This window comes from Lutzomyia longipalpis, chromosome 4, assembly GCF_024334085.1.
Source record: "Lutzomyia longipalpis isolate SR_M1_2022 chromosome 4, ASM2433408v1".
In the NCBI taxonomy this organism is placed as follows: Eukaryota; Metazoa; Arthropoda; class Insecta; order Diptera; family Psychodidae; genus Lutzomyia; species Lutzomyia longipalpis.
The window spans coordinates 19,827,363-20,084,129 of record NC_074710.1 but is presented as its reverse complement, the minus strand read 5'-3'; the positions used below and the strand labels follow the sequence as shown (position 1 = coordinate 20,084,129).

The following is a 256,767-nucleotide window of genomic DNA, read 5'->3' as shown; positions in this document are numbered from 1 at the left end:
AAAATGATCTGAGAAACAGTTGTAGGGCAGTAAATTTCCTAAAGAAATGAGCTATACATTTCGCTTTATTTATTTGGAAAATATGATATTTTGAGCTTTTTCTAAACCCTTAAGTGACTTTTTTAACCCCGCTCTCCCCTACCTATTTAAAATTTAAAAGTTTAGTCCCAAAATCTGTTTTGATTAAGCTGAAGGTTCAGATTTTTTGAAATTTTTGTTAAACCCAGAACTTGTTAAAAACCTTTAAATAAAATCCTAAAACTAACAACACAGACCTAAAAAAAAACGTTAATCATTGAAATTTGAATTTTAGTCCTCTAAAAGTTTTAATCAGACACTTAAAATTGAAAATTTTACTCCTAAAAGATTCCTCAAAACACTGAAAACTAAAGTTCAGACTTTCGAAATTTAAAGTCAGAGAACCTGAAAGAAACTGAAATTTTTGAAACTTTGAAATTTAAAATTTAATTTTTGATAATTAAAAAAAAATAAAGAAATTTTAACCTCGAATCCTAAAATGTTCTTCCATCACTGGATTTTTAAAATAAAAACTTTTAAATATATAACACACATTCCTTGATTTAAACCCTGACCCTACAATTTCCTTAATCTACTGAAATTAAAGATTTAGATTTCTGATTTTGTTTAGTCAGACAATAAAATTTCAAAGTCTGATCTTTTATATTTCAAACTAAAAGACCGTAAACACATTCATCGTTGTTTCAAGTTTAAAAAACCTCTAAAAAATAAAATTCATTTCTTGAAATCTAAAAGTCAAGTTCTAGAAATTTTTCTTCATTTACTGAAATTAAAAATTCATTTAATAAAAATTCAGGTGAAAATAAAAATCAATTCCTTGAAATTACAAAAGTCGAAACCTAAAAATTTCCTTCATTCTCCGTTCTTTGAAAGTTACTTCCTGAAATTTTTAAACTCAGGCCCTAAATATTTAATTTTTTTAATGAAACTGAATCATCAGTTTGTTGAAATTTAAAATGTAGGATCTGAAATTTAAATTTCCATTCTAGAGAATTATTGTACAAGTACATATAACTTAGGCCCTCAAATTTTCTTTTATTCACTTAAATTTCAGTTTTGGAACTTTGGGACAATTTATTTTTTTATTTTCAGCCAACGTTTCGGACTGAACGTCCAAAAATCCGCATTTTCATGTTCCATAAATACTCTACGGTTGCTTTCTTCATTTCTCAAAATTTCCATTTCCCATTGGAATTCATTAAAATGCAGTCCAAAAAACTTACAACTCAGGCCCTCAAAATTTCTTTCATTCATTGAAATTTAAAATGAAAATGAAAATTAAGAAATTCCCTTCAAGTGATTGAAAAAGTTTCAAACTTACGAAATTTTGAATTACCTCCTGAAATTTCTTGAAATTTTGAGCAAAATTGAAAAACAGCCTTCATGCCGCCTTCAGACCTTTGAAAACAATAATTTACAGACCATGAAATAATTGTTTTGACAATGAAATTTATGTCACTTCCTTGAAATTTTGATTTTTCCTGCAACGACTAAAAAAACCTTCCACCTTTTTCCTCAGAGCTCAGAAGAAAAAAAAACAACTTCATTTATATTTTCACAATTTTCCTTTTACTTCCATCATCATTTTACTCAATTTTTCTTCATTTCATTTCATCCTCATAGCATTCCGAAACCTTTGCAGTAGCTGATGGCCTTGAGTAGGAGTCTCTTCAGCTTCTCCTTTGTATTGTACTCCGGCAGTAGGAGTACATTGAAGCACGTATGACTCGTTGGGAGCCGATCACTGTCGGGGCCATTCCGTGAAATAACCATCTTCAGGCGACTTAAGCCCCCAACGGGCACCCTATCGCTTCCCGTTGTAAATTCCAGCAATTGCCGTTGATTCTCCACCGGAAGTGCATGAACAATTTCCCAGAAATTCTTTATGACCGGCGTATCAGCTGTATAGCCTGCATCGTAGTCCGTAGCTGCTTGGAGTTCCTCAAAGTCAAACTCCTTGCTCCCGCAGACGAGTAATTCAACTTCCTCAGGGCGAAAGAGTAGCGCCAACGGAGATTCATCCGTAACCATGCGGAAACCCTTGCGGAAGGCCCCAAATTGCCTCTCAATGGCCCCATTTAGTAAGTAATCACTGTATAAATCCACAAATTCCCTCTTGTTATCCTGCGTCACGGCAATTTCACGTCCATTCCCCTTGAGTTCATGCCTCAGAACATTCCCAAAGACATCCTGATAATTTATCTCAAATGTCTGCATGTACACTGTCTCCATGTCTGAATCCTCATCCTCAAGCATTGCCTTTAAGCTTCGATAGAGCTTCTACAACAAAATTTGTATTTTTTGTGTAAATTCTAAACTATTTTACAAGAAAAAGAGAAAAGAAGACAGAGAAGAAGAGAGAAAAACTCACAGGATTCCAATCTTCAAGATCGGGAAAAGATCCACGAATACCGAGGAGTTTTCTGTACACCACTTTGGGGAAGTTCACAGCCAGAATGATATTGTTGTATATTGCTAGTCCTAAAACAATCCCAATCAACGTAAATTGGGCCTCATTCTCAAATGATGTCGAATTGAACCTGAATTAATTTATTAAAAATTAAGAAATTAATGAAAAACATAGAGGTAAGCTTGCCAAGCTTACAAGAGCTGTGTTTCTTTCAAAATACCAATTTTGTGATTTTAGCGCCCCTTGCGGTCATTTCTCGAGGTTTCAATGTTCAAAACATTTGTAGGGTTTTAGAAAACCTCTTATTTGCGCTCGATTTGATCAAAATCGGACATGTAGAATTCGAGATAATGGCGTTTTCGAGATATTCATCGAAAACTAATCGAAAATGTTGGTTTTGATTAGGAACCCCTTAGCGGTTAGTTTTAGAACTTTTATCATTCTAGAGAGTTGCAGGATTCCTTTAAATCTTTCATTTAAAACCAAATTTGGTCTAAATCGGTCAAGCCGTTTTCGAATTGTGGTCGATTTTCGATGAAAAATTAAGACGTCCATATTGGCAATACCGATTGACCAATTTTGTTTATAAAATCAGAACAGTTAGAAAAATATAATTCCCCTTTACAACATATAAAAACTAGTATTAAAAAAAAAATAATCGAAAACTAATCGAAAATTTTATATTTGACTTTAAGCGCTTCAGTAATCATTTTTTATAACTCCTTATGTAGCAGAGAGTTATGTAGCTTGTTGAGAGCTTACAGTTAAGTTTGATTTGATCACAATCCGTTTTAGAGTTGTTGTCGATTTTCGATGATAAATTTGACAGCCATATTGGCTATTCCGCTTGACCGATTTTCCAAAATCGGAACGGTGAGAAAGATAATAATGCTCTATACAACATACTAAAACTTATATAAAGAAAAAAGTTATAACACCGTTTTCGTGATATTCATCGAAAATTAATCGAAAATTTTGTTTTTGATGTTAGACCCCCTACCTATGTTCTAGAGAGTTGTAGTGCTAATGAAGAGTTTTCATTTAAGTGTGATTTAATCAAAATCGGTCAAGCCGTTTTCGAGTTATGATCGATTTTTGATTAAAACATATTGTGGTGGCCATATTGACAAAACGGTTTGACCGATTTTCAAAAATGAGACATCGTTCAAAAGCTCTCGATGGCCCCTGAAACATATCACAATTTCAGACATCTAGCTATTATAGAACCTGAGATAGACCTGAGATTCAAAATGGCGGACGATTAATTCGTGCTCTTACCAAGTTTGAGCCCGATCTAATGACTGTCTGAAAGAAACACAGCTAAAAACCCCCTAAAAAAACCAAAAGAAGAAGAAAATCCTCACCACATGGTGTTTGTGTCCTCCTGATTGATAAACATCCCATAGTCTGGATTGAAAATTTGCTCAACAATGAGCTGGAAGAATTCCTTTGAGACACCCCCCTCGTCAATTCCCTGTTCCCCCATAAATTCCACCACAAGTTGCTTCTTGAGATCCTTTGGATTCTCCATTGTTATCATTTCCAATTCAATTAGAGCATCATCAATGAGATGCTCACGGCGTACTTTGAGCTTCAAATAGGGATTTGGGGTTTGCCCCGAGAGGTGCGTTGTGAACAGGTTAATTCGACGCTCACTGTACATCCGGATGCGACTATCGTAGTACAGCGCCAGTGTCTTTGTGGCCGGTGTGAGGATAAATGAGTAGAGCATAAAGCAGAATTTCTTATTCATATTCTTCTCATCCATATGGAGGTTCTTGTAGTTGAGATAGTCATAATCCATCTCAATGGTATCACTCAGGGATTCATTGTAGAACTCCGACAGTGGCAAGAAGGGGCGTCGCGCGTCAACCGGTTGAACACCAAGTTCCTGCGCAAGGGGGTCCGCACGTGCTGCTCCCGTGAATTTAACCTCATCAAAGCTCCATCGTGCTGTTGCCTCCAAGTCCTCATCAGCACCAACCCCCGCCGTTCCCGACACCGTCGATGTGGCATCATCCTCACGCAGCTGCCCCGGATCCACATCACCCGCCAGAATGTCCGCATAGTAGAGAATCTTCATCACCTTCGTGGCATTGACAATTGTCTCATTATCCTGCACCGGGATCATCGTGGGAATCACCTGAAGTGTTATTATTTGCTGCAGAGACTCCAACAGTGGTCGCAAAATTGGCGTACAGTGCCGTGCCCAGATCCACGCGAGTCTTCCCTGTGCCCACGTTGGAAGATTCGCAGCTGCACTACACATTCGCGTTAGGGCACCTTCGAGGAATTCCGCTGGAGCTGCAAATTTATTTATTTATTTTTCATTTCTTTTTAGCTCCCGGATTGCTTCCAAATGAAACATAAGCAGTGACATAGGCAGATCTTTGGGTATTTAAATATGCTTAAAGATTAAGAAATTTAATGTTTGTTTTGCCTTAGGCAGTTTAGGGGAAAAGAAATTTAATTTAAAACATAAAATTAGAAGATGATTTGTTAAAGAAAACAAATCTTCTAATTTAAAAAAAGACACATAACACGTTTGAAAATAAAACGTCAAAAAGTTTGTAATAAAAGTCAAATATTAGGCAATAAACGTCAATTATTTGAATGAGAAATTCCAAACGTTAAAAATGTTAAACTTTAGAAAAGAATGTCAAGGATTAGCAAAAGAATTGTCGAAAATTAAGAAAGAAACGTCAAAAATAATAAAAGAACGTCAAACTTTCTAAAATTAAAACGTCAAATGTTAGAAAAATAGTAAAAAAAAAAAAAAGATTATACTAATTAAAAAATAAATGTCAAAAATTAAGAAAAAAAAGTTATTTAAACCTTCAAATTACAAAAAAAAAGAAACGTCAAGTTTGAAAAACACATCGAACGTTAATAAAGAAGCGTCAAACATTAGGAAATAAATGTTAACAACTTGAAAAAAAGAGACCTCAAAGGTTAAAATCGTGCAATGTTAGAAGAGAAACCTCAAACTATGTAAAACGAATGCCAAACGATTGAACTGTAATGTCAAACTTCAAAAGTTCGTTATATGTTAGAAGAAATGTCAAAACTTAGCAACAAGTGTCAAAATTTAATGTCACTCTTTAAAATTTCAAATTCAATAAAGAAATGTCAAACGGTAAAAAAAAAATAAATGTCCAACGTGAGGCACATCAAATTCTATAAAACGAAGTCTAAACAATAGGAAAGAATAATAAAAAAAAAAATTAGAAAAACGACAAATTTTAAAAATTGAAGCCCTAAACATATTCTAACCCTAATAAAAGCATTTATATTGGATCTGTCTCTTTCAAATAAGAATCATATTGCGTCTTCTTTTTGGCAGTTACAGCCGCTAAACAGTTGAAAGAGTTGCGAGAAAAGGATCAAATAAAAAATGCGTCTCATGTTAGATTTTGTTTGGCTAGAAATTTAATGCCAAACGTTAAATAAAATGTCAAAATATTTGTAAAAATGCGTCAAAAAATAGAAAAGAAATGTCAAAAAATCAGAAAAACATCAAACTGTACAAAAGACACGTCAAACGTAAGAAAAAACATCAAAAACCAATTAAAAAAATTAAATTTTAGAAATTAAATGTCGAACGTTAAAATCTGCAAAATGGACGTTAGATATTCGAGAGGAAACGTCAAAGGTTCTAAAAGAACTTCAAAAATTAATCAATTAAACTTCGAACTCTATGAATGGAAGGTTGATCGTTAGAAGAGAAATGTCACAATGGAAAAGAATTTCAAGTAGGTAATTAATTTAAAAATAAAACGTTAACAAATAGGATAACAAATGTCAGATTAGAAGAAAAAATCAAACATTTGTAAAGAAACGTCACAAAATGTCAAGTAGTGTCCAGAAATTTAATGTCAAGTAGGTACGTCAAACGTTAGAATTACACAAACAAAACCATCAAAACCTCCTAATTTAAGTGCAACAACCATAAAAATGTTTTTTTTTTATGCTAATTTAAGCTTTTTTTTTAATTATGAAAAAGAAAAGAATTTTCTACCTACGCCCCTGGGCCCAAGTAATGCGAACCCAACACAATCCTTATACAACAGCAAAACAGCACAATAATGCTACAAGAAGCAAGCCAGCAAGTGGAACTCACCAATGCAAATAACTTCAAAGACAATTACGAATGTCCTGATGATATCCTCAACAGCCTCCCTCTGTGTTGTGATCTCCAGATCAATTTTGAGAGACGTTGCGAGTGTTTGGAGGGCATTATTGACAAGCTCAAACACCGGAAAGGTATTCTTGGGCTTATTCGCGTCTGGATCATCGATGCCAAACAATTGCTTCACGGATCGCCGGAGACTCAGCACATCCACATCAGTCTCATGAGTTTCCGGTGGGGTCTCCTTGCCGGCACACGAACTGTCTTCGTCTTTGTCGAGATCCCCCTCGAGTGAGCGCAAATCCTCCTTTGTGAGATTCCGCAAATCCTTCTGTGTTGCCTTCCGCAGGAGGAGGTCAATCGGGGTGACGGCACGTGCCCTGAAACTCGCCGCGACGGCATCTGTTGAGGAGAAAATCGCCCCCAAACTGCGAATGAGGGGAAGTGGACTATTCTTCTCCAATGACGTCTCCACGAGTGCTTGGATGATGTCCTCATCGAGGTGTGTTTCCGTCGTATGTTGAGTATCGCCACGTGGTGCTGTCTGACTAGGGGTTACGTGACTCGTTGATTGTGACCGCGATGCTTCATCTTTTCTCCTTTCCGCCATACTTCCGTCACTACTGCAATAATCAGTTCCCCATCCCAAAGTTTTTTTTCTTTAAACTTTTCTCTTTGTACACTTTTTTCTTCCCGGAACGGTTTGATGTGCATCCCGGAAAGTGTCATAAATGCCTGGAAGTTGTGCAGTCATCCTGCCCATTGCATTAGGGAGTTTCTAAGGGATATTAGGAACTTCTTTTTCAACATCCGGCTGATCTTTGATGTCATCTTCAGGACAAAATCTGAGTCTATAAAAACGCTTCACGCAATTCCAAAAGGGGCTTCCTAAATGGACAGATTTGGACCCAAAGATGAAATCAAAGATCAACCAGGTGTTGAAAGGGATGTTCCTAAGAACCCTTAGAAACTTCCTGATGCATTGGGCAGGATGAATGTACAACTTTCAGCCACTTAGGGCACTTTCCGGGAACTTCAAATTGCTCTTTTCCTGTACAAAATCAAAACTTCCGGAAGTTTCTTTTCACGTACAGACACACATTTCCCAACAAGAAGAGATTAAGAGAACTTCCAGGTAAACACCAAATACACCCCAGAGGAGACAAAGGGGCAGAGAAAAGGGCGAGAGAGAGAGTGTGTGTGAGTGGAACAAAGACTGTTGTACCTGCTGAGGGTAGAATCCTCCGTTCTGGCCACCTTGGACGGGTGAACGGCGGCACAGAGTTTAGCTTCCTCAGCAAAGAGCTGAAGTGCCCGGGCAGCTGCTTGATCTGGCGTGAGTGCGGGTACTTTCCCACTGGAAGCGCAAAAGCGATTCCCACATCCGGAATTGCCACATCCCTCGAGTAATTGGTAAAAGTAGCGCTCAATGCGCTTCTTTACGGCTGCCCGTTTCATCTCTTCCTCCTTCTCGGACGAAATGCACCCCAAATTCGTTGCGATCGGGAGTGTTTCTGTGTCCTGAGACGCTGAGGACGACGACGATCCTTCAGAAGCCCTAAAATTTGTCATTTTAGCCACAAAGACGTCGCACAACATGCGAAATTGGGATGAAAAGGATTTGTTTTTTTTTTTCTTCTTCTAGGAAAGGATCTTCTGGATATGCCTGTCACGCGATCATTTACCCGGGAAAATGTCCCGTAGACACGCCCCACGGGCACACACGGTAAGAAAAAGAAACTCCCGGAAAGCCGTGGAGAACAATTCCCCGTAAAAACTCACCGAAAATCAGCTTCATTGGGCAGGGGCCCCATTTTCCACGCAAATTCCACGACACAGCTAAATTACACCCAAACACGCGACTTAATGTGTGAAAATCACGGAAAATACTACGATGGAGAGCACGCAAAATGTGTGGAAAATCAAAGAAAATTCACGGCGCGACACAAAAGGAAAATCATTCCATCTCACTCATTTTCCTTGTTTCCCCCAACACTTTGGCTTTTGTTTGCGCGACGTTTGGCCTCAGCGTGCGGAACAAAGCCACACTCCCGTGATGACAAAAGAAAATTCACTTCCGGCGCGTGGGAAATTTCATTTTCTCCAAAAAATTCATCGTTGTTGACCTTTTTCTTTCACGCAATTTCTTCAACATAACCTCACTTTTTTGTGTCACTGAGAAAATTCCCATTTCCACGATTTTCTTTGCATTTTCCCCGACAATGGAGCATCCAGAAGGGAGCTTGAGCCCCACGGGAGACAGTGGAGCATCACATTTTCATGGAGTTCAGAGGGAAATTGGGCGGAAAAGGTGATAAAGTGAAGGAAAAATGATAACAATTTCGCAAAAAAAAGGGATGACATTGAGTTAAGAGAAAAACAAGCACTCACCTTGAATCGTCGTCTTTATTTTGTCGTTCTGAGCTCATAAGATGCCTCTGTTAACCTGAAATGAACTACCTTTTCCACTAATTTGTCCTATTTCACTAAATTCCGGGTAGAAAAGTCACTAATTTTTATGAAAATGTCCTTGTTTTGATGGCGATGCAACAAAAAAATCGGACAGTGCGCCGATTATTTTTTACCAGCCCGCCCACATCGATTAGGGCCAGAACCGCCACGTAAAATTTGAATTCCAGCGGTTGACTTAGATTCGACGAATTTGGAAAAAAGTGTTGGATAAAAGATTTCCTGGAGTTTATTTCCGGTCGCTGTGTTGATTTAAGTTTTTTTTTAATTAGAAAAAATGAAAAATAGAACGATCATCACTGAAAATTCATTTTATCTCGTTCATGCTTTCCTTACATTTTCTTAGGTTTTTCCAAATGTGGGTGAATTTTTTGGCTTAGGAAGTGGCGCCTAAGAAAATTGCAGCTCAAAAATACTCATAAAGTTAAAAAAAAAAAGATAAGTAGAGCAAAATCCTAAAACCGCCGGCGGATTGAACTTCAATATAACCACCAAATAAATCCTTTAGAAATCTCTCAAATACAAAATCATTCTAAACATTTGTCTTGTTTGTTTTCCTTTCATCAGAAACGTCCCTATTGCAAGAAAAACGAGAAAATTGTGTCAAAAGGGTCAGAAGAGAGAAAATTGTATTTTCCAACGGCCGCAAATACTGGAAAATCCCTTCGTAGCTGAAAGGGCTCCTAAGAGCGAAAAAAAGTAAGTTTTCCGTTTTTTGTGGCAGAAAATATAAAACTATTGTAAAATATCAAGATTGGTGCAAAATAAGATCATACGGAAATTTTCTTAAACCGCCGGTGGATTAAACTTTCTGAACTTCCATTAGCCCCCGAATAAATCCCTAAATATCCCTCAAAAGAACGCTAAAACTTCATAGAGAATGTTTGTTTCCCAACGTCCCAGTAGCCCTCGTGGTCCCTAATGACAGAAAAAGCAGGAAAAGTGCATCAGAACAGTGAAAAATTGCTTCTTCTGCAGCTTCCATATTATCGAGGTATATCGGCGCAGTACTCCTAATTTGCTATAGAATCAAAAGAAAATGAATAAATTGAGTAAAACTGAATTTTCTGTATGGAAAAGTTGCAAAAAAGACTGGCAAATCCCATAGAAGTGGAAAAGTGCAAAAAAAAAGGCCCCAAAAAGGGAAAAATGTAAGTTTTCTCCTTTTCTCCAGTAGAAATTGATAACAATGTATCGATTGATAATAATAAATCAATTAGAAGGTAAAAACAATCGTTAAAAAAAGTATTTTCTGTGCTGGAAACCTACAGTAAAATGACTAAAGTTATCGGAAAATTACAATTGAAAATGGAAAAGCCGCAAAAAAGCTTCCTCTAAAATGAAAAATGTTATTTTTCGTTTTTTTTTCAGCGAGAAATTAAAAACTATTGATTCCATCGATTAATAAATATCAAGATATTCGTATGAAAAAAAAACATTTCCTTTGCAGAAAAGCTACAATAAAATGAATAAAATCATCGGAAACACTACACAGAAAAGTGCAAAAATAGAAAGTTTTTTCGTTTTTCCAGTAGAAATTTATGATTTTTACGATAAAAACTATCAATTGATAAATATCGATAAAGCGAAAATCACGAAATAATCAATTGGAAATTATCGATCCCAGCACCACACAGAATCTGGAAAAAAGGAAAAATAAAAAGTTTTTCTGGTAGAAAATTACGAATTTTATCGAAAAAATCTATCAGTTGATAAAATATCGATTAAAATCAATACTATCGTTTATCGAACGATTCGATTGCACATGACGCACATGATAATTAACAATCGATATACTCAAAATCGATCAAAAATCTATCGATTGTTTTCGATTTATCGAACTATCAAAAAACTTCAGCGTGCTATTGAAAACAGCTGACGCCGCATTATTGTTTGTTTGTTTGAACCGTTTGGACGGAAAAGGTTGTTTTGTGAGTTGAAAATTCTCCTGGAAAATGGCCAGCAACATGGCTAGCAAAGCCAGCACATCGAAGATCATTGAGGATGTTATAATTGAGGAAGTGGACAGTTCAACACTCAATGAGGAAGAGCTCCGAACCTTTGTCCCAGCGGACATTCACAATCTCCCATCAGGAGGGAAGCACCAGGTGCAGACAAATGAGGAAGAAGGGGAGCTTATAAGGCAGCTGGTGAATGGAGAGTTAACATTTAGTGAGTACAGTGCGCGGATGGGGAGGAATTCGGAGGATATTGAGGCTGAAGAGGAGGAGGAACGTGCCCCGGAGGATTTTGAGAAGGAATTAATTCGATCCCGTCGGGAGGCTTTTCGTGGCCAGCTCGGGGGCACTGTGCAAAAGTATAAAAGGCGCAAATGTATCCTCCCGCCAGCATTGCAGGGGCTAATGGGTGAGGCTAATCTCTGCTATGCTCGAGGGGACAATGAGCTGGCCAAGAAGGTTTGCTTGGAGATCATCCGTCAGGTGCCATTGGCGGCTGAACCATTTCTCACACTCGCTCAAATCTATGAGGCAACGGATTTGGAGAAATGCATGCAATTCATGCTAATTGCTGGATATCTCAATCCCGGGGATACCCATCACTGGATTCGCCTATCGGAGATGTCCGAGGAGGTGGGGAATATGAAGCAGGCTGTCTTCTGCCTGTCGCGCGCCCTGAAGCACGATCCGCGGAATATGGAGGTGCGCATGAAGCGGATTGAGCTGCTGGAGAAGATGGGCGAGGAGCGTTTTGCCCTGCATTGCTACTTCACGATGATCCCCTACATCCCGGCGGAGCAGGGTGAGTACCTGCTGTCGGTGGCAAAGAAGGTTGCACATAAATTCCATCAGGAGAATAATGGGCAGAAGGCGCTGGAGGCCATGCGGAAGGCCTATGAGAAGATTCCGGAACTCTTCAGTACAGCCGATTTGAATCTCCTGCTTGAGCTCCTCATTATGGCGGAGCGCTACGAGAAGGTCATTGAGATCCTGGCCAATCACACGGAAGTCCGGGCAAGTGTGGCCAATGGGGAGGTGCTGAGTTGCTTCATCCCTGAGAACCTCATCATTGACTTCCGCACGAAACTCGCCGTCAGCTTGATCCGTTTGCGTGCTCAACCCTTCATTGATACCGTCATCAGCAACATTCTCCTGTATGTGAATGTGGAAGTTGACGGGGATTGCGTCCTGGAGGTGGCGGAGGCTCTAATGATGATGAATGAGTACGCAAAGGCACTGCAGCTGCTGAATCCCCTTGTTGAGAGTCAGAATTTCAGCTATGCCGAAGTTTGGCTACGTCACGGTGACTGCCAGAGGGCGCTGGAGCACTTCGATGAGGCCATTCGCTCCTACAGGGAGGTTGTTAATCTCGCCCCAACACACCTGGATGCCCGTCTAACCCTTTCAGCCCTGCTGAAACTCAAAAATCAACCCCAAGAAGCCCTCAAAGCGCTCGAACAGGACCTCGAAACGGACCTCATTGACCCAAAGCTCCTCTATGAGCGATGCTTCATGCTCCGGGAAACGGGGAATTTGGATCTCTTCGTTGACTTAAGCTACATCCTCTTCTCCCGGCATTGTGTCAAGTACAGGACGCGCGAGGAGGTGGAAACGGCGGCATCGGTGCATGTTTTCGCCCAGAAGATAAACAGCATCAAAGATCTTCGACAGGTACTGTTGCTGATGGCAGTGGACTGTAGTTTCCAAAGTCAATTTTCACTTCTTTTTCTCACAAAATGTCAGCAACTTGAAGTTTGTACACTTTTTGAATAAACTTTTCTTCCCGGAACAGTTGGATGAGCTTCCCGGAAAGTGCTATAAGTGGCTGGAAATTGAGTAGTCATCCTTCCCATTGCACGAGAATGTTTCTAAAGGATCTTAGGAACCACCTTTTCAACACCCGGCTGATTCTTGATGTTATCTTTGGGTCAAAAGAAGTGAAGCACTTTTATAAACTCAAACTAACCCAAAGATGGCATCAATGATCAGCCGGGTGTTGAAAAGGAAGTTCCCAAGATCCCTTAGAAACTTCCTGATTCAATGGACAAGTTGCCTTCACAACTTCTATTCACTTATAGCACTTTCCGGGAAGCTCATCCTTTTGTTCCGGAAGGAAATAAGTGTATAAACTTAAAGGAGTTGATGGCAGAATGTATGAAGGATGATCCTCTATCGCAGAACAATTTTAACCCATCTCATCTTGTAGGGGAACATAAAAAATAGAAGAATCGCGAGAGAAACTCCCCAATATCCACTGGGATCACATAGAAAAGTGCAGTGAAAGTACAGTCCGGGAAAACATAACCTCAATTTTGGAACACCATTGAAATGAATAGGAAGACCTTTATTATGTTCGACCAGCGTGGCATCGGGACCTCTTGAGCTTCTTTATAACCTTCCCAACCTTTCCTGCCTACCCGGATGAAGATTTGAATGATTTTTGCTTTACAACTTTTGTCTTTCCGGACTTCTCGTTGTTGAGTTTTTTTTTCTCTTGGAGTGCTTTCTCTTGGATATGGGCTCAACAGCAGGGCGTTTCCTGTACTTGGGTGGACGTTTTGGATCTACGGGGGCAAAAAGATTCCGATCTGACTCCGCTCCAACTCCCTCTTTGAAATATTCAGCATCATCTTCATGTGGACACGTTAATTGTGGGAAACATATTCTGCAACATCTGTGCCATAAGCTTCAGATGTTTCCCTTGGCCAGAAAGGCTGTTGAGCACCACAAGAGGAGCTGATCCGGAGGCTTTGTCATCATCATCATCATCATGCTTGGCTGCCTTTAGGCTGAAATTACATCCATAAGGATGAATCTACAAAAATGAGAGAGAAATTGAATTCTGGGGCCTTGCGGGAAGCTTCCCGGAAACTCACCTTGAACGTTAAAGTAGGCCCTCGGAAAGCTTTGTTACTTTACACAAAACTGTTGATTACAGTTCCAAGGGAAAGCACTCCAAGAGAAAAAAAAACTCAACAACGGGAAGTCCGGAAAGACAAAAGTTGTAAAGCAAAAATCATTCAAATCTTCATCCGGGTAGGCAGGAAAGGTTGGGAAGGTTATAAAGAAGCTCAAGAGGTCCCGATGCCACGCTGGTCGAACATAATAAAGGTCTTCCTATTCATTTCAATGGTGTTCCAAAATTGAGGTTATGTTTTCCCGGACTGTACTTTCACTGCACTTTTCTATGTGATCCCAGTGGATATTGGGGAGTTTCTCTCGCGATTCTTCTATTTTTTATGTTCCCCTACAAGATGAGATGGGTTAAAATTGTTCTGCGATAGAGGATCATCCTTCATACATTCTGCCATCAACTCCTTTGCTCAAAATGTCTTCGCAGGTCACCTTTTTTCTGACATTTCATTTTTAAATTCAAATTAATAACGTTCATTTCTAACAGGTACGACTGGAGAACCTCGACGATGACTACGGTCCGGAATTCACAAAGAGCACCGAAGAGCCCACGCTTGAGGAGGAATGGACACTCTTCCGGGATGTCGTCCAAACGTGCTACGAATCCGGGCGTTTTGACATAATGGAGAAGATCACAGTAGGCGGGCTAACGTCAAAACGCCTCCAGGGGCACATCAGGGACATTGAATTTATGGCCCTGATTGCGTGCCTGTACAACCGGGACTCCCTAATGGCCTACTTCATTGTCAAGGAGTTCCTCATGAAAAACCTCAAGGAGCCACGTGTGTGGAATCTCTTCAATCTCATCATCAACAATTCCGACGAAGTGCGCGCCAGTCGTTTCCTGCAGCGTATGCTCAACCATCATGGGAATGATCTGGACAGCAGGACGCACGTTCTCAGGGCGAACTATTGGCTCGCCAGTGGGACCTACAAGTACGCCCTCAATGACTACATGTCGCTGTACACGAAGATGCGCAACCCGGTGTATGCTTTCCTCGTTGGGGTGACGTACCTGCAGTTGGGAAGTCAGAAATTCGGACACAGACCGAACTACCTCAAGCAGGGAATTGCCTTCATGGATGAGTACATGCGGACACGTGAGAAGGAGGCAGCGCACGAGGTTTCCTACAACTTGGGAAGGTTCTACCATCAAATTGGGATGCTGCACATTGCAACGAGCTACTACAAACAGGTGCTGGACTACACGAACAGCATCATTGAAGAGCATCCGGAGATTGTTGATCTCAAACGGGCAGCAGCCTACAACCTGCACCTCATCTACCGAGAGTCACGGAATTACGATCTAGCTCGCTACTATCTCTACAATTATATTGTTGTTTGAAACTTTGTTTTTTAAATAAGTTTTTTTAAAAAAAAAAAACCTTGACTGAAATATATATTTTTAAAAAAGAATTTTCTTTGCATTTTTACCTTTTTTGTATAAAGAAAATTATTTTGAAGGAAGACGTTCAGTAAGGCGGATTTTCTGCTGTTCTTTTGTAGGTCCCTTAAAATTCGCAGAGTGGTTAGTCAGCGGTGGCCGCAATGAAGAGATGAAATTAAAAAAGAAAAAAATGGATTCAAATAGGATTTGACACCCAAAGTATACTTTTTCAGTAGGCACCTAAATTTGTTTTTACAGCCATAAAGCACTTGAAAGTGCTCGATACGTCATTTTCAAAAATTGTTTAGTCAATATGGCCGCCGCAATTTTTCATCAAAAATCAGCCATAATACACAAACCGCTACACCGATTTTTATCAAATTGTGCTCAAAAGAAAGCTTTCTGAAAGCCCTATAAGTCCGTAGAACATTGCAAGTGCCAAAAGTAACTTCTATGGGACCTAAAATAGAAATATTTCAATTATTTTTGGCTTGTTTATAAGCTCGGTCAGCTTACCCAGAGTAGTACATTTTAAGTTTATTTTGAGTTAACTTAAAGTTAAACTTTTAAAGCTTTTAAAAAGCCCTGGGCCCGTATTATGTAACTCTCTTATGTCTTATATATTCCTTTATGAGTCTTATGTATTCTTTTATATTGTTGTAGACCCTGAGGAAGGACTTAAATAGTCAGAAACGTTGGCCTTGAATAAAAATTAATTAGCCGAGATAGAGACCGAAAATCCGTCTTTTAAGAAAACCCATTTTTTAGCTTTAGTTTTTTAATCGAGATGTAAATTCTATTAAGCTAGGTAAAAAATTTTTTTAATTAAATTGGCAAAATCATAAATAAAATTTTAAAGGCGAAACAATGTAAATTATTTATGTTTAGCTATTTATTAAGCCAAGCTTAAGTTTTATAAGCTAAACTTTAGTTGATTCAGGTTAGACTTTAAATACACATTCAGCTCCAGTTCAGTCTGATCTAACCTTAAAAGCCTGATCTTAGATAATTAAGTGAAGCCGACGTGAAATGTTGAAGTGAAATGGAAAATTTTACTTTTCCTCCGGTCAGCGTCGGAAATGAAATCTCAGTTCAGAATTAAACGCGCAATTCTGCCAGAGCTTTCGGCACAAGACAGTGCCTTCCTCAGTGGATCATGTGCAAACAATTTCTGAACATCGTCAAATAGTTTCTTGTAGAAGGCATAACATGGAGAGGGCAACAGCGTAATTGAAAAGTTGTCGTCCAGCACTATTTGACGATGTTCAGACTTTGTTTGCACATGATCCACTGAGGAAGGCACTGTCTTGTGCCGAAAGCTCTGGCAGAATTGCGCGTTTAATTCTGAACTGAGTTTTCATTTCCGACGCTGACCGGAGGAAAAGTAAAATTTTCCATTTCACTTCTGATCTTAGATAACTTAAGCTTAGCTTCAAACTGAGGTCTTGCTTAAAAACCTTAAGACTATCTATTAAGATTTTTTTAAAACTTAAGCCTAGTTTAAAAAAAAAAGACTAGTCCAGCGTAAAGATGCTAAACCCTGATTTAGGAAAACTCTGATCTAACTTAAAACGATTAAATTTCAAAGTGTGACGTAATATAAGGTGTGATTACGTTTTACGTTTTTTATTCCTATTTTTTATTTTTAAAAATTAAAAAATTTAAATTAAAAAAAAGTTAGGTACCTACCTAATCCTAAACTTTCCAAATGTAGATGCATAGCGTGCAGCCTTGGAGAAATTCATCCTAAACCCGCAGCTAGGAGATCATACCTCAAAAACCCGATATCACATGCCTGAAACCATAAAATGAATAGACTCCTTTTTCTTTTTTTTTAGAGAATGAAAGAAAAGCAGTAAAAGTTTGCATTTTTATCTGTATTTACCTTTTTTTCTTGTGTGTATTATATATATATTTCATCATCATCATCATCTTTTTTTTTCATTAAGAGACAAGAAAGTATCGTTAGTTCTCCAACAACTTTTTTTCATCATCATCCTCACCTCAATTTATTTCTCATATTTTTCTCATTTTTTTTTTCATTTAACTCACCTCACATTTCTCTCTTTTTTCCTAACGTCTATTTACACATTTTTTTTTGTTGAAGTTTTTTTTTTCATTAATAATCATTTTTTTTCTCTTATACAGCTCCTATATATGAAAAAAAAAGTCATTCTCTCATCCCCATCGCATTTTTTCTGCACTTTAAAGAGTTCTTTCTTCTTCATTTTCATTAGACTTGTTTTTTTTATCAATTTTTTACTAATATTTTTTTTCTTGTTGTTGTATAATAGTATTTTATTTATATACTTGGGTGTGTGTGTCCTCTCTTTGTGTTATGAAGAAAGAAAGAAAATTAAACTATAATTTTTTCTCCCATCACTGTTTCATGTTTTTTCTCTTTTTCCTTAGAAAAAAAATTGCAAATATTCCTTAAAAAAAACAAAAGTGAAAGAAAGAAAAAAAAACAAATGAAACTGGAGAATTTTTTCTTTATATAAATCTTTAACTTTGTTTTTTTTCTTTTCTTTTCCCTTAAATCACTTACTATTAGTTTCTCTTTTTTCTTGTTTTTTTTTTTTTAATTTTGCTTTCTATTTCTTTTTTTTTAATTTACAAAAAGAAAACAAAATTTTCTCGTATTTTTTTCTTCATGGTTTAAAGAGGAATTTATCATCCTTTTGCATTGTTTTTAATTTTTTTTTAAATTTTTTTATGTATTTTTTTATTTTTTTTTTGTAATAGTTATGCTAGGATGAAAAATTTTCTCTTCTCATGTTTTTTCTCTCTCTCTTAAAAAATTAAATATAAACAATTTTTTCGACTTTTTCATCACCCATCTTCCCTCCTTTTCTCTCTCTGTCTCTCTTGTTTTTTTTTTTCTTACCTATTAAATACACATTCTTGTCGCATTCATATCTATATATTTATATATTTATATATAACTTTACATAATTTATTTTTATATTTTTATTCTTTTTTTTTAATAATAATAATTATATTTATAATGTAAAAAGCGAAACGAAGATTATTTTATTAGAATATTGAGTTTTTTTGTTGGTTTGTTTGTTTGTTTTTTTTTTTTGGAGCGAAGGGGATGGGAGTTATAAAAAAAATTTCTTAATAAACCAAGAGAGACAGAGAGAGAGAGTCAGGGAAGATTTTTTTTATGTTTCTTTTAAAAGTTAATTTAAAAAAAAAAAGAAAACTCACAGAGTGTCGGTGAAGGAGGAAATATTTTTTTTAAAGGAGAAGAAAAAATTATTTTATGTAAATATATTTATAAAAGAAAAAAAATTCTGAATATTTAATCTCAAAACATACGCGCAGATTGGTGTTGTCGCCCACTATTCTTCGTCACTCAGCTCTTCGTATTGTGCCGAAAGGAGTGGCTTCGGTTCGGGTTGCTGCGGTCGTGCATCTTCGGTTGTCTTCGCAATGGCAACCGTAGCAATACTCGTGGGTGGTGCTGGTGTTACATTTAGCGCACTGTAGGGGTAGTGGTAGGCGCTCGATGAGAAACTCGTCACGGAGGTGGGAGTCGGGGCAAAACTCTGCGGCGGCGGTTGCTTCATCATCACACCCCCACTCGGAGGACGTGATGATGAATCATCCGGCGCTGTTGCTCCGCCTCCTCCTTCGCTTTTATCAACAACAACCTCCATCTTCCCATAGCCACCACCACCACCCTGTTGCTGCTGCTGCTGCTGCTTCATGTGCACCATTTCACGCATTTCCCGCTCACGATCATCACTACGCTTCTCATCTTCCGTTCGCATTGCCTCAACAATGCGATTCTTCACATAGCAATCAAGGGCAAATTTCGTTTGATGCGACCCAATTGTCGGCGCCGCCCCTCCGCCATGTTGTCGTCGATCCCCCGTGTCGTTGAGATGGTAAAAGGGGCCACCCCCACTTGGCTCCGTTTGTGTTACTGCACCAACATCTCCCGACACCGCCACAGACTTCAAAGCAGCCGCATGATTCGGGCTCGGGGCTGTCATTCGCATTCCACTCACTTGACGTCCATCATCCGCCTCACCCTCCTTCCCCCCACCACTCTCCTTCCCTCCATCATCCTTCTTCACAACCTCCTCCATCTTCTTCAACCGATCCACCGTCACAATGCCATCCTTCCCCCCACCAAGGCGTCGTCCCCACTGATCTTGCTGCTGTTGCTGCACCATCAGCTGCTCATGCGTTGGATATTGCATAAATTGCGTCTGACGCAGCGGATGAAAGGGATTCGGGCCAAAATCCTTCTGTATGATGGAATCCGTTAATTGGCCAATTGTTATGTTTTTCGTCATAACCGTCCCCCCACTCCCGGGTGCAAGACGTGACGACGCCGACGACGATGATTCAGCTTCACTGTCAAAGCCAATCTTTATCACATTGCCCGACTGATTGCTCCCACCACCACCTCCACTTCCACCACCACTGCCGCCGCTATTCTCATACACCGATGCACCACTATGTAAATCACGTCCAGTAAACTAGAAAAAGAAAAAGAATAATTGAAAATTATAGCTTCGTGATTGATAAAATCGCAAAATTCTCTGTTTTTGTGGGTATAAATGTGAAATTCTTTGTTGCTGATCAAAAGGTGAAAAGTTTAGCTAGAAACTACAATCAATCTCTCAGGTGGAAAGTCATTGGAAATGTCGGAAAATTAAACCGACTTTATTTACCCCGCTAGTGACTATATTTACCCGCTAATTAAAAAGAAAAGTCAGAAGCGAGTTAAATAAGAGATAAGGATTTATGCAAATTGACTTTTTTGCCCCAGTCTCCCCTATACATTTATTTTTTATTTCTTTTTCATTAGGGGAGGGCGGGGCTAATAAAGTCACTTAAGGGTTTGGAAAAAGCCTAAAATATCATATTTCCTAGCTAAATAGAACAAAATGATCTGAGAAAGAGTTAAAGAGCAGTAAATTTCCTAAAGAAATGAGCTATACATTTCGTTTTATCTTTCTGGGAAATATGATATTTTGAGCTTTTTCTAAACCCTTAAGTGACTTTTTTAACCCCGCTCTCCCCTATGGTTTTTTCTTCTTTTCAAAATTTCTTGTTTTTCTTAAATTTCTTTTTCTTCTTATTTTTAATCATTATTGCAAGATGGTTGAATATCCTAATAAAAAAGATTTTTTTTAAATAAATGATTGAAAAGAAAATGAAAAAAATGAAGGAAAAAAGTTAAAAAGAATTTTAACGAAAAAAGTTAAAAAGAATTTTAACTTTTTTACATTTTTGATTTTTTTTTGATAATGTTAAGAGCTTTAAAACTCGAAAACAAAGTATTTTTTGGTATAAAGGATTTTATCCATATTTTTAGTTTTGTTTCTAAAGCTCCCGTATTTATGGAAACATTCGAAGTACGCGTAATTTTGCAGAGAATCAAGAAGAAAGAAAGTATAAAAAATTGCTAAAATTCAAATTTTTCTCTAAACTCAATACTGAGAAGAAAAACTGACAGTTTTAACTGAAAACACAAGGAATGACGTCACATTTGTGATTTTTAGCTCACTCAGAACAAGAAGCATAAAAATCCATCTCAAAAATCACCAATGAAACATTACCATGAATGTTTCATGCATTTAAAGAGACAAACAGAGGCGTAGCCAGAAATTTATTTTAATGTATTTTTTCCTAAAAAAAAATGTTTATATTTTTTTAATTTTTTTAAATCAATTGATAAGACGCTAGTACTGATAAAAAAATGACTTTACAAGTGAAGAGTTTTACTGATTAGGATTACTAAAAAAAAATTAAAGAAAATTATTACTAAAACCGTTATAAAATTTGTTGCAATAAAATAGCATTTATTATTATTAATTTATATCAACTGAATTCTTTTTACATTGAGTATAATTAACAAAAAATAAACAATTTCAAAGAAATTCAGGATAAGATGACAGAGCCTATAGCAGCTGTTAAGCATTTGACATTCAATTTCTAACAATTGACAGTTATTCTCACTATCGCTAAAAATTTATTTAAAAATTCGTCGTCTGTTTTAACCCTTAACAGCCTGTCCTAACGTTCAACGTACCTCTCCTATATTATTTGACGTTTCTTTTCTAAAAAATTGACATTCATTTGAACGTTTTAAATTTTTTTTTCAACAACTTGACTTATTCAAAATACAAAATGTTTTTTCATGAAATTTTTAGCTAATTTAATTTTTCCTTTCAAATGTTTAACATTTCTTTCATCAGAATTATTGTATTCTAATGTTTTTGAGACTTTCATTCTCTTAAAAATTCACTTTCAAATTTTACAACATTTTTTGCTTGAAAATGAATTCTTTCCACTTCTAAAGAAAAAAATATTAAATTTTCTCAACTCTTGAAGGCAATTTAGACACCCAAACACCCCTAAGTACGCCCCTGAATGCAAAAAACACAATTTTGACGTCATTGTTTGCATTTTTGATCAAATTTCCCCCGACTTTCCTAGCTGAGATCACAGTGAAACTAGAAAGTTTTGTTGGGGATGTTTTATTATTCTCTTTTATTCTTTTGATCCTTCAAATTGAAGTAGTTTTCTCAGTAAAAAAAAAACGGATAAACACCTTTGTTTTTATATTAACGCTATAACCATAATTTTCAATTTAACTTAAATATTAATTCTCAAAAAAGATTTAAAAATAAAATAAATTAAAGAGAAAATTCTTTTTTCTTTGTACTTACAAAGCCTGATTTGTGAAGGGCTCTGCTGACGGAAACTGGTGGTGGTTCCGATGCACTCTGATTAATCTGATGCGTTATGATGGCATCAATTAGATTGGCCGCAGTTAGTGTTCCATCAGTTGATCGTGGTGGCAGAAGAGATCTAAAAAAAATCAATTTAAAAAAAATTCCTTTTCACACCAAAAACAAAAAAAAAAACTCACCTTTCAGATCTTTCGCGATCTCGGTCGAGAATTTGGCGTGCAGTGACCTTTGGTGATTGGTCATACGGTGGTTGCTGTTGCTGCTGCTGCTGCTGCTGCTGTTGTGCCGCAATAGCCAATCGTCTCTGTTGCTCTTGCTCCGCAGCTGCTGCCTTCTCCATCTCTGCCGTATGCATGGCCGCACGCTCCTCTGACGCACTCGCCAGCATCGCATCGCGCTCCATTAGACGCTCATGGTCGGCATGGAGATCACGCTCAAGTTGCGCATGACGCTCAAGGAGTTCATGCGATGGCGCATGCCCGTCTCCGCGTCCTGCAAAATGCTCCTCACGGCGTTCCCGCTCAAATTGCTGCAGCTCCTCAAATGTCGATCCCGGCATGTGCTGCCCATGTCTCTTCTGCGATTCCAGCTTCATGTCGAGCTAAGAAAAATTTTATGCGAATTGGAGGGAAAATTCAATTTTACTTTTCTCACAAAAAATAATCGTCGTATTTTAGAGGTCCTAATTTAAAATTTCAGTAAAAAAAAAAGTTTAAAGTCCTTAATTAAGATCTTAAGAGACCAAAAACAATTTTAGAGTTATTCAATTCCAGATTTTTCATTATTCCTTTCAGCAGAGAACAAAGAAAAAACATAGAGGTCTGAGTTTATGTTTTAGAGGGTCTTAATTAGAGGGTCTTTTTAGAGGGTCTTCAGTCTGCCTGAAGCGCTCGTTCACTGTGGACGTGTCTTTCTCGATCTCTCTGTTAAAATCGTCCTAAATGTCTCACTGTAAGGATTGTAAAGGTGTCATAGCGAGAAACGATGTACATAAGGTTCAGTGTGCCGGATGTTCATCCTTATTTCATGGGACTTGTGCAAGGATAACCGCGAGTGCCTTACAATCACTTAAACAAAGAAATGTGGATTGGAAGTGTTCGGCGTGTAAACCTCGAAGAGACAGCATTGGTGGAGAGAGTGCTCTTACAGCCCTCATTGGGGATCTTAGAAAGGAGCTCAGCAACCGAGCTGATGAGATGCAGGATACGGCCAGCAAGTTGAAGAAGATTGCAAATACCCTGGAAAGTCTTGCGAGGGACAGTGCGGAATCAAAGCGGCGGATAACTGTGCTTGAGGAGAAAGCTGGGAATACCGAACAGCTTCTGCGTGATAATGAGGATTCAAAAAGAAAAATCGCTCTTCTGGAGCGAAAAGTGCTGGAAAGTGAACGAATGGCTTGCTTATCCTCCATTGAGTTACATGGAATTCCTCAGAATATTACGGATGAGAAAGTTGCTATTGATATTCTTCGGAATGCTTTGGCCATGGATTTGGACGGCAGTGTGATTCAAGAGTGCACCATTGTAAGGAAGAAGGCGGCAAAAAATGCCCAAAAATCAAGTGGCACGGCGTCCAATACGACTGGTGGAGCAACTTTTGTGGATAAAAAAACTCGCAAAGCGACAAATGAGGGGACACCCTTTGAGGCACCTAACGGTGGGTCTCTGAGAGAGACTCCCGGTAAGAGCTCCAGTGCTCGCTCTAATGGCAATGTATGGATAGTTCAAGTGACGAACAACGCAACAAGGCGCCAAATTTTGAGAGCAGCAAAAATTCAACGGCAGGCAAAACAAAAGGGATGGCTTCAATGTAAATTGGCTACGTACGCTGAGACTTTCGATGTGGGAATATATGAGAGAATCAACGCATCAACTCGGGCTCTGCTGAGAGAGGCTAAAAATTTTGTGAGGGAGAACAATTGGAAATTCGCATGAATCAGAGAGGGACGCGTTTTCATAAAGAGGACGGAAAATGAACGTGAGATCATGATCAATTCTTCAATTGATCTAAGTTGAATCAAATTTTTGAATTATCTTTTCCATTAAACCGCCAAATCATGCTTCCCCCTTAATTTTTGACATTTACTTAGGACTCATTTTTATTTTATTTTTCCTATTAATTATAAATGAGAAAGGCACTTTTGTTATTAAAAAATTGTATTCTAATGGCGCTTCATTTAGGCTCCCTCCGACACACAAACTTCCCATTAGTTTCGTCTGGAGGTAATCCTCTATTCTGTGCGGTGTTTTCAAGGTTATATTAAGAATTTCTTTTTTACTAGATGTAAAATTGTATGATTTTGTATGCACAGTTTCGAGTGAAATAAACAATCTATCTATCTATCTAATTTGAATTTGAGAAAATGTAGGAAAAATTACAAATTTTCAAAGTTTCAAAAATTTCAAAGTTCTTTTTTTAGAGATTTGAACCCTAAATCGGAATTTTATACTTACTTTCCATCTTAGAATCTATACTCAATGCTTGAAATTTACAATTAGACTTTGAAATATTCAATACAGTGCCAAAAATTTTTGATTAAATCCCTGAAAATCTCTGAAATCTTAAAAAATCTTTAATTTTGCATAAGAAAAATTGAGAAGTTCTTAAGGTAATTAAAAGAATCTTAAGAAAACTTAAGGGATCTTAAGAATGTCTGACTAGTGAATTTTCAATCTTGGGCTCGGAAATTCTGAGTTAAATCTCTGAAATTTTAAATTCTTTCGCTGAAATTTTAGGTTCCTTCTCTGAAATTCTCAGTTTAGTCTCTGAAATTCTCATTTTCATTCTCTAAAATTTTAAATTCTGTTTCTAAAAATTTCAATTCAGTCTCTGAAATTCTCATTTTTATGCTCTGAAATTTTCAATTTATTCACAAAAAATTTCAGTTTGGAGTCTGAACTAAACTCTTAACTTAAAATTCCTTTTCTGAAATTTTAAATTCTATTTTTGAAACATTCAATTCAGTCTCTGAAATTTTAGATCTCAGAAATTCTCAGTTTAGTCTCTGAAATTTAAGTTTCTTTTCTGAAATTTTAAATTAAGTCTATGAAATTCTCATTTCTATTCTCTGACATTTTAATTTCCTTCTCCGAAAATAAAACTTTGATTTAGTGCCTGAAATTTAACACTCAGGCCTTGAAATTTTCATTTCATATTCTGAAATTTTCAACTAAACCTTTGAAATTTAAATTCCATCCTAAGACTTTCATTTAGTGCTTGAAATTTATCACTCAGGCCTTGAAATTTTCATTTCATACTCTGAAATTTTCAACTAAACCTTTGAAATTTAAATTCCATCCTAAGACTTTCATTTAGTGCTTGAAATTTATCACTCAGGCCTTGAAATTTTCATTTCATACTCTGAAATTTTCAACTAAACCTTTGAAATTTAAATTCCATCCTAAGACTTTCATTTAGTTCCCTGAAATTTAACACTCTGGCCTTGAAATTTTCATTTCATACTCTGAAATTTTCAACTAAACCTTTGAAATTTAAATTCCATCCTAAGACTTTCATTTAGTTCCCTGAAATTTAACACTCTGGCCTTGAAATTTTCATTTCATACTCTGAAATTTTCAACTAAACCTTTGAAATTTAAATTCCATCCTAAGACTTTCATTTAGTGCCTGAAATTTAACACTCAGGCTTTGAAATTTTCATTTCACACCTTGAAATTTTCAACTAAACCTTTGAAATTTTACACTAAAACCACAAAAAATGAGGAAAATAAGATAAAACTTTGAGAAATCCTTACCTGCTGCATTTGCTGAAATTGCTGATGCTGATGCAACTGAAAGGCCATCAGTCGTATATCGTGGTGTGTTGCAGGACTCCCCTGGAATGCTGGTGGACGTTTATCCTGCGGCACAGGCAGCAATGGTTGCTGCACGGCAACATCTACGAGTGATGAGAATGCCTCATGCCCAGCTAATGTGGCACCAGCTAATTGCCTATCGCGTTCCTTTGCCGCCGCTGCCATTCGTTCACCCGGTGGCGGTGGGTAGTGATGCTGCATCACATGGAGACGATTCGGTGCTGGACTCGATGGTTTTGAGCCTCCCGTGTTGTGACGCTGTATGACACCCTGTCGCTGTGGCGGTGGTGGTGTCTTCAGCGAATGATTGAGGCTACAAAAATGAATTAATTAATGAATTACAAGAATGAATTAAAAAGAAAATCTCTACCTGTTGGCATTGTCTGCTGGTGAGGATCTACTCATATATTCACTTCGTTGGCGCTCCTTGTCGTAGTACATGGCCACATTGCCGGCATTTATTGTGGCCACATTGCGCGGTGAATGGGAATCCTTCTCCGGCGTTGGTTGATTCGTCCTCACACCACGCGCCTGCCCAATCATCTGTTGCGACGTGAAGTAGTCATTCACAATGATCTGCCGCGAACTCAGCTGTTGCTGATCCATGCCAAAAGAGCGTGCGTATGATGGCCCAAAGTTCGCCTGCGGGCTACTCTGTGGCGTCTGCTGTGCCGGACTCTGTCGGCTATTCTTGTAGTACTCATACACACGATGTTTGTCATTGAGATGATGCGGTGGCATGTGCACAGGTGTGCCCTGTGTGATGCTACCAATCTTCTCAGGAGCCGGCTGGGGAGCTGCATCGAATCGCGGTGAAGCACTTGGCGGTGCCTGAAGGAGGAACGTCGCCGGTTGACTCACCGAACTCACTGGGGTGCCGTGCGTGATGGAACCTTTGGGGCCACCACCACCTCCACCACCTCCTGGATTCCCAACCGTTGGTGGCTGTGGTTGCTGCATCTGTGGCTTTGGGCTCATCTTACTCTTCATCATGGCCCCAGCTGTGACAGCGGTAGCACGCGTTGACGGCACCTGATGGTACATCTGCTGCTGGGCACCCACGGAGATGGGTACAAACACCGATGGGGACTTTGCCGAGCGACCACCTTCAAGAGAACACCACATTGGTACTCTTCTAGCTGGCATTTCCATCACTAAATTGCGCATTACAAGTAGTACGGGGGGTGGTAAATTTGATTGCAGGTCAGGAATGGCCGAATTACTTTGGCCAAATTCTTTGTTTTTTTTTTCTTTCACGTTTAATTGGGGGGTGAATTTTTTTTTATATTAGGGAAATTAGGGGAGAAATGTGGCCATAAAGAGATGGAAAAGAAAGCATTTATTTTTGTATGTGCTGCATTAACCCTTTGAGGACAAATTTTAAACTTAAACTTAATCAAACTTTATATAAAAAAAAGAGTTTTTTTTTTAATTTTTTTCTTTGATTACATTGGAATAATTCTTTAAGGAAAACTTGGTAAATATTTTGATTCTTCTTTATAAAAACCAAATAACTCGAAACGAAATAAAGTATGATAAGAAAAAAATAACTAATGAATTAACTTTTTTTTAGAATAAATTGCAGAAAGTTTTTTTTTCGGATTGAATTTAGATGTACTTTTTAGACTTAAATTTTGACTTGAAATAATGTTAAAGTACTAAAAATATAAAATTCACGCCTTAAGAAGTACTAAATTTAGAATTGAGTAAATAAAGAAAAAAAAACGAATTGGAAATTAGAATAGAATTTTATCTTTCTGGTCTTGAATTTAGTATTTTTTTCAGCTTTTAATCCAAAATCTGAGCCTTCATAGAACTAAAATGCGAAGAAGTTTTTTAATGATTGAATTTAGTACATTTTTAGGCTCAAATTAAGTAATTCTTGAGTTTGAATCTAAATATATTCTAACTTGATTTTGCGCAAAATTACTAAAAATATAAAATTCAATGTTTAAAAAGGAATAAATTAAAGCCTAAAAAGTACTTAATTTTAGATTGAATAAATGAAAAAAAATAGATATAAATGCATAGATATATACATTATATATACATATAAAAATGCAAAGATAAAAATATATAAACTGCAAAGATAAAAATTAAATATAGCATGGATGGAACAGTATAAAGCGAAAGAACGGTAAGTAAAACTTACGGGCTGTGATTCTTTCTTTGTCAGTGAAATGTGAAATTAACTGAAAATTGAGGATGGGCAAATTTTGAGGAAGGCTTTCTCGCGCACCGAATCACAGCCAACGCGCAGATAATTTGTGAAATGCCTTAATCGTGGGCGTTGGCTGTGATTCGGTACGCGCGAAAGCCTTCCTCAAAATTTGCCCATCCTCAATTTTCCGTCAATTTCACATTTCACTGACAAAGAAAGAATCACAGCCCGTAAGTTTTACTTACCGTTCTTTCGCTTTATACTGTTCCATCCATGCTATATTTAATTTTTATCTTTGCAGTTTATATATTTTTATCTTTGCATTTTTATATGTATATATAATGTATATATCTATGCATTTATATATATTTTACTTTACTTTTATATGTGCATATAAAAAAGCCCCGCTTCGCGGGGCGTTGGTCTTATGCAACTCAAGATATGACATGTTAACTTTAAAACGCGATATCTCCGGAACGGCTACATAGATTTTCTTCATTTTTGGCATGATATAAGATATTATAGCCAACTATAACATATCAAAATATGAAGCAATTCTATAAAGCGGTGCTCGAGATATTTATCGAAAACTCATCGAAAATTTTGTTTTCGATTTTAGCGCCACTTGCGGTCATTTTTTGAACTTGCGATGTTCCGAGCAGTTGTAGGGCTCATTAATATCTTTCATTTGAGCCCAAGTTGATCAAAATCGGTCAAGCCGTTCTCGAGTTATGGCCGATTTTCGATAAAAAATTGTGGCGGCCATATTGGCTAAACGGCTTGGCCGATTTGCGAAAATGAGGTATCGTTGGAAAGGTCTTGATGGCCCCTACAACATATCAAAATTTCAGATTTTTAGCTATTACAGGGGCTGAGATATAGCGAAAACAAAATTTGACAGTTATTCAAAATGGCGGACGCGGGGGTGGGGGGTTGGATTTGACTTCATAATCGGATGTCTTCCACCCGATATATGAACTTTGCCGTTGACCGCAAGTCTCTATCTATCACCGTTCTCTTGTAATTAAGCGAAAGGTTCCGGACGGACGGACGGACGGACGGACGGCCGGCCGGACGGACGGACCAATTTTTGGCGCATACGTTTTTTGTAATGTAGGGACCCTAATTCGTGGTCATCCCAAGTTTGAGCCCGATCTGACGACTTTGCATTTTTGAGTGTACACAGAAGCTGTGCTTCTTTGAAGAAAGAATCACAGCTAAAAGGAATAACAATCAATTTGATTGAATTTTATATTTCTAGGTTTTGATTTAGCACTTCTTACGCTTTTACTTTATTTACTTTTTTTAAGCTACTATTCCACAGTCTGAGTCTTCTTTTAGAACAAAAATGTGAAGATATTTTTCGGACTGATTTTAGTACTCTTTTTTTATAACTTGTATATTATATTTTTTAGCTTCTTGTGTAGCCCTTGTGTAGGTTTAAATTTAGTACTTTTTGAAGCTTAAGTTTATTTCTCTAAGTATAGGCTTGAAGCTAGTTTTTTTTAAGGATTTAACATTAAATGTTTTGGTTTGAATTTAGTTACTTTTTTATGCTTAAATTTAGTAATTTTTTAGGTTTGAATTGAATTAGGCTAATTCAAGCCTAATTTATTACTCTTTTAGTCTGAAATTTTTAATATTTCAGATTGATTTAAGAATTTTAGGATTAAATTTAATACTTTCAGCTTAGTCTGAGCCTTTTCAGAACTATTTAAGAGATATTCTTATCTGCCGAATATTTTTATTTCTTTTTACAAAACATCCTGAAATCCAATGAAGAATCGCGACTTGGGGCTTAGAAAAATGAGGACTCTCGCCCCGCCTCATCTCCCTCGCACCGACCCCAATCACGAACTACAGAATTGATTCCACGGAGAATCATACGACGTTTTATACCAACCAAGATGGTCAAACTCCATCAGAGGAAAGGTACACCTACCGGTGCTCTACGGGAGAAGAGAGAGTCCTCTTACGCATAAACAGCACTAGGCTGAGAGGGGAGGTGTTGGGGATTTGTAACACCTCTGGGTAACAAAACTACACTCGGCCTTTCCTGTGTTTCGACGTCCTCGGCGAAGGTTTAGAAGAAATATCATTAGAAGGAGGACGTCAGCCTAGCTGTAATTTCCGCAAATAATCTCCTACTCTCTTCTCCTAGCAATTTACTCAATTTTCCCCAAAATACTGCAATCTACTCCGCTTTCTTAATTTCAAGTTCCCCTTGATATAGCCGCGTTCTACCGCAATTTACCGCATTTCAATCAACCCTTCTACATTTCTTTAGCCAACCGCATTACTTATTTCTGATCATCTGCCCGTTTGATCATTACACGCCTACATCATCATCGGAATTTATACCGCACTAACTCTGAATGGCCGTTTCCGCATATTTTCAATACTTTTCCACCTAACTGACAGGGACTTCGAGGATTTGCGTGCACGCTTACCGACCATGGAAGCCCATTACCATGGTATCCCAAGGCCCTTTGCCTTTCTTTTCCTCGATCTGCTGAATCTGCTTATTCTGCTTTTGAAGTTCCAGTATTTCTGCTATTTCTGCATATCTGCTATAACCTGTCTGACCAGGACTTCTTTGAAGGCTCGATTGTTGCTCTGCCAATGCCCTTGCAAGACTTTCTCGAACCTTGCCCTTTCGGGACCGATGGGGGTTAGGAGATTACTCTGTATGCTCGGATGGGAGGTAATTAGGACCAGACGCATCTGCCAGGCGGTCCCATATGCATACAGTAGCATTGTTCCGCCCCTTGATGATTTCAAAGTCTGCACTGCTTTACTCGCTTCCATGGGCCTCTATAGCCCTACAACATGTTCAGAGATCAAAGAATAAAGTATGCGTGCGACAGTGCCACAACGCCTACAATTTTCCAACTCTGTGCAATGCTGTCTGCTGGGTGATCACATTTTGCTGTAACGAAACTCAACAACATTTCATATTCCTGCAATTGGAGTTCGTTCACCGCCCAAAATGCCTCTTTATCCAATCACCCCTTCCTAACAACTCCTTCCTACTAGCACGTCTCAATCAAGTGCCTTGCGCCCTACACCATTTGGCGAATAACCATTTGTGGCCTGACCACACTTGCTGATACCTTTAGGTAAACCTTTCTCCTATATTGCCTTGGGAAGGTCTACAGAATTACTACTTCGAACAACACCATCAACCCACGGTGACCTATCATGCCCGTCGTGTTAATTACTCCAATTGTTCATTCCTGCTGCAAGACTGCCACACTGTGTTTCCTTTAGAATATTCCTCTGTGTGATTTGGTGCTCCTTCAGTTTGCAAAATATTCTTTGGTCCATCTTCTACCGTATGCTACTGCATCAGGTACCATCCTCTGCCCAACTGCCTCTGCACTTCCTTCACTACAGTCCATTAACATCGGAGCTTCTATTCCTTGAATCTGTGTGTTGCAAAAGCCTTCTGCTTTTCCTCCCATTGTGTTCTTCTGCATCTCGTTTCACATCCATGTGAATCTTTTGAGGTTTTCTCTTCCTTAACATTGCTCTCAGGTTGTCCAATGTCTGCATCCATGGGTGGCTCGTGATTATTGCTCACACCCACATCAATGCTCCTGATTTCCATCACATTGCGGAATCCAACAACCATTTCCGTTTGATTCATTTCCATACATCTTCCATTGTTGCCAGTTTATCTCAATTCCTCCAGCTGTGTCCTTATTTGATGCTGCCCGTGGTTGTATCAGCAATCCTAACACTTGGGTGCTCGTTGGTGGTGTTTTCCAATGATTTGAGTCCTTTTCTCAGCTGCTGATGAAGTTCCTCCTGTGGTTAACTGGATGATGTCAACGTCGAGGTGAAAGAATAGTCACACAGATGGAAATTACTCCACTGTATTTTCTTCTTATACCTCTGTGGTCCTCGTTAATCAAGATAGCAGGTGATTTTCATCATCTACCATCTCATTAACACTATGATCCAGTTGATGCGTTTGCGACGTTTCCCTCATTGTCCTCGGATGCTGTTGATTTTTCCTGCTGTCAATGTTCAACTGCTACAACACCACCAAATGACTGCAAATTCTTTGTTTTCCCTTTAATCTGCTAACTACATCTCCTCAGGAATCCTGCATCTTCAGATGAATTTCTGTATTTCTTCCCACGATGTTCAACACTGCTGCTACACCTGAAAAAGATTTCCCCTCGACTCTTTTCCTTGCTTTATTCTGCCAATTCTAAATCCTGAAAACATGAAACAACAATCTCTTTTGCTTCAAACCACTTTATCGAACCACGACAGTGAACCTTAACACTCAACGCAATTATGAACAACCCATTCAATGAAGTTATGAATCCTTCTCTTCAATGATCATTTCAGCTGCAGATTTTCCTCATCTGTTTATCTATTACTTTCCGCATTTCGCTGCTTCCTTCGTCTCACATTTACCTACAACGTTGGAGTGTGTTCCTTAGATAATTGAATTCATCTTTTGGCTGCTGTCCTTTTTATATCCATACGCAATATTTTCCTTGAAGTGGATTTATTTGTAACTGATGCTGCAACATGTCTTCTCTGCATTTTGCTGTTGCTAAGCTTCTCTTATGTTACAACTGCTTAACATCACTGCCACTGCTGCTCTGCATCTTACACCTTATACTGGAAAGCATCTTCCTGCGCGTTCTTGTGCATTTGTACAATAAACCTCATCGTTGAGTTTTCCATACTCTCCTCGTTGGCTTCGTCATTTGATTAAATCTGCATTTCATATTTCTCCTCGTAAGTTATCTCCTATTGTTCATCTGGGTAATTATTGACTGTCTTCTCCACCAGAATTTGTTTTGCAACTTGTTGTGTTTTCTGGATCTGTATTTCCATGGCCATGATTGCCGAACTTTACATCAAACTCCATGGCTGGCCTGGCCATCACTGTGACTACTGCTGCTGGAAATCATTGCCTCCGCTGCTGCTGAACCTTGCTTCTCCATCATCCCAACTCCTATGAACTTCCCTGAAATTCTCCTTGGCACCACACAATGATGCCCTGCATCCGCAAGATACTGAATGGCTCAAAGAATTGCCTGTCTGAGCATTTCCCTCAAAGATTCCAACACCATGGGTACTGCACGAGAAGACACAACCAACCCATTCAGAGGACATAAGTAAACATCGTGATTGAGATTTTTAACCAACACACAGCATAAAATATTCCTTTAATTCAATTTTAAGACCAACAGCAAAATAGAAAACTTCAAATAAATGCATCCACCACTTTTGATGCAAAGTACCCATTTGACAATAATTTTGCTCATTTCTCATTAGAAAATATCAAGGAATGGTGGCACATTTTCCCTCAGTTTTATTTGGGGAACATTCAACACAAAGGAAGGAATGGTTTTCATGTACTTTGGGCCTTATGGATTCATGGAATAACCTCACCAAATGTTTTACCCCATAATCCACAAATCATTTTACCTAGAAACATTTATCTAAATCTTATGTAAATCATAAAGGGCGTTGGTTGTATTTATTTTGTTGTTTTCTCATTTGGGGCAAAAATCTTATGAAACAACTTTAACGAATATTTCGCCCCAAAACCTCAAGATAATTTCCACCAGACTGGGTGGTACACAATTAACTGCCTAAATATTTCCCCATAAGACAACAAATTGGAACGGACTCACCAAATCTGCCAATCTTGTGCTTCACAGCATCACCTTACTTCCATGGTTTTCCTCTTGAGCATCCTTCGCAGCTTCATCTCTCGCCTTCTGGTGGCAGCTTCACGATGGCCTGCTGGAGCTCCATCCTTTTGAACAGTATTGATCTCTCTCTGTTGGAATACGAATGATTTCACGGCATCTTTCTGCAAATAGAACTTGAAAAACATGACCATCTTCTCTTACCCCTCGCCGCAATGGGGTACATAATGTTAGTGGGTCTCTTTATTTGGGATGCGGCTTGAAAATACATCAATTTTCAATTTCTCATTCACACATGGGCGCCCATTCACACAAAAAATTCAAAAATTTTATGAAAAAACTTATCAACGTTGGGATTTCCGAGAAATCCTTGTCCACTGATGTCTCCTTTCCCCTAATCCTGCACTGCAATCTGGAGCTCGTTGAAAAATGAGGGCCTGCGTTGTCTCCGCTGCCGTTGCCCCCTTGCTGATTTTTTGCTTCCATCACGGCGTCCACGGTGTCCGTTGGCTTCCTGATGACATCCACGGGTATCACACGATCTCATTGCAGCACTTCTTTGCAGTCTCTTCACATTTTTGGGGCTCTTGGGAGCTTTCGTCCCTTTCAGTCTTGCACACACGGCACAATTCATTGTCCTTTTCACTCCCGGACAGCATTTTGACGTCACATGCCGTAATGTCTCAATTTTCAGCCTTTTCACCGCAATTTGGGATCCCCATGGCTTGGGTGGTTGCCCCAGAAGATCATCACGCTCTCACACTGCACTTGCGGCCCCATTCCCGGGCTTTTTCACGCATTTCATTGTCTTTCAATGCGCGGCGTCCTTTCTTTTCAACGGATGACGCCTCACTCAAGTTTCGCGACATATTTCGCGAATTTTGTCCCTTCCGCGCTTTGGGTGGCTGCCCCCACACGTTCTCTCAAGTTCACGATCACTGGCAGCCCCCAAATTCACCGTTTTGCCGCGAAATATCCAATTTTTTTCATGACGCCCCGCGGCCGCCATGTTGGAAAACGTCACTTTTTTTTCGATCATTTTTTTCACTCGCGATTTTCACTATTTTTACTCGATTTTCACGGGGTTTTCGACGCACTACCCCTTCTGTGGATCACCCCGGCACTTGTGATCCCACTTCTGAATGAAGAATCGCGACTTGGGGCTTAGAAAAATGAGGACTCTCGCCCCGCCTCATCTCCCTCGCACCGACCCCAATCACGAACTACAGAATTGATTCCACGGAGAATCATACGACGTTTTATACCAACCAAGATGGTCAAACTCCATCAGAGGAAAGGTACACCTACCGGTGCTCTACGGGAGAAGAGAGAGTCCTCTTACGCATAAACAGCACTAGGCTGAGAGGGGAGGTGTTGGGGATTTGTAACACCTCTGGGTAACAAAACTACACCAAATATTTTTATTCTGATAAATACCCTTTTGTGATTTTTTTACAAAACTTTTAAATAAATCAATTAAAAAAAAACGTCCTCAAAGGGTTAACAAATAAAGAAATATTTACGCCGAATGTTTTTTTTTTGCACAACTTCAGGGGAAAGAATTGAAATTTTGAGTTTTTTGAAAGGAATTTAAAAACAAGAATTGGACTTACCTTGTGCCTGTTGCTGATGATAGGCCTGATGTGTTTGATAGAGATGATTCGGTGACACCGTTTGCTGCGGTAAACTCATCTGTGTCTGCCCCGCTTCTGTACGCAACATTGCCACGACGTTATTTGCCATTTGTGCCTGTGTTGGCGTTGGGTTCTTCTGTTGCGTTGGCGTCACCTCCCTCACTTGAGTCTTCTTCACACTCAAATCCAATGTTTGGGGCTCTGGTTCTGTACGCATTGTTGCATACATCTTCATCTGTTGCTCCTTCTGCATGTCCAAGGAGGGGCCCTTTGTGAGTGGCACTGGGGTGATTGTTGCTGCAAATTGCCCCGGAGTGGCTTGAGAGACACCCGGATGGTGCTGAGGGGGCGCCTGAGCGGTCATTAGGGCACGATTTTGACTATTTAGTACGGAAATTGTTGCAAGAGTATCGGACGGATGCTGTGCTGGGGGCTCCTTCACATCCCCGCGCATGTACGTCATCTCCGTGCGTGGTTCCATTGAGAAGGGAGTCTTTATAATGCCCACCTTCGATTGCGTACTCATCTGCGGACCCTGGGATGTCTTCAGGCTCCTCTCAATCACATTCAGCACCACATCACGTACATTTTGCGGCGGTGACGACACCTCCCGCGGCCCGTTTTGCCCCGAAAACGGCAACATGGTGATTGTTGTCTGATTCGGGTAGAGCAAGACTTTGGGACTCTGTCGATTTGCCGGTGATAGCTCATTCTCCTCATCAGCCGTCTCCGTGGCCGATGAATCACATTCCTCAATACTCTTCATTGAATGCCTCTTTGCCGGTTCTGGTTGCACCGCACGCTCCTCTTCTGGCTTCTTCGTCATCACCATCTGCCCCGCGGCCGTGAGAGCTTCCACTTCAACGACTTTATTCACCCCTGAGGCTCCACCAACAACTCCTCCCCCTCCCTGAATGGGAATCTGCCCCGCAGCTTGAAGATTTTGCGGTGGATTTGTCGATGGACTCTCTGCGGATGCTGTGTCACTGTTCGCTTCACGCTCATCACACGACGACGTACTAAAGTCAGACTCATCCACATCCGACAACTCCCCACCATGATGCATCTCACGCATTTCACCGGGATTCTTCTTGTAGTACTCCCCAACGGCCTCCTCCAATCCACACTTTTTCCTATTAATCGAATAAAACATCCGCACCGTTGCCACGGGCTTCCCCATCACCTCCTCCAACTTCTGCCAATTGTGCCCCCATTCCGTCAGGCCCACCTTGAGGCGCCCAATCTCCTCGTCCGTGAACACAGCTGTCTGAATGTGCGGCGCCAATTTCCGCCGGATACGTATGAGGCAGGCGCTGCAGCACTTTTGCACACCCGGTGGAATTTGGAATTCCGCCACAATGGCATCCCGCACATCGGCAGCCAAGTCAAACAGGCGCGTCGGGAGATTCCGGAAGCGCTTCACGCGATCCTTTGCATTGGGGCACGTTGGCAGTGGGCAACTGCTGTACTTTGAACGCAATGATTTGCATTGGCATGTGTTGCACACACGTGCTCCCGGTATGAGATTCCCTTCCGGAATCCCGTACTGTTTGCACCGACTCTTCTCCAATGGGCGACTCCGTGAGCACAGTGTGGCCTTGCACACGAAGCAAAATTGCAGGACATCTAAAAAGGTTGGAGAAAGGAGATATTCTTTAAGCATAAAAGAAAAGAAATTCCTTTCAATTAAATTAAATTATGGAGAAATTGCCTCAAGTCAGGGACGTAGCCAGGGGGGGATGTTTGAGTGTTTAAACGTTAGAAAATAAAGTCTAAAAGTTGGAGAAAATAAAATGACAGACATTTATAAGAAACGTCAAACGAAAAAAAGTATCTAAAGTTAAAACAAACCTCAAATATTAACAAAGGAACACCGAACGTTTGAAAATTAACGTCAAACGTTAGAAAAAGAAGCTTTAGATGTTAAAACTAATGTCAAATATTACCGAAAAGACGTCAAGTGTTAAAGCGAACGTAAAACGTTAGAAAAGAAGCTTGAAATATGTTAAAACAAATGTCAAATATTACCGAAAAAACGTTAAAAATTAAAAAAAAAAATCGTCAGACGGTAAAACGATGGACAAATAATAACAAACAAACGTCAAACGTTAGAAAAAATGTCAGACACAAAAAAAACAAACGGCAAACGTCCTAAAATATGCGAAACTTTAGAAAAAGACTTTTAGACGCTGCAACAATCGCCAAATAAACGTCGTACGATAGAAAAAAAAAGTATGAAACGTTAGAAAAGAATCGTCAAACGTCGTAAAATATGTCAAAAACAAGAAAAGTGATAAACATTAGAAGAAAAAGCCATCAGACGTTGAAACGAATGTTAACAAAAAGAAAGTCAAAAGTTCGACAAAAGAATCAAACGTTAAAAAAAAGGAGTAAGAATTTAAAAAAAATTCATTGAACAATAAAAATTAACATCAAACATTGGAAAAGAACTGTCAAACGTTTAAAATGTCAAAATGACTTAAAAATTAGAAGAAAAAACATATTTTTAAATACATTTATGACTACGCCCTTGTGATTGTCTTCTTGTGCCCAAGATTTTCTTTTTTTTTAAATTTCTTTTTCAATAATTAACCCTTTCGTGTCCTCATGAAGTATAGAAATATTGAAACATTTGATCTTTTCATTGCGATAGATATTGTATGAAATTCAACGCATTTTCTTTTAAGTTGGAAAAACAATTAAATTCATTAAAAATCTGGAAAATGCAATATTGGGTTATCCAATATTTATTCGGACTAAGACCCATAAGAAAAAAATAGTTTTATATGGGAAAAAATTCGAATATTTCACATTTGGATATACGTATGACCCAAAGAATGCTAAAGGGTTAAGCAGGAGTTGTTAAAATACAAAGATTAATGTTTTTTTTTAGTAGTTATTTAAAATAGTCATAATTTCGAAATAAATTCCGGAAAAAATATTTCTTTCACTTCCAAATGTCAAAGAACGGATTCTACGGAAGTGATTGCTAATTTAATTGGTAAAAACTATGCAAAAATTGGCATCCGGAAAAGGATAAATGAGTTCCCGGAATATGAAAGTCATACTTCCGGATTATTAAAAATAACGTCTGAAAGAATGCAAAATTAGTGTTCTAAGAAAAATTAGATTTCTTCGTGATTTTATGTAATTTGTATACAAAAGAAAAGCAAAAAATAATAATAACTAAATGCTAAAAAAAATCCTATTTAATGTGCTCAATTTGATTTTGAAATTTAAAAAAAAACCAGAAGGGCAAGCAGAGAAAGAAAAAGGAGTTTTATGCTGGTTATATGTGTATTAAAATCAATACATTTATTTCCCAAAAACCATGTACCTATATAATATTATTTCTCTTCTCTTGTGGAAATTGTGCAAATATAATTATCATTAAAAGATTTATAACTTCAACTCAGCATTTCTCCGATTAAGTCAATATTGCCATATTGTAACCACCACATTTCCTCTCTGCAAATAATATTTCTACCCCTTATTTAAACTCTACCGTTTACTTTTTTATCTCCTCTCCATCCCTTCGTGAGTTCTCTTCTCTCATCTCTGACTCTGATTCTGTATGTTATGTAGGTTTTCACTCAATCACCCCTCTTTTCGTTTCTTTTCCACCCACTCTCTTCATCCCCTTCTGCATCCCTTTTATTTTTACATTTCACAATTTTCACATTTTCTCTTGCACTTCCCCCTTTTATGTTATACTACAAAACGATAGAAAAAAGGAAAGGAGAAAAAACAACTCAATATAGGATCACAAGTGCAGGAATCAACCTTTTTAAAAAACTGATTTGTCTGTTTTTTTTTTAAAGGTTTGAAGGGCGAAATGTCCATTCAAAAAAAAACTAGGTTTAGGTAGACCAAAAACTCAGACTTTTTTTTTTTAATATTTCTGAAATTTCTGGCAAAGAAAACATTCAAGAATGTTAGATTATTGACCTTGATTGAACTCAAGTCCTAAATAGAAATCCTGTGTCTTAATTTTAGATTCAAAAAACTTCTTCACTCTCTTCACTGAAACTCTGACAAATTCATAATAACTATATAAACCATAATGTAGGTTCAGTTCGTCATTTTAAACCGGACTAAAATGTAATTTCTTCATTTGAGATTCCTGGACTTCTGGAAAGAACTATTAGCCTTTTAGACAAAAACTCTAGAATTTTGTTTCAGATTCTTGGACTTCTGATCTTGAAATCAGCTTGAAAATTAACGATTTCTAGACTTTTGAACACAAAATCAATCTAAGAATTTCAGATTTCTGAACTTCTAGACAATATATTCTGTCTTTTTATTTTCAAATTCCAGGAATTCGGGATTAAATTTCATCTCCTTTTATTAAGAAATATTAGACTTCTGAGCAGAGTCCTTCTTTTTTTTGTTGTCAGATACTTTGACTTCAAGACAGAAACTCATTCTCTTCATTTAAGATTTCTGAGGTTCAGAACAGAATTTTGGTTCTGATTCATTAGATTCCTGAATTTTAAGGCAGATATTCCGTTCCTCTCATTTCGGATTCTTAAATTTCACTTTTTTTTTAGAAATACCTGAATATTCTTACTTAGAAAAATCATTCATTAAATACGTCAAATTAAAATGAAATTAATCCCCCCCAAAATTCCGGACATTTCCATTTTGTTGTCCTCCCTCAATTAGGAAAAACGAGTTGAAAATTGTGTGTAAATTAATTGATTTAATGACTTATAAATTAATTAAAATTAAATTGAATTATAAAGCTCCAATTTTGTAAAATGATAAAAGAAATTTTTTATATGATTTGTAAAAAAAAAGAGAGATAGGTTACTATTTGTATTACTGCCACAGAAAATTGCTGGGAAAATCCACCCCCCATAAGCATACACAGTGCCTGCCCACACGCCCTCCCTCCTCACCACTGAACATCCCAAAAATTTCCATCCGGAATCGAGTGGAAAATCCAAATATATACATACAGTGAGATTTAATGCGTGTGCAAGAGAGGAAGTTAATTGGGAATGTTAGTGTCAATATTAAATGAATGATACATTTGCTGTGATTAAGAGACAAAATGAATTACATTTCTCTCATATTTAATATTGTGATCCCCACACATACATAACCACCATACACAGCAACCTCTCCTCTCTACCCGCATCCCCTCATCATCCATCCCCCTAAGCGTTCTGTATGTATTCAATGTGCTCATTTTTATTGTAAAAAAATCATTTTTTTCTTCCTGAGAGATAAAACTTTTTTTTTAAGCTCTTTATTTTCCATTCAGATAAATCTTAATTTCAAAATAAAAATTGACTTGCAGTGATTAATGTAACACATGTGTTAGTATCTCAGTGTACTCCTTATACATATTTTTGGTGCAGTGGTTAAGGCACAAGGCTATCACAGTGTAAATCATGAGTTCAAATCCAATGATGGAATTTTTTTTCTTCATCAATTTCCTCAATTTCCTTCCCAAAACACTTTTTCCTATGCAATAAAAATTCTAAAAATCAATTTTTCGTAAAGTAGAAGAAACTTTTCTTCTGAAATAATGCAAATGTCTGAAAAATTGCATTTAACATTTACATTAAATTCAGTCTAATTTTGATTGTCTGTCAGCCAACCCCATTGAATTTAATAAAAAAAAGATAAAATTAAAAATTCGAATAAATATTGGACAAACCAATATTACGGAGCGAACCTCTTGCATACACATTGCTTTCTTTTCATCCAATTAGACAAATTTACCGCGAAATGTTACATTTTCATTTTCACCATATTTTCTATCTCACTTCTGGTGCGCGCCAAATTCAAATTATTATATATTTTATTTTAAAATAGTTTCTTTAACAACAAAAACTCTCACACTTTCCTGCAAAAATCACTGTTTTTCGTTAAAAAAAATTTTTTTCTCATTAGAATATTTTATACTTTTATACGGAGCAAACTTCCTTGCATACCCTTTGCTCTTTTCCCCTCATTTCCATTTTCACCATTCAAAATCACCATCTTTTCTATCTCACCTCTGGTGCGCGCCAAATTCAATTTAAATTCTTTTTTTTATAGTTTTCCTAACAATTCTAGTTTTTCGTTAAAAAAATTGTTATTTTCTCATTAAAATATTTCTTTCTTTGGAACTTTATCATGCTTAATTAGAGAGAGAATTTATATATTTATTTTGTCAGCAAATTTGACTTTATATTAATTAAATATTCCTCTCCATTTCATATAATCTCTATATTACACATTCACATTTGAATTTTCTCTGTGTGAAATTTAATCAAATCACGCTTGAATGATTGAAAAACAATTCAGCAAAATGAAGAACAAACAGATGAATTTTCAATTGAATGATTTCCCGAGATTTTTCTGTAATGTACACACACCATTCAATTGGAATTTCTCTCTCTCTCTCCCAGTTCTCCTTCCTTTTTTTTCTCCGGAATAATACCTGCGCAGATTGGCTTGGTATCTTTTGAACAATTTGTGGAGGTTAAAAGGGATTTAGGGAATTTTTCTTTAAAATAAAAAGTAGCTTAATCATCTTATTAGACACATTTTCATCCCTCCCCGTAAAAAGTCTCTCAAACATTAGCATTTTTTGCTCCTTTTTTTATCAACAAATTCCTCCTGGAAAATTGGAGGGGAAGGTCCTTTTTTTTAGGGAGGAGGGGTAAGTGAGGAGAAAATGCGCCCTAGAGTGAAAATCACGCGCGTTTTCTGGCCAATATAAAACCTCATGTTACATCAAAATACCCTTCAGTTGCAATTCAGACAATCCTCTTGCATTTTCCACCGGATTCTCGTGGATTTTTTAGTCGCTCTCTCATTCACATTTTTTTTACACCGCTCGCGTAAAGTACTCGTGCTCTCTCCAGGAAATCCTGCAGTGCTTCGTGTACAACATTTTTTTTTTTATTATTCATTTAATTGTGTTTGCACTTTTTTTTTCCTTTCCCCACCAAATACACATACAGAGAACACAAAAAAAATTAAATCAGCGAAAATGCGTCTAACGAACGAGAACGCACCATCAAATTAATTACAAACCAATTAATTATTCAAAACTCAGAACATAAAAGCCTTCGCGTAATATTTGTATATGGAGATTTTTTTTTGGTTCATTCTGTGTGTTAATATTCCTTTTTTTTCTCTCTCTTCTTCCCTCTCAAATTGACTCCAAAATCCAACAGATAGACTTGTCAAGAAGAGAGAATTACTAAAGAAAGAAAAACAAAAAAAATCTATCCACGATTTTTTTGTCATTTAAATTCCTTTTTATTAAAAATGTGCTGCAATTAAAAATTCAAATGAGAAACAGAATGGAATAGAAAGCTCTTCAAGCTCCTCTCAAGATTTCAAGCACAGCAGTGAGGGGACATCAAAGAGAACTTTCAAACGTGACTATTAGCACATTTTAATATTTTTATGGTGCACTAATTGGTTAAATATAATTTTGCAAAATGCGAGAAGAAGTGTCAATGAAGAATTTTAATGGAACGACACATTTTCTTTAGAAGAAGAAGAAGCAATCAAAGCCATTTGTTTTCTTTCTCTCTCATTTTTAATTTAGTTTTAAAATTGAATTTAAAAGAATTCTATTGAAAGTTCTAAAGAAGTTTCTTTGACTTTTACAGGATTTTTTTTTAGTTTTAAAAGAATTTTATTGAGTGAAAAGGAATTTAAGAATTTTATTCTTAATTTTTAAGTAATTTTTTTGAACATTTATGAACGTTTCTGCGTCCCCAAGAATTTTATTTATACTTTCAAAGGAAGTTTAAGGTGTTATTAGATTGAGAAATTGGGAATTTTTGAAATTCTCCTTCCGGTGTTATTAGAATTTTTTGCAGTTTCTTGCTAATTTCTTAAGAAAATTCAATTAAAAGAATTTTTTTGAAAATTTCGAAGGATTTTCTATGATTTTTTAAGAATATTTTACTTTTTTTAGTTTCAAAAAAAATCTATTGAGTAAAAAAAAATTAAGAATATTGGTTTTAGTTAAAAAAAAATGAGTAAAAAAAATTAAGAATTTAATTTTTAATCTAAAAATTTTATTCTTCATTTTAAAGTATGTTCTTGAATTTTTGTGAATGTTCTTGCATTCCAATAATTTCATTTACTTTTAAAAGAAGTTTATGGAGTTAAAAAGATTTTTTTCTTAATTTTTTAAGTAGTTTATCAAACTATTCTAAATGTTTTTTGATTTTTGAAAAACTTAACTCATTTTACGCCCAGAAATAAGCCCTAAATAAGCTTAAATGATCAGACTACAACAAATATTCTTTAAAAAAAATACTTCTATGACTAATAAAAATGATTAAAATACAAAGTTTCATTAAAAAGTGCTAAATAATTATCAAAAAAAAACTAAATATGTGTTAAATTACTGAGAATAAAACTCTTGTGAACGTTACAGAATCTTCAAATATTTGTTTCAATTTTATAGTGCGCACGGACTGTAAATGTGTTAACCCTTTGAGGACTGATGAAAACATAAAATTTCATAAAATTTTGTGAAACAACAATTAATAAACATACGAAAATTATGTGAAAGTTTTACATAGAATTTATACTGGACACATATATTTCATTCGTTTTTTCGCAATACATGAAATTTTGAAAAATTCCATGAAATTTTGGAAATATTTGAAAATCTTTGAAAATAAACGTGAAAATGTAGGAAATTTTCAATAAATTTTAACTAAAAGTGCATAATATTGAGTTCTGTGTCTCGCTAAAATACCAGAGATTTTTATTCTTGTAAAATTAGACATATTTTTACGGTTAAAGTTTTTGTAAACCCCTAAAACCCCAAATAGCTCTTGATTTATAGCAAATAAAAAATAAAGATTTTTTATAAAGACTTTTTAAATGAACAAGCAATGTTTTGTCCTCATTCATATTGTGAAAACTCAATTATTCTTTTAATTTGACAATAGCTAGCATCTAAACTAAATTCTGCTTTAAATTAATCACTTATTACTTGAACTATAACATTTAATTTTCCCCAGACGAAAAATAGCTAAAATACAAGACTTAATAATAATATTAAGATCACAATTTTCTTAATAAAAAGAAGCCCTTACGTTTGATTTAACCTGAGAGCCCCCTCTTACTTGCTTTTCATAATGGAAAAAATCAAATTTTTCATCAGAAAAAATGCAAAGTGCTCGTTTATCGATTTCATTTGCGTTTTTTCTTGTGATTTAAATTCAGAATTACATTTTAAAAAATCCAAAATCATAAAATTCGTCCTCAAAGGGTTAATAATGCTTCACAGATAATCTTCAAAAACAAAGACGAAATAACCGACAAAATAAATCAGAAAAGATTGAAAAGGAGAAAAATGTTCAACTACTGGAACGTAGCAGCAGCAGGTCATCCAATCCCCGATCTTATCCTTGATATTGGATCACCTCCAGCCAAGAGATTTGCCGTGCACAGCTCCGTGGTTATCCATCATAGTCACTACTTAAGGAATCTCATTGGTGACTGCAGAGATTCTACTACACCGGAGAAGACACTCTACCTCCCAACAATTTCCAGTGAACAATTCAGTATCCTGCTGAACTACATGTACACCGGATTCCTGGATATTGGACCTGAGACCGTCTTCAGTGTCCTCCTAGCCGCCCATACGCTGCATATGCCAAAAGTTCTCGAACTCTGTACATCCTACATGCTACAGAATCAACTCCGGGAGGAATGGACGGGTGGTAACTACGGGGGTAATCCTTCTGTCTTGGCTGCTGCTTGTGGTGATGCCACAACCAATGATGAGGGGAAAATACATCAGCAATGCGTGAAAATTGTCAAACCAATTGCAAGTAAAGCACAAAGAGCTGATTTTAGCTTCATCTCCTCACCAGCAGCTTGTATTCTCCTTCCGAGTGCTTCAGAGACACCCTTTAGGGCTGTTAATACGTCGGTAGTGGCCAATGAGGGTGGCAATGCAGTCAAGAGCCCCCCAACATGCCTCCGAGACAGGAATGCACCAACCCCATCGAATGCATCACAATGCAGCGACAACAACAACCCCAAAAGTGACACAAACAACACATCTCGTGCCATTGTGGACATTGCTAGTTGCGATGGACCCGTACGCTTCCGTCGTGTCCTCAATCTTGCCATCTTTCACGACACATCATCCCAGCAGCAAGAGGATGATGAAGAATCCCAAAATATTCCAACAAAGCTCAATAGCAAGACAACAACAAATCAACAGCAGAGCAACGAAGTCTTTTCCTGCCTTCACTGCAAGCACACATTTCGCTCACAATATTGCTACCTAAAGCACGCCAAGAGGCACCTCTATCCACCAGATACAACACCCAAATCCCCGCAGCAGCAGCAACCCTCCTCCAAATCTCCCAGCATCCCCGATGAGGCTACTCACAGCACCAACGTCCAATACTATCCGTGCAAAATATGCGGTTGCAAATTCCCCAGCTACTACTTTGTCCACAAGCACCGAAAACTATGCCATCGGGGCTCAAGCAGCGAAGAATAGAACCACCCCCACCACCCACAGGAAAAAAAGGGACACCTTTATCGCCAATCAATTGATTCATTCAGTATGAATAAATAATAAAAAATTCACCCACCGCACATTCATACAAAAAACCAACCCTTCTCCCTCTCTCTCTCTCATCCCCCCCCCCAATCAAAATTGAAATGAAAAATTTCATTTATATTTTATAAAATAAACAAATCAATACAAATTTATCTGATTTCAAACAAACAAACACACACACACAACTCTTCTGCAGAGAATTTCATCAAAACATAATATTGGAGAGAATTTCCCTTCACAAAGTAATTTTCTTACTAAGAAAACGACGATGGGGGTTTGTCCCATTTTTTCTTCTTCTTTGGGGGGTATAAGGGAATTCTCAAGAAAATTAATTTAATCAATAATTGTGAGAGAGAGAAAGAAATTGTATTCATACAAAAAAAATCAAAGACATATCAATAAAGAATCTTCCTGTTTTCTTTTGTGAAAAAATGAGTTTTTTTTCTTTGGCAAGTGTTTCAATGATGGATAAAATACTTCTTCACTATTTAAAGAAAAACTTTGGTTAAAAATCGATGAAATGATCAGCAAAAAAGAATTTTAACCGATTTTATGGGTGACTACGAAGGAAATCTTCAATGAAAAGATAAAAAAAAAGAATTGATTTAAATGGTCAAAAGCACCAAAGTTAATCAGTCAAAGGTATAAACAAGTCAAAGAAACAGAAGTTAATTCGGTTAAAAACATCAAAATGGAACAATCAAAATAATAAAATTAACCCTTGAAGGATTCTGCTGGCCATTGTGACCAATTTTATTTTTAAAAATCGTCACAGAACTTTTCATGATAAATTCTACATCTGTGTGTAGGGAATTTCAATTACCTAATTCCAGTTCATTGAAAGAAAACTTTGAAAAAACATTTTCTTTTTGTAAGAAAATTAGGGTCAAGGTTTTAAAGTTAAAAGGGTTAAAAGCGCAGAAGTTATTCAATGAGAAAAAAAAGGTAAGAAAAGAATAAAATTAATCGTGATTCTATTGAAAAGAAACTTTTCTTTTCATATAAAAATGTAATTTTAGATCTCATATAGCCAAGACACAATTTCTTACTATAAAATAGCAAAACGATGATTTCGTAGTTGAACGAAAAAAAATGTTATGAAGACCTTTCATAGGAATATCATGTAGTTTTATTCATATATACCCTAAATTGAATGTTAAAATTTGATTAAATCTGACTGTTTACCTTTTCTTCACATTAATGTGTCTAGGGTGCCATAAGATTTTTTTTCGTAGGTACTCAAATGCAAAAATTTTCAGAATTAATTAGATAAAGAAAAGAAAGTTTTCCCATCGTCTGAAAATTGATGGAAAATCAAGAATTTTTAAGCCCTACACTGACAATAGGCTCAAATTTTGAGTCCATTTTGCAGGAAAAAATCAAATTCTTTTTATGTTCTCACACACAGACAGCAGTATATTGATTAAAATTTAATTATCATTCGATTTTTGTTAATATTTTTTAAGATTAATTAAATTATTAATATTTTTGGCTATCTTGTAGAATTTTTATGATTTTTTTTAAAATTATTCCGTTAGTTGGACTTAATCTTACTTCCAATTGCTATAAAACTGACAATCAGCTCCCTCAGTGAATGTATTTTGAAGTTTAGAATTTTATAGCAAATAGTGGTTATCCTTTAAAAACGTCTAACTTGCAAAGGATGACCGTATGAGGCGCTTTAGTCAAAAATAAACTTCTCTTTAGCCGCCACAATATTTTACCAATGAAATTCCCACAAAATCTTTTTTTTTCCGAGATTCTTCTTTCGCGAGAGATCTTTAAGACAGAAAATTACAAAAAAAAACTTCTGCTTTGTGATGATTAACGACCCTTATGCAATACAACAAGTTTTTTTCTTAATCCTCAAAAGCGTCAAAAACGTTTAAAGTTTTTTGTTGTTGTTGTTTTCATTCAATTATATTGCCTTCATGCCTTCAATGAATAACATTATTAGTCACACCTTCTGACTTTATGAATCATTTCCCAAAACAATTTATATACAATGTACCTCCTCAATTCTAAACAATTTTCCATTCCACACCTCACATTGCTTATTAGCAAAATCAAAAAACTCTTTAAAAAGTAATTTTAAAAGAATTTTATGTGAAGAAATTTTTGAGAAAAAAAAATGAGAAATAATCTTTAAAAAAAATAAAAGAAAATATTGCGGAAACTTTCAATGCAGGGGCGTAGTTAGAAATCTATTTAAGGGGATCTGTTTTAGAGAATAAAATTGTTGGCAGTTTATTTGTAAATTTCTAACGTTTGCCGTTCTTTTTACTAACCGTTGGTCTTCAAAAAAAAAACGTTTAACCTTTCTTTACCAACTTTTTGCGTTCTTTTTCCAAACTCTGACGCTGCTTATTTAACATTTGACATTTACTCTAATGTTTTAAGTTCCATTTTTAGATTTTGACGTTTTTTTCTAACGTTTCATGTTTTCTATTTTTTTTTTAAATGAGAGAAAAGTGAAAATCTTATAAAAAAAAACTTAAACTGCTTGTACTTTTAATGTGTTTTCTCCTTTAATTTTTCTTCTAACTTATCAAATTCTATTAAACTCATTAAATTAAATTTAAAAAAAAAAATCATATTTTTAAGAAAAAATCCTTCAAAAATCTTCCCAAAAAAAGAAAACATTTAACATTTCCCCTTGAACTCTCTTCTCACAACAACCGAACCCGGCACACATGAGGCACAAGAAGCGAGGGAATATAAGTAAAAACACTCACCTTTATCCACTGCAATGATTTCCGTTGAGTCATCTTTACCAGTTCTTTCCAGTGTGATGCTGCTAGTGGGGGAAAAAGAGTAAATAAAAATATTTTAGAGTGAAAAAAAAACTTCAAAACCTGCATGGAAGAGCCACAAATCAACTCATTTCTTGTGGAAAATTCCATAAAAAAAATTCTCTAGAATTGATCAAAAAAAAAAACTCACCTGAGGTCCTTCTTTGACGTTGCATGTGACTCCATTTGATGGAGAGGCACTGAATGAGTGTCAATTGCACCAAATTCCGCGGAATTGGTGCTTTTCTCCGTGGCTGCACCACCTTCACTTGGGGCATCATCTTTTCGGGTGGAAAACCCCGAAAATGTCTCCCCGCCCGACGATGTGGTTTGCTGGCTTTCATTCTCCACATGATTCTGCCCCGATGCCGTCACTGTGGGTTGACTTGACTCAGCGGCACCTTCCGCCGCTGATGCCGCTGGTGCGCCCTCCTGAACAGCACCAGCCGGTTGACTATTGACCGGTGTCTGCCCAATGAGAGCTGTACTTGTTGTACTTGTACATCCCGTTGTTGTTGTTGTTGCTACTGATGCTGCAGCAGCAGTAGACGTTGCTACTGTAGCTGCTGCTGCTGCTGCTGCTACTGAAGAGACGGGAGTGGCTGTTCCACTCCCAGCTGTACTATTCCCCGCCCCAGAAGATTGATTGCTGGCCGTTGATGTTGCCGTTGAACGATCACGTACACCGATTTTTTGTTGCTGTTCCCTTTGCAATCTATTTGTGACACAAAAAACACAATTTTAATAAAAAATCCTCTAAAAGATTAAAAAAGAAAAGAAAAGGAAACTCACCTCGTCGTGACGCCCGTTGTTAGTGCATCGATAATACATTGGGATTGATTTATTGTCGACTTCTGAGGATTCTTTGAACTTCTCGTCCTCTGACGTGCCTTCCGCAGTAGTTGCTTGTAGTTGTCTGTCTTCTTACTCAAATAGTAGTATCTAACACAGTCCTGTTGTTAAAAGAAAAAAATAAATAAAAATAATTAATTTAATAAAATTCCTTTGAAAATAAGAAGTGTGACGTCATTGTTTACATTTTTTTAAGCAATGGGTGAAATTCGCTATTCAGACAGACTTAAGATTCCGTAAGAAAGACTTATGTTTTCTTAAGATTCCTTAAGTTTTCTTAAGAATGTCTTAAACTATCATAAGATTTCTTAATATTCTTAGAAAAAAACCTTTAGATTTCATAAGAAAAATTTAAATTTTTTAAGTTTTTTAAACTAAACTATTTCTTTAGTAAATCAAGTTAATTGCATATTTTTTAATTATTTTTACAAAGACGATTATAGAAAGAATCATCGAAAATGTGCGTTTAGCCCGACTAATTCAGCCTGACTGAAGAAATCATTATTTTCCCTTAAGAAAAATTAAAAAAATTTCATTTTTCATTTTAAAAATCTTAAAGTTTTCTTAAGAAATCTTTTTTTTTTTAAAAGAAACTTAAGAAATCTTATGAAAACTTAAGGCATTGTTAAGAATCTTGAGAAAACTTTAAGAATCTTAAGAAAACTTAAGTCTGTCTAAATAGTGAATTTCACTCAATATTTTTGATAAATTCTTATTCTTCTTTTATACTTTTTTTATTAGATTGTACGTGAATTTCGATTATTTCCTCAAATAAGATCATAACTTATCGGGGGAATGAAAAAATACTTTCCTTACACATCCCCCAAATAAAATATTTTCATCTCATTTGTCCTAAAAGGGTTAATTATATTCATTTTCTTCCCACTTTCTTCATTCACCTCAAAGACATTTTTTTTCTTCAAATATCTTCCATTTAAAAACCACGTAAGAAGAGATTTTATTGGTTTATTCATTTTTTGTGCATTCTCTGCGGTTATCTGTGTGCTTATGAATCAAATTTCCATTTCACACAGAAGAATGTGGAAAAAAGAAAAAGAAAACAAGGGCGTAGTCAGAAATCTATTCAAGGAAATTTTCTTTTCTTTTTTTTCAATTTTAAAAGTCAGAGATGAATTAGAAAATGATTTAAAATTGCATTAAAAATGATTAAGTGACTTTTCTTCGTAACGTTTTATGTAAATTTTTAATATTTGACGTTTCTTTTCTAATATTTGACATTCATTTAAACGTCTAACTGTCCCCGTTTAATGTTTGATGTTACTTTTTCGACATTTAATGTTCGTCAGACATTTTTTCTAACATTTAATACTTCATTTCTCTTCCGGGATTTTCGTCGGTTAAAAATGGAGTTCTCACCCAAAAAAAACTCACATTTTCCAGAGCTTTCGGCTCCGTTTGGAGCCTTCTTCAGTGGTCACGCGTGGGGAAATTTTTCCTATATCTGGGCGTATCGGAATTTGGCAGAACGAAAAAGTAATCTATACACTCAACGGAGTTCCACTTCGTCATTTTTCATTACAAAGGAGAAAACATTTTAAACTTTTGACTTTTGTTTTCTAAATTGACGTTTCTTTATTAACATTTGACGACCGTTTTAACATCTGACGCTCATTTTTCTTAACGTTCGACATTCTTTTTCAATATTTAATGAGTGTGCTAACATCAAACGCTTTTTTCTAACGATCAATCCTTTATTTTCAATGTTCGATCGTTTCTTTTCAAACCTTTTTTATACCTTTGACGTTTCTGTATTACATTTGACATTTCTTTAAACGTCTGATAGTTCTTTTCGTTCTTTTCTGAAGTTTGACATATTTTCTAAGGTTTAACGTTTTTTTTTAACATTTGACAATATTGTTTTAACATCAGACGCTCTTTTTCTAACGTTTTATGCCTTATCTTTGGAAGTTTTTTAAACGTTGGGCTTTTTTTATTAGGTCTGACTCTCCTTTACTATTTGACGTTTGTTTTAATGTCTGACCTCTATTTTTCTGTTTTTTTTTCTAATGTTTGAGATATTTTTAAAATTCAAAGCTATTTTTACCATTTCCCATATTTTTTTTAACGTTAGACGTATTCTTGAATGCTTAATGACTTTATAATAGGTATGTATTATTGAAACTTATTTTTTAATATTTAATATTTCTGTTAATGTTTGAAAAAATTACTATTTGATAAATTTTTTAACTGTTTTTATTGTTTTCTTATGTTTTACATATTTTTTCTAATGTTCGATATTTCTTTTTAATATTTGACAATCGTTCAAAAGTCTTTTATTTCTTTTCTTTTTAAACCTAATTCGTTCGTTTTGACATCTGACTATTTCCTTTCCAACGTTTGATGTTTCCTTTCAATATTAATTGTTAAAAATTCTTTTTATATCTCTTTTACCATTATAAAACTTTCAATATATGTAAATGTAAAGCACTAACTCCCTAAACTCTTTAGAAAATGTTTAGTAGACCCCCTAAAAAATCCTCCCTGGCTCCGTCCCTGTGTGGAAGAACGCACAAAAACAACTAAAAATTGCTTACCTGTGCACTTTTACGATCTAAGCTAACTGCAATTGCCCCAAAATTCTTTGGATGCTGCAGAAATTTCTCCTTGAACATCTCCTTTTCACCCGTTGTCCACAAATTGAGATGTTGACGATCCTACAATGAGGAGAATTTTGCATTTAATTTTCTGCTTCGGTGAGAAACATTAAATGTGTGGAAAAAATACCTTGAAATCAGCCTCCATGTCCGCCATAGCGCCATTTTCATTGATAAAGTAGTACTTTTTCTGATGCGTATCGAGCATAAGTGGTGGAATAACTGCATATGAGCGCATCTTCTTGTCTTCCATTGCCTGTTTTTTGTAAGATCACATTTTTTAGAGAAGCCATAAAAATAAATTGAAGAGTCATTAAAATTTTTACCTGTTCTTGGAGACCATCCATGATTTCTTCGAGATCAGCCTCCGATTTAATGCGAGAACCAACACGATTGAATCTCTCTTTATCCTCGCGTTGTTTTCGCAATTCCGGAAAGACTTTCTCAAAGAATTCACGATTCTTGGCTTCCTTCGTCTTCCTCTTGGCGCTCGCCTCATTCTTCTCCACGCGCCTCAACCATTCTTGGGATTTTTGGAAGTAGCACTCAGCAAAGGCTACACTACGTGCGGATTTTTCCGATTTAATCTTCTGACAGTGCAGCAGCAGGCGCGGCTTGAATGCAACATTCCGCTGAATAATCTCACGACATGCCTCCACATCGGATGGTTGATTGTAGAGGGGTAAATCAATTGGGGGACCTAAGCTACTAAGCATTGCATGCGCCATTGAGGCTTTCCTCTTGTTCTCCGCATAGATTTTCTGTGCTAAACTCCGATGTTTCGGCGGAATTTCCGACGCCTCCTCCGTTGCTGGGGGTTTTGCTGATGCCTCCTGCAGTGAGGCCTCCTTCTTCTTCAGCAGCTCAATGGATTTCTCCACCTTTCCAATTTCACTGTCAACCTGGAAGAATTTTTTTTAAATTTTAATTTAAAACCGAAAAATCTGAATTTTGCCAAATAGTATGAATCTTAACGAAAAACTTGAATTTTCTTGACGAAAGATCTGAATCTTAACGAAAAATCTGAATATCTTTGACGAATAATTCAAAACTCAACCAATTCTCTGAATTTTACAGAATAATCCGTATCCGAAACTCAACGAAAAATCTGAATTTTCTTGACGAATAATCTGAATCTTAGCAAACAGTTTAAAGAATAATCCGAATCTGAATCTAAAAAATAATCAACTTTGACGAATAATTCAAAACTCAACGGATTCTCAGAATTTCATCGAATAATCCGAATTTTGAATCAGAAAGAACAATCTGAATCTTAACGAAAAATCTGAATTTTGCTGAATGATTTAAATCTTAACGAATAATCTGAAACTCAACGAAACAGCTGAATTTTCTTGATGAATAGTTCGTATTTTGAGAATAATCTGAATTTTTTGACCAATAATTTGAAACTTGACGAATAATCTGAATCTTGACGAATAATTCAAAACTCAACGAATTCTCGGAATTTTACCGATTCTAAATAACGAATAATCCGAATTTTGAATTTGAAAGAACAATCTGAATCTGAAAGAATAATCTGAATATTGACGAATAATAAAAACTCAACGAATAATCAGAACTTTAACGAAAAATCCGAGACCGAATCTTGACGAATAATCCAAAGATTTTCACTCAGATAATCACCCCTTGGTTAAAATAATAACAGAATAAAATCAAACAAACAAACAAACAAACCTTGGAAATTTGCTGCAGAAGATCATCCTTTGTTGCTCGCAACTCCTCCGCTGAATCCCCGGGGAGTGTTGGGGAAATTGCCTCAACTTGTGGGTGATACGCCCCAGCAGCTGGTGGTGCATCCGGAACTTCAATCTTCAGCATTCCCGGCGCCTCACCAAGGCGAATTCTCTTTATACCCTGTTGGTACGCACCCCCACCCCCCGCTGCTGGGTCCGTTTCCTCCATCTTCAGCAACCCCGATGTTCCCTCATCCACACACATCTTCTTTATCCGCGGCTCATACGACGGCTCATCCATCTTCATCTGCCCCGTCATATCGTCCACACAGATATTCTTAATGCGCGTCTGATAGACACTCCCCGGCGTGGGCTCCGTGTCGTCCATCTTCATCATCACGGGCCCATCGCCAAGATTGAGGATTCTCTTTATACCCGGCGGCGGTTGCCCATCGAGCTCGTGCTCCGGCTGCCCCATTTGCCGCGTCTGCGCAGACGGCAGAAAGCCCCCAGCTCCGTATGGCAGGAGTGAGATTCGCTGACGATTCTCCACAGCACCCGGTGGGCTTGCCTCATGCATTCCGGGTACACCACTTCCACCGCCCACCATTAAACTATTCGTCGCCGAGGAGACATTCGATACCAGACGATGGTAGTCCATCTGGTGAACCTGCTTCCCCCAGAAAAATTCCCCAAGTTTATTTTTTTATTATTAAAAATAGAAAATTCTGTTTTGTTTTTAATACTTTATAAAATTAAGAAGAAATTGTGGTTTCATCTAAAATTCTCAAAGATCTAATTATTAGCTTAAAATTAACTAAAATCAAAAATCAAGAGCCCTAATTTACAAACACAGAACCAGAAGAAACTCTTGCGGTCTCTGAAGGAATTCCAATAAAAAGTTGAAATTTTAAATCAGGGGCTTCGAACCGAATTAACTCAGGAAAAGATTGACCAAATATAAGAAGAATCGCTAAAATTTTCGATTTTGGGACCGTGAGATTTCTTAATTTTTTTTTAAAGATTTTTCAAGTTTTCTTTATTTTTCGGCTATTTATTTTTACCTTTCTTTGCTTAATTCTTCACAAGATTCTTCACTTTACTAGAAGGCTCCCCACGTGCTTATTGTTTGACTTCTCATACAAGAATGGCCATTTTTCCCTATCTACGCATACATATCTTCTTCTTGCTCTTAAAGTTTTCACCCTAAATCTTCTTCTTCATCATTTAGCAAACAAATTCAAATTTAAAATCAAACACAAGATTTTTTGAGGTCAAAATTACAAATTAAAGGCTTTAAAAATAAATTCTAAGGCCTTAGAGTTTCTGAAATCTTAATTTTGATTTTCATTGCTCCAAAGGACATCTGAAGTTCATTTTAAAACGTTTAAAGAAAGAAAAAACTCTCTTTGAAAAAGAAAATTTTGACTGACAATTTCTTATCTCGTCGTCTTAAGAACAATTTCAGGGTTTTGAGCTTTCTGAATTTAAAGAATAAAATTTTCAATTTATTTATACAAAAAAAATTCTTTAAATCAATTTTAAAATATTTTAAAAATGAAAATAACACTTTCTATGGCTCTGAAGCAATTATTTGAGGTTTTAATTTTAGATATTATGGCTGAAAAAAAATCTTCAATGTTAATTAAAAATTTAAAACTATTAAATAAAAATTAACTAAATTTTAATGTTTACTCCCCTGACGATCTATAAAATTCTAATTTCTAATTTTGCAGCCCTTTAACCCGTTGAACGATTTAATTTGTAATTATTTTCAAGTTTTGTCCTAAATAAAAATTTTCGATTATTAAAAACTATTTTAAGGTCCTAATTTTAATTTTTGTTCCATAAATTGAATTTAATGGTCACAATTAAAAAACATTTTCAAATGACAAATTAAAGTGTTTAAAAGGCAAATAATGGTTATTAGAAGACTTTCAGGTCAAGATGTCTTTTAGGGTTTTTTAAGCTTAAATTCTGAAGCCCTAAAGGGAAAAGTATATATCCTAAATGAATTTTAAAGCTTTTAAGAACCTCTAAACGATTGAATTTTTAATTCTTTTCAAGTTGAAGAGTTTTAAATTGAAATATTTGGATTTCCAAAAGCAATTTAAAGACCCTAATTTAAATTTTCCTTACATGAATTTAATCTTAATAATTTTTATTAGGAAATTAGAGATTCTAACGACAAATTAAAGAATTTAAAATACAAAATCCGAATTATTTTTATTTTGTAAATAAAATCTGAAAATTCCAATTTTACCGAAACGTCGCTGGAAGGTATAATAAGGCTGTTTTTCTTCATTTCCCTCTGATTTCTTACAAATCAGAAATAATTCTAAAACCTTTTTTTTACATTTTAGTGATTTTCTAAAGGATAAACTTAAAAATATTTAAAAAAAAAAAAACAATTAACCACAATTCCTTCTCATTTAAACAGAATTATGTAGGTAAATATATTAAAAATAGATAAAAAGAAAATAAAAGTAGACTTGCATGTGCTAATTTGTAGGGAGTCTCTCTGAAATGACCCACCTGCCTGTAGGGCATCTGTTGCGTATACCTAGCCCCCGGATCACGTACCACCGTACCCGGATAGCATGAGTACGTTGTGGCAGCCGTCCGTGGGGGCGACAGGGGGCTCGTACGACTAACTTTCTGCATTGGAGCCTGCAATTTTGACGCATAGGCCGGCTGATGATCCATGGGGCGCACCTGTGCTACCCCAGGCGGTACCCCCTGCGGTGGTACTGTGCGCACCTGATGTGTCAGAGCATTTTGCTGTTGCTGTGCCTGCTGCCCCCCACCAGCACCATCCATTCGCTGCCCATTTGGGCCACCACCTTGCACTAGTCGAACTGCCGCTTCCATTTCATTCCGTCACACCCTGCATCATCCAATTCCACTTTATATAGATGAAAAAAATATAACCAACGAACCTTAATTTCTCTTTTCTCTCCTCCTCCGCTCTCTCTCACTCTCTCTCTCGACGTCTCTTGCACACACTTATCACTGATTCTTTTATATCACTAAGAAATCTTCTTTCTGCCGTTCTGGGATAGGGGTAGTAGGTAGGAGTAATCTGACTGCTGCTAGGGGGATCAATTATTTTTGTTTTCTTCTTCGTATAAAAACCTTCACATTCCAATACACCCACTAAATTGGAAATTAAACGCTTTTCTTGGGTGTTTTAATGCTCTGCTTCTTAAACTATCTTGTATTTTTTTTTACAACTTAATCACTATAAATTTTTTAATATTTTTTTTATATCTATAAACACTTTTTTTTTCTTATTCAGAGATTTATTTTTTTGTTTGTCTTTCCATGCACAAATTTTCTTCTTCTTGTAAATGAAGTAAAATTGTGAAATTGTCTTTTGCACACAGAAACACAACTCAATTAAGGGCTATCTCCTTGCCATCCACACTGGGCATCTTAAGCCACTCACTGTCTACCTGGAAGAACGATGAAAACACATCCAATTAGTTTCAAATAAGATTCTTACTACATACAGGTAGTCTTATGATTTTTCTTTGGAGAAATTTAATCTTTTCCAATTGGAAAGTAAACTGAAAAGCTCAAGTTTTCATAAGGAAGCTTTCTTTTGTATTTGTGAGATTAGCATGACTTTAGGATTTATAATTTCCTTTTTTTTATTACATAATAAATAATAAGATTGAATAAAGAATATTATTATCAAACCCAAAAAAATCTTTCAATGAAAATATATAATTTTTAAAGATTTTATTTTTCAAACATTAATTGAAAGAGTTAATAAAAATATAATCAACAGAACGTACATATTTTAAAGTTAAGAAACTTTGCAGATAGGTCTCGATATAACCGGATTATTTGGTTTAAACCAATTCAAGTTTCTAAGATAGCTGAAACTAATACAAAAAAAAACCTTATTTATGCAGATCCAATTAAAAATAAATCAATCAAAAGATCCTAAAACATTCAAACACTTAAATAGACTACAGACGAACAAACAGTTGGACATAATTTTCTTAAGATCTTGAAAATTTGGTTTCTTTATTTGGTTCATTAATTGAAATGGAACTAAGTTTTAAGCTGAAGGAAAAATTAAAAAAAAAATGATTGAAAAATACAGAGAAAGTAATGATATTCGGGATCGTATCAAGGATAATATTAAGGATATTGGCGAACAATGATTCCTTCGTTAATCCTTTCAGTACCACGATTAATCTAGCGAGCTTATTGAACTAAAAATAATTTTTGTGGGTTTGAACTCAAATGAGACATTTTGACAAAAAAATCCTATCTCAATAATTTTCGGTTTTTCGTCCTTCCTGACCTTGAGTCTTTGGGGATGTCCTTTTGTAGTCATAAAATGATCAGGAATTGTTAAAATATAGTCTTTACTAATTTGGACTCAATATTAAATAATAACTATACACAATGAAACATTTCATTTAACCTGAACGGGTTAATATCATACTTGAAATACTTCTAATATCATCCTTAATAAGACCTTCGATATAAGAATCTTTGACATGACCCTTTACCATTTATATGATTTTTGGTGCCTTGATGTCCACGAGATGAGTATTATAGGTCCCACGTCCATCCTTGTTGTCCTTGATCTATATTCTTACACTAGATATTAAAATTTTAAGAAAAATCATTGACACATATGCACAAGAATCGAAATATCAACAAAAAGTGCATGTTTTGACTTTTTATTATGCAAATTTCGTAAGAAAGGAAGTAAGGAACCCTGCATTACTCACTGACCCCATTAAATGGTCAACTGTAATAGTGGTGAGCTTTCATGCAGGTTATTCCATAATGTGGAATGTCCTCACATGTGTGCAAGGTCAATGATCTTTTACATTTTTAACAGCAAACTTAACTACTTTACAATTCCAAATTCTTACAGTTCTAGATTCTTATCAACTAATTTTATACAATTCTTCTAATCTTACAGTTAACTTACAACTAATCTTACAGCTAACTTACAACTAACTTATAACTAATCTTAAAGCTAATTATCTTATCCTAAAGTCATGCCAATACACAATCATCATTTCCATAAATATTAATGCCATTTAGCTGTGCTTTTTGTAAGTTTGGAAATCATTTGGGTGGAACAGGCAAACCTTCCCATATGGCTTCGAAAAATCACATCTCTGCTCCACTGGGAGGCACAATGTTGTGTGAGAGTATGGAGAACCCGGAAGTGAGACAGTGCCATGATAAATATGGGAAAATAGTGTGTGGATGAGTGTGTGAGAGATGGAGAATAAAGTGAAGAAAACAGGGGAAAGAAGAAGTAAAAATAAAAGAATTCACTCAACTCATTTACAACATCCACCATTTTGCCATATATGTACTGTACACATCTCTCACAACCAATTCCCATCACTTTTGCATCCTTAGGTCACGAGCCTTTCGTGGAATAACACCTGCAACTTCCATGCCCAGGAACGGGTAAAAAAAGTGGAGAAATGTGTGTTTTCATCTTCAGGTCATTTTGATGAGAACGATGAGAATCATAGTAGGCACAAATCACGCGTCATCACCTCACCTTTCGCCACCATTTTCACCATAAACCCCTCACCCTTTTATCCCCAAGAAGTGCACAATACAACTCCCTTGGTAACCCCCCTAGGATGCTCCCAGGGGCAAAAGGGCATTGCAATGTGTTGCAAAAGTTACCGGAAAAAATAAATATATTTTGTATGATGTTGCAATAAGACAAGAGACACCATGTTGGAAATGACAGTGAATTTTATGTTTCATTTGGTGTCACGTAACGGGATAAGGGTACAAAAGGGACAACTAGTTGTCACACACAAAACATCACCATCTCCCTTTCACGCACTACAATAACTCATTCATTCTATCTCACTCATTTTCGCGTCTCAACCGTAGAGAGCTATTTATACATTGACGGCAATTTCCTCTTCTTTCACACAAACACACACACACACCCATACACACGTACGCACACCATATCATTCCTATAGGAGAGTTAAAAGGCTGTCGTCTGTCAAATATTATAAAATTATATTGCACGACAGAGAGGCATTGATGCACCCTTAAAAGTACCCAAAGGGGATGGAGATATATTCCTATATATACAAAAATTATATAAGAGAGTAAGAGAATAATTTTTCCAAACTTCCTCTCTTGTTTTTTTTTCTTTTCTTTTTATTCCTACCTACTAATTTTCTACCTTTTTTTCTTCTGTTTTATTTTCTTCTCTCACGCGCCAGAGAAATTTTTCTCCTCTCTCTATTTTCACCGTGAACTCTCTCTCTCTCTCTCTTCCAAAACTCTCCTTCCCTACCCTGCTGCTCCTCATTCCCATCCGACACATTAAAGTCGCTCAATTTTCTCGCCATATTAAAGTTGACCTCACCAAAAAGTTGATGGATTTTCTCCACTATAGAGCTTCTTGGGTTTTTACTTATATATGTATTATTTTCTCTCCCCCTCCCAAGTGAAAAGCACCATTGATATTTTCTTCACTGTACTACATATATAATAACGTACGATATGTGGCAAATACATTGAGAAGAATTTTGCAGACGCGCACACACATGGCGTATGTCAAATGAGAAAAAAAAAAGACGCAAATTCATCGAGAATTTCCGGAGGAGGAAAAACCAAAAAAAGCATCACTTTTCGCTGTGAAAGACTACACGGGTTTTTTAACTTCTTTTTTTTTTGCATTTTCAAGCATAAAAAAAGTTCGTTTGGGGTCAAGTTCCCTGGAGATGTGACAGAAAGACGTCATTGAGAATTTTTCATATAACGTCAACAATGCAAAAAAATGAACTGAATATTGTAATTTTTTTTTTCAGTGTTTTAATAAGAGGTAAAATAATAAGAAAGTGAAGTCAGATAATAAACATTCTAGTTTTTGAATTATTTCTTTTGAACAGCTGTATTTTAATATCTATTGGATTTGTCAAAAGGATTTAGATATATTTTCCTTCCCATTTTTTAGGGCTTTTCGGTACTTAAAAAGTATTTTAGGATTTAGGATTGAATCACAAAATAAGCTTTTAATGGTTTTCTTTCTTATTTCTTTCTCTGTTGACATTTTCATCTAAATTGTGTCTTCTTCAGGACCTATGACAATAATTACAAATCATTAATAGGCACAGAAACTTTGTGAGAAATGGAGTTTTCAAAGATTTAAAATGTATCGTAAATTCTTCCTTTAATACGGATAAAATTAAGGACTAATGCAGCACTTATGTACGCATAATAAGGAGATTTTGAGTAGTTTCTTTAGCAATTTTTTTTTTCAAGAAAGCACTAATCTAATTAGAACTAAGAATAGCTTCTTATCAAAGTTTTTTTTTTTAAATTACTGATGATTAATTATACATACTGATGTCTTAATGTTCTTAACAATGCCGCATAGATCCTTGTATATAAACAAATTATAAAAAATAAATCTTCAATATCTGTCAGATTCATCATGAAACGATATAAAATAGCTTAAAATGCTCATAGAAGGACCAAGAGAAGAAGATTAAGGCATGAGATTAAGGCCTTAATCTTTCTATTAAGGCAAAACAAGAATCTAAGTAATACGATATTGTTTACTGCCGTTAAGACGCCATAATAGTTAAAATGGCGACAGTTTAGTTACCAAACTATAAGTTAGGTTACTAAGATTAGCAATTTGATTGTTTTTAAATATCAAAATCATGTGCATTTGATTATTTTTGAAATTTTGAAAAAATAAAAACAACAAACACCACAGAAGTAAGAAAGAACCCACCCTTTTTGGCAAGAATCTCAATTTCATGTTTAATGTTCTTTTCCCACGCACACACACACACACATCTAAAGCCAGTAATAACCTGCAATGTCTGTGACTTATAGGCATTTAGAAATGACCGGAAAACTTTCTTCAGAGAGTGAATATTGTGAGGAAAGAAAAAAATCAAAGAAAATATAGAGAAGGAAGTATTATTGATTTCCGGAGAAGATAAACAACATTTCAGGGTGAAAGAGGGGCACCCCAAAGTACTACAAATTGCCAAGCATAGACACTGCAGCAAATCGATATGTTGGAGAGAAAACACCCCATTCTCCATTTGAGAAAATTCACCCAAATTGGCGTTGGATATGGGCAACATAGAAGAAGATTAAGGCATGAGGGGGGGGGGCTGCATGTACTCTACGTCTGTGGAGGGTATTTTCTTGTTAAATTAGTAATCCCTTCGAGCCATGGAGAGATTTTAGGTCTCTTCTGGGAGGAAAATATGTATGCTAAAACGGGGCACTCCTTGTGCTAAACAGCCAAAACATAACCTCAAAAAGAGAAAACAGGTTTCTTGTTTTTTTAAGGGTTTTATATATTTTCCATGAGGGGGAAAACAAGAATTTTGCTTGGAAGACTTTTTCCTCAATAAGAACTAATAAAAAATGAAAGAAAAATGTGGTTTAGCGTCGTATTTTTGGCTTTTTTTATCACCCTCAATGTGTGACAGGCAATTGTCATGCGAATTGCCAATAAAAATCACCTTTTTTCTTGTCTAAAATAGCCACATCTTTTTGCCTTCTTTTTTTCTACCTCCGCCACACATCAATTGGCCGTCGCTGGGTGCAAAAAAAAGAAGAAAAAAATAAATAAAAGACCAAAGAATGGTGAGAAGTGGGCAAAAAAAGGTGCTTGAAAAAAATCTTGTACAAGAAATTTTAGAGGTCTTTTTTTCTCTTTTTCTTCGTTTCTTTCGTCTCTCTTGTTATTCCCTTCCTTTGTCTCTTCCTCAAACTGTGTGAGCCTCTTTCTTCTTCTTTTTGCTTTCTTGCATGCGTGTGTGCGTGTGTTTAAGAAAAAAAATCTTCAATAAATATTATTAATAATAATAAAATGTTGTTGGGAAGAGAGAAGTTGAAAATTCTTTAGTATCCCCTTTGTGCCACTATCCCCCCGTGGCGGCGCTTGGGTAGCGCATGTTAGACAGAGAGAGGCAAACATCGCATTTTGTCTCCTTTGCACACACAACTCCACGTAGATAGTAGCGACACCACTTCTCACACCCCTTTTTGCCATCCAGAACGAAAAACAACACATATACCCATTTCACTCTCGCACGGAAACCCACCCATTTATTGTCACACAAGTGCGAGGGAGATAGCATGTGTGTGTGAGATGATGAATATGATGTACATTGAGCTTTTGTACACACATAGTAGGCGCCTCTATGTAATTTTTTACTATATATAAATGAGAGTAGAAAAAAATGTACATAGAGCGTGAATGGGATGGAAGATGATTTTCAGATGACCCTTTGGGTACATTTCACTGCATTTTTCTGCGTGGAAATGCATGAAAACTAATCCTTGGGGGCTAATAAATGGAATTTTTGCATTTTTGTCGTTTGCACGCATCGAAAAAGGGGATTTTTTGAGAAATTTCTCATTCTCTGCTTTCTCACATTCCATCTCATTCACACGCTTCCCGGAGTCTTTCATTCCACACACAACATCACACACACACGCACACATTGAAAACGACCCAAGTTAATACTATGTGGGAAATGGGGGGCTGAAAAGGGAGAAATTTTCGCATTTTCCAGGAAGTTTAGGTGCTTCCCCATTGCGCCAATGGCATGGGGCTATGGATTAGCCCCTGAGGGAACCGCACCCCCTTGTGCAGCCGATGGGGAGACCGACTGTGCGGGGGCCAGAATGTCGGCAAGGTGCAAGAGGGCGCTACCTCCGAAATGGTTGTGTGGAGAAGAGGAGAAATAAATGGTGGCCAAAAAGCACAGTTATCTGAGCCCATTAAATTTCAACATTGATTTTCACTTTGGGACTTTTACCCCATTTGGGGGTCATTTAATCACCTGCTGCACCACTTAATCCACACAGTGGCACCCAATGCATCCGCCAATGCAACCCAAATGGGTCTCAGATGCACAGATTGTGGCTCAGAAGCGCACAAAAATGTGACGATGCACCATCTTCCACTTGAATGGCAGAGCGCGAGGCAAACTCCTTGGGGCACATTATCCTATCACGGGGGCACACATCACACCATCTGGAACATGCACAGGACACTTTAGCACACACTACACACCTTCGTATGTCTCTAATTTCAATTAAAATCCGTAATTTTTAATTAAATTATGTGGATAGAATAATACGCGATTTTTGCGGACATCTTGTTTTGAGACCTGGACAGAATGTCATGAGCTTCCAAAAGTCGCCACCATTCCCATACAAAATGCGAGGGCGCTGTGCATCACTCAATGGTGCATAACCTGCAACATTGGAGGTAAACCCTCAAACTAACCTTTTAATTCGTAAGCAACGCCATCACTATCCATAAACACCCATGGCGGTGAATCCATTAACTAAAATTCGTTGTTTTTTGTGGTTCAATTTTGCAGGGGAGAGCAACAATTTTTATCAAGAAATCTTATTTAGTGACCTGCGTCGAACTTGCAAAGATGAAAAACACGAATTTCCCGTAAAAACAATACAGAAAGCAGCAGAAATTGTAGACATAATCTACAACGTAATCCAGTAAAAAGTTGTAAATGTTGAAATTTGAGGGAAATTGTGAAAAAACAGGTTTTTCCTCCTTTAAAATTGTTTTTCTTCGAGATTTCTTCGGAAAAAATGTAGAACAGCAGTCGTGGATCACAGTAGACCGCAAAGGGGATGAGCCACACATACCGGGAGAAGGCCACGGCTTTCGTAGAAAATGCCGTCCTGGAACCCACCGTCTCATATAGAGACGTTGTGGCTCAACATGAACCGCCTGAAGGCCTGCCGAGGAGTAAGAGGATACTGACGGAAGCCATGGAAGCACATCGTACAAACTTGGAAGATTATGACGAACTTCGCTGAAAATCTGCGAAGAATCGGGCTCTTTTGAACGAGGCTCACACAAGAAAAAAAACTAAAAAAAAGCATTAAGCTCTAATGCAAGCTAACTCTTAATTATTGGGTTGTCCAATATTTATCCGGATTTCTAACCTAACATTTCTACCATTACATTCAATGGGGGTGAATGAGACAGAAAATTAAAATTGTACTGAATTTATGTGAATATTTTAGGTTAGAAATCCGTGTAAATATTGGACAAACCAATATATCAACTTTCGTGGAAAGTCCTTCAAATCGTCGAAAGCTTTGAAAAATGTTTGTTCTTCCACTAAATTAATACCTAGCCCAGTAACACTACCGGATGGAAGTTCCTTCTAGTCCATTTTCTGATTAAAAACCACCTAAACCTTAGAATCTTTCTAACCAGGTGGTCAGCTTGGGAAGAGTCGGAAGCTCGGGAAGAAAAGCTGTATTTTCCTCTTTAACTACTGGTTCAAGAAAAAAGTTTATTCACCGTTCATATAAAAACTTCCTTTATCGCAGAACAATTTTGACCCATACATCCCATATTTTGACCCATAAGAAAAAAAACTTTTATTTTTAAAACTTTCCACAAACTTTTATAACGATTTTGTATGTTTTTATTAAAATAAATGTTCCAACTGCAAAAATAAGGATTTTTTCTTTGAAAAATATCAGCTCTTAAAATTAAACGAACTCTTTATCAATTTTAATCCCCGTGTGTGTACGTAATCTTCAGCTGTGTGATGATAAAAAAAATGAGAAAATCACAAGAAATTCAGTTGAGAGATACCTTTTGGAGGCAGTGGACAAAACATTTTTGCAATGTGGGTGGTAAAATCATTCGCTGTCTTCCTCCTTGGCTTCCAGATTGTCCAGGTGAGTACTATCCATGATGGCTGTGGCAAAGATATCGGGTGTCTCCTCAATTTCTAACATCATGGCCACTTCGTCGCTCTCCTCATCGACTTCGGGTACAGCTTCGGGGATATTTAGGGCATCAATGGACGTTGTGAATTCCCCTCTGAGATTTAGGAAGCGCAGCAAATGATTTGCACGACGTTGCTGATCCCTCAGTGTCTCCTCGGTCGTTAGATCCGTTTCCGAAGATACCGATGAGTGGGAATAGTGAGATTTCCATTTTCTACTCATATCATTCAGTGGGCCTGATATGGTGACGGGCAGGATGAGTTCGTAGTTACGACACATCATCACAACCCTGACGCTCAGGTAGTAATTGACACGAGCACGACGATAGAGTGGTCCAGTACGGGGGCAAATGGGTACAATAAGTTGGTGATTTGCATTAATTCCTTGAGTTTTCTCACTCACAATCGCCTTGCGGGGCTCCACAATGCGTTGATTGTAGAGCCCCCCTTGGAATGAGAATTCCTGAAGAAGTTCAGAGATCATTGTGGCTGATTTGGTATCTACAGACGAGGAAAAAAAGCAAAAATTAGTTAAAAGAAAACATGGCGTCCACAACTGACGTCACATTTAAATTTTTTCATGAAATTCCAATTGGAATGTCAACATTCCGATCATTCCGAGCTATTTTTAGTGGTTGAGCATTACATTCTCTGCAAAAACGTAGAGAAATGAAGCATGGAACCATAAATAATGATGATTCTAAAGGGAATTTGAGAAATTTTTTTAGCCCCATTTCGTCATCATGGCGATAACAACATGGCGGAGGTCACACGAATTCTCAAAATCTTATCTGTTTACCATTAAATCCCAATAAAAGCAATCTCAATCAGTGAAATTAAATCACAGAGCAAGATAATTGATTGGGAATGTTATAAGGAAAATAATTTTAAAAAAAATCAGGAAAACAAGACGTTAATTCTTTTTTCAAACAGTTATTTGTGTCAGCGTGGCTTGATCTTTTGTCTAGTAAGGTCGATTCTTTCAAAAATCTTTTGTTTTTATTGAATAACTTGGAAACAAAGAATTTTTTGTTCCAGAACACAGACAAAACTGTTAAAAGAGATCTGGAAAATTAATTTTCTTTCAAAAATACGATTAAAGAAGGAAATTAACTGTCAAAATCTTATAGATTTTTCATAAAATACCAAAGATTATTTAAATCTTGTAATAAAATAAAAGATTTTTAACAAAATCTTCCCAGTAAACTCTCAAAATCTTCTAATATCTTTATAATTTGAAAGAAAAGAAATTTTTTTTTAATGAATCAACCTTTTCACCTCTTTATCTAATAATTAAATCTCTCTAAGAAATACTATAAGAAAAGAACTTTTTAAAATTAAAAGATTTAACAAAAATCCTAACCTCAAACTTTCACCTTTCCTTTAATTTCCTTTAAAAAAAAAGGTTTTTCCAAATTTTCTTTTAACAAATATGATGTAATTGAATTCTCCTACATAATTATGTAGAATTTATCATAATAACTTAGATAGGTTAGATTCTATGAGGCTTTAAAAAATCAAATTGGCAGAGACTGCCATTTTTGTCCTTTAAGTGTTAAATATCTTTCATGGTAAAAATAATTTCTCAATTAAAAGAGTTTCTTAATAATTTATGATTTTCAATATTAAATTATACTTAAAATAATTATGCAAAAACTTAAATATTTCATCAATTTTCATGGCAAAAATTTAGCAAATTTCTACAAATTACTTTTTTTTTTAAATAAAGTGAATTTCTTAATAATTTATTATAATTTTCAAATTCAAATAAAGTTCTTGCAAGAATTCTTTTTAAATATTTTATATTTTCAAACTTAAATCAATTTTTCTGGCAGAAATGTTACACAAATCAAACAAAATTTTGCAGATTTTTTTTTAATAATCTATGTAAATTTCAATATCAAATTACTATAAAAAGAATTTGGCAAAATCTTTCAGATTTCATCAATTTTCATGGCCAAAATTTAACAAATTACTTTTTTTTAAAATAACTTTACAATTTTAAATAATTAAAATGAACTCACTGGTCGCTTGGTAGTCCGGCAGAGAAATATTAACTTGAATTACTTCTCCGGCATAGAAGGAGATTCTGGGAATATGAATCTGGCATCGTGCCCTTGCATCGTGGCGCGTGAAGAAAAGCGGGAAGAAGCATGAAATTCGCGGTAGGATGACCTTCTCCACGGACAAGGGCCGATATGATAGTTGAGGTGTGTCCTCATTGAATTGATAGATCCGCAATTCCCGTCGGATGCGTTGGGTGAAGAAGCGCTTCCGGACAACTGCTTCAATGTGATACGTGACATGCCCATGGGAGGCACTGAAGGATGTCACCATGGAATTGGGAAGGAGGAAACTGAAGCTAAATGTGTATGAGCCCTTTTCCATAATTTGGCACATGCTGGCTATTTACAACAACAACAAGAAGAAGAAAATAAAAAGAAATTCTTAGAGACTTCCTGGACAAGGACGGATGAGGTGGGATGGTCTAACCATTAGCAAAGACAATTATTTCGCGGGAGATCACCGTCTGTTGGTCGTAGTAGACATTGTTGGAGGCCAAGAAGAATGGCACCATAATACCCTCACGGAATGCAATCTTAGCCACACCACGGAGGGATACTGTGATGACCTTCAGTGTTTCCGGGATGTCCACATTGATGCTCACTACACCGGAAATCTTATCTCCGGCAAAGTACATCCCTTCCGGGCTATCTACATCCACTTTTATTTGCATTTTCTTCCCCACACGCACTCACAACAAGATCACCAAGAAAATAATAAAACAACGACTGAAGCTCTGCTGAGCTCTTGAACGTCTTTCTGTGGAGGAACAGTTACTTCGGGACTTTCTGTTCACACCACAACATCGAATACTTTGCCCTAAAAGTCCCAGATATTGCAATCAAGCGAAAAGTTTTTTTTTGTTTCTCACAGTAAATAAATTTTGCCAATAATTGATCAATTATTGAGCTTAATATTGAATCAATGTAGTTCCGCACAGTTGGTCAACTATTGATCAAACAGATTGATAATCAATTATTGCTCAATTTTTAATCAATCTGATTGATAGTTTATAATTGATCAATAGTTAATCAATCAGATTGATAATCAATTATTCCTTGAAACATGTAAATTCCCATTCAACATTCGTTACTTTTCAATAAATTTTACTTTTTATAAAACTTAATAAAGTAAAAATTAAAAATTGTGTAATTGACTGATGGTTGTCTAATGATTGACCGATGATTGAGCATAAATGGATAAAAATTTCAAAGAATAGTTGATCAGTCCATGATCAATTTATTTATTGAGCTAATATTGATTCAATGTTGATTGTCAATATTGATTGATCAATAGTTGAGCTTAAATTGAGCAACTGATTGATAAATTAAAAAATAATATTTGATCAATAGTTGATCAATCAGTGATCAATAATTGATTGAGTTATATTTGACTCAATATTGATAGTATCGATATTGAGTCAATGTAGGTCCGCATAGATGATCAATTATTGAGCAATCCGAATTGACCCGAGATTGCCCATCAATTGATTAACCGATTGACTTTCTCAATAGATTTATCAATTATTGATCAATCATTGATCAATTTGATTGATTCAATCATGATTGAGCTTTTGTTGGCTCAATCATTTATTTTACTGACTTCATAAATAAATTAATTTGTTCCGCATTTTCTCCCTTCAGTGCTCCACCCTTGTGAAAACTGGCCTTCCGGAGAGCTTCATAATTGGCGGGAATCCCGCACCGGACTATGAAACATCCGTGGCTGCAATTGTCAGCTTCCAGGAGCATCAAGCAACCTTTGGATTCCTCTTCACGGGCAGCCTCATCACCAATCAACACATCCTGACTGTAGCTCAGGCAATTCAAGGTTATGTGAACTGGCACGTGGGTCTGGGTAGTGTTGATCGGGATGCAATGCAGTACTTTGAGTCAAGCACTGTTCACATTCACGACCAATACAATCCGCAGTTCTTGCAGAATAACATCGGAATCATCGTCCTCCACGAGGCTATTCCACCCATTGTCGCCTTGCCCATGACCCTGCCACCGGAACATCCCACCCTCAGCCCAATGTACAGATACTACGGATTCGGCCTCACGGATCCCAATGATTTCGGTTCAGCTGCCTATAGGCTAAAGTATGGATTCACGAGCCAGGTGAGTCTGGAGGAATGCAGAAATATCTTCGGTAGCCTCCTCATTACGAATGGCACATGGTGTGGCCAGCAATTCAACACTGGGCTCTGTCATGGGGATCAAGGAGGACCAATGATTCACTTTTTTGATAATCACCTCGTTGCCATTGGGAGTCATTGGATGGATCCCTGCCACGGAGGATTCCCCGATGTCTTTGTCAACGTCTCGTACTATCTATCGTGGATTTATCAAATCATCAATGCACCCATTCCAGTCGAAGGTCTCTGAGATCCTCTAATTTGTATTTATCAGAGAGCAAATAAAGTTCCTAGATTGATGATAAAGTGATTTTTTTTTAAGAATTTGGGACCGGATTCTGTCTTCAAAAAAATAAAAGGAGTTAATGTCCTATCTTCGATTAAATTCTGATATAAAATTAAATAAATTAGAAAATATTTTTTAATAGGAAACTCATACTTCTTGGCAAAGAAATATTCTCACTTTTTAACCGGAGAATATTTCCTTTTACCTGAAGGACCTGAAGAATGTGAGAGACGTGACCAAGGTGGGTATATTTCGCTGCCTAAATGCATTAAATATTTTCAGAAAATTCAGGGTTTTATTTTAGAAGTCAAAAGAAACTAATTATCAAATTGAAAAGTCTCTCAATAACAATGAGGGAAAAGGGAAATTTTCAAATGTATTGTTGAAAAACGTCAAACGTTAAAAAAAAAACTATTAAAAGTTAGAAAAAAATATATAAAACGTTTGAAAAAATATCAAACGTTTGAAAAGAAACGTCAAAAATCAGAAAAAATACGTCGTACGTTAAAACAAGAGTGTCAAAAATGTCAAAAAAGAAATATTAAACGTTAGAAAAAACAAATGATGAAAATGCATGCCCCAATTATTTGTCCGAATGAGAGTTTATCATCACACTGTGAAATGAATAAACTCCTTTTGGTAGCAATAAATGAGTTAAATTTTCAATTTTAAAATAAATTTAATGTAAAAATTAATTTTCAAACGAACAAGAAAATCGTAAAATTGAAGGTTTTCTTCTATAATAATAAATATTTTTCCCCACGAGCCGGTAAGGTAATAAAATGCAACGAATCGTGTGGAATCTTAAGCTCTTGAGGATTAAAAATGAAATCCTCCGGATGATTGATAAATTATATCGGGAATGCTCCTAAAAAGTGATTCTTTTGCGCTGAAATCAGTGCTAAAATAATCTCTGTTTGAACAACACTGAAATTTTCTTTAGTTTTGCTCTTTGTTTGAAAAAAAAAGTTTCAAAGAAATGTCCCTGAAAATTGCAAAATTCCTCCTGATTGCCATCCTGCATCACGTGGCTGTTGAGGGACGCAGTAGGGAAGTTATTGAGCCAGCTGGTTTACCGGAGAACTTCATCATTGGTGGTGAAACACCGAACATTGAATTGCAACACGTAGCCCTCATTGTGAGTCTCCAAGAAACCCCAACGGCTCATGGATGGCTCTTCACTGGTACCCTCATCACACCCATGTACGTCCTGACCGTCGCACAGACTGCTCATGGCTTCCATCGATGGCGTATTGGGTTAGGCAGCAATAATCGTCTCCTGATGAACTTCCACGATGCCAATGTTGCCACAATTCATCCCAACTACAATCCCACAAATCTCCACAATAACCTCGCTATTCTGCATCTTGTGCAACAAGTACCCTACACACCTGTACAGCTGCCACCGGAGAATCCCGGTCCATCACCAGTCTACCTCTACTACGGATTTGGCACAACAAATCCCAATAACAATGACGCCCTACCGAATATCCTGCAACAGGCACAAACAATTGAACTTCCCGTGCCCGAGTGCCAGAGATACTTTGGGAATCAACTCGTTACAAATGCTTCATGGTGCTGTGCAGCTGCCTTCAACATGGGACTCTGCAATGGGGATCAGGGTGGTCCTCTGCTGCACTTCCACAATCATCATCTCGTTGGCATTGCCAGCTTCTGGATGACCCCGTGCAATAGTGGTTTCCCCAATGTTTTTGTGCGCATCTCCCACTACGTTGAGTGGATTAGGCAAGTCACAGGGGCTTAGTTTCAAAGTGATTTGTAAAGATTTGTTTTTCATTGTAAAAGAAAATTAATAAATTGTTTGTTTTTTAATTCAAATTAAAATGCATTGAAAGGTTTTTATTTTAATCAGAAATTTCTTTTTTTTTTTGGTCAGGAAAATAATCATTGTCCAATTTTCCTTATGATTCATCCATTCTTCCAGGGGCGTAGTTAAAAAACAATTCAAAATGTTTTTAGATTACAATACTTTTTTTTTTATTTTGAAAAACATTGAAATGAATAAAAAAACAAGAACGAAACTTGCAAAATTTTTAACTTTTATTTGACAATAATTTTTAGCATTTGACAAATATTTCTATAACTTTTAACGTTCCATTTTACATTCAAATTTTTTTTCTTAAGCTTTGATATAATTTTTAAATTTTAACGGGTGTTTTTTTTATGTTTGACGTTTCGTTTTTTTATCTCTGACACTTCTTGTTTAACGTTTGATGTTAACACTTGGAGGATCGAGGTTTCTAAGCTCAAAAGTTTTGATTTTCTCTCAAAAGAAAATATTTTTCCAAGTTTTCTTTCAACGATATTGAGATAATGGAACTTTCCTACACACAGATGAAGAATTTATCACAAAATGTTAAATAGATTTTAATTTTGGGGTGATTGTAAAAAGGCGAATTGGTCACTTTGGCCAGTTGTTCCTCCAGGGGTTAAAAATAATGATTAGTTAAAAATTAAATATTAAACGTTAAAAAGAAATGTCAAAGATAAATAAGAAACATAAAACGGTAAAAAATAACCGTCAAACGATACTGAAAAAGCATCAAACATTATAACGAACATTAATTTGAAACGAAATGCCAAAATGCGTGTAGATATAATGTCAAATCGTTTTATTAAATATATTTTATAATGAATTTTTAAAAAAAAATCAGAACGCCTCATTGAATAGATTTCTGGCTACGTCCATGCAAAGGCTGTTAAGAATCAAAGTGATTTATTTAGCCCCACCTTTTAAGCATTCTCACGCTATATGGGTTCAGTAACAGCCCAAAAAACGAATTTCTCATATAAAAAAATTAATTAACGTCGCTTCAAACAAGATTATAAGCAAAAAAATAAATATGAACAATTTAAAATTTTAAAAATTATTCGAAGGGAACTCAACAAAATGACGCTGATTCCTTTAGCCCCATGAGCATTCAAATTTCCCCCACAAATTCAAAAGCTCTTCTTCGGCTTTTAAAGAAAATTTTTCTCTCAGTGTATTTTGTCGAAAAGCGCGTCACACATGTAGCGCTAAGCACTCAATTAATTCTTGAGTAACTTTTAGTCTTTCGCGGGTGTCCAGTGAGTGAAGATGAAACCCACAAAACTAGTCTTATAGAGACGCATTTTGATATAAAAAAAAAACCAATATTAAAGAAAAATAAAATATACATACAGAGGCATTTCCATTCACAAAAAGAAGACATCGTGGCTCGTGCAAGTGATTCATAGCTTTTACATTAGTTTTGTGAGGTGTGATTACTCATCGAAAAATGCTCAATTGGTGCGCATTTTTGGCATTTTTGGCCACCTGTATGGCCTACAATTTATCACCAACACCCAATCACATCATCCAGGAACCACCTCAAGTGACAAGTTTCGATCCAAAGAAGAATCAAAGCTCCTACTTTGGCTACAGCATCAATTTGCGGCCGGACAGGTGAGAAAAAAGTGTCGCATGAATGATTTTTCATCTCCGCACGACTCCGCCCGTCTTTTCCTCTTATCGCTGAATTTGAGGCACAATTTTCACGCGATAGATAAATGTGCTTTCTTATCACTAAAACCACAAAACTAGGAGAAAATTTGTAGATAGACAAATGCAGAAAATTCAAGAGAATTCTGTGCAAAATTGCAATGAATTTTTGCCACAGAGAAGTATGACGAATAAAATGATTAAGAAAATATTTCTTTTTTGGATTACCTGGCGGGAATTTCCGTTAAAATTGTGAGTTTACCACGTGAGTCTCTCCGAGAGTCTAAATGAGGTCTCTCAGAGAGTAAAAAAAAAGAGCTCAATAATGTAATTTTTGTTGGTAAACAGTCATCGAGAGGGGGAAGTTTATGAACAAAGTTATAGAAAAAAAAACTTTTAAATAAAAATTCATTTGTGAGTGAATTAAAATTGTTTGGAAAGTTTATGGCTTAAAAAACAAATCTTTATTGTGCTAAATAATTAAGTTGGTGATAAAAAAATATTTTTCCCAAAGAGTTTGTGTCGAATTTGATTAAAAAATTAATGTAAAATGTATTTTTGGTTCTTCAATTTGTAATATTTGTTATTTTTTAAAACATTTACTACGTAATATATTCAAACGATTAACGTTCTTTTTCTAATAGTTTGACGTTTATCTTCCGATGTACAGGGTGGCCAGGAAATTAGGGCATATTCTTGTCTAACATTTGATTTTCCTTTCTATCATTTGTCGTTCCTTCCTAACGTTTGACGTTCCTTTGTAGCACTTAATGTTTTTTTTAACGTTTAACGTTCTTTTTCTAATAGTTTGACGTTTCTTCTGTTTATTAATGTTTTCTTTTCTAACTTTTTGACGTTACTTCTATAAACTTTTGACGCTTTTTTTCGACATTTCTCTTCTAAAATTTGACATTCCTGACTAACGTTTAATTAGTTGGTATACCACAATCGTGGCATACCAAGTATTTTCTTTTTATAAACTCTTATTCTTCTTCTTTTAAAACTGTACAACTGTTGGGTTCCTTCCAGATCCATACAGCAAGATTTATAAACGTTTAACGTTCATCTTCTGATAGTTAACGTTCCTTTCTCTACTGATGATTGACGTTTCTTCCTAACTTTTGATGTTTCTCTTCAAATGTTTAATATTTCTTGTAAATGCCCATAATTTTTTTTCTAACGTTCGACAAATGATAAAATCTACAATTTTTATCCTAGAGAGAGTTATCATCGCACTCAAAATTTTAAGGAAAAATTCGATTTTCTAATCCCTGATGTAGGCTAAAGGAGAAACCGGAAAAACCTATTAAAATCGAAACAAAAACTACTTAAAAAGCATTAAAAAGAGAGAATTTTATATATTTTTTATTTTACAATTCTTCAACAAAAACTAATTTTGGCTTTTTCTTTTCCATCCATTCTAGTATCCTAGTTGGAGCTCCACGTGCTGTTGCACGTTTAGAAAGTCAAAGGAATGTTCGTGAACCAGGAGCTATCTACAAGTGCAACATTGAATCATCTTCATGCAATTTGTATGCCTTCGACAGGCAAGGAAATGTTGTGGTTGAAGACGATCCAATTCATTCGGAAACAAAGCATGAACAATGGTTGGGTGGCGCTATGGATGGTGCAGGAAGTGATGAAGGAAAATTCGTAGCCTGTGCCTCACGCAACTACATCACATACGGAGGAAAAGAATACTTCCTTCACGGGATCTGCTATTGGGTTGAGAATACAACAGACCTACAACCACAGAGGACACGAAAAATTGCTCCATTACGGACACTTAGAAATCAAGTCATAGAAATAGAAAATGAGAAAAGATATTTCTACATGATGGCTCAGAGTGGTATAAGTGTGCACGTAACAGAAGACAATGAAGAGATCCTTATAGGAGCTGTTGGTCTATTTAATTGGAAGGGCACGGTTATTAGATACAGGACAATTAAAATTGATGGTAATCTCTCAAGGAGAGAAACGAGTAGTCTTAAAAAGGTTAGTAAATGTTGAGTAGTCTAGTTTGTATTAGTTCTGAACATTATTGGGTAAAATTCGCTTCTAAGTCCGACTTAATTAAATTAAATTAAAATTAAAGCTGGCTTTAATTTTCTTAGTTAGGCCTCTTAAGTTTCTTAAATTAAGACTAAGTATTTTTTTAAACTAGGCCTAAATTTTTCAAGCTAGGCCTGTGTTTTTAGGCTAATGAAACTTTTTAAGGATAGCCTTAAATTTTCTAAACTAGGCCTAAGTTTTCTAAAGCTGGCCTAAATTTTTCGGGCCAGGCCTAAATTTTAAAACTAGGTCTATGGTTTTTCAGGCTAGGCCTAAATTTTAACGCTATGTTTAAGTTTTCAAAGTTAGGTCTATGGTATATAAGGCCAAGGTTTTCTAAACTAGGCCAAAATTTTCTAAGCTAGCTTCAAATTCTTCAGGCTAGGACTTCAATTTTTAAGCTAGGCCTAGAAAAATAAAGTTTCCTTTAAAAACTTAGGCCTGATTAAAAAAAAAACTAACTGAACTGGACTTATTGTGAATTACCATTCCTCTACTAACTAGTCATTTTCTAACGTTAGAATATACTTTTCAGAAACGTCAAACCTTCAATATCCCCGTCAGCTATACTTCCGACATTCCGAACCCTGATACATGGCAACAACCGGATGACTCCTACTTTGGATACTCTGTTGGATCTGGTTTCTTTTATGGATCAGGTTCCGGGAAGCTTCTCTATGTAGCCGGTGCACCGCGTGTTGATGAAGTATACCTATTTGATATTGTTCAACAACCCGGTGCAACGGAAACTATGACAATTCAGAAGTTTTGGACCTTTCATGGACTTCAATTTGGTGAATATTTCGGAGCGACTCTCCTTGTTGAAGACTTTAATGGGGACGAACTACCAGACATTGCCATTGGAGCTCCATTTCATCGTACAGATGAACATGATAATGGAGCAGTCTACGTCTACCTTAATCAAGGAAAACTCCAATTCACCGAGGATCCAATAAAACTAACATCAGACTATGAAATGAGTGGAAAATTCGGAACGACTTTAGGGAAAATTGGTGATATAAATTTGGATGGATTCAATGGTGAGTTTATGTTTGGTCTGTGCTTCATTAGAAATTCGTATTAATCAGAAAAATAGTACAAATTGTCTTAGCTGACTAATCAAAACCGCAGTTGAGTAAACTCACGCTTTATATCGTATTCACACAACAAAAAAAGTAAACAAAACAAACATAAGTTTTTTTGTAAGAGAATTTTATCATGTTGCACTTGAAACTCACACAAAGAAAAGAAAATGATAAATTTCTTTTAAAGTTTCTTCCTTTCGGACGAAAGATACTGACATTTTATGCACATAGAAAGCATTAATGATTCACTGCGGAAGTCGCTTCGTGAAAATTTCAAATGAATTGATTTATCTGATGTTTTTTTATGAGTCAGATTCATTAAACTGATGGCCTCTTTGTCATACCTGAATGAGACAATTTGGTAATGAAAAAACTGACATTATACTAAAGGCAAAAGAGCTAGGCTGAGAGCGCAAGGCCCTTAACACCCTCAACAGATTATATTAGAAGATTGATGGAATAGACTCTGTAATTTAGGAAATAACGTTTTTCTTAGTTGAAGGAAATTTCAAACAAAGTAAAAGTTATGGTAAAAAAATATTAAACCAGACTTAAGTTTTTTTTAGATCAGGCTAAACTGAGGCTAAATGCGTCTTAGAAGTCTGACCTAAAGGAACTAAGGTTTGGTTTAAGAAAAATAGACCTGGCTTAAAAAACGACCTAGCTATGTTTCTTAAGTCAGGCTTAAGTTTTTAAGTCAAACTTGCATTTTTGAGGTCTTATACAATTTACCTTACAATTGTTTAAAATTAAGCTTTTAAGGTTTTTATATTTAAAATAGGTTAGGTCTAGAATGCACCTAACCCTACCTCAGCATGCCTTAAAAAACTTAAACTCTGTTTAAAAAAATTAGGACTAGTTTAAAAGATACTAGATTTGTCCATTGAATGCCCTGTGGAAGGACTTAAATAGTCCGAAACGTCGGCCTTGAATAAAATTTATTGACCGAAAATCCGATCTTTAAGAAACTAAATATTTTTATTAAAAAGAAAAATGAATTTTCCACAGATCTAGCCATTGGAGCTCCGTATGAAGACGAAGGAGCTGTCTACATCTACCTGGGAAGCAAGGAAGGTATTCAGAAGAAATCTGTACAAAAACTAACATCTCCAGGTGGGAATCCCCTTTTCGGCTACAGCATTTCCCGCGGAGTTGATATTGATGGCAATGGGTACAGGGACATAGCAGTGGGAGCACCTGAGAATGAACTAGTCTTCATCTATCGTACATACCCCGTTGTCAAAGTTATGGCCTCAGTTAATCCCCAAAATCGAGAACTAGACATTGGTGAACGAAGATTGAAGTTTAACGCCTGCTACTTCCTGCAGTCACCAACAACATTCCCCAGCAACGTTCGACTTCAACTTAAACTTGTTGCTGATGCGCAATATGAAAGGGTAAAGTTCCCCGATGATGGTAAATCCAGCATGGAATTTGAAGTCACCCCTCAGAGCTACAGTCAGTGCAAAGTTTTCGATGTTGAAGTTAATTCAAAAACAGAAATAATCTTCAAACCAATTGATCTGGAGATGTCATGGAAGATTTTGGATAATATTCCGCAAGAAAGTGAATTTTGCGATCACTGTGTCTTCCTCAATCCACTCGACGCTTCGTACGTTCGTAGTCAGGTTGTCTTCAATACTGGCTGCAAGAATACACCATGTAGGGCTGATCTTCGTCTTTCGGGCACCCTCCAAGCCCCCAATCCATTCATCCTTGGAACAGCACAGCATCTGAGAGCACAGTACGAGGTAGCAAATTACGGGGAAACTGCCTACCTTCCTAGGATAACAGTTCAGAAGAGTCCTAGCCTGAACTTTATGCAAATCCTACCGAATTGTCATCTAGACGAGGATGGTGACACAATGACCTGTGATCTGTCAACACAGCCCCTTCTTAGAGGTGAAACACGGAGTATTGCCTTCAGATTTGATCCATCATCCCTCGATGGGAGTGAATTTGTAATAACAGCCAATGTCTCAAGTACAGGAGATGAGGAGAATCCACTTGACAACACAATGGACTTCACCATTCCTATTCAAGAATTCAGCACAATTGAAATTGTTGGACGATCCTCACCGCAATTTGTTGCCATAAAAGATCGAACGGATCAGGAGAACTTGACGCATATCTTTGAATTCCGAAATATCGGTCCAACATCCCTACGCTCATCGCAATACCAACTAATCTTTGACATTCCTGTTTCACTCCTGCACAGAAGTCGTTGGGTTAACTTTATCCATTTTTCCGACATTAAAACAAAGATTACCTACAAATCCTACACCCTAAATGTAGTCTGGAGTCAAAATGATACGATCCTCCTGCAGAATCCCATTGAATACTCAACAAGTTTTCCCGCAATACCAGATGATCTCAGTGGAATTAACTATGATTCATCAAAAATGGGATTGGATATTCCACTTGAAGATCCTCATCAAGTTCAGGAAGAAGAGGATGCTTTCTACAGAAGGCGACGTGACGTTGAGTCTACAAGCTCATTCAATCCCTACACATTGGCAATACGTGATGAACACCCAAGCAGTGCTAGAAGTCTCGATGATGCTGTATTTGGTAAGAAGCGCAAAAGTTGGAGTTTGAAGATTGAAGACTTAGCTTGTATTTGAAAAGGTTACTGGTTCGAGTACAGACGCTGATGTTTTTAGGAGCAAAACCTGATAACAGAACTTCGTAGTTAGGAGACTAATTTATTCCCATTTGTTAAATTAGTTGTCTGAAATTATTCTTAAGCCTGTCCTTAAGGCTAACCAGCGTAAGAAACTAACGTGATAAGTGTCCTACACTCCGGTATGTCTGTTTTTATTTTCCTAAGTCACGTCAGGTTTGATTTTTAGACACTTATTAGGCCGAAATATTACCGTTCAGTGAAACCATTGCTAATCATAAGTCAGATCACAATCACGAGTATAAGTTATTAATTTATTCCAAGAAGTCTTTGATCAGGAGACAGGATACACATTCCTGTACACCTAACCTGCTTTAAGGCCAGCATTTGTACTCGAAACTGACATCTTTGGATCAGAAGCAAGCCTGCTCTATCTCTTGCAACCTAGACCCTTCCACAGTCTTCTAACGTCTGATCTACTTATTCTAGGTTCCAGAATCAACAAAACCATCTTTTTGGATTGCAATCAAATTGATGTATCCTGCATCAGGGGAACTGTTGTCATTCCTGCTGCATTAGCATCAAAGGATCCCGCTGTTTTAGTCAAAATAACCTTTCCAGTTCACCTAGAAGCCATTAATTCTGTACTGGATGAGAACAGAGACTCCCTCCTGCTCAGAATTACTCCAACATTAACCAAAGAAAATGATGAACAGAAGAAAACAATTCAAATTACTGAGATTCCGTCGTACACGCATTTTGTACAGGATATCCCGCAGGAATTGCAAATCTGGGTAATTGTTGTTTCCGTTATAGGTGGCATACTTCTTCTAACCATCATCACCTACATTCTCTATCGGGTAAGACCATTTTTAGGGAAGTTCTTTCATTCAATTTTGGTAATCTTTGATTTTTTTCCATTAGTTGGGATTCTTCAAACGTGAGAAGAAAGCCGAAATTGCGAGATTAGTTAGAGAAGTAAAATCACAGTTAGAACCTAAACTTTTGAAAAGAAATCTGAGAAGTTCTTTTCTTTGTCTCTTACAGAGTCAAATTCAAGCTGCAATGGAAAGTGAAGATGATGACTAAAGTGTTCACGGCAAAAGTAATCACATGACAGACTCCAAGCATTCCAAAAAAAAACTATTTTCTATAGAATATTGTGAACCTAGGTGCCATTAGTTTTTTTTATAGATTTATTTTAGAAAAAAAAAGTCAAATTAAGGCCTTTAATTAGTTCCAGTGAGGCCAGCGAGTGATAATTTTATAGTCACTTTTTTTAAATTAAAAATGTTTGATTTTTTAAATTTTAATTTAGGTATCTTTAGATTTATTTTTTAAAATTAAATCCTACTTTTCAGATTCTAACGTTTCATCGAGTATTTAAAGTCACAAAAACAAAAGAAATTTATGAGATTTTGTACAAATAATATTTCATTACTTAATAGAATAAAAATATTTAGTAATAAGTATTTTGGAGTTTTGTTAATTTCGTCCGATCGAAAATTAGGAAAATTAGTCATGATTCGAGAACGGCTTGACCGATTTTGATCAAAATGGGGTCTAATGAAGGATCTCAACAAGCATTACAACTGTCTAAACTAAAACATTAGAAGTTCTAGAAAAGACCACAAGAGTGCCTAAACTCAAAATTTAAAAAATTGATTAGTTTACGATTATTATCTCGAAAACTGAACGATAGATTTAGGCCAAATTTCAATAAATTATAAGAAAATTTAAAACCTTTTTCTTATGGTCTTGTTTTAGCTGTGTTTCTTTCAGACACAGCTTTTGTGTACCGAGCAAAATCGAAAGTCGTCAGATCGGGCTCAAACTTGGGGTGAGCACGAATTAGGGTCCCCACATTCCAAAAAACGTATGCGCCAAAAAAATTTTTTTTCCGGCCGGCCGTCCGTCCGGCCGGCCGTCCGGCCGGAACCTATCGCCTAATTGCGAGAGAACGGTAATAGATAGAGACTTGCGGTAAACGGCAAAGTTTAAATATCGACCGGAAGACATCCGATTATGAGGTCATATCCACCCCCCCACCACCGCGTCCGCCATTTTGAATAACCTCAAAATTTTGTTTTCGCTATATCTCAACCGCTATTATAGCTAGAGGGCTGAAATTTTGATATGTTGTAGGGGCCATCAAGAGCTTTCCAACGATACCTCATTTTCGAAAATCGGTCAAGCCGTTTAGTCAATATGGCTGCCACAATTTTTCATCGAAAATCGACCATAACTCGAAAACGGCTTGACCGATTTTGATCAACCCGGGGTCAAATGAAAGATCTCAACAAACCCTACAACTCTCCAGAACATCCGAAGTTTCAAAAGTGACCGCTAGGGGGCCAAAAATCAAAAACAAAATTTTCGATGAGTTTTCGATGAATATCTCGAAAACGGCGACATAAATTTTTTTCATTTTTTGATATGTTGTAGCTGACTATATTATCTAGTTTCATGCCAAAAATGAAGAAAATCTATGGATCCGTTCTCGAGATATAGCCTTCCAAAGTTGGCATGTCATATCTCAGGTTCTACAAGTCCGATCTTGATCAACTCAAGCGCAAATGAAAGGTTTCGTGAAACCCTACAAATGTCTAGAACATTGCAAGTTCGAGAAATGACCGCAAGAGGCGCTAAACTCAAAAACAAAGTTTTCGAAAATTTCGAACTCGAATTTTTCGAAAATGGCGACATAAATTTTTTTCATTTTTCGAAATGTTATAGCTGACCTCAAGACCTTTCAAACAAAAAAAAATTTATGAAAATCTATGGATCCGTTCTCGAGATATGGCCTTCTAAAGATTTCTTAGGGAATGACTTTTCTACTTTTCCCGACTTTGCTCGTATTTAAGTTAATTCGCATTCTTGTTTGCTCTCACAAAATTGGTACACTGAAAGAAACACAGCTCCCGTAAGCTTGGTCAGCTTACCAGTACATTTTCCTATCCTTGGAGGGCAGGAATTTATAATCTCAAACTTTGAGCTTAATTTTCTATTATAAAGAAAACGCTTTTCTTGATTTTCTTTTGACGATATTATAGTATTTAAAATCGCGCCTACAGATAGATATAGGATTTATCAAGATAAGTTGGATAGACTTTAATCTACGGCGGTTTAAAAAGTCGAATTGGCAGTAAGTACACCAGTTTTGTCCTCCAAGTGTTAAAAAAAGGGTAAAAGTTACAGGCTAGGGATGAATTAGAACCTTTATAAATTTTTTCATCAGTGTTTTTCTCTAATAAATTTCGAGAAATCTTATCTTCCTAATTTTTTAAAAATTAACCAGAATTTTCCCTTATGCCTGAGGGCCTGAAGAAGGAGATAACAGCCTCCGAAAAATATGAGGATAATTATTAAAAACTCATTTTTATTATTAAATCCAAAACTTTAATCTTCATTTTCGAGCTTTCCTTTTGCGAATTTTCTCCTGATGAACCCTCCTACGGTGCCCCCTTAGTCTCACATAGGTGGCAAAGCTTTCCCGGCAGTACTTGCACTCATACTTCATCTGACCACTGCAAATTTCCTCGTGACGCCTCCACGGAGCTTCCTTGGAGAATTTAACATCACAAAAGGAGCATTTGTAGTGAAAAATCTCCCCAATTTTGTGCTTTGCCTCATGCCGATGCAATCCTTGATGTCCCTTGAAGGACAAGCAGCACATTTTGCACTTGAATCTCTTCTCCAGCGTGAGATGAACAACTTCCCGATGATATTTTACATCATTTGTCGTTCTAAAGGACTTCCCGCACACGGGGCAGAGGAATTTTTGCTCTGTTGCATCACCATGAAGTCTCCTCGTGTGTGCCAGGAGGGATTTTCCATTGTAAAAAGAACTCCCGCATTTCTCACAAATCCAGGATTTTTTTCTATCTCTGTGAATCTCCGCGTGTACCTTCAGGGATCCCCGAGATTTGTACTTTCTCCCGCATTTTTCGCACTCAAATGGCTTCTCTGGGCAATGTCGTGTCCGCAGATGACTTCCAACGGAGGATTTCAGGAGGAGTTTCCCACAAATTTCACACTGAGTCACTTCATTGCTTCGCAGCGGCGGCAAAGTTTTCTTCCCTTCAGATGATTTTCCTTCTGTGTGGAAAAATCCCTCAACTTCCGCAACATCGAGGAATCCTCTGCTGAACTCCTCGCAAAATTCCAAATCAACAAGAAGATCCCTCATGTGCCACGATAGATGGTCATTCATGTCACCGCTGCTTGAGCACATCCTCGAGCAGAAGAGGCAGCAACACTTGAGACTCCTGGTCGTCGCGGGGGTGTCAGTGTGACTCTCAAGATGAACCTCAAGCATGGCCTCGGTGCACCTCTCACCGCAAATGTGACAAAGCACTTTCTCACCCTCTCCCAACTCCAGGGAATCCCGAAGGAATTCATCAATTAATTCCATTAATTCCAATGAATTTTCCTCCATAATCTTTTCTTTTAGCAGCAAAACTCTTTCAGAACAAGGAGGTCACACACACTGCACTACAATCACAAGATTTCTTGCAAAGAATCACGCCAAGATAAAAAAAAAATTCCCTTTTTCTCCTTTTTTTTTGATAAGATTTATAGAAAATGCAGCACAGAGGAAGAGAGAATTGTGTGATTTCAACCAGCGTGTCGGTTGCACTTTGATTGCGCGCGGAAAGCAGTGGGAGAAATTCTCTATGAGATTCGCCTCCGCGCATTGTTAACCCTGCCGTGACGCTTTTTTTGATTTTTTAATTTTTTTAGGACCTTTAGAAAATTTTTAAGCTCTGAATTCTGAATTGTAAAGTCTTAAGAGATTTTTTTTAAAGATTCAGACATGATAATTTTATGATTGTTTGTTTTTGGGGTTTGAATTTGAATTCTCAGCTTCCTACAGGGTCTCAATTTTAACTTTCAGAATAAATTTTTATGAAATAACCTTTTTTAATTTAATTAATAAAAATGTTTTAGGTCATAAAAACAGTTTAAGGGCGTTAAAATAAAATCAAAAAGTCTCAAATTATGATTTTTAATATTTGAATACATTTTGGGGTCCTAATTAACGTAATTCTCTCACTCAGAAAATTTATATAAAAATTTAATTTTCAATTTAAAGGCGTTCCAAGAATCAATTTTAAAATAAATTTCATCTGAAACTTTAAAGAGTTTTTATTTAAAACTAATAAAGAAGTATATTCAGGGTCTAAACAAAATCGTTAAAAGTTTGAATTTAAAAATTAAAATCATTTTTTTAGAATCCATTTTATGATTTTCACTGATAAAGAGCTTTTTAAAGCTGGAAGAAGAGATTGAACGACAATTCTAAGACCCAAAAATATAATTTTAAGGTCTAAATGTTGAATTTTTGCGCTAGATTATTTTATAAGGTCCTAATTGTAAATTTAGTTGTTTGACAAAATGTTAGGAGTCCTAATTTGAAAGTTTAAAGAATAAATTTTAAATTTTAGGGGTCCTAATTTGATTTTATCAAAAGAATATCTTTTGAGGGTCTCAATATTTTTTAACGAAAACTTTTACTGTAATTTGAGATAAACTTTTTTATGCGTGTTTCAAGGGTCCTAAATGATTTTAGGGTCTATAATAAAAACAATTTCAAAGAAGAGAAATTTCCTGGAATTTTATTTGTAATTTTACTGGTCTCAATAAGGTCTGAAACTTGTAAATTAGGGTCTATGATAACATTTTGAACTTGTTTTTTTTTGTTGAAATTTTAGACTTTCAGACAGACTGCTTAAATAAATTCTTATTCTTAGAATGTCAATTTTTAACATCTGAAAAAATATTTAAGACCTTAATTTTGAATTTTCAGGGTCTGTTCCTTTAGTTCCAGTGTCTCTAAAAAAATCAGGGTCTGAAGAAAAAGTTCAAGCTTAGGACCCCCCTCTTGGCTTCTGAAGAGTTAATTTAAATGAATAAATTTTTCTAAATTAATTTTCTTTCCAAAAAAAATTTTTAAATAATTTTTGCAAGGTCTCTCCACACCATGCCTCAACGTAAGGGTTAACAAACTGCGTGAGGAGATTGAAGAGATTTCCTTTTGCAATTTATGTCCCTTGCTGAAGCTTCCCTGCTGTTTGTCTCAATTTTCGCGTGTTTCCTCCCCCTTCCACACGCGCGAAAATTGCCGGACAATCGTCTCAAAACGACCCCAAAGAGGCGTAGACAGCGTTAAAAAAATCTTCTTATGGTTTCAGTTTCCACCCCCGCACGCTTCGGTACTTTCCCCCACCCACAAATGCTTTTCCTTCTTCACATTGTCCGTCCCCTCCCTCCCTCCCTAAAGTTGAGAGTATATTTTCAACTCATTAGCGTGTAGTAGAGTAAAGCCATCCCCGGAGACGTTGGTGGAATAAGTAAGTTGCACAAAAATGGGATGAAGGCGGAAACCTTATAAATGATTTATTGCTCTTCACATCCCTCTCATGGGGATCGATGGGAAGGAATGTGAAGGAGCTTTGTAAGTTCTCAAAGAACATGAGATTCTTTTTCTCTTTTTAAAAAAAAAATCTTTCCTTTTATTTTACTTTAATTTATTTAATTAATTTGTGAGTTTCAGGTGTTTTAGGGGCTTCATTTAATTGATTTGAGTAACAAATTTCAATGCAAATATTAAACTAATTTATTTGTCGGTACTTTTAAGGTATTCTCGAGGAGACTTTCATTAAGCTTCTGCCTTCATTGATAAATGCACCTGATTTATCTTTTAATTTAGTCTTGGTTGGTTGATAAGTTTATCAATTTTTTTTTTGATAAGAATAGAAGCATAGGAAAAGGTATCTTTGACTTACTTTTGTTGTCTCTGGGTAGCCCTGAGGAAGAGACAGATTATGGCCCTTTGGGGAGTCTCTTCCCACTTTGAGGAAGCAAAATCTTCTCTGAATTCTCAACAAGGAACATGTAGCACCTCTTAATGGTGCTCGTTGTGAATAAACAATCCAATTTAAGAAGATTCCTCTCAATCTGCAAGAGCAAAAGGACAAAATATTGAACTCATCAGGATGTCCGGAAGCCCCAAAAACAGAGAGAAGTGCTCATGACACAAACCTGCTTGAGCAGAGGGAGACTGCTGGTCATAAATCGATGACTTCCATGCCGCAATCTCATGATAAATATCGGCGAAATCTCATCGATATACTTGATCTTGAGACTTTGAACGGATGCCATGCCAACGTCCCCATAGCTCTTGAGACAAATCCCCTTGAGGCTCTCCGTTAAATCCCCCACGGATGGCCGGAAATTTTTTCCATTCGCCGTTGTGACTCTCACAACAATGTACCTTAAGAAGAAAGCATTTTGGTTAAATTTTAGCTCATTGCGTTGGGGATTTATCCTCTGCAGTGGCCACTTGACAAGACTCACCTGTACTTTACACGTACCATGGATTAGCACGTAGATTAGGGGATTATTTAGGGTGATTTTTTGCACTTCCCCGTGACGACAAATTGCGTGTATTTTGATAAATGCCGGCAAAAACAGAGACAGCATGTTGTTTCAGAGGGCACTGCATATCACAGAGAGGGTAACGAGAGCACCCGAGTGCCCAACGAAAACACCCGAAGGTGACTCAAGCCCACACAATTAGAGAAAAAATAATCATATTAGAATTTTGAAATTTTGTGAAATATTCATGAAAGTTTCATTTCCTTTTTTCAAATCATTTTAATAATTAATAAAATATAAAATTTATGGAAAATTAATGCAGTGAATGATAAAAAATGATGAAAATGAGCGTCCAGCTCCAAAAAAAAATAAGAAGTTTTTGGGGCTAATAAATAAAAAAAAAACAAAATGGCTCTGTAGGCAATGTAGATGTTAAATGTTTTAATGGTAAGTGAAAGAATATTGGATCTGTATATAAAACTAGCAAAGATAGGCTAATTGAAATGATATAAATTCAAGAACTTAACCTCAATTTTGTGTTGAAAAGTAGAATTAATCAATAATTTTTTGAAATAAAATTAGCGCGCATAAAATAATAAACAAACTTTTATCTTGGTAAGCTTTTTCTCACAACGATTCCGAGAGATTATGACTCCTTATTGTAATTTCCATAGATCTATCAAGTAAAATTAAGAACTATAGAAATGAAGGAAAAAATCAGAAGAGTCTATAATTATTTACATCATTTACAGGTCATTGAAACTACTAATTTTTGTTTCGGAATGATTTAAAACGAACTTAAACCTTAACTTTTTAAACTCCAGGATCAATCTAAAATCTGTTTATTTTATATTATTACTCAATTCTACAATATTAATACTTTATAAAATGACAGGATGGTGCACAAGACCATTTTCATACAGTCCGCCATTATTGCACTACAGCTTAAAAAAAATTGAACGTATCAGGATTTGATACGGTGGATATAGTCAATTCTTCAGGGAATCTGACAATTCACAAGGCGTCTTCATCGCTTATTAAAATTATTCTTTATCTAGATATTAGTTTCTTTAATGGTTACAGCTCCGAGGACTTCTTCTTCTTATTAGTATTAATTTAATTTAGTAATCATGCCGCCGTCTTAACTTTCCTTTTGTGCAAATATAATATAAAATTCTATCTATAATGTCTACAAAAAAAACTGAATAAACTCTTCCGGACTTTCCGGGAGCTGAATATTAAGAGAAAAACTTGCTTAATGACCAGGAAAATACGTAAAAAAAAATATTTCAATTTTGAAAGAAAATACTATGAGCGAGCCTATAAAACCAATAACCTATGTAGTACACCCATGGTAACTACCCCCAGGAACCTTTGCCCATGCCACTCTTGAAACTTTCGTATGAAATTTATTTTTCATTGAAATTTAAAGCATAAAAAACATTGTAAGATTGCAGAAAAGTTCCCGGCAGGCAATGTCTAATGCGGCAAATCTATGTGCGCGGGGTGTTTAAAAGGCGCTCACCGAGTCATTTTCGCTGACAGTCCTCCGCAAAAGTCTGCACGCGTGATTCTCGCAAAGAGTACGCCCCAGTTTTATAAAAGTTCATTTTTTTTCTGCCAAGTTCACCCCAAATTAGCAATTCACAATGTCTGCGTGGGAAGGCAAGAAGTACAAATTGGAGAAATCCGAAAATTTTGACGAATACATGAAGGCACTCGGTGAGAATTTTTTTTTCATCTTGGCGAATTTTTTATTCCCTCTATGTGCGGCGTTATACCTTTTCCTGCCCTCCCTAAACCGGCAGATTTATATACACATTAAATTCAGTTGAAGCAAAAAAATGAAAAGAAGACCGGAAATTTTTTTAGCGGTGCGGTGTTGATTTTTTTCGCGTCGTGAGCAATGCTGTGAACATTATTGATTTTATCGTTACTCCCAAAAATGGGATTTTTTGCGCTGAAAATTTTAGCGCAAAATATCTTTTTTTAATCTTCAGAGAATTGCCAGACATCCGGTAATTTATTCGTGTGCTGCGTAAAGTTGGTAAATTGTCTCATGAAAAACGGTCTCGAAAAGCTAGAATATGACGGGAGAGAGAGAAAAAAAACGAGTAGTTCATAATTGAATGCAAAGTGCCCCGACCATGAGGCGCAGAAAAGAAATATGTTGAATAAAGTCAAAGGAAATTGACTTAAAGTGAATAAATCAATTGTCAACTAATTCTTCGGACCTTCCACTGTCCCAGCATAACTCAATTGCTGGGGCCTTTTGATGCAATTAACACGATAAATCGCATTGAATGGGCGGGCAAACCCAAAGGGGTCAAAGGCTATTGATCGACCATGCCGGTGGCGTGATGTCATTTGGTTCATTTTGTGAAATTTTTGGCGCATTTCTCATGTGAAATTTTACACCCCTTAATTGAAATATATTTCCCCTACTTTGAAATTTTCAACCCCTTTCCACGTGTTCTTGAAATTTTCAACCCCTATCGCGGATGTCTTTGAAATTTTTAGCCCTCTTCAAATTTTTCAAGAGAATTTTTGAAATAACGGTAAAAAGGTCTTCCACCCCATGGAAGGTCGTGCAAAAGTTCTGGGAAGTGAGAGTGGAATTTTAAGAATTTTAATATGGAAATGCCGCAGACATTAATTAGCATTTTTTTCCGTGCGTCTCTTTCACATTTCTTTCCATGTCTATTGGTCAGCAATGTGGGGCAACTATTTAGATTTTTTTTTTCCATTTCGAGTTTCTAATGGAAAATTCTTTTTTAATAACGCACTAAACCTTGAATTAAAGAGAATTAAGTTGGGAATTTAGGGCTCTTCCTCAGGAACTCGATCAAAAAGATTTAAAAAAAAATAAATTCTTATAAAAAATATTATTTGATTAATATTTAATAGGGGAAAGTGGGGTTACTTAAGGACTTTTTCTTTATAAACTTTCTTAATTTCTTTACCTACCTTAAAAGATCTAAGAATTTTAAATTATTCTTCATGAGAATTTAGAAATCTTTCATCCTAAAAAAAAATCAACCAGATTTTTCATTTGGTCATTTTGGCTATTTTCTCCTCTCCATTGTGATTTCATTCTCTTTTCTCAAGTTCAAAGTCATGCCAAAGACATCGCATAAATTCTCATTTTAAAAATTATACTCCAACTCGGCATTTAATGATGCTTCTCTGCAGGTGAAGACTCTTTTTGATTTAATAAAAACTTCTAAACAACAATAATGCAAAAAAAGTTTTTGCTTAATGGAGTTTAATAAACTATTTCGCAGCAAATAAAAAGCATTAATATTAGCTAATAAAAACTCTTATTATGCACTTAAAATTAATTTGAGTTTATTGCTGTGCGAAAAATCGCGTTAAAAATGAAACTTTTCAGCAATAAATTCAAAATTCCTTCATATATGGAAAAAATAATGTAGGGGAGATGGAAGTAATGTGGACCATGCGGAGATTTTAAATAAACTCAGAGGAAGTTTAATTAAGGCGTGCTGGTAGTTTGAATAAGAAATATGCTAAAAAATCACAATGCTCTGAGGCTAAAAAAAGGAGTTTATTCATTTTGTGATTCTGAATGGGAAGTTTTCTTCTTAAAACTGGTTGAAACTTCTTTAGCCAATCTTGAAAAAATATCAAGAATCGAGAAAAACTAAAAATGTTTTCTATAGGTATCATTGGGATCAGCTAGAAAAACTAGCGAGAGACTTACAAGAAAATACAAAAGCCACTGCCCTATTTTTCCAGAATTTGTGTTTTTAGAATGCATGAAGCATATGCTTCAATGCCCTGTAGAATGTTCTATTGCGATTTTTAGGTAGAAAATTAACACCGGAGGACCGGGCAATTTTCACTTACGCGGAGGATGAAAATGGACAGCATGACCAACGGTTTTTTTTTTCAAATATTTCAAGGAAAATATCGAAGATTGCATTTGCAAAATAACTATGCGTGCATATTTTATTCAATTAACGGGGGGATTCGCGGGGATTTTAAAATATTGGTATTTATGGGTGCGCTGAAGACACAACAAACTCAAAAGAAAATAATTTATGGAGGTTTCTTCGGTCTCCTCTTCAGAACTATCACTGAGTGAGTTCCTCCACAATGTCCTCACTAGCATCATTTAAAGCTACCGCAAGCCTCAAATCCTTGTATTTGCTCATTTTAAGTATTGAATTTTCCGGAGTTTTTATGTAAAAAAAAAAGTAAACAACACTTTGACAATTGTGCAAAAGAGTATTTCGACGTGCCCGAAGATTATGAACCATATTCCTATCTTTTAACACAGGAGTACGGTTCATAATCTTCGGGCGCGTCGATTTTTTTTCAAAAAAAAACCGTTGGTCACGGTGACCATTTTCATCCTCCGCGTATAATTTCGACTTTGACCTTAATTATCTTTTAAAAAACAAAATATTTTCCGGATTTTCTTTAGCCTAACTTAAAGTAATTGAAATTCCCTACACATAGACGTGGTACTTATCACGATAGGTTCAATACATTTTAATCTATGACGATTTAAAAACTCGAAATGGACACGGTGTCCACATAAATCCTCTAAGTGTTAAAAGAGATCATGAACTAAAACACGCAGCATATGCTTTATGTACTAAATTTCCCGTTATAAGTTGGAGTGAGGGACTGATTTGCACATTTTTTTTAGCAAATTCCTTTCGAATTGTTATACTTACCTGCATTTGAAAAATGCAAATGCGATATTTAACGAAGCATAATAATTTTCAAGCCTGTTTTATATCTTTAATAAATATTAAAAAAAAAAATAAAAGTAAATGCAAACAATGACGTCATTGTTGTGCTTTTTGACATGGTTAAGATGCATAAAACATTCATGTTAGGCTAATACTCTATCGGTGATTTTTAACAAACTTAACAAAGTATGGGCATTATTTTTATGCGGATAAAAAACAGACTCATGCCGTCACTGTTTGCATTTTTAAAAGAAAGTTTTTCCCACCTGATTCTAGTGGGAAATGTGAAGTATTTTTTGTCATTTTTGATTATTATTTATTGAATAAATTCGGTAATGTAAATTTTGCGAGATTTATTCAGAAGATTAGTCTGATTTAGACCACCATTTCCCTATACAGGAAGCTCTATAAAATCTACACAAATTAACAAAATTAGGGCATAATGAATGGAAAGAAAATTCTCCAAATCGCTTTTTTTCGAGTGATTTATCTCTCCCTACACGGTGACTAATTTCTTCATGATGGATGCATTTGGTGAGCGAACAGAGGGGAGAAGGGGGCTCTGGGGAAAGGTCATCTATCATTTTCTAACGCTCTCTATATCAATTCAATGGTCCCACAGGCAAAGTCCCTCCCAAATCGATGGACTTCTTATCACATTCAAACGTTATCAGCGAAAGTTTCTTTTAGCGCACCCAAAGATTGACCTTTTTGGTGGACTTCCAAGTGGAAACTTTTCTTTCGTCTCGAAGATTTTTTTTTTCATTTTGGAAATGTATTTACCACCCAATTTACCGGCACAAAGCCCCCATGGATTAACTCCACCCAGCTCCACCCCAGAGAGAGATCAATGGTTGTCTGATAAAGAAAAATCCTCAAGCCATTTCCTCGGCGAGCATTGCATAACGGGGGCTTTGAGATAAAAGAAAAAAATGTCGATGTTTGAAGGAAAAATTATCGCGGAAAGTTTATTTACTGCTGTGAGTCTCTCGGTATGGGTCTATAAATAAAAATATCTTCACTTTCACGCCAAACCAGATAAGACCGACCAGCCAGAGTAATGTGATCTTTCTGCAAGAAGGAAAAATGCTGCACATTTGTGAGATTTCTTTCCGCCTTTGCGTGGTTGCGTGACCACCATTAATGACCAATTCAGATATGTTGCTGTTGCTGTACACACGCTCCTGCAGTTAGTTTTTCCAATGTGACGACAATGGGATGAGCATCAAAAGCATAATTGCAGCATGTAAAACATGTGTTTTGAGTCATTTCCCCTCCCTTATGGGCTAACAAATTATTCAATTTTCTTCCATATTCCGCTTTTTCTCCCCATTTCATTGTAAATTTTGCACATTAAATTAGAGGGGGAATCGCCATGCTGATTTATTGATGCATTTTTGCACTAAACAACGACTACACCACCTCATTATGTGGAGAACGTGTTGAGCAAGAACATAATTATGTGTTTGATTTTATAATGGACGTAATAAGGCAATAATTCGGTCAACTTCCCCACATTTTTGTATGGGAATTTCAATTTTTTTTTAACTGCTATACGGTTAAATTGTGTTCTATGCAAATGCAATCATTTTTACTTTCTTTTGAAAATGAAAAGTATTTATTAAGTCCAAAGATTTTTTTAGGCCCAAAAGGACTCTCTCTCTTTCTTCAAATTGCTATAAAATCAACATCCAGCGCCCTCACGATCCATAAACATTCGTGTTTGGATCTCATTCATAGTCGATATGTAGTTTTTGCTATAAAAAAATTTTTTGGCCATTTTATTTTTTATAAAAAAATCTGCTAATAAATGCTATAAAATTGCTATAAAAACAGAAAACAGCGCCTCATCTTTGGCAAACTCCTGCAACGGTGAATTTTGAAAGTTTATCATTTTATAGTTATCCCCATAATTAAAAAATAAAGCTCAGAAACTAAATAGAGCAAAAAATGGTTAACTTTCAAAATTCATCACCAAAAGGAAAAATAAGGACGCTATTTGTCAATTTTATAGCAAATACTGACCGATTTAAATTATGGGTTTTTCTTCTATTTTTAAATTTTTTTAAACAGGGCCGGATGTCTTTTTGACATCCACACAGCCTAAATTATAGTTTATCCCAAATAGCTATAAAATTCTGAGCTTTCACAATTCACCACCACAAGTGTTTTACAGGAAAGGAGGGAACCGACTATGTATTAATTTTATAGCAAATAGAAGGTCAATCTAAAAAATGTTCAAAATTGACAATTAAAAATTACATAAAAAAATAAAAAAATCTCACCGGGTCAGATTTAACCAAAGCTCCCCTATAAGAAAACGAATTAAGAGAAAATTTTTCACTTCCTTTTTTTTCTCCAGCTAAACGCCCCCTTTCAATTTAAATGCCAAAAATAAATAAATTTGTAAAAAAGACAAGCAAAGCATTCCTCGATGGCCTTGGACCACGCGTGGAGTCTGAATGCATTAAAAATTCCAATCTTGAGCGCATCTGCACAGACAAATAAATCTTTAACGATTCGTTTTCTTTCTTTTTTCTTTGGGGGATTCTTTTACAGGTGTCGGTATGGTTCTGCGCAAAATGGGCAACACTGTGACACCAACAGTGGAGCTGGTTAAGAATGGTGATGAATACACATTCAATACAACATCCACATTCAAGAGCACCACCATCAAATTCAAGCTTGGCGAGGAATTCGAAGAGGAGACCGTGGATGGGCGTAAAGTGAAGAGCGTGTGCACAATGGACGGTCCCAATAAGCTCGTGCACGATCAGAAGGGTGAGAAGCCAACGGTGATCATTCGTGAGTTCACCCCAACTGATCTCACTGCCGTAAGTTTTCCGCCATTTTGTTTTTTTTTAATAAGATTGATCAATTAAGAAGAATTTCTAATGAAAAAAAAATCTCTTTAATTTTGCAGACAATGACTGCTGGTGACGTTAAATGCGTTCGCTACTACAAGGCTGTATAAAGATCATGCTCGTAGCAGTCAATGAGGGAGGGAGGAACCCACCATTAGAGATTTTTTTTGCTTTAAAAAGAAAATTCTCAAATCCTCCCTCGCAAAAATAAATGCAGCACCAAAAAACTCAATTTCTAAGCGCATCTTTTCTAATCACTTTTGCTAATTAAATAAAATAAAGCATCACTTTCATCTCACGAGAACATTTTTCCACGTTTAAAAAAAAACTAAACGTAATGCCGAAGACCCGGGAAAAGTAATTTATCCACCACGATGGAATCGATGAGGATGATTTTTTTCCACAAAAATTACCACATTTATACATTAAATAGAAAAATGTACAGAAAGTGAAGAAAACATTAAAAAGCATTCCAAAAATAAATTAAGAACTTTTTGATTTTCTTTTTTGGTCATTTTTTAACCCTTCCATTGCCAGGAGAAGTAGGTGAGTGACCCCAGAGGTCTGGTTTTGTGTTATTTTACAAAAATTCTGAGGGGTATGGAATTAATATGAAAAAAAAGTTTCCTGGTTATCTGAGAAGTTTATTTCAAGGCGATAAGATCAGAACGAAAATTCTTAATAAAAATGTAAAGAATCTGAATTCAAACTTACTTGCTTTTATTTTTCATGGAAATTCTCATTTTTCCCTAGAAATAGAAGAACAAAGCTTTGAATCTACAATTTACTGATCAATCACAAATCCTAAAATGCAAAAATAATAATTTTCGTGCTGATAAAATATCATAATATCGGAAAAAAAATATTCTCCTTTTTGACTGTTGAGGTGTTGAGGTTATGTTTAGAAATTGTCTCAAAAATTCTAATCAAAAACAGAAGAAAGGAAGAAATCTTATTAGAGTTTTCCAAGAAGTCAAAAAAGCTTATTAGACTGAATGAATTTCCTTAATTTGCAAAAAAAAAATTAATGGGGCCGCTCATACCCCTTGGCAATGCGCGTGTATTTTATCCATAGCGTTCAAAAGGTTAATCTGCTGCTGAGGATAGCTTATCCCTTAGCCAAAGGGATAATCTGTGGGTTAATTAAATAATTTTCAAGAGGAATTAGCTGTGGTTTTATTGTCTTATCAGCTAAAGGTAATTTTGTTGTTCTTTCAGTCTTCATGTGATTGATTAAACTGGATTAAGCAAGGGTAAGAGATTTTACTTGGAATGATGTACCTTCATGGAAAAATATTAAAAATGAATTAACTAAGAATTAGTTTTTAATTTACTGAAAAATAAATCTTCTTAGCCCATCTCTGCCGCGTCTAGAATAGCCCAGGAGGAATAGAATAAAAATATCGTGAAATCTCAGAAAAATTCTGACTTGCCCAAATTTTGCATTATTAAAGTTAAGTAATTAGTTAAAAAAAAAACTTTTTTATACTCACTAAATCTTTTGATTAAACACGAGCTTAAAATATTTTTTATACAAATATTTTCTTTAAATTATTTAAAAAGAATGGTGCAAAATTTGGTCATATAGGTTAATTTTTATGAGGCTCAGGGATATTCTTATCTATTTTTCTCTGGCTAAATTGGAATGAAACTTTCAGAAAGATCAGAAATTATAATTCTTGCTAAAGAAAATGTTTCTGAAATATCTTGATTTTTTTAAAAGATCTCTGTATTCTTTGTATGAGATGTTTTTCAAAATTCTCTTTGTTTTTCGAAGATCATTACTACAAATCATCAAAATTTATTCAGTAGATATTTTTTTTTATAATAAAGAAAAATAAGATTCAAGATCACTGAAAAAATGGCGGAGATGGCGTCCTTTTTCAAAACATAAATAATTGATTTTAAACGCTTATAAAGCTTATAAAACAAATTTTTACTGAATGAAAATATTAATTAATTAATTAAAAAATAAATTCTCAAGCAGATATAATAAAAAAATGAAATTAAACACCCTAAAAACTCTTTCTCATCGATAATTTTGACGTCATTTCCTCCCAAAAATCTTACCAGAATTTCTACTTATTAAAAAATTCTTTCCTTTTCCACTCATTTCATTTGATTAAAACTTCATAAAAATATTCCTCAAAAAAAAGTAAAACTCATTCTTCTTATCACTCCATCCCCCTACAGAGCATTATCACATTTGAGGTGCACTCAATTATCTGGGCTGTAAAGAAATCTCTGATAAAGTCAACACTCAAAGATTGCGTCTAATTTATGATGTGTTGGTTTATTCTATCGCAAAATAAAATAATTTTTATCTTAATTCTCGTTAAACCTTAATTTTTTTTATCTGGAGGAAGATTTACCAACATAAATCGTAGGTAGGTATATATTTTATGCTAGCCCAAAAGAAACCCCCTCAGTTGATCTTATCTTGACACAATTTCTCAATAAGAAACTTTCCAGTAGCCTCGATATTGTTTCTTGTACGATAATTCTGGGAAGATTAGAGAGAGAAAAAAACTTCCAGAGGCGTAGTTAAGAGTCTATTCAACGGGGGGGGGGGGGGGGGGGTGTATGTATTGAGAAATCGTTTAGAATTTAATTAAAAGAATAAAGTCCTTTTTCATGTTTTATTTCACATTTTATTCTCCAATAATTAAACTCGTATTAGAAGAAGTATTTGAGTCATTTGAATTTTCATCCATTTCATGTTTAACTGGAATAATAATTCTGCAACAACAATAAAAGAAGCTTTAATAAAAAGAACTAAAAAAAATTTTAAATTATTCTTACTTGTCCTTGGAATCATTGTGATAACCTTCAACATGCCTCCAGAGATCTTCTTCCCTTCTAAACACATATTTGCATTTCTCACATTCCAATTGTTTGTGGATCTTAACGTGCTCCTTGAGATCCTCCAGATTTTCATAAATCTCTTCACAGATTGTGCATGAAATTGCTCCAACTGAAAAATGTTCAAAATTAAGGAGTTTATGCACTTTTAGGTTCTCTTGAGAGAATATATTAAAAAAAATCGAAAGCTGTTCTAAAGAACAAAAAAATGTTAGAAAAAAATTAACAAAGATCTACCGAAAAATTGCATAAGCCCATAACCCCATAAGCCCAAAATGCCTAATTGTAGTTTATTTTATTTATGCATGAAGCAAATGCACTAGTGCTTCATTGAATATTATTGATATTAATTGAAGCATTTTTTTTTTAGAATTTTATTTCAATTTTAACTATGAGTCGATTTGTTCAAAAATATTGTTTTTCTTTAAATTTTCTATAGTGATATTAATAAAAGAAATCAATTTTGCCACTTTTTCTTGCTACACACCTTTCGCTTCATTGCAGTTCTTCGAGTTCTTCACTCATTTTTGCATTTAAATTGATTTATGACCATTTTATTATATTTTTTATTTCATTTTTCAGCTATTAAGGGTTAAAATTTGTTGTTGTTGTGGGGGTTGAAGCGCGCGGCGGCTAAACGGCCATATGCGGGGTTAAAATTTGATTGAATGATAATGAGCAAATGCTTTATGTAAAAGAAAACATTCAAATTTAACATACAATAGGGGCGTAATTCTTTACATTTTCCCTTAAAATTTTTACTAAAAATCTTTTTTGGTGTTTCTTGCTTTTGGGGATTTTTTTTTTGATTTTCTAGAATTTAAATTAAAAAAAATCAAATATTCCTTTTAGATCATTTAGATTATAAGACAAGAAAAATCTTCTAAAGAACAAAAATCAGTTCAGGAAAGTCAAAGCAAATCCGGATGTTTCACTGAAATTGTCTGGAAAAGATTTTACCCAAAATTGCATAAACCACGCCCCCATTGTAGTTTATTTTCTTATTTTTTTTTACATAATGCAAAACACTTTTTTGAAAATATTTTAATTCTTCTTAGTTTTAATTTCTTGAGCATATATGTATGTATATAAAAATAATTAATTGAATCATTGAAGCATATGCTTCAAGCTATATAAATAAGTATTCAAACAAATGGGCGTGGTGTACTGATTGTGAAGTGTTCTACTCTCATATTTTATCTTCATAAATTTTAAAGGAAGCACCAACGCATATGCTTCATTTGAAAAACAAAACGTTCGATGAGGGCGAACTTTTACACAATTTTATCCTTTTTAGCCAAGTTTTTAGCCTTCTTATCTAATTCTATGTTAAAAGTGAAAGTCTATTTGGTTTATTTTGCTCCTTAACACCTTTAAAATATTATTTTTGTCATCTTGAAATGATAACACAAAATGAATAGACTCCTTTAAATATTTAAGAATTTTTCTCTTACAGATTCCTTTGAAATTCTTGAGCTTTTAAAGCGATTTTCAAGACGATTGATGCATTAAATTGATAAAGAATGCTTACCTTTGACCTCCAGGGGTAGCCCTCGGTGGAATTTCTCAAAATGAACCATCAGAGCTCCTCTATTTTTGGCTTCCTTCCCACAATGGATGCATTTTTGGGCCTCTGAATGGGTTTTTCTGTGATAATTCAATCCCCTTCTCTCACGGAATGTCTTCCCGCACGTTGGGCAGGGAAAGGATTTCTTTGCTGTGTGTGTCTTCACGTGATTCGTGAGATTGGACACTGTTGTGAATTTCATCCGGCAGTACGTGCACTCAAATGTCCTTGTAATGTCGTGTGATGTTAAATGCTTCATCAGGTCCATTTTTCGCATGAAAACTTGATTGCACTGACCACAGGGGAATTGGCTGAGGGAGGACTCCACGACGGAGCATTGTGGGGGCTCCAGGATACCTTGCCTTGTGTGGACGATGAGGTGTTGTTTGAGCCTCCATCGATCGGGGAAAACTTTGGGGCACACTGGGCATGCATTTTCCTTTGCTGCGTGATCTTTCATGTGCACAGAGTAGCTCTCACGTGATCGGAGAATCTTCCCGCAGACGCTGCAGGGGAGTAATTGGGTCCGATGACGATTCATGTGCAGCGTGATTGAGGGTTTCTGCATGAAGATTTTATTGCAATGAGCGCATTGGTAGTTTATCTCTCCCACCACTGATGCTGCTGTTGCAACAGTTGTGGATTCCAGAACACGATGGAGCCTGAAATAATGGAGAAATTGTTGGAAGATTGGCCAAATTAACAAGGAAAAGGCTTCCTGTACTTGCGACAATTGTGATTCCGATGGTATTGAAGCCCCTTTTGTGTCTTGTAGCACCTCCCGCAGGTTCTACATTGATAATTCCTCCCTTCATCGTGTACCTTCATGTGCTGCTTCAGGCACTGCTCATCCCGGAAGGTCTTTCCGCAGACAAAGCATGGAATATCCTGACTCTCCATGTGTACCCTCAAATGATTCTTCAAACGACCTTTACTACTTAGAATCTTCAAGCATTCCATGCATTGGAATATCCTCTCCTCCCTGGCCTTCTTCCTTGCGCATTGAGATTGAATTTTAATACTTTGGGAGCTTCCTTGGGAAGTTCTATAAGCAGAAAAAAAGATCTGAAAGTTCTGAAAGGACATATCCTGGCCAAATCCTTACTCTTCTTTAACAGGAAGCTCTGAGATTGCTACATTCTCCTCCACTTCCGTTATCACGTATTCCTCCTTCACAAATTCTTCCTTTACACCTCCGTGAATCCCATAGTAGAGGATTTCATCCTCTTCCCTTTTTATATCCTTTAAGTCCATATTTTTCTGACTAGATGGACTGGGATTAAGGATTAATCTCACAATAGGGAAGCTAGAGCAACCTCTGCCCCATTTAGACGACTTTAGACAGGATCTCGTCGAATACTCGTCGAATTTCAACCTCTGTCGCGCATGCCGTCCGGAAAATCTCTGACCAAGACTAATTTTCGTTTGAGAATATCACGTGAAAATGCCCAGATTCCCTTTTTTGCGTTCCTGGCAGGATTTTGCAGCAACAACCTTCCTGGCAGCAGCAATTCCCATTACATTTTGGTTTGAAATCTTCATCGTACTCCCGGAGGTATTCCCATGGGGGACATTCCTCAATAGCCTGCACTTCCTCGCTGGGCTATTCCTCCTGTACAACATTCTTGGCAATTGGTTGGCCGTCATGCTGACCGACACGAGTATCCGGGGACAAATTATCCAACCCCCAAGTGATCCCAATGTGGCCAGAGAGAAGAATTGGAAGCTCTGCAGTGTCTGCGAGTGCTGGCAACCACCACGAAGTTGGCACTGCAAAACATGCAATGTTTGCATCATTAAACGTGATCATCACTGCCTCCTGACCAGCTGCTGCATTGGCCATCGGAATCACCGGTACTTCATGCTCCTGCTCTTTCATCTCTTCCTCGCCACCGGCTACTCAGCCATCTACAACACGTACTTCATTTGGTTCCTGCACGGCCCTGAATTCACCACATGGTTCTCCTTTGTGCAGATTGTTTTCCCCCTGGCGTGGCTCCTCGTGGACACATCCACTAAGCAATACTACCTCGTAATCTACGTCATTGGGCTCCTAGGGGCGCTCTTTGTGGGTGTCCTGCTGTACTACCACACGCGCATCGTGCTTCAGGGTGCCATTGTGGCGGAGCACGAGAAGAAGGTGCGGAAGTACGATATGGGCAGGGAGAGGAACATTGAGAATGTCCTCGGGACACGTTGGCGCCTTGTGTGGCTGTCTCCGTCAATTCAGAGCCCCCTCCAGCATGACGGGGTCAACTGGGAAGTTATCCAAGAGGGCAAGGACAAGTAAAACCTCCGTAAACAAGTCAGTATTTTTTTTTATTTTAGTGCAATTAATTTTTTGTTCTGGGACGTGTGATCTCACCAATAAAGTGTGTCTGTGTATCTTGAAATTCCTCTTTTTTTGCATCCTGAACTTCCCGTAATCCTCCGGATCCTCCAAAATGTTCGAAAATCCGCTTCCGGACAGCTCAAACCGTCGTCATTGGGGTAAGTTCAGCAATTTGGGCATTATGATTGATAATTTCCTGCGTCAGGGAATGATCCAGGACACCAATTTTCAAATCCATCTGCAGAATCTCCTCACGAATCTTCACAATTGCCTTCTTGATGTTAATCAAGGGGCTCCCATCGCTTGCAATTGACGTCCCCCTCTGCTCCATTTGCATCTTAACTGTCTCAATTTCAGACAAAATCCCCGCCAGCTCACGCTCCTTGGTGGCTTTCTCCGCGTCAACCTCCTCAATGGCTGCCGTGAGGTGCTTCAGCTCAACCGAATGGCTTCGGTATTGCCCAATTAGGGGCTGAAGTTCGGCATTTAGGTGCTTCTCGCGACTCTCAATCTTCTCCATTACATGCCCAATGCCCGCTTGGAGCTTCTTCAGTTGCGCATCTGTGTCCATTGAGGCCTGGAAGGTAAAACAAAATTCCCTTTGGCTTGCTTAGCCTACTTTGATTTGCTTTAGCCTACTCGGCCTACTCTGTTCTTGCACCACTTTACCTGATCAATGGTGCTCCGGTAGGTCTTCATCTGCTCTAGATGTGCCCGCCAATCACGCGGGTCACTCTTCACGACAATCTTCAGCTGTGGCATTACACGCTCCAATTCCAGCCTAAAAGAAAATCACTTAAATTCATTTCCGGACATTCCCGGAAGAGTTTATCCGGGAACCCACCGCCAATTCTCCGTGGCAGCAATACTGTCTGCTCGGTAATTTTTTAGATTAAATCCCGCCGTTGTGGCGTCACGATTCTTCGTGGCACTTCCGGTGAGATTGAGATTGAGCAAATTATTCTCCTCGTCGCTGTCCTCAGAGGCAGCCATTAGGGCATTCTGTTCCTCCTCAACCTTCTCCAGAATTATCTCTGAATCATTTTCAATCATTTCCGTCACTGTATCCTCTTCCTGGACAGTTTCGGGGCGCTTCAAGTGAACTTTGGCCACTTTGAGAGCCTGCGTGGCCAGGGAATCGAGGATAAAGACACAAATAGGACCAGCTCCTTGGATTAGTTTATTTGAAGGAAAATCCGTTGGGATGTCCTGAAAAATAAAAAAATCCTCCGGATATTTTGGGGTATTTCTTCTGGACATTTTTGGGTATTTCTTCTGGATATTTTTGGCCTTTTTTTGGACATTTTTGGGTATTTCTTTTGGATATTTTTGGGTATTTCTTCTGGAAATTTTAGGGTATTTTTTCTGGACATTTTTGGGTATTTCTTCTGGACATTTTAGGGTATTTTTTCAGGACATTTGTGGGTAATTCTTCCGGATATTTTTGGGTATTTCTTTTGGATATTTTTGGGTATTTCTTTTGGATATTTTTGGGTATTTCTTCTAGATATTTTTGGCCTTTTTTTGGACATTTTTGGGTATTTCTTTTGGATATTTTTGGGTATTTCTTCTGGAAATTTTAGGGTATTTTTTCTGGACATTTTTGGGTATTTCTTCTGGACATTTTAGGGTATTTTTTCTGGACATTTTAGGGTATTTTTTCAGGACATTTGTGGGTAATTCTTCCGGATATTTTTGGGTATTTCTTTTGGATATTTTTGGGTATTTCTTTAGGACTTTTTGGGTTTTTTTTTTCAGGGAATTTTTGGGTACTTTTTCTGAGCATTTTTGGGTATTTCTTCTGGACATTTTTGGGTATTTCTTCCGGATATTTTTGGATATTTTTTCCGGACATTTATGGGTATTTCTCCCAGACAATTTAAGAACATACAAAGAGCTAGAAAGAGATTTTCTTACCATTTCCTGGAGGATTTTAATGATTCTCGCAATGGTGGCACTGGGATCATCAAATTCCTGAGGCTGCTCAAATTGATGACCCAACTTCCGCATTAGCCAGGCACAGATGGATGTAAACATGAAGAATTGCTCTCCGGGATTTGTGGACTTGGCAAAGTACATCCTATTTGGTGGTTTAATCTTCAATTCACGCACCAGGAGACGATCATAGTTGAGGAGTTTCAATTTATCCATCAAATCATCCACTTGGAATGTAATATTCTGCCCTGTTCCCATCTGTTCACGCTCCAGAACACCTGAGAAGTCACTCTGACTCATCTTTTTGTGTATTCTAGATTCCTGAGAGGAATGAGAACTGCAAGAAGTTAGGGAGAGGCAGGATTTTCACAGCTGTGATAAATCAATAGGTGCATATGGTCTGGTTTGTTTGTCCTCCAAGGAGTTGCCATGGCATCCTGAGATTTTTGAAACTTTTTACAGGTTATGTTAAAAATTCACAATTTCCTTGCCAAATTCTTCAGGTTTTGTATCTTGTGCATCTTTTGGGACTATAAAGGCCATCAAGGATGCCTTTCCTTCCGTTTTGAAGCATTTTCTTAAAGATTTATAGAGTTATCCTGAGTTCAATGCCCTCCACAGGTGTGTAAACAATAATAAAGAACCTAAAATCCTAAATTAAGGTCACAGGCACCTAAAATGTCAAATTGTGGTGAAAGTGGTGAATAAGATTTTATGAAGAAAACACAAAAAGTTTCCGGAAATTCAAGGATTAAAAATCATTAAGAAGAGATCTTCTTTCCTGGTCAAACTTCCTTGACAGCATCAGTGAACAAGACGATCCGGGATGTTGCTCTGAAGACTTCAATAAAAATTTAGAATAAGAAGCAGCAGAAAAGGAAAGTTGAACATTTCCTGCGCCCTCCCAAGGCGCGCTAGGACGTCATGACACTCGTCCACAGGGCCCTCTTCACGTGGTTCATTGTCCTCGTATTCCTCATCCTCCTCTGCCTGCGCCTGGAGACACGGACACATTGGAATTGGTTCGTGGTCTTCATCCCTCTGTGGATTTTCGATGCAATCCTCCTCATTTACGTGCTGATAAAGATTGTGACAAAGTGGCGGAACTTGACACGCCTCAAGGAGCTCCTCATTCAGTATCAGAGCTACATTTGCACCGTTCTCCTGAAGATTGCCATTCAAATTATGATTTGTCTGAAACTGGAGTATCCCCTGTTGGAGCTATCCATCTTCACTGTGATGATCCCCATTTGGATTCTCCTTCCGGCTACCATTGGGTACGTTTTTATGCACATGGTGAGAGCTAAATGAACCCAGAGAAATTTTGTTATTTATGAGTTTTAATTAAAAGCTATTTAAATAAGAAAAAAAATGTTTCTGATGCTTTTGAAGTCTGAACAGGAAGTTCAGAGTAGGGCACCGAAAAATCGAACTTTTCAATGCTTCGAAGTGTTGAAAAAAAAATCGAAGCACTGCAAAAGAACTGCTTCGTTTTTAAAATGCTTCGATTATTCGAATGAATGCCGCCATATTGGCACAAAGTGTTTTATCAATATAACTCGAGAACGGCTTGACCAATTTTGATCATCTTGGTATCAAATGAAAGGATTTGAGCCCGAGTTGATCAAAATCGGTCAAGTCGTTTTCGAGTTATTGTCGATTTTCAGTGAAAAATTGTGGTGGCCATATTGGCTAAACCGCTTGACCGATTTTCGAAAATGAGGTATTGTTGGAAAGCTCTTAATGGCCCCTACAACATATCAAAATCTCAGATTTTTAGCTATTACAAAGGGGTGAGATATAGGCAAAACAAAATTTGGGGGTTATTCAAAATGGCGGATGGATTTGACCTTATAAGGGAGTTATCACACTTAAGCTCTAAGCGCTTGATGCTTAAGATTTTACATGTGACAAAACGAGAAAACACAGCATTGTTGTCTCTCTCTTTCTCACATAGAGGTTATGATGCTCAAGCACTTGGAGCTTAAGTGTGATAGCCCCGTAAGAATGTTTTCCGTTTTCCAGTCGATATTTAAGCTTTGCTGTTTAAAGCTTGCAAGGGGATGGTTTAACCTCATTTTCAGTGAAGAAAAGTCACTTTTTGTTGAACAAAATATATGAGGAATTCTCGAATCTCGCTCAATCTCGACCGATTCCCGAGAAACACTTTAACTTTTTTTATATTAATAATGTTATTTCGATGATGAGAAGGGATCAACCGAGAGCTAATTAAATGTACTTTCGATTCCAAGTGGAATTGTGCAAACTGATCCCTTATTTTGATCGGAAGAACCTGCTGCCTCACTAAAAGTACTGATTTCTCGGGGTTGGGCATCCCCCTGAACGCTTGTCTCTATCACCGTTCTCTCGCAATTTAAGGTTAAACCACGGACCCTAATTCGTGCTCATCCCAAGTTTGAGCCCGATCTGACGACTTTCGATTTTGCTCGGTATACAAAAGCTGTGCCTGACTGTAAGAAACTTTCTTTTTTTTTCCTTAAATTCTCTTCCTCTTAATTTTTATTCTCAAACAATCTCCTCATCATCTGTATCAACAAGAGCATTCTTGGGCTTAAGATGGTTCTCCTCTACTTCTAAATTCTTGTAGAAATCATGATGAATATTTGGGATGTAGTTTGCTGCACAGAGAAACATCAGATCTTTGTATTTTTCCCGCGAAATTGGCCACAGAGTCCTCCTGGCAGGGGGAAGAAGCAGCGTCCTCATGCTTGGTTTCCTCTCCATCCCGGCTGCAGTGTCCTCCCTTGCTTCTGTAGCCACACGGAGGGTTTTGTATGTCTCCTCATCGTGGAATGTGTATCTGTACATGAGAATCCCAGGGCTGTTGTGGGATACTGTGACTTGCCGCACGTCATTCCAACGAATCTCCACACCTTCGTCATCCTTCCGCCCCAGGAGGGCATCCTCGAGGAGTCGACAATCAAGGAAGTCCTCCAGATTCATTTCGTAGACATTTTTGAAGGCATCCTGAATGATTAGATTCCACTGTGCTGGGATGTGGATGCGCCTGTCCTTCTTCACCTTCTCCATGGCTACGCGGATGTAGTCGGCATTTGTTGATGTGTGCCCACGTTCGAGGAATCTGTGCGTTATTGACACCCCCAAGTGCTTGGAGAGCCACGAGTAGATGACAAAGACAATGTGATCCTCATCACGGGCAAAGGTGGTGTCGCTCCAAAAGAGAAATTCATCCTGACCACGTAATTTCCTTTCACGCACAAATTTAATCAGGACGCTTGCTACGTCATTGCCTCCCCTTCGTCCCAGGGTTTCATCCCACATGTAGCAGGAAGCTTCCTGGGAGACAAGGTCGAATACTGTGAAGGTGAAGACAGCTAGCTTCTGTTTGAGATGGAAGATTTCTTCTGTGGACGTGGGGGCAAAGAGAAGAGGTTGGAAGGTTAAAATGCCCGCAAAGACATTCCGTTTGGCGTCTGCTGTGACGGTGTCTTCCCTCAGGAGTACCTCAGTGGTGCCTTTGTGGAAGAAATGCTCACGATATGTCTCCAATTTGACTTGTCTCTCAGATGGTGGGAGGATTTCGTACGTGAAGCATTCCGTGCATGTTTTTTCCCCGAGACAGGATTTCCCATTAATATTGAAGATGAGATTGTAGTAATCCCGATACTGTCGCAGTGTTGCTGGTCTCACTTCTGAATCCACCAAACTCATCTCGTACATTCGATGCATCTGTGCCACGGACAAGCTTCCCTCCAACGGTGGTTGGCTGAAATTCCGCGGCAGGAAATCTGGGTTAATGCGCGGGAAGCTGCCAATATGATGAATGACCGATTGCTTCGTGGCCTTCTCCTCGTCCGTGAGGAATCTCGAACGGAAGCCATTGATCTTCCCACGTTTATCCGTAGCATTTGTCTCTGTGCGCTTCTGCATGGCTGTCTTTACGCGCTGATGACTTATTGACAGTGTCTGAAGGAACATTTTGGCGCAGACTTTAATCAAATCCTCCTGCCCATTCATCAGGTAGTACTTCACGGAACCCTGACGTTTCCGCCCACGAACTTGAACACTCTTTATGGGGACAAGCTCACACAGGCTATTAATGAATGCCCACTCCTCTTGAGCCCCTTCGCACTCCTTGAATGCCTCATAGTTCTTCCGACGCTCCTCTTCGCTAATCTTCTCCCAACACTTATTGCGACACGAACTCTCACACGTTTCCCCCATTAGCCGCGATGGGAAGCAACCAGTTTTACTATTGGAGCGTTTCTTCTTAATCTCATGGAAGGCCATATGTTTGGTTAGTTTCCGGTGTGCAGGGAAGGCCATTGGGCAGTGACTACACTGAAAGGATTTCCCGGAAATGTCCTCTCGACGACTTTCCGGGCATTCTGTGTCGGTCAAACTGAAAAAAAACTTTTCTCAGTCTGATTTACAGAGATTTTTCAATAAAACTCACCCATCGATGGGATCTTGGGTAACTTCCTGGTCATCCTCATCACTCTCCTCAATCTCATTAACTGAACAATCCACGAAGATTTCCTCAAAATCTCCTGAATTTTCCATTTTCTTGCAAAAGGAGCAAAAGGAGAGAGAATTCGCTATTGGAAAGTTAAGTGTGGTGAATTTTTTTGACTCTAGTGGTGAATATGATGAAAATCGTCTAAAAACCCCACTCCTTTGCAAAAAAACGTCAACAATATCAGCTGATTTTTTGTTGTTGTTGTTGTAAACAAAGTGGTGAATATATAGATTTTGATTGATAAACAACAAAGACGCTAACATTTCATTCCTCCCACTTGCATCACTTCCATTCGTAGAAAAACCGCCCAAAAGTCACAAAAGAATGGAAATAAAGACTGAAAATGAGAATTTGTTGGATTATTCAATTGTTAAAAGTGAATATTCGCTTCAGGAAATTCAGGAAAATAACATTTTAGCTGCTGTTGAAGTGAAAGATGAAAATGAAATCAAGGAAGAACCCGAAGAGTAAGTTTTTTTCCTCAATTCTATGAAAGATTTTCACTAAAATACCTTCAAAAATTTCAAATTTCAGACAATTTAAAGTTGAGGAAGAAGCAAAAACACCTCCAGATGCTGATCCAGAAGATCCTGAGTCCTTCAATATTGATGAATCTTTGGCAGTAGTGCTGTCAACAAAAGGAGCGAATGAAATTTTTCCTTGTTGCGTTTGCGGGGAGACTTTTAAGAATGAACGACAAACTAGGCAGCACATTAGGACGCATTTTAAGAGTTGGGGCTCCCTCAAGTGCCGAAAATGCGGGAAAGTCTTCAAGTCTCAGTACAATTTAACGTATCACAATCTTGTTGTTCACAGCAGGTGAGTTTTATGCTTAATTTAAATTAACATTGCACTGAAACTCCGCCTTGTCATTTAAAATAAAAAGAAGAAGAATCAATATGTCAGAAGGAAGCTCTCTGATTGGCTGACAAAATTCCTGGCAAAGTGATTGGCTTTAGGGGCATTTCCGGAAGTTATTTTTTAAACTGATTTTCATCATTCTCTCTATTCAGGATGAGGGAAGCAGAAGTAATGGGCAGGAAGTACACGTGCAAGGACTGCGGGAAGGGTTTCTACTCCAAAGATCGCTACGAGAAGCACCTCACAGTTCACAGCAATGTGAGGAAGTTTCAGTGTTCGCTGTGCTCGAATAGTTTCAAGCTTGGCCTCTCCCTGGATCAGCACTTGAGGTTTGCCCACAGCTCTGAACGACCCTTCTCATGTACCGTATGCCCTGGAACCTTCAAGTACAAACAGGGCCTCATGCAGCACATGAAATCTCACGAAAGGAAGCTGTCTTTGGGATCACTTAGACCCTGTCTTCCGGAAAAAACTGAAGGAGAGGGAATTAACGGTCAGATCTCCATTAAATCTGAAGCAAATTAACGCAGCAGTGCTGCTAATTTAGAGGAATCACCGGAAGTACGATTAAGTAAAACCAAAAAGGGAAGGAATTAATACATCACTTGTTAGCTCTGCTAGTCCTACAACCAGTTAATGAAAAAAAAAAACTTAAGCACAGGGGCCAGAAGAAGTCCAGACGAGGGCAACTTGAGATTTGAACACTTTGTGCTTCCCGGAAAGTGCCGTAAGTGGCTGGAAATTGTGCAGTCACCCTTCTCATTTCATCAGGAAGTTTCTTTTCAACAATTTGCTGATTCTTGATTTCATTTAAGGGTCCAAATCTATCCATTTACAGAGTTTATAGAAATGCTTCTAGCAACTGCAAAAGGAGTCTCTTTACATGGACAGATTTTGACCCCTAAATGAAATCAAGAATCAGCAGGATGTTGAAAAGAAACTTCCTAAGATCCTTTAGAAACTTCCTGATGAAATGAGAAGGGTGACTGCACAATTTCCAGCCACTTATGGCACTTTCCGGGAAGCACATCCAACAAAAAAGGAGAATGTTCAAAAAGTATGCAAACTTCAAGCTGCTCCAGATGGGACGGGGATGAGCAGAAATTTATTATTTTACATTAAAAAGGAATTAATTTAGAAGATTTTCTCGTAGAAATTGGTGTTTGCCTTCGAAATTTTCTTTTGAAAAAATAAATATTGACTAATTTTTCAATTAAAGGACGTTTTTGTTTGAAGGGGATCTCCAATGTTTCCATTTTTCTTAAAGTTTTTCTTAGAGTTGTTTTGTTGAAGTGTAAGAAAATCGATTTTCACCATTTTAGGTGCGACGCCATCTTGTAATTTTCCGATTTTTCCAATAGAACTGCCTTACAATGCAAAAGTAGGTTTTTCTCAGAATCTACTAGATGGATTTTGATGGAGTAAAAAGCAAATCGACGCGCCCGAAGATTATGAACCATACTCCTGTGTTAAAAGATAGGAATATGGTTCATAATCTTCGAGCACGTCGAAATGAAAAAGGAAATACCAATGCAGATTTTGCTGGAACAGAATTTTGAATTTTCATTCTGGGGCTGAGAAAAATGGAGAAACGTCAAAAAATCGATAACAAAAATCACATTTTTCTCATCTACAGAGTGGAAATTCAAAAATCTGTTCCACAAAAGTCTGTATGGGTAATTCCTCTTTCATTTGCTTTTTACCCCATCAAAATCCATCCAGTAGATCCTGAGAAAAACCTCCTTTTGTGTTTTAGGGTAGTTAGTTTGATTAAAATTCGATTTTTTATTCATAAAAAAATTATCTTATTAGTTTACTTTATTTCAGCCTTTTCATCCCTCAGCATTTTCCATATTGTACTAGCTGGTGTTCCCGTACACCTGGCCGTGACCCTAATGATGTTTGTTACGTTGAGCTTTGGGTACTTCCTCAAGTTCTCCCTGTAGTTACTCATTACCGCCTTACGCCTCCTTAAGTATTGAACCTGGATTAGAAGAGGAAGTTTTAGTTTAATTATTCTCAAATTCAGGAGATTCTGTTGCAGCAGGACCCTTGAATGTGTTGGGATTGTTATTTTATTAATCATCTCCAATTGGCGCTTTGCAATCTCAAAAATCTCCTCTTTTGCATGAACGGAAGCAATGTGTTCCTTCAGTTGAGTTTCCCGGAAGAAGATTTCCTTGCAAAGGCGACATTTGGGTCTTGTTGTTGTTCTGTCTTTGGGGATTTGGTGGCTACTACTTTCCGGAGGTTGCTCAATTTCACATTTCACAGCTAGCTGAGATCCTTGAGATGCTCCAAATCCTTCAGATCTGCCAAATAACACGGAAAAGATGAGAATTAGTGCATCAGAATCATTGAAAATTAACCAAAAAATCCTTACTGATCTTCAAAGCAACTTCCGGATGGATCTTCATTGCACACAGAGTATTCTTCTTTGATCAATGTTGTCTCCAGAAAACTTCCATCACTGCTTTCAACTTCATCCTCATTTTCTTCTTTAATTTCAATCTTTATTTCCTGCGTGGGTGTCATTTTACTCCCTCCTCAAGAGCAGATAAAAGCAGAGAGGATCAGCAGAGAGATCGCTTCCTGATCAAACTTCAATTATATTCACCACCAGAGAATTTTTATTCACCACTCTGAATAATTTTGAATTTTTCCGGATTTTTCTTCAATTTCTTAAAAAAAAAGCCATTTTACATGAAAATTGATTTAATGGTACTAAATAAATAATACAAAGAGGGATTTTTGGGATTCTTAATCTTAAGATTTGGAGCTATTGCCTGATGATGATGGATCATATTCATCCTCGGAAGTCATTTCTACGTCGTTGAGCATTGAATTGGCAATCTCATCAACTTGAGTACATCTTGCTTCCTCCTCTTCAGCCTTTAGGGCATAATCCTTCCAGTCTTGCTGCGTTATGAGGGATGTTGTAGCCTCTTGGAGGAGATCAGCAACATTGGCGGGGGATGCGGGAAGCTTCTCCTGCATGTAGGCCATGCAAGCTGGCCAGGCGTATTCAATGGGATTGAGATCTCCATGATAGGGAGGTAAACGAAGAATGGTCTGACCACTCTTCTCGGCAACATCATCAATCCAATCAACGACATTATTTTCCGATTTAACCGAATGATACGAAGCATCATCCATTACAATCACAGAATTGCCACGGAGATGTGGAAGAATCTTCCGGAAGTACTCCAAGAAGGCATCTCCAGTCATTTCTTCTTCTCCCAACTTCTTATCGGTTTCAAACCAATGGAGGGCTCCTTCAACAAACCCCTCCACGGAGGCAACATGCATAATGAGGAAACGCTTCATTTTCTTACTAATATTCACCTCCAAAGGTGTTTCATCCAAAAAGTAGATCATTCGTCCTTCTTCACGGTACTTCCGGATGCTTCGGAGGTAGTGACTGCGCCACTTGATAATCTCCTCCTTCTCCCTCAGCGTATTCTTCCCTTTGCACTTGACAAAAGTAAAATTCATCCCAAGCAAGAGATTGTAGAATGTTGATCTCTTTACATCCGGAAGGTTCTTGTCGTTGTTGACCACCTCAAAGGCCTTCTGGAGACCAGGGGCAGTCCTCTTGAGGTACAACCCATTCACACGCCTCCTAATGGCGCTCTTTGTGAAGTTATTCATTCGAACCTTAAGTGAAAAGCAATGCCTCTTCTTGGTTGTTTCCGGCGCAACAATTGTCTTGTTCCTCCTGTAGTTATTTATAATCTTCCAAATTGATCTCTTCCCAATACCCGATGTTTCAGCTGTGATCTGAATTAGATCTGTTACACCGAATTCCGGGTTCTTCTCTTTTGTCTCATTGTAAATGTTAACAACCATCTCCTTTTTCTCAAAAGGAAGAGCCTAACGGGGAAGAAATGGAAATTGGAGTTCAGAACTTTTCGTAGTTATGAGTTCTGAAGTTTGTCTGATCTGAGTTAAAGTCCTTTCGATCTTCTCAAATGAATTTTGGGTTTGAAAAATTACTTTTAGAGCTTTTCTTGGGGAATGTTTCAGCGGTTTCAGCCAGGAAAAATAATAGACTTGAACAGACTTCTGTAATAAAGTTTGCTCTGAGTTTGATCAGACGTACTACGCCTGAGCTGCTACTCAGGCACGATTAACTTCAAAGGCGATAAGACGATTAAAAGACGAAAGAAGGGATCTTGTTCGCATATTTGTAAAGGAGTAAAACTGAGTATGAGCAGTCGTAAAGGTCTACTCTGAGTTTGATCAGACGTATAACGCCTGATCTGCTAAGCTGGGACGATTAACTTTAAAGGCGATAAGTCGATAAAAAGGCATAATAAAGAAGTTTTGCTGGCATATTCGCAGAAGACTATACACATGAGTAATCGTCAGTAAAATAGTCTATTATCAGTTCGAACCGTTTGATCAGACGTAAAACGCCTGAGCTGCTAAGCAGGTACATTTGACTCCACAGTAAAAACTTAAATTCAAAACAGAATTTCTTCATTTGGGTTCTCATCTCATATTGTTAGATCAGTTTGAAAAGCTTTCTGAGGCATTTTAGGAAGTATACTTCATACAACAGGCACATCAGACATAGACATTTGTTTAGTATTTAGTTTTAGTTTTTTTTTTTATGAGTAAAAGCTGAACAAAAACTCATGTTAAGTGGATAATTATTGAAGCTTATTCATTAGCTCTGATTAAAGTCTTAAATTTCAGAACATTTAGCAATGAGCAGCTTAGGAGCTAATCTGTTGCAACAGGCTACATCAGGTTAACCTGCTCAAAATATAGGAGTTCTGAAATTCAATTCAAAGAAAGGATTCACGGTTTAGAGCCCATTGAAAGAGGACTCTTTCTTGGTCTGTGTTATCCCAGATTTGATGGTTCTGAGGCTCAACAGGCTATAGGTAAACCTGATTACTTGAAGCCTGTTTAAGACTGAACATAAAAAATAGAGTTTTCAAATAAATCAGCTTGAATCGTTCAATTCTGTTCTAAACTGTTCCTTATTGGCTTTCTAAAGCCTTCGTTTTCTTCAGGTCAGATTCACCAGATCATCCCCATAGTCCCCATGATAACCTGACAAGCTTCTTTTGTGATCAATGCTACACTTACCTTTCCCCGCTGATGCCGCTCCTTTGCAATATTCGTCGCATTCATGGGATTCTTTGCATTCTGGCCAGCTTCCTCCGCACTGTGTGCTGCCTCCTTGTGAGCTTCCAATTCGGTGTCATTCACAAAACCAGCCCTACAGATGGGACAAACATGCTCCCTCTTGGCACGACGAAGTTGATTTTCGTGACTCTTCACGTGACTTTCCAAACGTCCGGGACTCTTGAAGATCTTCCCGCAGTACTTGCATGGAAGATCAGGAAGCATTTGATCCCTAAGGTGTGATGCCACATGTGAAAGGAGACTCTCCTTGTTCGCAAATGTCTTTGCACATTCGGGGCAGTTGAAGGTGGAGTCTGTTGAATGATGTTCCACCATGTGCCCCTTGAGGATGGTGTCTGTGAAGAAGGATGCCTGACAAGTGGGACACTGATAAGGTTTCTCTTGGATTTCCTCAATGACAAATTGAACCACTTCCTGTGGAGCTGCATGGTGTTGTCTACTCATGCTCTCACAGCCCTGGCTAGGAAGCTCTTCCGGGGGTAATCTACAAGATGATGATACGAGTATGAAAAGGATTTTCAGAGAAATTGGAAGAACATTCAGAGGCATACTCATCCGGAATGTCCTCTTCAGGTGGTTCCTCTTTGACAACACAGTACTCCTCCTTCACGACAGAACATTCCAGGAAGTTATTCTCCTTCTCGGGCAGTTCATCATCTATTTCTTCCTTTATTTCTTGCTTAATTTCCATTTCAATTTCCATTTTTATGTGAGAATAAATAATTTTCTTTGCTTTCTGTGTGTCAAATAAATTCACCACCCTGTAGGTTCCTAAATTCACATAACCTCACTTTGTGCTTGGCCCGGTTTATCCCGCTAAAACTGCCAAAATATCAAAAAATGCTTTTCGAAGATTAATTAAAGTTTTTCTTGAAATTCAAAGTGATTAACAAGAGAGGAAGTTTCCTGGAAATAAGAATATTCTTTAGAGAGAATCCGGATGAGATCTTTATCTTGTGTAAAATAGGTAAGACGATACGACTCTTACACTTTGAGGGATCTTATTGAGTAAAGATCTGATTTTTTTTAAATTAAAGCATAAAAATTGATATAAAAAATATTCTTTATATAATTCTTATCCATTAAAAGGACTAGAATTCATTCTAACTTCTACGATGAATTAAAATGAATTTTTGCGCCATTGACTCTTGTTCAGTGAATGTTACCCTGCTCATGGAGTGAGGGTCTCTAAATCCAAATCTATTAATAATAGAGCAGAAGAAGAATAGATGTGCTGAGAAAAGTCGTAAGTTTAATAGTCAGCTGCCGTAGTTCAACGGTGAACTAGAGCAGTTTAGTTCTAAGACTGATAAATTAGAGGTTACCTTAGCAGTTAGGTCTGCTCTAAACTGGTAAGACTACTCAATTTGTAAAGAACAACTGTAAAGCCTTATTCCAAAATTGTATTTCTAGTATTATATACAATCAAATAGTCGGTTGGCTAAGAAGGCTGAACTCTGTATAGCGCCCTGTAAATGTTAACCTGCTCATGGAGTGATATGAATACCCCTAAACCTGAGTAGAGAAAATGTGAGTAAATAGAGACATAGAAGTTGTGAGAAACGAGAGGACGAATAGGTAAAACTTGATAAGGGTGAGTCATTCATGTGTTTAGTCGTCAATCTTAGCCTTCTTCTTAGCACAATCCTGAACCAGATCAGTTTAGTCGTGAGGCTGAGAGTCAGGCGTTACTGAAAGAGTTGTCCATAGGTTAGAGCATCAAATTATTAGCAGCTTACCCTCTTAATGGATGAAGTTTAGAAGACGAAACTCCTTTAGAAAAGCAAGTACAACGGAAACAACTAATTCAGTTTATTCAAAGTAACTTTAATAAATCTTTCATCTTTAATCAGCTTAATCAATTACAAAATTCCTCCTTTGCTCCTACTTTTTCATCATTCTTCATCACTTATCTCAATTTTGACTGTATCAGTCGTCAAGTCGATTATTTCTGTTTTGGAGTCTTCCACCTTATCACTTTTGCTCTGATCTGTGACTCCTGATTCGTCTGCTTTTAGCTTCTCTGCCAGGTTATAGAGTTCCTTCCATTCTTCCAAGGATATTTTCTTTTTTTTGTACATTTTGTCCTTTTCTTTTATGTGTACCTTCTTCTGGTGAATATGCAGAGCCATTTTATTTTTGAATACTCTGTTGCATTGCTGGCAGGCTAGACTTTTAGGAGCCTTGTGTGATGCTAAATGCATATCATAGACTTGCATAGTGTCAAAGATCTTGTTGCAAATGCTACAAACATATTTTCCATAAAAAAAGTCGGTGTTTTGCATGCTGCAAGAAAAAGATTAGTTATCTGTGGCTTGAACCATCTACGATATGATCTTACCCAAAGTGAATGATGCCAATATGTCGCTTTAAGGCTTCTCTGCCCTTAAGGACTTTCCCACATTTTTCACATTCTAAATGCTTCAAACTATGTCGCTTCATGTGATTCTTTAGGCAAACAACCTTTCTCCCACAAATCTTGCACTCTTCATACTTATACCGGTGTTTATGAAGTCTGAAGAGTTCTTTGTCTGGAAATGTTTTTGGGCAATGAGGACACTTTAGCATTTCTATTGATTGGGAAGTCTTTAGAGTCTTATGCAGCCGTTTGTGCTGCTTCAAGTCACGGAGTAGTCTAAAGAGGCTCCCGCAGACCTTACAAGGCCATAAGTCCATTCCCTCTTCCTGCAAATGCTTACGTAGGGAAGCAAAAGGGACCTTCTCTTTGCATACGGTACACTGAAAGAGTCCATCGTCGTCTTTTGCAAGGACTCTATATGGATGAAGACTAAAAAGGAAGAAAAAAACTAGTCAGCAGCGTCACATTAAGGATGTACTCTGGAAAGAACAGAACCGTATGTGGGTGAAGGTTATATGCTGCGAAACTGAGCGCTTCGTAGCAAATTTAAGCCCACAGATTTCACACTCAAAAGGTCTTTCCATTGGAACGGGCTTTGTCAAGATCTCTTCATCTGGAATAGCTGTTAAATACAAGATTAAAGATCAGACGTCAAAACTTCTAGTAAAGAAGCTCCTCTTGAGTCTTACTTACCAATTATTTCGGCTCCTTCAACGTCTTCCTTCATTTCTTTGGATTCTTCACTCTTTTCCTCCTCAACTCTCTCGAGTGGCTCATACTTGAGTAGACGCTTGTACGGATTCCGGAAACAAGAATGCGTATCATAGCGATTCTTCTTGAAGAACGTCTTCTCGCATTGTTTGCATTGGACTGATATTTGTGGCAGAAAACCAGTTTTTGGAGCTCTGTCAAAAAACAAGAAGAACTCCAGTAAATTAACAACGAAAATGTTGCAGAGAAAACGTCCTTAGCAGGCGTCTTACATTGCAATTTGATGAATATCACGAATGTGCTTATTTCTCTGATTTTTGTAAATTACTTCGCAGCACAGGCTGCACTTTATTCTTTCCCTTAACTTCACGTGCCTCTGCAATTTCTCAAGATCACCAAACTCTCTCCCGCAACACGTAAGATTTTCCTCATTTGGTTCACATCGTTCACATGGAGGAATGAATTTCTGTTGATTCACCGCATGACGAAATAAATACATGATGCTCGGAAAAGTATTCATGCACCTACTGCATGAGAGATCATCTGTATGCACGTGCAAATGTTGTTGAAGTAGGCACTTATTTGGAAATTTTTTAAAGCATTTCGGACAATCAAATGCCTTGCCTTTGTGCGTGTCCATGTGCACCAGGAGATTTTCTTCACGTATGTATTTTTTGTTACACAGGTTGCATTGGAAGGATTTATATATGTTATTCCTGTCCATTTTGAATATTTGTTTTATCCTGAAAGAAAAATGAAGATTATCTGAGTTTAATTTGGGCGAAACGAAGATTCTTTTTCTGCTGGTGGTTACCCTTCATGGATTAGACGGATGTGCCATTTTATTCCCGACTTGCTCTTGAATTTCTTCTCACATTTATCGCATTCGAAGACTTTCGTCGCGACTTCTGCTACGCCTCCGCTCGTCTTTCTTGCTGCCTGTTGCTTCATTGTCGTTGCCTTGCTGACAACTGTGGGCTGCTCTGACTTCTGCTGAACACTCCTAGAAGCTCCTGCAGAGGCTACAGAAGCTTTGTAAGGCAATGGAGCCTTATTGGAGTGAACACGAAGCTTGTGCTCATCGAGACTCTGCTGGAAGCGAAAAGTTCTCAGACATTCTGAGCAGTTAAAGTCTCCCAGAGCTCCTAGGCTGGAGTGCGTCTTCTGATGGATACTCAGTTGGGAAATGTTAAGGAACTGAACTCCACACACTGAGCATTTGTGCTTAATTTGATTTAGGAGGGACTTTCCAGGAAGAGAGGATTGTCTGAAACGGACAGAATTCTTTAAAATTATCCAAAACTTTGGAGACTTATTTTTAGATCTGTCTCAGGCTTCAAGTCAAGAACAGGAAGCTAAATTTTATTAAAAAAAAAGGTTCAGGTAAAGAAGCTTAAGAAGCTCAGGTTTTAACTAAGGAATGGTAAGCATAAGTGAAGATTCCTAAACTAGTTAAGGGACGACCGTAGGCGTTGAATGGGTTTTCTTGAAAGACGGATTTTCAGTCTCAAGCTCGGATAATTAAATATTCAAGGCCACTGTTTCGGATTATTTAAGTCCTTCCTCAGGGCCTATAAACTAGACCCTGAAAATTCCTAGGCCCTAATTAAAAAACGTCAGAATTCAGCTAGAAAAGTTAGGCCATGAATAAAATACTTTTGTTTTTTTCTGACGAAACTTAAAATTACCTTTAAGTATAGTTTAGACTACAACAAGTCAGTTTAACGGCTAAAGAACAGAAAGAACACCAGGATTAATCTAGAGAGACTGATATAAAGAAGTTGTAGCATCAAGATCTAGCTAGAAGAATGCGATAAATAAAATAACTTAGTAAAGCTTAACTGAAATAAGTTCATAATTAGCTAAAGTAGTTGAGGATAAAACAATCAGTTTAAGGGCTTAAGAGGCCTAAGAACAGGCTTTAGTTTAAGAAGGACATGTTACGTAAAAGAAAGTTCTGATGTTACTTAAAGAAATTTAGGTTTAAGCGAAAAGGATTAGGCTATAAATAAACTAGTTTAGTTAATCTCAACGGGCTGAACTGAGATAAGTTGAATTTTAAGGTAAAAAATTTAGGCTAAAATGGTTTAGTTTAAAAGTTAAAGAATCAGACTTAGGCCAGAACTTAAGCCTAATTTGCTAAAGAGATCAAGACCTAATCTAAGGCTCGGGGTTAACCTAAACAAGGTCAGTTTAAAGCTATTACAATTCAAACATAAGATTAAGAGGTTCAGACGGTTCAGGGAACTCAGGGCTGAACTAAAGATCATTAAACTTAAGCGATGAAAAACTGAGTTTCAGCAACCCTGCACAGGATAAAATACAATAAAAAACAGGGAAACCAGGGAAATGACTTACATGGCCCCACTGTATATAACTTCTGGCACTCTTGGCGTTTGAATTGTGTACTCCTCCTTTAGAATTGACGTATCCAGCACCTTCTCCTCCTGTTCTGAGACTCCATCCATTTTATTTATCTTCAATTTACGACAATTTTCATTTCCTAATGACGACAGAAATCACTCAAAGAGAACCTTTGAAATTCACCACCCTGTTTACATTTTCTTAGCTGCGCTTCCCTAACCTCATTCTTGGTAATTCTAACCTAAAACCGTTTGAGCGCCAATTTATTTCATTTCCCGCTTAAATTTATTCCAATAATTTTGATGTTTTTTGTAAGGAAAATTTTATTTTTAGCTAAAGAAGTTTACAAATGGATTGTTTTTAGCACCTAAAGGACGTTTCCTTGATTCTTTCCATTCATTCCCATTCAACTTTAACATCTATGGCTTCATGGGTCTCCATTTTGATAATTTTTGTAGGTTCTCCGCCTTGATTTTTGAGGTTTTCGAGAATATTTCCTTCCGGAATTTGTGGCTTCCTGTCTTCATTCCCTTCCGCATTATCTTCCATTTTAAATGCAAATTCTGCAGTTGCTTCACCATTTTCCGCCATTGCAGCAATTGAGGTTATGTCTGTGTGAGCGTCCTTTATATGTTTAGCTAAATATTGACTATGCTTGTAGGTTTTAAGGCAGATTTTGCACTTGAAAGGCCTATCAGCCATATGACATAGCTGATGCTTCTCAAGACCAAATTGATTGGAGAAAACTTTCGGGCATTGCTCACAGGGATGCTTCTGTCCCGTAAAATCACTCCGATGCATCCTGAAGAGATAGAAGAAATTTAACATAGAAACTTTATGATAAAAAAAAGAGTTCTTTTACCCAAAATGAACGACTCCAATGTGCCGCTTAAGAGCCACATGCCCCCGGAAGACTCTTTTGCACTCTTTACATTCCAAAATTTCCATTTTATGACGCTTTGTGTGATTACTAAAATTCGCAGAACGATCAAATTTCTTCCCACACACTTTACAAATGTAATCTCTGCACTCAACACGCATCCCATGGCTGTAGGCAGCGTGAATATTCAAATTCCCCTTAAAATGGAAAGTTCTCGGACACTGTGGGCATTGGAATGTTTCAGTATTTGTCAATTTTAGTGCTTTATGCCGCTTCAGGTCGAATAGGCGCGAAAATAGGCCCCCGCAGAGTTTGCACGGGAATACATTCCTCCCTTCTTGTCGCATATGCTCACGCAGCGATCCAAAGGGTACCTTCTTCAGGCACATGTCGCATTGGAAGAGACCATCTTTGTCTATTGAGAGCGCTTTGTATGGGTCCACTCTGTCGAAGCAAAATAAAATATTTTTTAGCTCTTCTTAAACTCAAAAGAAAAAATTTAAAAATAAATAAAGAAAAACTAACTGCACGTGAGCCTTATTAATATGAGAACGAATTGCCTCTTTTGTACGAAATTTGCGCCCACAAATTTCACATTCAAACAGCATTTTTGGCGGTATTGGCTTCTCAACGTTCAAATCTACAAGATAGATAAAAAGAAAAAAATAGATTATTTTATTATAATACTGTAAAGTAGGGCAGCTTTACCCTTTTCGAGTAAAATCGCATAGTGGCGGAGCCAGAAATCTAAAAGATCTAATCTTCAAAAGACGTTAGATATGGATTAAAAATGACTTGATGACATTTCTTTACAAGTCATTGACATTTATCTCCTAACGTTTGATGTTAATTTATAACAATTGAAGTTTTTATTAAAAGTTTGACGTTTCTTTGTTGTTTGTTTTAACGTCTGACGTTTCTTTTAAGAAGCTTAATTTTTTAACGTTTGACGTTCTTTCTTTTATCGGTTCGTGCAATATTTATTCGAATTTCTAGCGTAATTTATTTATACATTAAATTCAGTCCAATTTTGATTTTCTCTCAGTCAACCCCATTGAATTTAATATAAAAATATATTAGGTTAGAAATTCGAATAAATTTTGGACAAAATAATATTAGTTGATGATTATTTTCTAACGTTCGACGTTTTTTTTTTAATTTTTGACGTTTTTTCCAACTACAGTATAGTCTTTCATTTATAACATGAACATAAAACATGTTCTTTTTTAGTGTATAACGTTTACATTTTAACGTCTAACATTCATTTTTCTGTTTAATTTTTATTTATCGTTTAACATTTTTTCCAACATTTGACGTTCCTTAAATTTGAAGTTTCTTTTATAATGTTTAACGACTTTTTTTTTTTTTAAATATTTGACGTTTCTCTTCTAACACTAGACGTTCACTTTCAACGCCTGACGCTAATCTTTTGCGGTTTGATTTATTTATAAAAGCTAATGATTCTTTTCTTAAGGTTTGACGTTTTTCCCTTAACAATTGATAATTTTCTTGTCTAATGATTGACAAATCCGTTTTAACGTTTGAAGTTTATTTTATTTTATTGACCTTTTCAGCTTTTATTACCTAATTCTTTTTTAACTTTTGAATTTTCTTTACCAACATATATTTTTCTTTTTAATGTCTTTTGTTTTTTTCTAACGTTTGACGTTTTTCTTTTTTTTCAACTTTTTGCCTTTTCAAACTCCAGCGGTTTTTTTTCTAACTTTGTTCGTTTTGGCGTTAAACGTTTCCTTTTCAACAGTCCACGATCGTTTTTCTGCTTATTTTTGAAGTTTGACATTTATTTTCTAACGATAGACGTTTGTTGGGGTGTCTAATATATTTTTAACGCTTGACGTTTACTTTTGAACGATTAACGAGTATTTTACTTGACGTTTTCTATATCTAACGTTTAATGTTTATTGTAATATTTTGAAAATTCTATTTCTAGATTTCTTTCAATGTAATTTTGAGCCTTTTTAGCATGAAAATAAATTAGTTTTAACCTTTAAAGAAAAGTCTGAACTTTCTGAACTCCCTGATTACATATTTATTATAATTGAAATTCCTAGACTCTTATATGTACTTACCAGTGATGCCCATTGATGAAGCTCCCTCGAGAATTTCCACTTCTGCATTATTCTTAATCCATCGGAGATGTTTTTTCCGAAGGACATCCTCGACATGATCCCGGAAACAAGGATGATTTTCATATCGTAACTTTTCACTGAAGTCCCCCCCACAGTGATTGCAGTGAATCTTCACGGCATTCTTTGCTTTCTTTTGCCTTTACGAAGTGTGAGATAATTATCAATTAATCAACGTCCTGTAAGGGTTAAAAAAAAAGACTCACCAAGGAATACGATGAAAGTGCCGAATGTGCTTCAATCGATCACAAGCATAAATGGTCTGCTGGCACAGATCGCATTGCATCGTTCGCCTTCGTTGGGAATGCATCTTCAACTTCTCAATACTCCGAAAGGTCCTCCGGCATGATTTGCACGTCAATGCCTCCTCATCCAGCTCACATTTTTGCTGCACCATAATCCGATGAGCTTCAATGTGTGTCCAATATCCGGCAAAATTCTTGAATATCTTCTCACACAAATTGCACGAGAAATCCGTTCTGTGCACCAAATGGAAGTGCTTGAAGAAGTCCTTTTTATCCGTGTACTTTCCCGGACATTTAGGGCATTCAAATGATTCTCTATTGTGCATATCCATGTGATTGAGGAGACCTTCTTTAAGGACGAATGAAGCGCTGCATTGACTGCAGTGGAAGGATTTTTGCTTTCCGAATGTTGGCTTCATCCTGAAAGGAAAATTAAAGATTATCTGAGTTTACTTTGGGCGAGAAGAAGATCCTTTTGCTGCTGATGGTTACCCTTCATGGATTAGACGGATGTGCCACTTTATTCCCGATTTGCTCTTGAATTTCTTCTCACATTTATCGCATTCGAAGACTTTTGTCGCGACTTCTGCTTGATAGACGCCTCCGCTCGTCTTTGTTGTTGCCTGTTGCTTCGTTGTCGTTGCCTTTGTCACCACAACGGGCTGCTCTGACTTCTGCTGAACACTCCTAGAAGCCCCAGCAGAGGCTGCAGAAGCTTTGTAGGGCAATGGAGCATTATTGGAGTGAACACGAAGCTTGTGCTCATCGAGACTCTGCTGGAAGCGAAAAGTTCTCAGACATTCTGAGCAGTTAAAGTCTCCCAAAGCTCCTAGGCTGAAGTGCGTCTTCTGATGGATACTGAGTTGGGAGATGTTGAGGAATTGAACTCCACACACCGAGCATTTGTGCTTAATTTGATTCAGGAGAGAATGCCTGGGAAAAGAAGATTGAAGGAAGAAGAATCACATAAAATGACTCGTTGAAGCAGCCTGAAACAGCCAGATCTTGACCAGACTTACTTTGCTTTGCTTAAATTGAGTCCAACAGCTGCTGCCTTATGGACCTCATACTCTTCCTTGACAATAGTCAAATCCAGATCCTTTAAATCTTCTTTTGATCCTTCCATTACTTTAATTATAGTCTTATCCGTATTGTTTTGCATTTTTTAAATGCCCAAGAACCTAAAAAGCTAATAAAGTGAGGTTAGGAGTCATCAGCTGTTTATTCACCACTTTGTGGGTAAAACCGGTAAAACGACTTTGCGCGCAATATTGAGGTTATGTTGGATTTTGATTCAAGTGAGCGTCTTTTTATTTTCCCCGTGAAAAATTAAGAATTTGCCTGAAAAATGTCGTGCATTGTGTGTAAGATGGAAGAAGATGATGAAACGGTTTATGGAGAAATGAAGACCCACTCAGGCATTACTTGCCATCACTTTTGCTTGGTAAGTTGGACTCAAGAATTTTTCATCCGGATACAAAAGCTTTCTTTTGATTCATTTTAATTAATTATTTTTATAATTATTTTAGCTCTTCAGTGAGTTCATTCCGCAGCGTGGGAAGGATGATGAGGGTATTGATGGATTCCTGTGCAAGGATATTCAGAATGGAGCGAAGAAAGCCCAAAAGATTGTAAGTAAACAAAATGATTAAAAAGTTAACCCTTAGCATGCCTAGATGGGGTCTCAGAATTATTTTATTTAATCCATTTCCGTTCGTTTCTATACGTTGTTTAACAACTAAAATAAAAGACGGTAAAATGTTTCTTAGGAAACATAAGGGTTTAGTTTTTCAATATTGCTCAATAATTGAAATGAAATTAATCAGATTCTAATAAATTAATTTTTTTTGCTTTCTCAGCACTATTTCTATAGATTTTCAACTAAATTGGTATATATTTTTTTTAATAAATCAAAGTTTGAGTTAAAATCTCTTGAAAAAAAAGATGGCGTCATTTTTTAAAACAAAATATTTCATTTTCCTTTCTAAACAAACTAATAAATGAAAATTAATTGATTTTTTTCCTAAATTGGGCATTTAGTAGTAAAACCGAATAGTTTGATTTAGTAAAAAGAGAGAATCAGAGCTAAAAATACATTAACCCTTTCGCACACCGCATGAAACGAAAAAAACATTGTTGTATTCATCATAATTATCATAATATCTAACCTGTTGATGATCTTAGAAAACTATTCTTTGAAAAGTTTCATTGTTTCGTTTAACTCTTTTTTAAATTTATCTTTTGTTTAACCTCTAGGCCGCCAAGCGGGGTCGTTGAACGACCCCAGCCCTATATTTCGTGCTATAACTTAATAAATATAAAAGATACCATTCCCATCTTTTGGAAATAAGTTCTTTGGTTATCTGAGGAGGTTGTGTAAAAATTTCAGCTCAATCCGACCACCACAAGAAAAGTTATTAAGGAAAATGTAGAAGAAGGGAATTCAAAAATTGGTGTAACGGCCATGCTGCGGAAAATTTCTTAGAATGAAGTTAGTCACATCATAAATCATATGGTTGAAGGGGGTTGAAGGGTTGTGTTTACTTTCTCACTTTACCATCTCAGTGTCAGAATTATCGCGAATAAGTAACATAAACAACATAAAACATAATTAGAAGCATATAAATGTGCAAAACAATAAAGAATATTCGAGAAATATTGCCATTTATCACGGTGCGGGAAGTGAGGGGAATGTGGGGAAGTAGTGAAAAAAAATAACAGTTGCGGTCAACTTCGTGGCAAATTTCTCACGAAGAAAGTGTGAAAAATGAGTGAAAAATGTTTTTCCCTAATATCTTCTTCTGCGTGTTTCCGGGTGGCGAATTTGTGATGCAAGGGGCAAGAGGACTATATAAGGAGTCTAAAGGTAGTGACCCGACAGTTCCCGGTTTTATAGTTTATGAGAAAATCGACTTCCTTCTTGGGGTCGTTCAACGACCCCACCTTGGCGCTCTAAGGAAGCTCCAAGGTCTTGGCGGCCAGCAGGTTAATCCTTTGATGTTTTTTTTTGGGTAATAGGTTATCCTGAACATGAAACATTATACTTTTCCGGAATTTTAAAAATAATTTTTTTTTTTCAAGATACATAGTAATGCTTTAAATTTACGTAAATGTGACCATAAGGAAGATCCAATGTTTCAATGTTTCACGTTAACTTGGAAAACGTCTAAAGTGAAACATGAAAACATTGAAACATGCACTGAATGTTCTCAGAGAATATTTTTCTGACAAAACGACTTCTTCAAGTTCTTTTGCAATTATTACATATATTTTTAACTAAAAGTAAAACATCTCAATTTAAAAAAAATGAAAAAAAATTGTTTTATATTTGGCTCTACGTTTGACCCAAAGAGAACGCAAAAGGGTTAAGAAAATCAAACTAACGAAGATTTCTTTTTATTTAATTTTAATAGGTTTGCTCATTCTGCAAGAAGCCCTTTGCACAACTGAAATGCGCCTACGTGGGATGCAAGACAACGTATCATTTCATCTGTGGCATTGACAATGATTGTTTGATGAACTTCAAGGAGATGAAGACATATTGCAACCAACATACTGGAATGCCGCAGAATCCACCCGAAGGGTATGATGAAGAACGATTCTGTTCAATATGTTTCGAACCAATTGGTCCATATCATCCACTCAAATGCATTCAAAGTCACTGCAAGGAGAAAGTTTGGATGCACAGCTCATGCCTCAGACCCTTTGCACTGGAGGCTGGATATGGATTTAAATGCCTTCTGTGTAGGAGCCCCGATTTCCGGGAGAATGTGATGCAGAAGGGAATTTATGTGCCAAACAGGGATATTCAGTGGATGCTGAATCAATGCGAAGGACGATCACAGGATCCATCGGCACCCCTACAAATATGCGGTGCTAAAGTTTGCAAATCATCAAAAGGACGGGTTCTTGATGCAGATGAAGCAGTCGGAGGAATATGTGGGAAATGCCATCGTCCCTTTCATGGAGGCTGTGTGCAGACATCAGGACATGAGGAAGGGGGGAAATTCACTTGTTTTGACTGCGATGAGCGGGAATTGGAGGCTCCTGAGGAGGTGGAGGTGGAGGAGAAGAATCAGGAATTTGTTCCGATGCCTGGGAACAAGAGGATGAAGATTAAAAAGTACGTGGCGGACGTTCATTCCGATCGGGAGAAGGTTGTCACGGATGAAGCTGTAAGTCAACCTGGTTTCCATCATGGCCCCAGGCAGGCAAAACACGCCCAGTTCCGCCTGAACTACTTCCTCAATTCATTTTAATTGTATCAATTTGGATTAGTTTAGTTACATTTTGTGACTTTTGTGATTTAAAATAACTTTAAAAATAAACGAACTGAATTCTGATTAACTTTATGTTGTTTTCTTATTGTTTCTATCAAATGAAAATGGAAACATGAAACATTGACGCTAATGTTTCTCATACAAATGGGAATTTTTGAAACATAACCTTAAAAATCTTAAAGAAAATGGCGGCCATTCGAAAAAACTTCATTAATTCCTAAAACTTATCCTTTTACAATCAGTTTTAATTGAAAAGTCCTTAAATTCTTTTTGTAAACTGCACACTATAGGGCTGAATACTTCTGAACATTCCAGGAATTAGCACCTGACTTGGAGGCTCCTTGCCGGGAGGAACAGAAATCTTGTAGTCGTGTACGATGCCCGTGAGGAAGGTGTGCAAGAATGCCTTTGCCAGTGTTATTCCCATACACATCCTTCGTCCCTGGCCGAATTGATAAAAATACTCCGGATAAATAAGTTTCCTTCTTGTTTCATCGAGGAAGCGTGATGGACGAAAAACATGAGGATCACCCCAGAGATTTTGATTCTTGTGCACAAATTCACTTCCAATCAGGACTGTTGTATCCTTGGGGATACGATAGCCACACAGGTGGGTATCCTCGAGAACTCTTCGTGGTCCCCCAAGTGGGGCTATGTTGTAGAAACGACCGATCTCCATGATGAAAGCCTGCGAGAGCGGTAGATCAGCACGATGGGTGTAGGTGAGGAGATTTTCTCGGGGAGTTCTAGCTATTTCAGCGTAAATCTCCTCCTGAATATCCTCACGGAGGGCTAAAGTCATCAAGGCTAGATCGAATGTTCCGCTCGTTTCGTAGGTTCCACCTATAACAAAGTCCAACATAACAACCATAAGTTGACGATCGGTGAATGTTGAATCCTTATTTGACGCCTGATTCTTCATTTCCCTGATGAAGGCATAGATAAAGTCATCATCGGCCCTATTTTCCGTATAGCTTCCATGATGATCCTTAATTATCCTCCGAAGGATAGCTTGAAGTTCGTTGTTAATGTGACAGAGGAGGTTGTAGCCAAAATATTCAGGAGCTACAAAACGAAGCCATGGGAAATCCGAAAGAGCCCCATCGGATAGATCAAAGTTCTTTACACGCTGATCAAGAAGTTTTGTCAGAGTTTTCCACAGGACAATGTGCTCTGCTGCATCTCCTGCCACAAGAGTCCAAATTACATTTGTTATGGGTCCTTTGAGGAGTGGTCCAGGCCAGAGGGATCCTTCGGCCGCCATTTTCTTCTCAATCGTTTGCTTGAAACCCAAAAGTTCCTTCTCAATTAGTTCCTGCATCCGATTGCTGCCAACTCCGAGATTTTTGAGACGTTTCAATGTGAAATTCTTGTGCTCCTTCCAGAGGTTCTCATCCGTGAACGTAATGCCACCGTAGGTTTTAAGAGTTCTGATTGAGGTGAAAAAATCCTTTGGGCGTCCATCGAAGACAGCCATTTTGTGAATGTCGTAAACGGCCTTTGCAGAGAGGCCTGTGATGAAGAGCTGACGCCCTAGGCGGAAACCTACTACATCTGGACTGTTAAAGTCTCTACTCCACTTCTCGTAGACTCTAAGGGTATCACCTAGCTTCATAGCTGTTCGTCGTAGCTGCAGGGAATTGCCAACAATTGGATACCATTGAGGCCCTAAAAAATATAGATGATCTTGGATAGGAATTAAACTTTTACAAAACAGCTTGATCGATTGTAATGAAGTTTGTTTAACAATTAAAACAGAATATTTATAAATTAAACGTTTTTCTTTTTAAATTCTCATAAAGAGTACTTTAGACAATGAACTCATTATTTAACAGACAAACTAAAGCACCTGGTGGAAAATCCTTAGGTCGTTTTTGGGAGTAGTACAGCAACAACCCAAAGACAATTAAAACACTCACAATAAGGCAGAAAATGATTAAACTCATCACTGTTTTGAGTTTATTAACACTGAGAGCAGAATTTGTTGCGTGAAGCTGATTTTATAGTAAAATTTTCCGCATTGTGGGAGGAGTTTGATCTTTTGGATCTTCTCTCTTTGAAAAAAAAAATCAAAACAGGTATGCCCAGACATTATAATTGGTATTCTACAATGTGTGGAATGCGTATGTTGTGTAATTTTATTCATTAGATTTTTATTAGGAACAGATCTAGTTCCGATCTAGCCACACTTATTTGAATTTTCCTTCTTGATTCTGAGAGGAAAAAATCATAAGAGATTACTTCGAAAAGACATTAGCCACACCCCCTATGTTATTTGAAATTTTGATGCATGAAGCATATATGCATCAGTACTTCATATGGGATTTCTTATTTTCATACTTAGACGAAAAATACATCCCAAGGATGATAAAAATGTGTAATTATTGTCAAATTTATACCTAATATTTCGTAAACGACGAATAAGGGGTACTCACTCTATGAGCAGGTTAACATTTGCTACATTATGTTTTCTCAAGGTTTGGCTTTACCAGCCTGTAAAGTTAGGTCACGCCGGTCACGCTGAATCGGAGATGAAGATATTTTTGGATGATTTTCTTTCTAATTTCGCTGCCGAAAGAGGATCAAGATATGCGTCTAAAATACGTTCAGTTCTGATTTAGTCAGACCTGGTTTTAAAACCTTAAAAAATCGAACCTGACTTTAAAATTTTAGACCTAGATTAAGAAAATTTGCGTGGATCTTAAAAATCTAAAGCCTGATCTTACGAAACTTAAGCCGGGTTGAAAATCTTAAAAGTTCAGTCTGTCTTAAAAAATTTAGGTTTAGTCGGCTTAGTTTAAAGAACTAAAACTAGTTTCTCAAAAAAACTTACTCAACTCACAAAACTCTCATAATAAGTAAGTTTACATTTGTGTGATATACCAACTAATGCAAGATTTGATTTTTCTCATATTTCCTCTGCAATTTTTATTTGGAAAAACTAGTTTTTCCAGACTACACCGGGTCAATGCCCGGTACAGCTGATGATACGTACTGACCTCTTTCAACTTGCAATAGTAGTTATTTTTAATCTTGATTAATTGATTGGAAGATCAGCTTCTTCGGCCTCTTTTCCTTATCATCCTCTGCTTTGATCCCCGTTCACATACCATGCTTCGCACTCCGTTGTACTTAGTTTCCTTCTTCTGATCTTCAAAACTCCTTTTCTTTACCACAAAATCATTTTATTTTTAAAACAATTCTTTGATTTAATCATATTCTATTTTAATCCAAGAATTTAGTTCATTTCTGCTATCATTAGGTACTTGAACGGTTGTTTTAAAATGGGTTTCAGGTTCTTCTTCATCTTCTGGATATTCGTTTTTGATTTTAGTTGGATCAACTGACAAGGATTCTTTTGATTTTGCTTCATATTCTAAGTTTCCTGAGTCTTCTTCTACTTTGGTTGATGAAATCTTTTTTCCTGAAAACGAAAAAAAAACAAAAGAAATTCTGAAGAAGCTCTTATCGATAGATCTGAGATGACATGACTCCTGAACTACGCTTCAATATTGGACTTCGAAAGGATTAAAAAAGTTATTCTAAATCTCTCATTTATACGTACTGAGATCAGAGAAATTCTGACTCTTCTCGTGCCTTCTGAGATGTTCCCCCAAATGCTTCTTCCCTTTGAAATCCTTGGAGCAATGAGGGCATTTGAAGTTCTTAGCAGTATTGTGGGAAATCAGGTGAGATTTCAAAGTGCGCTTATCGCAAAATTCTTTCTTACATTCTGGACAAGAAATCTTTTTCCCCGTAATCTCATACAGACTCATTCTGTGAACAAAAAAAAGTGAGAAGACTTAAAAATGATCTTCAAGAATCTTCAGAAGATTTCACGGAGTTTGGATCAGTTTGACTTACTTCAGATGAATCTTCATGATGTGTCGCTTTATGTTCACCTTTGTTGTGTACTTCTTCGCACAGTGGGCACATTCAAATTTCAATCCATGATGAATCTTCATTACGTGATTCCTCATGCAGTCTCGACGGACTATCTTCCCACAAATCTTGCACGGGATCCGATTTTCATCCTGATGCCGGTAGAAGTGACGATTTAGAGCAGCTTTCGCCTTAAAGGCATCGCCACAGATGTTGCACGTAAAGGCACGCTCCGTTGTGTGAACTGAGGCAATGTGGTAGGTCAGCTGTGATCCCCGTTTGAAGCACTTCTGACATTCAGTGCACTGATGCTGCCTGATTGTACTGTGGTTGCGCTTATGTTTGGATAATTTGCTCTGTGTGGGGAACTTCTTGCCGCATTCATCGCACGTGAGGACCTTACCGCTTATATCGAATTCAGATAGCCTGAAAGTTGGAGCAAAGGATGGAACGCCTTAGGAGTCTTGATGGAAGCTGAACCAGGCTGGAACAGGCCAAACAAGCTACAACGATCTTACCCGTAGTGTGTTTTAAGTGTATGTATCCTTGTAGCTCGTTTAGTTGAGAAGCTCCTCTCACATTCTGAACACTGGAACTTCGGATCACCACCACACTTCAAAATATCAGGCCTCACTCCTTGAGAACTTCCAGGAATTGATCTAGTAGGGAATTTAGGTGAGATTAATCCTTCTGGATTAGCTCTAAGAATATGCGTTTTAACATTCAAATCTTACTCAATCAGTAATTCAGGCATCAGATCTTCCTGAATAGTACACTCTTCTTTGACGATGTCCAAATTCAGGACATGTTCCTCCGTCTCAGTCTTAATCTCCATCCTGTGAATCTTCTGAGGTGCTTCCTAGTTTATTATGAGAGACAGTTTAGCTGCAGAGAAATTCACCACAAAACTCTTTCTTTTTCTGATGGTTTGTCCGGAAAATATCCGACTTGACTCTTAACGGTTTAAACCAGTTTAAAAAACCAGGATTAAGTTAATTTAATTTTATTAAGGAATATAATTTACAGTCTTCATTACTTGCACGTCCTTTAACATCAAAATACTTAAGGATTCTTCCTTATCTCAGCCATCTTACACATGTTCCGCAACCCATTCAAAGCTCCTTTCTCCATTTAATCCCTTTCAGATTTAATAAAAGGATCAAATTCAGTTTTTATTTCTTTTGAAGAAATAAAATTCGTTAATCCTTCTTCTTCGTCAATTTTCTCTTTTTTAATCTGAAAAGGATTAACTGGAAAATCCTTTGGAAGATCTTCTGTGGAATTTCCTTCTTGATTTTCTTGATGCCCTTCCAACATCCTTGTCAGTGTCCTTTCTTCTTTAACTGGAATTTGAAGGAAGAGAAATTTATTCATTTAAAAAAAATTGTTTAACGGTTTAAGGTTTTTAGGCCACTGATCCTTAATCTCAGGCTTTGTAGGATTTAAAAAAAAAAGCTTATAACTATTTTTAGGCTTGAATTGAGATACTTTTCAGATTTGAATTTAAAACATTTCTGGATTGAATTTTGTAAGTTTTTAGTTGAATTTAGTACTTTTTGGACTTTTATTCCTCAATCTGAGCATTTAAAGGACTAAAAACTAAAAAAAACTCTTTTTAGGGTTAAAATGAGTACGTTTCAGGCTTGAATTTAGACATTTAAAGAAATCGTCAATCTGAGTTTTCGAATTGAATTTATTAGTTCTTAAGTTTGAATTTAATCTTTTTTGTTAAGGGCTTGAATTTAGTCCTTTTAACGATTGAAATCGTCAATCTGAACTTTTTTTTTAAAATAAAAATATATTTTTAAACTTGAATTTTTTGATTTTCATGTTCAAATTTAATCCTTTTTGATTTTTCTCCTTAGAGTTTATTAAGAAATAAAACGAAATAACTTTGTTTAGGCTTAAATTTAATACGTGATTAAAAGCAAGCCTTTGACTTCGAAATGGAAGCTTTTCTGATGAATTTTTGAAGGCTTTAAAGGTCTTAGCGGATTGAAAGGATTTTAAGATAAGATTGAGAAGACTTCAAGTCCCGAACTTACCATCTTTGGCAGAACTGGAGGAAGCTGTGGAGGAGGACCCTTCCTGATGCTTCCTCGGGCTCTTCCTCTCACCCAATCTGCCAGAAGCTCGGCCAGAACTGCTGTGCTTCTTCTTCATGTGATTCCTCAGCGACAGGAGTACCTTGAAGGTTTTTGAGCAGATGGTACAAGCCAGTCTTTCTGCTGCATGGATATTCCTCTCGTGATGATTGCACTCGTATTTAGTCTTGAAGGATTTTGGGCATTGGGGGCACAGGAAGTCTCTTGTCTTACTGTGTGTGTACAAATGATTCCTGAATGCTTTCAAGAGGAAGAATTCCTTCCCACATTCCTCACACTTGAACCGCTTGCCCGTTATTTCAAATCCGGACATCCTGGTGGGAACAAAAAGCGTTCTGAAGGTCTTAAGAACAATCCTGGAAGGATAGGGGACGTCACTTACCCAAGATGAACGTGCATTATGTGAAACTTTATGCTCTCCTTCGATTTATACTTCTTCCCACACTTCTCACATTCCATTTTCTCAGCATGGTAGATGCGTAGATGATTCTTCAGGTAGACCGGCCTCTTGAAGGTCTTCCCGCACAGCTTGCACGGGATGCGATCGAATACCTTCAGCTCCATGTGCGTGAGTCCGTGATTCCGCAAATCCGGACGCTTCTTGAAGGCATCACCGCAGATATTGCACACAAATGGACGCTCATCCGTGTGGACAAACTTGTAGTGTGTCCTCAGGGCGGGGAGAGTCTTGAACTTCTTCCCACATGCCGGACATTCGTGCTTCCGGATGGCTGTGTGGTAGAACCAATGACTCTCAAGCTTCTTCTTCGCGTCAAATTCCTTCCCGCACAGATTGCACGTGAACTTCTCGTCTGATACGTTGAATTCTGGTAATCTGGGGAAGAGGAAGTTAATCTTTGCGTGAAGAAAATTCAATTTCTTCCTCAAGACTCTTACCCGTAGTGAACCATCAGCATGTGAGGCTTTATGCTAGCTCGTGAGTCAAATTGTTTCCCACATTCCTTGCATGCAAATTTGGGCGCTTCGTGACTCTTGAGGTGTTCCACGAGACTCAGTCGCTCTTCGAATGTCTTCCCACAGGTATCACAAACCAGCTGATCATCACTGTGAGCACGCAAATGGCTACCGAGGAACTTCTGCGCCCGGAAAACTTTTGGGCATTTTGGGCAGGGAAATGCACCCTCATCCCCGACGCCTTCTCTCGTCACAAACTCCACAATTGGGGGCGCCACGTCCACAATGCCGCCATGGAACGTTCGACGATGCTTTTTATACTTCCAATCCGTTGGGAAGACCTCTCTGCACACCGTACATGTTAATTTCTTCCCAGATACTTCGAAATCTGACATCCTGGAAGGCAGGAATTCAATACAAATTACATTGAAAAAAAAAGTCAAGACGTCGCTGGACGTACCCGTGGTGAACTTTCAGGATATGTGGCTTCATGCTTGTTCTCGACTTAAACTTCTTCCCACACTCTTTGCACTCAAACTTCGCGTCATGGTGCGTCTTTAGGTGCGCCAGGAGACGTCGGCGGTTCTTGAAAGTCTTCCCGCAGGTGACACAAGTGAGGGAATCATGAAATGTATGCACCTTCATGTGAATTGTGAGATTGTTCCGTGCTGGGAAGGTTTTGGGGCATTTTGGGCAGCAATATGTGCATTTGCGTCTCCCATCGGGTTGTACTTCCTCCACAACAAATTGTGTCCTCTCCAGCGAGCCCTCCTTGTCCTGACTGCAAGTTAGAGTAGAGCTTAAATGATTTAGGGAAGGTATTTCTGACATTCAAACTTACTCAACATCCTGAACTTCTCCCACAAAAGCCACCTCATCCTGTACGGAATATTCTTCCTTGACAATATCCAAATTAACGGGTAAACTTCCTTCGGTATCCGTTGTCTCCATCCTGGAGAGGTTGTCTCTAGGAGACTCCTAGGAGGGAGGGTTAGGCTCCACAAAATTCTCCATTCATTGCTTTGAGTTTATTCGGAAAGTATCCGGCCTTTTTTTTCTTATTTTCAAAGGGAAAGAATTTTTGGAATTTCTGGAAGAGCAAAAATGAAAATATCCTGGAAATCCTGGAAAATTCCTTTGGAAAGCGACACTAGCGCCAATTTTGATTGTTCTAACTGTCACAAAAAAGCCGCTCAATTTCTCATAATTTTTGATAGAGAGTTTTCACGCTTTTACGGCTTTTCTTCAAGTGAAAAATCGTGGAAAACATTTCAAATAGTTAGAGTAAAGTGTCTGTTGTGTTGTCTGTGAGAAAATTATCCGATTCATCGTGAAAATTTTGAGAAAACTGCATAATTTGGAAGGTCAAAGGAGGCTTGGGTTGAAAGTGCGCCATTTTTCTCATCCTTTAGTAAACTTTTAGGACTTTTTAGTGATTTTTTGTGAAATTCTATTCCCGAACGAATCCTGAGGATTGTTTGAAGTATTCGGAATCTCTATAAGATAAAGTGAACCATTGAAGATTCATTTTGGAGGAACATATTTTGGTAAGGAAATTCATTCACTTTCCCGCCAATTTTTTTTTCTTGGCGTTGTTTAATTAACCCTTAAAGGACATTTAAGGCTTTTCTTATCCCTTTCGGGAAGCTTGACGATTTCATTAGTTCGTAAGGACTTTATCCTTCAATCTTATAAGGACAGGTTTTCTGTCTTTGCGGCCTCTGCTCGTGCCCTAACCTAACTTTTTTGCTCAATCCGCCTAATTCTTAGATTAGAAGATTCAATAAATTCCTCAATTTTGAATGCAAAATTGATTAAAAAACAAACTCAGGGATCTGTTTCAGTAAAATCTTTAATCTCTCGAATGATTTTCTTGCACTCCTTCCCCTATCTGGTCATCTCTGTGAGTTTCCTGAACTTCCTGAGCCTCCTGATTCTCTTCTTGTACTTTCCGGTGGATTTCTTGAGCTTCCTCCTCACTTATTCGGGCCTCCTGGGTATCTTCTTTAGCTTCCTGAGGAGCTTCATCATGACTCTCCTGACCTTCTTCATCGTGCATTTCTTCTTCAACTTGATCTTCTTCCTCAGCTTCCTTTGCTTCCTCAATTTTATCTTCATGCCGTGCCTCGTGCTTCTTGAAGGAAACTTTACTTTTGTACACTTTGTGGCAGTAGCTGCAGGGAAATGCCCGGATTTTGGGTGTCTTTGGCAGTCGCACCTTCGTGTGGATGAGCATGTGCTCCCGCAGATTTGCCGGCTGGAGGAATCTCTTGTCACAAATCTCACAGACGTGCTTCTTCTCAGCTCCGTGCGTTCGGAGGTGCCGCCTGAGGTACGGGTCACTCGTGAAGGTCTTCTCGCATTGGGTGCACTGATACTTCCCGCCGTCGTGAACATTGGAGATGTGCATGCTGAGATTTCGTTTGTGCGGGAAGGCTTTTGGGCATTTTGGGCAGCGGAAATTGAGTTCCTTTGAATGCCCGTAAATCATGTGATCACTCAGGTGGCAGGCACGGAAGTAGGTCTTTCCACAGATTTGACATTTGTGCTTCCTCTCACGTAGTTCTGTTATCACAAATTGTACTGCTGGCTCTGAGGCAGCCTCCTTCTCTGCTGCAGTCTTTTCTTCCCGAAGGGGATTTATGCTGAAGAGAGAAACTTCCATTAATTTGAATCATTCAGGGCAGGAAATTCCAAACTTACGAATCTTCCGGGAGTTCGTCCTCTTCATCTGGAGATTCTTCTTCTGTCTTTGGGAGTTCTGTGGCACAACTGAGTGGATCAGGAGGACTGAATGTGTTCTCCTCTGCAGGTTCATCAGCTATGTACTCTTCCTTGACAATACAGTACTCCACGTCAATTTTTTCACTACAAGATTGCATTACTTCCTTTTAATTAATATTAAAAAATAAATTCTAAATAAATTGGTTTTGATGGCTAGGAGAAGCCTAGGATATTTGGATTACGGAATCACGGTTCTCCTAATCAAAATAGACAGAAAATGTCAACAAAAATTATTCCCCACAAAACTCGCAAAAGTTTTCTCTTGGGTGGTTTAGTATTGTAATCAATCAACTAAAGAGATCTTTTTTGCTCAAAAGGAAAACTTTTAAAGAAATATTAGACACGATTTTCTAAAAAAGACTTCTTATTAATGTCCTTAAATGAGTCCTTAAATGAACCCCTAAAATGGAATTCATCTCCTTTAAAATTGATTTATTAAAAAAAATATTTCTTTGGAATTCCTTTATTCTTTTGTAAGTTCCTTACAGACAAAAAATGATTTTTCTCATAAATATCCGTTGTTAAGTTAGTTTAGTCTTTCCTTGGTTAGTTGAAGCCTTCCTTGTAGCCAATTATTCCTCCTCTCTTGGTTCTTCCTTCACAACAACCGGAGGATCAACTTCCATTTTGATTTTTGTGTCGGAAATTTCTGTAACAGTGAAGAACATTTCGTCGCCGTCCATTTCGACCTTTATTTTCCTCTCAGATGGAAAATCCGACAAGATTTCTTCATCTTGGACGACTTCCTGTTTTATTTCTACGTCAAATAATGGATCTTTAGTGCTGAAGGCTGCTTCAGCGCTATGAGCATCAGCGCTAGAAGCATTACCGCTGGAAGCAACAGTGCTAGAAGCATAAGCGCTAGAAGCATTAGCACTAGAAGCATCAGCGCTAGAGGCTCCAATTTGTTTTTCCTTGGGAAACCGGAACTTTCTGTTTAAAATAAAAAAATCATAAAAGCTTAATAAAAAACGGAAAATCAACTTTAAAAAAAGCTTCTTCCAGTACTTGTTGTGGATTTTCCGGATGTGCTTCTCAATCTCAGCCTTGCTGTAGAATGTTTCATCGCAGGAGCCACACTGAAAGGCATCATTGGGATGGATCTGAACGTGATCCTCGAGAGTTTCCAAATTCTCAAAAGTTTCGTTGCAAATTGTGCATGACAGAGGTCCTGAAAAACCGAAATTCAAAGTCAAATTTTGAAATGTTTAAATGCTTTTAAAATTCAACGACTTTAACGAAGATTTTCGGGTCTTTCAATTTTAAAATTCTATCAATTCAATTCTCAATCTTCTTACCATCAGCATTAACAGGAAGTCCATGGTGGACTGTTTCGGTGTGCCTCTTCAGTTCTGCTGTGTTCCAGAACTTCCTATTGCAGTACGCACAATTTATTTTTGTCCGACCTCTTTTGTGAGTTTTTTCATGTCGATTTAACGTATCCCTAGTCTTTAGTTCACGTCCACAGAAGGAGCATTTGTAGGTCTTTTTCACGTGAACAATTGCATGCGCTCTCAATTCATCTTCTGTTGCAAATTTTTTAGGACATTTTTCACAGAGAGTCCCACCGTTTGACCCTTTGGCTTGCTTTTTGTCTTTTTCTGCCTGAATCCCATCATCGATGGTACTTTTTAGCATCTTTGGTTCTTTCTTTTTCCTCTCCCTGAGCACCCTGGGTGGCTTCTCTGTTGTCTCGTGCAGACTATAATCCCTATTGTGTGTCTTCATGTGTCCCTGTTTCCTCCAATTTGACTTGAAGATCTTCCCACACACATCACATGGAAATTTCTTGCCGCCCTTCGTATGTATCAGCCTTGTATGCTTCTTTAGACCCTCAACAGTTGTATAGCGCTTTTCACATATTTCACACGGATACTTTTCTTCTCCGTGCATCTTTTCCACGTGCTTTTGCAACCTCCTATCCGTTGCAAAGACTTTTGGGCACTGAGAACAGGATTTTGTTTCATTGCTGTGTGTTTCAATGTGATCCTCAAAGCGTGAGCGTTCATTGCAGGGCTTCCCACAAATTGGGCAATCGTATTTGCGTTTGTAGGCATTCAAACTTAATGGAAAATTGAGAGAAAGAAAGAAAAATTAATGTATTTGAAGGAAAAAAAAAGAAAAGGCGTTTCAAGGTAAGATTTGAACTCACAACTTAAATAACAAGAAACTTGTGTACGAAGAACAGGCTAATGTAAAACATAATAATGGGAACATGAAACATTTACATTACTATCTCTAATAGGTTTTAAAATCATTTTGTTTCGTTTTTTTAAAGGTCTTAAAGACATTTTTTTCTGCGATTTTGAGTTGATTTTAGAACAAACTTATTAAAAAAAATTTGAAGGGATGAAAATATAATATTTTCAATATTCTTCAAGACAGAAATAATTCAAATATATTTTATTTTTAATAAATTCGATTATTAGGTCCTATTCAGCGTCCAAGAAAAGAAATCCTTTAAATCTTTGAATTTTGTACTGAAATTTCAAGATTTCAAGCGAATTTAAAGACTTTCTTTGTTCGCTGAATAAGGCCCAAATTGAAGTTCTTTGAACATTCTTTGAGAAAAATTTGATTATTATCAAAATATCTCGATTATTCCTCAAGAAATTTCTTCGAATATGCTTCACAATACTTGAATATTCTTCGAGAAATTCGATTTCTATCCAAATATTCCTAATATTCTTGAAATCTTTCATATATTTAAAAAAAAATTCTTTTTCAAGAAATTCGACTTTTATTTAAATATTTTTTTCATGTTTTTCAAGAAATTAAATTTTTTTCGAACAAAAATCGACTATTCAAATAACTCGAATATTCCTCAAGAAATTCGAATATTTTTAGATTATTCTTCACAATACTTTCACAGTTTTTCTTCACAAGAAATTCGATTTCTATCTAAATATTTCAAATATTCTTTATTTTTTAAAATACTCTTTAAAAATTATTATTTTTTATAAAATTCGACTTTTTTTTCTTAAATATTTTTTTCAATTTTTTCAAGAAATTAGATTTTTTTCGAATAAAAATCGACTATTATCCAAATATTTCAATTATTCTTTGAAAGTTTCGAAGAGCTTTCGATTATTCTTGAAAAAATTCGAATATTTTTCGAATATTCTTCAAAATATTTTAAATATTCAGCATATTCTATATATTTTTAACTTACCGTATTTGAGACTTCTTTATGTGAGTCTTGTTCACGTGCCTCCTTATTTTATGCAAATGACTGTACTTCAGCCCACAAATGGCGCACTCAAAGGGTTTCTCAACTGGCTGGACCAGATGGACCTTCACGTGATCCTTCAAGCTTTCAATGCCATCGAATAACTCTTTGCAGATTTTACATTTTACTTCACCATCTTGAAAAAAATGAATTTTTGTTAAAAGAATAATTAATTTGTGATGAAATCTTAGAATTAGGTTTTTACTTTACCTGGAATATCAATAGGAAGACCTCTGTGCACAACACGAACATGCTCAGAGAGGGTATGAGGACTTGCGAAGGTTTTGTTGCAATGAACACACTTTACGGTCTCCCTAATATAAATCTTCTTTTTGCGATTTTTCGGCTTACCAACTGAATGAACATTCCGGAGGTGCTCCTTCACAATTTTGTCACTTTTGTACATTTTAAAGCAAATTGTGCATTTGAAGCTTCTAACATTGGAATGAGCTACAAAAGAGAATGAAAAATATGTTAAAAATCAAAATCTTAACAAGAGAATAGTTTTTGAGTTCTTACTGTATGAATGATTCTTGAGCGTATCATTGCTGATAAATCTCTTCCCACAGTCCTTGCATTCAAAGTTCTTGTCTTTCTCTTTGCTATGGTACCGACTGCGGTGATTCCTCAAGTATTGGCGATTGCGGAATGTATGACCACATTCTTTGCACTTGAAGTTCCCATTTGAATGTACTTTGTTTTGATGAATTGACAAATTTTTGCGCCTATGGAAGGATTTTGAGCATATATCACACTGAAAATCCAATGATGGGGACTTTGGGGAGGTTTTATCTTCGTTTCCTTCGTCCCACTCCTCGGTTTTCCTTGGAAAAAAAAAGATCGTTGAAAAGATTTGTTTTTTTGTTTTAAAAATGCCTGATGAAGTAGTAAATTATCCTCGAAATGTCACAAAAGGTATAAAAAGGAAAGATCAACTTTAACTGTTTGAAGCTGTCAACTTGCCAATAAAGGGATCTTAAGTAAATTACTGAAAATATGGGGAATTCATTAACATATTCTAGAAGTTCTAGAATCACAAAGTCTCATCCTGAATATCCCTACAGACTGATTATTGAAACATCCTTAAAATACCTGCAAAAATTAACTTAAAATTCTTGGAAAAAACATTCAAAGCAGTGTTAAGTTTAATCATAAATATCTCACCTTTTCTTCCCGTTGAAGCTCTGAACTTTATCTCCAAAAACACTGTGGCCTTCATTAATGCTACAGCCATAAGCAGAATCCTTTTCCTCCTTTATTTCCATTTTAATTTAACACGAAAATCACAGGATGTGAAATTTTCTGTAAACGCTTCGCGAAATGTCAGTCAACTGTGAGAAATTCACCACCAAAATAGGTACTTTGTGGTGAGTTTATCAACTTGTTCGTGACGTTCAATGCAAGTGTTTATATTTATACTAAAAGTGAAAAGAGCGGAAATTCTAGAATTTTTGAGGCTTTCTGGGTAACGAAGAGAGAACTTAAAGAATCAGTGGAGATCGTGGAGATCAGAAGAATAGAGAGGTGAGTTTCTATTCTAACGTAAGTCCTATGATGCTTTCGATAAGTTCTAACGACTTTACTAGTTAATCGTTCTTGTTTATTTGTTTGTAGTAAACTAACAGTTATAAAAGAAAGAAAGCACATCCTAAAGAATCTGGAGATCGTTATTGCGCCCCAAAGATGAATAGCAATAACATGCCTAGTGAAGGGATAGAAATCATATTTAGGAAAGGAAAGACTATCCTGGTTCTTGATGGCTACCAGTATCGTATTCATCGAAAAACAGAGGAGATCATTAGATGGACATGCATTCGGGACAAAAAATATAATTGCAGAGGAAACATAAAAACAGACTACAACTATGTTATTCGGAGCAAAATAGACCACAGTTGCGTACCAGATCATTTGGAGATTCTGGTGAAGAAAGCTATGATTCAGTGCAAGAATAGAATCATCACCGAACTGTCCACACCTGTGCCAAAAATTTATAAAGCAGAACTTGAAAAATTTGACCTGATCAACTCAAGTTTAGGTGTTACATTACCGCCTTATAATTCTGTTAGTACAAATTTATATCGGTTAAGAAGAATGGCTGATAAAAAGTACAAGAAAGGTGAAGACATGACCGACATGTTATCAAGAATAGTTCGTCTATCTGGTCCAGATAGTCTTCAGTACCTTTCAAGCATGAAAGATATTATTTTTGGAAGAAAGAAAATGCTTCCAATTAAACCAGTTGAAGAAGCTAAAAGGTCGTGGGCTTTTCAATGTGAACATTGCGGAAAGATATTAAAATCAAAGAATGATCTTGTACATCACATGAGAACAGTTCACCTCCTAGAAGTTGAAGGTTCTGTGAAAACACATCAAAAATCTCCAAGAAGAAAAGTTGCAGTACCTGTTATCAAAGATTCTTCATCGTCTAAACTTTCTTCAGGATCTGAACTTCCTTCAGGACCAGAACCTTCTTCAGAATCAGAAGATTCTTCAACTTCTGACGTTGCTCCAACTTCTGCACGTGCATCTGCTCCTGAAGTAGTTTTAGTTCCTGGGATTCCTTCAACAACATGTCCTAACTGCAAAGCACCTTCAATTAGCAGCAGAACGATCTCAACGCAAACGGATCTCTCATTTCATAAACTAACAAAACTAACGCACATTTTCTCAATTGATGAAATGGACGCAGAGTCAGATCCCCTCGCGAGCTGTCCTTCAGTTAATATCAAGCAAGAAGAGGCCGTTAGGCGAAGTAAGCGTAAAAAGAGTCGAAAGTATTCACGACGTACACGACGTAGGAAGACCAGAAGTTACTCATAAGAGCAATCTTCTTTAATTACGAATGATCTGTAAACTTTATAAACTATAAGAACTAATAAGAAATTTACAATTTTCCTCTAAAAATAGTAGTTTTGCATTTTTCTCAAAAAAGCTTCATGTTATGTAGTTTTGTGACGACTTCCTCGTGCTATGTATGTAGTTCCGTTCTGTGATAATCTTGGACGTTTCCAGGAGTTTTCATAAGGAATGTACGTACGTACAATTTAATCCATTGAGAAAGGTTCGGAGGGATCCGAAAGCTCTGGAAGAAGGATTTGAGTTTTCCTTTTAACTCCTGATTAAAAAGAAAAGCCGCTACTGACGAAGACCGAATTAACAGAATTAAAATAAATAAAAATAGTACAAAACACTTGTTGAATCAATTCAATGTATCTTTGCATGAAGGATTCAATTGCTCCGGAAAAAATACGCGCGTGTGAACTTACAACATAACCTTAAAAATTTATTTAAGTTTCAAATTCACCTGTTACTCAATTATTTTGCCAAAAACGTCAACTAGAAGAATTTCCCCACCAAAATAGGTACTTTGTGGTGAGTTTATCTACTTGTTCGTGACGTTCAACGCAACTTTTTTGTTTATGTTTATACTAAAAGCAAAAAGAGCAGAAATTTAGTTTTTTTGTGGATTTCTACTTAACGAAAACTTAAGAGAAGACTTCAAGACTCCTTGGAGATTAGAAGAATAGAGAGGTGAGTTTCTTATCTAACGTAAGCCCTATGATGCTTTCCGTTGATTTAAGATCTTTAATAGTTGATCGTTTTTATATTTTCAAAAGAATCAGGAGAACGCTATCCTGCCCTAATGATGAGCAGCAGCAACATGGAAGATTCAGGAGTTGAACTTTTAACATCAAGTAAAGGAAAGGCCATCCTGGCCCTCGATGGCTATCAGTATCGTATCCATCGAAGATGTGGCGATCACATTAGATGGCTGTGCACTCGAGAAAGGAAATTGAATTGCAGAGGAACCATAAAGACGGACTACAACTATGTTATTCTGAGCAAAATAGATCATACTAGTTGCGTACCGGATAAGCTGGAGATCATAATAAGGAAAGCCATGAATCAGTGCAAAAATAGAGTCATCAAAGAACTGTCCACACCAGTGGCAAAAATATACAAAGAAGAATTAGATAAATTCAATGAGACTAACTCGAGTTTGGGTATTACACTTCCGTTATATAATAATGTTAAGACACACTTATGTCAGGCAAGGAGGGCAGTTGTTCAGAAGCTTAAGAAAGGCGAAAACATTGACATGAATTCAACAATACTCCAACTTACTGACTTAGATAATCTTCAGTGCCTTTCAAACATGAAGAATGTAACTTCTGGAAGAAAGAGCTCGCTTTCAAGTAAAGCTGTTGAAGCTCAAAGATCGTGGGCTTTTCAATGTGAAAAATGTGGAATGACATCAAAAACAAAGAATGATCTTGTGCGTCACATGCAAACAGTTCACCTAGAAAAGGAAACTGCCGTTCAAACACCTCAAAAGTCTTCCAGAAGTAAAGTAGTAGTGCCTGTTATAAAGGACGTCTTTTCCAGGCACGATGTTAGTTCATCTTCTGAACAATCTTCATCGTCTGAAGTAAGCGTAAAAGGAGTCGAAAGTATTCACGACGTACAAGGACCAGAAATTATTAATCAGAGCTGTCTCCTTTAATTGCGAAGAACATCGTGAACGGACAACTGTTTGTAATTGCTGACCTATCAAACACCATAAATTTCAACATAGGACCCTTGTAAATTTGGAGTCGTTGCAGATGTAAGATGAACCATGAGAAAAAAGTATTAATCTTCAGAGATTCTTCTTAATACTAAAAACTTCTGGATCTAATTTTGGAGATCTTTTACTTAATTTAATAGACTTGAAATGATCTGTAAACTTACTGAACTAATGACTAAAATAAAAACGTGCAAAACATTGAACTTTTATTCTTAATTCGGAGTTACTTTGCATAGACATTTTATAGGCTAAACTTGTTTTTTTTAGGCTTGTTGCTTGTTGCAACAAAACTTAACTCTTTATCTATTACCTACCTAGAATTACAATGCAACATTTTCAACATAAATTACTGTAAAAGTTTGAGGTTTCTGATACAAAATAAGATTCCTCATAAATTATATTTTCTTCCGGCAAAAAAGACGCGCGTGCGAACTTACAACTTAACCTCACAAATCTCTTTCACTTCAAAACTCACCTCTTGAACTTAAATTTCAGTTATTTCGTTTTTCATTTATTTCCATTTAATTGATAAAAACGATAAAAAACTATCCCTTTTCCCTATTTTATAACCATTTTATCTATTTTATAAACCGGCAATGCTAAATAAAGTCTTTCGTTTTCTTTTCCAGATTTTTCAAGACTTTCGACGAGTTCTTTACGAAGTCGACGAGTGCTAAAGAAAATTCACCACCTTTGTTTTGTTTTGGTCTTTTCATCAATCAGACAGAAATTTAATGCAAAAAGAAAGTGTTTTTAAGTGAATTAATAACAAAGATTAAGTGATAATTACTAGAGGAGCAGACTCCTTTAATATCTGACAGGATGGTGGGCAAATGCATCGTGAAGAATTGCGATAACAGCAATAGCGTTTCGAGGGCAAAACCATCAGAGGTTGGCTTTGCGTTTCATCGGTGAGTACCAAAATTTTTCAAAATATTGTAGTTTTTTCCTAAAAACCAAAAACGAAACCTTTTTGTTGATTTCTATTAAAATAAATTATATTAAAAAACAAAATCAAGGCAAGAAAGTCTTGATAAAAAGTTAAGGATGATTTAAAGAGGTTAATGCCATTTAGTCTTTGCTATATGCTCTACCGCTCTAACATTTCTCTTTAACCCTTTCGCTTTTTTTGGGTCATACACTGACGCAAACGTGAAACATTTTATTTTCCCAATTATTTATGAATTTAAATGATTTTTCAAGTTGCAAATGTATCAAATTCACGCAAAAGAGGCCAAAGAAGATGTTCTGACTGAGAAAACATCCTCTGAAGGCAACTAGACAATAAATATCGTGATAAAAAGAGCTCATGTTTCATGTATACGCGAAAGGGTTAAATAATAAGATCTCCTAATGAAAAAGAATATATGTATATGATCGATTCTGCTAAATATAAATATTTTTCTTTTATTCTAACTTAAAAGGAATTTACAGATTCTGACTTTTGGTATTTTCAAATCGATCTATTGTCATGTTTTAAAAGGAAAATGAAAAATTTATTATTCCATAAATTCTTAAAAGGTTCTGGAAAGTTTTTATCCCTTTAAAAAAGCGGTTAGAGAACTAATATAATGAACTAATACAATGAAGACCAAATATTTCTTTAGGAATTATTTTTATTCACTTGAAAAAAAAATCAAATTTATCAAAATCGGTTAAGGACGTTAAGTAGATTTCCCCCAAAAATTCACCAAGAACTTATTAGAATCTTCTGATGGGATTCTTCTTTGTGGCAGCTTTCCGAGTAGTGCTGAATTGACTGAAGTGTGGAAGAAGAGGCTGAATTTGAGCGATTCTTATGTTATTGACAAAAATGATCGAGTCTGCTCACAGCACTTTCACCATCGAGACATTGTCAAGAAACGCTGTAAGACCAAGAAAGGTTTTAGGCAAAAATGGTGCTTGGATAGAGGAGCGTTTCCAATGGTAAAATGATCTTATTATTCCAAATACACAAAAACTTTTATTAAAAGAAGTAAATATTTCTTTGTAAAAAAAAAGCAACAACATGAGGAAAAAGAGGAGATCCCAATTGTTTCGGAAATGAAGACAGGAGAAATACTTTCGGTTGATGTTAAACGGCCAAAAAAGATAAAAGATAAGAAGCCGATTGAATATCTTTGTGGTAGCTCAGATGATGATGACGTTAAGCTTGAAGGTGTGGATGAGATAAAGATTGAAGTTGAAAATGATGAAGAAATTGATGACGCAGACGATCCAATTGGTAATCTGAAGAAACCACAACCTCCTCCTTCTGTTCCTTCCGGAAGTCGTGAAAACACCAATTGCCCAAAAGGTTGTACCCGTTGTGACAAAGGCGTGAACCCTTCATGCCCGTGCGTTGAAAAACTAATGGATACAATGCATTGGGTAAATGTTGATAATGAAAAACTCCGCACACAAGTTGCAGAAATGAAGAAGAAAGTCAAAATACTCCAACAAAGGCTTCGCCGACGTGAGATTGCTGTTGAGAAAGTCAAAACAAATCTGAAGGAGGAGATTGACAGGAAGGAAACGGCCCTTGATCGTGCTATGGAGAAACTTCCGGAAACAACAAAGCCAATCGTTGAGAGAATGCTTCAACCAGCAGGACCCAGTGGTCCATATCAATATGGAAAAGATCTCAAACGATTTGCCATTGAGTTGCGAGCTATTTCCAAGCCGGCTTACAAGTAGGATGATACCGTTGAACTGTTTTTGCTTTAACTAAAGTTAATGCTATTTTAGGTACGTTCGACAGGAACTTGGGTTGAATTTGCCTCATTTGCGTACGCTGACAAGATGGAAGAATTCGCCCAAGTCCAGCAAGGAAAATCCATCAGGAAATGTTCCTTCAGAAGCTCTTCAGAAGGATGGCGCTAAAGATGAATTAATGCCAGAGAATTCCAAGGGAACGGCTCTTGCGGAGGATTTTGACAAAAACATTCAAAGCTACAGGATTCAAGATGGAAACATCTTCACGGGAAATATTGAAATTCAAAATGTTGTCTTTATGAATGACAATGGGAAAATTATTCAGCAGCTTCCTTAATTTTGACAAAGCGTTCTGATTCAGTTTGTTCTAAAAATTTTTTTAAAAAAATGAATTTTGTGAAATAAAAAATTGAATTTCTTTAATATTATGTTTCAATCGATCGATTACAATAGATGTTTACTTCCCAAAAGTGATGCTGAGAATGTTTCATGTTTCAATGAAAGATGGCGTCTTTAGACTAGTTTTGAGTCCATCAAAATGGCTTCCTTTGGCGTCCTTTGCTTCAATGTTGAATGACTAATTTCTCTTAACTCCAGCTTATCCGATTTTGACAAATTTGATATAATCCGAAAAATGGTTTTTACGTAAAGACGTAATAGATAAGAAGGCTAGTCTAGAAATTGATTAGATATTTTTGTGGCAGTGTTACGAGTCATACGATGAGCAGTCGTTTGAGGAATCTCTGGAAGGAACGACTGAATTTGGCTAAATCGTATGTATTCAGTTCAAATGATGTCATTTGCAGCCTTCACTTTAAGCCAACAGATTTGCTCCGAAAATCTCAGGGCGTGACGCTACTGAAACTAGGAGCAATCCCCATGGTAAATTAACTATCTTTCCATCTTTTTGAAGTGAATTCAAGTAAAAAGATTTCTTTGTTAAAACAGCAACAACCTGCTTCAACTTCTGAGTCAAGCACTGAAAGCTCTGTCCACGTAGACCTTGATAGGAGCTCTGTGTCAAAATCTTTTGATCTTAACGAAGTGTCCGAAGGATCTATGGAGGTATCGATGGATCCTCTTGAGGAAGTTTCAGACGCCGTAATGAAATTAGAACATGAGGCATGCTCTGATGATTCCACTCTGGAATCCCCAGATGATCCTCTTCAGAACTTCTCTGAGGATCCTCTTCTAGACCCCTTAGAAGATCCACTGAAAAATTCCCAGGAAGATATTGGAAAATTCATGGTGACACTTAACAACAAGAAAAGCATGGAAGTCGTTAACAATCTCAAATTCATACTTCCATCATACTATCGACGCTGCGAACAGAATCGACCAAAACTGCCACCGCTGGAAGCTCTTTATGCGCCAAAAGAACCTCCAAAACCCCCCTCGCCTAAACCCCCATCGCCTAAGCCCCCTTCGCCTAAACCCACTCCTCCTAAATGTTCAGGATGCCCCAAGGAATGCGAGTTTCTCAAGAATCCCCCTTGTTTGGGTGTCGCCGGTCTAAAATCGGAAAAACTCATACTTAAAGTTGCCGAAAGAAGTCAAATGAACAGAATTATCAATCTAAAAAAAGAAATTGAAACACTCAAGAGGAAGTTAAGGGAAAAGGAGAAGCTCGTTGTGAAGTACAAGGCTATCATAGATAAGAATAAATCTTCAGGTCCTACATTGGATGAGGCCATGAAGGATGTGCCTGTTGGTAGTAGGCCTATTGTTAATATGATTTTAAAGAGGAAAGACAAACCAGAATGTTCACGTCGGTACGGAACGGATTTGAAGCAGTTTGCCTTAAATCTACGTTCAATTTCACCGAAGGCTTACAAGTAAGTTTTGTAGGGGTTGTGTAGTCCACTGATAATCTCTTAACTGAAGAACTTTTTTTTGGTTTTTAGCTACGTAAGGCAGGAGCTTGGACTGAACTTGCCTCACTTGAGAACACTAACAAAGTGGAGAAGTGACAGTAAGAATAATTCGGAGCCTGTTGACAAAGATTGGAAGGCGCAGGAGGCACTCTTGTCGCTTGCAAAGAAGTTGGAGGAAGAAAACTACAAGAAACCTCAGTAAAATGTTGTTTTGTGATAAGACAGATGAGTCTGATGAAGTTCCAAATAAAATGAATTTCGATAAATAAAGAGGATTTCGTAATGAAGGATCAGAAGACTTTTAGATACCTAGTTGTAGAAGCACTAACCTATTTGGGCAGTTTAATACGAATTATTTACCTGAGACAAAACAGGTACGCTCCTCTAGTCATTGTAGTATGTTGATTATCCTTTGGGAGCTGAAGGTTTTGGATCGAAACTAATTAACCTTTTCGCGTTCTTTGAGTCATACGTAGACCCAAACGTGAAACATAATAATTTTTTTTTTATATTTATGAATTTAATTGGTTTTAAAAGTTAGAAATTAATTAAGTTCACGCAGTGGAAGCCAAGAAAGACGTTTTTCCTGAAAAATTTATTCTGAAAGCTTTTGGAAATAAATAAAGCGATAAAAAGGACATGTTTCAATGTTTCACGTGAACGCGAAAGGGCTAAACCTTTTAAGAAACATTGAGGGATCAAAGAAGTATTAAAAAAATTGCCAGAACTGCTTTTTTCCAAAGGAATCAGCTAGAAATAGATACCAAAGTTTTTCCCAAAAACAAAATAAAAGACGTCATCATTGCTTCATTTTCTGTCTCTTTTACTGCATGAAACATTCACGCTGATGTTTTGTTGATGAGTTTTATTAGAACTTTTGCTTTTAAACACTTTTATATGGTTCAGTTATTATCTTATAGTGATATTAACATTCTTAGAGCATAGTTAGAAAAAAGAAAACGGGAAAGGGTTAATCCTTTTCTCTGATGCGAATCAACCGAATCAACGAAATTTTGATGAAACATCAAGTGCAAATGTTTCAAGCTTTTATGCTTTTTTTTATCCTTTTATCATTTTATGGATTTTAACCTGCTGGCCGCCAAGACCTTGGAGCTTCCTTAGAGCGCCAAGGTGGGGTCGTTGAACGACCCCAAGAAGGAAGTCGATTTTCTCATAAACTATAAAACCGGGAACTGTCGGGTCACTACCTTTAGACTCCTTATATAGTCCTCTTGCCCCTTGCATCACAAATTCGCCACCCGGAAACACGCAGAAGAAGATATTAGGGAAAAACATTTTTCACTCATTTTTCACACTTTCTTCGTGAGAAATTTGCCACGAAGTTGACCGCAACTGCTATTTTTTTCACTACTTCCCCACATTCCCCTCACTTCCCGCACCGCGATAAATGGCAATATTTCTCGAATATTCTTTATTGTTTTGCACATTTATATGCTTCTAATTATGTTTTATGTTGTTTATGTTACTTATTCGCGATAATTCTGACACTGAGAAGGTAAAGTGAGAAAGTAAACACAACCCTTCAACCCCCTTCAACCATATGATTTATGATGTGACTAACTTCATTCTGAGAAATTTTCCGCAGCATGGCCGTTACACCAATTTTTGAATTTCCTTCTTCTACATTTTCCTTAATAACTTTTCTTGTGGTGGACGGATTGAGCTGAAATTTTTACACAACCTCCCCAGATAACCAAAAAACTTATTTCCAAAAGATGGGAATGGTATCTTTTATATTTATTAAGTTATAGCACGAAATATAGGGCTGGGGTCGTTCAACGACCCCGCTTGGCGGCCTAGAGGTTAAAGAAATCGTTATAGTGACGTAAATTTGTGCACTTTTAGGCCATTTCTTGGGAGGTTTTTCTCACATTTTTTTCATTTAAAGAAAATTAAAACTAATATTTAAAAATTTTATTTTATTTTATTTCAATAAAGGATATTTTTAAATTTCTTACGTAGTTCACATTGTCCAATTCGATATTGATAACCGAATACAGGAAAGGAGCATTTACATTGATTCTTACAAACATCTAATGGAGTTAACTTATAGATATTCCTTAAATTTAGAGCATCTTTGAGGTCTTCAATTGAGTTCTGCATCTTCTTTATAAGTAAGCTAAATGTTTTTAATTCATTCTCCACACTATCTGTGTGAATTGCTAAATAATGTAAAATATTATTTCCTTCCTTATCGACTAATTTGAGTAAATCTATAATTATTTGACTAGAAAGGAATTCAATGAAATACCCCTGATTGTCTGCGTAGGTTGAATGAAGGGGCGTTCTTCCTTCAATGTCTTTCTTCAGGAATAATTCACGTTGAGCTCTTTCGTCGCTTCTAATCACATCGAGGAGGGATTTGAAGTGAATCCAAACTTCATTCCACTTGAATGTGCCGTGAGAATGAAGAGTATTCTGTCCATTGTTATTTGTACAACTTAAAATCCGAATTGCTGCCCTTTGATTTGTCTTTGCAAACCTCAAAAACTCCCAAATAAATGGAATGTTGTAGTATAAAATGGAATTTTGCAGCGGAACATTTCCATCTTCGTCTTTTTGGCAATTTTTCTCAATTACATAATTCTCAGATTTATTCTTGAGGAAATAATCAAACATTTGTCTTATTAGTTTTTTAAATGTTTCTTCGGTTATTTTGGAATTATTTGTTTTCTTGAGAATATCAATGTAGTGCAATTTTGTAATTTCATAGAAAACATTAATTGCGGCGGTTGAATTGAGATTTAAAACGTTCCTGTAAACTTCATCCAATAAACACTTTATCATTTCATTGAAATTAAATCCGAAAATTACAAAAATTTCCGCAATTTTGACACTTTTCACGATAATTTCAGCTAAATCAGCATTAGGAATTGTTGTTTGGGAAGAACCAAAATACTGAATCATTTTATCTTGATCTGAAACTCTGTACAAGTAGCAGTAATAAATGATTTCAAGGAGATCATTTCTTTGGTCAGATTTGAGGCATTTCTTCAGGGATTGTCCACCAAAATGCGGAGAAATGGTTAATTTTTCAATAATTTCCTTTGGAAGAACTTTGAAAAGGCACAAAATGTCCTTTTTCTTCTCATCTCGCCACATTTTGTACAAAATTGAATTATTATCCGAAAGGATAAAGTTCGATGTGTCCCTTCCGAAGAATTTGTACATAAGTCCAATGCAAGTTGTGGGTGTTTCCCTTTTAGGGTTTGGCACGAAAATTTCCGTTAAAACTTCATAAACTGAAAGTTTTCCCACATTTATGTAAAACAAACAGGAATTCCCGATAAATTCCTCAAACGTCGTGCCCACGCTTATGGCTCTCGATGAGATATTTTTGATTAATTCAGCAAAAAATCGACTTGAGCCAATCATCTTCCGACAATCCCTTTCGGCATTTTTGGAAATGCAGAAAATCTTCCAAATGCACCATTCAAGTAAATCAATGTCCTTTAATTGTCCCTCCTTGAACCGGACTTCTAAGCAGAGTTTGTGAAGGAAAATAATGGGGGATTGAGAGTTTTTTTCAATAATTTCATAAATTTCCGTGAAATTTTGCAAATCCTTCATTTTTGCCAATTTATAAATTAATTCCGTTTCAAATTTATTCCCAAAATAGGAGCATAATTTATTGGTGAAGAGTTCACGATTAAAGAGACTAAAAGCACATTGAATTTTATCAAATATTCTCAAATCCTCATTTATGGGGGAATCAATCATTGATCCAAAATCAATTGATGAAATGTAAAATTCATAATCTTCCTTGAAATATTTCCATATAAATTGCAAAATTGCCTTAAATTCAATTATTGAATTTTTCCAAGAAAATTTCGGGAGAGCATTGAAGATAATCATTATTTCTCTCTTCTCCGTGAGTGAGAATGTGTTGAGAAAGGCAAAATAGTCCTTATCAAAGCAAATTTTTTCCATTAACATACAAAGGAATGTTTCAATGAAATTATCCTTTTGTACCAAATTATTTTCAATATTGCTCTTAATTCGTTTGAAAATACTCAAACGTACGCCTTTTAGGTCAAAATAACCAATGAAGATACTTGCAAGGAAGTAGTCTGCAAAGGTTATGTGAACAAAGGAAAAATCTTCATCAGCTGTAAGATTGAGGAAACCATAAGTGAGGATTTCGGTGTTATTTTCCAATTTCTTCGGTTCTGCAAATGGCCATTCAATCCCCAATTCTTTTGCCGCAATGAACGCGTGAAAAACCTTAATATTGTGCATTTTTGCCTCCTTCCGCATTAGCGCCATATTCGATTTTGACGGTATTCCCGCTTTTTCATAGTAATCCTCAAAGGAAAGCTCAAAAATCTTCGTATAGAGCCAGATCGTATTAATTTTCCCCGGAAAATTATTTAGAAGATTCGCTCGAACTGAAGATTTAGCTTTAGATCTCTCCTGTTGTTCATGGTAGACAATATCGATCATCATCTTCACATAGAGCGGCTTCAAGGAGACTGCATCTCCTACTTCATCCAGATCCTTAAAAAATCCATTTAGATAGGATTGATCGCGTTTAAAGACTTTTGTTGAGTTCGTTTTAACTTTATAGTACTCTTCAATGAAGATTTGACGCATGTCCGTTGAGTAGTGGGTTATTTTGACTTCTTCAAAGTCCTTAAGTTGCCTCAGGACTGAATCAACGTGCGAACGACCCGAAATGTAAATTGAAAAATTAAAAAAGGTCAATTTTTCAATAAAATTCACAATAATTTCCTCATAAATTGGCATTATTTCATCAAATCCATCAAAGATGAGGAAGATTGGGGGACTGTCCTGTGTGAAGTAGTACTCAAGGAGCTTTCTGTCCAACTCCTTACTCGCTCCGTAGGAGATAAGGACACTAAGGAGGAATTCTTTTGCTCCTTCTTTTGTGAAACTCCTATTTTGAGCTTGAAAGTCAAAGAATTTGTCCGAAATTAGTCTCAGTTGGAAGAATTCAACCCAAAATTCTGGATGAGCTGCTTTGAAGCTCATCGCCATGTTCTGCAAACTTGACGTCTTCCCTAATCCTGGATCACCTTTTATGATGCATCGTCGATAAGTTTGGAAGAGATCATTTTCGGAAATACATTCATTTCCTCGCTTTACGTATTCCCTTAAGATGTAGGGGTTTGGAATTTTGTTATCAGGCAGGTTCCTGCCTAGATGAATTTCTCCGTCCTTGCAGAGAGCCCTGAAGAAGTCCATTAGAAGGTTTAGGTAGTTACTCGTGTAATGATCAGTGTTTTTGAGTTTATAAAGGGACACAAGATGGTCCTGAATTCCAATTTTGCTTCTTGAAAATTTCCTCTGTGCCTCATAGGTTAGATCCTGGTAGGACACAGATGTGAGGGATCTGGCTTTACCAACATAAAAAATATGTTTCTTCTCGTACAAATCACATTCCTGCTCTTCATTGTCCATCAAAATAACAATCTTCTTGTCGTAGAACTTTAAAGCTTCGTATTGAAACTTTGTTATCTTGGACATTGGAACAAGAAGCGTAGACGGATCATCTGTTCTCAGAGCAAAATAGATCCTTAAGGCATCTAGACGCATATTCGTATTACTTTTAATGAGATTCGAACCATTTTGTAGGTCTTCATTCAATTTTCTCAGAGTTCTCTCTTGAAATTCAACAAACTGTGGGAATTTCTTGAGGAAGCTCTTCGAAATTCCCGGTAAATCAACATCAAGAGCAGCATTCTGAAGGATCACGTCAAAATCTGCCTTTAGTATTGCCTTCCGGATCCTCGTTAACTGATTAAATTTCAAAAATTCCTCAATCTTATTCCGAATTGCCTCGTAAAATGATTTAATGTTGGATACAGAGTAATCTTCAATTAGCAGTATATTGTTTATTGCTTTCATCTTATCAACATTTGGGCATTTTGTAACGAAAATTAATCTTTGCAGGATATAATCTGCGAAAGAGTCTTTATCACTTGACTCATATCCATCAATTTGCTGAAGAATTTTTTCAATTTCACCCCGAAATTTGGCATTAATTTGCAAAACTTTCGCACCGCTTTCAGTTAATTCACAAAAGAACTTTTGAATTACGTTGTTTGTTGCGGGATCCATTGGTAGATCCTTCATGTCCATTGATGCTGTAGTTGTTATGATGAAGAAGAGTTCACAATTTTCAGGAGTTTTCTCACTAATTTCCATCATTTTTGGCAAATATTCTTTCAAATTGAAATTTTTTCCGCCACTAATGAGCCTTTCTCTCCCCAATTTTCGCTCCTTCAGCATAAATTTTGCTTGATTTAGCATCAAATAGCGTTTTCCGTCGCTTCTAAAATCACAAACAACATCATCAAACTTCGGGAAGTCCGTAACTTCGTAGCCAACAGAGAATTCATCACATTTCAATTTATTTCTCAATGTTAAAGAACTGTAGAGGAGCAATTCCTCCTGGAATCTAAATCCAATGTCCCCGGTGAAAGCTGATTTGTATTCTTTCTCCATTTTTTTTTTTTTTTAATTTTGAACCTGAACTAAGCACTAATTACCAGAACTTTTAGGACTTAGCTGCCTTAATCCACGAGATGATCTTCAGAACTAACTTTGCAGGTGAAAAGGTATTTTGATGGAACTCTAAGACGTTGTTGTTATCACGCGGCGTGATAAAATACATATTATTGGTTTGATAGATAATTATTTCATCTAATCTTTAGTAATTATTGTGATATGATGTCAGTTCTTACTTCATCTCCAGATAATGGCCATAATAGCCACCAAAAATAAATTGCAAGCTAATTATATCTGTTATTGTTTATTTTTCTGATTCACCATTTTACCCCAGTTACCCTTATAGTAAATCAATAAAAAGGTAAAATATTATTTATCAAAAATTTCCCAACTAAACATTCTTTTTGGTCTTTTCTGCGTTAACTCGAAACATTATTTTAAACTTTGAAAAAGAATTTATCTAGGTAATTTAGAATACAAAAAAAATGTTTGGGTTAGCGTATAGAGGTAACTGGGGTAAAATGGAGAATCGGAAAAAAAATAAAATTAATGTCTCAAGAAGCAGTGGGAGCTAATCTGTCTAATTTTGTCAGTAGTTCCACTTTATACCCCTGCCTAAGCCTAGAAAGTTTCATAATTATTGATGCGATATTTTGGCTTTTATTTGAAAAACAAATTTTTCAAACCTCAAAGTTACTCTGACCTTTCAACTACAAATTAAGTTTTTAACTGGTACACAAATCTCTCATTCTTAATAGAAATTATAGCGTCTTGCTAAAATAATTTTATTAAATTAAGATTAGCTAACAAAAAACTGCAATTCACCATTTTACCCCAGTGTCGGGGCATAATAGTGAAAGTGCAAGGGTTTGGAAAATGACCTGAAAATGCATTTTCCCGTTGAGATAGGAAGAAATCGTCTGAGATAAAGTTGTAGCCCAAAAAATTTGTTATAAGATAGTTGTTATTGAACTCAGGAAAAATTATCTCCCAAAAATTCACCATTTTACCCCAGGTTTCCCTAACCGTAATTAACTTAAAGGGTTAATCGATTTATTCGAACTTTTTGAAAGTCCTGAAAGTAAAAGCTTTTTTTTTGTGTGCTTTTAGTCCTGGAGATTTTAGCTAGTCCCCGTGGTCAATTCGATTTTTTTCTAATCGTCACAAAATAAGATTAATTTAGTAGCCCTTTCACTTTTTTTCGCGACCGATTTTTTGTGAATTTAATTGTTATTTTAAGTTAGAAAAGTTAATAATTCACGTAGAAGAAGTCAAAGAAGACGTTTTACCTGAGAAATGTCTACACAGGGCGTCTATAGAGGAAATATACAGATAAAAGGAACTGTTTCTATATGCGGACACGAAAGGATTAGTGACAAAAATTCTACATCTATGTGTAAGGGAAGTTGTACTTCAAAATTTTTCAAAAGAAAATGTTAAAAACAAGGAATAAACTTGAAATATATCTATCGAATCTTCCAAGAATTAGATAAGCAAAAAATGTTTGAGAGTAGGTACAATTGAGAATTAGTAAGGGGGCAGAAGAATGTGAAATTTGGGCAATTGACTAACTATAAAAGACGTATCAGTATGGTATAACAAAGAAATGGGAATTCCAATATTTACGCGCTCCTACGTGCTTTTTATTACCCCATTTGTAAAAATTGTACATACATAGATAATTGAACAATGGACCTAATTCAGCGACCAAGAAACCCTTGAAATCTTTAAATTTTGTACTGAAATTTCAAGATTTCAAGCGAATTTCAAGGGTTTCTTGGTCGCTGAATAAGGCCCAATATCTGGAGAAATCAAGTATTTTATTGGGATCATGAATAGGATCTTAATCATTGATATGCCGTGGGGGTATGCATTGAATCATACGTTGATCAAATGGAGTTTCTTTTATTTTCTCGAATTTAAATGAATTTAATTACTTTTCCAAGTTGGAAAAATACGTTAACCCTCCGTATACTGTGACCAAAATACTTACGCGCATTACTATTGGGGTAACTGACTGACCCCATAGAATTTTCATTTCGGTCAAATGTCCATTAATAGACTCCTTGGTACTCCCTAAGAAGTCTTTTGTCCATTTAAGAATAGGGGAGGGCGGGGCTAATAAAGTCACTTAAGGGTTTGGAAAAAGCCGAAAATATCATATTTCCTAGCTAGATAGAACAAAATGATCTGAGAAAGAGTTGTAGGGCAAGAAATATCCTAAAGAATTGAGCTATTCATTTCGCTTTATTTGTTTGGGAAATATTATATTTTGAGCTTTTTCTAAACCCTTTAGTGACTTTTAACCCCGCTCTCCCCTACAAAAATTAATTTTATATGAACTTTGCAATGAATTTTTTGCGTTAGAATCGTCAAGAAAGAGACAAAGAGTAACAAAGCGAAGATAAAATGCAATAAATTTGACCGTTATATGAATTTTTGAATTCCCTCTTCTTACATTTTTGTTAATAACTTTTTTTCTAGTGGTCGGATCGACCTGAAATTTTGACATAATCTTCTCAGATAACCAAGGAACTTATTCCCAAAAGATCTCTGAGAATTAGGGAGTAAAATCTCGAAATAGAGCTCTGGGGTCGGTCACCTACCCCTCATAAGTATACGAAGGGTTAAATAAAAAGCTTGTTACGCAAAAGGTGGTCAATCCAACTTGTTAAATTAATAAAAGGTTAGAAATGTTACTGTAAGATTAGATAGAAAAGCACTGTTTTGAATAAAATGTTACCAGACAATCTTTTTTTATGTAAGGTATACACTTCTTGGAAAATCCCTTATCACGGTCCTAGTCGAATTTAGTCATATTCTCCGAAATCATGTTTAAATCTCATGATTATTTTCTTACCTCTTGAAAAGCTTCAAAAACAAGAAGACCAGACATCTATTGAAGACCAGATATCTAAAATGTTTATTTGTGCGTATATTGAAGCAATTTAATAACCTCTTTGGATTTTTTTCGTTATCTTTTTATTCAGATTATTCCAGAGTAAAATAACAATTTTTTATCATTACTTTTTAACCTTTTTCCCCTTCTTTTCAGCTTTATCTTTAGTTTCAAAGGGTTTATGAACAGTCTCCACATGACGTGAAAAGTAGAACTCGGTGGAGAAAGCTTTGCGTTTGGTGCATAAATAGCAAACGTATGAGTAGTCAATATGGGCCTTAGCGCGATGTCGAAGCATATTACCTCGGCTATCAAATAATTTTCCACAATCAAAGCACGGATGAACTCCTACACTGTAAAAGAAGAAAAATGTTTATTTTTCTTTATCTTTTGTATTTTTCTTTTAAACTTACTCAACATGATTTATATGAATGTGTTCTCTAAATTCCTCCTTTATATCAAATCCCGATCCGCATGCGTCACATTCAAAGTTCTTTAATGCGTGATTCTCGTCATAGTGATCCTTGAGGATTTCTAGACTTTCGAATGATTTCTTGCAAGCAGGGCAGACGATGGGATCCACTGTGGAGGGAAAAAGTTGTAAAAAAAAACTTCTTAAAGAGATTTTTAAGTGTTGAGAGGTGTGAAAGACGCTACATTTGGTATCTACGGGAAGGCCGTTGTGGTATGTGTGTGAATGTCTCTTGAGCGATGCATAAGAACTAAGGGTTTTGCCGCAGTAGAAGCAATCTCGGGGCTGAATCTTGATATTGTGCGTATTATTGTGTCGCTTGTACTCCGTCCTCGGTACAGTCTCCCCGCATTTATCGCACGTTATATTGGGCTGTTTTGAGAATTTTTTTCTAAAAATTCAAACAAAAATTAATATTTTTTAGTTTTTTTAAGAAGATCTTCTTCTCCTTGAACTTTTTTTTACCTGTAATGCATGTAGATAATATGAAGCTTAATTGTTTCATAGTTGACAAATCTCTGTCCACACATATAACATTTGTACTTCATGTGATCCGTATGGCGCTTCTGATGGGTTCTGAGGTATGCACGATTCTTGAAGAAGTGTCCACATATTTTGCACTTATGCTTCTCCTGAAAATGCACCTGCATATGCTGCTTGAGACGATCATTGTCCACAAATGCCCTTGGGCATTTGGGACATTCAAATTCCTTAATGTTTGAGTGGGTCAAGACGTGTCTCTTCAAGCTTGCCTTCCATTTGTACTCCTTTCCGCATAGCGAACACTTAGTATCCCCAGGCTTCAGGTAAGCTGACAAAAATTCTTTAGTTGTTTTGAATTTCTTCTCTTCAGCAGCTTTCTTGTTTTTCCTACAAGAAAAAATGATAAAAATTTGAAAAATATTTTTTTTTGAAGCCTGATGATGGGTTTGAATTTGCCGAAATGTCGCTGGAAAAATATGAATAAGTTTAAAGAGAAAAAATTACAAAATCGTGATTTTTTATTCAACATTTTGTTATTTAAGCATTATTAGGCTAAGCTTATTAGTAAATTTCACGCATTAAAGGGTTAAAATGACTCAAAAGGAAAAAGTCAGTAGATTGATTGATTGCAATACTTCTCGTCCTTTTCTTGAAAACCAAGCGAGTTTAGTCAGAAGGAAATCATCACATAAACATACTTGACTGGAATTCGTAGAGTGAGCTTTTGTGGCTTTTTCCCTTCGTCTCCATCTTTAGCAGTACAATAATCGGTGAGAATCCCATCAACACAGAATATTTTAACATCCTCAATTGCCGTATCCATGATAAATCACTAGGATTTGCATTAAAAATCCTTCAGAACATTCCAACAATTTACTCCTTAACACGATGAGTGAACTGTCAAAATCTCTTAAGTTTGCGTCTAGGAGATTTAAGAGAATTTTAAGAGGTTTTTAAGAGATTTAAGAGAAGATTTTTTGTGAAGCAATCATAGTAACGGTTTTTTTTCATTTGATTTTGTCATTGCAATTTTCTTCCGGGAGAAAAATTAGACGGAAAACTATAAAGAAAACTTTAAAATAACTGGAAAATCCCTGAAACTTGCAGTAAGTGTAATTAATTGACTAATTTAATCAGGGGAATCACGAGAAAATAGAATTTTTGAGCATTCCAAGTGCTTACAGTTTCAATCATTTTTTAGGTTAGGTATTGAAGCAGAAGAAGAAAAAATGGCTGATACGTCCGGGAAGAAGAGAAAACCAGGCCCGGCATCTAGAACAAATAAAATCCCACGCAAGAAGTTCGGGTATAATGGGAATATCAACTTCATCTTCCCAAACGACGATGGGGCTGTCCTGCTGGCGGATAAGCTCAAACTCATGGCGGTCAGTGAAGTGTGGTTGAATCAACTTCCAAGATGCGAGATCAGTGAACCAGAGGATATTACCATTGAGGACATCCCTTATGCAGTTTTCTCCGCAATGGTGGATTTTGTCTCCTACAGCGACAATGGAAAGCCCGTGTTGGACGTGAATGAAGGGAACTTCCAGGTATTCCTGTACGCCGCTAAGAAGTACTTCATTTACAGCGTCCTCCATGAGATTGTAAAGTTCCTCCAGAATTTCATCAAAGCCGAAAATCTTGCGGAACATTTTGAATTTATTGAGCGTTTTGACATGCAGCCAATCATGGAACATTTCCAGGCCATCTGCATTCGTTTCCCACTGCACGTCATCAGGACTTTGAATACTTCCCCGCCTCACAAGCGTATCCTTCAAATGATCCTCGAGAGTCCTCTGCTCAACTGCAATGAGTACAGTCTCTTCTATGAGATAATGGAGATGCTTATTCGTGATGGGAAGGGGCATCCGGGAGGCGGACAGAATGGTGAGAGTGATTGCATGAGGAGGGAACTTGGACGTCTTCTTTACCTCATTCGCTTCCCAACGATGACAATTGAGGAGTTCATCATGTGCACCGAAGCACCAACTCCACTCACGGACAAGGAGGCCAAAGATATTCTCTTGTGGCTCAATGGGCAAATCTACAGCTCAACCATTAAGAAGTTCAACCTCAAACCGAGATTCCCCATTGCTGAACCATAAATGAAATTACAAAAAAATCTGCATTTAAAGCAACCTTGCACTGAAGCACCGCCTTGGAGAAAATTTTAGTTACGCGAGAACCAATGAAAACTTTACTTTGGATTTGTCAACCAATCAGGGAGATTCTCCAAATTCTTCTTATTTCTTTTTCCGTTAAAATCAAGCAAAGGGAGGCACTCCAAATTTTTTTCTCATTGGCTCAGAACAGACGGCCGTGGCTTTTGGTTGACGTCTTCGCGATGCAACTTTTTGGAAGCGACTTTTTTGCGAAGACATAACCTCAAAGCAACTTTTTTGTGTGCAAAAAAGTGAGAAATACGGGAAAAAATTCATTGCAGTGCCCCCGGGGGGCTTCCCGTATGCTGTTATAGCATTTTCCAAGCGTAAATTTGCACAATTCTGTTTTTTACCACAACAATATTTCGATGCGACTTTTTTGACACTTGGATGCGACTTTTTCGATGTAACTTTTTTGGGTGGAAACTTTTTTTGTTCAAAAAAAAGTGAAAAAATTTTCCTCGAAAAAGTCACACCCAAAAAAGTTGCTTCAAAAAAGTCACACCCAAAAAAGTTGCATCAAAAAAGTCACATCCAAAAAAGTTACATCGAAAAAGTCGCATCCAAGTGTCAAAAAAGTCGCATCGAAATATTGTTGTGGTAAAAAACAGAATTGTGCAAATTTACGCTTGGAAAATGCTATAACAGCATACGGGAAGCCCCCCGGGGGCACTGCAATGCATTTTTTCCCGTATTTCTCACTTTTTTGCACACAAAAAAGTTGCTTTGAGGTTATGTCTGCGCAAAAAAGTCGCATCCAAAAAGTTGCATCGCGAAGACGTCAACCAAAAGCCACGGCCGTCTGTTCTGAGCCATTAAAACATTTTTGTACTGCATTGAATTAAATTAACATTTATTGAATTTATTGGATGAAATACATGAAAATTAACAGAATTATTTATCTAAAAAAAAACTGAATTGAATTTGAAATAAAAAAGAATTTTTAAACAATATTGTTTCATTGGTCGGTTGTTGAAATGTCCAGAACGGTGTTAGTTATCAGAAAATATAAATTGGTTTTTCATTTTTTCTTCAAATTCCAATCAAATGTGCGAGAAGGATATATTTTTTCACGTCGTAATCAGCCATACATCACAACTTTGATCCAGAATGATGATAGCTCATAAAAATCGGTTAAGCGGTTTAGCCATATATTGCGTCAATTTTTAACCCTTTTGTGTCTTTTGGATCAGGCAATAATATCAACGTGAAACATGTAAGGGAATTATTCACAGAAGGGAATATTTGGGCGGTGAAAAGGTTCACACGTTTATCTAGTGGGGATTACGCCCCAAGGCTGACGAGCTATTCCTAGACAACGCGACTGTCCCGTTCCACGACCCACACAGAATTCCCTAATCACTTAGCAGCCCACATAGTAATTCCACCACTAGAGAGACTCGCCCTGGGAAGGAGACCCACGTTAGTGTGTTCTGTCTCCGAAAGAGGGGGTTGCCGGCAATATGGGGTTATGCCTTTGGCGGGTACAAACTTTAACCCTACAAACATAAGATTTTCCCGAATTTTATTGATTGATATTTATTAATTGTTTTTTTTTCAAATTAAGAAATGCGTTACTGGAGAACACGAATTTCTAACCTCAAACTTTGACCTGAATTTTCTATTTAAAAAAATGTTTTTTAAGATTTTACGAGCTTGAAGTTTTTGAAGTCGCCTACACATCAATGTAGAATTTATCACAATAAGTTGTTTTTTATTCTGTGATGATTTATTTAAAAAGGTTAAATTGGCAGCAAGTACCAGTTCTGTCCTCCAGTGTTAAATTTACTTAAATGAAACCAAATGACAACGTTCTAACTGAAAAATGTTCTCTGAGAGCATCCATTGAATGAATATCATGATTAAAAAAGACCGCGCGTTTCAATGTTTCATGTGGTCACGAAAGGGTTAAACAAAAATCGGTCATAACTCGAAAATGACTTGACCGATTTTGACCAAATCTAACTCAAATGAAAGATCTCATTAATACTTGGAGGACCGAAAACTTTTTACCTACGCGGAGGATCCAAATATTAAATGTTTTCTTAATTGGAGATTTGCTTATTGAATGAGGATCGAAAGTTTAATTAATTCTTAATCTATTTCAACTTTCAAAACTAGAAATCCTCTAAATGTTAAAGCCTTACAAATGTTTAGAACATTGCAAGCTCCAAAACTGCCGCTAGAGGGCCTAAAATGGAAAAAAATCGAATAGTTTTCGATGAATATCTCGAAAACGCTATTATCGAATTTCTTAAACCAAAAAAACGTCTTTGGCCCCTTTTGTGTGAATTTAATGTAGGGGAGACCGGGGCTAATAAAGTCACTTAAGGGTTTGAAAAAAGCCAAAAAATTAATATTTCCTAGCTAGATAGAACAAAATGATCTGAGAAAGAGTTGTAGGGCAGTAAATTTCCTAAAGAAATGAGCTAAACATTTCGCTTTATGTTTGGGAAATATGATATTTTGAACTTTTTCTAAACCCTTAAGTGACTTTTTTAACCCCGCTCTCCCCTATTTAGAATTTGGAATAGCAATTAAATTCACAAAAATTTGAAAAAAATATAATATTTCATGTTTGGGTCAGCGTATGACCCAAGGAACTCGAAAGAGTTAAATTTTGGTATGTTGCCGATGAGATCAGGACCTTTCTATTGATGGTTCAAAATCGAAAATCTACAGAACAATGAGAACAATACTCTTATTTCATTTTTTTATATTTCATATTTATTTATTTATTACACTGAAATTACATCCAAATCATTGATATTTTTCCATTTATTTAATCCTCTGACTTAAGTGCAAAAAATACATCCAAAACACTTTTATGTCAATTCTTCCCTTTATTTTTACGTCGAAATCTGTAGTAAATACTCCAAAATAAAACTTCTTTTGCTCCCTTTAAGCAAATTAGTAGCTCACTTCGAAAAGATGGTGCGTTTCTTTGTGTTTGTTCAGGAGGAACACTGTTGAGAAGTTTTTAGAGCAAAATTCACATGGAAATGGATTTGGGAGACTTAAATGACTCGTCCGATGCTGCTTCATGCTCTCTGTGGTCTCAAATACCATACCGCACATATAGCAGGGGTAGACATCCTCACTGAAAGGAACAAAGTTTTTTTTTTTTCAAGAGTTTTATCCTTTAAACTCAATCTTTTAGTTAAAGATTAATCAATTACCTGAAATGATTAATTTGTATGTGCTCCCGGAAATCTTCTTGTCGCTTAAATGATGATCCACACGTGGCACACTCAAAGGGATCCTCTCCGTGAGACTCAAAATGTTCCTTAAGTGCTTCAATATTCTCACAAAGGGCATTGCAGACCGTACAAACGGGTGGACCATCTGCAAAAAATTAAATGTTTTTTTAATGAATTTTCTTTTCAAAGATTTTTTTCTTTTAAAAATGTCTTTTATCGTCGCATCCTCTCACCATTAGCATCAATTGGAAGATTCCCATGAAACTTCCTACAATGCACACGGAGGTTTGATCTATCAAGCATTGATTTGTTGCAGTAGAAACAAATCACCGTCCTGTCTTTGTGGACATTTTTGTGCTTCTCAAACTTCTCCTCCTGGCTAAAGGTCAACTTGCAAATTCCGCATTTATATTTCACTCCTTTTGGCTTGTCCTTTGGCAGCAACCTGTGTAAAACGAATCGTAAAAGGGACGTTAAAAATGACATTAGGAAAATACGAAAAAAGGATCAAGAAAATGATTTTAAAAGTTGGCAAAATAATTGTTATAGTTAAAAGGCTTAAAATAAAATAATAGGAGGACAGAATAAAATATTCAGGAGAGGCCAAAAATATACCGAGAAAAAAAGATATAAAAATTCTCTCTATAAAAAGAACTATAAAATGATTTTAAAATAAAGGATTAAACAATAAGTAATTTAAAAAAATAATTTAATAAACAATATATGTTTTTTCTCTAATAATTAACGTTTATTCTGACGTTTAATATTACTTCTTAAGTTCCTATTCTAATGTTTAATGGTTCCTTGTTTCTTCTACAAAGGAGTTCATGCACGGGCCATGTAAAAACTTTATCTATCGTAGAACATTTTTGACCCATTTCATCTTGTAGAGAATAAAAAATAGAATAGAACATCTTAAGAAAAACGCCTGTAAAAAAACATTTATTACAAAAAAAAATTGAAACATTTTTTAGAGGGACAAAAACTATACAAATGACGTCACAATATTTGAATTTTTTGGCAAACCTTTTTTTTGCACTTTTCTATGTGATTTAAGTGGAAATTGGGAAGTTTCTCTCGCGATTGTTCAATGTTTTTTGATTCTCTACAATATAGAATTAGTCAAAATTGTTCTGCGATAGAAAAAAGATTTTACATCGCCCGTGCATGAACTCCTTAAAGGTTTTTTTATCCGTTTACATTTATTCTAACGTTTGAAATTCCTTTTTCTCCGCTTGATGGTCTTTTCACATCGTTAAAAGTTTATTTTAATGCTTAAAACGGTTTCTTTTGCGCTTGATGTTTATTCTATTATTTATCATTTTTTTTCTAACTTGATATTTTTTGTTTGACGTAAATTCTTGCGTTTGAGATTTATTTAATGAGTTATACTGGTTATACTAGTGTTTCCTCTCTAATCTTTGATATTTTCATTTCAACGTTCGTTTTTTATTTTTTCAATTTTTCCAACACAACGTTTTTTTCTAACGTTTGAAGTACTTTTTATTGTTTTCTACGTTTTCTTTTTAACAAAATACGTAATTGTTTTCTATTGTTTGACCTTTTATTTAAACGTTCAGCATCTCTTTATAACGTTTGACGTTCATTCCGACATCTTACATTTCTTTTTTTTTTTCGGTTTTTAGCATTCTTTTGACGTTTATTCTAACGTTTGAATTTATTCAAACATTCTACGATTTAGAAATTCTTATAAACGTTTGAAAATAATTTTTTATGTTTAATTTTCCTTTGATTTAGAACCTTTAGAAAGCTTTAACTTTCAATGAATTTAGATAACCTAATAACTTTCCAAAATACGTTGCTGAAAAGGTCATAAAATTGCACAGAAAAATGTCTAAAAAATGCATTAAAAAAGGATTCATTAAAGAATTCCGAAAGACCTTAAAAAAATACTCAAAAGGGACAAAAAGACTTCAAAAAAAGATCAGAAAAAGTACTCACTCAGTGTGTTTTCGCTTCCTGTGCTTCCTTAGCCCACTGTCCGTTGTGAAGATCTTGTCACACAACGTACAGCTCCATGTTCTGAGTGAACTGTGGATGTGCATGTGATTGGACATTCGTTCCATTGTCCTGAAGATCTTCCCGCAAATTTTGCATGGATACCTATCTGGGGCATGAACTGTCTCCATGTGTATCCTGAGAAGGTCTTCATGGGCGAAATCCTTCGTGCACTTGTCGTAGGGACATTTGTGGTCACGAAAACCTGAATGTGTCACCATGTGTCGCCGTAGTAAAGCAGGACGCCTGAAGAGTCTTTCGCAGAAGCAACAAATGCGATCTTTCTTCGTTGTGTACGCATTAACGAACTCTTGGGCTGTCTTGTAGGGATGATTCTCCGGAATGGGGATCCTTCAAGGAAGAAGAAGCAACAACAACAAAAAAAAATAACTTTAGGAAGGAAAACTTCAAGAGAGGAAGGTCCAAGCCAGAGTAGGAGACTTACTTCGTAGGTTGAGGAATGGAAATTTCATGAATAGGAATGTCTTCTTCTACGTTTCCATCAAAATCCTCCATTACTGTCTCTACTTTTACATCCAGATCCGCTGAACTGACCTTCTTCTCAATGATGAAGGTCTCTGCTAGAGACTCATCAGCCTTCCCTTGCTTAATCCACTGATTTTTGACCTTGCGCGTGTGTATCTTTTGATGCCCCTCGAAGGTACTCTTCTTCCAAAAGGCCCTCTTGCATTTGTTGCAGAAATACTTCTTCTTCGAAACAGTTCCCGTTTCCTTCCTGCTCATGACAAAAAAGTGCAACGGTTTACGTCTGATCTAACTGGAATATTAGATCAGACGTAAGTCAAACATACCTGTAATGAACACGCAAAATGTGACATTTGAGCGTGAAGAAAGCTGTAAATTTCAATCCGCAGTGTTCGCACTCAAACTTCCGCGGCAACGTATGTCGCCTCAGATGCCGCTTGAGGTAGTCAGAATTCCGGAATTCCTTTCTACATATTTTACATGGATGCCTTTCTGATGCGTGAACCCGAACAAAATGGGCATTAAGGAGGTGTTCCTTGACAAAATCCGCCGGACATTTGGGGCATTTGTAGTCACGGAAACCGGAATGAACTAAAATGTGCAACTTCAGCAAAGCCGGTCTACTGTAGGACTTATCACAGAAGCAACACTTTCGATCACCCTGCTTCACGTACGCCTTCACAAAAGCTGCTGCCGATTTGAACCTTGAAGGTTTTCTGATCAGACAAAAAAAAGTCTTTTAGCTGAATTTCAGGGACTTTATCAGTTTTTTAAAGTATACTTACCCTGTCTCATCCAAAGTCGTTGAAGCTAGATGTCTTGAGGGGGAATCAGGAGTAATTATTTGCAGTATATGTCTCTCTTGATGCTTCCTATATGAAGATTTACTCCAACAATATTCGTCACAGTACGTACAGTACAGCCGCTTCCTTACAATCTTCTTTAAATTTTTGCTGTAAAACGAGGAAGATTGTAAAAAGGTTTGAACTGAACAGGAAGGTGTAGTTTCAAGACTTTCAAGTCGTTATGAGTCTGAAAGATCTGAACTGTTTCAAAAAGGCTAAGTATAGAGCTGAATTCATCTTCATCAGAACGGCTACAAACTTGTCTTCATTTCAGTACTAATCTTAAACAGAATAAAGCTGCATCAAAACAGCTCCTAACTGATTTTCTTCTTTGAACTGTTCAGAGGGGACTTCTTTAAATGTTTTGAAGACTTTACAACAAGGAATGAAGATATCGGTTTAACTGATCTTCATCAGGATAATTAGGATTTGATCTGAACTAAGTTGTAACAAAGCAGCTTCTAACTGATTTTCTTCTTTTAACTGTTCACAGGGGACTTCTTTAAATGTTTTGAAGACTTTACAACAAGGAATGAAGATATCGGTTTAACTGATCTTCATCAGGATAATTAGGATTTGATCTGAACTAAGTTGTAACAAAGCAGCTTCTAACTGATTTTCTTCTTTTAACTGTTCAGAGGAGAATTTATCTGGAACTTGCTTCAAATTGAACTGATCTTTGTCAAAAAAGATGAAGACTTTGCAACAAAGAATGAAGTTTACAGTTTAACTGATCTTCATCAGGATAACTCTGATCTGAACTAAACTGCATCAAAGCAGCTCTGAACTGATCCATCTATTCGGATGATTTCCTTGAATTTTATTCTTCATCAGAAATCTGTAAAGAACCTTCATCTTTATCGAAGCTCCTTTAGATTGAACTGATCTGTATTAAAACAGAGATGAAGGATCAGATACTCTGAAGAGCTCTGACTCGTTTTCATTAATCTATTCTCAATCGCATATTCTGTTCAATTTCATAAAAAAACACACAAAGCAAAAACAGATCAGAAGACATCCAGACAGTCTGAATAGATCAGATCTTCTCAACTTCCTGATCGAACCACAAAATAAAAACAATCTTCTACTTACTCGTAGTGAACCTTCTTGAAATGACATTTAAGTGCATAACGTGTCGTATATTTCCTGCTGCAGATCTCACACTCATATTTAATCTCCTGATGTCGCTGCAGATGCTTCGTGAGGTAGGCTAACTGCTTAAATTGCTTCCCGCACAAATTACAAATGTGCTTTGAATGATTTTCCTTTACATGCTCCTCAAGAGCTTCGGGACTGTCAAAAACTTCTTTGCAATCAGTCCTGAGGCACTTGTAGTCCTTTATACCGGCATGACTTAGGATGTGTTTCCTGAGTAAACGATGCTGAGGGAAGACTTTACCGCATTCGTAGCACGTAAAGTCTGTACGTCTCATGCATTCATTCACAAAATCCTTGACTGTATCGAATTTAAGTGGATCCGGAGGGGTTTTACTACAACAAAACAATCAAAGTTCAATCAGTCAAAGAGTCTTGGAAGGGGAGAAAGTATTTGTTAACGTACATGTGTTTGTTTTTGGAGATTAATTCTGATTCAGAATTCTCCTCCTCTACGATACCATCAATGCAAAAGACGTTCTCCTTCTTCACTTTTAAATCTTCAAAGGCCATCTCATTGTCTGAAGCAGCTGCAAGAGAAGCATGACGTGTAAAGACTGCTTTGATCTGATTAAACAAGCTCAACTTACTTTCATCAGCATGTTCATGCTCTTCTCTGTGCTTCAGATACAATCGCTTAATTGTAAAGATCTTCTTGCACCGATCACAACTATACTTGGTTCTGTTTGACGCACCATGTTCCTTCCTGAGAATTAGGAGTCAGACCGTCAGAGTCAAAACTACTACACTTCAAAACTACTAGGAAACTTACTTGTAGTGAACTTTTAGATGAAATTTCAGTTTGTCCCGTGAATCATACACGAGATCACAGAAGCAGCATTCATACCGTATTATTGAGTACTTGTGTCGCCTCTCATGCCGTCGAAGGTAGTCGGAATTCTTGAAAACCTTCCCGCATTGCTTACAGGGGTGACGTTCCTTTGTATGAACTGTTGACAGATGAGATTGCATTAGGACTTCACTGAGAAATTCCTTTTTGCACTTTGGGCATTTGAATTCCTTCAATCCTGAATGCACCACAATGTGCTGCTTCAGCTGAAAGAGGTGATTGAAAGTCTTCTGACAGAACGGGCAGGTACGATCTGTATCCTTAACATAGGCCCTAAGAAAGTCAGCTTGTGTGGAAAATGAATGATCTTCTGGAAGATTTTGCTTCGGTGGTTTTTCCCTAAAACAGAAGAAATTACTCTTTGTAAAAACCCCCGTTAAACTCATTAGGAGCTTTAATCTTCTTACACCGGTGGTGGTTGTTTTAAGTCTTTTAAGTAGACCAGTTTTACATCTGAAATGATTTTGTTTTCTCCTTCATCTTCATCCACCCAGAAATTTTCAAATGCATCATTGGGATGTTCATCGAAATAATTCTCTTCCCCATCATTGAATGCTTCATCGAGGTATTCAGGTTCCTCAGAAGGATCTAATGTTTCAACTGTGTAGACATTCTCTTCTTGGTAGTCTTCTACATAAACGATCATATCGGTTAAAAATGTTTGAACAAAGGAAAATTAATTTTTAAATGATTTAAAAAAAATGTAAATTTTTAGTATTCCTGTAGCGTCCCTTTATGCGAATACAGCGCCACTGATGCTTCAATTTCAAACACTAAACACGTAGCGCTGGTGTCACTGAAAGGGACGCTGATAGAACAAAAAGGCTGCCATTTTCTTTCTTATTTTCGTTTTCTTTATTTTTTTTTTAATGTTTTTCACTTTCAATCCATTGGATAGCAATAAATCTATTCAAGGATTTGTTTAAGGATTTTTTCTTTAAATTAAAAAAACGACATTAATAGATTACTCCTTATAGAGAAAAGTCTGAATTTTCTGACTTTTCACGACATGTTAAGACACCAAAATAACCTTCCTAGCTACGCCTCAGTTTTATTTTGTTTCATTGTTTTACCGTAGGCGCTGGTTTCGCTAAAAAGGACGCCCCCAGTTCCGCCATATTTTTTTCTTTTAACAATTTTTTATTATTTTCTCCACATTTATCACTTTTTTGGATTCCTTTTGCATTTTTTATTTTTAAAAATTAAATTTAGCAAACTTACCTGGGAGTTCTGTTACCTCTGGAACCTCCAGAACTTCTTCATTTTCCTCCGTTTCTTTTTTCAACTTTTTCTTCAACTTCTTCATCATTGGAGATGTTTTGCTGGAAGAATAATGAAATTTCATTGAATTCTCCTTAAATTGGATATTTTTGAATCTTCCTTACTTATCATGAAAGGTCATCACGTGATCCTCAAGGTATTCAGGGCGTGTGAAGGTACTCTTACACACGGAACAGGTGAAAGTCTCAGGGTTTCCGTGTGTTCTCTTCATGTGCTTCTTGAGGTAGGTGGCGTTCTGAAAGACCTTCCCGCACACCTTGCACGGATGTTCCTCCTGCACGTGACACAGCATGTGCTCATGAAGGGATTCATGATGTGCAAAGACTTTGAGGCATTTTGGGCATTTGGATTCATCTATACCTGAATGCTTCAACATGTGCCGTCGAAGCATTTCTGTTCGCGGGAAAATTCTCTTGCAGAAGCCACACTGAACGTCTCCAGGCTTCACGTGGGCTTCGGCAAATTCCCAGGATGTCTGGAAGTTGTGTTTAATGATTTGAAGGACTTTTGCACCATCGGGTGTTGTTTCCATTGGTTCTGGACTCATTCTGGGGTGATATTCTTCCCAGATTACATCGATCTTCCTATTGGCTGCAGTGTCTGAGGATTTAACTGCAGAGAAATGGGGATTTTTAGTGTTTTTTTTGCAAAGAAAATTAAAGAAAATTGTTAATTTTACCTTTCCGCTGCCTTGGAAGCATAATTGGTTGATCCGGATGGACTCTCCGGCAGTGCTTCTTGAGATTCTGCCGGTCTGAGATCTTCTTGTTGCAGTAAAAGCACATCTTTGACTTATCCTTGTGCAGATCCTGATGCTGTAGGTACTTTGTCTTCTGCCAGAAGATCTGTTTGCACACCTCACACGTAAACTTCCTCCGCAGAATCTTTCCCTTCTCATGGCTGGAATTTCAATGTACAAGATTCAGGTTCAAACTCAAATCAAATTCCAAGAAATTGGTCATGACTTACCAGAAATGGACACTCTTCATGTGACTCAGGAAGATGTCTCTCGATCCAAACTTCCCTTCGCAGATTTCACACTCAAATTCCTTCTTTAATTTGTGTCGCCGCTCATGCCGACGCACATAGTCCTGATTCGGGAAGGTCTTTGGGCAGAATTGGCAGGGAAAATTTCCCTTTTCGTGAATCTTCCCATGTGCCACAAGCAAGTCCCTGTTAGCGAAGGATTTAGGGCATTGACTGCATTTGTAGCCTTTGAAGCCCGAATGAATCATCACGTGTTGCCTCAGTGTTGCTGGCCTGTTGAATACTCTCCCACAGAAAGGGCATTTCCGGTCTTTCTTCCCCACAAAAGTTTCAACAAATTCCAATGAACTCCTTATCACTGGATCAACGTAGGCTCTGCAAGAAAAGTTCCTGGAATCTCAAATCTCCTGGATTAGCAAAAATACTCACCCACTGCCACTGGGATTGTCTTGCAAAGCATCCCCGGAAGCTTCATCCTCTGGCTCAGTTTCCTTGAGAATTTCTTCTCCCTTCTGCACCATTAAACTCCTATCTTTCTTCTTCATCACTTTTCGGCCAAGAAACTCCAAAACATTTAAGGAAAATAGCTTGAAAAACGAATTTTCATAAAGTTTTCTAGCTTTGTTTTGCTTTTTGACGCGGGTGATAGTAAAAACGTCAAAACCGTCGAGGTTAGACGAAAATTTTTAGAGCGGGAGTGCAACATAACCTAACTTTCACTTCCCGCCAAGGTAAGTTCCTTTTTTTGGAATTCTTTTCAACCGGATTAATCGTCTACTTAATTTATTCATTACTTAATCGCTAATTAACTATTCTAAAGTTCTAAATAGCCATAAAATGATCAAATTAATGAAACTGTGAGAACTAATTCATTCCCTCTTGAATGAATCTCTTAAGTTAAAAGTCCAATAACAAGGAATTTTTATTTAAGAGAAACTGATGAAATGGAAATTGAGTTGTCTCACATTAACTATAGAATTTAAATATTTCTATGAGAGCTATGAGAGTCACAGGGAATACAGGACAACCTAATATTTTGACAACTTATTAGCAAAAATTCATTGGAGAAAGTTTGTTTTCTGCCCAAAAATTAGTTAAAAATTGTAAGTATTTTGCCTTATTTCCTTTATCTTAAAAATCTATTTTTTTGCTATTTCATGGAAATTATTTAAAATTGCTGTTTGGATATAATTTTTTCAAGTTTCCGGGGTGAAAAGAAAAACAATGGGTGGGGTCAAATGAAGCATAGTTCTTTTTCCTCAGTTTTATTGATTTTCAAGCACATTTATTTAGATGAAAGACATAAAATATCTTTTATTTTATTAAAATCGTTTAAAATTTCGGAAAAATAGAGGGAAATCTTGAGAAAATGAGCCAAAAAAGCTAAAAATTCAAATTAATTGCATTTTTATTGCAGTTCCTGATTTACGACATTTGAAATCAAAGAAACAGATAAAAATGGTCAGGAACTATCAGCGCAAGAAACCTCCACTTGATACGGAAAAACTAACTCAGGCAATTAATCTGTTGCAAAGTGAAAAAGTATCAGTAAGACGGGTAGCCAAGACGTTTGGTCTGAATTACTCAACACTCACTCGCTACCTAAGAGCCATCCAGTCTTATGATCCCCACGGGACACTGCACGCAATCACCCCGTCCGATTTGCCAACAATATGTTCGAAAAAGACACGAACGGTGTTCTCTGTGGCACAGGAGGAATCTCTGGTGGAGTATCTGAATCAGAATACTGATCCGCATTTTGGGCTAACTTCGAGGGATGTGAAGGTGTTGGCGTATCAATTTGCAAAAAGTCTGAAGATCATTGTTCCCGGATGGGAGGTGAACGGAATGGCGGGAAAAGAATGGCTAAAGAGTTTCCACACGCGCAATCCTTCATTGATTATCCGGAAACAGGAAGGACATGGAGATTGCCATCGAACTGTAATTAACAAGAAGAATATTGCTAGATTTATTGATGAAATGCGTGGTGTCAAAGAAGGTGCAGGATTAACTGATTCCTGTCCAGCAGACGTTATCTTAATGAATTTTTCTCTTATTTTTGTAGAATCTTCCATTTCCTGCACAATTTGCGATGAAACATTTGAAAATTTAGACGATCTAACGCAACATATTGAACTTCATGAGGATTCAGTCCTTTTTGAGTGCGCTCATTGCTTTAAGAAATTCCCCAACAAATTTGCCCTTTCATCTCACATTCGGCATCACAGGAAGTTAGTTTCCTGATCTACTATAGCTCTCAGTTTGAGCGCATTTAACATGAATTCTTTTTGTAGGTTGCTAAATGATGAGAAGCGCAGCGACGATGAACTCTTCTCCTGCCCAACGTGTGGAGACATAATACGTGGAAAGTACCATTTTCACGATCATCAAGCAGTTCACATGATTGAGAAGCCTTTTGTATGCGACATCTGCCAGATGCGCTTCCAGAACAAAGTAGCTCTGACGGGGCACACAAAGAGGCTACACACCTGGGAAGGACAGAAGTTCAAATGCCCCAAATGTGGCTTCATCTTCAAGTATTTGGGGAATTTGAGGAAGCACACAATGAAGCATCAGCAGCTAACAACCAAAAAGATTCAAAAGAAGACTTATGTGAAGAGGCTCAAACGTGAAGACGCACCAATCTACCCTGTTGATCCCACATTGATTAAGACCGAGGAGGAGGAGGAGGATGATTTGAATTTTGAGAGTGAAATTGATCTTTCTGCAACGGTTAAAGTTGAGGAAGATCCCTTCTGGGGAATTAAGCAGGAAGTTGATGAATAAAACCCTGAAGGGTACATATTATAAAATCCATAAACATGTCTTTTTTATATTTTTAAAGAGTCCTTAAGGAGTCTTTGTTTTGAAAAAGCCTTAAAGGATGTGATCTTGCAAAGATCTTAAATGGTTTATCGTCTAAAAGAAGTCTTGAAGGATTCTTGATCTTAAAGAAGTCTTGAAGAATTCTTGATCTTGAAGGAGTCTTCATGAATTCTACGTCTTGAAGAAGCTTTAAAGGATTCTTCGTTTTTATTAGAAGTTTTAAAGGATTCTTGTTCTTTAAGGTTTTCAAGACGGGATTTCCCGAATAATTTATTAGGAATTGGATGGCGTTGAATTTAAGAAGCAACTCTGTTCCGGACATTAGTATGTGTCCTCGGTAGTATAGTGGTCAGTATCCCCGCCTGTCACGCGGGAGACCGGGGTTCGATTCCCCGCCGGGGAGGATTTTTTTTCAACTTTTTCTTCATTAATATTTCTTTATTTAATGATTTTTTGAAGAATTAATGAATAATTTTTCACCGAAATTCAATTCTTGAGGAATTTTATGCAAAACTTTGGAAGAAAAAATAATTTTAGAAAGGAAAAAGTTGAAAAAAAAACCCTCCCCGGCGGGGAATCGAACCCCGGTCTCCCGCGTGACAGGCGGGGATACTGACCACTATACTACCGAGGATACGTTTAAACTCGTGCAAAGTTTCTATGCAAGTTAATGGGAATTTTCTTTAACCTTTTTCATCGTTTAATTTTGAATTCAAGAATTTTTTTTATTTTTTTTTCTAATGTTTAATTTTTCTATTTCTTTCAGAGGTAAGTTCTTAGCAGAAGAAGTTCCAGAAGAGTTTTAATTTCAACAGACTGTGAGTGAGTAAATTTAATTATTCCCTTCATCTATGTATTTCGTCTAATTCTATGACCTGAAAAATCAGCTTTTTAAAAAAAAATCATTGAAATCTCCACAGATGATAAACAATGATTAATTCCTTTGTTATAAATTAAAATAAGATTTAATAATTTAAGATTTAAAATAAGTCTTACAAACAAATATGGAGGAATAACGAAAAAACAAAATGTGAAACTTTACAAGAACGCCCAGAAGATTAGCTAACTGTATTTAAAAATGAAAGTTACGAAATAAAAAGCCTATGATTTGAGGAAGCATAAGCTGCAAATAGAGTCCTTTAATATTAAAAAAAAAACTGAAATAAAATCAAATCTTTATAATTTGATCCATTTTTTCAAATTTAAAAATATTTTTTCAATAAACCATGTCCGAGTAGAAGAAGCCTAACTCATAAAGAGGCCAAGGAAGTCATTTTTTTCATTAAAAATGTCAGAGAATACTGAAAATAAGGCGAAAAATTAGCAAAAATCAATCTAATAGATGAAATTAGATTGAATAGGGGCGTGGTTTACACATCACTAAAAATGAATACACACCTTTCTCATTTGAATAAAATCCTTTAGATTCAAAGGTACAAAAAAATTGATTTTTCATCTGATTTTCCCCTTCAATTCTTTTTAAAGGTGAAAATGATTATTTTTCCACCCACGTTCCTTCCATTTGAAGGTCATTTGAATGCTCAAAGCCTCGCAAAAATGATGAAATTCCTTCCTTTGGCAAAAAGAAAATTAAATATTCTGTTGGAATTTATATTTTTCTTTGATTTAAAAATACAAATTTCATTGGGAATTTGGTACTTAAATTCATTACATACAAGCTACATTCTCTTTAATATCATCAATTCATCTTATCTTACATTTTGTACAGAATTCTTCCGGTTTGATCGTCCTTTTTACATTTTATCGCAATCATTGTCATTTTTCCCAGCATTTCTATGTCTTATATTTTCTTTGTGGTTTTTTTCTCTGCTTCTGTGATGTGCTGGTGATGAGATTCATTTGAAGATTTGTTGGAGAAAAAAAAAGAATTCCTACCAGACATGAAATTCTTCGTAATGCTCAACAATTTCAATGTGTTTAATAAACACCTCCCCGCATTTATCGCAATGATAACTTCTGTCCGATGATCTCTTGAAACTCAATTCCTTTGGCTTCCGCCCACTCTTGCAAGTTCTCTCTTCCGGTGAATCTGGTGGGCTCCTTGAGGGTTTCTTCTTTCGTCTTCCGCGCTTTGTAACACCTTCAGCAGCGCTCTTCACGTTATGTCGTGCTTTCATGTGGGCAGTGAGCTTTGCTTTCTCCGGGAAGGACTTAAAGCACTGCCGACAGTGAAACTTCTGGACTTTCTGATGCTTCACCATGTGGACACGCAGATGGGATTCCTCGTAGAAAGTCATTTCGCACGTTGGGCATTTGTGATTACGCTCCCGGAATTCAGTTATAACAAACTGAACCACCTCCTCTGCTGGTTCGTCCTTTAAACATCTACAACATTGAAAGATTTAATGGAAAATTTATTAAATTTTGGAGATTTTTTCTTCTTGAGGACTTACGATGATCCTGACAGTTGCGTAGGGATATCTTCATGGCATTCCTTCTTGGGAATAAAATTTCCCATGAAAAGAACTTCATCTTCTTTTGCATTCTCCATCACTTCCTATTGTATTTTCACTTGTCCAGGAAATGCCGGAAAAACTTTTTGTGAGAAAAGCGCGAATGCAGTTTGTTTTGGTTTGCGATTGACGTTTTAGACGAGTTTTGTCAATGAATTTTCATTGAATGAAAAAAAGGGATTTTGTCTCTTAATTCTCTTCAACATCTTAAATTAAGAGATTTTCTTTTTAACACTGGAGGACTTTATAAGGGCATGAGGTAATGAAAAAACGTTCTGTTGCAGAAAATAAAATTTGTTTCTTTTGGGAATATACTTGAAAGGACTATACTGAGCTAAACAAGAAAAGGTCCACAGCTCCTTCGTGAACTTCGTAGTCCTCCTTTATAATTGATTCCTGCCAGGATGTATCTTCCGGATCTGTTTGAAAGTCTGTTGTAAGAGATGTCCAGTCCAACGTCTTCTAGCCTCCAATTTGATTATTTCGACGTATTTAAATGTCAGACAAACCAATTTTTGACATCAGATTTTGTTAACTCGTCTAAACTAGTGGTAAAGAAATAACTTCTGGTGAGGAAGAATTTAAGGAAGAATGGAAATAAAGCATGAAAAGAATGATGAATTCTTAAATTGTGTCTTTATTGAGGAAGACTACAGTATTGACGATCAATTTGATCCACTTTCCTGCATTGTAAAGAAGGAGGAAACTGAGGAAGTTGATGTGTAAGTTAACTAATAAGCTCTGATCATCAATCCTGTTGCTTCATCTGATTGTTGAAAATTTCCAGGAAACCAGATTTTCCCTTCTGGGATCGAGATCCAGATGAATCAGTTGATTTTAAGGATCCTCCTCCACCAGATGACGATTCTAATTCCACAGGATCCTTTAGAGACTCCAAGGAAGAGCTGAAGGTGCTTGTAAATGATGCTCCAGCAACAGCAGCAGGTGATGAAACAGCTGCTAACGAGGCTGCTGATGAGAAAATTATTACAAAGAAGGAGCACAAATGCCCGGATTGCGGGAAAGTCTTTGACACATCGACAAGGCTGAAGAGACATCTGGGATCACATGAAAAACGACGCCTCAAGGAAGCTGCTGGTGCTACGGTGAAGAAGCCAAAGAATAAAATTTGCCAAACATGTGGTAAAGCTTTTGCAACAAATCAAAAATTGAACCGACACATTGCAACTCATGCCAAGCATGCAGAGGAGGAGGAAGATCCTGCTGGGATTAATAGGATGCACAAATGTCCTAAATGTGGCAAAGGATTCTCCTATCCATCCACCCTTAAGCGCCACATTGACACCCACACGGATGATGATGGGATAGTCAAGCTCTTTCAGTGTCGGGAATGCTCGAGATTCTTCCCAACGAAGCTAAAGTTGGAGCTGCATCAGCAATTGCACACGGATAAGGCGCTAATTTGCAACATTTGCAGCAAACGCTTTACGAAGATCTTTAATTTGGAAGCTCATATCCTCCGGCATACCACTGAAGGGAAATTTCTCTGTGAGGAATGCGGCAGGAAGTTCAACAGTGACCACAACCTACGTACGCACATCTTCCGCATCCACAATCCACGTTCACGCGAGGAAACGGCTGTTCTGTGCAATCTCTGTGGGAAAGCCTTCTTCGACCAGAAAGCCTTTGAGAGGCATGAGGTGGTGCACACGGATGTACGCACCGTTCCCTGCCCACTGTGCCCGATGATGTTCAAAACAGCCCAGAATCGCAACATTCACATGACCATCCACACGGGAGAGAAGCCACATGCCTGCAAAATCTGTGGGAAAGCCTTCCGGCGGTACAGCTGGCTCAAAACTCACATGTTTGTACATGGAAATGACCGGAAGGACTGCCCCTACTGCAAGACATGCACCAAAAGTATCTACCTCCGGAAGCACATTGTTACCAAGCATCGTGGCCTACCCGTTCACATCACAGACGGACCAATGGGCTGTACAATCTGCAAGGAAGTCTTTGCAACACTCAATGAACTCAAGGATCACGTTGAAGTACATTCCACTTGTGAGGAACTTCCGGATGCAGCAGCCCAAACGGAAACTCCAAAGGATTCTGCTGAGCAACAGGAAGACCGTCAAAATGTCCAAAAAGTTCCGGAAGAAGAGGAAAAAGGAATCAAATTAGTGGTGCTGTAGAAGAATTTCTCTTAAAAGCTTTTAAATTTCCTTTTAAAAGCTTTTAAAATAAAAATCTGATGCGATGAATGAGTTTCTGTTGTGTTCTCCCTACATACATGTGCACACACAAAATTTATTTTGCCTTCTAAATCACAAAAAGGATATTTTAAACATAAAATTTATTTAATTAAAAATAATAAAAGTCTAAATATTGCATCTCAGCTTCCGGCCACGTATCACAGAGTCCCCTACTTTGAAGAACTTCCAATGGAATTTTCAGCTAATTTTGAAATTTCCTTAATGTGCATCTTCTCATGTTTCGTCATGCTCCTTTTATGCTTTAGGCGTACCCCACAGATTTTGCATGGGAACATAAGATCCCCATGTTGCTCCTTCATGTGTTCATCCAGCAATCGCTTCCCGCGGAACATTTCCCCGCATTGTGGGCACGTGAATGTATCCGGCGTGGTTTCATGCTTCCTCTCATGTTCCCGCAAACTCCGCTTCTGCTTCAACTTTATCCCGCAGATTCGACACTCAAACACGGGCCTTTCGTCGTTGTGCAATGCCCGCATGTGGCGCATGAGGAAGGGTTCATTCTTGAAGGTTTTCCCACAGAGGGAGCACTTGAATGGCCTGTCAGTGCTGTGGGTTGATTGATGAATTTGCAAATTTGTCCTTCCATGGCACTGTTGACCGCACACGGTGCACGCGAAGAGGGTAATGTTGCTCATTCGGGGGATTCTGTGGCAAAAAAATGGAGTCAGTGAGTGGAACGTAAAGAAACGTATTAGGAGGGTCTGAAGAGGGTCCAAGCCATTAATGACGTCGTATTTGAAGGGTTTTGGTATCGTACGCAAACTAAACGAACGGAAACAGCACGACACCAGTCAGAAAAGTCAGTAAGTCGGTCAGGAAGTACCTAAAGAGCTTCACCTGTAATGAACAGTCTGAATGTGCTCCTTTACACGAATCTTTGTGATGAATTTCTTCCCGCAGAAAGCACACTCATAGAGCTTCTCAATAGGATGAGCAACAACGTGTTCCTTTAGCTGATCCAACGTCTCAAAGACTTCATTGCAGATTCTACAGGAGACTGGTCCGTCTGAAGATTGAATAAACGTTAAAACTTCTATCATTTTAAATTTCCTTTTAAAAGCTCTTAAAATAAAAGTTTTATGCGATGAATAAGATTCTGTTGTGTTCTCCCTACATAGACGGGCTCACACGTCCAGGACACTCCTACCTTTGATTTCCGTTGGCATCCCTCGATGGTAGTTAGCCATGTGCCACCTAAAGGCAGCACGACTCCCATTAACCTTTTGGCAGTAGGGGCACGTTGTGAAGGTCTCTGTGTGCCTTCGGCTGTGCTTCCGGAGCATTGCTTCGTATTTGAATGTCTTCTGACACACCTGGCATTGAAGGGGTTTCTCCGACGCATGCATCTGCACGTGCTCACGCAGCGCAGCTTCATCTGCCAACTTCATGGGGCATTTGGGGCAGAGTCTGTAGCCCATGTGGAAGTTCTGGTTGTGTTCCCATCGTGCCTTAACCGTCTTAAACAACTTCCCACATTTATCACATTCAAAACTCTTCCCATCTGTGTGCCGTCGTGTGTGCTTCTTCAAATACTCCACATCTTTAAATTTCTTCCCACATTTGGGGCATTCCTGTGTCTTCTCGGCATGTGTCTTAAGGTGCTTTTTCAGGTACAGCAAATTCTTGAAGCTCTTCTCGCAGTGCGTACAGGCAAAGGGTGTTGCCTCTGTGTGGGTTTTCCGGTGACTCTCAAGCCTCTCAGGGGTGGCAAATGCCTTTGGGCACTGCGGGCAGGAGAAATTCCTCTCATTTGTGTGAGTGGAAATGTGTTTTTTGAGATCCTTTGCCCTTTGAAAGGAACTGCAGCACAGTGAGCAGCTGTACTTTCCCGTGTGGACTTCTGTTATCACAAATTTGACTCTTTTTTGCTTTTCCTGGCTATGCTGATTTTCCTGGCACTCCTGGGATGCTTCCAAAGGTCTAAAAAAGATTTTTTTTTAACACAGATTTCTTTGAAATTTTCTTTGGGAGGATATTTGGAAGGCTTACGGTTTAAGATCAATTTCACTGATTAATGGCTTCTCCTCTTGAACGACATATTCTTCCTTGACAATACTCAGATCCAGGAATTGATCTTCTGGTTCTTCTGCATCCTTCGGTTCAGTTTTGATATCCATTTGAGATTTTCTGGTTTCTTTGGAAATTTTATTTTAAAGAAAATTCCATTCTCTGATTATCCTTTTCTTCAAAGTGGAAAACTTTTTGAGTTTTCCTTGTCCTGGACACGGTTTATTCATCGAAAGGATGAGAAAACCCCCAAAAAGAATCCCAGAGAATCCAAAATATCAGAATTTTAGACGAAAATTTGACAAAACTCGTCTAAAGAACCAATTCAATGCTCAAAGAAGAAGCAAGAGAATAGTGTGTTCAGTGGAAGTCGTGGAAGTGAATCCAGAAGTAAGAGATTAGCTGAAAAGAAGCAAATTGAGTATCCAGAAAGGGTACTAGAGGAATCCTGCTGTCTATCTTTTCAATCAGCTGTAAGTCCTACAATAATCCCAAAAGAATTTCCTTTTATCTTAAATTTTATTCTTCATCCGAAATTACAGGAATTCACCGGATGATCCAATAAGAAATATGAGCAAGAAAGAAGATTTCGATTATTATTCTTCCTCAAAATTGAAACGGAAGACAATTTCACTTGAGAAGAAACGTGAAATAATCACCCGGAAGGATGCTGGAGCAAAGAATCGTGATCTTGCTGAAATGTATGGCTTGAGTAGATCAACAATTTCCTCAATTTTTGCCCAGAAGAAGGCAATTATGAAGAATAAACCAGCACTGGGGTATTCCCGGCTGTCTGAGGTCAGGCAGAGGAAGACAATTGTTTCCGAAATGGAAGATATGCTGATGGTGTGGATAATTGAGCAACAAATGAAGGGACAACCAAATAGTCAGGAAGTTATCTCAAATCAAGCAAGAATTCTCTATGAACAGCTAAAGGCTTCTGAAAAACATGCCAAGAGTTCCGAAGAGGAGGAGGAATTCAAAGCTAGTCGTGGGTGGTTTGTTGGCTTCAAGAACAGGGGCGGACTGCAGAAGATTGCAATACATGAGGGGGATGGGAATGTCCCGGTCGATGGGAAGCCCACAAAGCCCAGAGTTTTGTACATTGTGTGAGTATCCGCGGGAGGGGGGATTTTATAAAATTATTTTTAACCAAATCTCTCTCCCCACAGGAAGCCTTCAGAGATTGAGGAGGATAGAAAACTCCTCATCTGCCCACGTTGTAGTTGTGAGACAAAAGGACGAAAGGAATTCATTAAGCACCTGTCATCCCACACCGTAGACAAAGCACCAGTTGAAAGGAAATATCCCAAAAGGACTCCTCCGGATGCTGCTGCCAAGAAGACCCCAAAGCCCCATGTGGAGAAACCAAAGGAATATCCATGCGACATTTGCGGGGGTCGCTACAAATTCCTCTCGAGCTTCCTCAAACATTTGCAGATTCACGAAGAGGAAGCGGCCCTTATGCGTGAGCAACAAGCCACTGAAGAGGACATTGAGCAGGAAATGGAGGAAGATGTAAAAGAAGATGCAGCATCTGAAGATCCGCTGGGGATTAAGACTGAATCGGAAGATGAGGAGGACGCTGCATCAGATGAGGAAGACACTGATCTACAAGAAGGAAGTTCTGAGAATTTCTATCAAGTCCTAATTAAGACAGAGAAGAAAGCATAAAAAGGAAGGATTCTTAAGCTGGAGCTGTGAGATTTCAATAAATTGTCATTCTTTGTAATATATTCGGCCTTTTCCTGATGCTACAACCACTACTAAGTTTCCCAAATGAACGTGAAAAATCAAAAAAAAAAAATAAAAAAAATTAAAAGAATTAATAACGTTCAAAATCGAATTTACAGTTATTTTACGAAGATTTTTTTAAAATTTCAAAATGGCGATTCTTTTTGTGATGGTGATAGAAGGTTTTTTATTCAGCTGTAAAAAGAAATTTTATCAAAATGGCTGCTTTTTTGAATCGCAAAACTTGAAGGATTATTTTTCAAAAAGCTTTTAGGAAGTTTAGAATGTTCTAAATCTCATCTAATTTTTTGTCTCTCTTTCTCTCGTATTGTTTCATTATACTCTCGACAGCCATTATTGTTAACGATATTTTTAAGGTTATCACTCTATGAGCAGGTTAACATTCGCTGGATTATCAGGAATCACTGGTTAGTCAAAGTGCTATATAAGACAAAAACATAAGAAATAATTTTTATTGTAAAATATCGGGTACTTTGAGAAGAAATCATATTTAATATTGGACAGAGTCTGCATAAGACGCAAAAATAAGAATTTTAGAACCTTTTAAGCCATTTTAAGGCTTTCAAGTCAATTTCTTTTTTTTTTTACTTCAATAATCTTGATCTTGATTAATCTTGAATTTCGCTAATTTTAGGAAAATAGAAGAAATTATTTAACGTTGTTTGAATAGGGGAATCTGGGGTAATTCGGTGAATTTTTGGGAGATAATTTTTCCTGAGTTCCATGGAAATATTTGAGATTTCCTATGAGAACTATCTTATAGGAAATTTTCCGGGCTACAACTTTGTCTGAGACGATTTTTCTCTATCTCAATGGGAAAATGCTTTTTCAGGCCATTTTCCAAACCCTTCCAAATTTGCCTGTTCCAAACATCCTGGGGTAAAACGGTTAATTGCGTTTTTCGTTCGCTAATCTTAATTTAATGAAATTATTTTAGCAAGGCACTATAATATCTATTGAGAATGAGAGATTTGTGTATCAATTAAAACTTTTTTTCAATAAAAAAGAAATACAAAAAATTTAAAAAAACGTTAAATTTAAGAAATTGTCTTTTTTTATTTTTTTTTAGTTTATAAAAATTGGTAATAGTAAGTGATTAAACATCCCAAATTGTATATAATAGTTATACTAATTGAGGGAAATTATTCTTTCAAAAATTTAAAAAGTTATTTAAAAAAAAACACCAAATTCACCATTTTGCCCCAAGCGGTACTTTTTTTTTTACTATCAGTGTTATACGGGAAAACTCGGAAATTTTTTTTCGCAAAATTCAGATTATATTCGTGTTTAGCAATAGTTAGTCTGTCTAAAAATGCATTTGGATCAAAAATATTGCAGAGAATTTCGCCAAAACTTAATTTTTAGTTGAGAGGTCAGAGTAACTTTGGGGTTCGAAAAATTTGTTTTTCAAATAAAATCCAAAATATTGGATCAATTATTATGAAACTTTCTAGGCTTAGGCAGGGGTAGGAAGTGCAACTACTGACGAAATTAGACAGATTAGCTCTCACTGCTTCTTGAGTTATTAATTTTTTTTTCAAATTCACCATTTTACCCCAGTTACCCCTACCTGATGAAGGTGGGAAAGGGCTTACGATACGTCCCATTGTCAAACAAATTCTTCGTTCTAATCAACATTTTTTTTAAATCTTAAAACCGTTAAAAAAAAAGATTTGGAGTAATTCAAAGAAAATTTTTTTTATTGAAATTCAGTTTTAATCTCAATTGAAGGTTCCTCTTTGATGACTCTAGTCTGAATCTCAACTAACAAGTTCTCTTGAACGTCTTCAGGGTCTTCTGTTCCTTCTGTTTTAATTTCCCGCTGCAATGTTGCCATTTGAGGCACTTGAGACTCCTCATCCTTTTCAACTTTTATTCCCGGAAAATCCCCATGAATGAGCTTCATGTGCTTCTCCAGGTGCTCTGCATCGAAGAAGAATAAATTGCAAAACCAACAGGTTAAATTGAGCTTCATCTGCATGCCTTCTTCATGCCTCTTCTCATGCTTTATGAGGTTTTTCTTTTGCTTTAAAGTATCACCGCAGTATCTGCATTTCAGGACTGCAGCCACGTGCTTCTTCTTGTGCCGCGTCAGTTCGATATTCAAGCGAAATTTCTCACAACAGATCTCACATTGAAAGGGTTGTTGGTCATTTTTGTGTGTTGGCAGGTGCCGAATCAAATCCTTTCGTTCCCGGTATTTGTTGCTGCAGTACGGGCAGAGGAAGGTTGTAATCTCCCCATTGGGGTTCTTCTTTTCCGGAAATCTTGAATCAAGACAAAGAATATGAAGAATTAGGATCTAAAGAAAAGAAAAAAGAGCATCCTTCCCGCTTACATGTGAACCTTCTGGAGATGAATTTTTATGTCATTCTTGTCTTGGAATTTCCTCCCACAGTGAGCACATTCAAATGGAAGCTCCAGCGGATGGGTTGCAGCGTGTTTTTTGAGGAATTTCAAATTGACAAAAACTTTCTTGCAAATGGTACACGCCAGAGGACCTAAATTGAAGGAATTCTTAGGTAAAAGAAATCTCTCATGAAGAATCAAAGATTCATTACCTATACCGTCAAGATTCATCGGTAGTCCCGGATGATACTTCCGGATGTGAAGTTTTAGGTATTTTCTCCCCAAGATTTTAGGGCAGTAGTAGCAGATGTGGCTATTTATGTGCTGGAGTTTGTGTTGTGCCAGTTTTTCTTCATCTTCAAACTTTTTGGAGCACATTGGGCAGATGAAGAGTTGTCCTACTTGGTCGTTTTGATGGGCAGCAATGTGATCATTTAGTGATTGTTGCCATTTGAATTGCTTGGGGCATTTGGGGCACTGAAGGGTCTGTTCCCTGTGAACCAGTTGATGACGCTTCAGGGTTGTCATGTCGTTGAATTTCTTCCTGCAGATCTTACAGGATAGAGCACTATCCTTGCTCTTTGGGATTTTCCTGCATTTGGTACTATTTTAGGCATAAAAATGCATAAAGTCCTTTTTATTTTCATTAAAAAACACATTTTCCTGCATTTGGCACTATTTCTGATGTCCACAGAATCTCTGTCTTACCTGGAATGAATAGATGATCCTTTTCCTTCTGAACTTGATGACTGTTTTGATTCAATTCTGGTATTTGATGGCTTCCTATCCTGGTAGTCTCCGTCTTCTCCATCAGATGTTAAATCTATCACATTCTTACCTGTTGCCATATTTTATTGGAGCTATTTCAGGAAGTTTATTGGTATGACTGGCTTTGTCTTTACCGCTCCGGAAGTCCTCAAGAAGTTGTTCGATACAGACACTCGTCGAATTCGTATAACTCGTATAACAGTCACACACAGTGCTAGCTCAAATTGATTCGTACTCCAGTACTGCTGCCTGCTGCTTCCTGCTTACAGGATTAAGGATTCCACAAAATAAAAAGGATTTTGGCTGTTAAATTAGTTGTGAAAAAATGAAGAAAATTGACCCAAAATACAGAGAACTAAATCATCTCTTTGACATCATTGATAATCCCGATGAGGACACCGAGTAAGTTGGTTCTTGTTCCCAACTTTCAACAATCATTAATCCTTTTCTTTGTACCTTTTCTGTAGACTTGTCGTTCCCACGGAGGAAGACATCAATAGCCAGGAATTCCCATCAACGCAAAAGGGGTATCTGTGCAGAATTTGCTTCTCAACCTTCACATCTTTTACCCTCCTGAATGATCACACAACAACAACTCACTTCACTGAACCCAAATTCCACTGTCGCATCTGCATGCACTCCGTTGCAGCGGAGAGTGACCTCAATGAGCATCTTGTTGAAGCCCACGCATCGGATTCCTTCACTAACTGCCCGTACTGCCAGAAGAACTTCACGGTGTTCAGCATTGAATTCGAACGACATCTCCGGAATCACAATTTGTACCAAAATCAAGTTACCCGCTATGGCTTCCGGAATACCCACAGGATGTTCTACATTTGCCCCAATTGCTGGATGCTCTTCTGGCACAGAGAACAGTACACGCAGCACATGACCTTCCATTCCCTCCCCGAGGGAAGTGATTGCGAACTCTGTGGGCGGAAGTGTGGGACGGAAATGGAGTTAAAGACTCACATGGAGAAGGTTCATAAATCAACAAAAGGTCAGAAGCGTGTGGCACTCCCATGTCTACCGAGTAGTACACGCATGAAGGCAGAGGAACAAGTTGGAAGCATAACAAGTTGTCCCTACTGCAATATGAAGATCTCTCACACGATGTCCTTTGATAGTCATCTCAGATTCTTCCACAGAGGAATACCAGCTAAGATTCCAAGTAAGATTATTAATATTTTAACGGTTTTGTTTTGCATTTGACACCTTTGGTACGTTTATTTGACATTTTGGTGATGTTTTATCCCCTTCATCAGGCTAAAAGAATGAGGGATTGTTCATTTTTAATTTATTTTGAAAGTTAATTTTAAAATTTCAAGTTAAATCGAAATGAAAGATCTTTTTATTGAGAAAAAAAGGAAATAATTTAAATTTTAACTAATAAAATGAATTATTAAACTGATCAAAAGAATGTTTTACTGACCAAAAGAATATTTTAACAACCAAGAGAATTTTTTACGGATCAAATGAATTATTAAACTGATCAAGAGAATATTTTACTGATTAAACGAAATTTTTTAACTGATCAAAAGAATATTTTGACAATTAAGAGACTATTTACTGATTAAATGAATAATTTACTGTTCAACAAATTGATTAAATAATTAACGAATTAATTGATCAATTAAATATTTTCTTATGAACAAACTGATTAAACGAATATTTTATTAATTCAAAAAATATTTAACTGTTCGAATATTTTATGAATTAAAGAAGTTTTACATGATCAAGGAATTATGTATTTTTGAAAATTCAAGCTACGATGAAAATTATTGTTTTATCAGTAAAATAATCATTTAAGAAATTTTTCATTTGATCAGTTAAATATTCATTTAAATGTTTTGAAATATTCTTTTAATCATTTTAATTAAATAGAATTTTTTTTTCTTCGTAAAGTGTTCATTTAATCAGTAAAACAGATGTTTGATCACTGAAATATTTTCGTTTGATCAGTAAAATGCCCTCTTGATCAATTAAATGTGTTTGATCAGCTAATTATTTGACAATTTAATAAAATATTTGGTCAATCATTACAATTATTTCTTTCTTTGTTATAATTCAAAAGTTTCTTTTTTTCGATTGAAAAAGAATTATATTGTCCTGTTACGCTTGAAACTATTTATTTTTTCACTTCTCACTAAATCTTTCATTACCTGATGAAGATGATAAACATTCCCGAAATGTCAAAAATACAATAAAAAATAAAGAAAAGATTAAAAAGATTAAAAACGAAGCATAAATCCATTCAAATTGTTTTTGCAGATGGTCAAATTAAGTGCACAGTTTGCAAGAAAGTTTTCTCTGATCTCAAAGCATTGCTTGGGCACGTTAAGTATTATGAGGTCAACGGAAATACGCATGGAAGGTAAAAAAAACGGTCTAATCTTCTCACAAAGACGTTCTCTTCTGAGAATTAATTTGCACGTTTACCTTTCAGGCCAAAGGGGAAGCAAACTTTTACCAAATGTTCAGCCTGTTCTAAGAGTTCTAAGCCTCATCTAGCAGCATTGAAAAATACTAAAATTACAGCCAAAACAAAGTGCACCTGTGGCCTTAAAAAGGTAAGTGATAACACTCAAAATTTGATTTTTTTTTAACCAGAGTTCTTTACAAATTCCAGGGCAAAGTGATGTTTTATAAATTCAATTGCAACTCCAAGGAAGCAGTAGAATGCCCAATTTGCAAGAAAACTGTTAAGGAGCTAAGGTGGCTGTATGTTCATCTTGATGTCTTCCACAAGAACTTCCTGTTTGTCTGTCGAATTTGCAATCACAGCACTGAGGAAATTGAGAGTTTGAAGAAGCACGTTGAATGGCATAGAAATGATGAAGATTTCAGAAAAGAATCATCATTGCAAGAGGATGAACACATGCAAGAAGACAAGATTGTGAAGCAAGAGATAAAGGAAGAGAAAGTTGATGATGCTGAATCGGAAAATTTCATGACATCCATGGACATTTCAGAAGAACAAATTAGCCAAAATCAGGTTGAATTTTTCAAAGCTGAAGAGAAAGTTAGCCAGGATGTGAAGGAAGAGCAAAAAGTTGAGACTAACGAAAAGGGCTTGGACCATCTAGACGTTAAGATAAAAGAGGAACAAGATGTGGAAATCAAGGAAGAGCCTGAAGAAATTAATTCTTTAACTGAAAAAATTTAAGCAGAAGTGATAAACTATATAAAAAAAAATAATACTTTAAATTAGATCGAAAATATTCGGCTAAAACTCGTATAATTTTCAGAATTTTTTGACATTTCACAAAGTCGTCGATAGAACTGAGGCGAGTGGACCTCCATTAATCATTTCAAGTATTAAGATCAGTCCAGAATACTGACCACTATACTACCGAGGAAAATTGATTCAAAGATGGAAAGTTCTCAGCAATTTCAGTACTTTAGTTAACTAATTTCAGTTCCAGATTAATCGTCAACAGTTTGTTCCTTTTTGAACGAATTAAAACAACAAACTTTTAACCTCAAAATATTATATTTGGAGTTTCTAATCGACTCCTTCGAGCCCATTTATAGCTTCTTCCGCTTCTTCTTTGTATTCGAAACATTCAACTTTTATAAATTCCGGATTTACATCCACATTAACCACCTCTGTGGGCAGAACTTCATTGTTATCCTCATCCTGGGACTCTGGGGACTTGTCATTTTGCTCTGTGTCTGCATGACGTTGCTCTATGTGCTTCCTGAGGAAGCCTGACTTCTTGAATTCCTTCCTACAGTGCGGACATTTTATTTTCTTCTCTTTTGATGATTTTTCCTTCAATTTGTTTGATTTCTTTTGATTTTCTGATTCCTCTAACGCGGTTGTTTTCCTCTTATTCCTATGAACGATCATATGCCTTCCCAGATAGAATTTATGATTAAACTTCCGGAAGCAGATTTTGCATTCAACTGGCTCATCAACACCATGACAGGCACGATGAAGTTGAAAACTCTGCTGTCCTTTGCAGATTTTACTGCATTCCGGACAATGGTAGACTTTCTTTGATTTCTTCCTGGCAAATCTAGAAAAGAGAGGAAGCTTATTTCAGAGGTCCTTCATATGGTGGGAGGTGAATCCTTTAGGCTTACTCTGAATGTGTTTGGCGAATGTGGCGTCTAATGCGGAGCTTATCGTAGAATTTATCTCCACAAATTGCACATTCAAATGGTTTATCATCTTCGTGCATTTTCACGTGCTCCTTGAGGTCTTCTAAATCCCTACAGATCAACTGGCAGAGGGTACAAGAAAGGGGACCATCTAAAAGGAAGAAATTCGTTTTTTAAGTTGTTGTTGATTGTAGATTTCCACGTGATTTGGTCTTGCCTGTGATATCCAGAGGAATTCCCCGATGAATCCCAACCATGTGACTCCTGTACAGTGGTCTACTGCGGAATGCTCGATCGCAGAGTTTGCACGGAATGGACTTTTCCATATGCCTTGCCCGATGGATTGTTAGGTCTCGTGCCCTCCGGAAGGCTTTCTTGCACACCTCACAGACAAAGGGGCGCTCATCGCTGTGCGTACGAAGGTGCATCTTGATGTAGCTCTCAAGTTTGAATGTTTTCGGGCACATGGGGCACTTGAAGGCCTTCTCATTGGTGTGGGAGGCAAGATGATTCCGGTAGTTGCACATATCCCATAACGTCTTCCCGCATTCTGTGCAAACAAGTGGCTTCCGGCCCTTTCGACGTACCTCCATAACGGACTTCCCTTCGTGTACGCGCATTATGTGCATCTTTAGATGCTGACTCTGTGTGTAGCGCATCCCACACAACTCACAGCCGTACTTTTTCACATCTGAATGCCTGTTGCTGTGCAATCGCAGGTACTCAGCGGATTTGAAGGATTTCCCGCAAATTTGGCAAATTTGGGGCTCCCCTTTTGCATGAACCCTCTTCACATGTTGCCCCAGACGAATGTCATCTGCAAAGGCTTTGGGGCATTCGGGGCATTGGAAATTGAGCTCTGTAGCATGGGATGCCATGTGATATCTAACATGGTAACTCCTGCCGAAGGTTTTCTCACAAATTGGGCATTTGTGGGTGAGTTTCTTCTCTTTTTTTGATGCTCCATCTTCTTCTTTCTTTTCGTTCTCTTCCTTTTTATCACCTTCATTTGCTTCAGTTTCATTTTTATTATTTTCTTTTTCCTTATCATCATTATTCAGTTCAGAACTTCCAGGATCTTCGGGTGAAGCTAAATCATCATTTGATGAGAATCTAAAGGACATACAGAGTAGAAAATTTAGAAGTTTTTGGTAATAGGAATAAAGGGAGTAGATCCTTACCCACTGACATCCTCGGAATCTGAAGAGATTTCAATCTTAATTGTAGGCTCTGTGTAGGGTTCACCACAAATAAAGATTTGACTTGGTTCCGGTGGTTGGGGTTCTTGAACAGCCCGTGGCCGTACAGGAGGTACAGTATTTGACCAATAAGGATTCATTAAGAGTCCTTAATCATTTATTCAGGAATCTATTTTATCAATCAAAAATTATCCAGAACTTCCTATAGGAAGGAATTTCAATAAATCCCAGAAAATTATGATTCCTTTATAAAAAAAATCTTTTTTAACCAATAAAATTATTTATTTTATTAATCATTACTTCAGTCTCAATTTAATAATTTTAATTTTCAATAAATATTGCCACAAACGCAAATGAAAACTTCTTCCAGGAAATCTCTGGCTGAACCTAAAACTTTCGACGATTATCTTTCTCTTTTATGACAATTAGACGAGATTAGACAAGAAGTTTAGACGTAAGTAAAAGAAGTTAGACAAGAAAGTTCGACTATATCCGCATTAGATATATGGCGGTATTCTAAGATAAATATAAAGATCAAAATAAAGAAAAAAACCAAGATTTGGTATTCTACTTTAAAATTCCAAGAAATTTTCAGGATAATCTTGGAAATTCAAAATATTTCTAGATTTGGTATTCTAAGATAGAGATTTACGGTCGAACCATAACCTAAAAATCTTGTTTCTTCATACAACTTCCAAGACTTTTAGTATTCTGAGATACGAATCAAAATCAAAATAAAGATTTACAAAATGAGTTGTCAAAAGAGGCTTGGATAAAAATATTCCAAGATTCTGTATTCTACGATAGAGATTTACGGTCTTATTATAACGTAAAATGTCTTGGATTTATGTGAAATTCCAAGACGGTTTTGGGGTCCTTTGAAAAATTGGTTTTTAAATGAGGTAAAGGCAATGTAAATTCAGTATGGGAAATATGAAAACTCTTGTACAAATATGGGATGCAGATGCAAAATAACGGGTTTTTGCCGGAATTGTGTTCACTCCATCTTGCTAATGATAGAGTGACCTCCGGGTTGTACCAGGATTGTCAAATCTTGGACAAATACGGGATGTTGGTGCAAATTTTTTTTGTTTTTCACTGGAATTGTGGTCACTTCTCCTATGTAATGGTGGAGTGACCTCCGGATTGGGGATCTCATCCCCGGATTGTCACATCCTGGACAATCCTGGGATGTTGGTGCAATTTTTAAATTTTTTTCCAGGATTAGTGGTCACTTCTCCTTTGTAATGATAAAGTGACCTCCAGATTGGGGATCTCATCCCAGGATTGTCACATCCTGGACAATCCTGAATTGCTGGTGCAAAATTGTGGGTTTTTCGCCGGAATTGTGGTCACTCCTGATTGGTAATGATGGAGTGACCTCCAGATTGAGGCTCTCATCCCAGGATTATCAAGTCCTGGACAATTAGGGGATGCTGGTGCAAAATTGTGGGTTTTTCGACGGATTTATGGTCACTTCCTATTAGTAATGTTGGAGTGACCACTACTCTGGCGAAAAAACCACAATTTTGCACCAGCATTCCCTAATTGTCCAGGGCGTGATAGTTCTGGGATGAAATCCCTAGTCCGGAGGTCACTTTATCATTACCAATGAGAAGTGACCACAATTCCGGTGAAAAACAAACATTTTTGCACCAGCATCCCAGGATTTTCCAGGATGTGACAATCCGGGGATGAGATGCCCAATCCGGAGATCACTTTATCATTACCAATGAGAAGTGACCACTAATCCTGGAAAAAAATTTAAAAATTGCCCCAGAATCCCAGGATTGTCCAGGATATGACAATCCTGGGATGAGATCCTTAATCCGGAGATCACTCCATCAATAGCAAGAAGAAGTGACCATGATTCCTAAGAAAAACTCAAAATTTTGCAGCAGCATACCCCCCCCCCCCCCAGTTACCGCCAAATTATCATAATCTGGAGGCAGAAAGCACCTCTCCGACAATATTCATTCCATTCCCGGAGCAATAATGCCTGGGAATAATAGCCGAGATTATACAATCAGGGCTCCTGGATGTAATAGCAATAGGGATGAAATTCCCATGAAGTGTTTAAATTTCGTTCAATTGTCATCCGAGAGCGAACGAGAAAGCGCAATAGAAAAATTTAATGCGTTAGAAAGAGATATCGCTAAAGTTTTCTTGGCGCGAAGCTGAAACCAAGAAACTGACAAGTAGGATAACGCAAATTTTGATTTTACTTTCCTGGATAATTCGTCGTAAAGTAGAATACCGACAGTCTTGGTCTTTATTTTGATTTTTATCTTGATCTTGAAAGGTGTCTCTATCCTAGAATACCACCCATAGTTTCCTTTTTCTTGGATTTTCTGGACTTTTCCCAGGATATTCTGGGATTTTCTTGGAAGAAGTCAATCTCTATAAGTTGTGAGAAAATGGAAATAAAGAACGAAGTGAAATATTCATCCCTTGATATCCTTGATAAGAAGTACCCCATCAAAGAAGAAGAAATTGACGTAGAGTAAGTTCATCTCCACTTACCAAATTCTTCCTTACTTAAGAAAACTTCTAATAGTTAACACATTTTCTTTCTTATTAGAATTATTTATTTAATAGATAATTTACATCATTCACACCCCACAGTGACACCCGGGATGAATCCCAAGAGGTAGTCCAGTTTGTCATAACAGAGGTTAAGGCAAAAGGAAGCTACGCTTGTCCACTGTGTGAGAAGACTTGCACTAGATCGGATAATTTGAAGGCTCACATGATTGTTCATGGGGCTGAAAGGACTTTTACGTGTCCCGAATGCGGTAAAGGATTCCCAACAAAGGGTCGATTGGATGCCCATCAAATTATCCATGTTGATGAATCCATCCCGTGTTTGCTGTGCAAGAAGTCCTTTAAGAGTGCCAGGCATCTTAAGTTCCACATGCAACGGCACACAGGAGAGAAGAAGCATGAATGTGAGATCTGTGGGAAGAAATTCTCCGATAGTAGTCACAAAAGGCGACATCTGACACAGATTCACTATGGGTAAGGCTAGGCTAGGTCTGAAGCCTGTTGGTAGAACTTACTAACAACAGTAACCCCTTGCAATGTTGTAGGTGGAAGCCAAAAGAAGATTCTCAGATAAAATTCACCTGTGAGCAGTGCGGAAAGGCCGTGCTAACTAAGACCTCACTAGAGAGGCACATGTTAGTACGTCATAGTACAGCTAGGGACCTAAAATGTCCCCAATGCCCAAAAACGTTTAAACTCAATTACGCCCTAAAGGAGCACATGGTGGTCCATAGTGACCAAAAACCATTCTCCTGCCAAGTTTGCAAGAAGAAATTCAAAAGGAAGTCTCACTGCCTTAGGCACTGCGATAAGCACAATACTGGGGGGCCTAAGGAGTGCTCCTACTGTGTTAAATCCTTCAAGCACACAGACAGCCTCAGGGCTCACTTTTCGCAACAACATCGAGGTCTACCAATGACCATCATAAAAGGTATTAGAAGTTTTAGTTCCTAAGTCTTCTGTCTAGTCAGTCTTATCTGCTAACAAACTTAGTAAATTCTTCCTAAAAAACAGATGGCCCAACAGCATGTACGGTTTGCCTACAGAGCTTCCAAACGTTAGATCTCCTAAAGGATCACATCAGGATTCATGCCAGGGAGAAAAAATCCTTCCATTGCCGCTACTGCGGAAAGGATATAGTACACAAATCCAGCTATGAAAGACACTTAACTACCCATCGTAAGAAAGCACCATACAAATGTGCTCACTGTTTGAAGAAGTTCAAACGGAAGGATACAATAGTGAAGCATGTGAAGATTCACACGAAGAATCGACCAACATACAAATGTCGTACCTGTGGGGCTTTGCTGAAGCACAAAAAGACCCTTCGGGAGCACGATCGGAAGCACAAGATGAGAAATGAAGCAGCAACGGAGAAGGAGGAATGTGAAAGGAATAAACAAGACAGTCCTGTTGCAGTTAACTCTGCCGATGATGTTACAAAGATAAAAACTGAATTTGATGGCCTTGATGATCATCAAGGACAACTTTGGAGTGAAATTGAAATATCAGGAACGATGAAGATTGAACTAAGGGAATGTTTTGTTAAAATTGAAAGGATGGAGTAAAAGATGGAGAAGGTGTTGAACGTCTAACAACAAGAAAGGATACATATAAGAAAAATGAAAAGACAAGAATTTTTGGAGTTACTCATAAAAGTAGAGAACGATTAATTAAGAGAATATTATACCGACTACAATTAGAGGATGACATCATACCAACTCAGCACAACAGAGTAGTAAAGGTCCTGAGTTCGGGTTATTCATTAGAATTTATTATAAAATGTATAAATAAAGATAAGAAGCTTTGTTTTCTGTAAAAACTAAAGGCTGTTTTCATAGTAAATGTGACTAAAGAGGATGTTTGATTTTGTATTATGTATCCTTGTTAACAACTACGTGTAGTCTGCACTAAGGCGTAAAGAAAGTTAACCTAACTACGACAAAATATCGGACGTATAGGTAAATTTCTTACCTTTCCAAATCTGGTAAATTTTTGAAAATCGGTTGATTACAATCGAAGATATAGCCACCTGAAATTTGCCTTCAAAAATACGTCATTTTTGCTTGCCGGAAACTCTTTGATGGTAGTGTAGTGCAGGGAAAAAAAACGGGCTTTGACAATTCCTAATGCAGTCAAGGGAAAAATCTAGCTAGATCATTAAAAACTCCTTTTTTGTTTTTAAAAGAAATAATCAATTTCTTCTTTGATCTCTATCACACTGATTTGCTCGTTTTTCTCAATTTTCGCCTCCTGGGGCTCCTGTTTAATCATCACATCCGGTTCTTCCTTCACTCCTACGTCCACCAAATCCTTTTCGGTCTCCATAGAAATATTCAGATATTCTCCATCAATTTTTTGAACGTTTTTCTTAACTACATGCGGTTGCAGGAACTCCTCTACATCTCTGTGCTCATCTTCATGTCCTTCGAGACTGTCAATGCTACGCGCTTCAAATCCACATATTTTGCAAATGATACAAAATACTTTATGAAAATTCTCAATGTGCACGTAGAGCCATTTCTTCTCCTTCACCACTACATTACACAGGGGGCATGTTGATCCACCTTCCTCCTTTGATGCAAAGTTGTAGTATCCGATGCTTTTATTCTAAAATTTAAAAAAAAATCGTTAGGAGGATATTTTTTGTCAATTGACCTGATGAAAGTGGAAAAAACCTCCGAAATGTCACTAAATTTCTATATTTTGTTTTCTTTTCTGACGATAAGGATTCGTTTTTCAAGGCTTCCTGTGTTCGTCAGAGGAAATTCCCACTAACCCAAGGAAAAGCAGCAATTAAAGCCAAAGCTTTCGGCCCTAATAGCGGGTCTTCAGTGGTTAGAAATGACAAGCAAGACCACTGAAGAAGATCCGCTATTAGGGTCGAAAGCTATGGTTTTAATTGCTGCTTTTCCTTGGGTGAGCGGGGATTTCCTCTGACGATCATCGGAAGCCTTGAAAAACTAAAATTCTATATTTAGTAAGGACACATACCATTCTTTTCTTGACCCGTTTTTCCTTAATCCTGTGCGACCATGTATGTTGCTCCTGAACCTCTTTTGAATCGAATATTGCTCCACAAATTATGCATTTGAACTCCTTCTTTGCTGCTAAAGAGTTTGCAGGCTTTCCATGGGAATTTTCATTGTTTTCCCGATTTTCCACGCTAAAATAATTAATTGTTATTAATCCTATGTAAAGAGCTAAGTGGTACAGTTGGTAGAGTGTTCGCTGTTGGACATTTATTGTCTTAGGTTCGAATCCTCTCATTGATTTTTTTTTCTTTGGCTCTTGCCTTACAATCAACGAACAGCGATAACAAAAAATAATAATTTTCACCTTGACAACCACATTTTCTTGTATTTCCCGGATTTTCCTCATTTTATCTCACAAAAAATGCATAAAAAAGTGCTTTTGGGCAATTTATTCTCCCTAAAAACAACCTCTAAATGCATTAATTGCGATAAAGTGAAGTGTATTTGTGAAAAGGAAATAAATCAGACTGATAACACTGATAACGACGTGAAAGGATGGTCTTACTGCGAAGCAAGTATCTCTGTCCAACCTGTTTGTTTATTTAGCATTTTTATTCTATTTTTAATAAATTTTAAAGGGTTCTAAGGTTCTCTATTTCTGCGAAAAGTTTTAATTTGCAGTAGGACAGATTTTTGTAATTTTCTTTTGGATTTTGGGTTTCTTTATCAAAGGTTTAACTGTATTTCTTAATATTTTACTTTCTTTAGTTGAATTTTAAAACTTTTCCTACACTTTCCTACTTACTTGTTCCGCATACTTTCCAGCATTTTAAAATGATTTTCATGCTTCTGTAGGGATGTTAAATCGATTAAACTTCTGGCGTATGTTCTTGTGGAAACAGGACGATCTAGAAAAATTGAATTTTCTCGTAAAATAAATCTTAAAGTTGCTGAAGAAATTTAATTTAATTTAATTTAAAAGAAACTCACGGGAGTTCTTAAGAAATTCTCTGTGATAGATGCGAATATGACCCTTAAGAGCATCCCTTCCCAACATTTTTGCACTGCAATACTGACAATGCTGCTCCTTCGGCTCCTCGCTTTGGGTATCATCCTGCTGCACCTCCTGTGCACCCTTTCTGTGCATTCCTTCGATATTTTGCATCACCCTGCCTTTGTGCTTCTGCACCAGATGCCGATGAAATTCATCTTCAGTTTCGAAATTTCTCTCACAGTATGGGCAATTGTAGTCCGAGAATTCTACTTGCTTAACCACCTTCTTTGTGTGGTGGGCAAAGTGATGTGTCTGGAGGTTGGAAGGATGCCAAAAAATCTTCCCACACTCATTGCAAATGTACAGCATTCGCTGTAAATTCCGCAATCCCATCTCCTTCATCTGCTCCTGGTACTCTTTGTGTGTCAGGAGGTGTTCTTCGTAGGATCTGTGCTGGAGGATACTGAATCCCTCCCTACAGTAGGGGCAGAAGATACAGGGATCGGCTGAATGGGTTTTCAGGTGATCCCTCAGCAGGGGTGTGAAGGATTTTGCATTCTTGAGGCAAATGCGACAATGGAATTTCTTTTCCTGCAAATGATGCATCATGTGGGAGCTGAACAATGCAAATGTATCCAATTGAGTGTTGCAAATCCGACAGAGATATCTCTTATTCCCTTCCAATTCATTGCTGGAAACATTATCCTCGGATATCTTGAAGAATCTGCAAAAAGGGTATCAACAGAATTCATTTTTTGGTCGTGAGAAGAGAGAATTTGTTTTAATTTTTACTCTATATTCGTATCGTGATCAGCAAAGATGTCATAAAGGATGTAAAGTTCCTTCTTCAAAATGGGATTTTCCGGATTATCCATTCTTCTGGCTAGTTAGAACTTCTCTAGAATGTTATGATTTTCCCAACACTGCAACAGAATAATTTTTTGTTTGATTTTATTGTACGTCGAAGAAGTTTCTAGTTCACTGTATGCTTACATTTATGAAAATTTAATTTTTCTTAAACCAAAATATATCGTTTTTTGCTACAAGGATGAAACATTTTTTAACCCTTTCGCGTTTTTTGGGTCATATGTACATAGACCCAGATAAAAAAAATCATTTAATTTCCTCTTTTACTGAATTGAATTGATTTTTCAAACTGTAAATGCATGAAATTCACGTGAAAGAGGTAAAAAAAAGACATTTTGCATGAGAATTGTTTTCTGAGAGCATTAATAGAATAAATATCACGACAAAATCAAGACAAAGTCATTATTTGAGTGTAGATACAGAAAAAGGAACATAAAGATATTTTTATATATTTATTTATTTTATTTTATTCATTTCTAATGGCTTTATGGGAAAGCAACATTTAGAAAGGTAAAAAAAATTAAGGCAAACAATGAATTATAAACGAAAAAAGAAATTATTTGACGAAAGAAGTAATTAATTAATTAGCTACGAAAGAACTGAAAAGACCGAGATTTAGATGATTATCCGTCGTAATATTTGAGAAAATCATTTGAAAATGTCGCAATTTAGGCATCAAAGCTTAACTGAATTAATAAACAAAAGAAAACACATTTTTATGATGGATTTTTTAATTCTTCAATCAAATGGTTCTTTCTTTATAAAAACATTGCTTTGGTATTCATTAAAAGATGATTTAATATCCATAATCTCCGTTTTTATGGTTGTTTTTGAAATGTCCAAGGAACTTTCTAAATTTTGATCATCTTCTGGTTCTTTCTTGATGTCCTCAATTTCCATTTTGGTATTGTTTATTTCCATGCTTGTATCATCTCTTACTTCATCAATTTCTTTCTTAATTTTATGTGGTTCAATGAGATCACCAATCAACCGGTCAATTGTTGTGCTAAAGTCTTCTTTGGAATCCGATGAATTGATGTGCTTTTGGCTGTGTTTCATCATGGATTTCTCATTTTTGGCTACATTTCCGCATGTTTTGCAAATATAGAGAAATTCCACGTGACCCATTCGAATGTGACGGCGAAGTTGTCGATTAAGTGTGCAAGTTTCATTGCATACCGCACAAACAATCTTCACGGTCTTAAAACGTTCTGATATGCCATCATCGGAAGTTTTACGAACTTTTTGAGCAAATTTTGGGGGTCTCGATCGTTTGGATCTTTTTAAAAATTCCGCTTTGCAAATATCAAAATGTTCACTGTAATTGCTCTTATTGGCGAATGTTTCGCCACAAATATTACATTTGTATGAATTTTCAGCAATTGTCTTTTTATGCTTGGCGAGCGTTTTTGGAGTCAAGGGCTGCGCTCTAGAGCTTGATAGAGGTTTCGTAGATTCTCTAACGTTCTTTTCTGCTGCCACATGATCTGTAAGTTGGTTCTTGTGCCAGAAAACCTTGCCACATGTCATACAAATGAAGAACATTCTTCCGAGATTTCGAGCTCCCATCATTTCAAGTTGATTTTTGTACTGAAAATGCGTCTTGATGTGACTTTCAAATGGCAAATGATCCAAAATGTTGAAGGACCTGCCGCAGTAGGGGCAACGGATGTAGGGACTGTTTGTGTGTATTTTTTTCGCATGATCTCCCAAGGATTTGATACTTCGGCCAAAAAATAGGCATTTCCGACAGTGATATTTCCTCTCGATAAAATGATGAAGACTGTGGCAGTTTAGTTTATCAAATGTTTCAAATTTTGAATTACAAATTCTACACAGATGGTAGGCTTCTTGAGGAATGTCCGGATGATTATCTCGGGATAAGACGAGATTTCTTTGAAAAAAAAAAAATTAAAAAATTTTTTTTTTGAAATAGATCTTTATTCTTTAGCTTTGATATAAATTTTTAATTTATTTCAATTTTTTTTTAATAATTCTGTAAAAATAATTTCAAAATCGATCGATTACAATAGAGCTTCACCGCATAGACTTAGCTCACGAGTCAACAGTTTGTTATTGAATAGAAAAAATCAAAACATTCAACTTACTCGTAATATTTTGAGAATTCCTCCTCAACGATGTCATAGAGGAAATATTCATTGACTTTTCCATTATCACAGGCATCAGAATTTTCCATTTTCCTTGTTTTATTTCTTAATTTCTTTGAAAAAAATCATAATAAAACAGCTTTGAAATTTTTTGTTTACAAAATTCACGCAAAACTATGGAATTGTCGACGAGTCTTGTTGACTAAACTCGTCGAACTTGTCGATGAGAAGGATTTCCCTCCATTTTCGACAAAATCGTGTTTGCCGGCACACGCGTGTTTTGTTTGAAAAAAAAAAGTGAATATTGGCGATCCAAAGATGAATTCCTGCATTTATTTGAATCCTTCAAATGGGCAGGATGCTGAAGATGCTTCAAAGTAAGGAATGTGTTGATTTTTTCTACAAGTTTGATGGAAATAATTGAATTTATTACGTCGATTAGGACTCGTCGAAGTCTCGGTCGAGGTAATCAAGGGCAGAAAAATGCCTCCTCTGTGACTCCTGTGGTGTCCTTTGAGGAGATTTCACTGCGAGAAATTCGAGACTACATGAGGAATAACAAACAATGCCAGATTTGCGATGAATACTTCACAACAGCACTGAAATTTGCAAATCACATCACGAATCATTTCTACGGAGATGTCTACACGTGCCCAAGATGCTCAAAGGCAGTGCTGTCCAGGAAGTCCCTTCAGGATCATCTAAAACAACATACTACACCACTTTGGCGGGATGTTAATGTGGGCAGAGGGAGCGCTGAGATTATTTCCCGTGGAGGTGTTTCCATTAGAGCAGTTAAGGATGATTCCATTCAAAGAGCTGGAGCAAATCATCATGTAAAGGAGCTTCCAGGAGTTAGGACTCCTCCAATTGTAAGGAATCTTCACTCAAATGGAAATCTTCGAGATGTTAAGAGTCCTTCAACAGTCGGAAGTCTGCCAGTAGCTAAGAAACTTCCGTTAGCCGGAAGTCTTCCTTCAGCCAGAAGCCTTCCAGTAACCAATGGAACTGCCATAGTTAAAGCTAAGCCACAAATCCACAAAAATCTTCCTTTACTGAAGGATGTTTCCATCAAGAGTATTCCATCAACCAAGACAATAAATCCTCCTCCGGATCCGGATGTTTCTATTCAAATGATCTACTTCTGCACCAAATGTGGACTAATGTCAGACAATAAGCAAGAATATGAAGCTCATAGAGTTTCTCATGAAGTCCCTAAACCCCACAAACGAAATCTCATTCCGGATGTCAAGGAGAGCAGTAACAAGAGACTAAACACAGGACAAGGATTACCGGGAATCAATTCTACCCACAGAGCTATTCCCAGGAGTGCTGCACAGACCACAATATATCGTCCGTTCTTTTCATGCCAGTATTGTTCAGTAAAATTGCCCAGTATGCTGATACTGACTCATCACGAGAAATCCCATCGATTTGGAAGATTCTTCGTGTGCCTCACGTGTGGGAATACATTTCAATCAGGTCCAAAACTGCGTCAGCACGTGAATGAGAAGCACAGGATGATGAGTTTGAAGCCTCAAGGATCCCGAATGTCCGGAGAAAGAGAACATTCAGGAATTTTGCGAGATTCAATTCCAGGAGATCGTCAGAAGGGACAAAATGGAACATTTGGGAAGATTCTCTAAGGAAATTATCTAAATTCCTGTAGATTCATTAATTGTAATAAAAAAAAAGTTTATTTTGAAGTTTAAAATCAATGTAAATCCTTTCGGTTTCTGTGAGTTTCAAGGGATTCCGGAAGTCCTAAGAAGTTGAGCAAATGCGCGCGATAGACTCGCCCAAGGCCCAATCTGTCGACCAGTTTACATTACTTTAGACGAGTTTTTTTGTTTGGCTCACTCGAAGAGATTTCCTTGGAGAATTTCCAGGATTTGAAGGATTCCTTTAGAAAATTGACAAGAAAATCTTCCTCAGAATGGGAAATAATAGTGATGAGGATGAGCAGTATGTCCTGTACGAGGTCATTGACGCTGAAAGTGAACAAGAGGAGCTGAAAGTTCCTCAAAAGGATCAAGAGAAGTAAGTCAAACACTCTCTAAATTTTTGATCAGACCAATAAAATCTTCAAATTCCTTCCTTTCTTTTCCGGGAAATCAGCATCCGGAGACAATTGAGGGCAGGAAGAGAGGCTGCCGTTGCAAGAGAAACAACCTTCTGTGAGTTGTGCAAAAGTATCTTCAGGACCCCTTCGGAACTTCGTGATCATTTGCCCATTCACAGGGATGAGAAAATCCTATACTGCCCAATTTGTTCGAAAACATTCCAAAGAAATGATAGGTTAATGCATCACATTGACCTGCACACAAAACCCCCTCCTTGGTCATGTTGGTTCTGCATTAAAACCTTCCCGTACAACCGGAAGGAGAGTCTCATGAAGCACTTGAGCACCCACGATGTGTACCTGCTGGAGAAATCCCAGGAAGGACGTGAGAAGTATCCGGGGCAGGGGCCAAACTTCACTTGTGATCAATGCGAAAGGAAATTCTGGTTCCAGACATCCCTGGAGTGGCATCGGAGGGTCCATCGGAAGCTCCAGGCACTCCAGTGTCCCCTCTGTGGCACAATCCTCAAGGACAGAGCCAACTTAACGAGTCACATTGAGAGTCATGTGCAGAAGAAGCCAAATCAGTGTGAGGTGTGTCGTAGGAATTTTCGCCACGAACACTTCCTGGCCAGGCATCAGGCAAAGCACGTGCGGTGCTTCTACTGTGACAATCAACTAGTTAACGCTACGTCTCTTCGAGAGCACATGCGGTCCCATCACAGGGGGCTTCCTCAGGAACCCACAGCAGGTAGGGGAAGATCTTCCACCAATTCCTTGACCAAGTTGAAATTAATTCTTCAATTTTCCGGGATTTTCAGATGGTCCAGTAAGTTGTACCATATGTGGAAAATCATTTCCAGCTCTTGAAGTTCTTCAGGATCATCTAACTTTGATTGAGGAATCTAACTTACCACATAAAAGGTAAAATTTTGAGAGGATTCCTCCAGGGGCTGTATTCTCTAAGAGTGAAAAACTCCCGTGATAAACTCCCGAAGGCTTTTTGCAAGAGAAAACTGAGGAAAACTTCACGTGAGAATGATCCTTTAAGAAAAATAATGCATCCGTGATAAACTCCCGTAAGATTTTCCCGGTTCAGGAGCTTATCACGGGAGTTTTTCACTCTTACAGAATACATGCGCAGAACGTTCATAAGAGGAGCAGGAAATTGAAAAGAATTCTTCTTTTATTGCAGGATAAGACGACACGCTGAGCGAAAGATTAAGAAATCAGTGTTTGAATGTGCTTTCTGTTCAAAGAAATTCAAAACTCGTGACTACATCATTCAACATTTGCGGATACACCGGAAGAAGAGACCAATGTACCCATGTGGAATCTGTGGGATGAAGTTCATGACACCCTACAGCATCCCCAGGCACATCCGGGCAATCCACATGGGTGAGAAATTCACGCAAAAAAAGGATCAAGCACCAATGAAATTAAGACTAAATCCACAACTCATACTCAAGGATATTAATGAGATTATTGAAAAGAAGGATTCATCACAGGGACATAAAGAAGATGCTGCTGCTGATTGTCAATTTACTGGACTTTTAAATGATTAGACCGATTAAAAATGAATTTTAGCAAAAATCTTAAGTATTTTACTTTTTATCTTAATATAAAACTCTTTAAAAGTGATTTAAAGAATGAATTGAATAAGGAGTAGAAGATCATGAAGAATTAACAGAAAAAATGGTTGCATTTGAATTAACACAGCTTTTGACAATTAATTTATGCAATTCCAACGTTTGACAACTCTTTAAAGTTTGACATTTATTCTTTACCGCCGTTTGACATTTCTCTTCAAACGTTCAACAATTATTCTCAAAATGTTTGACGTTTTTATCGAACGTTAGATGTTTCTTTTCTATTTTAAAAGATTTTTAATTAAAAAATTGTTATATTTCTTCCGTTTGGAATTATTTTTGATGCTTTTTTTTAATAAAATGTTTAACACTTCTTATCAAAATTTAACGTTTATTTTTTTATTAATTAAGCATTAATATAATATTTAATTTCATTTATATTCAAACATTTGATGTTTCTTATTTCTTTTCATTATGTTTCATATCAAACTTTTAACATTTCTTACGTTTGGCTTTCTTCTAACGTTTGACATTTCTTTAATGAACTTGTGACATATTTGTCAAAGGTTCGACGTTTCTTTTAAGCGTGACGATTTTTTCTAAGGGAATCTAATTTATTGATAGCCTGAAAATAATTTCTTTTGCCCTCTAAAAAAAATAATCATCAGGCCTAAATTTTTCTAATACTATAACTAGTTCACTATTATGTTTTCTGAGTTTTTCCTTCTCAAATGAATTTTCGACGATGAAAATTCGGGAAATTCACAAATATTCAGTAAGAGCGATGATGACAGTAGAGAGTTAGTCGTAGCTCAGCCTTGTGCGGGAATGGCTGATGGCTGAAAGTGCTTTAATAGTTAAGTGAATACGAGGGTGGAGGTTACTGGGGGAGTTGACTAGAGCCCCCTGAACAAAATAATTTGAAACGAATTTTATTTCTTCTATTTTAATTCCATTCAGTCTTTATTTCTTCTTCATCTGACACCTCAATCACACTCTCCAGCTGATCCTCTGACTTATTTTTCATGCCTGGAATTGTCTTTTTCTCATTTTGAGCTTCCGGGATTTTTGTTTCCTCAGCCTTTATGATTTTTATTGGGACTGATTGCCAATTGAAGCCCTTTGCTTTCTTTACTTCTTCACTTCCGGATTGGATTTTCCTCATTTTTGTGGAAGAAACTGCAATTGTGATTCCTCCCCTGCAAAATATTCTAAAAAGAAAAATCAGTTTTTTCCAAATAGGAAATCTTCGGCTTGACTACCTTTTGTGAACTACCTCCTTTCTGTGCTCTTCCTCCAAATGCTTCTTTAGCTTTGGGAGATCACTGTGGTGTGTCCTACAGATCGTACACATGACGGGTGAATTTGACAGATCAACTGGCAATCCTCTGTGGCAGCTCTCGACATGATTCAAGAGTTCCTGCCTCGTTGAGCACATCTTTTGGCAGTAGAAGCAATTGGTGTGATCCCGAAGGTGCTTCCTGTAGTCGAATTTAGTCTTAAAATTCCTCAGGCAGTTTATGCATAAAACTCCCTTCTTTTCCTGACTTCCTCCCTTGTTCTTTGACTCCATTACTTTCACTTCCTGGTATGCTGGGGGGATTCTTGTGTACATCTTGGCTGGGAAGTGTGTATGAAGATGGGTTCTGTAGAGTTCTATGATGGGAAACTTCCATAGGCAGTGGGTGCAAATGAAGCCATTTCCTGGCTGATATTCCGTTGAATGTTGCTGCTGGAGATGCTGCATGAAGGCCTCTGTGGCATTGTGGAAGAATCCCCGGGAGCACATCCAGCATGACAAGAGGGGTCCTTGCGCCCTCTCTGGATGCGTCTGCATGTGTTCAAGCAGTGCCTCCCTGCTCTTCAGGGTTTCATTGCAAATTGAGCAGAATTGGATGATTGAAGGGAGTGCTGCTGAAATTCCTGAAGATTCAGGAGCAATCCTTGAAGGCCTTGAAGTCATTGTTCTGAGAAATTTTAATTTTTTTCGTTTCTTTCTTTAATTAAAAGCTCTTCAAAACATTTAAAAATCTCAAAAAGTCAACTTACTTTTTCTTGGATAATAAATCTGGCTTTTCCAGGTCATTTCCCATGGTAGGAGGATCATTTTCCTCAATTTCTGTTATAATAAATTTAACCATTTCACCCGGAAGATTATTTTCTTGTCTCCTGAAAGTAAAGGGTTTTAATTTTGTTACTTTTTTTTTCAGTGAAATTGCAGTCGATTTATTAATTTAATAATTTACTTTATTTCCCCAGGATATATTATTCCTTTATTGACAATTTTTCCATCAGATTTCGCTTCTTTTCCCACTAATTTAGCCATTTTTCTCACAAAGAAAATGTTTTGTGAAAAGATTTTTTGTTTACAAAATAATCTTTCGACGAGTTCATCTCGTCGAAACTTTCAGAGGGGAATTTTCAAAAAATATCCGTTATTTCACAGGATTGGGAGAAGGATATTTTGAGGAGTTTCGCGAAGAGAACCGATGAATTCAACTTCCGGCAGTGGATTGATGAGATTAAGGCAAAACGGGATACACAGAAAATTGTCCAGAAGACAAAGACTCCATCTCCTGCTCCTCATGCCCTCAAGCATCCAATTGGGATTGTCCAGAGAGCTCCACGGGGGAAAATTCCCCACTTGGAGGGTACCATGTATGGGCCATTCCCACGTCCCCTTGCCAGGGATAGTCTAACACAGAGTCATGATAAGTTCTTCATTCCGCACACAATGACAAAGCGTGCTGAAGAGTACTTCCGGAAGAGGAAGGTGCAAAATAGAACATTGCGACGTGCTAGGTTGCTCCACATGAAGACACCCCTTCCACCGGCGAGTGATTGCTCATCGGATGATAGTGTTGAGAATGTGAAGAGCTTAACACTCATTAAGACACCCTATTTTGTCATTCCGACCTTCAGATATGTTCCCAGGAAGAAGAAGGAACGTCTCCGGAATCGTTTTATGAGTCAGAATCAATTGCGACGCATCCGGATGTTACTGTACGATCGTTCACGGATGCAGGTGCCGAAAGTAGCGGAAGTTGAAGTTAAAACCCCGCTGGAGGATGCTGCGGTGGGAGCTGGAGGAGCCATTGGGGGGAAGCATATTGAAAAATTCAAAAGTCTCCGCGTGCCTGATACATCCCGCCGGGCACGCTACAGGAACTTCATCCGGGAGTGCTACTGGGAGAAGTTGAAGGAATTCGAGGAAACGTATGGAAAACCAAAGGACACGATTTCCTTTGAGAACTTTAAGCAATCCACCAGGGTTGCTTCCATGACGAGTAGCTTGCAGAATCGAGATGCTGATGCACCATCAGCTGAAGCAGCTGGACCTGCTGATAAGAAGAAGAAGAAGCCGCGAGTGAGGTATCACATCCCCCAACCTCCACCAGTCTTCAACAGGAAGCGTCATTTGAGGACAACATGCAATGAATCGAGCTTTGGGCCACTCTACCTCGATCCGCATTTCATGGAAAAATTCCGGAAGCCACGTTCTTGTAAGTTTCCCCACCCTGGAGTTCCTCAATCTCTGCATTCTTTGAATTAATTCGTTTTATGGGACTCTCCTGTAGTTACGAGATTCCACAATTTCTACACGAGCACCCTGAGAGATCGTCCGGAAGCACGAGATCGTCTCTATGTGACATCCCGTGCCTTTGAGGAGGAGAAATTTGGCTTCGACAGGAAGTACCTCCATCGCCTTGCCACAGAATGGGATGAGAATTTCATAACAGATCTCCAGCAGAGACCACCAGCGAGGAAATTTTGCGTCAAGAGTGACATCCTGGAGCTCCGGAATGCAACACGGAAGATCTTTTCCATGTACTACACAACGGAGAATATGCTGAATTTGCTGGAGCAGCAAAAAGCCGAAGAGGCGGCCATTGAGGAAGTTGAGAACTTCTCAAATGTCTGCTCAGACTTCCTCACAAACATCAAGAATGATTCGTATGATCGTGTGATCCGGAAAGCTCAGGCACTGAAGCCACTGCAGGAGAAGACAAATGTGCTGAAGCTTCAAGTGGAGGAGTTGAAGTGAGTTCTCAAAGATTTATTTTAGAAGCTTCCTGAACCTTCCGGAGGGCGTTAAATTGGATTTCCGATGCTTCCGGAAGGCGCAGGAAACTTCCAAATAATGTTTTCCTCATCAGGGCTGAACTGGAATTCATCACAGAGTCCGTGCTGGAGGAGGAGCGCAAATGGGATACCCTGATGAAGCTCCAGAACTACTATTACCTCCTCATGGAGCCTGAATGGCGCAAAGTCAACGATTGGATTCATCGCACGGCATCCGGAGAGCTTCATGAGGCCGTTGACATAATTGAGATGTGCTCCGTGATAAATGTGCGCAAGAAGACATCCCCCGGAAGTATCCGGGAGTACTTTGAATGTGAAATCTTCCCAAATATTGAGCGTATGAAGGGTATCCAGCCTGAACCGCAGCTCCTCCGGAATGGCTTGCAAACGCTCAAACAGAAAGTCTTCACATCGCTCAATCAGTACAATAAGACCATGTGGATGTATGAGATCTTCCTGCGTCAGGTGAATGGGCTCAGAGGTGCCTTTGTGCGCTCTGAAACGCAACAGCGGAAGATGATGAAGTTTCAGGGCGCCAAGGAGAACTTCCTCGCCGAAAGGGCATACATACTGAGCTACGAAGTGAAGCAAGTTATGGGGAAGCCTCTAGAGCGGAGCGTCAAGAGCCCCACGGCCACGAGGATTAAGATTAAGGCAATTTGCAATCAACTCTATGATTTTATCGTCCCCCATGGGCGACGATGCCCGCAGATTGATGACCAAATGACACCAAGTGAGAAATTCGCCAAGCTCCATGACTACGTTATGGAACTCCTGCATCAACTGGACCGGATTCCCATTGCTATCCTCCATAAGACGGAGAAGGATATTCGCCGGGAGCAAATGTGCCTCCACAGGGAGGCTCAAAAGGCCGTTGTCAAGCAGAATCGCTTTGAATTGTTGCAAAAACAAATCCGGGGGCACTTTGAGAGCTCCCAGAAGTAATTTTTCCAGCTTTTCCAGCTTTCAGAGCAAAAATTCTTTCTGAGGTATCAAAATATTATTTTTTATGTAAAAAAAATGTACAAAAATCTATGTTATCCCATTGCAGGATACACCAGAATTAACGTTGAATGGCATTACTTAGTTCCCTGAGGACAATTGGTGCTGAAAAGACAGCAAAAATGGAGAAAATTAGAAAAATTCCCATCTCCTGGCCACACAACATAACCTCACATTTTGCACTGCGTGAAACTTTACCTATTCTAATGGCAGCACAGAGTGCCAGGAATGTGACGACATTTTTCTTGACTGCTTCACGGACACGTCTGCGTTCCTCAATGGGATCTGTTTGGGAAATTCCCTTCAATCTGAACATTTTTCACGAGAATTTTCTCTTTTTTTTCCACTGCACTAAGCACCAAAAGTAAATTCAGGGCAGCCAACTGCGAGATAAAAAAAAACACTAGAAAGTTGCCTATCGTGATTGTTTTGGCTTCTCTGTTGTATGTTTTTCTTCCGCTTTTTCTGGATTTTCCGGCAATAAATACATCAAAGTTTGCTTGAAAGAGTATTAAGATGAGTTCCCTGAACATTCCTACGGATTTTGGTCCTGATTCCGGGGGGAGAGTTAAGGTAATTCAGGTGAATTCCATCATTCCGGTCTCTCCATAACCTCACTTTTTTTCTTCTAACCCGGAAAAAGGGGCTAACAATCGTTAAGCCAATTGTCTATGGGAATGTGGCGAGATCCTTTGGGAAGAAACGCGAAGAGGACGGGCATACGCATCAGTGGAATGTCTACGTGAAGCCCTACTTCAATGAGGACATGTCAATCTATGTGAAGAAGATTCATTTCAAATTGCACGAGAGCTACGCGAATCCCTCGAGAATCCTCACAAAACCCCCGTATGAGGTTACGGAAACGGGATGGGGGGAGTTTGAGGTGGTCATTAAGATTTACTTTCACGATCCCACGGAACGCCCCGTGACGCTCTATCACATCCTCAAGCTCTTCCAATCACCCATCGTTGAGGGTGAAGTATCGTCGATTGACAGCAAAAAAGGGCTTGTTTCGGAGTCCTACGAGGAGATTGTCTTCCAGGAACCCACTCAGCTTATGCAGCACTACCTCACGAATGTTCAATCCCTGCCCAATGATAGCTGGAAGCATGATACTGACTGTGAGTTGGCGCTGAATCACCTTCCGGAAGATCTTTCCCAAACATTTTCTTCTTTTTTATTTTACAGTTGAGGAACGAAAACGCAAATCTCTGGACAATATCATTGAGGCCAAGGTGAAGGTTAAATCCGAGATTACCGTGCTGAAGGATAAGCTAAAATTGGCCCGGGAAACAATTGCCAAATTCAAAGCAGAACTAGCCAAAGTTCAGCCCTCAAATTCTCAATGAAACTCCACACAGATTTCCCCCCAAAAATTAAGAAATAATTTATATATTTTACGAATTGATGTCTTTTGTTGCAAATTCATCAATATAGATTCTCTTCCATTTCTTAAATTGCTCCCAAAATGTAAGATTGAGGATTGTATGGGGGGCAGCACGATAGAACATTGGCATGAAGCCCTTATAGAGCCCCCAGAAACCCTCAACGCGGAAAGTTTTTACGAAACAATCGAAAATGTTGCGATACAGCAACCCTCGGCCACGTTCATCGACGCCCTGATTGAAGAGGCGCGTCGAGATGACGTCAAAGGGGGTCATGAAGACCACAAGGAAGAATCCACTAACCACACTGGCCCCCACTGTGGTCAGAAAGTCATTTTTCCGGAAGATCTGTAAGTAAAAAAATTAATAAAAATTCTTTTATTTCATTCTCGAGAGTCAGAAGAAAAAATACAGTGGTGGTCATAAAAATGAAAAGAATAGTACAGTGCTGGTCAAAGAAATTACAATAAGTACTTTGATGACTTTGAGGTTAATATAAATCGATTAATTCTTCAATTAATATTCTTTTTATTATTCTTTATTGAATATTTTTCGAAAAAAAATGACTTTTTTGTTTTAAAATAATAGTTTAGGGATAAAAATGTTTTTTGAGGTTAGCTTCTTTTATCAGGACTTATTCATTTATTTTATAAACATTTATATATTTTTTTTATTAATATTAAGGCTTAAAAATACTTAATATTTGATAATAGTTTCATTATAAATAATTTTAATATATTTTGTACAGTCCTAACCTCAATTTTTCATTGCTAATCTCGGGTTAATTTTCTTTATGAAATTTGTTTTATTAATTTATTGAAATCGCCAGAATAAACAGACTTGACCGATAGATTTTAAACATTTTTAGGTTAACCGATCTAACCTCAAAGTTAGTGATTCAAAGAAAAGAAATCTTTTAGCCTTACCTCGTATCTTTGGCAAAAATCCTTGCATTCAGTGAATGTGGATAGTTGAACGGCTGATCCCATGGCAATCCGGCACACAAGTCCGGATGTTCCACGCCACAATCCCCTTAAGCCGCCATCTTGAAAAATATTTCCAAGTGCTTGAAAAGTACCCCGATGGTTGTGCTGAAAACCCACAGCAGCCTCACCCTTTGACATGGCTTGAATTTGTGTCTTAACCAGATAAAAGGGAGCTGCAGCAGACGCTCCAGCAACACCACAGAGTCCACCGCAGAATATAAGACGAATTGGGACAAGTTGACCATCTTTATTTCGCGTTAAGCCATGTATGCTGAGTGTTTCGAAGAGACCTAGTCTTTGTGAGAGAAGTATTCGTAAATTATTTTAAATTCAAATCAATGTAAAGAATTTTGAGGTTAACCCATAATTTTAGAGGTTAACTGCAAGATTAACCTCAAATTAAACAAAATAATGCGAAAAGCGCTCCTCTCACCTCGTACTATTCATAACAAATTGAAAGGAAAGTGCAGCGGAAAGTCCTTTTTGAAGTGCAAGAATTCCTTCTGTTTTAATGATGGTCCTAGCCGATGACCAAACATTTTTGTAAAGATTTGGACCACTTTTTCGCACACTCAGTTCCCCATGAAGCTGTTGGCGGGTTTTTATCAAGTCAAATGGATTTGTGAAGAGTCCTGCGGAGCATGCAGCAAGCCCTCCAACCACAAAATCCATTGAATAATCTGCAATAAAATGTTTAATTAACTTTTAACAAATCGTTGCTTCTAGAAGCTTTTTTTCTTGAGTATAAAAAAGTTAGTTTGATGGTTGTTTGAAATTCTAGCAGTTTTATAAAAAGGTTTTTAAGAACTGTCATGTTGTTTAGGGACCACTGGACGCATTAAGAACTTAAAAAAAAATGAAAAATTTCTTTGTCTTGATTGGATTTCAAATTAGAGCACTTTTCCTTTAAATTTCTAACTCTAAAAAGTATTGCTTTCTAGTAGATTTCTTTAAAAATTTTCCCATTCTCTTTAAATTACAGCAATTTCATTAAAACATTGTAAAAAAAGCAAATTCTAAAAGTTATTTGTCTTGCGTTAATCTTAGGACCATCAAATTATAGTAGTTCTTTCCATAAGATTTTATAAGATCAAATGATTTGTTGGTCTTCTAAATACGTCCATTAGTTAACGAGGAGCATTTTCTAGCACTTTTTTGTATAAGATTTTAAACAGAAAAACCGTCAATTATCAATCTGAACTTTTTAATTTAGATCGTTTAATTGAGAGTTCTTCCATGTAAAATCCTTTAAGAAAAATCTACTAGAATCTGAAAATGTTCAACATGTTAACCTGTAAAAGCATTAGACAGGATAACGAAATGCTAGAATTTGCTATATTTCCTCATTGCAGTGCAATACATTAAATTTCTAGCAGATTTTCTAGGATGTTGAGAATTCGCTGATCTGCATTAAAAATGAGGTTAAAACTGCTAGAATATATTAGCCAATCAAACGGAATTTCTAGTTCTTCTTCTTCTTTATTTGTATTTTATTTTAAATTAGATTTATGAGATTTATAAACAATTCTGGTCCCCAAAGGGTTAAAAATAAGAAGTAATTAATCTATCTCGTAGGGAAAAATAAAAACTTTATTATCAATAAAACCTAATTCTTAGCATCTTTAAAAAACTTCTCACACAGCAACAATAATTTCTAATGAAACATTATTGCATATTAATGTGTTTGTTTTGTATGTTGCTGACTCATTAGTCGCATAATTCTCAAAATAATCCACCAAATAACAAAGTTATAAATTATTTTTAGAGCTAACTCACTGCACTATTTGGTTGATTTGCTGTTTGATTTATTTTTCTTTATTCCACTTTCACGGTGATCTTGAGAAGGAGAAGATGATGATTTTTCTTATTAGAATTTTATCATTGCACTGACTGGTTGCTAGCTGCTGGAGATTGTAAGATTACAGTGGCGTGGAGAAGGTCATAAAGAGCTTCCTCTTGAAGCGAATTTTTCGATGGATTTAGAACTTTTATTTTAGATGTGATTCTGGTGTAATCCACGAAAGTTTATGAGGTCAGTGGTCAACAGTGACCTTCTCCTGTTTGTAATCAAATGACCCCAAAATCACAACTAATCACCGTGGAGTTACATAAGACATTTTCCTCGTAGCCTTATTCCTCGCACAGAGTTGCCTTCACCACACCTGGATACTTATTTACCCTACGTGATCTTTTTCTCAAATTGTCTTTTGTCACTTCTCTATTGATAAGGTGAATGATAAAGATATTTGTTGCTTTTTTACTTCGCGGAAAGAACTCGCGATTGGCGTGCGATCGTGTCGTGAGAAATTTTCAAACTGGTTATTTATCACGTCTTGAGGCAGCTGGTGTGCCTTATGTCTTGTGGCGATGACGACTTATCAGCAGAGATGACGATTGAGGCATTTGAGGAAGGTCGCGTGCGCGATAAAATTAGAACTTGTTGCATCGTCGCGCACTTAACCTCAAAAAGAATTTTTTGGCGCGCATATGGCGCCAAAATTCCAGCGCAATCACTTCGGGGAACTTCGTTAACCTTTTGCGATCTTCGTGCTGTGTGTATACTTCGGCATGTGTTCGGTAGTCTTCGTGTTTTGAGTGCCCGAACATTGACAGTTTACCCCCTGATGTTTTGACTGCGGTGCGAAAAAAAAGTGAAAATTGCAAAAGAAAAAGTCTGAATTTCACGATAAAATATCAAATATTTCGTGCGTGATTTGTATATAAGTGACGTGTGGACATCTCGTGCGGTGGACTATAGTGAAATTTGGGGAAAACAAAGTGATTTTCCGGGTGTTTTTTGGGCATTTTCTTGTGCCCCATTTGTTACGTAAAAGAGATTCCAATGGGTTAGCGTCACCCCCCTTTTTGTGATTTAATTTTCTCTTTGGACGCAAAAAGATACTCTTTCGCTGCACTTTTTGTGCTGCAAAAAAACGAAGATTACACCCACGAGGGAGCCCCACATGAGAGTGCCAGAAGATGCTGAGGGACCTCATTGCGTGGGTGCTGAACAATTACTTGGGGAAATATGTGGGAAATCTCAATACGGCGCAGCTCACCATCGCCCTCCTTTCAGGTAAATATTGAAGATCTTCCCATCCAGCTGCTGGCATTCAACTCCCCCACAAAATTCCAACAATGAATGCCAATGAGAAGGGTCAAAGTTCACCCGAGAAATCTGCCAAATTGTGCGCAAGTTTCCTCTCGCAAAGGGAAATGAAAACAAACACAGTCTTCCGGAATGGTTCTCATGCCTTCCTGCTGATTCATGCCCCACCGTATGTGGAGGTCTCCTTCACACCAAACTGAGCATTTGTGTCGCGCTGGGAAATCAATCAGACTAAATTGCAAAAATTTAATTTTCCTTCACCAAAGTGATTTAGATTGATTTCTCTACGATTTATTAGGAGAATTCTCCCTCCCTTTTCGTTAACCCTTTCAGGGCTATTTTTCTACACACACACAAATTATATTCCAAATGATTGTAAATGAGAGTCTTCCGCAATTCTTTCATCAATTAAATTCAAACGATTATTGCAATAAAGAATTGCGCAAGAGGCAGATAAATTTTATTTTTATTAAAATGAATTGCTTTGTTGAAATGAAATTGATAATTTCTCATTTGAACAATTGAATGAATTCTCCTTTGCTTTTACAGTGAGTGATAAGAAGGAACAATGCGGTTTTATGATTAGAAAATGTAAAGAATTGGTTTTTGTGACGTAAGAAATTCAGCTTCAATTTGCATATTCAGTAGCAATAACGTAGTAAAAAATAAACAATGGGAATTATGGATCAGTTGGGTTATGTTCGAGTAGTTTATTAAGAATTTTTTTACACACATCGCGTAATAAAATAATTTTCATGTATTTTACATCGGTTCAGTTTTTAAGATTGTTAAGGAACGATGAACAATGATAAAAAACGAAAGTTTTGTTTACAGGTGATGTAGTAAAAACGACGTAAGAAAGTATAATTCATGTAGAAAAACTTAACTCGGCTGAGCATTTACTACAAATTTTTTCTATTAAATGTATTTTGTATTAAGCAGTTTTTTTTGTCTTTGAAATCTTTTTTTTTTATTTACTGCAATAACTTGCTAATTTTCTTAATTATAAACTCTCGCCGTAAGTGATAATCTAAGCCTTGGACTCCAAGAATTCTTTTATTTGTTACTCATCTATCCAATCATCTAAAAATTCCTGCAATAATTATATATTTTTTAACATTATCAGAACATTCTAAAACTATTCTTTGGTTTCTTGTGTTTTACGAAACAGGCGAAATCAGCTTTGATTTGAGTTCTGCTGGGTTTGTTCTTGGCGTTCTTGGTTTTAGTGTTTTGTAGGACTATTTTCAAGTATTCTCGTTTTACTGTTTTTTATTTTCTGCGGGAAATTAGGGAAATCTTCTGGTTTCTCATGTTCTGCGAAACCAGTTTCGGAGTTCTTATGTCCTTGGGATTTTTTTCTTCGCATTGAATTCATTTGTCAAAAAAGATTATTCATAATGAAAATATCATTCATTTGCCAGCTGGGTAATTGTCAAAAATTAATTACATGACAGCGTAAAAAAATTGTATGCGCGTAAAAAAAGAAATTGTAATGAATGAGGCGTCTCAAAGGGTTGAAATGTGTTAAACTTAGGTTTTTTTTCAATAGATCTTTTACTCAATTTTAATTGAACAATCAAATTAATAATTTAATATTATTTAAAAGTAAAATACAGTGGGACCCCAGTACAACGACCACTCGGATGTACTCTTCACACTCATTATTTTCAATGCGCGAGAGTAGTATAACCAAGTGGTCGTTGTACTGGGGTCCCACTGTATCGTTTGTTAAGAATTCTATGATTTTTGAACTTTTGTAGCTTTCTTATGATATAATTTCTAATGAAAAAAAATCACAAAATTCCTTTTAAAAATAAGAGAAATCATGTCAAGAAATGAATAAAAATTATCCTTTTAAAAAGTATAAAATTCTTTTGAAATTATATCATCTCTCTATGACCAAATTCCCATAAAATTCTTCAATTTATAAAAAGTATCTTTTAACCTTAAGAAATCAATTAAAAAGAATTGTTTTGATGACTTCATACTTTTATTTTGGGTGTCTCCAACGCATGAATTAGCACCTTTCGTTTTTCTTCCTCCTCCACAATAGGTGAGGTTGAACTGGAGAATCTCCCCCTACGTCGAGATGCTCTACGAAATTTGGGGCTACCACTGCAGGCACTCAGTGGTTCGGTGGGGAAGATAAAGCTCCAGGTACCGGTGCGGCAATTCTGGACGGCGCCGTGGTGTATTTATATTGAGAAGGTGAATGTTGTGGTGGGGCCGGTGAATTTGGATGAGTGGGATGCCGAAGCGGAGGAACAGGCGGATTTGGACTTCAAAGTGGCCCGTTTGGATCGTTTGGAGGCCAAATGGCGAGCCGCGCGGGAGGCCTCAATAGAGGGTGGCTACTATGCGTCATCATACAGTGGCTGGATGAACTTTGGGACGTCCCTCGTGACGAATATTGTGGAGAATTTGCAGCTGAAGATTAGTGATGTTCACATTAGGTACGAAGACTCCATCACAGTGCCCAATCAGCGTTTTGCCTGTGGGGTCACAGTTGAATGGCTTTCAGCACAGAGTTGTGACTCAAATTGGCGTCCAGGGATTGCAAGTGGGCAAAGTGTGGCGAGTTTTAAGCTCGTGGAATTGCAATCGCTCTCCCTCTACTGGGATTTGTTGGATAATCACGAAAGCTTCGGGGAGGTGCCTTCTAGTGAATTGGCGGTAAGTTTAGTTAGAAGAATAAGTAAAATTAGTTGGTGTTGCACAACGTAGAAGTTTGTTTCTTGAGTTTAACAGGCAATTGTGTCTGATAGGTTTCTGTTCTACAGGCTTGAATTTTACAGTCTTGTTGCTTCTTACATGCTAAAGTTTTTACAGGCCTGCTTCTTACAGACTTGGATTTTATAGGCTTGTTCTTTTCAGGCCTGCGACGCACAGAATTGCGGCGTTCTGACCTGCGGCTTACAAGCCTCCTTTTTATAGGCCTGCTTTTCACAGACCTGTTTCTTACAAGCCTGCCTCTTACCGGCCTGATTTTTACAAGCCTGCCTCTTAACAGATCTGCTTCTTACAGGCTTGCTCTTAACAGGTCAGCTTCTCACAGGCCTGATCCTTACAAGCTTGTTCTTTTCAGGCCTGCTTCTTACAGACTTGGATTTTATAGGCTTGTTCTTTTCAGGTCTGCGGCGCACAGAATTGCGGCGCAAAGGCCTGCAGCTTACAGACATCGTTTTTATAGCCTTGTTTCTCACAGAACTGTTTCTTAGAGGTCTGTTTCTTCAGGCTTGTTTCTCACAGGCTTGAGTTTTACAGACTTGTTTCTTACAAGCCTGCCTCTTACAGATCTGCTTCTTATAGGCTTGCTCTTAACAGGCCAACTTCTTACCGGTCATATATACCGTATGTATGACACTAACCTTCAATGAGTATGGTAGAAAGAAATGATTAACTTATTGCCTCTAACTCTGCCCAACTATCTCCACAATCCCTCAGATACTTCCGTGAATCTCGTACCTTCAATATATCGTGGAAATAAAGAATGAATTAATTGCGTCCAGCCGGCCTGCTTCTTACCGGCCTGCTTCTCACAGACCTGTTTCTTATAGGCTTGAGTTTTACAGTATTCTTTTTTAGAGGCTTGTTTTTTACAAGTTTCCTTCTTACAGGCTTGCTGCTTAAAGACGTGCTTCTTACAGGCCTGCTTTTCATATGCCTGTTTCTTACCGGCCTACTTCCTATAGCCCTGCTTCTCACAGACATGCTTCATACAGGCCTGTCTTTTACAAGTTCCCTTTTTACAGACTTGCTTTTCACGTTCCTTCCTACAGGTTTAAATTTTACGGCCTTTTGTTCTAGAGTCTTGCGTTATAGGCTAGATGGAATACTAACCAATAAGATAAATAGCCAGGCTTTATTTTATTCATTACCTTACAGAAATTAGGAAGATTCCTAACGAAAAATTTCTGATTTTTCCCTCATATCCAAAAGGCTGCAATGGAGAAGATGAAATTTTCCCATCAGTACATTGTCAGCCCAGTGAGTGCTCAGGCAAAGTTAAAGCGTGATCGCAGTGAGAATCCCCTGCGGACTCGTAGCCGTCCACGTTTGGTGTGTGATCTGGTGCTGGAGGAAGTTTCGTTGTCGCTGACTGATTGGCAGTACAATCAAATGGTGGAGTGTGTACGTGGGTTGGATGACATTGCCAAGTACAGGCGCTTCCACCTTTTACGCCCAACGCATCCCATTCACGAGGGTGCCCGCAATTGGTGGCTGTATGCAGCCCGTTGTCATGGCTTCCTCAAGGCAACGGGATGCTTTGTTCCTGGGCACGTGAGGGACAATGTACGCTACTTGGGGATATATTCGCGTTTAATTAGGAATCCGAATGAAGTGTTGAGTGCTGAGGAGAAGGAGCATAAGGATTGTGTTGAGCGTATGCGGGAGTATGAGGAATTGAAGAATCTCCGGGAGATTTGTATGGAGGAAGTTCCGTGTGCTGAAGTGAAGGCGGGCAAGGAGGGTAATCAGGGGAGGAGTATGTTGCATTTTTGGTTCCCACAGTGGCTTGGATGGTATAGCAATGGTGCCACGGAGGCAGCAGCAGCAGCAGCAGCGAAGGCTCCTGATCAGGCAGATGCCGCTGCGGGGCAAACGGCAAAGGATCAACTTGAGGATGAAATTCTCAATGGGCTGTCAACGGGTGTGGATACAAATAGTGTCCTCAAGAGGGATGCTGTCTTTGGGAAGTTTGATTTTACCCTCAAAAAGGGAACTTTGGACATTTGTAGTGGGGCGCCAGGGGGCGAAAGTCGTCCAATGGTGCAGTTTTTCTTTGAGAATTTGATTCTTTTCGTTGAATCACGCCCAAGGTCGGCATCACACCTTGTTGGGTTGTCCCTGGGCTCGGTACTCCTGAAGGATTGCCTAACGCCAAATACGGAATTCCCGGATGTGATAAGACCGCAGCAGAAGGAGGAAGGAAGTGTTAAGGGGCGTCAACAGGTGCAAAAACGAACACTTTCGAATATTTTTACATCAACCCCACAACAACAGAGCCCTGCGGTGAGTCCCAGTGAACCCCTGTTTGTCCTTCACTACGAACGGAAGCCCCTTAGCTACTCAGCTGACTACAGACTCTTCGTTAAGTCCCAATCACTTGATATTGTCTACAATACGGGTGTTGTGAAGTGGATTGTGGACTTTGTGGTGAAACCACATCAAATGCTGGGGGCACGGAGGAAGTTGGAGGCAATGAAGAATCGAACAAAGAAGGAGATTATCAGGAATTGGGAGAATATCCTCGAGGGGGATTTGAAGAAGAGGAAAACGTGGATTTTTGAAATTGACATTTCAGCTCCGCAAATTATTGTTGTGGAGAATTTCAGCAATAAAAATGGGACGATTGTTGTGGTGGATTTTGGGCGTCTTCAGCTGACAAATCGCCCGAGTCAACCGGTTAGGGCGCAATCAATTGCCGAGAGTGCTGGGCATCGTGATAGTGAGGATGAGGATGCTTTCATGACGCCATGTTCGACACCTCCGGGCTCCCAGGCGAGTACTTCGGACAGCCCAACGCTCATTTCGGCCCTTGGAGACGTTCCGGAGAGTACAACGGCGTCTCCATTGGATGTGGGAGAAGAGCTCCAGGCCCGCATCTACGATCGCTACAACATTGACTTTACAGACTTGCAGGTTTTGGTGTGCAAATGCAGCGATGGATGGGCCTATGCCAGTGGCAAGGGGACGTCCAACCTGCACGTTCTCGATCGCTTCAGTATTTCCCTGCAGCTTGAACGGCGTGTTGTCTACACGGCGGATCCTCAATATCCCAGCTTGAAGCTTTCCGGGAGTCTCCCAAAGCTCGTTGTTCATGCAAATGAAGCCAAGATTATTGCCCTGCGAAACATGATGAGTATAGTGAGTGGCGAAGCAGGAGCATCCCCAACAGTAACACCCACAGAACCCACAACAAACATCTTTCCGGAAGAATCAATTTCCGATGCATCAACAGATGAGGAGGATAGTCAGCGGGAAGCAACAAAACTCATCGTCCTGCAATTTGCAATTGATCAAATGGTGCTGGAGGTTCAATCGCACGGACGTGGCATTGCTGAGCTGCAGGTCACCGGTGTCAAGGCGGGCTTCAGCCGGAGGGCGGCGGAAACGAATATAACACTCTCAGTGCATGGGCTGCTCCTTGTGGATGCCATTCAGTCGTTTGGACCGGATTTTGAGCTTCTCATTGCGAGTCATCGACACGTGGGCATTGATAGTGTGTCAGGGAGTCTCAAACAGAGTGAACCGTGCTCCCCAATGTCTCCCGGATCACCGGATCCAACGCAAAATCCCGGAAGACCAACGAGTCCTCATACAATCTCCAAAGCACTCAGCTCATTGCAAAGAGGTGAGTTTGTTTATTGAAAATTTATTTAAAATTGTGTTGAAATTGAGGGAAATTAGACAATTGGGGATAAATTGAGACAAAATTGCTTTGAAACTGAGGAACAATTGGGGATAAATTGAGTTAAAATTGCTTTAAAATTGAGTTAAAATTGCTTTGAAATTGAGTAACAATTGTGGGTAAATTGAGATAAAATTGCTTTGAAATTGAGTTAAAATTGCTTTGAAATTGAATGAACAATGAGTTAAAATTGAGCGGAAATTATTGAATTAAAATTGCTTGGAAAATGAGTTAAAAATGAGTTAGAATACATTTAAAATTGAGCGGAAATAATTGAATAAAAATTGCTTTGAAATTGAGTTAAAAAATTCTTTGGAATTTAATTTAAATTCAGTTAAAATTAACTTGATATTGAGTTAAAAATCAACTGTTCAAGAATTTGATTTAGAATAGTTTTAAAATTGAGTTAAAAATTAGTTGGAACTTAAGTTCTTCTTCTTCTTCATTTAAAATTTTTACGGCTGTTGGATTTCTTCCGGATCCATATAGCCAAATGGAACTTAAGTTACAACTGCCTTGAAATTGAATGAAAAATGATTTAAAATTGCCTTAGAATTTAGTTAAAAATTGATTTGAAACTGTATTAAAATTCAGTTAAAATTGTCTTGAAATTGAATTTAATGTAAACTTTTTATTTGACTTTAATTTAAAAATTGATTAGAAATTGATCAAAAATTGCTTTTAAATTGAGTTAAAAATGATTAAAAACTGCATTAGAATTCAGTTAAAACTTATAAGAAAATACGTTAAAATTCTGTTTATATTGAGTTCAAATTCAATTAAAATATTTTTTTCATTTAATTTAAAATAGATTGAATTTCTTTTAAAATCAACTTTCAATTGATTTTTAATTAAATTTTAATTGTTTGAAAAAATAGATGAAATCACTTAATAATTTAGTTTGAGTTAAAATTGATTCAAATATTATTTAAAATTGTGTTTAGTTTAAACTAAAAATGATTCAAAATTGAGTTGAAATAAAATTTAAATTTATTTTCAGCTCTGTTTTGTTTTAATTTCAATTAAATTTCAGCTCAATCTTAGTCCAATTTTCGTTCAATTTCAATTCAGTTTAACCTCATTTTGGATTAAATTTCAAGTGAATGTTGATTCAATTTGAATGAATATGAATGAATGAATATGGTTTATTATTTATGCAAGAGATATAGTGATCTATAGTATCAATTACTATAATGATCAATTTTGATTCAATTTTTAATCAATTTGTTTCAATTTCAATTCAGTTTCAAATCAATTTTAACTCAATTTTAATTCAATCTCGACTCAATTTCGACTCAATTTTTAATCAATTTTAATTCAATTGCTAATTAGTTCCAAATCAATTTGAACTCAATTTTCATTCAATTATCACTCAATATTTAGTCAAAAAATTGCATTGAATATATTTTATTTAAAAAGGATGTCATGCACAATACAAGGGCGAAGTACCTAATTGAAGGAAACGCAGAAAACAATTTTAACCCACCCAGTCTTGTAGGGAATCAAAAAAGGATAACGAATCGCCAAAAACATTCACCTTTTTCCACTGGGGTCACAGAGAAAAAAGACAATAAAGTTTTGTAAAAATTCAAAAAAATTGGCCGCCATTCGCCATTTTGTTCATTTCAATGCATGAATCATATGTTTCAATGCTTCGTCATGAGCTTGTCGATGACAGTTTGACATTTCATTTATTTTTTTTTGGAGAAAATAAAAAATTGCGTATTTTTTAGTTTAATTATCGTGGTAAATGTGTTTTACGTGTTGATTGAGTGATTTTTATATCTGAATACCTGAAGGATGAATTCCCTCACAGCTTGTGACCGTTTGAGCGAGCACATCATTGGTCGTGGAAAAGGTATTGGGAAAGGTGGTGCCAAGATACATCGAAAGGTTTTGCGTGACATCATCCAGGGAATCACAAAACCAGCAATCCATCGTCTTGTCCGTCGTGGTGGTGTGAAACGCAAAGGATTCCAGCGCAGAGGATCTCTCAATTCGTGAAAAAGTCATCTTCAAGACGATCCACGACCATTGTTTTTTGGATTGCTTTGTTTTGTAACGAGAGATGTGCTCGCTGAGACGGTCACAAGCTGTGCGGGAATTCATCCTTCAGGTATTCAGATGTATAAATCACTCTTGAACAACACGTAAAACACATTTACCACGATAATTAAACTAAAAAATACGCAATTTTTTTATTTTCTCCCAAAAAAAAATAAATGAAATGTCAAACTGTCATCGACAAGCTCATGACGAAGCATTGAAACATATGATTCATGCATTGAAATGAACAAAATGGCGAATGGCGGCTAATTTTTTTGAATTTTTACAAAACTTTATTGCCTTTTTTCGTTGTGACCCCAGTGGAAAATGGTGAATATTTTTGGCGATTCTTTATCCTTTTTTGATTCCCTACAAGACTGGGTGGGTTAAAATTGTTTTCTGCGTTTCCTTCAATTAGGTACTTCGCCCTTGTATTGTGCATGACATCCTTTTCCTTATTTATTAAATTTTTAATTTTTGTTTAAATATTCTTTTCCAATTAATTATTATTTATATTTCTTTTTTTATGTTTATTTCTCTGCATGTTACTTTTTTTTTTAATTAGTTTTTTTATTTTTCTCTTTCTTTTGTGTTATGTTCCATTTTCATAACGAAAAATAAAAATCAAAAAAAAATCAGCCAATTCATATGTTTGGTCTACAACCGACGATCTAGATGCCCTCATTGTCGTGGATATTCTCTTTGTGAATTCCGCTGATGACACAGAACAGCTTCAGATTGCAAATATTCAATTCAACAATCTCGACATAATCGGTGAGAATTTTTTGCTTTTTTCCGGGAAATTTTCCGGAAAGGGATGAATTTTCAGGGAATTTATTTTCTGCTTTATTTCTTTCTTTGCATTTTGTAGCCAATCAAGAGACAATTGTTGAGCTGATTGGTTTCTTTAAGGGCGTAATGCCGAAGAGTCCATCCAGTGCAGCAGCCACATCGGCTGATCCGGTTGTTCCGTGTAGTAGTACGACGGAGAATGTGTCCAAAGAGGAAGCTGCAGCGACGGATGTGCGAAGTACGAGGACGGAAATAACATTTGACTTTCACAGGTTGAATGTTTTGGTGCTGCGTGCTCTGTTGCGGGACACCTACATGGTTGGCCGGAAGGTGGGAACGTTCACAATGAGTGAGGCACGAATTCATGCAACTCTGGGGAAGACGGTGACCGTTGAGGGATCCCTGGGTGGTCTGCAGGTGCTCGATCTCACGCCGGAGGGGATAAATCACCAACGGATCCTCTCTGTGGGCAAAGATCCCCTCACAGAGGGTTCAACGATCCAAAAGGATCTTCTCAGTTCACTCACGGAGGAAGTCTATGGGAGGGGTGAGAAGTCGGCCGGGGAGGAGGAACGGGGTGCACAGGGGGTTGATCAGGCGCTCTCATTTGTTGTATTCCGGGGTGAGAATGCGGGTGTGGAGATTAAAATTCGCATGGCATCCGTGTGGTATACGCACTGTGCGAGATTCATGCAGGAGCTCAGTTGGTGCGCCACGGAATTCAAGCATTACCTCAAGAATCTCGCGAGGAGTATCCGGGAGAAGGCAACGGACATGGCATTGGGATTTGTTCAGCAAATTGATCAGGGTGAAAAATCCCTCAAGGCCAGCAAAGATAAAGTTGACATTAAACTCGATGTTGTTCTCGATACACCCGTTCTCGTTGTCCCCAGATCCAGCTGCAGTCCACAGGTAAGAAGTTAAGGGAGTTTGAAGGTCATTTGTGGGTGTTTGTTCAGGTTTTTGTTCCCTTCTTGATAAGTTTTGGAAGCAAGATGAACGTTTTGATGATTTACTGAACTGAACAGTTAAGTTTTTGGAGCTGAGAGTAATTTTGAAGACTTACTGCGCAAGAAAGTGATCAGTTTTTAACGTTTTCTGTTTAATTTTTAAAGCAGTTTTAAAGCAGTACTGAAAACCGGTTAAAAAGTAAAATATTCAAACTGATCTAGTTTGGAAGTTAACTGATTACTAGAAGACTTTGCTTTGGTTAACTGCTAGAATTTTAGAGGAGCCTACGTAAAAGATATTTCGCCGTGAATTACTGCAATTTTAAATAAAATTGTTAGATTTAAAAAAAATTATTCCTATTGAAATTTCATGATTTTTATTTAGATTTAAGGTTAACTGCTAGAATTCTGATGGAACTTGCTGTAAGAATTTCTAATTCTCTTTTAGATTTTTTTTAAACTTTTAAGTTAACTGCTAGAATTTTAAAGGAACTTGCTGTAAGAAGTTCTAATTTTGAGGTTTATTGCTAGAATTTTCAAAGAACTTGCATTAAGAATTTTTAACTTTTAGGATAACTTCTAGAATTTATAGGAAACATTCTACAGGAATTTCTATTCTATTGGCAAACTGCTAGAATTTCAAAGAAACTTGCTGTAAGACTTTCTAATTTTTAGGTTGACTTCTAGAATTGTAATGAAACTTTCTATATAAATTTCTAATTTTTTGATTAACTGCTAGAATTTTAAAGGAGCTTGCAGTAAGAATTTTGAAGCGAACTGCTACAGTTTTAAAGGAAGTCACTGTAAGAATTTCATTTTTCCGGTTAACTGCTAGAATTTTAAAGGAACTTGCTGCAACAATTTCTAATTTTGAGGTTAACTGCAAAAATTTTAAAGAAACGCAGTAAGAATATCTAATTTTGAGGTTTACTGCTAGAATATCGAGTCTATTTGAGCTATATTTTTGCTAGAATGTGATACCTAACAGTTATTAGAATATTGAATTAAAAGTAAGAATTTTGATGTCCTGAGCTTAACTTTTAAACTTAACTCTTTGGGAATCAGGAAGCTTTAACATATCGAAGACTATCAAATTCTAGCAGTTCTTTTCCTATAGAGTTTTACTTGGATGAACTGGCACTTGAATGCCTTTAGGCGTCTAGTGATCTATAGAGAAATAAGGTGTCTAACCTTCAGTTATTCAATGCAAAATTGCTAGAATTTGCTGTTCTTAAGCTAATATTGTCGCTAGACATTTTTAGGGGCCGTCAAATTCTAGTAGTTTTTTTCTTGCACTGTTTTACATGGACGAACTCTCAAAACCTTAAGGTGTTCAGTAGTCATCAAAGTCGTATTTTTCCATTAAATTCTTCCCTTATTAACTCAAATCAAAATTTAATATTTTCTCTTAAATATTTGCAGGTTTTTGTAGCTCATTTGGGTAAAATTTCCGTAAACAATCAAAGGAATTCCTCTCCAGCTACAGATTTTGCTGATGTACGACGTCGTGTAAGCGACGTGCCGTATTTGCGTAAGAACGACAGCACAATCTTCACGATAAGTGAGGAAATTGATGAGGCTGAACAATTTAATTTTGATGAAAATACCTTTCAAATGGATGACATTGACGGCGAGGTGGAGGCAAGACGCAAACCTTCAACCCACGCAGAGGCTTGCTTTGGTGGTGGTGAAGAGTCTCCTCCCATGGATGGTCGTAGCACGTATGTGATTGATATTCGGAATATGAATTTATTCTCATTGGATACGAATAATCGGAAGAAGGCTCTCTGCATGAATCGAGCTCTGCCGCGTGCAGAGGAATTTTATTCGTGTCAAACGGACGGTGTAGCCATTCTGCACGATACGGCAATACGGTTGGACATCACAAAAGTCACGGAGAGTTGGACGGAGAGGACGCTAAAGGGGCAAATGGATCATTTTGATACACTGGCCATCAATGGGAGTGTTGTGAAGCCGCTACATTTATCCCTGACACGGCATCAGTATGAGCAACTTCTTGAGACATTCGACAATATTTTTAAGGTAGGTTTGTGTCCATGCTAGTGGATTTAAAAAAAAATACGTCGAAATCCAAGACACTTTCTGGGAGTCGAAAGCTTTGGGAAAATTGCTATTTTTTTGTTTTAATGTGAAGATCCAATGAATGAGGATTCTTAAGGGTTTCCTGTTGGAATTGAGTTACTTTCCAAGTTAATGGGATTTTTTATTAGTTCTATATTGTTGTTTAAAAAAAAACTAGTCGAAAGGCAAAATCAACTCGTCTAATACAGCCAAGACACCAATCTATCAATTCAATTAGATTGATTTTTTTGCAATTTTTTATATATTGGAATAAAGAAAATTAGACGAAAAAGACACAACTAACTCGTCTAAAATTCTTTGAGAATTTTTAGTTTGAATTTCAATAGTTTCAGATGAATGGAATTTTTAATTTGAATACATGGAACAAAAACTGGTCGAAAAACTTTATAAACTCGTCTAAAATACCAAAGGCTTGAATTTATCCATTTTACGAGTTTTTGATCAGTTTTCTTTAATACATATTTTGGTAAAAAATAGTAAAGGGCATAAATATTAACTCGTCTAATATATCAACTATAGCAAAGACAACAAATATCATTTCTAATTAATAGATTTTTAATCTTTTTTTTTTTACTACACGACTACAAAAATATTTTAAAGAGGCAAAATTAACTCGTCTAAAGCGTCTAAAAATATTCAAAAAATTATAAATTTTAGCCAAGACACCAAACTTACATTTTCTGATAAAAAAAATTCCGATAGGTCCCCTCGGAATTGGTGAGGCCACCAACGAGTGTTCCCAATGAGGAAGAAAATCTCGATGAGGTGGAAGAGATTGATGCGCAAGTGGATGCTGCTGAAGTACCCAAAATACCCCGAAGGTTGTTCAATCAGCCAAGTTTGGGGGAGAAACGAACGCAAATTGAACCCCGTGTGACCTTTGAGTTGCCCACATTTGTGATTCAGCTGAAGAATGATTGCAATCGCCCCCTGATTGAGATTTCCTTTCGGGACTTTAATGTGCAGTACGAGAAGAATAATCAGTACGAGACGAGTATTCAGGTGTCGTTGCGCTCCCTCCTCATGGAGGATCTTCTGCAACCGATAGACAGCAAAAATCGCACAATGGTCATTTCGTCGTGTGCTGAAGTGCAAAATCTTCGTCCTGGCAGTGCCTTCTCGTCGCATTCGTGCCCCAATTTGGCGGGTTTTCCGGGCTTTGGGGCGGACGTGACAGGATCCCTGCCGGAGAATCTCGAAGGACGCGCAGGGTTTGCAGCAATGGTGCAGCAAACGAGCAATAAGTCTCATTGCCCACAGACTCCGCCCCCATCGCCACAGCCACGCGACAGGCAGGACAACTTGGTCATCTACTCGTCGCTCCTCGTTGATCCGGAATGTCCGAACTTTGCAACGCAGTACAATTCACTACGACAATCCAGTTCTATTGACTTCAACAGCCTGGATTTGCTCATCTCCGTCCAGAGTTGGTATGTTCTGCTCAACTTCTTTGGGTTGCTTCAGGTGAGTCGTTTTCTTTTTCTTTTTATTTAATTTTTCTCTGTGAATGTAGCTTTCTAGATAATTCTTAAAGAAATTAGGATTTTTTTAACGGGGATCACAAGGTTTGAAGGGTTAAAATTTAATATGAAAAAGGAATGAAATATAATTAATGATTTTGAGAGGTCTAAATTATGAATATTAATTCAGAGTTTCATAAAAAAATTCTGGTTAATCTAAGAAAAAAGATTTTTTGGAATTAAAAGATTAAAAGTTGTTTAACGTACTAACTTTTAAAGTTTGAAATTTTTAATTTTTTTGTTTAATTTTGAAGGACAGAGGTTTGAAAAGTAAAGAAATTTAAAATAGCAAACACTTGAAAGTTATGAAATTTAAACTTCAATTATATTAGAAATTAATATTTTACTCGCTGAACGTTAGAAAATCAAAATAAATGCATAAAAAAGAATATTAAAGTAAATTAAACGTTGAACAATAGAAAATTGGGAGTCTTCAAGTTACTTTTAAAGGTTTTTCTCCAAATTGAGACTTCAAGAACGTTAGAAATAATGAAATTTAAAATGTAAATTATTAGAAAATTTAAAATTTTTTAATGTCAGTTTTGAGAAATTGAAGTTTTTTTACGATAAATGTTAATACAATTTGATTTTTTATCGTCAAACAACATAGAAAAAATAATAAATAAATGTAAAACGTACTTAAATAATTAGAAATTATAATGATTTTCTTACGTCAAAAGATAGAGAATCTTTTAATTTAATCCAAAAAACAGTTTTTAGTCTTTTCTAAATTTCTTGTAGTTTGCAAAATGAATTTTGCGATCACCCCCAATACACTGGAAAAATGGAAAATTTTTCATTTCTCCCACTTTTATATTTTTGCCTAAAAAAATAGTTTTTTTTTGCGATTTCTGGCTCCTCTGTTACTTTTAAAGCGAAAAGAAATGAATTTTGGGATTACTCTCAACGGGGTATTTAACTCGCAAATCTTCCAGTATTTGTGAAGAATCATCCAAATCTTTGGCAAATAATACGAAGATTTTTATTCAGATAAACACTCCTTGATTTAAAAATAATACATTAGTAAGTCTTGAATTTTTAATGGTAAAAAATCTTGCAGATATTTATCTTTATTATTATTATATATTTATTATTTAATTTTCTTGTGAGAATGTGTCAAATTTTAAATATCTAACGTTAGTAAACCAAGTTTTAAACGTTAATCTTTATAAAAATCTTGCACTTTTAATTTCACACGATAGAAATTCTCACAGCAGTTTTTGAAAAATTGCTTTTCGATGGAATTCTCTCATTTAAATCATTTAACGTTAGAAATTAAATCTTAGTGTTTTTCCATTAAATGTTGGAACTGTTGGAAATGTTAAAACGTTAGAAATTCTTACAGCTTTAACCTCAAATATTAGAAAGTCTCAAATTTAAAATAAGACAGATTTGAAACGTTGAAAAATCTTTAAGTTTTCACCTCAAACTTTAAAATCTTTTCAAATTCTAAACGTTAAACGTTAGGAAAATTCCTTTCAAAATTAATTTAATTTTTGAAAGAAATTTCTGCCATAAAATTCAGAATTTCCTCCCTTAAATAGGATGATGAATCCGATGGAGGAGCGTCGAGTGTTTCCACGACAAACCCACAGGAACTGCAGGGTGATCCAAATCGCAATGCCGGTGGTGATACGGAACTCAATATAACTGTGCGTTCCTTGACAGTTGTCCTCGTGGCACCTGACTATGAGATTGCCAAGGCGAATGTTTCAAATGCAAAATTCGTTGTGGCCAAGAGGAATGTCATGAAGACAGTTGAGGGGCATCTGGGGTCAATGTCACTGTATGACCTCACGCAACATGGGAAGATCTATCGGGAGCGTTTTGTCACGAGTGGCAATGAAGCGTTGAATTTCACATATTGTCGGGATAAGGTGAAGGGAAACGCCCGAACGGTGGAGGCGGATGCAAAGTTGAAGATTCAAATGGCTTCCGTGCGGTATGTGCACACAAAGAGATTCGTGATGGAGATTCAGGCCTTCTTCCAGGCATTCTCGCAACTTCAGCAGCCTGTGATGAAGAAGATTAAGCCGTCGGAGTCACGGCAGAATCTCCATCAGCGTCCCATTCAGTTGGGCTTGGAGATTAAAGCGGAAAGTCCGATAATCTTGTTGCCAATGAGTTCGAGGAGTTCAAAGGTGATTGTCGCGGATCTCGGGGAGTTTTCCTTGCGAAACTCCTTCCGGTGGTCCACGGAGAAGTCCGTGATTAGTGTGCAAAGGCGTGGGATTGATGAGACCACGGGGAAGGTACTGAGTGAGATTCTCGATGTAATGTCCGTGAAATTGGTCAATACGAATCTCTTTGCGGGCACGCGGAGTGAAAGAAGTGCCGCCAATGCGCCTTCGGGGGAGGATCTCTGCTTGGACATGGGGAGCTATAGTGTAATGAAGGAGGGACCGAGTTTGCTGAAGAATAAATGTCACCTCTCACTGCAAGTTGAACGGAATATGGATGCGTGGCGGAGTCACAATGTGCCGGATTTTAGTGTTCAGGGAACACTCTCGAAGCTCGAGGCTGTGCTCGATTTGGAACAGTATAAGCTTGTCCGGGGATTCCTGTCGTACAATTTGGGTGAACCAACTGATGATCTCTACGTGGAACCAGCAACAATCACTGAATCCCTCATCAATTTATCCACTGACTACCAACCAGAACATCGTCAGGTAGGAATTTTGGACATTTTCTTGTTGATTAGAGAATATTCCTGAGAACTAAAAAAAATCGGAATATTTGATGAGGAATCAGGAAAAATTCTTCAATTTTTTTTACAAATATTCTTTAATTCTTTCAAGTATTCGTTAAATATTATTATTATTCCTTATTTTCAAGGAATATTCGGAATATTTAACAAAGATTCTTTAATATCTGATGAATATTCGTTATTGATTGAAGAAAAGTCGTGAGCAATTAAACAATATTTGTTCAAATTGACGAATATATTTTAAAAAAACTGATAAACATTTGAAGAATATTCGTAATAAGGAAAGAATAATTAAAATATCTTAAATAAATGTTTGTTAATAATTAATATTCGTACAAAATTGCCGAAACTTTGGAATATTTAATGAATATTCGTGGAGATCATTTTTTCAAAATATTTGATGAATATTTGGAATGAATATTAACGAGTTTTTTTTTATAGAAAATTAAAAGAATATTTTAAATTAAAGCAAAAGAATAAGATTTTAAATTTAATTCTTTCACATAATTTATCAAATATTTAGTTATATTCTTTTGTTAAAGGTAACTTGATAAATATCCGGAATAAAAAAAAATTTTTCGAAATATTTAGTAAGAATATTCTACAGTTAATTATAAAGAATATTCATCAATATATAAATCACATTACTACTTATTGAATATTTAAAGACTATTTCTAACTATTTAGAAAGAAAATATTCTTTTCGAGAATATTAAGAATATTTAAAAGAATTAGAAATATTCGGAATAATTGTATATTTAAATTATTTGTCAAATATTTAATTGCTAAAGAATATTCCGAAATAATTTAAGAATATTCCCATAAATTGAGTAGTATTTAAATGAATTGGTAAATATTCTAAATATTTAGAAAGAATCCTTGTTAAATATTCGGAATAATTAAAAAATGATAAATATAAAGAATATAACTTTAATTATCTATTGAAAACAAGTCTTCAATGCTCATGAATATTCATAAATATTAAAGAGGAGTATTCGTAAATAATTAGCGAATTTTAAAGAATTTGCAGAATATTCTAAATTTTAGAGAGAATATTTGTAAAAATTAAGAATTATTTAAAAGAATTTAGGAAATAAAAAAAAATATTTTAGACGAATATTCATCAACGTTAAAAGAATATTCATAAAAAATTAAAGAATATTCCGAATTTTGACGAATATTCTATAATACATGAAGAATATTCGAAGAAAATTTAAGAATTCTTATAAAAATCAACGAATATTAAAAATATTTGACAAATATATTTAAATATTGGAGGAATATTCGGAATAATTTCCTAATTAAATAATATTCGGAATGAATTGACCTTTCTGCCTTTCCTGCGTTAGGTCTGGACGAATATGTCAATAACACTGGATCTCCAGGAAGTTCTTGTGAAGCTTCATTCACCCACAAATATCCCAGAAGGTTTCCTCAATTTAACCACCAACACAATGCCAAGAATAAATCGTGGCTTTGAAGATCTTCTTGGTAGTGGGAACAGCAAAGAGAATTTCCTTGCTTGTATAAATTTCATAAAATCCTCCCTGAAAATTGATTCCTTCAGTGATGGTTCGCAGGATATTGATCTTGTGTCCCAGGAGATTCTCGTGACGGACACCCGGACGCAATTTACAGCTCCACGCAATGTCTTTACGAACATTCTCGCGCCGACAACGACAAAATTCAACGAAGATTCCGTTCAGGCGGAAGTACACAGCCGCAGACGGCAGGATTGTTCGAAATACACAATTTTGCTCAATAATATGCGTCTAATGGCAATTCTCGATTGGCTGGAGAGTATTCGGGATTTTCTGTCGCAATCCGAAGAGGCTCCAAAGGAACTTGTGGCTCTTGGCAAAGTTCAGGGGGGTGTTGAGAGTCCAACAGTCCCCACAGCAGTGGTGGATGATGCATTGGAGCTCGTGTTGAACATCACAAATTCCGAATTGGTCTTTGTGGAGAATACCGATCAATGGGACACAAATGCAGTGATCCTCAAGAGTACAACAATCGTCTCATTCCGCCCAAGTGAAATTAACAAAGTCATGTCACTCAATCTCAACAATCTCGAAGTGTTTTCCTGCACACTCGATGCAGAGGACACAACGGCACTCTCAATTATCGATCCGGTCACAATAAATCTCGACATACGCAAAGGTGTGCTGGATTTGCAGCTGCAGAAGCGACTCTGTATTCGTCTTTCCTACCACGATGTGAAGATGTTCACGAAGATGCTTCAGAGTTTGCCGAAACAGACAAAACAAGCACGTTCCGGGAAGGAAGATGCAGCTACTTCTCTCGGTGAGTCAATTTTAGACTTCTATTTTCATTATTTTATTTATATTTTTTTATAGCACCCTAGACACATACTGAAATTATAAAAAAAAAATAATCAAGGAACATTCCTTTGGTAGTATAAAATCCTATAGATATATTGAAAATTGTTCTGTATTACAAAAAAAATAGGTGAAGAATGAAAAAAAAACTCAAATTTAAATTTTTTTAGACCGAATTGTGTCTTGAGTAAGCATAGACAAATTGTGCTATAAAAAATTATAAAATCATCCAGGAATCAAAGTTTTCCAATAATTTGATCAAATTTTAAGCTCAATATTGAATCAATGTAGGTCCACATGGAGGATCAACTATTGCTCAATCAGTTTGTTAGACAATTAATGCTCAATATTCGGTAATTAATTCTTTAATTCGGTATGTGTCTTGGCTGCTATAATTTTTTTTTTAAATATTGATTTGTCCAATATTTACACGGATTTCTAACCTAAGATATTCACATAAATTCAGTACAATTTTGATTTTCTGTCTCATTCATCCCCATTGAATGTAATGGTAAAAATGTTAGGTTAGAAATCTGGATAAATATTGGACAAACCAATAAAATAAGCAACTTGGTTTGATATGTTCCCGGAAAGTGTCATAAGTGCCTGGAAGTTGTGCAGCGATCCTGTCCATTGCATCAGGAAGTCTCTAAGGGATCTTGGGAACTTCCTTTTCAACATCCGGCTGATCCTTGATGTCATCTTCAGGACAAAATCTGAGTCTATAAAAACGCTTCAAGCAATTCCAAAAGGAACTTCCTAAATAGACAGATTTAGACCCCTAAATGAAATTAAGGATCAGCCGAGTCTTGAAATAGGTATTCCTAAGATCCCTTAGAAACTTCTTGATGCATTGGGCAGGATGAATATACAACTTTCAGCTACTTATGGCACTTTCCGGGAAGGAAAGTGTACAAACTTCAAGTTAAAAAAAAGAGCGAATTAAAGCAAAATTAATTCTTTTTGTTTTGTGCATTTCCTCCCCCTCCCATTTTCCTTCTTCATGCTCAAAATAATAGATATTGATGGAGCTGTGAAGAAACTCTCAGCTTTGGGCTTTAAGAGGGCTGACTGTGTGAAGGCCCTTGAACTTTGTTCCAATCAACTGGATGATGCTGCATTATGGCTAACGCAGAATGCTGAGCCGGTTAAGAGTATTGTCTTGCCCGCAAAGGGCCCCCTTGAGATTCAGGCTGTTGAAATACGTGCCGCGTGTATTAGTATTTGTGTAATTGATGACTGCAAGGATGCTGATGTGCCACTGTTGGAGCTGTCGCTGTCGCATTTGGATTTGCGTCAGGAGCTCGGTGGTGGTGGTGTTGGGAGTTACTCGGCAGTTGTTCCTGCAGCAGGAAGTGAGAGTATTGGCTTCCGTGCGGGGCATCTATCGGGGGTGTTTGCAAGTGACTACTACAATCGACGCCTCAGTGGGTGGGAGCCGGTGATTGAGGCGTGGCGATGCCAGGCTGAATGGAGTTATAGCCTCGGGCAGATTGGGACACATCGGAATAGGTTACATTTGCAGGTTGCAAGTGAGGATCTGCTGAAGGTGAATGTGACGAATACATTGATTGATTTGTACCAAGTTGTCCGGGAGAATTGGACGGAGGACTACTTTGCGCAGGATGCCCGTGGGGTGGTGGAGAAGAGCCCTCAGGGGCATCGAAGGAGGACCCCTTTTGTGCCATTTGCTCTGCGCAATGACACGGGGATTGCTTTGTGGTTCACAACGTTGGTGAGTTCCCCCGATGGGGTGCCACGGAGGGAACTACTGACAAAGAGTGAGACAAGGTGGCAACTTGTGGCTCCGGGAGCTGTTCAGCCATTTAGTTTTGGTGGAGCGCAGAATAAGTTGCGGCACCATGATTCGCATAAGTTGAATCTCCATCAGGTTGGAGTTCGTGTTGATGGGTGGACGGAAGTGGGTCCGGTCTCGGTTGATCGTGTTGGGACCTACTTCCGGCATGCTCATCATGGTGCTTCGTCGCCCAATGATTCAGGCGTTGGGGCAACGGTGAGGATTGTCTTTGAGGTGACAATGGAGGGGTCAGCCCAGAAGTTGGTGACAGTTCGGTCATCGCTGCAGGTTGTTAATCGCCTGAGTCAGCCGTGTGTGCTGAAGATGGAGCATCTGTATGGGCCGAATGTGGAGAAGTGGCCAGAAACGCTGACGGCAGTTGTGAGGCCACACGGGGGGATCTACAGTGTCCCCCTGAGTCATGTTCATGCATTTATCTTCCTTAAACCTCTACCTGCATTGCCGGTTGATCACGTGGAAGCCTGGCGAGGGGATGAGGCGAAGACAAAGAGCAGGGATTACTGGACAACGGGGCAGACGGTTGCCGTGGACAAGGGTGGGCAGTTTCATCAGTTCTCCGATAAACCCTTCCACTGGAAGGAACTCCTGGACTCGGCAGATGTGCAGCAGGAGTTGCGAACGTGTAAGAGTAATCGTGAGCGGTGGTTTCACTTTGTTGTTGCAATTGAGCGGGAGAAGTACCCACAGGGGAGTAGCCTTCCAGGGCACACATTCGTCCTGTACCCACCTGTGCGTCTGTACAATCTCCTCCCGTGTGATCTGCTCTGGCGCGTTCCAGGTGGGAGTCACGGACGTGTTTCCCCATCGGAGACAGCAGCTATTCACGAAGTGGACTTGACGTATCAAATTGAACTGACAATAGCCTTGGATGGGTACCCCGGATCGGGACATATTGTCATCCCAGCTGGCTACGTGGGACGCAGTGAGATGCGCCTCAAACTCACTGACGTAAATCATCGTCTTCTCTTCCTTCGTGGAAGTGTTCAGGTTGAGAAGGGCCAAGGAGTCCAGATAACTGTCTCCGCTCCGTTCTGGCTTGTTAACCGTACCGGTTTACCCCTGATCTTCCGTCAGGAAGGCGTCAATCACGACAGTTCTGGTCAGTTTAGTGAACACGAACAGGCACGTCTTGTTTCCCCGCTCATGTTTAGTTTCTCCGACTTTGATGCCCCACCTGCACTTACGGTGCGTCTCGGGAAGCGCTACGGTATGAATCCGACATGGTGTCAACCGTTCAATCTACACAAAGACACACTTAATCGTCAACTACGCTCCGGTGTGTCGAATGAAACCTTTGTCATTGGGATTGATGTTCGTCGTGGACGTGGAAGGTACGCCAAGACGAGCGTTGTAACCTTCTCCCCACGCTTCCAGCTGTACAATCGTAGCCGGTATAAACTTCAATTTGCTCAGAAGTACTTTGCAACAACCCTCACGGATCCACTGGCTAAATCGACTTTCATTGAAGCCGTCCCGGATTGTCATCTACCCTTCCATTGGCCACGATTGGATAAGGAACAGGAGCTCTGTGTACGTCTTCCCGATGTGCAGGATTGTCTGTGGTCAGGCGGAGTGCCCATTCAGGAGTCCCTGAGTGTGTACATAAACATCCGCAATGCCAATGGGGATATGCACTTTATTCGCCTTGAGATTGTCCTTCAGGGTGCAACGTACTTCCTCCTTTTCGGCGATGCGCAGGCTCTTCCGCCGCCAATTCGCATTGATAACTTCTCGGAGGTTCCGGTGAAATTCCACCAACCTGGGGGGAAGCATCAATGGCGCACCGTTGTCCGGGCACACGCCTCAATGGCCTATGCTCTCGATGAGCCAACGGGTGTTCAGGCAATTCAGGTTGAAGCACCCGGAGGGGTGTGTCACACCTACCATCTACGTGATTTGGAGACACCACATAACCTAACTTATGAGAACTTCATCTATATCGCCTTCAGTGGGACATTCAAACGTACCTCCGATGTTGGCCTCATGCAGGAGCCGTGGGATTATGATGTGGAGAATCAACAGCTTGTCCTGGGAGTCCTCGATGGACGGGTTTTCCTCGTGCGGAAGCGTCCCGGAGACAGAACACAGCTCTGGCGAATGAATCAGGATAAACAGTTGGAGCATGAAGGCTCATCCCCACCTACAGAACCCGGGAAGCGAGCAACAGTCACACAGCGATTTGTTCTCGATCTCGACGGCCCACCACGACCAATGAGTTACGTTAATCTCGTTGTACGTCCCATTGACATCAGGCGGAAGTCAACGCAAACGTGGCGCTTCACGGAGGAGGGACGCCTCATGTGTGAACACTCAAATATGTGTGTTCAACCGAAGAATGGCTTCTTCGGGCTTCGTCCTGGGTGTGAAGCAGTCCTCGGGATGATTGTGTCCGATACACACGTAATTACGGAGAGTCTTGTTCCGCTTGAGCAGGCAATTGAGCGGCAAAAGATGCGTCCTGGCTCGGGATGTTTGTCCGTTGTCGTGACAATGGATGGGCCAATAAGAACGGTGCGGATACGGGATGTGAATTCAAAGAGGAATAGTAGTTTGGCCATTGATCCAGCGTGGAAGCATGTTTCACACGTTATTCCGCACTTCAATACATCCCTGCAGGAGGAAAAGGAGAATCCAGAGAAGAATTCCATCGATGAATTTCATGTAAGTTGGAGAAAAAATTACATTTTTTCTATTTTTTGATTAATTTTTTAATGAATTTTATGCTTATAAGATTCCAAAAAAAAACTAATTGAATTTTAAAACTCAATTAAATCAATAAAAAATTATTTTTGTAATTCTAACGTTTGGTATTTCTATTTTTCTTTAAGTTTCAATCGTTTATTTTCTAACGTGTGGCATTCCTTTTCTAATGAGTAAAGAATTTTTCAGCGGTTAACGTTTTTTTTTCAAACGATTGGCATTTATTTTTGAAGGTTTTAATGTTTATTCTTAACGTTTGATTTTTTTAATGGTCTTCTAACATTTAACTTTAGAAAAAAATGTTTGACATTTTTTCTAATGCTTCAAATTCATTTAAGGGTATGATGTTTCTTATCTAACGTTTGAAATTCCTTTCTAACAATGATAAAAGGAACGTCAAACGTTGGAAAATAAACTAGAATTTTTTGGAAAAAATCAGAAATAGAATTTATAAGCTTTATAAAAAAACCAAGGGGTGTTTATCTGCCAAATATTTAGATATTTAAGCCAATCATCCGACTATTTTCATTCAGATAAATGAAAATCTTTCATTCGTATTGAATTTAGTACTATTTAGGCTTAATTTTAGTACTTTTATGATTAGCGATGGAAAAATTCCAAAAACAATGAAATTTTACAAAATTTTGTGAAATTTAACCTCTAAAATGTGAAAGATTCATTTAAAATTAATGAAATTTTTATATGAAACGATGCACTTTAATTCAAAATATTTTTAGTTTGAATTTAGGACTCCTTTTGGGCTTGAATTTAATTCTTTTAGGCTTTTGTCCTTCAACCTGAGCCTTTTTAGGACTAATAACTGACTTCGGCATAATAATATTAGCTTTTGGGTTTGAATTGAGTACTTTTTATGCTTGAATTTAGTACGTTTTCGACTTGAATTAAGTACATTTTAAGCAATATTTTTTTTCAATTTTTTTCGTTTTTGAAGTAAGAACCGACTTACTTTTTTCGGCTTCTTGAATTTAGTTTTTCTTTGCTCCCTAATCTGAGCTACTTTTGAACTGATAAACTTAAACTGAACTGAATATTTTGTTTTTTTTGGCAATAAACATCCCCTGAAAACAAAAAAAAACATTTTAAATATTCGAAAAGAAACGTTTAACGTTTAAATGAATTGTAAAAACTTAAGAAAACATTGAAAATTATTTTTAATTAAAAATTCAAACGACTTACTCACGTAGGAATTTTTTTTAAGTTTAAAAGTAAAATAGACAAGAAAACTTTGTCAAAAAATAACATTTCTTTCTAATCCTCTAACGTTTGAAAAATTTCCCCAGAAATTGAAATATTCTACTTTTTTTTTTAAAAATATAAATTGATTTATATTAACGATCATTTTCCTTTTGAAAATGATTTTTTTCAAGATTTTTTTTTTTCATTTCAAAAAGAATTTTAAATTCTTTTTCTTCCACAGATTTACCTTAAACTCTCAAAGGGAATTGGAATTTCAATTGTTTCACGTCAACCTTGTGAGGAATTGGCGTTGATTTCATTGGAAAACATTACATTGGAAGCTGTTGCAACACCTTCGGTGCGTTCACTTGATTTGAGCGTTGATGATGTTCAGGTGGACAATCAGTTGCTTGAGACACCCTGTCAGGTGGCGCTGTATACGATTAAGCCTGCCTCAACGGACTCCCCGACACGATCGAAGCTTTCGGCGTTGCAGTTGACGGCTAAAATGCTTCCCAGCCCTAATGCAAATGCCGTCATTTTTGAACATTTAATCCTGAGCCTGAGACCCATGTCGATTTACCTGGAGGAACGTCTTATGCTGCGAATGGCGGATTTTATGGGTTTGGGCAGGGTGCAAGCCGACGCTGCGGCGTTGACGGATGAATCTGACTACGAGGCACATCGTGTGGCGACACAGCTAATGGCGACGAATGTGAAAAGGTACTATTTTGGTGATTTGCAAATTGTTGTGAGTCAAAATCGCCTAAGTGTCATCACGGCGACAAAGTTGACGCCACGAATGGGTGAGATGAAGCGTCGTTTGGGGTTGACTTTGATTAAATTTGAGGATGCAATAATTGAATTTGAAAAATTCACGGATAAACATCATTTTGAGACGTTGGAAGTGTACTTGGGGGCTATTAAGTCGCACTACAAGAAGGAGCTGAAATGGCAGGCGGGCTCCATTCTGGGGAGTGTGGACTTCCTCGGGAATCCCCTTGGGTTTGCCAATGATGTCTCCGAGGGGGTGTCAGGGTTGATTTTTGAGGGAAGTGTGAAGAGTCTCGTGAAGAATGTCACGCATGGGATCTCCAATTCAACGGCAAAGCTCACGGAGACCTTGTCCGATGGGTTGGGGCGTGTTGTGCTCGATGATGAGGACACAGAGACACGTCAGAGGATCCTGAGTACGGCAACAACGACCAATAGCACGGATCACTTGGTTGCTGGGCTCAAGGGGTTGGGATTCGGGCTACTGGGTGGGGTTACGAGTATTGTCAAGCATACGTACTCTGGGGCACAAACTGATGGGATTCAGGGGCTCATTTCGGGCTTTGGCATGGGGCTCGTGGGGACGGTGACGAAGCCCGTGATTGGGATGTTGGATTTGGCAGCAGAGACCGCAAGTGCAGTGCGGGAGACGAGTAAAAGTTCAAATCGTCAAATTCCGGACCGGAAGAGGCTGCCGCGGTGCGTAACAGGTGCCCCCGGGAGTCTCCTGCCACCCTATTCGTACACCCAGGGGAAGGGTCAGAGTATTCTCTACACGCTCAATCGGAGGGACTTTACGGAGCAACTAATGGCCTACGAACCCTGCTTGTTTGATGGGGAGGATTCAAAGCTAGAGCTGCTCGTGTCAACGGAGAATGTTTGGGTGTTCTCACGGAATGATGATGCAACCACAATTATCTTCACCTACCACTTAAGGTGAGTTAATTCAAATGTTTTTGTGCGTCGAAATCAGTAAGACATCAGACAGATTATTTCATAAAATTTTGATGAGAAACTTTGAATTTTTATTCAGGAATTTAAAAAGAATTTTTGCCGTTTGCAGTGACCTCCTCTCGTGTCATCCGGTGTCTGTAACAGCTGATCCGGGTGGGCATCACAAGTCCAAGAAGACGCAACACAATCACTACATTGAACTGGGTCTGACGGTAACAACGCGAAGTGCCACCATGTCGGCGGTGCAGGAGAATGTGAAGAGACCCCGTGTTCGATGTCAATCTGAGGATATTGCCCAAAGAGCATCGAGACATGTGAGTAAAAATAAAAATTTAAAATCCAGATATGTCCAAGAAGTCCAATAATTTGTTTCTTTTTTTTACTTGAAAGGAAGCTTTTCAGGCATATATGAGAGTTGCTTTAAATGGACCAAATTAGTAATGGAGAACCATTTAAATGATTAGGGTGGATAAAAATTATTATCATCGACCCAGGGTGACTTCCATATATGCCTGAATAGCTTCCTTTTTACAAAATCTGTCTTCGGAATTGTCGAGAAAAGTTATTTTTTGAAGGATTTTTTTTTAATTCTGCGCAAAAGTTTCAAAAACTTTTCTATACAATTGAATTCTTTTGACTTTATTGAAAATAACAAAAACTTTTTAAAGCCGTTTTAAATGGCTCAAATGGTGAAATGCACTAGAAGACAATCTTTAGATTTCTTTGGCTTATTTAAGATTTTTATAGATTTTCTTAAACATGCCACATGTTTTCTCAAGAAAAACTAAAGATTTTTTTTTACATTTCCTTAGGGAAATTTGTGAGAAATAAACAATTTTTTATCGTTTTTTTTTAATTAATTGTAGATCAACTACGCTAAAGGGATTTACGATGAACGTGAACAAACACTCTATTCCGATTCTGTGATGGACTAAAAGTAAAACTAAAAAGAAAAAAAAATCACCAAAATCACGAAAAAAAATGCAAAAAGATTTTTTTACAAACATAAATTAATTTAAATGATTTTTGTTGTTGTAATTTATATGATTGAAAAACCAAACCTACACTTATAGTGAAGAATTCTTTTTTTTTCTTAGGAACTTATTTGACCTCTTATGACCTTTTCTTCACCTTCTTAGTTTGTAATGAGATGCCTTTTTTAATGCAATAATTTTTTTTTGCTAATCTTTTTCACTTTCAACATCGAACAATAAAAAAAGACCAAAAAGTTTTAACCAAAAGAAGGCAGAAGATAATTCTTTTTTTTTAATTGAATTTTTTAATACTTAAAGGGAAAGGGATGGTTTTGTTTTGTCTCATTTCCTTCTAAAGAATCTACTTTGTCCTGTAAGATTTTCTTCTTCTTCAATTTTTTGGTAATTTTTTCATAATTGCTCTGTAGGTTTAGAAAGAAATATAGAAGAAAAGAGAAAGAAAATACACAACTACCAAAGACTGCGTATAATTTGTATTTATAAATTAAAAAAATAAAATGAAATGTAAAAAAAAACAGAAAATTTAACCAAGTTGTGGAATAAAGTTTTAAGAAAAAAGTGCTTGAGAAAAATTCTTTTATTTCTGGAAAAATCTTTCGATCAGAAAAATACTTGGTTTGTCAGGAAGGTGTTCATTTTTAAACAGGAAAACTAAACGCATTTTGATAAAGGAAAGAAATCCTCAGAAAATGATTTGGTAAGTTCTAATTTTTATGAGAACGATGTTCTTTTTAATGGTTTTTTAAGGGAAAAGCAGAACGCATTAAAAGCTTTCATTTTCTATTGAAAATTCATGCAGAAATATTATTTTAATGGCTTTATTGACTTAAAAGTATGAGCTATCATTTGAAAATCCTTATTTCCACTAACAATATACAAGAAATTAAGTTTGGTAGCTTTTAAAAGAGTCTTAAATGTAGTGAAAACAACAATTTAAGAATGTTTCAAAATGGCGGACAAAGCCAAGGGCGTAGCCAGCATTATTTTTTAGGGAATATTTTTATAAACTTCATTTATTTTTTATTTATTTATTTATGGTTAAATGGAAACTTTTGACAATTTTTTTGTAAAATTTTTGCGTTTAATGCTTCTTTTTTTAACGTTTGAAGTTTACTCTAATATTTCACTTATTTAAATAAAACGACATTTTTTTTAAAAGGTTTGATAACCTTTTATATACGCTTTAAATCAATTGTAATTTTTAGCCGGAAACTCTTCACTTAGACCTGATTACGTCATTGGGCAGAAAGAAAGGAAATAATTCTCAAAAAAATTTCTTAACGAAATAAATTATTTTCTTTTTTTTTATTTTTTTTATTTAGGAAATGTCTTACAAAAATGAACAATTAATTGCTTTTTGCCACATTTGAACTCTTAAAAAAACATCTTTTTTAAATTAATTTTTAACTATTATAAAATGACAAAAGGCTAACATTTTTTTCTTCAAAATTAAAATGTTAAATAGGTTTCGATTATGTTTTCAATTTTAGATTTTCTTTTAATTTTTTTTCATTTAATTTTTTTTTATTTTATTAAAGAAATCTGTTTTTTAAATATAACTATTTTTGTCTTTTTTTTCCTAGAATCCTTCGTTATTTTTCAAACATTTTTAATAAACTTTTACTTCATTAAATGGTGAATTTTAAATTCAATCCTTTTTTTGCTATTTGATCCTGGAAAATATAGAAAATGCTGAGACGTCAATGGACGCTTGTGAGTAAAACAATTGAAATTATTTAAATGAATCAAAGAAAGGGAAGGAATGAATCGGTTTCCTTGTTGACTCCTTTTTTGCCATCATAACGATGAGTCCTTGAGGGTGAGCTTGTTTGTTTGCCACCGTCGCCATGAGCAACGTCGTTCAGCAGGCCAGACACCTGAAACATTTGCCACATTAGTCTATCGACGACGGTAAGCAAAATGGAAGTGGTTGTGATTGAAGATAAGGCTCCGGAGAAGCCTTCTGTGCAGCCACGGAGGCGCGCCTTCATGGATGGGAGTACATCCTCCAACATTTCCGCTGATGTGCCCATTGTTCACGTGGAAATGGCTGACATTCACTCACGCAGACCCATCCCAATGCCAAGACGTGGTGCAGCAGCAGTGCAGGAAGTGAAGGTTGAGCAGGAAATTGTGGATGTTACCTCCTTGGAATCCGATGACACGGGCAAGGAGATTTTCTTTGCTGAAAGTCGCAAGAATACCATCATTCAACCAGATGTTGAGTATCCTCACACCAAGGTAAAGTAAAAAAGTTCTTTTTTTTAGTGAAAATTAAGTTTAAAAAAAAGTTTCTTATCAGCTCGAAAGGATTGCGAGTGAATCCTCAACGAAGCACGACACCCCAAGAAATGAAGAAATGTCCAACAGGGAGTCTTCCAGCAATCCTCCTTCAACGATCTCCTCATCGACTTATGCGCGGGATGATGGGGAATCAGATGCGCTGCAGGAAGTTAGTGAAGCAGCAGCAGCACCTAGTTTGCCCTCAGTTGCAGCAAGTGAAAGTTCCACCACGAAGAAGCGCAAGAAGCGTACAAAGAAACGTGATCGTTACACTGAACTTGAAGATCAGTCGTCAAGTCCGCTAAAGAAGGGCTTCAGCTACGAATACATCGTTGGAATCTACCTGCATCACATTGCAAAGCTCAAGATTCCAAAAGTTAGTGTTGTCACTAATTCTTTGTTTTGTGTCCGTTTTTGGCAGTTATTCCAGCTTTTTTTTCAAAATTCAATTTAGCAGTTCAAATCCTCCCAAGGTCCTAGGATCAGAATATCCTGGTACGATGTAGACAGTGAGCAGCTCCTGAAGAAAAGTGACCCAAATCGCAATGTAAGCCTCCACGGTGAGCATATGGACTACATCCAGCCACTCCTAAGTCGTGAAAGTCGCATCCAGAATGGCCCAAGAACGAAATACATCTGCTGCGAATGGGAGGAACTACTGATCTTCAATGAAGACATTGAACGCATGAAGAGTGGTCGTGTTGTTGTCTTCTTTGAGCTTCTCTGTGTCACTCAGGGGGGTCTTGAGGGCATCTCCTGGGCCTTCCTGAAGCCCTACCTCGAAGATACCTTCAGTAACATTGATAAACGCAGCGAACTGCAACTGTTCGAATACTACAAGTCCCGGAAAGAAGTCTTCGGGATCTTTGAACAATGGAAGAAGCCACGTAGAAAGTTTCCAGCAACCATCGTAATCACCCTCAAGGGTGTTCGACCCCTTCCAATAGATCCCGAAGATTCCCTTCGTCCCATGAATGTACTACAGAAGGAGAGACTTGTTGAATTTACGGAAGCACCAGATGGGAGTGAGGACGTGCCCACCACAGATCCAGTTGCAGAAGTTAAAGAGAGCAGAAAGAAGTTTCCAGGGCAGCAGTCCAAGTGTCCCAATCAGTTGGCAAAAAAATTAAAAGGTGGCCCAAAAGGGAGCTTCGTGGCACGTTTTCATCCCGATGGTACACTCCTGATTTATTCTGCAGTTGATTGTCAGCGAGCTGATTTGATTGTGACATCGGTAAGTGCGGTAGAGACTATGTAGCCCCTGAGATTTTGAAGTCTCAGAAGATTATGAAGAGGAAAACTTTAAAGTCTCTGATGCCTTGTAAGCGAGAAATTTTGATGCATCAGGAGCCTCCGAAGGCTTTAAAGTTTTTGAGCTCTTAGAAGCAAGAGACTTTGAAGTCTCAGGAACGTCTGAAGTCTCAGAAGAGTTTGAAGCCTCAGGAGCCCCTTAAGTCTCAGAAGGTTTAGAAGTCTCAGAAGAGTTTAAAGTCTCAGGAGGCTTTGAAGTCTCAGGAGCCTCTGAAGTCTCAGAAGTCTTAAAAGTTTCAGAAGAGTTTGAAGTCTCAGAAGACTTTGAAGTTTCGGGAGCCTTTGAAGTCTCAGAAGGCTTAGAAGTCTTAGAAGAGTTTGAAGTCTCAGAAAACTTTGAAGTCACAGAAGAGTTTGAAGTCTCAGGAGCCTCTCTAGGCTTTGAATTCTTAGAAGCAAGATACTTTCAATCCTTGGAGCCTCAAAAGTCTCTGGAACCTTTGATGTCCATGCAGTCTTTGAAATCTTAGAAGCAAGATACTTTATAAGTCTCAGGAGCCTCTGAAGGTGTTAAAGTCTTTGAGTTCTTAGGAGCAGGAGACTTTGAAGTCTCAGGAGCCTCTGATGGCTTTGAAGAAGAAGACTTTGATGAGGTCTTTAAATTCTTAGAAGCAGGAGACTCTGAAGCCTGAATAAATTGAAGCCTCTAATGCATCTGAAATAGCATATTCCAAAGCTAGTAAAATCACCTTCTCAAATTATTTTCTTTTATAGATTCCAAATTTGGAAACTCTTTCCTGCTTAGAAGGTCACACAGGAACAGTCTATGATCTGGATTTTTACTCTAGAAGAGACAGGAATAACAATCAGGATCCATTCCCGGTTGTTTTTGCATCTGCTTCAGCGGATAGAACTGTTGCAATTTGGAATGTGAAGCAAGATGGTTACAGTTCCAAGGTGAGTTCTTGTTTTGTTATTAATCACTGATGTTACGGCTGATGTAGAGGCCTTGAAAAGACTTTATAATATCTGAATTCTTGCAGGCTTTACCTCATCCGTCTTTCGTCTACTGCTGCCGTTTTATAAGAGTCGACGGTGGGAAGGAAATAATCCTTTCGGGTGGACGGGATTGCGTGATTCGTCTGTGGGATTTTGAAAGTCCCGACGAGTGCTCCTACTTTGATGAACTAACAAACCATGAAGGCTTTGTAACGTGCCTGTGTGTAGGGAAAGGCGGTGGAATATTCTTCAGTGGTGACAGTGAAGGAACAGTGTTTGAATGGCATTGGAAGAAAGATTCATTTGACGCAGTACGATCACTGACGATCAGTTCAGTTGATCAGGAGATGATCTATGGGTTGTCGCTGCATACAAGGGGTGAGAAGATCCTCGTTGGAACGTCCGCAAACACCATTTACTGCGTTGATATGAAGTCTCGCGTTGTGCTGCGTTCATACCAAAACTCCAATCTTCATGAAAGTCGATCAGCTTTTAGATTTATCCTTACACCGTGTGGTAATCTCCTCTTTGGCTGCTCAGATCAGGTCATTGCCTGCTGGAACACCGTAACTGGAGATCATGTGGACATTGACTTTGATCTACCAGCCCTCCCTTCTGATTGCTTTATTAGCAGCTTGGATTTCTGCATGAATGACTCTCTCCTGATCCTCGCTGTCTACGGCAGTGGTGGTGGGGTCTTTGCCTTTGACTACGCTGCCAAGGAGGAGAGCACAAAGGTGCCACTAAGGAGTCGCTTTAGGCAACTCGGAACGGATCTTCGACGGAAGATTGAGGTGAAGAATAAATTGACGGAGATCATCCGGAAGATTGATGATGTCTTTGTGATTCCCAAGAATATTGCCAGACTATCGGATGATGACAAATTGCTGGAGCGCAAACTTACGCGGAATCGCGAAGAGATCACTGAATGGCTCAACAATGTGGCAACGCATTCAATGAAGCTCCCATCGAGCATTTCCCACAGTTCAACGTACACCATTCACAGGGATTCAGATGAGTCCTCAGATGAGAGTGGGGCTACTTTCACAGTTGATGCGCCCCCTCCGAAGCCACCACGCTCCAAAATCCCCATCAGATGCAAAGATAAACCCAAAGGGGACAAAATGAACAAAGAAGCGAATTTAACTTATGAAATTGCCCCAAAATCTGAACCAGAATCCGATGATACCACCATCTCTGAGGAACTTCAGTAAAACAAAAACGTTTTTTAATGCTTTTCTTTGGCTTAATTATTGATAATTTTAGTTTCTTTCAGATTTTCTGCTTTTTTAGCTTCTTTTTCAGCGCAAATTTCCGTTAAAAAACAATAAAAAATTTAAATGGAAGATTAAGAACAGTTTTAATAAGCAAAATGGCGGCGGCTTGGGTTTAATTAATCTGTATTTGATTATTTTTCTTAATTCAAATTCAATCTAAGAAAATTTCTCAGTTTCTGACTATGCTGATTATCTTCCAACTCTTATTCTGTACTGAAAACTTGATAAAATTAAAGAATTTCCTTAAAAAAATAACATTTTTTTTGCCTTTGACAAACAAAATGGCGTCGTCTTGGATTTGAATAATTTTTTTAATGTTTCTTCATTCAAATTCAATTAAAAAAAATTTTTTGTTTACTTACTTCCTTTCAATTCTTATCCTGTTCTGAAAATAAAAGAATTTCGTTAAATAAAAAAACATTTTTTTTGTTTGATAAACAAAATGGCGCCGGCTTTATTTTGATTAATCTTTAATTTATTTTTTCCTTATTTCAAATTCAATCTTAGAACTTTTTTTATTCGCTGCGGTTACTGACTACGTAACGTTGAATACTTTCCAATTCTTTTCTGTGTTATAAAAGAAAGAATTTTCTTAAAAAACAATTTTTTCTGCCTTCAATAAACTTTGTAAACAGTTTGAGAACTATTCAAATTAAAACCGTTAACGGCTTCATTTTTCCCCCTGTGATTTTCAACGAGTTTTTATTGGGCTCCATCCATTCAATTGAGGCAATAAAGCAGGATAAATAAATTGTTTGCTCAGAGAAAATAAATTCCTGGAGCGCAATAACTTTCCCTCTGCCGGGGGTATTTGCATGCAAAGAACCAATCCTTTTGTGTTGGGAGCAGCGTGGTCACCAAGCAACGGGCATTTGCACAAGAACTTCCCTTGCCAGGCTTATTGATTCAATATTGAACAATGAAGTAGTTCCATTTGCAACCTTTCCGCGACTAAGACCTTTTCAGGGAGTTTTTGGGATTTTTTATTCTTGCAAAGAGGAAAAATATGATTTGAAGTTGTGTGAAAAGGATGAAGGTACATCCATTGGTTGCTCTTTGTGTCCTAAGTGTCCTTTTTGGGCATTTTTCCGTGGCAAAATACGTCGAAGGGCACCTCAAAACACTCGATGTGAGTTCCCAGCAGCATTGCAGCGATGTGAGGAAATCCCTGAAAAAAATCCCTTTTTTGCTCCTTGTTGCAGGATTGGGCATTTGTGGCGCGATTCTGCTTCCTGTCTGGTCGTGGTAGGTATGAGTATCAGATTGAATTTGAACGGAAGTACGGTGAACCATCATTGCTGCTGTACTACGATGAGAAAACTCAATGGCCAGCAGTGTACAAGACCGATAAGACGTGTGAGCAGAAATTGGGCGTCTTGAGTGCAGCAGACAACCAAATTGTGACGCTTTCGGCTAAAACACCCTACAACTACCTCTCTGGGTGCACCCTGCGTTCCTCTCTGGAGTCTGAAGAGGAAGCAAAGCCCCCACAACGGGCTGCCCCGGAAGATCTCACACCAAAAATCAATGATCTTGAACCAGGATATTTTGATCAATTCCTCAAAACAACCTCTTCGCCATTCTCAACATCCTCCTCCATGTCGACGAGTGAAACAACATCCGATGGTACAACAACAGAAGCAGCATCCTTTACGGAAGTTTCCCTTGAAAATACCTCATCCACGGTGATTACGTATCTGGGATCAGACATAAGCCTGGGGAATAGTTTGGAAAATGGAACAGCCTATCAGGTGGATGTTGAGCAACTCTTCGAGGCGGCAACAGAGGCATCAGCAGCACCACCTCCCGCCACGTCACGCATCAGGCGTTCAGCAGCTTACCCCCTCTTCAAGAAGGACAATCGTGGCAGGATCATCGTTTCATGCCGCAATGCAGGTGGCTTCACGAGTGTCCGCGAACGATGGTGGTACATTGCAATCTCCAATTGTGGCTCCAGCAAAGGATTGGACATCAAGTACAGGTTCAGGATGACAAATGGACCACCAGGAGATTTCTGGCATGAACATTTCTCCGCAGATGAGATGTGTAAGTTCTCTTTACAATCTTTTTCTTAAAGCACATAAGATCCCTAAAATCATTCCCAAGCAGCAGCTTGTGGGACAAAATTGAATCACTTTGAGTCACGAGAGTTCTGAATAATTCAAAATAAAATTATAAAAGCACGTGAAAAATATACAGAATTTTCCATTATTTTTAACTTGCGGGAATTGCAAATAAAACTTCCGGATCTAGAAATCATTTAAAAGTGTTGGAAAGGGTATGCAATTACCGAAAAACTTTCAGTTGGATTTTTTTGCATCTTGAGTAGTGCTCTAAGGGTTAATGATTTTGAGAATAATCAATCTTTGCTAGTTGGGTATAAAATTCTCTCTTTTCGTTCTTTTCTATTTTATTTTTGTGTTGTAATTTATGATTTCATTCTTTTCAAGACCATCTTTATCCTTTTTCTCAATCAGACGTGCGTCAGACCTTCTTGTTTTGTTATGAAATGAAAAAATCCTCAAATCCTTCATTCTGTGTCCATTAATATTCATAAATTCGTCTGGCTTGGAAATTCAGCAGCTTTATTCACTCAAATCAATTTTATTTGCGTCCTTCGTTCTCAAAGCAAAAAAGAGTTTCTTTCAAAGAAAACATTTTCTTTTATTTAATTAATTTTTTTTTATTTTATAAAAAGTATATAATATAAATAAATCCTTTTTTCTCTTTGCTTAAAAAGAGTTGAGGGAAGAAAAAAAAAAGTACAAGATTGAAAGAAAAAGAAAATCAATGGAAAGTTAAGAAAGTTATGCTTGTGCGTGACTCCTTGCGAGTCAATCACTTTTTGTGCTCAAATTCAAATAATCTCCCACCCACGCATGGGGAAGTTTACGCACGAGGGGTGAATGACTCCCTCTTTGGGGTGATTTCCGTGCAAATGCAACTGCAAATATTCCCGCAGACATTCCCAAATTCTGCGAGAACTTGGCCAATTTTTTGACCTTTCTCAGCAATAAATTGACGCTTCGGTTCCAAGTCGAACTCCATGCGGGGGCACGAGCAGATGCACTCTTTGTTCTTCTTCTGTGCCACCAGGCAGATGAGGAAGACAGCAAAACCCATAATGACGGCCGTGAGGAGACCCACAAAACACGCCACGTAGCTGGCAAAGAGGATTTTCTGCTCATGAGGGCTCATTTTGATGTTCTCCAATCGAATATTTGTCTTTTCGTACTTTTGCATCTCTCCGGAAATCATCGTGGCAAGATTTTCCGTTTCATTCCCCCCATTGATGTCCAATGTGCCCATAAATTGAGTCCTCGTGAGGATAATTGTGGCAAAAATCCTTCCACTGATGGAAGTTTTGGGTGGAAGAGCTGAACTCAGTGCTATTTCCTGTACAGAGAATAATTTGAAGGAGTTTATTCACTTTTATGTGCATCATGATTCATGATCACAAAAATTTCTAATAAAGAAAATTTTATTGAGGGTCAAATGAACTTTAAACAAAATAAAAGAAAAATTTCAAACTTTTCATTGGGATGAGAAAAATAACTTGAAAAAAAAAACTTAAGCTACGCCTCTATTCTAACTCATATAGAGTGTCATACATGTTTTGCAGCTTAAATACTCTCTATCGGTCTCTTATGTTTAAATATCATCACGGTCCAGGTAATACCTGGACCGTGATATCATCAAACGAAGCAAGGATACAAACTTTTTTAAATAATAATAATAATTCTTTATTCATTCCTACAATTTACATATCGTACACTATTCACAAATTCTATTTGATCCAAGTTGCACTAACTATGTAGAACTTTCGGAAGATTACTCCACACCTAGTCGTGATAGACTGTTTGGGTGGAGGGAAGATCCTGTCGGAGATGATGGTGCACGGGAAGTTCCACTATCGCACGCGCTGGCTGCTAGCATTGGCACTCTTTCGCCTTTATGAACCACACTGCAGATCCATGATCAGCGTCGTCCCTCCGCCCACAGATGGCACTGTTGATATTGGCTCCGACCCATACAGGAAGTTCCGCAAACACAGGCACTGACTGACTGCTAGCAGCTGCACATTTATCGCTGGTGGACCGGCATAGCTATGGACACTGGTGGCTACTGTTGTCCCTCCGCCCCACAGATGGCACTGATGCTGATGTTGGCTCCATCTCGTAGTTGCACAAATCGTCCGAGCAGGAAAGGAATAGCTGTGGAGTAGAAAGGAAAGAAAGGGAAGGAAGCACTAGGCCAGAAAAACGGCAAGCCGCTGCGGGAATCGAACCCACAACCCCAGCGATGAGTGGTATTGAGTGGTGCTTTAGCTCTCTTTACCACCGGGGCTTACTTCCAAATTTAATGCTTTTGATGCAAATCTCATCCAGATCATTTAAAGTTAAGAAAAACCTAAGAAAATCACATTTGTCAATTGAGATGGAGCAAAGTGGACTGAGAAAGAGTTAGGACGTAAAATTTCCTATAGAAATGATCTATACACTTTGTACTATCCTGCTAGGATATATGACTTTTTTGGCTTCTCCATGAGTGACTAATTTTGCCCCCACCACATTTTTTTCATCAATTGATTATTTTTATTCAAATCTGTAAAAGGTTTTAATATGTTTTACATGTACTTAAATAAAAAAGAATTAAATATAAAGCATTTTGCTTTATTAAAATTGAAAAAAAATTATAAAAGAGGTCAAAGGCTCTGAAGCATATGCTTCACGTATAAGAACAACAAAAAGTTATATAGGTGTTATTTTGGTATACTCTTTACAAGAATAGGAATAAAGCCCAACTTTATACTTAATTTATTCTTGATAAAGAGTATCATTAAAATGAATAAAGTCCTTTTATTTTTCTTACCATCAAATGATTCCTTTGAAGCTCAATGTTTCTACTGTCCCATAGGTCGTATGAGATGTTTCCATTCCAGATCTTTTCATTCTCTGTTACCACCAATCGTGTTCCATCGTATAGAAAGAAGTCCTCAATGGTGAGGATCATATTGTCCGTTACATTTACTTGAAATTTGATTTCTTGAAAATCTTCCGTTGGATTGTAGAAGGAAAATGTTCCCAAATCAACAATTTCCTGGGGGCTTTTCTTCTCAGAAATTTTCTCAATGCTCCTTATGTCGTATAAGGATGGCTCACGTAGAATCATGAGGTAAGATTCCTCAAGACCAGCATCACGTATTGAGTAGTAGCTGTGGATAGTTTTCAAATCAATATTCGGTTCTGTTCCATTGGCGTCCTTGACAATGAGCTCAATGTAGAAGTAGGAAAGGAGCTCAAAATACTTCCGGGCATAAGCCATTGGGGCCCAATAGAAGAGCCCACTGAAGCTATCAAACATTTGTGAGCAATCCAAGTGGAAGTTATAAGAATTATCGTACAGATTGAGGTCAGAAGATGACTCTGAGCTCACGAAGAAATTATGATAAGCCTGTTCACGATTACAAAAGGTTCCCAAGAATAACGTTTTTACTCTCAACTAGAAATAAAAGAAAATTCTCAAATTGCGTTTGAAGGAAAATTTTTGTTCTTTGTACCAAAAAAACTCACCATTTCCTTGGAATTGAGAGAAAATCCTCGAACAACACAATTTGAATCATTTTCCTTGGCATCCATCGATGGGCTCAAACAAACTTCTTTGCATTTCACAGAACTCGTTGAAAGAAGGACCCAAAAAGGGATGAAAAGAAGAAGATTTCTTCCCAAAGCCATGTTTAACAGTCAAATAATTTCGCCATACTGTTGAAGTATTTTGTATTTTTTTTTTCATTCTGCTTTATCAGGTAAATGATAAGGGACAAGATAATAATGGAAAGGTAGATAAGATGAGGAGTCTTTTCCACGAGAGGCAGATAACTAGCTCGTGAAGAGCCTACAGAGAATAAATAATAAGAGAATTTTATTTAAGTAATTTTAAGAAGGATTTTGCAAATTTTGGGGTAATTCTAAAAGTTTTCTTTAATGAATTTTGTGAATTTTAGAAAATATTAAAAAAAAATTCAAGAGTTGTTAGAAAATTTTGAAATAATCTTGCGAATTTATAGAAAGATTTAGAATACATAATATTGATATTTAGGTAAGAATCTTGCGTTTTTTGCAAGTTTTTTTTAATTAAAATTTTTTTTATGGGATTTTTACAAATTTTGAGAAAATTGCACAAATATTGTAATTTCAAGAATATGTTCTGGAATTTCAAGGATTTCTTGGCCACAGAATACAAACCATCAAGATAATTAGTGGGAATTCTGAGAGATATTTCTGAATAATTGAGTAAAATTGAGTAATTGTGTGATTATTTTGAGAAGTTTATGAATAAAATTAAAAAATTCTGAATAAGAAGAGAATTTTAATGAAGAAATAAAATATAATTTATTTATTATAAGAATATTCCATAAATTCTCTAATAAGTAATTCCATTAATTTTCTGAACAATTCTCTAATTATTCGCTAAACTCATTCAATATAATTCGTTAAATTTTCTTAAGCTTCTGTAAACTCCCATTTTTGTATGTTTTTTACTATTCCTAACTCAATTATCTACCCCTAATGACCTTAATTACGTCTCTACATAAGATAATGCACGAGCAATAGGTACAATATATAGCGAAGAAAGTCTTTATAACTGAAGCTATTAATTGAATGCGATATAGATTAAGCTACAAAATAATTCCAAGAGTTTTTAAATTTCTCTACAAAAGATTTTTTTTCACAGACATTCCTCCAATTCTTCTAACGCAATGCCTAGCCTACACCTTCCTACTGCTGGGGATGTTCCTGTGTGCCATTGAACTCAAATCACGGCATCTCTTTCACTGCACCTACCGCCTATTCACCTTCAGTGCAACCGTTCAATGGGCTGGGATCCTCGTTCAGGGCGTTGCATGGGCGCGCTACGCCATCTCCGGTATGGGTCCCAATACAACCCTCGGCGGGCTACTAAATGGTGCCAGTGAAGTCTCCTTCCTGGCTCTGATGCTCCTCATGGCGAAGGGCTATACAATCACACGGGCACGCCTCTCAACGGCCACCACAGTTAAGCTCACTGTCTTCATTAACATCTACATTGTGGCCTACATTTCACTCTACATCCTCCAAGCGGAGACCTTTGACCCGGGAGAAGTTCTCAACATTTATGAATCTCCAGCTGGATTTGGCCTAATTGGGCTACGCTGTGGTGCCTGGGTGGCCTTCCTCATTGGCCTTGCAGCTACACTGAGGAAGTATCCGGAAAAGAGTGCCTTCTACTACCCCTTTGGATTGCTGGGCTCTGTCTGGATTCTAGCTGGCCCAGCTCTAACACTCGTTGGGATTGGAGTATTGGATGCTTGGGTAAAGCCTCTTTTTTCCTTTTTGATCATTTTGAGTTTTTTTTATTTATTGTTTTATCGTTATTTTTCATTATTCGTCTAAATCAGCAGTACATTAGACAAATTTATATTAAGTGCGACGAAGAATATCAAAATAATTTCAATTGAAAGAAATTTAATGATTTTCTACATTATTTGTTTTGCCTTTCGTTGATTTCGGTCAGAAAAAAGACAAATCGTTTTATTTTAAAAATATTTGAAAATTTTTGAAACTTATGTTTAAATTCTAGGTTCGTGAGAGCGTTATGTGCGCCATCTTGGGCACCGTTGCATTTGGTGGTCATGCGGCCTTTCTCTGGCTCACATGGCCATCACGTGCCAATCGTAGCTTCCCCTATCACGTACGGACGAATCACGTTGGTGTGGCCAATACGGACGACGGGGCTGACTACCCACGGCATCCGTATGAGCCCACGGGGATGCAGCAGCACGAGCAGAACATCATCATTCCGCTGTCGAGGCGTACAGAGGAGCTCATTAATGGCGTCTACAGTCAATACATCATCGAAAGGGAACTCTATGGCTCCAATTCCAATCCCATCAGCCACATTTCTTTCCCACAGACTGCCACAGCTCCTCCTGGGCATCCAGATGCAGCCGCCATGACGGACATCAATAGTCCCAATCCAGCTCAGCGGCGTCTCGCTTCATTCAGACGTCGCGACATCGTGAAGCAGGACTCTGAGCTGGAGGCGCAGGTTGATTCGGGGCATCCAAGCTTGGAGAATACATCATCATCCCCAAATACAACGGGGCCATCATCCGGGCATGACACCCCTGTGCGGGATCGTCAAACAGGGCAGCTCAAGGGGAATCCTTTCCTGGTCAATGGGCAACAGAGGCAGCCCAATAAAGTGATTCTGGAGCCCATTGAACAACCCCTTCGAGGGTATATTCAGCAGGACACAACCTATCAGGCAACCACCACCACCACCCAC

At 37.2% G+C, this 256,767-nt stretch overlaps 50 protein-coding genes and 2 non-coding genes across 71 annotated transcripts in view; 26 read left to right on the top strand and 26 right to left on the bottom strand.

Annotated features, from left to right (window-relative positions):
- Positions 1 to 1,585: 1,585 nt before the first annotated feature.
- LOC129794680 (ubiquitin-protein ligase E3A) lies at positions 1,586 to 9,164 on the bottom strand. Of its 3 annotated transcripts, none has more exons than XM_055835495.1 (6): positions 8,970 to 9,164; positions 7,804 to 8,136; positions 6,570 to 7,201; positions 3,814 to 4,753; positions 2,411 to 2,579; positions 1,586 to 2,319 (listed from the first exon to the last, which is right to left on the bottom strand). In XM_055835495.1, the coding sequence occupies exons 1-6, from the start codon at positions 9,005 to 9,007 to the stop codon at positions 1,657 to 1,659; spliced, it is 2,775 nt and encodes a 924-aa protein (XP_055691470.1). In that variant the 5' UTR covers positions 9,008 to 9,164; the 3' UTR covers positions 1,586 to 1,656. The 3 variants fall into 3 exon arrangements, with proteins under 3 accessions (XP_055691470.1, XP_055691471.1, XP_055691472.1); XM_055835496.1 differs by having other exon boundaries at positions 6,570 to 7,198; positions 8,970 to 9,148; XM_055835497.1 differs by lacking the exons at positions 7,804 to 8,136; positions 8,970 to 9,164 and adding an exon at positions 8,361 to 8,913.
- Positions 9,165 to 10,899: 1,735 nt separating this feature from the next.
- Positions 10,900 to 15,334, top strand: LOC129794684 (general transcription factor 3C polypeptide 3). Its single transcript, XM_055835505.1, has 2 exons — positions 10,900 to 12,676; positions 14,406 to 15,334. The coding sequence occupies exons 1-2, from the start codon at positions 11,003 to 11,005 to the stop codon at positions 15,261 to 15,263; spliced, it is 2,532 nt and encodes an 843-aa protein (XP_055691480.1). The 5' UTR covers positions 10,900 to 11,002; the 3' UTR covers positions 15,264 to 15,334.
- A 3,188-nt stretch (positions 15,335 to 18,522) lies between these two features.
- Positions 18,523 to 64,021, bottom strand: LOC129794670 (uncharacterized). Of its 6 annotated transcripts, none has more exons than XM_055835477.1 (15): positions 63,671 to 64,021; positions 56,325 to 57,283; positions 53,830 to 54,498; positions 52,461 to 53,036; positions 52,265 to 52,390; positions 52,075 to 52,194; positions 49,460 to 49,620; positions 48,819 to 49,382; positions 48,611 to 48,672; positions 35,297 to 36,943; positions 26,209 to 26,992; positions 25,779 to 26,151; positions 22,204 to 22,625; positions 22,001 to 22,142; positions 18,523 to 19,801 (listed from the first exon to the last, which is right to left on the bottom strand). In XM_055835477.1, exons 2-15 carry the CDS (start codon positions 56,697 to 56,699, stop codon positions 18,653 to 18,655), a joined length of 7,170 nt encoding a protein of 2,389 aa, XP_055691452.1. In that variant the 5' UTR covers positions 56,700 to 57,283; positions 63,671 to 64,021; the 3' UTR covers positions 18,523 to 18,652. The 6 variants fall into 6 exon arrangements, with proteins under 6 accessions (XP_055691452.1, XP_055691456.1, XP_055691454.1 ...); XM_055835481.1 differs by having other exon boundaries at positions 26,209 to 26,944; XM_055835479.1 differs by having other exon boundaries at positions 48,611 to 48,669.
- Positions 37,817 to 45,936, top strand: LOC129794731 (telomere zinc finger-associated protein). Its single transcript, XM_055835585.1, has one exon. The coding sequence runs from the start codon at positions 44,649 to 44,651 to the stop codon at positions 45,810 to 45,812; it is 1,164 nt and encodes a 387-aa protein (XP_055691560.1). The 5' UTR covers positions 37,817 to 44,648; the 3' UTR covers positions 45,813 to 45,936.
- A 1,206-nt stretch (positions 64,022 to 65,227) lies between the features above and the next one.
- LOC129794726 (arrestin domain-containing protein 17-like) lies at positions 65,228 to 68,493 on the bottom strand. The gene is made up of 3 exons (XM_055835580.1): positions 68,102 to 68,493; positions 67,633 to 68,013; positions 65,228 to 66,109 (listed from the first exon to the last, which is right to left on the bottom strand). Exons 1-3 carry the CDS (start codon positions 68,343 to 68,345, stop codon positions 65,520 to 65,522), a joined length of 1,215 nt encoding a protein of 404 aa, XP_055691555.1. The 5' UTR covers positions 68,346 to 68,493; the 3' UTR covers positions 65,228 to 65,519.
- Positions 68,494 to 69,233: 740 nt separating this feature from the next.
- On the top strand, positions 69,234 to 70,059 carry LOC129795236 (chymotrypsin-C-like). The gene is made up of 2 exons (XM_055836323.1): positions 69,234 to 69,251; positions 69,316 to 70,059. Exons 1-2 carry the CDS (start codon positions 69,234 to 69,236, stop codon positions 70,057 to 70,059), a joined length of 762 nt encoding a protein of 253 aa, XP_055692298.1.
- Positions 70,060 to 71,074: 1,015 nt separating this feature from the next.
- Positions 71,075 to 71,860, top strand: LOC129795235 (brachyurin-like). Its single transcript, XM_055836322.1, has one exon. The coding sequence runs from the start codon at positions 71,075 to 71,077 to the stop codon at positions 71,858 to 71,860; it is 786 nt and encodes a 261-aa protein (XP_055692297.1).
- Positions 71,861 to 73,170: 1,310 nt separating this feature from the next.
- Positions 73,171 to 80,811, top strand: LOC129794676 (integrin alpha-PS3). Its single transcript, XM_055835490.1, has 7 exons — positions 73,171 to 73,543; positions 75,004 to 75,574; positions 76,167 to 76,671; positions 77,725 to 79,287; positions 79,829 to 80,199; positions 80,264 to 80,317; positions 80,387 to 80,811. Exons 1-7 carry the CDS (start codon positions 73,377 to 73,379, stop codon positions 80,426 to 80,428), a joined length of 3,273 nt encoding a protein of 1,090 aa, XP_055691465.1. The 5' UTR covers positions 73,171 to 73,376; the 3' UTR covers positions 80,429 to 80,811.
- Positions 80,812 to 82,715: 1,904 nt separating this feature from the next.
- On the bottom strand, positions 82,716 to 100,073 carry LOC129795234 (zinc finger protein 91-like). The gene is made up of 7 exons (XM_055836321.1): positions 99,839 to 100,073; positions 99,458 to 99,778; positions 98,698 to 99,395; positions 97,107 to 97,278; positions 86,384 to 86,615; positions 86,194 to 86,299; positions 82,716 to 83,785 (listed from the first exon to the last, which is right to left on the bottom strand). Exons 1-7 carry the CDS (start codon positions 99,985 to 99,987, stop codon positions 82,746 to 82,748), a joined length of 2,718 nt encoding a protein of 905 aa, XP_055692296.1. The 5' UTR covers positions 99,988 to 100,073; the 3' UTR covers positions 82,716 to 82,745.
- LOC129794771 (probable fatty acid-binding protein) lies at positions 88,199 to 94,787 on the top strand. The gene is made up of 3 exons (XM_055835629.1): positions 88,199 to 88,441; positions 94,000 to 94,274; positions 94,364 to 94,787. Exons 1-3 carry the CDS (start codon positions 88,369 to 88,371, stop codon positions 94,412 to 94,414), a joined length of 399 nt encoding a protein of 132 aa, XP_055691604.1. The 5' UTR covers positions 88,199 to 88,368; the 3' UTR covers positions 94,415 to 94,787.
- An 8-nt stretch (positions 100,074 to 100,081) lies between the features above and the next one.
- LOC129794754 (probable palmitoyltransferase ZDHHC24) lies at positions 100,082 to 101,126 on the top strand. The gene has a single exon (XM_055835610.1). It carries the CDS (start codon positions 100,178 to 100,180, stop codon positions 101,021 to 101,023), a length of 846 nt encoding a protein of 281 aa, XP_055691585.1. The 5' UTR covers positions 100,082 to 100,177; the 3' UTR covers positions 101,024 to 101,126.
- LOC129794714 (intraflagellar transport protein 57 homolog) lies at positions 101,040 to 103,706 on the bottom strand. Of its 2 annotated transcripts, XM_055835566.1 has the most exons (5): positions 103,394 to 103,588; positions 102,983 to 103,337; positions 101,910 to 102,274; positions 101,735 to 101,846; positions 101,040 to 101,642 (listed from the first exon to the last, which is right to left on the bottom strand). In XM_055835566.1, exons 1-5 carry the CDS (start codon positions 103,429 to 103,431, stop codon positions 101,205 to 101,207), a joined length of 1,308 nt encoding a protein of 435 aa, XP_055691541.1. In that variant the 5' UTR covers positions 103,432 to 103,588; the 3' UTR covers positions 101,040 to 101,204. The 2 variants fall into 2 exon arrangements, with proteins under 2 accessions (XP_055691541.1, XP_055691542.1); XM_055835567.1 differs by having other exon boundaries at positions 102,983 to 103,706.
- Positions 103,707 to 103,924: 218 nt separating this feature from the next.
- On the top strand, positions 103,925 to 104,370 carry LOC129794773 (transmembrane protein 60). The gene has a single exon (XM_055835630.1). The coding sequence runs from the start codon at positions 103,925 to 103,927 to the stop codon at positions 104,309 to 104,311; it is 387 nt and encodes a 128-aa protein (XP_055691605.1). The 3' UTR covers positions 104,312 to 104,370.
- A 1,112-nt stretch (positions 104,371 to 105,482) lies between these two features.
- On the bottom strand, positions 105,483 to 107,625 carry LOC129794693 (uncharacterized). The gene is made up of 2 exons (XM_055835537.1): positions 107,439 to 107,625; positions 105,483 to 107,384 (listed from the first exon to the last, which is right to left on the bottom strand). The coding sequence occupies exons 1-2, from the start codon at positions 107,543 to 107,545 to the stop codon at positions 105,527 to 105,529; spliced, it is 1,965 nt and encodes a 654-aa protein (XP_055691512.1). The 5' UTR covers positions 107,546 to 107,625; the 3' UTR covers positions 105,483 to 105,526.
- Positions 107,626 to 107,725: 100 nt separating this feature from the next.
- Positions 107,726 to 109,579, top strand: LOC129794756 (oocyte zinc finger protein XlCOF15-like). Of its 2 annotated transcripts, XR_008751075.1 has the most exons (4): positions 107,726 to 107,968; positions 108,036 to 108,320; positions 108,515 to 109,089; positions 109,421 to 109,579. XR_008751075.1 is itself a non-coding variant. In XM_055835612.1 (3 exons), exons 1-3 carry the CDS (start codon positions 107,826 to 107,828, stop codon positions 108,885 to 108,887), a joined length of 801 nt encoding a protein of 266 aa, XP_055691587.1. In that variant the 5' UTR covers positions 107,726 to 107,825; the 3' UTR covers positions 108,888 to 109,579. The 2 variants fall into 2 exon arrangements, 1 of the variants encoding a protein (XP_055691587.1); XM_055835612.1 differs by having other exon boundaries at positions 108,515 to 109,579.
- Positions 109,580 to 110,136: 557 nt separating this feature from the next.
- LOC129794766 (uncharacterized) lies at positions 110,137 to 110,984 on the bottom strand. Its single transcript, XM_055835624.1, has 3 exons — positions 110,746 to 110,984; positions 110,413 to 110,674; positions 110,137 to 110,346 (listed from the first exon to the last, which is right to left on the bottom strand). Exons 1-3 carry the CDS (start codon positions 110,895 to 110,897, stop codon positions 110,176 to 110,178), a joined length of 585 nt encoding a protein of 194 aa, XP_055691599.1. The 5' UTR covers positions 110,898 to 110,984; the 3' UTR covers positions 110,137 to 110,175.
- Positions 110,985 to 111,059: 75 nt separating this feature from the next.
- Positions 111,060 to 114,293, bottom strand: LOC129794695 (uncharacterized). The gene is made up of 3 exons (XM_055835540.1): positions 114,074 to 114,293; positions 113,463 to 114,006; positions 111,060 to 112,235 (listed from the first exon to the last, which is right to left on the bottom strand). The coding sequence occupies exons 1-3, from the start codon at positions 114,223 to 114,225 to the stop codon at positions 111,129 to 111,131; spliced, it is 1,803 nt and encodes a 600-aa protein (XP_055691515.1). The 5' UTR covers positions 114,226 to 114,293; the 3' UTR covers positions 111,060 to 111,128.
- Positions 114,294 to 114,417: 124 nt separating this feature from the next.
- Positions 114,418 to 148,848, top strand: LOC129794712 (uncharacterized). Of its 4 annotated transcripts, none has more exons than XM_055835560.1 (5): positions 114,418 to 114,489; positions 144,620 to 144,901; positions 147,374 to 147,566; positions 147,633 to 148,519; positions 148,589 to 148,848. In XM_055835560.1, the coding sequence occupies exons 2-5, from the start codon at positions 144,813 to 144,815 to the stop codon at positions 148,758 to 148,760; spliced, it is 1,341 nt and encodes a 446-aa protein (XP_055691535.1). In that variant the 5' UTR covers positions 114,418 to 114,489; positions 144,620 to 144,812; the 3' UTR covers positions 148,761 to 148,848. The 4 variants fall into 4 exon arrangements, with proteins under 4 accessions (XP_055691535.1, XP_055691538.1, XP_055691539.1 ...); XM_055835563.1 differs by having other exon boundaries at positions 114,421 to 114,489; positions 147,389 to 147,566; XM_055835564.1 differs by lacking the exons at positions 147,374 to 147,566; positions 147,633 to 148,519; positions 148,589 to 148,848 and adding exons at positions 145,727 to 145,916; positions 145,992 to 146,662; positions 146,718 to 147,107 and having other exon boundaries at positions 114,437 to 114,489.
- Positions 115,329 to 119,151, bottom strand: LOC129794689 (zinc finger protein 26-like). Its single transcript, XM_055835533.1, has 7 exons — positions 118,951 to 119,151; positions 117,407 to 117,859; positions 116,865 to 117,335; positions 116,575 to 116,786; positions 116,377 to 116,503; positions 115,864 to 116,310; positions 115,329 to 115,808 (listed from the first exon to the last, which is right to left on the bottom strand). Exons 1-7 carry the CDS (start codon positions 119,058 to 119,060, stop codon positions 115,418 to 115,420), a joined length of 2,211 nt encoding a protein of 736 aa, XP_055691508.1. The 5' UTR covers positions 119,061 to 119,151; the 3' UTR covers positions 115,329 to 115,417.
- On the bottom strand, positions 119,254 to 123,438 carry LOC129794690 (zinc finger protein 808-like). The gene is made up of 7 exons (XM_055835534.1): positions 123,248 to 123,438; positions 122,721 to 123,161; positions 122,190 to 122,648; positions 121,927 to 122,123; positions 120,362 to 120,476; positions 119,819 to 120,280; positions 119,254 to 119,758 (listed from the first exon to the last, which is right to left on the bottom strand). Exons 1-7 carry the CDS (start codon positions 123,388 to 123,390, stop codon positions 119,353 to 119,355), a joined length of 2,223 nt encoding a protein of 740 aa, XP_055691509.1. The 5' UTR covers positions 123,391 to 123,438; the 3' UTR covers positions 119,254 to 119,352.
- Positions 123,489 to 126,575, top strand: LOC129794740 (G2/M phase-specific E3 ubiquitin-protein ligase-like). The gene is made up of 3 exons (XM_055835595.1): positions 123,489 to 123,672; positions 123,758 to 123,859; positions 125,642 to 126,575. The coding sequence occupies exons 1-3, from the start codon at positions 123,577 to 123,579 to the stop codon at positions 126,485 to 126,487; spliced, it is 1,044 nt and encodes a 347-aa protein (XP_055691570.1). The 5' UTR covers positions 123,489 to 123,576; the 3' UTR covers positions 126,488 to 126,575.
- On the bottom strand, positions 126,569 to 128,454 carry LOC129795233 (probable cytochrome P450 305a1). Its single transcript, XM_055836320.1, has 2 exons — positions 128,358 to 128,454; positions 126,569 to 128,176 (listed from the first exon to the last, which is right to left on the bottom strand). Exons 1-2 carry the CDS (start codon positions 128,452 to 128,454, stop codon positions 126,768 to 126,770), a joined length of 1,506 nt encoding a protein of 501 aa, XP_055692295.1. The 3' UTR covers positions 126,569 to 126,767.
- LOC129794738 (oocyte zinc finger protein XlCOF26-like) lies at positions 129,672 to 131,312 on the bottom strand. Its single transcript, XM_055835592.1, has 5 exons — positions 131,125 to 131,312; positions 130,909 to 131,049; positions 130,373 to 130,816; positions 130,074 to 130,285; positions 129,672 to 129,932 (listed from the first exon to the last, which is right to left on the bottom strand). The coding sequence occupies exons 1-5, from the start codon at positions 131,223 to 131,225 to the stop codon at positions 129,718 to 129,720; spliced, it is 1,113 nt and encodes a 370-aa protein (XP_055691567.1). The 5' UTR covers positions 131,226 to 131,312; the 3' UTR covers positions 129,672 to 129,717.
- On the bottom strand, positions 131,378 to 140,737 carry LOC129795232 (zinc finger protein 91-like). Its single transcript, XM_055836319.1, has 15 exons — positions 140,588 to 140,737; positions 139,943 to 140,247; positions 139,634 to 139,873; positions 139,367 to 139,559; positions 137,493 to 138,256; positions 137,203 to 137,365; positions 136,779 to 137,127; positions 136,114 to 136,298; positions 135,269 to 136,055; positions 134,252 to 134,388; positions 133,871 to 134,191; positions 133,393 to 133,806; positions 132,878 to 133,330; positions 132,436 to 132,809; positions 131,378 to 131,733 (listed from the first exon to the last, which is right to left on the bottom strand). The coding sequence occupies exons 1-15, from the start codon at positions 140,686 to 140,688 to the stop codon at positions 131,522 to 131,524; spliced, it is 4,998 nt and encodes a 1,665-aa protein (XP_055692294.1). The 5' UTR covers positions 140,689 to 140,737; the 3' UTR covers positions 131,378 to 131,521.
- On the top strand, positions 140,687 to 142,327 carry LOC129794734 (uncharacterized). 2 transcript variants are annotated; one of them, XM_055835588.1, is made up of 2 exons: positions 140,687 to 140,947; positions 141,038 to 142,327. In XM_055835588.1, the coding sequence occupies exon 2, from the start codon at positions 141,107 to 141,109 to the stop codon at positions 142,241 to 142,243; it is 1,137 nt and encodes a 378-aa protein (XP_055691563.1). In that variant the 5' UTR covers positions 140,687 to 140,947; positions 141,038 to 141,106; the 3' UTR covers positions 142,244 to 142,327. The 2 variants fall into 2 exon arrangements, with proteins under 2 accessions (XP_055691563.1, XP_055691564.1); XM_055835589.1 differs by having other exon boundaries at positions 140,687 to 140,965.
- LOC129794753 (uncharacterized) lies at positions 142,799 to 144,193 on the top strand. Of its 3 annotated transcripts, none has more exons than XM_055835609.1 (2): positions 142,799 to 142,954; positions 143,041 to 144,193. In XM_055835609.1, the coding sequence occupies exon 2, from the start codon at positions 143,067 to 143,069 to the stop codon at positions 143,925 to 143,927; it is 861 nt and encodes a 286-aa protein (XP_055691584.1). In that variant the 5' UTR covers positions 142,799 to 142,954; positions 143,041 to 143,066; the 3' UTR covers positions 143,928 to 144,193. The 3 variants fall into 3 exon arrangements, with proteins under 3 accessions (XP_055691584.1, XP_055691583.1, XP_055691582.1); XM_055835608.1 differs by having other exon boundaries at positions 142,803 to 142,954; positions 143,016 to 144,193; XM_055835607.1 differs by having other exon boundaries at positions 142,803 to 142,972.
- A 9,167-nt stretch (positions 148,849 to 158,015) lies between the features above and the next one.
- Positions 158,016 to 159,819, bottom strand: LOC129794736 (zinc finger protein 540-like). The gene is made up of 5 exons (XM_055835590.1): positions 159,603 to 159,819; positions 158,887 to 159,291; positions 158,607 to 158,812; positions 158,363 to 158,531; positions 158,016 to 158,302 (listed from the first exon to the last, which is right to left on the bottom strand). The coding sequence occupies exons 1-5, from the start codon at positions 159,725 to 159,727 to the stop codon at positions 158,074 to 158,076; spliced, it is 1,134 nt and encodes a 377-aa protein (XP_055691565.1). The 5' UTR covers positions 159,728 to 159,819; the 3' UTR covers positions 158,016 to 158,073.
- On the top strand, positions 159,652 to 162,017 carry LOC129794750 (BTB/POZ domain-containing protein 6-like). Of its 2 annotated transcripts, none has more exons than XM_055835604.1 (3): positions 159,652 to 159,674; positions 160,106 to 161,223; positions 161,818 to 162,017. In XM_055835604.1, the coding sequence occupies exon 2, from the start codon at positions 160,134 to 160,136 to the stop codon at positions 161,007 to 161,009; it is 876 nt and encodes a 291-aa protein (XP_055691579.1). In that variant the 5' UTR covers positions 159,652 to 159,674; positions 160,106 to 160,133; the 3' UTR covers positions 161,010 to 161,223; positions 161,818 to 162,017. The 2 variants fall into 2 exon arrangements, with proteins under 2 accessions (XP_055691579.1, XP_055691578.1); XM_055835603.1 differs by lacking the exon at positions 159,652 to 159,674 and adding an exon at positions 159,897 to 160,010.
- A 1,758-nt stretch (positions 162,018 to 163,775) lies between these two features.
- Positions 163,776 to 172,541, bottom strand: LOC129794673 (zinc finger protein 208-like). Its single transcript, XM_055835484.1, has 17 exons — positions 172,319 to 172,541; positions 171,872 to 172,264; positions 171,582 to 171,802; positions 171,007 to 171,514; positions 170,843 to 170,943; positions 170,029 to 170,251; positions 169,544 to 169,960; positions 169,362 to 169,477; positions 169,178 to 169,301; positions 168,709 to 169,107; positions 167,557 to 167,724; positions 167,098 to 167,487; positions 166,731 to 167,021; positions 166,229 to 166,636; positions 164,500 to 164,711; positions 164,246 to 164,411; positions 163,776 to 164,166 (listed from the first exon to the last, which is right to left on the bottom strand). The coding sequence occupies exons 1-17, from the start codon at positions 172,432 to 172,434 to the stop codon at positions 163,977 to 163,979; spliced, it is 4,443 nt and encodes a 1,480-aa protein (XP_055691459.1). The 5' UTR covers positions 172,435 to 172,541; the 3' UTR covers positions 163,776 to 163,976.
- Positions 172,542 to 172,925: 384 nt separating this feature from the next.
- Positions 172,926 to 174,710, top strand: LOC129794727 (zinc finger protein 333-like). Its single transcript, XM_055835581.1, has 4 exons — positions 172,926 to 172,992; positions 173,307 to 173,888; positions 173,955 to 174,120; positions 174,184 to 174,710. The coding sequence occupies exons 2-4, from the start codon at positions 173,348 to 173,350 to the stop codon at positions 174,674 to 174,676; spliced, it is 1,200 nt and encodes a 399-aa protein (XP_055691556.1). The 5' UTR covers positions 172,926 to 172,992; positions 173,307 to 173,347; the 3' UTR covers positions 174,677 to 174,710.
- Positions 174,711 to 175,046: 336 nt separating this feature from the next.
- Positions 175,047 to 175,118, top strand: Trnad-guc (transfer RNA aspartic acid (anticodon GUC)). The gene has a single exon. It is a non-coding gene; the product is annotated as a tRNA-Asp (tRNA).
- Positions 175,119 to 175,277: 159 nt separating this feature from the next.
- On the bottom strand, positions 175,278 to 175,349 carry Trnad-guc (transfer RNA aspartic acid (anticodon GUC)). Its single transcript has one exon. It is a non-coding gene; the product is annotated as a tRNA-Asp (tRNA).
- A 963-nt stretch (positions 175,350 to 176,312) lies between these two features.
- LOC129794767 (zinc finger protein 774-like) lies at positions 176,313 to 177,344 on the bottom strand. The gene is made up of 2 exons (XM_055835625.1): positions 177,130 to 177,344; positions 176,313 to 177,061 (listed from the first exon to the last, which is right to left on the bottom strand). Exons 1-2 carry the CDS (start codon positions 177,225 to 177,227, stop codon positions 176,608 to 176,610), a joined length of 552 nt encoding a protein of 183 aa, XP_055691600.1. The 5' UTR covers positions 177,228 to 177,344; the 3' UTR covers positions 176,313 to 176,607.
- Positions 177,345 to 177,717: 373 nt separating this feature from the next.
- Positions 177,718 to 179,417, top strand: LOC129794709 (zinc finger protein 235-like). The gene is made up of 2 exons (XM_055835557.1): positions 177,718 to 177,911; positions 177,977 to 179,417. Exons 1-2 carry the CDS (start codon positions 177,781 to 177,783, stop codon positions 179,346 to 179,348), a joined length of 1,503 nt encoding a protein of 500 aa, XP_055691532.1. The 5' UTR covers positions 177,718 to 177,780; the 3' UTR covers positions 179,349 to 179,417.
- Positions 179,418 to 181,746, bottom strand: LOC129794703 (oocyte zinc finger protein XlCOF6-like). The gene is made up of 4 exons (XM_055835550.1): positions 181,419 to 181,746; positions 180,577 to 181,349; positions 180,267 to 180,435; positions 179,418 to 180,074 (listed from the first exon to the last, which is right to left on the bottom strand). The coding sequence occupies exons 1-4, from the start codon at positions 181,544 to 181,546 to the stop codon at positions 179,579 to 179,581; spliced, it is 1,566 nt and encodes a 521-aa protein (XP_055691525.1). The 5' UTR covers positions 181,547 to 181,746; the 3' UTR covers positions 179,418 to 179,578.
- A 5-nt stretch (positions 181,747 to 181,751) lies between these two features.
- LOC129794741 (uncharacterized) lies at positions 181,752 to 183,170 on the top strand. The gene is made up of 3 exons (XM_055835596.1): positions 181,752 to 181,909; positions 181,979 to 182,545; positions 182,609 to 183,170. The coding sequence occupies exons 2-3, from the start codon at positions 182,007 to 182,009 to the stop codon at positions 183,108 to 183,110; spliced, it is 1,041 nt and encodes a 346-aa protein (XP_055691571.1). The 5' UTR covers positions 181,752 to 181,909; positions 181,979 to 182,006; the 3' UTR covers positions 183,111 to 183,170.
- Positions 183,171 to 184,870: 1,700 nt separating this feature from the next.
- Positions 184,871 to 186,562, bottom strand: LOC129794720 (gastrula zinc finger protein XlCGF46.1-like). 2 transcript variants are annotated; one of them, XM_055835573.1, is made up of 4 exons: positions 186,249 to 186,562; positions 185,753 to 186,144; positions 185,530 to 185,692; positions 184,871 to 185,458 (listed from the first exon to the last, which is right to left on the bottom strand). In XM_055835573.1, exons 1-4 carry the CDS (start codon positions 186,386 to 186,388, stop codon positions 184,891 to 184,893), a joined length of 1,263 nt encoding a protein of 420 aa, XP_055691548.1. In that variant the 5' UTR covers positions 186,389 to 186,562; the 3' UTR covers positions 184,871 to 184,890. The 2 variants fall into 2 exon arrangements, with proteins under 2 accessions (XP_055691548.1, XP_055691550.1); XM_055835575.1 differs by having other exon boundaries at positions 185,753 to 186,132; positions 186,249 to 186,502.
- Positions 186,563 to 186,598: 36 nt separating this feature from the next.
- On the top strand, positions 186,599 to 189,796 carry LOC129794704 (zinc finger protein 799-like). The gene is made up of 5 exons (XM_055835551.1): positions 186,599 to 186,710; positions 186,776 to 187,479; positions 188,580 to 188,682; positions 188,755 to 188,878; positions 188,938 to 189,796. Exons 1-5 carry the CDS (start codon positions 186,634 to 186,636, stop codon positions 189,472 to 189,474), a joined length of 1,545 nt encoding a protein of 514 aa, XP_055691526.1. The 5' UTR covers positions 186,599 to 186,633; the 3' UTR covers positions 189,475 to 189,796.
- LOC129794697 (oocyte zinc finger protein XlCOF6-like) lies at positions 189,783 to 192,743 on the bottom strand. The gene is made up of 4 exons (XM_055835542.1): positions 191,597 to 192,743; positions 190,633 to 191,528; positions 190,398 to 190,566; positions 189,783 to 190,330 (listed from the first exon to the last, which is right to left on the bottom strand). Exons 1-4 carry the CDS (start codon positions 191,752 to 191,754, stop codon positions 189,814 to 189,816), a joined length of 1,740 nt encoding a protein of 579 aa, XP_055691517.1. The 5' UTR covers positions 191,755 to 192,743; the 3' UTR covers positions 189,783 to 189,813.
- Positions 192,744 to 193,521: 778 nt separating this feature from the next.
- Positions 193,522 to 204,748, top strand: LOC129795231 (zinc finger protein 845-like). The gene is made up of 9 exons (XM_055836318.1): positions 193,522 to 194,117; positions 194,240 to 194,632; positions 194,704 to 195,089; positions 195,173 to 195,722; positions 201,545 to 202,484; positions 203,012 to 203,142; positions 203,221 to 203,915; positions 203,986 to 204,088; positions 204,360 to 204,748. The coding sequence occupies exons 1-9, from the start codon at positions 194,032 to 194,034 to the stop codon at positions 204,727 to 204,729; spliced, it is 3,654 nt and encodes a 1,217-aa protein (XP_055692293.1). The 5' UTR covers positions 193,522 to 194,031; the 3' UTR covers positions 204,730 to 204,748.
- On the bottom strand, positions 195,914 to 199,050 carry LOC129794708 (zinc finger protein 878-like). Its single transcript, XM_055835556.1, has 5 exons — positions 198,920 to 199,050; positions 198,124 to 198,851; positions 197,939 to 198,041; positions 197,153 to 197,324; positions 195,914 to 196,768 (listed from the first exon to the last, which is right to left on the bottom strand). Exons 1-5 carry the CDS (start codon positions 199,000 to 199,002, stop codon positions 196,340 to 196,342), a joined length of 1,515 nt encoding a protein of 504 aa, XP_055691531.1. The 5' UTR covers positions 199,003 to 199,050; the 3' UTR covers positions 195,914 to 196,339.
- LOC129794724 (zinc finger protein 814-like) lies at positions 199,708 to 201,284 on the bottom strand. Its single transcript, XM_055835578.1, has 2 exons — positions 201,103 to 201,284; positions 199,708 to 200,888 (listed from the first exon to the last, which is right to left on the bottom strand). The coding sequence occupies exons 1-2, from the start codon at positions 201,189 to 201,191 to the stop codon at positions 199,733 to 199,735; spliced, it is 1,245 nt and encodes a 414-aa protein (XP_055691553.1). The 5' UTR covers positions 201,192 to 201,284; the 3' UTR covers positions 199,708 to 199,732.
- LOC129794722 (uncharacterized) lies at positions 201,288 to 202,816 on the top strand. Its single transcript, XM_055835576.1, has 2 exons — positions 201,288 to 201,479; positions 201,545 to 202,816. The coding sequence occupies exons 1-2, from the start codon at positions 201,421 to 201,423 to the stop codon at positions 202,746 to 202,748; spliced, it is 1,263 nt and encodes a 420-aa protein (XP_055691551.1). The 5' UTR covers positions 201,288 to 201,420; the 3' UTR covers positions 202,749 to 202,816.
- Positions 204,749 to 205,671: 923 nt separating the features above from the next.
- On the bottom strand, positions 205,672 to 207,204 carry LOC129794730 (zinc finger and BTB domain-containing protein 16-like). 2 transcript variants are annotated; one of them, XM_055835583.1, is made up of 4 exons: positions 207,000 to 207,204; positions 206,803 to 206,922; positions 206,016 to 206,720; positions 205,672 to 205,964 (listed from the first exon to the last, which is right to left on the bottom strand). In XM_055835583.1, exons 1-4 carry the CDS (start codon positions 207,077 to 207,079, stop codon positions 205,700 to 205,702), a joined length of 1,170 nt encoding a protein of 389 aa, XP_055691558.1. In that variant the 5' UTR covers positions 207,080 to 207,204; the 3' UTR covers positions 205,672 to 205,699. The 2 variants fall into 2 exon arrangements, with proteins under 2 accessions (XP_055691558.1, XP_055691559.1); XM_055835584.1 differs by having other exon boundaries at positions 206,030 to 206,720.
- On the top strand, positions 207,181 to 209,825 carry LOC129794691 (uncharacterized). The gene is made up of 3 exons (XM_055835535.1): positions 207,181 to 208,256; positions 208,332 to 208,794; positions 208,911 to 209,825. The coding sequence occupies exons 1-3, from the start codon at positions 207,410 to 207,412 to the stop codon at positions 209,779 to 209,781; spliced, it is 2,181 nt and encodes a 726-aa protein (XP_055691510.1). The 5' UTR covers positions 207,181 to 207,409; the 3' UTR covers positions 209,782 to 209,825.
- Positions 209,815 to 210,240, bottom strand: LOC129794776 (uncharacterized). Its single transcript, XM_055835635.1, has 2 exons — positions 210,037 to 210,240; positions 209,815 to 209,943 (listed from the first exon to the last, which is right to left on the bottom strand). The coding sequence occupies exons 1-2, from the start codon at positions 210,152 to 210,154 to the stop codon at positions 209,900 to 209,902; spliced, it is 162 nt and encodes a 53-aa protein (XP_055691610.1). The 5' UTR covers positions 210,155 to 210,240; the 3' UTR covers positions 209,815 to 209,899.
- A 3-nt stretch (positions 210,241 to 210,243) lies between these two features.
- LOC129794760 (YEATS domain-containing protein 4) lies at positions 210,244 to 211,242 on the top strand. The gene is made up of 3 exons (XM_055835616.1): positions 210,244 to 210,411; positions 210,482 to 210,959; positions 211,027 to 211,242. The coding sequence occupies exons 1-3, from the start codon at positions 210,355 to 210,357 to the stop codon at positions 211,185 to 211,187; spliced, it is 696 nt and encodes a 231-aa protein (XP_055691591.1). The 5' UTR covers positions 210,244 to 210,354; the 3' UTR covers positions 211,188 to 211,242.
- LOC129794745 (solute carrier family 25 member 35-like) lies at positions 211,201 to 214,822 on the bottom strand. Its single transcript, XM_055835599.1, has 4 exons — positions 213,986 to 214,822; positions 212,643 to 212,889; positions 212,150 to 212,504; positions 211,201 to 211,571 (listed from the first exon to the last, which is right to left on the bottom strand). The coding sequence occupies exons 2-4, from the start codon at positions 212,879 to 212,881 to the stop codon at positions 211,236 to 211,238; spliced, it is 930 nt and encodes a 309-aa protein (XP_055691574.1). The 5' UTR covers positions 212,882 to 212,889; positions 213,986 to 214,822; the 3' UTR covers positions 211,201 to 211,235.
- Positions 214,823 to 215,178: 356 nt separating this feature from the next.
- LOC129794668 (intermembrane lipid transfer protein Vps13D) lies at positions 215,179 to 243,201 on the top strand. Of its 2 annotated transcripts, none has more exons than XM_055835475.1 (13): positions 215,179 to 215,285; positions 217,375 to 217,994; positions 219,261 to 221,676; positions 224,455 to 224,553; positions 224,651 to 225,483; positions 226,944 to 227,564; positions 228,327 to 229,088; positions 230,689 to 231,813; positions 233,201 to 234,155; positions 235,210 to 238,670; positions 240,148 to 241,616; positions 241,744 to 241,948; positions 242,501 to 243,201. In XM_055835475.1, exons 1-13 carry the CDS (start codon positions 215,189 to 215,191, stop codon positions 242,567 to 242,569), a joined length of 12,732 nt encoding a protein of 4,243 aa, XP_055691450.1. In that variant the 5' UTR covers positions 215,179 to 215,188; the 3' UTR covers positions 242,570 to 243,201. The 2 variants fall into 2 exon arrangements, with proteins under 2 accessions (XP_055691450.1, XP_055691448.1); XM_055835473.1 differs by having other exon boundaries at positions 224,419 to 224,553.
- A 1,330-nt stretch (positions 243,202 to 244,531) lies between these two features.
- On the top strand, positions 244,532 to 249,076 carry LOC129794679 (jouberin-like). Its single transcript, XM_055835494.1, has 5 exons — positions 244,532 to 244,870; positions 244,932 to 245,288; positions 245,367 to 246,146; positions 246,938 to 247,120; positions 247,207 to 249,076. Exons 1-5 carry the CDS (start codon positions 244,550 to 244,552, stop codon positions 248,374 to 248,376), a joined length of 2,811 nt encoding a protein of 936 aa, XP_055691469.1. The 5' UTR covers positions 244,532 to 244,549; the 3' UTR covers positions 248,377 to 249,076.
- Positions 249,077 to 249,143: 67 nt separating this feature from the next.
- Positions 249,144 to 256,767, top strand: part of LOC129794685 (transmembrane protein 145-like) — a 7,787-nt gene continuing 163 nt past the window's right edge. Inside the window, exons 1-4 of the mRNA XM_055835506.1 lie at positions 249,144 to 249,568; positions 249,642 to 250,485; positions 255,175 to 255,791; positions 256,060 to 256,767. The exon at positions 256,060 to 256,767 is cut by the window's right edge and continues 163 nt beyond it. Of these exons, the coding sequence (XP_055691481.1) occupies positions 249,470 to 249,568; positions 249,642 to 250,485; positions 255,175 to 255,791; positions 256,060 to 256,767 (2,268 nt within the window). The 5' untranslated portion in view covers positions 249,144 to 249,469. The remainder of the gene's footprint in view (positions 249,569 to 249,641; positions 250,486 to 255,174; positions 255,792 to 256,059) is intronic.
- On the bottom strand, positions 251,079 to 254,208 carry LOC129794716 (uncharacterized). The gene is made up of 3 exons (XM_055835570.1): positions 254,013 to 254,208; positions 253,312 to 253,941; positions 251,079 to 251,835 (listed from the first exon to the last, which is right to left on the bottom strand). The coding sequence occupies exons 1-3, from the start codon at positions 254,172 to 254,174 to the stop codon at positions 251,329 to 251,331; spliced, it is 1,299 nt and encodes a 432-aa protein (XP_055691545.1). The 5' UTR covers positions 254,175 to 254,208; the 3' UTR covers positions 251,079 to 251,328.

Coding starts and splice junctions, on each gene's coding strand:
- LOC129794680 (XM_055835495.1), bottom strand. CDS start 9,007: ATGAGCTCAGAACGACAAAATAAAGACGACGATTCAAG. Junction 7,202..7,803: donor GAGGATTCTACCCTCAGCAG/GTACAACAGTCT, acceptor TGATTATTGCAG/TAGTGACGGAAGTATGGCGG. Junction 2,580..3,813: donor GAGGACACAAACACCATGTG/GTGAGGATTTTC, acceptor AAATTAATTCAG/GTTCAATTCGACATCATTTG.
- LOC129794684 (XM_055835505.1), top strand. CDS start 11,003: ATGGCCAGCAACATGGCTAGCAAAGCCAGCACATCGAAGATCATTGAG. Junction 12,677..14,405: donor GCATCAAAGATCTTCGACAG/GTACTGTTGCTG, acceptor CATTTCTAACAG/GTACGACTGGAGAACCTCGA.
- LOC129794731 (XM_055835585.1), top strand. CDS start 44,649: ATGTTCAACTACTGGAACGTAGCAGCAGCAGGTCATCCAATCCCCGAT.
- LOC129794670 (XM_055835477.1), bottom strand. CDS start 56,699: ATGGAAGCGGCAGTTCGACTAGTGCAAGGTGGTGGCCCAAATGGGCAG. Junction 54,499..56,324: donor CTCCCTACAAATTAGCACAT/GCAAGTCTACTT, acceptor TGGGGGAAGCAG/GTTCACCAGATGGACTACCA. Junction 26,993..35,296: donor TCATCAGCAACAGGCACAAG/GTAAGTCCAATT, acceptor TGCGCAATTTAG/TGATGGAAATGCCAGCTAGA.
- LOC129794726 (XM_055835580.1), bottom strand. CDS start 68,345: ATGCAAATAAAAGTGGATGTAGATAGCCCGGAAGGGATGTACTTTGCC. Junction 68,014..68,101: donor AATAATTGTCTTTGCTAATG/GTTAGACCATCC, acceptor TGTTGTAAATAG/CCAGCATGTGCCAAATTATG. Junction 66,110..67,632: donor GCCGGACTACCAAGCGACCA/GTGAGTTCATTT, acceptor CCTCGTCTGTAG/ATACCAAATCAGCCACAATG.
- LOC129795235 (XM_055836322.1), top strand. CDS start 71,075: ATGTCCCTGAAAATTGCAAAATTCCTCCTGATTGCCATCCTGCATCAC.
- LOC129794676 (XM_055835490.1), top strand. CDS start 73,377: ATGCTCAATTGGTGCGCATTTTTGGCATTTTTGGCCACCTGTATGGCC. Junction 76,672..77,724: donor AAATTTGGATGGATTCAATG/GTGAGTTTATGT, acceptor AATTTTCCACAG/ATCTAGCCATTGGAGCTCCG. Junction 79,288..79,828: donor TCTCGATGATGCTGTATTTG/GTAAGAAGCGCA, acceptor TACTTATTCTAG/GTTCCAGAATCAACAAAACC.
- LOC129794771 (XM_055835629.1), top strand. CDS start 88,369: ATGTCTGCGTGGGAAGGCAAGAAGTACAAATTGGAGAAATCCGAAAAT. Junction 88,442..93,999: donor CGAATACATGAAGGCACTCG/GTGAGAATTTTT, acceptor ATTCTTTTACAG/GTGTCGGTATGGTTCTGCGC. Junction 94,275..94,363: donor CCCCAACTGATCTCACTGCC/GTAAGTTTTCCG, acceptor TTAATTTTGCAG/ACAATGACTGCTGGTGACGT.
- LOC129795234 (XM_055836321.1), bottom strand. CDS start 99,987: ATGGACTTAAAGGATATAAAAAGGGAAGAGGATGAAATCCTCTACTAT. Junction 97,279..98,697: donor GCTACCCCTGGAGGTCAAAG/GTAAGCATTCTT, acceptor AACATTTTTCAG/TTGGAGCAATTTCATGCACA. Junction 86,616..97,106: donor CACAATGATTCCAAGGACAA/GTAAGAATAATT, acceptor TTTCTTCTTAAG/GTACATTGTTGTGAGAGTCA.
- LOC129794754 (XM_055835610.1), top strand. CDS start 100,178: ATGCCCAGATTCCCTTTTTTGCGTTCCTGGCAGGATTTTGCAGCAACA.
- LOC129794714 (XM_055835566.1), bottom strand. CDS start 103,431: ATGGCAACTCCTTGGAGGACAAACAAACCAGACCATAT. Junction 102,275..102,982: donor TTAAAATCCTCCAGGAAATG/GTAAGAAAATCT, acceptor TTTATTTTTCAG/GACATCCCAACGGATTTTCC. Junction 101,847..101,909: donor GCTGCCACGGAGAATTGGCG/GTGGGTTCCCGG, acceptor ATTTTCTTTTAG/GCTGGAATTGGAGCGTGTAA.
- LOC129794773 (XM_055835630.1), top strand. CDS start 103,925: ATGACACTCGTCCACAGGGCCCTCTTCACGTGGTTCATTGTCCTCGTA.
- LOC129794693 (XM_055835537.1), bottom strand. CDS start 107,545: ATGGAAAATTCAGGAGATTTTGAGGAAATCTTCGTGGATTGTTCAGTT. Junction 107,385..107,438: donor ACCCAAGATCCCATCGATGG/GTGAGTTTTATT, acceptor GTTTTTTTTCAG/TTTGACCGACACAGAATGCC.
- LOC129794756 (XM_055835612.1), top strand. CDS start 107,826: ATGGAAATAAAGACTGAAAATGAGAATTTGTTGGATTATTCAATTGTT. Junction 107,969..108,035: donor ATCAAGGAAGAACCCGAAGA/GTAAGTTTTTTT, acceptor TTCAAATTTCAG/ACAATTTAAAGTTGAGGAAG. Junction 108,321..108,514: donor AATCTTGTTGTTCACAGCAG/GTGAGTTTTATG, acceptor CTCTCTATTCAG/GATGAGGGAAGCAGAAGTAA.
- LOC129794766 (XM_055835624.1), bottom strand. CDS start 110,897: ATGACACCCACGCAGGAAATAAAGATTGAAATTAAAGAAGAAAATGAG. Junction 110,675..110,745: donor GGAAGTTGCTTTGAAGATCA/GTAAGGATTTTT, acceptor GTTATTTGGCAG/ATCTGAAGGATTTGGAGCAT. Junction 110,347..110,412: donor CAATCCCAACACATTCAAGG/GTCCTGCTGCAA, acceptor CTTCTAATCCAG/GTTCAATACTTAAGGAGGCG.
- LOC129794695 (XM_055835540.1), bottom strand. CDS start 114,225: ATGGAAATTGAAATGGAAATTAAGCAAGAAATAAAGGAAGAAATAGAT. Junction 114,007..114,073: donor GAAGAGGACATTCCGGATGA/GTATGCCTCTGA, acceptor ATCATCTTGTAG/ATTACCCCCGGAAGAGCTTC. Junction 112,236..113,462: donor AGCGGCATCAGCGGGGAAAG/GTAAGTGTAGCA, acceptor CTTCCCCGTTAG/GCTCTTCCTTTTGAGAAAAA.
- LOC129794689 (XM_055835533.1), bottom strand. CDS start 119,060: ATGGATGGAGTCTCAGAACAGGAGGAGAAGGTGCTGGATACGTCAATT. Junction 116,787..116,864: donor GATATTCATCAAATTGCAAT/GTAAGACGCCTG, acceptor GTTTTTTGACAG/AGCTCCAAAAACTGGTTTTC. Junction 116,504..116,574: donor TGAAGGAGCCGAAATAATTG/GTAAGTAAGACT, acceptor TGTATTTAACAG/CTATTCCAGATGAAGAGATC.
- LOC129794690 (XM_055835534.1), bottom strand. CDS start 123,390: ATGCAAAACAATACGGATAAGACTATAATTAAAGTAATGGAAGGATCA. Junction 122,649..122,720: donor ATCCGTCTAATCCATGAAGG/GTAACCATCAGC, acceptor TTTTCCTTTCAG/GATGAAGCCAACATTCGGAA. Junction 122,124..122,189: donor CACTTTCATCGTATTCCTTG/GTGAGTCTTTTT, acceptor CACTTCGTAAAG/GCAAAAGAAAGCAAAGAATG.
- LOC129794740 (XM_055835595.1), top strand. CDS start 123,577: ATGTCGTGCATTGTGTGTAAGATGGAAGAAGATGATGAAACGGTTTAT. Junction 123,673..123,757: donor CTTGCCATCACTTTTGCTTG/GTAAGTTGGACT, acceptor TAATTATTTTAG/CTCTTCAGTGAGTTCATTCC. Junction 123,860..125,641: donor CGAAGAAAGCCCAAAAGATT/GTAAGTAAACAA, acceptor TAATTTTAATAG/GTTTGCTCATTCTGCAAGAA.
- LOC129795233 (XM_055836320.1), bottom strand. CDS start 128,454: ATGAGTTTAATCATTTTCTGCCTTATTGTGAGTGTTTTAATTGTCTTT. Junction 128,177..128,357: donor ACCTAAGGATTTTCCACCAG/GTGCTTTAGTTT, acceptor TATATTTTTTAG/GGCCTCAATGGTATCCAATT.
- LOC129794738 (XM_055835592.1), bottom strand. CDS start 131,225: ATGGAGATTAAGACTGAGACGGAGGAACATGTCCTGAATTTGGACATC. Junction 130,817..130,908: donor ACACTTAAAACACACTACGG/GTAAGATCGTTG, acceptor TCCAACTTTCAG/GCTATCTGAATTCGATATAA. Junction 130,286..130,372: donor ATCATGAAGATTCATCTGAA/GTAAGTCAAACT, acceptor TTTTGTTCACAG/AATGAGTCTGTATGAGATTA.
- LOC129795232 (XM_055836319.1), bottom strand. CDS start 140,688: ATGGAAATAAAGGAGGAAAAGGATTCTGCTTATGGCTGTAGCATTAAT. Junction 138,257..139,366: donor ATAAAGAAGTCTCAAATACG/GTAAGTTAAAAA, acceptor TTTTCCATTAAG/TTTGAATGCCTACAAACGCA. Junction 133,331..133,392: donor ATGCTGATGGTTCACTACGG/GTAAGAGTCTTG, acceptor CCTCTTCCCCAG/ATTACCAGAATTCAACGTAT.
- LOC129794734 (XM_055835588.1), top strand. CDS start 141,107: ATGAATAGCAATAACATGCCTAGTGAAGGGATAGAAATCATATTTAGG.
- LOC129794753 (XM_055835609.1), top strand. CDS start 143,067: ATGATGAGCAGCAGCAACATGGAAGATTCAGGAGTTGAACTTTTAACA.
- LOC129794712 (XM_055835560.1), top strand. CDS start 144,813: ATGGTGGGCAAATGCATCGTGAAGAATTGCGATAACAGCAATAGCGTT. Junction 144,902..147,373: donor GTTGGCTTTGCGTTTCATCG/GTGAGTACCAAA, acceptor GAAATTGATTAG/ATATTTTTGTGGCAGTGTTA. Junction 148,520..148,588: donor ATTTCACCGAAGGCTTACAA/GTAAGTTTTGTA, acceptor TTTGGTTTTTAG/CTACGTAAGGCAGGAGCTTG.
- LOC129794736 (XM_055835590.1), bottom strand. CDS start 159,727: ATGGATACGGCAATTGAGGATGTTAAAATATTCTGTGTTGATGGGATT. Junction 158,813..158,886: donor ATTATCTACATGCATTACAG/GTAAAAAAAAGT, acceptor TTGAATTTTTAG/AAAAAAATTCTCAAAACAGC. Junction 158,303..158,362: donor ATTCATATAAATCATGTTGA/GTAAGTTTAAAA, acceptor CTTCTTTTACAG/TGTAGGAGTTCATCCGTGCT.
- LOC129794750 (XM_055835604.1), top strand. CDS start 160,134: ATGGCTGATACGTCCGGGAAGAAGAGAAAACCAGGCCCGGCATCTAGA.
- LOC129794673 (XM_055835484.1), bottom strand. CDS start 172,434: ATGAAGAAGAAAGATAGGAGTTTAATGGTGCAGAAGGGAGAAGAAATT. Junction 169,108..169,177: donor ATCTCCAAAAACAAACACAT/GTACGTTAACAA, acceptor GTTTTGTTGTAG/TAAAACCCCTCCGGATCCAC. Junction 164,167..164,245: donor ATACAAATTAATCATTTCAG/GTAATTGATTAA, acceptor TGTTCCTTTCAG/TGAGGATGTCTACCCCTGCT.
- LOC129794727 (XM_055835581.1), top strand. CDS start 173,348: ATGGTCAGGAACTATCAGCGCAAGAAACCTCCACTTGATACGGAAAAA. Junction 173,889..173,954: donor AATGCGTGGTGTCAAAGAAG/GTGCAGGATTAA, acceptor TTATTTTTGTAG/AATCTTCCATTTCCTGCACA. Junction 174,121..174,183: donor CACATTCGGCATCACAGGAA/GTTAGTTTCCTG, acceptor TTCTTTTTGTAG/GTTGCTAAATGATGAGAAGC.
- LOC129794767 (XM_055835625.1), bottom strand. CDS start 177,227: ATGGAGAATGCAAAAGAAGATGAAGTTCTTTTCATGGGAAATTTTATT. Junction 177,062..177,129: donor ACGCAACTGTCAGGATCATC/GTAAGTCCTCAA, acceptor TCAATGTTGTAG/ATGTTTAAAGGACGAACCAG.
- LOC129794709 (XM_055835557.1), top strand. CDS start 177,781: ATGGAAATAAAGCATGAAAAGAATGATGAATTCTTAAATTGTGTCTTT. Junction 177,912..177,976: donor GAAACTGAGGAAGTTGATGT/GTAAGTTAACTA, acceptor GAAAATTTCCAG/GAAACCAGATTTTCCCTTCT.
- LOC129794703 (XM_055835550.1), bottom strand. CDS start 181,546: ATGGATATCAAAACTGAACCGAAGGATGCAGAAGAACCAGAAGATCAA. Junction 181,350..181,418: donor AGTGAAATTGATCTTAAACC/GTAAGCCTTCCA, acceptor AATCTTTTTTAG/ACCTTTGGAAGCATCCCAGG. Junction 180,436..180,576: donor GATGCCAACGGAAATCAAAG/GTAGGAGTGTCC, acceptor TTCAATCTTCAG/ACGGACCAGTCTCCTGTAGA.
- LOC129794741 (XM_055835596.1), top strand. CDS start 182,007: ATGAGCAAGAAAGAAGATTTCGATTATTATTCTTCCTCAAAATTGAAA. Junction 182,546..182,608: donor CCCAGAGTTTTGTACATTGT/GTGAGTATCCGC, acceptor CTCTCCCCACAG/GAAGCCTTCAGAGATTGAGG.
- LOC129794720 (XM_055835573.1), bottom strand. CDS start 186,388: ATGGCAACAGGTAAGAATGTGATAGATTTAACATCTGATGGAGAAGAC. Junction 186,145..186,248: donor GGATCATCTATTCATTCCAG/GTAAGACAGAGA, acceptor TGCCTAAAATAG/TACCAAATGCAGGAAAATCC. Junction 185,693..185,752: donor GATGAATCTTGACGGTATAG/GTAATGAATCTT, acceptor CCTTCAATTTAG/GTCCTCTGGCGTGTACCATT.
- LOC129794704 (XM_055835551.1), top strand. CDS start 186,634: ATGAAGAAAATTGACCCAAAATACAGAGAACTAAATCATCTCTTTGAC. Junction 186,711..186,775: donor AATCCCGATGAGGACACCGA/GTAAGTTGGTTC, acceptor CCTTTTCTGTAG/ACTTGTCGTTCCCACGGAGG. Junction 187,480..188,579: donor AATACCAGCTAAGATTCCAA/GTAAGATTATTA, acceptor TTGTTTTTGCAG/ATGGTCAAATTAAGTGCACA.
- LOC129794697 (XM_055835542.1), bottom strand. CDS start 191,754: ATGAATCCTTATTGGTCAAATACTGTACCTCCTGTACGGCCACGGGCT. Junction 190,567..190,632: donor AATTCCTCTGGATATCACAG/GCAAGACCAAAT, acceptor TCTTCCTTTTAG/ATGGTCCCCTTTCTTGTACC. Junction 190,331..190,397: donor ATTCGCCAAACACATTCAGA/GTAAGCCTAAAG, acceptor TCTCTTTTCTAG/ATTTGCCAGGAAGAAATCAA.
- LOC129795231 (XM_055836318.1), top strand. CDS start 194,032: ATGGAAATAAAGAACGAAGTGAAATATTCATCCCTTGATATCCTTGAT. Junction 194,633..194,703: donor CTGACACAGATTCACTATGG/GTAAGGCTAGGC, acceptor GCAATGTTGTAG/GTGGAAGCCAAAAGAAGATT. Junction 195,723..201,544: donor GTTAAAATTGAAAGGATGGA/GTAAAAGATGGA, acceptor TACGTCGATTAG/GACTCGTCGAAGTCTCGGTC.
- LOC129794708 (XM_055835556.1), bottom strand. CDS start 199,002: ATGGATAATCCGGAAAATCCCATTTTGAAGAAGGAACTTTACATCCTT. Junction 197,325..197,938: donor CTGGAAAGTATGCGGAACAA/GTAAGTAGGAAA, acceptor TAATTATTTTAG/CGTGGAAAATCGGGAAAACA. Junction 196,769..197,152: donor AACGGGTCAAGAAAAGAATG/GTATGTGTCCTT, acceptor TTTAAATTTTAG/AATAAAAGCATCGGATACTA.
- LOC129794724 (XM_055835578.1), bottom strand. CDS start 201,191: ATGGAAAATTCTGATGCCTGTGATAATGGAAAAGTCAATGAATATTTC. Junction 200,889..201,102: donor GAATTCTCAAAATATTACGA/GTAAGTTGAATG, acceptor TTTTTTTCAAAG/AAATCTCGTCTTATCCCGAG.
- LOC129794722 (XM_055835576.1), top strand. CDS start 201,421: ATGAATTCCTGCATTTATTTGAATCCTTCAAATGGGCAGGATGCTGAA. Junction 201,480..201,544: donor GATGCTGAAGATGCTTCAAA/GTAAGGAATGTG, acceptor TACGTCGATTAG/GACTCGTCGAAGTCTCGGTC.
- LOC129794730 (XM_055835583.1), bottom strand. CDS start 207,079: ATGGCTAAATTAGTGGGAAAAGAAGCGAAATCTGATGGAAAAATTGTC. Junction 206,721..206,802: donor GATTTATTATCCAAGAAAAA/GTAAGTTGACTT, acceptor AAAATTTCTCAG/AACAATGACTTCAAGGCCTT. Junction 205,965..206,015: donor AAGGAGGTAGTTCACAAAAG/GTAGTCAAGCCG, acceptor TTTTCTTTTTAG/AATATTTTGCAGGGGAGGAA.
- LOC129794691 (XM_055835535.1), top strand. CDS start 207,410: ATGTATGGGCCATTCCCACGTCCCCTTGCCAGGGATAGTCTAACACAG. Junction 208,257..208,331: donor ATTCCGGAAGCCACGTTCTT/GTAAGTTTCCCC, acceptor ACTCTCCTGTAG/TTACGAGATTCCACAATTTC. Junction 208,795..208,910: donor CTTCAAGTGGAGGAGTTGAA/GTGAGTTCTCAA, acceptor TTTCCTCATCAG/GGCTGAACTGGAATTCATCA.
- LOC129794776 (XM_055835635.1), bottom strand. CDS start 210,154: ATGTTCAGATTGAAGGGAATTTCCCAAACAGATCCCATTGAGGAACGC. Junction 209,944..210,036: donor CTGTGCTGCCATTAGAATAG/GTAAAGTTTCAC, acceptor CTGTCTTTTCAG/CACCAATTGTCCTCAGGGAA.
- LOC129794760 (XM_055835616.1), top strand. CDS start 210,355: ATGAGTTCCCTGAACATTCCTACGGATTTTGGTCCTGATTCCGGGGGG. Junction 210,412..210,481: donor ATTCCGGGGGGAGAGTTAAG/GTAATTCAGGTG, acceptor ACCCGGAAAAAG/GGGCTAACAATCGTTAAGCC. Junction 210,960..211,026: donor CTGGAAGCATGATACTGACT/GTGAGTTGGCGC, acceptor TTTATTTTACAG/TTGAGGAACGAAAACGCAAA.
- LOC129794745 (XM_055835599.1), bottom strand. CDS start 212,881: ATGGATTTTGTGGTTGGAGGGCTTGCTGCATGCTCCGCAGGACTCTTC. Junction 212,505..212,642: donor TTTGTTATGAATAGTACGAG/GTGAGAGGAGCG, acceptor TCTCTCACAAAG/ACTAGGTCTCTTCGAAACAC. Junction 211,572..212,149: donor ATTTTTGCCAAAGATACGAG/GTAAGGCTAAAA, acceptor TTTTACTTACAG/ATCTTCCGGAAAAATGACTT.
- LOC129794668 (XM_055835473.1), top strand. CDS start 215,189: ATGCTGAGGGACCTCATTGCGTGGGTGCTGAACAATTACTTGGGGAAA. Junction 224,554..224,650: donor CAACAATCTCGACATAATCG/GTGAGAATTTTT, acceptor TGCATTTTGTAG/CCAATCAAGAGACAATTGTT. Junction 234,156..235,209: donor AGATGCAGCTACTTCTCTCG/GTGAGTCAATTT, acceptor TCAAAATAATAG/ATATTGATGGAGCTGTGAAG.
- LOC129794679 (XM_055835494.1), top strand. CDS start 244,550: ATGGAAGTGGTTGTGATTGAAGATAAGGCTCCGGAGAAGCCTTCTGTG. Junction 246,147..246,937: donor CTGATTTGATTGTGACATCG/GTAAGTGCGGTA, acceptor TTTCTTTTATAG/ATTCCAAATTTGGAAACTCT. Junction 247,121..247,206: donor AAGATGGTTACAGTTCCAAG/GTGAGTTCTTGT, acceptor GAATTCTTGCAG/GCTTTACCTCATCCGTCTTT.
- LOC129794716 (XM_055835570.1), bottom strand. CDS start 254,174: ATGGCTTTGGGAAGAAATCTTCTTCTTTTCATCCCTTTTTGGGTCCTT. Junction 253,942..254,012: donor CTCTCAATTCCAAGGAAATG/GTGAGTTTTTTT, acceptor TTTTATTTCTAG/TTGAGAGTAAAAACGTTATT. Junction 251,836..253,311: donor TTCAAAGGAATCATTTGATG/GTAAGAAAAATA, acceptor TTCTCTGTACAG/GAAATAGCACTGAGTTCAGC.